This window comes from Mauremys reevesii, linkage group 11 (assembly GCF_016161935.1).
Source record: "Mauremys reevesii isolate NIE-2019 linkage group 11, ASM1616193v1, whole genome shotgun sequence".
NCBI lineage: Eukaryota > Metazoa > Chordata > Testudines > Geoemydidae > Mauremys > Mauremys reevesii.
The window spans coordinates 75,276,242-75,513,079 of NC_052633.1; the positions used below are offsets into that span (position 1 = coordinate 75,276,242).

The 236,838-nt window shown below is 57.4% G+C and overlaps 3 protein-coding genes across 7 annotated transcripts; all 3 read right to left on the minus strand.

Moving 5' to 3' along the window:
• Positions 1 to 8,339: 8,339 nt before the first annotated feature.
• On the minus strand, positions 8,340 to 53,617 carry LOC120374802 (motor neuron and pancreas homeobox protein 1-like). The gene is made up of 5 exons (XM_039495071.1): positions 53,473 to 53,617; positions 39,169 to 39,227; positions 37,156 to 37,768; positions 9,712 to 9,872; positions 8,340 to 8,697 (listed from the first exon to the last, which is right to left on the minus strand). The coding sequence occupies exons 1-5, from the start codon at positions 53,615 to 53,617 to the stop codon at positions 8,401 to 8,403; spliced, it is 1,275 nt and encodes a 424-aa protein (XP_039351005.1). The 3' UTR covers positions 8,340 to 8,400.
• A 9,633-nt stretch (positions 53,618 to 63,250) lies between these two features.
• On the minus strand, positions 63,251 to 79,375 carry IHH (Indian hedgehog signaling molecule). The gene is made up of 3 exons (XM_039493650.1): positions 78,630 to 79,375; positions 69,715 to 69,976; positions 63,251 to 64,635 (listed from the first exon to the last, which is right to left on the minus strand). The coding sequence occupies exons 1-3, from the start codon at positions 78,930 to 78,932 to the stop codon at positions 63,974 to 63,976; spliced, it is 1,227 nt and encodes a 408-aa protein (XP_039349584.1). The 5' UTR covers positions 78,933 to 79,375; the 3' UTR covers positions 63,251 to 63,973.
• An 11,395-nt stretch (positions 79,376 to 90,770) lies between these two features.
• On the minus strand, positions 90,771 to 236,028 carry NHEJ1 (non-homologous end joining factor 1). 5 transcript variants are annotated; one of them, XR_005585965.1, is made up of 9 exons: positions 234,644 to 234,687; positions 234,035 to 234,221; positions 232,323 to 232,532; positions 226,231 to 226,369; positions 212,237 to 212,295; positions 95,660 to 95,777; positions 95,265 to 95,386; positions 93,198 to 93,264; positions 90,771 to 92,005 (listed from the first exon to the last, which is right to left on the minus strand). XR_005585965.1 is itself a non-coding variant. In XM_039493624.1 (8 exons), exons 1-8 carry the CDS (start codon positions 235,707 to 235,709, stop codon positions 91,925 to 91,927), a joined length of 930 nt encoding a protein of 309 aa, XP_039349558.1. In that variant the 5' UTR covers positions 235,710 to 236,028; the 3' UTR covers positions 90,771 to 91,924. The 5 variants fall into 5 exon arrangements, 3 of the variants coding, with proteins under 3 accessions (XP_039349558.1, XP_039349557.1, XP_039349560.1); XR_005585966.1 differs by lacking the exon at positions 212,237 to 212,295; XM_039493624.1 differs by lacking the exons at positions 93,198 to 93,264; positions 234,644 to 234,687 and adding an exon at positions 235,696 to 236,028.
• Between the last annotated feature and the right edge of the window lie 810 nt (positions 236,029 to 236,838).

The window sequence follows — 236,838 nt, forward strand, 5'->3', positions numbered from 1 at the left end:
TCAAGGTGAACATTTTAAACCTGTGACATCGCTACGTGCCTCCCCGCCTTCCACTGCGTCCTGGAGCATGCTCGCTCTTTCTTCTCCGGCTTGTTCCCACGTCCTTGCTCTCCTCTCCGGCCGGCAGACCCCATGTCCTGCTCTCTCCCCTTCTCGCTTGGCCCTACACCCTGGTGTCCGCCGTGCCAAGGCACGGCACTGGGTTGGAGTTACAGGAGGTTGTGTCTTACGTCGGGAAGGGTGTGTATAAGGCCACAGACCCACCCAAACCCCAGGCCACAGCGCCGGGCTGACGGAGCTGGGAATGGTGTGATGCATCATGCCCAGGCTCAGAGTTTTGGAGGCAGGGCCTGCATCTCTCTCTGCATGGTACCCTGAGCTCCCCGACGTCTCTGGTCGCTCCTGTAAGGCTGCAGCTCAGGGGATTACAGGTGCTGCGGGAGGGATGGAGATGAACCGGGGTCTGTGAGGAGGGACAGCCCAAGGGGGAGGCATCCAACTCTTACGGCTTTATTATGGGAGGCAAAATGCCCACAAGAATTCACGGGCAGACCCCCCTGCCACCCCTTCTGGCTCTCCCCAGGCTCCATGCTGCCTGTGCCAGATCACTGCGCAGAGGGGATCAGGGTGCCCCCATCACGGCGCATGTGACAGTGCTACTCCTACTCCCAGGGGCCTGCTCCTTCCTGGCTATGCTGCCAGCGTTCATCGTCTGGCCCCACTTCCCTCGCCCCGTGAGCGTTAATCCTCCTGTATTGCGTTCTCTCCTTCCCTCCCACCCTGCACCTCCCCCACCTCTGTCCCTCCCCCATCCCGCTCTCACTCCATTCATCTCTCGCCATCGTGATGGGGTCCTCCAGGCCCCTCATTCTTTGCCCCTTGCCACGTACGGGCTGGGCTGTGTCCCCTCCCCTGGAGCGAATGTTAACCTTGCTGATGCCACGCGAGCGTGTCACCTTGTGGCTGACTACGGCTGCTGCTGGGGTGTTTTCCCAGCAGCTCCAGGGTCTGGTTTCTGGAGCAGAAGGTCCTGGGCCCTAGGCTGAGTGTTGACCAATCTGTCTGCATAGCTCCTTACTGGGGTGCCCCCACCTCGCTCTCCTGTACAAGCCTGTGCTGTGGGAGTGCTTCACCTTCTCCTGCAGCCCTGGCAGGGCCTGTGGTATTTGAGATGGACACTGCACCATGCTGGGTGTAGGGCAGGGCTGGCCAGTTCCCCGGCTCCCCAGCTGCCCTCAGTTCTAGCCAGGCCTTCACCGAGCCCTCATCACTGAGGTGTCTGTTATTAGGGGCACCTCCCAAAGGGCCCTGCAGCAAACACCTGCCCTACCAGGCGCCCTGGTGATGTGTGAGCTGCACCTTCCTGGCGGTGGGGTACTGGAGCAGCAGCCCCCCAGTGCAACCCTGACCCCTAAGGCCCCAGCTGCTGCTGGGATCACCAGGGCCTTTGGTCTTGCTTTATCGTGTCATCTCTCTCCAGCTGTGCCGCACCCCAGGTGCCCCCGTGCCAGGAGGGCCGAGCCCACTAATACCCCGAGCGGCTTAGGCAGGCTACAAAGGGGCCATGCAGATCTGCAGTACTTCCAGGCAGCCACCGAGTGTCACGCTTGCCCCACACAGAGCGCGGGCTAGTCATTCCCACCGCAGGCAGGCACTGGATTATTGACAGCTCGCAGCTGGGCCTTCCTCTCAACTCCCTGGGTTTAACCAGCCCTGCAAAATTACTGTGCAAATGCACCAGCCCAGGTGCCAAACTCTCCTGGCTGCCCTTTGCCCTGGTGCCGATGGAGAAACCAGTGATCTGGTCCTGGCCTGCCGCCAGAGGGGACTCCCCAGGGCGAGTGGGCCTGACAGCCGTGGGAAGGCTTAGACTGCTTTTTGAACCCCCTCCACTGTCCCCCTTGGGTTCTCCTTTGCTGCTGCTGTTGGGAGAGGCTGGGATTTGCACTGGGACCTGGAGGTCGCAAGGATCAGGCTGAGGCTCATTCAAACCTCATCTCCAGCTCTGTGCAGATGCACTGCTCCACCAAGCACACCCTGCTCCACTGCCCCCGTGCCCCTGTTCCGCATTCCCATCCTGGGGATAAGCCTCCAGCAGAGATGGGTGCTTGGGCACCCCTGGGTCTCAATGCAAACCTTTGCCAGGCTCTGAGCCTCCTGCAGGGTAGCGGGTGCAAGCGAGACAGCTGGAGGCTGCAGTACCCGCAGGGGATGTGTCAGGGCAGTGAGTGGAGCCTGGGCTGGAAGGTTGGTCTGCCTGCTGCAGGACTGATGGGTAGAAAGGGAGCGAGGCAGGAGAGATGGAGCTGGGACAAGATGTAAAAGCAGGACCCACATGCAGTCGGCTCCCGCATTGTGCCCTGACCCCATGACTTCCGGAGCCCAGCCTGCACCCCGCATCTCCTGCCTCTGTCCTTTCCAGTGCTCCTTGCCTTCCTCTTCCCCCTTTTCCCTCCTTCCACTGCAGCTCCTTCCCCCCCCACATCCATTCTCCCCTTCCCCCGTGGACTCACGCATTCACCTCCACACTCACCCTCTCTCCCTGCCCCCGCCCCACGCAGCCCCCACCCCCAGCAGGCCATGCTCCCCCTCCCCCAGCAGCCACTGCTCTCTGCAACAAGGAGCGTGAGCTGCCGCAGGGGGGCTGGAACCCTCTCTGGGGCTCCGAGGCGGGGAGAGGGGGCCTGGCACGTGAGGCTGCCTGCACTAGAGCCGCAAGCACTGGCTGCATGGCCAGGGGCTGCTCAGCGCTGCTCTGCGGGCAGGCTGGCTGGGCTCTCCTGGGGGTCAGGGGTACCCGAGGACGAGCTCTAGTGCTGCCACTCACACCTGGGGCAAGCTACTGCCCCCTGCTGCCCCTGCCTGATGGGGGGGAGGCTGACGCACCTGCCTCTGGGGGGCTGGGAGGCTCCTCACTCTGCATGCCCAGCTTGAGACCCACACACAGAGCTCCAGGGAGAGTGCGGGGGTCCTCTCCGCAGCCCCAGAGCACTCAGAGCGTGTGGGGCTCTGGCCATAGGGCTCAGCGGGACCAGCTTTGTCCATGGGACGAGTCCCTATTGAAAGTCTGTTGTGGGGTCTCTGACACAGGGTGCTCATCCACCTGGTACAGCTAACAGGGCAGGTGACTGGTTTGCTGGATAGATGATTGGCTGGTTGATTGGATAGATGGGTGGTTGGACAGGTGAGTGGATGGTTCTGTTTCTCTACATGCTTATATGGCTCCCATCGCCATAGCAGCTGGGCCAGAGAGGTGTGTGGTTGGATGGGTGGGTCCATGGCTGGCTGGCTGGCAGGCTGAGTGGCTGTTTGGATGGGCAGTTGGGGTTGGCTAGTTGGGAAGACTGGCCGAAGTGGTGGGCTAGCTGGGGAATTGGCTGATTGGCTCGAAGAGTGGTTTGTTGATGATGGTAGGATGGGTTGGTACGTGCTTAAGTGGTGAGCTTGTTAGACAAGCAGCTGGGTGATCAGTAGGCTGATTGGTTGTGGATAGGCGAGTGGTTATTTGGGTGGGTGGGTGAGTGATTTGTTAATTAGCTGGTTAGAGGTGCAGATGAGTGGTTGTTAGGGGGTAGTTGAGAGTTGTTTGGCTAGGTGGGTGAGTGGCTGTTTCTTTTGGGCAGGAGGGTGGCTGTCTGTTGGGAGTGAAGGAACATTGTATCTGAATGATTGTTTGCTTTGCTGGCTAGGTGCACAGATGCCTGGCTCGGTGGTTGATTTGTGGGTAGACTGGTGAATAGGTGGCTGTTTGGTTGAGTGAGTGATAGCATAGGTGGGTGGTTGTTTGATTGGCTGGCTGGATAGGTGGTTGGCTGGGCAGATGGTTGGTTAGTTAGACGGCTGGTGGGTTGTTGTTTAATTTGATGGATGGGAAGGGCTGACTGGATAGGTGGCTAGTTAGTTGGATGGCTGAGTAGGGGGATGGGTGAACAGGTAATTGGTTAGTTGTATGGATGGGTAGGGGCTGGCAGAAAAGGCAATTGGTTAGATGGATGGTTGGGTCAGGGTTGGCTGGATGGGTGGTTGTTAGTTGGATGGTTGAGTAGGGGATGGCTGGACAGGTTGGTTAGTTGGAAGGCTGGGTGGGAGCTGGTTGGCTGGGTGGTTGGTTAGTTGGGTGTCTGGGTAGGGGCTGGCAGGACAGGTGGTCGGTTAGTTGGATGGCTGGGTAGGGCTGGCAGCCGGGTGATTGGTTAGTTGGATGGCTGGGTAGGGCTGGCAGGACGGGTGGTTGGTTAGTTGGATGGCTGGGTAGCAGCTGGCAGCACAGGTGATTGGTTAGTTGGATGGCTGGGTAGGGCTGGCAGGACGGGTGGTTGGTTAGTTGGATGGCTGGGTAGGGCTGGCAGGATGGGTGATTGGTTAGTTGGGTGGCTGGGTAGGGCTGGCAGGACGGGTGATTTGTTAGTTGGGTGGTTGGGTAGGGCTGGCAGATGGGTGGTTGGTTAGTTGGATGGCTGGGTAGGGCTGGCAGACGGGTGGTTGGTTAGTTGGATGGCTGGGTAGGGCTGGCAGATGGGTGGTTGGTTAGTTGGATGGCTGGGTAGGGCTGGCAGACGGGTGATTGGTTAGTTGGATGGCTGGGTAGGGCTGGCAGGCGGGTGATTGGTTAGTTGGATGGCTGGGTAGAGCTGGCAGTATGGGTGGTTGGTTAGTTGAATGACTGGGTAGAGCTGGCAGGCGGGTGATTGGTTAGTTGGATGGCTGGGTAGGGGCTGGCTGAATGGTCGGTTGATTCGCTGGATGGCTAGATAGGGGCTGGCTGGATGAATGGTTGGTTAGTTGGATGGCTGGGTGGGAGTTGGTTGGTTGGGTGGTGGTTAGTTGGATGGCTGGGTAGGGCTGGCAGGACGGGTGGTTGGTTAGTTGGATCGCTGGGTAAGGGCTGGCTGAATGGTTGGTTGATTAGCTGGATGGCTAGATAGGGGCTGGCTGGATGAATGGTTGGTTACTTGGATGGCTGGGTGGGAGCTGGTTGGCTGGGTGGTTGGTTAGTTGGATATCTAGGTAGGTGTTGTCTTGATGGGTGATTGATTAGTTGGATGGTGGGTGGGTGTGAAACTCTGTACCTCAAAGTAGCACTCTGGAAACCCCATATTCACCATGGTGATATGATTATATGTTTTGTTCAAAGTATACGTTGTCATTTTAAAAGTCTTTATCTGTTTAACAATAATAACCTGTTGGATTGTATGTACTATCATTGTATGTGAAGTTATGAAGTTTTGCTATATGTGTTACTGAAATATGTTGTGAGGTTGGGAACATCCACAACCAGCCTTTCAGGTACAACAAAGGAGCAGACATCAATAGCCAGACAGCGTTAATGGCTCTTCAACACCCAGCAAGAAAAGAATCCACTATCCCAGATGCAATGGAGACTGCCTGACCCATAGGGACTGCCTGACCCCACAGCACAGCAAGGATGTTCCAGCAAGCTGGAAGAAAGTATAAAAGAAGGGAAGTGGCATCATTACTTGGCATCTCCCCCCCTCCCACAACACCTGGAAGAACATCTGGAGGACAAAGACTTTGAACTGGGGAAGTTTGGCCCCAGACTGGAAGGGAGTCCCAGCCCGTGTATTGAGGAATTGTGACCCGCTTGTGCCACCCGTCAGAATGAGAAAAGCTGTTCGATTCAACTTGTTGTTAGACTAAAAGTTTAGGCTTTAGAATGCGTGTTTCTGTTTTTATTTCTGAGGTAACTGTCTCTGACCTACTGCTTAGAATCCCTTACGGTCTCTGTCTGGAGTTAATAAACCTGTCTGACATTTGACCTAAAGCCGTGTGTTTGGGTGGAAGTACTTGGGAAATCTCAGCTCAGGTTACAAGGGCTGTTGCACGTCCAGTACCCTTTTGTCGGCGTGACAAACTAGCAAATGGACTTACCCTGGCCAGACTTCCGAGCAGTGCAAGGCCGTACAGTTCTGAGGTGCAAGGCTGTGGAGCTGGGAATTGGCTGGAGCCACCCTATTGATGGCTCATGAGTGGTTGTAACTCAGCTGGGTGTGGATGGTGTAAGTGCAGGGCCTGTCAGAGGTTTGCAACTTGACATTAGCATCACAGTGTGAGCACCAGCCCAGGTGGTGGGACAGAGGGCTTAGGGTTAGTTGGATGGCTGGGTAGCAGCTGGCAGGACGGGTGGTTGGTTAGTTGGATGGCTGGGTAGGGCTGGCAGGCGGGTAATTGGTTAGTTGGGTGGCTGGGTAGGGCTGGCAGGATGGGTGGTTGGTTAGTTGGATGGCTGGGTAGGGCTGGCAGGCGGGTGGTTGGTTAGTTGGATGGCTGGGTAGGGCTGGCAGGCGGGTGATTGGTTAGTTGGATGGCTGGGTAGGGCTGGCAGGATGGGTGGTTGGTTAGTTGGATGGCTGGGTAGGGGCTGGCAGATGGGTGGTCGGTTAGTTGGATGGCTGGGTAGAGCTGGCAGGCAGGTGATTGATTAGTTGGATGGCTGGGTAGGGCTGGCAGGATGGGTGGTTGGTTAGTTGGATGGCTGGGTAGGGCTGGCAGATGGGTGATTGGTTAGTTGGATGGCTGGGTAGGGGCTTGCAGGCAGGTGACTGGTTAGTTGGATGGCTGGGTAGGGCTGGCAGGTGGGTGATTGGTTAGTTGGATGGCTGGGTAGGGCTGGAAGGCGGGTGATTGGTTAGTTGGATGGCTGGGTAGGGCTGGCAGGTGGGTGATTGGTCAGTTGGATGGATGGGTAGGGGCTGGCAGGACGGATGGTTGGTTAGTTGGATGGCTGGGTAGGGCTGGCAGATGGGTGATTGGTTAGTTGGGTGGCTGGGTAGGGCTGGCAGACGGGTGGTTGGTTAGTTGGATGGCTGGGTAGGGCTGGCAGGTAGCGATTGGTTAGCTGGATGGATGGGTAGGGCTGGCAGGCGGGTGATTGGTTAGTTGGGTGGCTGGGTAGGGCTGGCAGGCGGGTGGTTGGTTAGTTGGATGGCTGGGTAGGGCTGGCAGGTAGTGATTGGTTAGCTGGATGGATGGATGGGTAGGGCTGGCAGGCGGGTGATTGGTTAGTTGGATGGCTGGGTAGGGCTGGCAAGCAGGTGATTGGTTAGTTGGATGGCTGGGTAGGGCTGGCAGACGGGTGATTGGTTAGTTGGATAGCTGGGTAGGGCTGGCAGGCGGGTGGTCGGTTTGTTGGATGGCTGGGTAGGGCTGGCAGACGGGTGATTGGTTAGTTGGATGGCTGGGTAGGGCTGGCAGACGGGTGATTGGTTAGTTGGATGGCTGGGTAGGGCTGGGAGGCGGGTGATTGGTTAGTTGGATGGCTGGGTAGGGCTGGCAGGCGGGTGATTGGTTAGTTGGATGGCTGGGTAGGGCTGGCAGCCGGGTGACTGGTTACCTTTCAGCATTTGATACATTTGCTGCAGACCCCTTAGAATTGGCGAAACGAGAGAGGTGTCGTCGTCCTTCCGTGGCTCTGCCCCTGGGGCGGGTGACACCCACCTCGGTGCCAGCACGCAGAGAGTCCACGTTCCCCTCTGCACACAGGCTGGCAGGGTTCCTAGGTCACAGCCAACGCCAAGGAAAGTCGGGTCAGCAGAGTCAGTAAGTACCAAATCCCGCAGCGCATCGATCAAAGCCCCTTCCCCGTGTGCAGGCAACGAGAAACGGACCCTGCAGCAGCTCCGGCAGCCTGCAGGACACTGGCCGTGGAGCTGCACCCGAAAGCATTGGGGAGACCGCGGCCAGCCGCTGCTCTCTAGGGGTCAGAAATGCATTGGGAGGAGTCCCTCTCCCCATGAATTTGCTGGGGGTCTCGCGGAGAACGTGAGTCAGGAAAAGGGCAGTGGGTGTCCCACACCGGGCGGTGGATGAGTGCGGTGACATGGGGCCGGGGATCCCTCCTGGGGGGCATGTTAATGTCCACCCGCCAGGGCCTCCTCGCTCAGCACCCGGCAGAGGCTTTGATCTAGACCTGTCCTGCAGCACTGCCCCCTCCAGGCCTGCCTGGGCACCCTCATCTGTGAGACCCATACCCCCAGCTTGCAGCAGAGCCCTCGTGGGGGGGTTAAGGGAGGGGCCCTACCCCCTATGTATTGGTCTTGGCCCCCTTGTAAGGAAAAGCACCAGCTTGCTGATACACTGTAGCAAACATCTTTATGGGGGAAGAGCGGGGGGGTCTCAGTCCAGCCCACCCTACCCCCAGCCGCCAATACACACCGATAGAATAATTACGAGTTAAATAGAATCCAAACACACATAAATTAAAGGAGACGGGCAGGTGCCACAGAGTCTCCCCAGTGCCACGGCCTGGGTCGGGTCTCTCAGTCTGCTAGCAGCGGAGGTGGCCTCAGCCCCGGCTCTGTCTGGCTCGCCCCGGCCCCCTCGCTCCGGCTCTGGGCTGCTCTCCCTGCTCTGTTTCATGGGGTGATCGCTCGGGGCTGCCTTTCATAACGCTGAGCCAATCTTCCTGTCCGTGGAGCTGAACTGCTCCTCTTCCTCCCCGGAGCACGAGGAGCCCGGGCTGTAGCCGAGCTCTGCGGCGCGGCGGTGCAGGAACTCCACGCTGGCACCGTGCCTGTTGAATTCAGGGCCCTCCTCCTGCCCCTGCAGCTCGCTGGGCAGCAGCTTCTCGGCGGCTTTGCTGACCCCTCTTTGCTTCTCAGCCTCGGCTTGGGCCACCTGCTCTTTGGCTTTCCGGCTGCGTTTCCACTTCATCCTGCGGTTCTGGAACCAGATCTTCACCTGCAGAAGACCAACAGGAGGGTGATTATAGGGCCTCCCCAGCCGCGCACCCGGGGCAGCCTCTCCCAGCGCTGACACGCCACCAGCCCCAGGGCGGGGCACAGCACACGCGTCGTCATGTTATACTGCCATGAGCGCAGAGCCAGGCCCTGCTGGGCCAGGCGCTGATCACACCCCGTGAGAGAGTCCCTACCCCAAGGAGCCGAACAAATTAATAGATCATCCCGGGTCACCCGTCCTGGAGATCACCCCCTCCCGGGTCACCCGCCCTGAGATCACCCCCTCCCAGGTCACCCGCCTTGGAGGTATAAACTGTTTATAACTGCCCTGATCCCAGCCCCTAGTATAAGGGTGGATCAAGGGCATGGCCAGAGTGCTCAATTCTACAGCTGTCCTTTGCCTCCTAGGAACACCGGGTGCTGGGGAGACATTTAGAGCAGCGCTGAGGTTGCTCTAACTTACACTGGGGGCTGGTCAGGTGCCTACACTGCCCTAGAATGCAGAGATCAGAAAGGTTAAAGCCACCCTAACTACCAGCCCCCAATGCCCACTCCAAGCACAGACACGGCGTCATGGAGAATCAGGGTCACTGGTGGGATTCCAGTAGCCCCAGTGCTAGAACATGGGGAGCGTGGCTGCCCTGGAGGTTGGGGTTAGGAGGGGCCCCCAGGGCTGAGTCTTAGGGATATAGCATTGTGTTGGGGACACACACACACACGGACTAGAGGGGCTAGAATCAGCCCAGGGTCCCAGAACGGTGCACACACACACACAGAGGGTGCCAGACCAGTAGCCCTGGAGGACAGCGCGGGGACGGGCCCTGCTGCTGGGTGACCGATTTCTGGATGGAGTCGCTGTGCTAGTAAAAGAGGCAAATCTTCTGGGGTCACCATTGCAGGACGGGAGCCCAAGACCCATCGGCCCTGCCCCTCGCCCATAGGTGCAGAGGGAGGCCAGTGGGCAACTCCCCCCGCCCCCCCTTTTCCCATCCCCCAGCTCCTGCGGGGACCGTACCTGCGTCTCCGTCAGCATCAGCGACGTAGCCACCTCGAAGCGCTTGGGCCTGGACAGATACTTGTTGAGCTTGAACTGGTTCTCGAGCTCCAGCAGCTGCTGGCTGGTGAAGGCCGTGCGTGGCCGGCGGCATTTGCCCATCAGGCCGGACTGCGGAGGGGCTGAAATGCAACGAGCGGGCACAGGTCAGCGGGCGGGGGAGGGGGGCTGGGAGCCGCAGCGAGCCCCTCCCTGAGGGCAGGGCCAGGCATCTGCCCCACCCGGTGCTGAGCACCTGGACCCAGGGTCAAGTCCTGCTTTACTGCACATGGCTTGGGGCGAGGCTCAGTCGGATGCTCGCGCGGCTCTGCCCTGCAGGGGGCGCCCCAAGGGGCGGCCGCTATAGAGTGGAAGATGCTCATCCCCCCGGCAGGGGCGCTAGCTAAGGTCCCTGGCCCCAGGGCAGCAGGGGAGCAAACGGGGCTGCTGGGGAAAAGCCAGGGCGGGGGGAGGAAGTGGGGCTGGGCAGCAGGAATTTGGGAGCCGTGACCCATGAAGACAAGGGGGCATTTCGCTGGTGACCCAGGGTTAGGCGAGGTGGGAGGATGGAGCAGACGGGACACCCCTGCGAAGCTGACGGGTGGGTGCTCGGGGGAGGGGAGGGGCGAGGGAAGCCTGACGCCCCTTTGGGTGGGGGGGGAGGCACTTCCTGAAGATGGAAGAAGTGTCCAGGGCCGAGGGACAGTGCAGGCGGCTGGGAGGGTCTGGGCTGCGGGACGTCACTAGAGGCAGGGAGGAGCATGGGCATTTGGGGACACTGGGCCTGAAATCCCGAAGCTCCTTAGAAGTGGGAGGAGCCACCGGTGCGTGGACCGTGACCCCGCCCCCTTCCCTGCCCCTGCCCAGCCTCCAAAGCCCCGCCCATGCTCCACCCCATCCCACCCCAGGCCCTGCTCCCGCTCAGCCCCTTCCCCTGAGGGGCCCCCTCGCCTGCCGCCCGCACCTCTCTGCCTCTCAGGGGGTGAAGAGGTGCAAGCAGCAGGCGGGGGGGGGAAGGAGGAGGAGTCGAAGAGGAGTCGTGTGGGCGTGGCCACAGGGCAGAGTGGGGGCGTGGCCATGGGGTGTGGGCGGGGCCACAGCCCAGGCACTGTTCGGCGGCAGCGTTCCGAAGGCGGCAGGCCAGCGGCACGCCCCCGAAGGGAGGTGCGGCGCATCCCGTTTGGGGAGGCTTGGCCTCCCCTGGCCTATTGTGCCCGCCGCTCATGAGGAGGAGAATTCGTGGCATGTGGGCACTGAGGGTCGCTTCATCGCAAACACGCCGAGGGGCACAGAGAGGGGAAGTCACGCAAGGCCAGACCATGGTGGGGCCCCTGGCCCAGCTCATTTCCCTGCAAAGTGGCCCCGTCCCAGCTGGGATTCTGCTGCCGAGACTCTCTGCAGCCAACCCAGCGTGGGTGGAGCCAGACCCCACTGGCCAGCCCATGTGCCGTAGGACGTGGTGGTTCGGTCGGGGACGCTCCCCCTTTGGAGGAGCAAAAACTGAGCAGCGCGTGTGTGAACGCCTGGCGCAGTCCCAGGGAAATGAGGCCTCTCCCTGGTAGCCAATGCTGCTCCCCAGGGAGCCCCTGCCTGGCCACATCTCAGCGCCCAAGAGCCAGCAGGGCTCCCCAGAGGACCCCGGCACAGGCTGGCGATGCGGTGCCCCCCGGGCCCGGGGCAGAGCAGGGGGTGCGGAGCACTAAGTGTCGTTGTCAGCGCCTGCTCGTCCAATAATGGGTTTATTGCCCAGCTGATATTAAACTGGCAGCGACGTTATCAGGGCTCCTTTGGCGATTGAAATCGATTCCGTTAGCGAAATGAAAACTCCTTGATTAGCGTGAAGTGTATTTGATTACCCCCAGCTGCCAAAGTCTGTGATAAGGGCAGCAGCCCGCGGAGCGGGGCCCAGGGCCTGCTATCTCGCTAATCACCCCTTATCGCAGGGCCGTGCTGAATCAGGAGAGAGAGGAACAAAAGAGCCTTTGAGAGCCCAGCGCGGCGTGGCAGAGACAGGGCACGCACTGTTTGATTCCCCTTCATCTCCGCTCTGCCCTCGGTATTGGCTCTTTGGGGCTCCACTTTTACGGCCCTTCTTTAGGAGAACAGCTGCTATCGAAACCAGCAGGCCCGTGGCGGGGTGCGAAGTGCTGAGCAGGAGATGGAGGGGTGATGGGGGAGAGACGGCTGGGGGTCAGGCTGGAGCCAGGTCCCTGGGCGTGTCACAGCGCTTGGCAGTCCTGCGCGTTCCTCCCAAGTCTCTGCATGGAGACGGCTCTGGGACAAGCGAGGCAGGGGGCTGGGAATGAGGCAGACGCCCCCAAGTAGAGAGAGCTAGTGAGCATTAGCAGCCTGCAACGCTGGCAGCACGTCCGTGCTGAGAGGCCGCGTGGGGCTGATTCCCAGCCGCACAAGGCAGACGTGGCCTGCGGTCCGTTGCACGGGTGCAATGACAGCACAAGGGGCAGAGTGGCAGCGAACGAGGCCCAAGGTGGGCAGGAGGGTAGGACCTTCAGATCAGCTTTTAGCTTCCCACCCGGAGACGCCGTAATGCCCATTGGAAAAGGGAGGAAATCCACAGTGCCGGAGCATCCAGTGGACTTAACGCCGTGAGATCACAGCGTGCGACCCAACACTGAACGTCTGACACCCAGGAGATCTGCCCCACGTCCCCAGAGCCAGCGACTCCCAGGACAGTTCGCACCATCCTTTATAACCAGGAATTTCCTGTCTCCAGCACTTCTCCGCCAGGTGGCTCAGAGCCAATCACAAACTTTAGCTCAGTTTTAGCGGATGCATCTCACATGTAGCCTGCACCCATGGCACCTTGAACATTGACCTTCTCTGGTCCCATAAGCTAAGCCGGGGTGGGGCTGAGCCAGGATGGGAGTCCCGGGGGGACTGTAGAAAGTGGGGTGAATGATGCTCTTCCCTCTGGCTCAGAGCTGTGATGTTGAGGTTTAATAACAGGTCACTAACAATCCAGAGATGCTCTTTACTGGAGCTGGGGTGTTAACCCCAGAGTCCTGGCCCCACTCCGGCTCTGGTAATCCTATTCTACCTCCCTAGAGCCCCCTGCGTAAGGCATTCTGCTCACTTCCTATCCTACACGTCTCTGCCCTGGCACTGAGCCCTGCTGAGCCGGCTGCCCTCCCCTGGCAGAGGAGCTGATTCATATGGTTTATAAAGCACTTTGGGCCTTTTGGGATGCAGGGTGCTTTACAGATCTGTCCCTGTATCCTGTGCAGACGTCAGTCACTGCCCTCTCCCCTAGGACGGCCTACAGCTCTGAGCCGGCATTCACGACACAAGCTGACGGAAGGTGTCACCGGAAGGAGGTGATTTTATGTTTTAAACCCCACTATAGACAGGACGTCCCTGTTAAAATCGAAACCTGATTCACATTTAGATGCCATTGCTCTTTATGGAGCACGGCATCGCACCGAATAAGGACGTAAAGCTTTGACACCGAGTGTTATTAGTGGCTGGTTCGTGGGAGCGTAGCTAGGAGCTCTCCCTGCACCCAGCCATGAGCCTCGGGCAGGGAGCCGCTTAGAACTGCACCACAGCTAACAACAAACATTTCTCCAAGATCCCTCTGCCCATATAGTCAGTTCAATGAAACTTGTAAGAGTATCTCTAACAGCACCGACTGGTGGCTCCCAGCACTATTACAAGGAATGCACCTTGCCCTCCTTTCCAAAGAATCCCCCTTAATACGCATAAGGAAATGGAGCTCTGTAGCTCTCAGAAACCTGCTAGGAGTCTGCAAAGCCCAGCTGTTACCCGCCCGCCCCACATCTTCCAGTGGCTGGTAGTGACACTGGGGGCCAGGGGCGGCTCCAGGCCCCAGCACGCCAGGCACGTGCTTGGGGCGACAAGCCACGGGGGGGGCGCTCTGCTGGTCCCGTGAGGGTGGCAGGCAGGCTGCCTTCGGCGGCTTGCCTGCGGAGGGTCCGCTGGTCTCGCGGCTTTGGCGGACCTCCCCGCAGGCACGGACCCTCCGCAGGCAAACCGGCGGAGGCAGCCTGCCTGCCGTGCTTGGGGCGGCAAAATCCCTAGAGCCACCTCTGCTGGGGGCAGAAGCTTGGTGAAAACAAGCCGACAACACATGGAATTTGCCCCTTTTGGTTCTACAAGAGGATCAACCTTTGCTGTCTCCAGGCGAGAAAACACCTGAAATAAGCGGAGGGTCTGTTAACCTTTTGGCACCCGCAGTGCCACGCACCCCCCAAAAGCAGAGATCTCCTTGGGCCAGCCGGCTGCAAAGTGCCAGGGTCCGAAGGGTTAAAGCTGTCAGTATATTCAGGGACTGACATCTGCAGGGCATCATCTCAAGGAGTGTATTGAGGAAGCAGATAGTAGCCAGGAAGGGGAGGGGGAGGTTGGGAGGTGTTAAAGGAACTGGAACATGGATGTGACCTGGAGCTCATGGATAGATGGGTCCAAAAAGGGAGGAATTTCATAGGCTTTGGACAGGGACACCCCTCCTCTGCCCGCCCTCACTGGCTCCGGCCACCCTCAAGTGCTTGCTCAAAATTCACAAGCTCGTGAGAAGGATACGGACAAAGCAGCAAAACAGGGAAATTGTCGGCATGGGAACTGAAGTCAAAGGTACCAGGAAGGAACCTCCCTGAGCTAATAGCAGTGGGCAGCCCTTAGACAGCACTTTCCATTGTCACCGCTCTTTACAAACAGGAGTCAATTAACTGGGGATAGGCCACGGAGTTAATGGTGTGTCATGCGGGGATTTAATGGCTGTTGCATTAACTGAACGTTATAAAGTTGCACTGGGTTGAATCACAGGTGCCAGGTGCCAGGTAAGAATCTAGAGATCAGACTGTGTCAGACACCACGGCTAATAGGAAACTCAGCAAAAGCAGGAATAGAACTCAGACCTTCAGGATGCTGGCAGACCAGAGGCCAGCTCGTGCCAAGGTCCCCGGGTCTCACCTGAGCACTGAGATACGTAGCTCGGCCTAGTCTGACTACCCTGTGTTAGTGCTATTAAAATCAGTATTAGAATGATCAGAACGTGTTTAGGGTTTAGACTTAGTCGAATGCTTGTGAGTGGCTTCCAGCATTAATCTCAGTTATAACAGCTGTGTGCCGTGTTGCATGGTAATATTGAGCATTTGTGTTACAAGCCTCTGTGACTGTAAATCACCAGGCAGGAGAGAGACATTAACTAGTGCAAAGTGCTGGTCTCCAGCTGAAGGTGTTATCTCCTGGCCAGCCGGGAAGGTCCAACTCCCTACGGCTATTGTGAGACGAAAAAGAGGACAAAAGACATTGCTTGTTCTCTCACCCCCCACCCCTGTGAAGATGAGTCTTGCAAGTGGATTCCTTCCATCAGCTGAGCTTGCAGCTCTGAGCACAGGGGAGAATGGGAATAAACCCCCCTTACAAGAAGGAACTGTATCTCTGTGCTGCTTGGACTCTCAGGTGCAAGGTTTACTAGGCATAAGTAAGAGATCCCCTGTGTTTAGCACTGGTTAGCCCTAAAGGACATATAATGAAATACATCCTAGAATACTCCAGGTGCTGACTGAGGAGATATCTGAGCCTTTAGCAATTATCTTCTAAGAGTCATGGAAGACGGGAGAGATTCCAGAGGACTGGAAAAGGACAAATCTAGCGCCCATCTATAAAAAGGGGAGTAAGGACACCCTGGGAATTACAGACCAGTCAGCCTAACTTCTGTACCTGGAAAGATATGGAGCAAATAATTAAGCAATCAGTTTGCAAACACCTAGAAGATAGTAAGGTGATAAGTAGCAGTCACCTGATAGCTTTCTTTGACAGGGTAACAAGCCTTGTGGCTAGGGGGAAATGGTAGATGTGGTGTATCTTGAATTTAGTAACGCTTTTGATCCCGTCTCACATGACCTTCTCATAAACAAACTAGGGAAATGCAACCTAGATGGAGCCGCTATATGGTGGGTGCAAAACTGGTTGGAAAATCATTCCCAGAAAGTAGTTATCAGTGGTTCACAATCAGGCTGGAAGAACATATCGAGTGGATATGGACAGGGATCAGTTCTGGGTTCAATTCCGTTCCCTATCTTCATCAATGATTTAGATAATGGCACGGAGAGCACACTTATAGTTTGCAGCCGATACCAAGCTGGGAGGGGTTGCAAGTGCTTTGGAGGACAGGATTAACATTCAAAATGATCTGGACAAAATGGTCTGAAGTAAATAGGATGAAATTCAATAAGGACAAATGCAAAGTGCTCCACTTGGGAAGGAACAGTCAGTTGCACACAAACAAAATGGGCCATGACGACCTAGGAAGGAGAACTGTGGAAAGGATCTGGGGGTCATAGTAGCCCACAAGCTAAATATGAGTCAACAGTGTACAGTGCTACAAAAAAAGTGAACATCCTTCTGAGATGTGTTAGCAAGAGCGTTGTGAGCAAGACACAAGAAGTCATTCTTCTGCGCTACTCCACGCTGATTAGGCCTCAACTGAAGAATTGTGTCCAGTTCTGGGCGCCACATTCAGGAAAGATGTGGACAAAGTGGAGAAAGTCCAGAGAAGAGCAACGATGAAAGGTCTAGAAAACATGAGCTATGAGGGGAGATTGAAACAATCGGGTTTGTTTAGTCTGGAGAAGAGAAGCCTGAGAGGGACCTGAGAACAGTTTCAAGTACATAAAAGGTTGTTACAAGGAGGAGGGAGAAGAATTGTTCTTCTTAACCTCTGAGGATAGGACAAGAAGCAATGGGCTTAAACTGCAGCAAGGGCGGGTTAGGTTGGACATTAGGAAACACGTCCTGTCGGGGTGGTTAAGCTCTGGAATAAATGGCCCAGGGAGGTTGTGGAATCTCCATCACTGGGGATTGTTAAGAGCAGGTTGGACACACACCTGCCAGGGCTGGTCTAGATAATACTTAGTCCTACTCTGAGTGCAGGGACTGGACTAGAGACCTCGCGAGGTCCCTTCCAGTCCTGGGAGTGTATGATATAGAGCTTGCTGATTATAGAAGCTTCTATTACTTTTTGAAGTTTAAGATAGTAACTCATTTGCATGTATCTGTTTACCTGCTTTAACCTCTCTTGTTTCCTTTTTCTAGTTAATAAATCTTGGTAGAGTTTATTACAGGCTTGGCTCCAGGGTGTTTGCTTTGGTGTGAGACCCAAACAGCCACTGGCCTGGGGTAAGTGACTGGCCCCTGGGACTGGACGTAGCCTGAATGTTGCTGGGATTCGTGGTGTGAGGGACGAGCTAGCACAGAGATACGCTCCCCGGGGGACGAGGCAGACCGGGGTACCCAAGAGGACTGTCCCAACGCTCTCCCAAAGAACGGCCAGAGCTGTGCAGGGGACTCCAGCGGCCCGCTCTGGGGAAGGGCCCACGGTCAGTATGGGGGCTCAGCGCTACCGAAGGCCAAACAAGAGCTGGCAAGAAAACTCCATCCTCATCCATGGGCAGGGGAGATCACTAACCAGTGACAACTGCAGCTACTGTCCCACAGCCAGGCCAGGCCAAGGGAGTCCGAGTGCTGCCAGAGCTACCCCCTTGCTCTCCGCTCAGCACCCGCTCCCCAAAACAGGAGGCTGAGCCCAGGGCGATAGCGAGAAAGCCCGTCAGAGCCAAGGGACGGCTCCTGAGAAGAGAGGCCTGGGCCATCACACTCCTGGCTCACACCTTTGCAGGGATCTTCCCCATCCCAAAACAGCAGGGATCAAAGGGCCTAGAGCCCCCCACACACACCAATATCCGCTCCCACCCCCAAATCACCTGCTGTCCCAGGGTCACTGGCCCCTGTAAGCGGGAACGGGCCCAGTTCACCTGGGACTAATTAGCTGCCTCCCAACAGAGCCTGATGGGGGGCGTCTGTAAAGAGCCAGGCAGCAGTTAAGAAGGAGCAGCTGAGAGCGGGTGAGAGCTGCGTGGAGACAGCAGGAGTTGGGAGCTGATGAGAGCCACGGGAGAGAACTGGCCAGAGCTGGGAAACCCTGCTGAGCAGAAGGTCCACACCGAGGCCCCGGGCAAAGGGAGGCACCAGGGTGACGTTGCACTCCGACTCCGTATGTTTTATGGAAATATGCTTATAAGTGTGACTATGAGGTAAGTGGAATATGCTTTATGCAAAGGGTCTCTTGTAAGGTATCATTACAAAGCTTATAACCTACTGACTATGTTCCTCCTATTCGTATGAATGTATCACTCTTGTATCTGAAGCTAGAAATAGGAAGTATAACTCCGAGGTCCTACTGTAATTATGCAAAGTGGGGGCCATTAATGGTGGTTTGGAAGCTTGATGGCTCCCATTGACTAGAACAATTGGTTGTGAATTATCTGTTTACTTGCAAACCCTCCTGGGTGTATGCGGGCCAGCCCTGGAAGAGTGGAGGCTGGGGTCTCACAGGACATGTGACCATGTCACCTGATCCTGGAATCCATCTTAAACCTGGCGCTTTTCCATTCAGAGGGAGGGGTGGGGACCCAAGAGTCCTGCCTTGGGCCAATTCTAGAAAAGAGTTTAGAACAGAACAAAGGGGGGCTGCAGTCATAAGAAAACCCCTAGTTAACACCTGAGCTGGAACTAACAAGGACTGTACCGGGGGGAAGGATTGGGCCCAGACTAGGAAGCAGGGGCGGCTCTAGCTTTTTTGCTGCCCCAAGCACGGCAGGCAGGCGGCCTTCGGCCTCTGGATGGTCTGCCAGTCACGTGGATTTGGCGGCAGTTCTGCGGTTGATCTGTCAGTCCCGTGCCTTCAGCGTACCCGCCGCCGAATTGCTGCCGAAGCTGCGGGACTGGCAGACCTCCCGCAGGCATGCTGCCGAATCCGTGTTACCAGCGGCCCTCCCGCAGGCATGCTGCCGAATCCGTGTTACCAGCGGCCCTCCCGCAGGCGCGCTGCCAAAGGCCGCCTGACTGCTGCCCGCACAGGGACCGGCACGCTGCCCCCCCGGTGGCTTGCCGCCCCAGGCATGAGCTTGCTGCGCTGGTGCCTGGAGCCGCCCCTGCTAGGAAGGAGTCTAGTCTGTGAAAGAAGCTTCTTGGAACATCTCTGAGGGGGAGATTTACCTGTAATCAGTTTCGTAATGTATTAGGCTCAGACTTGCGTGTTTTTGCTTTACTTTGCTTGGTGAGTTACTTTGTTCTGTCTGTTATTATTTGAAACCACTTAATAAAATCACTTGTGTTTATTAATAGGCCCAGAGTAAGTGATTGATACCTGGGGGAGCAAACAGTGATACAGAGGCCGAACAATTAACGAATTTACCTTGTATAAGCGTTATACAGAGTAACCCGGATTTATTTGGGGTTTGGATCCCATTGGGAGCTGGGTGTCTGGGTGCTGGAGATAGTTGACTTGCTGAGCAGTTTTTGGTTAAAGTCTGCAGCTTTGGGGGCATGGCCAGGGCCCCAGCATGCCAAGCGCGTGCTTGGGGCGGCAAGCCGCGGGGGGTGCTCTGCCGGCGCTGGGAGGGCGGCAGGCAGGCTGCCTTCGGCGGCTGCCTGCGGAGGGTCCACTGGTCCTGTGGCTTCGGTGGAGCTGTGGCACCAGCGGACCCTCTGCAGGCACGCCTGCGGGAGGTCCACCGGAGCCGCGGGACCGGCGACCGGCAGAGCGCCCCCTGCGGCATACCGCCGTGTTTGGGTAGCTACAACGAGTCAGGAAAAAGATCTTGGAGTTATCGTGGATAGTTCTCTGAAGATGTCCACGCAGTGTGCAGAGGCGGTCAAAAAAGCAAACAGGATGTTAGGAATCATTAAAAAGGGGATAGAGAATAAGACTGAGAATATATTATTGTCCTTATATAAATCCATGGTACGCCCACATCTCGAATACTGTGTACAGATGTGGTCTCTCAGTCTCCTCAAAAAAGATATTCTAGCACTAGAAAAGGTTCAGAAAAGAGCAACTAAAATGATTAGGGGTTTAGAGAGGGTCCCATATGAGGAAAGATTAAAGAGGCTAGGACTCTTCAGTTTGGAAAAGAGGAGACTAAGGGGGGACATGATAGAGGTATATAAAATCATGAGTGATGTTGAGAAAGTGGATAAGGAAAAGTTATTTACTTATTCCCATAATACAAGAACTAGGGGTCACCAAATGAAATTAATAGGCAGCAGGTTTAAAACAAATAAAAGGAAGTTCTTCTTCACATGGGCACTGATCACTTTGTGGAACTCCTTACCTGAGGAGGTTGTGAAGGCTAGGACTATAACAATGTTTAAAAGGACTGGATAAATTCATGGTGGCTAAGTCCATAAATGGCTATTAGCCAGGATGGGTAAGAATGGTGTCCCTAGCCTCTGTTCGTCAGAGGATGGAGATGGATGGCAGGAGAGAGATCACTTGATCATTGCCTGTTAGGTTCACTCCCTCAGGGGCACCTGGCATTGGCCACTGTCGGTAGACAGATACTGGGCTAGATGGACCTTTGGTCTGACCCGGTACGGCCTTTCTTATGTTCTTATGTTCTTATGTTAAATGTCTAGCGCCGCCCCTGGGCATGGCCCAGACCTGGGTCTGTGTTGCAGCAGGCTGGCGTGTCTGGCTCAACAAGGCAGGTTCTGGACTCCCAAGCTGGTAGGGAAAACGGGCTCAGAGGTCACTTCAGTACAACAGGTGGCCGTCCCAAGGGGGTCTCTGTGACCGAACCCCTCACAAGCAGCTCAGGGCAGGCTGGGCCGGGAGAAAGGCTTGACTCCAGAGGGAGGTTCCCATGAGAAGTTGCTCAGCACCGGCAGGACTTGCCCGTGAAGGGGCCTGAGGAGCGGAGCGCCGTGGGGAGCTCGCTCGCTCGCAGGAGCCTGAGCTGAGGCTGTGGGAGAAGAGTTGCAGCAAGCGCAGAGAACTGCCAGAGGTGCTCGTGGCTGTGGGCTGACCCGACCTCACTGACCCACACACAAGGACCTGCGAGGTCCTTCTGAGACAGAAATTCCTAGAATGGGGCGGTTCTTAGCTAACCCAACCCCACTGGGTGATGCCAGCGACCTCGGAAGGAGAACGCCCCCTTCTGATTTGCCAAGAAACTCCCGAGGAGACGCCGCGCCCAGGAAAAGCCCCAAAGGGGCAGAACCAGCCAGGCCACCATCTTCACAAGGGACAGAAGAACCCAGGCTTCCACCTGCTGCCGTGGCTGCTGTTGACCACTGGTCTCTGGCCGTGCAATACCACCATGCCGGAGAGAGGCCTGTGCTCCCCAGGCTGGCCGCTGGGGGGGAGCTGTCCGGCAACATGCGACATCTAGACTTGACGTCTGCCAGCCAGTAACCCCGGGCCAGCCAGCTAGTCCATTGATACTAATCAGCCAAGCCGATAAAACTGACAGCTGGTCTGTTCGACCCCGTACCAGCTTCCTGAGAGAGAACGAAACTACCAGGGCCACAATCCGCTGCCCCCTGCAGAAATATCGACCTGGTCGTAGATCCCAAAGCCAGAAGGGACCCTTGTCATCACCTAAGGTGAAGCTCCTGCCTTGTTTGCTGTAGCTAACAGAACCGATCCCCCTGGAGCCCAGGGTGGGCCTGGTGGGCTTTTCCCCGTGTCAGGGCCAGGACTCCGAGGAGCTGGGGCAGACAACAGAGCTGACGCTGACCCACGTGACCCACTGAACTGGCTATATCTGCCTGGCCCCACAGACGGCGCTTAATGGCCCCCTTCTACACCCTGTCGTCTTGGGCCTGTTGCCTTGGCTTTTCCTCCTGGGACCCGGGCTCCCCCACCACCTGGTTTCCTTCCTCTCGCTTTCCCTCTGGGGGTCTTAGCCACAGGACCATTCTGGGAGGTTCTCCGAGCCCCACACTTGTCCCTGGCTACCTCTTCCCGCATGGCCACATCCCTGCAATTTAACTGCACCCCTCCCGCACTGCCAAGCCTGGCCCTACCCTGCGTGTCCCACTGGGCCATCGCCACGCCAGGCACCGTCCCAGCGAGCAGGCGTCTCAGCCACGTGCCCAGCTCACCCGTCCCCTGTCCCACTTGACTCCGCCGGGCGGCCTCCCGGACCCACCACTCACAGAGGTTTAAGGCCAGAAGGGGCCATCTGGTTCTAGACCGACCTGTAGATCAGGCCCCGCCAGCCATGCACTGAACCAAACTAAGGCAGCTTCCAGGAAGGCCTCTGGGCTGGCTCTGGAGACACCAAGAGCTGGAGAAGCCACTGCTGCCCTGGGGGAGTTTGTCCCAGTGGCTAATCGCCCGCAGAGCTAACAATTCCTGAGGGAATGTGCCTGGCTTCAGCTTCCAGTCACTGGCGCTTGCTCCGCCTGTCTCCACTGCAATAGCTTACAGAGCCCTGTTAGTGTGTGCTGGGTTCTCCCCGCGGTTCACTCCCCTCGCTAGACAGGTCGAGCTCACTCGGAGGCGTTTTCCCCAGCACTTGAATCATCCCTATGGCTCTGTTCTGTGCCTGTAACACGGGGACCCAGAACTGAATGCCACATTCCTGTCGGGCTCACCAGTGCTGTGTACAGAGGTAAAATTACCTGCCTACATCCACTTTTATCCCCTAGTTAGACACATTAGCCCTGCTTGTCACCACTCGTCTTCGGCTGTTTGTCCACTCTCACCCCCACAGCCTTTCCAGAGTCACTTTTGTCCAGGATCCGGCCCCGGTTCTGTAGATCTGCCCTGCAGCCCTTGAGCCTCGGTGTCTGGCCTCACATTTGGCTTTATTAAAATCCATTTTGTCTGAATGGGCCCAGCTTACCGAGTGGGACCAAGTGGGGGATTTTCTTGTTTTTTCCTTGGTTTTCCAGGGTTGCAGGCGGGTGGGGGGGCTCAGTGTCCCCGGGTGTCACTGGTTTAACGAGGGGAGGGGAGAGGGAGTTTGTGGGGACACAGGACCGGAGAGGGACTCGGGACCCGGCCGATGGCCTGGAGGATGGAGACCCCAGTGACCGGTGACCTGGTGACCTGGAGACCCAGCTCAGGAGTCGCAGCCGGTTCTGGCCAGTGGGGGACAATGGGCTGCGGGGAGAGGACCCCGGTGACCTGACCAGCCGGCTCCAGCCCGAGGGGCCAGAGCGGGGCTGAGAGGAGACCCAGGCCTGCCTGTGTATGACCCTGTTTACCTGGAGAGAAGCCAATGGACAGAGGGGGCCTGGGGCCGGGGATATCAGAGGCCCAGCTGGGAGCAGGGGGGCTTGGGGCTGGAGAGGGTGAACAGGCAGAGCCCCCCTGGCTGCAGGGGGACTGGGATGTGCTGGGCTGAGGGAGGCCAGGCCTGAGGCCCGGAGAGTTTCCTGTGCTGGGTTCAACCCTCAATAAACCCTCCTGTGTTACGCTGCCTGAGAGTTGTGGACTCCCTGTGGGGGCCCACGGCACAGACAGACGTGCTGAGGCTCAGAGAGGGGCGGCTCCAGGAGGTGGAGGGGCCTGACCCCGAGAGAGAGTGGCCCCCGAGAAGGGCTGTCTCAGTGAAAGGGGCACCCCGTGACACCGAGCAATCCACTGCCCTGTCCTCAGCATCATTTACCACTCCGCTGCTCGGTGTGTCATCTGCAGTGATTTGATATTTTCTTCTAGACCACTGGTGCCAATCTGGAATAGCATCAGACCTAGAACTGATCCCTGCAGAACCTCACGAGAAACGCCCCCGTTCAGTGAGGATTCCCCAGTCACAACTACCTTAGAGATCTGTCAGTCACCCCCTTCTTTCGTGATTTGTGATAGTGCTGATTTGTGACGGCACCTTGCAGAAGGCTCTGTCTGTTACATCGACGCAGTCACCTTCATCATCCAAACCTGTCATCGCAAAGGATGAACTAGGGTTTGTTTGACAAGACCAGTGTTCCCCAGTGCCCCGGCCTCCTGGCCTGGCATCCCCAGTGCCCTGACCTGTCCTAGCCCTCCCTCCTCCTGCTCACCATCACACCGGGTACCCGCTGGACGCTGGGAGCTAGCTCTCTGAAATGACAGGGCATTGGGCTGCCTATGGGAGCCGGAAGCTGCCCCCGGGCACTTGTGTCTCTGACCCGCAGAGCTGAAAAGGAGTCACTGTCCCCAGCTCCCGGGGTTTAAACCACAACGGGGCTGAAGTGCCACAGACGGGTGAGCATCACGCCCACTTCCAAGCTGTAAAAGGGACAGGCCAGCGAGCGTTTTAAATCCAAAGCAGGGGGAGCGCTGGGCGCTGGTGCTGCGCTGGCCTGGGCAGGCAGAACTGGGGCGCTGACCAAGCCCAGGGGCCAGGCACGTAGGAGGAGTCAGGGACACGACAGACGCAGGGAGGCCGGGTCACTGTCCCCACTGCACAGCTGGGGACCTGGAGACCAGCAAGGCCGAGGGACTTTCCCAGGGTCACCCAGGAGCGGGTGGCTGATCTGAGTCCAGTGCATGATCCTTGCCCTGGGAACCCCCTGTCTGTTTACCCCATCACCCCACTGGTGGAGCAGGAGGGGCCCAGCCCACCGCTACGAAGCCCGGATTTCTTTCAGCTGCGGGAGGGGGGCTCTGACCCTAGAACGACACCCTCCCCCCCCTCCCCGCAGGAGCGTGACAGCCCTGTGCCTTCCCAGCTGCTCCCTTTGCAGGAGCTCAGCGGGCGGAGCTGGAGGCCCTGCCTCTCTCCTGTCCAAGGTCTCCTTGACTCCAGCCAGGCACAGGTGGGAAAGCCGAGAATGATTCACTCTTGCAAAGAGCTTTCACACGCTCGCCCGTCCAGAGATATATAGCAAGTCTTTCAACGCCCATAAATCTCCAGCTTGGCAGCTCTCTGCATAGGGCCTCAACGGCCTGCATGGCACTTCCCTACTGCTGGCAGGGGGCACAGAAATCAGAGCCTCCCCCGGGAATCTGAACACACAGCGGCTTCCTGCGCCAGCCGCCCCTTCACGCATGGCCCACGGCGCACCCCAGCGGGTCTCCAGCCAGCACCAGCGAAGAAATGCACAAGGCTTGGGGAGAAACGCAGGCCTGGCAGCCTCCGCTGTTTGGCTTCGCTGGGCCCCGGCTGAACTGGATCCCTCCTGTCTCGATGTGCGACAGAGCAAACGTGCTAGCCTGGGTGGGCAAAGGCTTCTAGGGCCAGTCCCTGGGAAGGGTCAGACCCAACGGCTGGAAGCCGCAAGGCAACGGGATCCCTCCTGGCTCTCGAAGCAGAAGAGAGGCCCCCTCCCACAGAGTCCCTGAGCTGTCCCAGGGCCAGACACCAAACCCAGTGCCAAGCTTGGATGGCTCAGGAGGCCAGAGCCTTCCTGCTCCACGCTGCCTGGCTGGACGCAGTCTAGGCTGGCTTTGAGAGGCAGCTGCCAATCCAGGATGTTCTGCCAAACTTCAGGGAACCCCAAAAGAATTCCTCCCCTCGGCCTTGTGCTGAGCCCTAGGACCCGGGCGGCCGTGGAGAGGCAGGAGGGGAAGGAGGAATCGGATTGTTTGTTTTCTCACACAGATGAAATGATTTCTGGGTGAGCCTGGGAGAGTCGCTGCCCCTGTCTGGGCCTCAGTTTCCCGCACCTGTGAAATGGGGATAAAGAGATTGACCCGGCTCCCCTGGGTGGGGGATGGTATATTCATTAGTGAGCGAAGGTCAACCTGCACAGAGGGCTAGAGCAAAGCTTAGGGTGGGTTTCGCCCAGGAAGTGACAACCTGGGGGTACCAGGGTGAATGCTACTGAGAGGAAGGATGATCCAGTGATGAGGGTGCGACTCTGCTCTGCCACTAGTGCCTGGGTGACCGCGGGCAAGTCCCTTAATGTCTGAGCGCCTCAGTTCTCCATCTGTACAATGGGGGAATAGCCCTGTCCTGCCCCACAGGACTACATCCATCAAAGCTTGTGAGGGGCTCAGATACTCCGAGGGGGGGGGCAGATAAAGGCCTTCCCTCGGTAGCAACATTCTCCTGATAAAGTGAATTTTGCTCACACAAACTATTCAGAAGAGGGAGCTCCATGTCACATGTGTGCACAGGTATGTGTCTGTGTGCAAGTGTGTCTGCATGTGTGTGCATGTCTGTGTGTGTGCCTGTGTGTGTGCACGTGTGCAAATGTATGTGTGCATGTGTGTGCATGTGTGTCTGTGTGTGCATGCATGTGCACGTGTCTGTGTGTATGTGCATCTGTGTTTACATGTGTGTGTGCATCTGTGTGTGCGTACATGCATGTGTGTGTGCTCTCTGACTCCCAAACCCATCTGGTGCCCTTGTTATTTAGTCCTGTTATTAATTACGGCGGCAGCCAGGAAAGCCATTCAGGGATGGGGCCCTCTAATGCGGGGAGCTGTACAGAGGAGTCCCCAAGGGGACAGGCCCTGCCCCAGAGAGCTCACGACCTACACCTCGGACAGGGCGCACTGGCTCTTCCAAAAGATTTTCAGGAGCTGTGGGGATTTTGTGGCTGTGGCAGGGCTGGTCCAGCGGGGCCCAGGCTGCATCGCCCGAAACCTCCTTTCAGTTTGCTGGCAGAAGCTGCCCTGCAGCCCAAGGGCAGCAGTAAACGTGGCTCTGGCCTGGGGAGAGGAGGCAAGGGCTGCAGTGACTGGGGAGTACTTGGGGGAGCATCCACCTGAGCTCCCCGCTGCACCCGCTCCCCAAATCACACTGGTGTACGGCTCTCCTGCACCAGATTGGCAGCCATCCTAGGGAGCAAGGAGCCACTGAACATTGGAGCATCCGGGATGCCAGACTGGGTCGGCCCAGGAGTCCATCTAGCCCGGTATCCGGTCTGTGACAGTGTCCAGCGCTAGCTGCGTCAGAGGAAGGTGCAAGGAACCCTCCAGCTAGACTAACCTACCGACAGGGGAAATTTGTTCCTAACCCCGGTCACTAGAGATTGGCTGGAGCCCTGTAGCAGGAGCGTTTATAGCCCCCACATGCTTCTTGTGCCTAATGTACCTGTAGCTTTTTCATATCATTGCCTGTGGGCTTTTTAAAATCCTGCTCAGCTCTTGGCCTCTGTATCATGTGGCAATGAGTTCCACGGGTTAATTGTGCATTTTGTGTATAAAGAGTGAGCCTGATTTGTCTCCTGATTTACACAGGCATCAGCCAGAATAACTGCACTGAAGTTAAAGCTCTGGGATGGACCAGCCAGTCCTGGTGACTTGTTGCAGGGAGAATTATGATCATGTTCCAGGCCTTCCTCTTTCAACCCTTCAGTCTCGGACTCCCCTCACCTCTCTGACCCAGAAAGAGTAGGTATTTTCCCCAACTCTTCTGTGGTGGAGACTGCTAGAAAGGCATCGTTTTAGCTTCTCTCCCGTATGCTAATCCTCTCTGACTGCTCCCTTTGCCCCCTGCTGGACTCACGGCCCCGGACCCTCGCCGGCTCCCAGCTCCTGCTCTCCCCACAGAATGTATTTGTTTTTCTGTCTTTGGCGATTTGCTCTTCAAATTCTCTCATTCCCCTAATCGCCAGCGCGCGTTTTACTGGTCCCCACTCGGGCTCATTTCTGTGGGCTGAGGGCCACGGCTCCAGCAATCTCTTCCCTTTGTGCTTTAGTCACAGAGGTCGTTTCTCCTCCCTGCATCTCGGGTGCACATGGCTTCGGGGGCTCCAGGACGTCCTGCTGCGACAGTAGCCCCCATGGTGAGTGTCAGGAGTTGAACGTGAGGCTCCTGGGTTCATTCTTCCAACCAGCTTCCTCAGATGTTTTTAATCCTCTTTCCTGACCGCCAGTGTCAGAGGGTTAATTTGTGATGCTGTTCTGCCCCCAAGGATGCTGAACGTCCGGTAATGACACTGTGCCCCTGCCACGGAGTGACTCAGCTGAAGGACACACAGCAGCCGGTTCCTGGACCAGACGCCCCCCTAACTCTGCCCGTACTCGGACCAGACTCCCGTTGACTCCGGTACACTTTGCCCCAGTACAACGAAGGGCTTCAGGCTCTGGCCCCAGGGCATTGCTTAGGACCCAGTCCAGACCGATCTCTGTGCTCGTTACTCTAGTCTCAGCTGTCCCATGAAGATACCATTTACGGTGGCAAGAGATTGCCGCTTCTGGCTGCATCCCGCTGGGACACATGCCAGTCGGGAGCTGCAGTTGCCTGTTATTCCTGCTTCAGCAGCTTTTGTGGCCTCCCTGCGGTTTTCTATCACTGTCTTGGTCCAGTGTCCACCACCAGTGGGACCTGCTACAATTATGGGCCCGATCCTGCAATCACTTCAGTTCTCAAATAAGAACATAAGAACGGCCGTACCGGGTCAGACCAAAGGTCCATCCAGCCCAGTATCCTGTCTGTCGACAGTGGCCAATGCCAGGTGCCCCAGAGGGAGTGAACCTAACAGGCAATGATCAAGTGATCTCTCTCCTGCCATCAATCTCCACCCTCTGACGAACAGAGGCTAGGGACACCATTCTTACCCATCCTGGCTAATAGCCATTTATGGACTTAACCACCATGAATTTATCCAGTTCTCTTTTAAACCCAGTTATAGTCCCAGCCTTCACAACCTCCTCAGGCAAGGAGTTCCACAGGTTGACTGTGCGCTGTGTGAAGAACTTCCTTTTAATTGTTTTAAACCTGCTGCCCATTCATTTCATTTGGTGGCCCCTAGTTCTTATATTATGGGAACAAGTAAATAACTTTTCCTTATCCACTTTCTCCACATCACTCATGATTTTAGAGACCTCTATCATATCCCCCCTTAGTCGCCTCTTTTCCAAGCTGAAAAGTCCTAACCTCTTTAATCTTTCCTCATATGGGACCCGTTCCAAACCCCTAATCATTTTAGTTGCCCTTTTCTGAACTTTTTCTAATGCCAGTATATCTTTTTTGAGATGAGGAGACCACATCTGAATGCAGTATTCAAGATGTGGACGTACCATGGATTTATATCAGGGCAATAAGATATTCTCCGTCTTATTCTCTATCCCTTTTTTAATGATTCCTAACATCCTGTTTGCTTTTTTGACTGCTGCTGCACACTGCATGGACGTCTTCAGAGAACTATCCAAGATGACTCCAAGATCTCTTTCCTGATTAGTTGTAGCTAAATTAGCTGCCATCATATTGTATGTATAGTTGGGGTTATTTTTTCCAATGTGCATTCCTTTACTTTTATCCACATTAAATTTCATTTGCCATTTTGTTGCCCAATCACTTAGTTTTGTGAGATCTTTTTGAAGTTCTTCACAGTCTGCTTTGGTCTTAACTATCTTGAGTAGTTTAGTATCATCTGCAAACTTTGCCACCTCACTGTTTACCCCTTTCTCCAGATCATTAATGAATAAGATTAATAGGATTGGTCCTAGGACTGACCCTTGGGGAACACCACTAGTTACCCCTCTCCATTCTGAGAATGTACCATTGATTCCTACCCTTTGTTCCCTGTCTTTTAACCAGTTCTCAGTCCATGAAAGGATCTTCCCTCTTAGCCCATGACAACTTCATTTATGAAGGAGCCTTTGGTGAGGGACCTTGTCAAAGGCTTTCTGGAAATCTAAGTACGCTGTGTCCACTGAATCCCCTTTGTCCACATGCTTGTTGACTTTACTCCCATGTGCAGTTCCACCGGGCCCAGTCCATTCCTGCCGGGGGCTTCTTGCGATGCTTGGAGCTTGGGCCTTGTCTAGGTTCCCAGGCTCAGGCACTCGAGTGTAGGAATAACGCAGCACTGGGCCAGCCCCACTGATGTCAGCTCAGTGACTCGTGGGAGTAAAGCCGCGTCTTTGCGGGGCCGCTGGCATTCATCTGATCTGGGATTTGCCTCCTTGCCTGCATGGCTCTGGGGACAATCAGATGCCCAGGGTCTGGGGTCACTATAGCCCAGGAGGTCTCAAACTGTGGGTCGGGACCCCATTTTAATGGGGTCGCCAAAGCTGGTGTTGGCCCTGGGCCCCAGCAAGTCTGAAGCCCAAGCCCCCCCACCCAGGGCTAAAGTTACATGCCGCCCACCCAGGGCAGAAGCCTGGGGCTTCAGCTTTGACCCCCCTGCCCGGGACAGGCTTCGGTCCCCCTTCCTGGGGCCGTGTAGTAGTGTTTGTTGTCAGAAGGGGGTCGCGCTGCAATGACGTTTGAGAACTGCTGGTCTGGCATTTTGAAGTCTAGTTCTTCCAGGCAACAGGTGCGATATTAATAACAGACCGAAAGCAGACGGGCACCGAGCGGTGACTATGCCCCGTCTTGCTGATGTTCAGATTAGCCCAGTAAATGTGATTAGAAGAGTGAAATTCAGCCCTTTGCCAAAGGCTGCCCCAAGACCGAGACACTCCACAGCCCCGCTTTGGTTCCTGGGGCTCAAGGGGCGTCTCACCCTCAGGTCAGCCTTCGGCAAAGGGCCGAATTCCACCCGGGAGTGAATATATTCATATTTAGCCCCAGGAAGTATGGAAATGCAGCCAGTTAACACCTGACGCTTTGTAAATGCAACACCAAGTACAAACTGTAAATGTATCTGTCTCCCCCCAACCCCACCCCACTTCTGCATGGGGAGGAGAGAGGAAACGTCCCATAGGAAGGTGCCTATCCCCAGAGAACAGCCCCACTGGCTCTCTGGGCCCGATCATTAGGTGTTTAATTTCAGGAGATGGGAGATAATGGGGCTTTTCCTTTTAACTCTCCATTTCTACACCATTACTCATCCGTCCAGGCTTTTAATTAACCAGATTGCCTGGCTGTGTTTTTTTAAATGGGCTCTGAAGTTATTAAATCACTAAACTTACATAATAAATCCATGCTTTTAATAGCCAATTCATCAAAGAATCGGGCTTCATTCTGATGACTTGGGACCTAATCCCGGCAGTCTTTGCACAAGCAGGATTTCCATTGACTTCAGTGGGAGATACAAGGGCAAGGACAGACCTGGGATACAGATACATAAATATATATTCCTCTCAGCTAGAGTGAAAACTCAGGACAGAATAAGGTCCCAGCACCGCAGAGCTATAGTACTGGTGTCAGAGTAGCAGCCGTGTTAGTCTGTATCCGTGAAAAGAACAGGAGTCCTTGTGGCACCTTAGAGACTAACACATTTATTTGAGCGTAAGCTTTCGTGTGTTGGTTAATATGCTTGTAACGTATGTTACCCGTCCCACTCTACCGACTGGCTCACTGGAGGACAACAGCCTACTACTAGGCATGTTAATAGAGTTCCACTGGAGTTATAGACTGGAATGGGGAAAGGCTCAGAAAAGGGCAACAAAAATGATTAGGGGTGTGGAACGGCTTCTGTATGAGGAGAGATTAATAAGACTGGGACTTTTCAGCTTGGAAAAGAGATGACTAAGGGGGATATGAGAGAGGTCTATAAAATCATGAGTGGTGGAGAAAGTAGATAAGGACGTGTTATTTACTTCTTCTCATAACACAAGAACTAGGGGTCACCAAATGAAATTAAGAGGCAGCAGGTTTAAAACAAACAAAAGGAAGTATTTTTTCACACAGCGCACTGTCAACTTGAGGAACTCCTCACCAGAGGATGTTGTGAAGGCCAAGACTAGAACAGGGTTCAAAAAAGAACTAGCTAAGTTCCTGGAGGACAGGTCCATCAATGGCCATTAGCCAGGCTGGGCAGGGATGGTGTCTCCAGCTTCTGTTTGCAAGAAGCTGGGAATGGGCGACGGGATGGATCATTTGCTGATTCCCTGTCTGTTGACTCCCTCTGGGGCACCTGGCACTAGCCACTGTCGGCAGACAGGACACTGGGCTGGATGGACCTTTGGTCTGACCCAGTCTGGTCGCTCTTATGTTCACTGTTAGCTTCAATGGTAGAGGGCTGTTTTCTGGTTCAGAAGGACCTGACTTCAAAGTCTGCTAATGACCCATTGTGGGGAGGAGTCGTTGCAAATACAGAAAGGCAAATTATGGTTCTGTTATTGTCACAGCTAGAGCAGAGCAAACTGGGGAACAAGTGAATATTTGTTTGAATTTCAATTTTTTCCCCTGCAGATATCCACAAAATGGAGAGTCACTAGCAAAAAAACATGTAAATGGTGAAATTTGAGTTTGAACATTCCTCAGAAGTGAAATTCAAACTGTACATTCAACTGGCCCATCCCGAGTCTGCACTGGCCGGGTTAGCTCTGCGAGCCACACGGACCGGGACCAGCACAGCACCGCGGGACCCGTGTAACCAGTTACCAGTAGGAACTATTCCCAAGCCGCTAATGGTCTGCAGAGCCAGGGTCACTGGCTGGGGCCCTTTACAAAGAACTGCCCCTCGTGAATCAGTCCCAGAAACGTACAAGAGGAACGGCTGCGTTCTGACTCGTTCACTGACTCACGTGCTCAGCTGCAGTCAGGCCTCAAGGGTGACCCACCAGCCATGGGGTGAAGTGACTCTGTCTGTGCTCTACACATGGTCAGCCACTGCCCCTTGTTCCTGCTCCAATTGGAGCCAAGGGCAAAAGTCCCCTTGCAGCCCTCAGCCCGTCCCGGGGCAAAACCTCCACACAAGCCAAGGAGCGATTTGCCTGAGGAGCCAGCCCCTCTAACAAACTCTCCAATGTGTGGCACATCCCAGTGCCGGGCCTGGTGCTCTAGGAACCAGGGATGGGCTCCATGGACACAGAGCTAATGATCAGCATTGCCAGCCTGGTCTCTGAGGCCCCCATCGGTCCCTCCAAGCCACCCAAAGTCACCTTGGCAGCCTGTCAATTCAATCGCCTTGTCAGCCTCTGCCAGTCGTCACCAGCTCCCTTCGCCACCTGCAGCAAGCGCACACGGCACGCGCCCCCCTGCAAGGCCCAGATCTCCTGGTGCATTCCCGCTCCCCTCATCCCAGCCTTCCTTCCCGGCCCCCTACGCGGCTCCAGTGGGCAGAGAATCAGCACGGAGCTTCCTGGCCATCACGCCCCTGCCCAGGCTGGTCGCTGTTGAAACTGGCTCGTGTCAATGTAACTTAAATCAACAAGTGACCAAATTAACCTCAACTGATTTCAGGGATTTAAACCACCACGTGCCCCCCTGTTAGGGGGCTGAACAGGCATCCTTAGACTTGGGGACCAGTGCAGCTTTTCCTATGTGCACCCGCCCGCCCGCCTCGCTCTGGGCTGAGCCTGCAGCTGGGCCCAGGGGCAAATTTCCCCCGGAACCAGCGGGTTTGCCTCTCAGAAAGTCTCTAAAACGGGCCGGGAACATTCTTTTTGCTCTCTCCCCCCAGGCCTGGGGCTGAGCCCTCCCCAGGCTCCTGAGCCCTGCTGGGGCAGGACAGGGTCCCAAGGCACCAGCTTCCCCCCGAGAAAACTCCCTCCCGCCCTGCTGAACATTGCTGGGGATAGGCTCACTTGTGGCTGGTGCCACTGGAACAAGTTGGGGGCGGGGGGAGATTCCCCGTCACTGACCATTTTTAAATCAGGACCGGCTGGGGTAAAAGCTCTGCTCTGGGGATGGGGGGGGGCAGTTCTCTGGCCTGCCTTATACGGGAGGTTGGACACGATTCCTTCTGGTCTTGGCCTTGCTGGCCTGTCTGCAGCTTATGGGCTGGTATCGCCACCCCCAGCCCGCCCACGGTCACTGCTCAGTGTGTTTAAAGCACAAACATTCAGGGATCCCCCTCCCCACTTTCACTGTCTACAAACCCCACCCCACCCCTTTCCGCCCAGGGCCGATCTGCGCTTCCAGGAGCTTCCCAGCCGGCCTGGGGTCCAGAGGTTGTTAGCACCGGCTAGAAACCGGTCCGACCCGCTCCCTGTTCGCTGCGCCGCCAGGTTAATGATTAAGGCGCAGAGGCAGGAGGATGGATCCCAGGCGGTTCTCCCCCTGCCCCGGGAGGCCAGGGAAGGTGTCTCCCCCGCCCAGAGCTACCCGCCGCCGGCCCCGGGAACCGCCGAGCCGCAGGCAGGAGCGGGAGGAAACTGAAAGCAGACTCCGGGCTGGGGAAAGCCCCGCGCCGCCCAGGGAAGAGCCGCACGGCGGGTTGCTCCCGCCCCGGGTCCGGACGCGCTGGGTCTGCAGCCGTTTCACCCCCGCTCCCAGGAACCCAGCCCCGGAAGAGAAACACAGGGACGCGCTGCGCTGAGGCCCGGATCGGGCCCCTGGGAACGCCGCTAGTCCCGAGGGGCGCAAAGGGAACGGACCCCCCCCCCCAGGTGGCTCTCAGTGTGAACGGCCCAGATCGCGAGCGCTGGGGGGGGACCCGCTGAGAGCTGCTCCCCCTGCCCCTCACTCCTGAGCCCGGGCGCCACGAACCGACCTGCCCCCATTCCCGGGAAACCCGAGATTTGGCTGCGCCAGGGAGTGGCAGAGAGACCCGCGCACCGAATAACCCCGAGGCGCCCGGCCCGTTCACACGGGGACCCGGAGCAGGGGAAGGAACGGGCAAGCCGCGAGGGGGGTGGGGCAGACCGAGGTCATTAAGAGTTCGCTTCGAGTTTGGGGGGCCAGGGACCGGCTGGGGAGCGAGGCTGGAAAGTGGGTTCCCGGTAGGTGAGGTTTTGGGGGAGCGGAAACCCCCTAATTTCCCGCCGCTGCCTCCTGAAAAGCTTTGCTTTAATTACAAACGGAAGTCAGGCCTTGGGGTCCCGGAGCCTGGCGGGGGCAGGTGCTGAAGCCAATGCGGGGTCCGAGCGAGGCTGCCGGGCCCCTGGGCCAATGGCCCGGTGCGGCGCAGCGCAGGACGCTCTTACTGCGCAGTAATGCAGGGATCGGAATGTCCCGCGCGAGTCTCTTCCCGCTCCCGCCTTGTGTTCGACCAGCAGGACCCCCCCACCCCCGAGCAAAGAGCGGGGGGGTCTTCGCAACCCCACCCCGGCGGTCGTTTCAGTCTTTACGCAGAAACCCGGCGCGTCAGACCGGGGGTAAATACTTTGATTGGGCGGAATTTCGCTCCCCCGGGGGGCACAGAACGGCCGGGCTGGGGGTCCCGGAAAGGGGCATTTCGCCGGGCGCTGCCTGGCCCAGGAGACGGACCGAGGGAGCGACGGAAAACGGGGCATTGCAGAAAAACCCTGTTTCGATTCTGGGTTGCAGAGCTGGCCCCGCTCCCGCCCCGAGGCCCCTCGCCCGGCTGGAATCGGAGCGACCCGGCCCAGGAGCGGTTGTGGCTGGAGGGTTTCCGGGCGGTTCTGCCCAGAAGGTCCCGGCCAGGTTTAGTGGCGGATTCCAGAGCCGCCCTGGGCGGATTTTGACCCTCCGGGGCTCCATTTTCCCGGCTGAGGCGGTGACCGGGAGCCCCGGCCCGGCCCGGCCCCAGCCTGCAGGGCGGGTCCCCGCGGCTGCCGGGGCACCGGGACAATTCCTTAATTGCAAGAAAAGCGCCGTTCCCGGCACGAGAATAGTGTTGGCTGAGGCGCAAACTCGCCGGCGCGATTTCCCCGCGGGACCCTTTCCCCGCCCCGATCCACGGCGCGCGGGTGTCCGTCTGTCTGTCTGCCGGCCTGTGTCTGTGTCTGTCTGTCTGTCCTTCCAGGCCTGTCTGCCGGCCTGTGTCTGTGTCTGTCTGTCTGTGTCTGTCTGTCTGTCCTTCCAGGCCTGTCTGCCTGCCTGTGTCTGTCCGTCTGTGTCTGTCTGTCTGTCCTTCCAGGCCTGTCTCTGCCTGTGTCTGTGGCTGCCTGTGTGCGCCTGCCTGTCCTTCCAGGCCTAGCTTTTGCTGCTTGCTCCTTTCCGCGGGCGATTTTAATGTTTATTTTTTGTAATTTCCGTTTAATTCTATTGGACCCCAAACGCTTTGAAAATGTGCCGGGGGCAGCTCGCAGGACAGAGGCCCCGTGCCCCCCGAACCACCTCGGTCCGTCGGTCTACACTTCATTGCTCGGTCATTCTGCCGGACTAGGAGATCACTGCCGCTAGATAGAGAGAGGGGGTGTGTGGGGGGGCTAGATAGATAGAGGGGTGTCGGGATAGATAGATAGATAGATAGATAGATAGATAGAGGGGTGTCGGGATAGATAGATAGATAGATAGATAGATAGATAGATAGATAGATAGATAGAGGGGTGTCTGGGGATGGCTAGATAGATAGAGGGGTGTCGGGATGGCTAGATAGATAGATAGATAGATAGATAGATAGATAGATAGATAGATAGATAGATAGATAGATAGAGGGGGTGTCTGGGGATGGCTAGATAGATAGATAGAGGGGGTGTCTGGGGATAGATAGATAGATAGATAGAGGGGGTGTCTGGGGATAGATAGATAGAGGGGGTGGGTAGGGATGGATAGATAGATAGATAGATAGAAGGGGTGTCTGGGGATGGATAGATAGAGGGGGTGTCTGGGGATAGATAGATAGATAGATAGATAGATAGATAGATAGATAGATAGATAGATAGATAGAAGGGGTGTCTGGGGATGGATAGATAGAGGGTGTGTCTGGGGATAGATAGATTGAGGTGGTGGGTAGGGATGGATAGATAGATAGAAAGACTAAAATAGTCAGATCTTTACAATCTAATCGATCTATCCTCGCACCCCCACCCCGTCTCTCGCGCGGATCCCCTAGTCCTGCAGAAGGAGGCAGAAGGAGGGGCGGGAGTAGCAGGACCGGCTCCCAAGGCTGCGCTTTGCGGGTTGCGGCCCGGTGGATCCCAGGACAGCAGCGAGGCGAGGTCGGGGGAGGTGGTAGTCTTGGGGCCAGCTCCTGCAGGTGGGGCCCGGCTTTGGAGCCGCCGGGGACCCGCAGAAAAGCGCGGCGAGGCTGACAGCTTGTCCCTGGCCCCACGAGAAGTGGGCCCGATAGCGGAGATGGCCGCACCCGCCCCGTTCTTCCCATCTCCACCCGCAGCCGCCGCGCCGGACCGCAGCCCAGGGAGCTCCGGGATCGCGCCTCTGCCGCGCTCCGGGCTCTGTTGTGATCCCAAAGCCCGTTTACACGGATGTTGCAAAATCCCGACCCCCAGCAGCCGCCTTCGCGTGCCCCGGGGCCGAGGGGTCTGGGCCCGCGCCCGGGGACCTGCCCGTGACTCTGGGTGCGGGGGGGGGGCCTGTCTCCGAGCGGACCCTGCTTCGCCGGCTCCTTTCGAGCCCTGCGCGCTCTGCCGGTTTCCGCGCTCGCTTCTCTAGGCCGAGGCGCAGACCGGGCCTTGCCTCCGGGGATAAGGCTCCGGGACCCCGGTGCGCAAAGCGCACGTGGACCCTAGACACGCTGGTGCCTGGCGTCCCCAGGGTCCCCCAGTTAGAAACACCCCACGGGGAACCGCCGACCCCCCCAGCGCATCCGGCTCCCCAAACTCTCCAAGTTCCCGGTATTCCTAGGCCCTGGCACCGGCTCGGAGCAGCGCTGGGCGCCCGGGACCCCTCGGATATCAGCGGTCAATGGGAGAGACATTTCCCCCGCGCCCTGGGCAGCGCGGCTGGCGGGGGCCGGGTTTTACGCCGGTTTCCCCACGTGGGATTCCCCGCTCCCACCACCTCCTCCGGCCTGTTTCTAGGTGCCTAAAAACCCTCCCTTGAGCCGCCTGCTCCCAGCCTCTGCCCCGCAGCGGGAGCGAGCAGGGGAGCCCGGAGCAGACGCACCGGGGGGGGGGGTTCTTTCCCAAGGGGATCCGGCCTCCGGCCTGGGGAGGAGTCCCCGGGAGTTCGCTCCCTCTAGGGAAGTTGCTGGTGGCTGCGCCCTGGGCCCCGGTCTCGAGCTGCTACTCACCGTGGAAGTCCGAGAGCCGGGGGACCATCATTCCAGCGCGGATCCAGTACTCCAGCGGGAACGATCCAGCCACTGCCGCGGCCTTCAGGTGCTCCGGGCCGGGCTGAGGCAGGTGGGCGAAGCCGGGATAAGGGAAAGCCGGGTGCTGCCCCCCCAGCGCCCCGATCGAGTACAGGGGGGCCGGGTACATGGCCGGCAGGGCGCTCAGTCCGGGAGGGGGCAGATGCAGCAAGCCGGGCTTGGGGATGAATCCCGGGGCAGGCAGGGGGGCCGCGCCCTGGGGCGCACGGGGAGAGGGCGTCTCGGTGCGGGCACAGGAGCCGGGGCTCCCCGCCAAGCTCTCGGGGCTCAGGCCCTGCGGGGAGGCGCTCGGCACGGGCCGGGGGGGGTCCTCAGCCAGGAGGGCGTCGATCCGAAAGTTCTTGGACTTCTCCATGGGGGCTGCACGGCCCGGCCCCCTGCGGACCCGGCGCCCTCGGGAGAGACGCGGGGGGCTCTCGGCCACCCCAAGTCCCGCACCCTCGCTGCTCCCCCGGAGGCAGGAGCTCCCCGCGGCGGCTTCACTCCTCACAGGACCGTCCGCAGCCTCCTCCCGGGGCAGGCCCCGCCTCTTCTGCAGGGGGGCGCCCGGGTCCCTTCACCAGAGCTCCCGGCCCCAGGGCGCCTTCACCCCCCGCCTGAGCGCACCTGCAGCGGCTCCGCCGGGATGGGGGCCCCGGCGCTGGAAAGTTTCGCCGCTCGAGCGGCTGGTGGCTTCTTTGCAGTCACCTCCCTCTCTCCTCCCCCTCCCGCTCCTGCTCCTTCCCCCCCCGCTCCCCCTCCCCGCCTCTGGACTGCGCCCCCCGGGTGCTTCGGGTTCATCGCCCCCCCCCGCCCCGCGGCTGCCCCCAGGCTTTGCGCTCCTCCCTAATGCACGAGCGACTCCCTCCTTGCGGGTCGGATCAGAGCCAGACTCCAGTTTGGAGGAGGTGGGATCCGGGGGGCGAGGCTGGGAGACCACGGGGAGCGGGGGGGGCTCGGGGCTGCCCCCGGCCCCGCAGTGCCAATGGCCAGATCCGCAGGACTGCAGGGCCCCGGCGGGGGGGCGGTGCCTTTGGCTGGTGGAGAGTCGGGAACCAGCAGGACACGGGGAACGTCAAACACAAAACGAATTTCGTGGATTTTCAATCCGAATCGCGATGAAATTTCAACACGAATTTAAACATCCAGGCGGCCAACGGGAACCGGCCAGACCCGAGTAACTGACTCGCCAGTAACTGGAGGGCGCTTAACTAATTGTTACTATTGCTGGGGGGAGGGGGGGCTCCTTAGCTCTGATTTGCGTGGCAAAAAGCGACCCAAAATATGTCGCTAGCTGTAAAAGACCCCGCGCCCCGCGCCCAGCCCCGCCCCGCGCCCAGCCCCCCCAGTCTCCCCCGCCCCGCGCCCGGCCCCCCCAGTCTCCCCCGCCCCCCGCCGCCCCCCCCCCGCAGACGGAGCGATCTAGGCGGCTTGGGGCAGCTCAGCTGCTGTGTCCCCCGAGTCCTGCCCGCTGCGGCCGATGCGTTCTTTGATTTGGCCCTGGTACTACCCGGGCCAGGCAGCCTCCCGCCTCCTGCCCGGCCGGGAGCGGCGGGTCTGGCTCGGCTCCGGGCCCGGGTCCCCACCAGGTGCGTTTCCGAACGAGGGCCGGGCCCGGCGGAAGCCTGGGGCCGCTGGCTCCGGGTCAGGCCCGAACCGTTCGGGCTGGAGAAGGAGCCTGGAGCCAGGTCCAGCCCCGCCCGTCTCGGACTCAGGTCACCAGCGGGGTCTTGGGGGCGCATCTCCGCCCCCCAGCGCTAGGGAGGGGTCTGTGCGCGTCTGGGGGGGGGGTTGATCCACCTCTCGTGGCACCAGCCGCGGCCCATTCCCTGGGCACGGGCCACACGCTGCTTCCAGGCCAGGAGCTGGAGCGAAACCGGTTTGGTGCCGGTGCCTCGGCTGGGCCCTGGGAGCTGCGCGCGGGGAACAACGCGCCCCCGCCCCTAATCCCACCGCGGCCTCGAGCCACTCCTGCTGCGCCGCTTTACACGGCGATTCGCGCCGGGACTGGCCTAATCCGGAGCAGACCCCGTGTGAACGGAAAGCCGGCGGGCGCTGGCTGGAGGAGCAGCGCCTCTGTTTTGGGGAGAGACGAGAGGTCCGTCTCGCTGGCCCTCGGCCCAGGCTGGCTGGCGGGCTCCTCCGAGGGGCAAGGGCCGTGCGCCAGCGCCGAGCACAGCCGGGCCCTTTGCCTTTGGCGTCACGCTCCCAGCTAACGAGGGGGGTGAGACCGAACCCGTCCCGAGTGCCGGCTGCACCGGCCTGGTCCTTTCCTCCCCTCGCCCCGCCTCCTCCCCGGCTCCGGATTCCCGCCTCCACACGTCCCCGGGAGCTGCTGGGGGTAAAGGGGTGTCTGGACTCTAGTGACCCCCCCCCCCGCACTGCCCGGCCCTGGGTGTCTCTTTTCCCACACAAACGGGCCTTTATCTGACCGGAGATTAGTCCCGCTGTTGACTTTCGATTGGGGGCGGCGTTTAACCTTTGATCTGAGCGCGTTTCCCTCGCAGGAGTCTCTCCAGGCTCCAAATTACCCCCTGCAGATAAGGGCGAAATTAATAACGAGCGCGATGTTTGTAGAACTCCTGCCCCGCGTCTTTCCCAAATGGGGGGGGGGGGGGATTCAGGCAGCCACTGGCCCAGTCCGCCTGTAATCAAGGACAGCTCCTGCTCCCAGGCAGCCACCCTCAGCTGCCCAAGGCTTCCACTGGAAAACAGCTCCACAGGAGCCCGTGAGATCCCTGCGGGAGGGGCTGCGGGGCCCATCTCTGCCAATCTGCTTCCCTCACACTCAGACCTGCACTAAGGGACGGGCCGGACCGGGTCAGCCCAAGGGTCCGTCCAGCCCCGTGTCCTGTCTGCCGACAGTGGCCAGTGCCAGGTGCCCCAGAGGGAGTGAACAGAACAGGGAATCATCCAGTGATCCAGCCCCCGACGCCCATTCCCAGCGTCTGGCAGACAGAGGCCAGGGACACCATCCCTGCCCAGCCTGGCTAATGGCCATTGATGGACCTGTCCTCCATGAACTTCTCTAGTTCTTTTTGAACCCTGTTCTAGTCTTGGCCTTCACAACATCCTCTGGCGAGGAGTTCCACAGGTTGACTCTGTGTTGTGTGAAGAAATGCTTCTGTTTGTTTGTTTTAAATGTGCTGCCTAGTAATTTCATTTGGTGACCCCAGCACTTTCTTATTTACTTTCACCACACCAGCCACGATTTTATAGACCTCTGTCATATCCCCCCGTAGTCGTCTCTTTTCCAAGCTGAGAAGTCCCAGTCTTATTAATCTCTCCTCATACAGAAGCCGTTCCACACCCCGAATCAGTTTTGTTGCCCTTTTCCCATTCCAATCTCTCTTTTTTGCGATGGGGCGACCACCTCTGCACGCAGTGTTCAGGGTGTGGACGTTCCATGGATTTATAGAGAGGCAACATGATATTTTCTGTCTTATTATCTCTCCCTTTCTTAATGATTCCCAATATTCTGTTCGCTTTTTTGAGGCCGCTGCACATTGAGTGGATGTTTTCAGAGAACTCTCCACACTGACTCCAAGATCTCTCTCTTGAGTGGTAACAGCTCATTCAGGATGATGTTTTCCCATGTGCATCACTTTGCATTTATCAACATTGAATTTCATCTGCCATTTTGTTGCCCAGTCACCCGGCTCTGTGAGATCCCTTTGTAACTCCTCGCACTCAGCTGTAGACGTCATTATCCTGAGTAGTTTTGTATCATCTGCAAATTTTGCCACTTCACTGTAGAGCCGTGACAGGGCTGGCTCTGGGCAAGCCTTTCCCACACATCTCTGCCGATGCGCAGGGCTGGGCTATCGGGGGCTGCAGGTCGGGAGTGAGGGGCATTGGTAGAGCTGTGGTGTGTGGAGGAGCCCAGGGTGGGAATAGCATAAAACTGGTTACAGGTCTAGTAAACATGAGCTATGAAGGAAGACTGGGAAAATGGAGTCTGTTTAGTCTGGAGAAGGGAAGCCTGAGAGGGACCTGAGAACAGTTTCAAGTACATGAAAGGTTGTTACAAGGAGGAGGGAGAAGAATTGTTCTTCTTAACCGCTGAGGCCAGGTGTGGCGTTACCTGATTACGCTATGACTAGATAGATCATTGCTGCAGCCACTATTGTACACTTGCAACGAATCTTGTATGACATGTGGCACGTGAGATGTCCAGGACAAGGTTCTGGTGGCTGGATAGGATTATGCTGTCTAGGTGCAAGTATCATTTTTGTATTTGAAGTTATGAGTATTGGCTCTGTACCCAGATTTCAAATGTTTGCTCCTGGGATAACGCCCACAAGGTAACGCCCAGCACGTCTTGGAGGGACCATTCAAACTGAGTCGGGGCGGCAGGTTTGTATAATTTTTGGTGGTGCCCAGAACAGGTCCAAGTCTCCCCCCCCACTCCTCCCCCCACCACACACCTGCTTAAGGCTCTGGGAGGGAGTTTGGGGGTGGGAGCTGTGACGGTGAGGTTCTGGCGGGACCCACCTGAGGTGCCAATTCAGGACCAATTGCTCAAACAGGGCAGTCACAGCCCAGGGCTGGGGTTTTTCCACCTCTAAGGCACCAAACCAGCCAGACAAAAAGGACTTTGGTTTCACCCCCCTGGCTAACCACAAGTCACACAAGCAATTTCCTCAGACACTCCAGTCTCCCAGTATCACCACCAGTGCCACTCGTCCTGGGGATAAATGGTTATGAAAACCAACACCCCAGTAAAAGGAAAAGGTTCTCTCGATCCCAAAGGACCAAGCCCCAGACCCAGGTCAATATACACATCAAATCTTACCCACAAATCACGCTGTTGCCAATCCTTTAGAATCTAAAATCTAAAGGTTTATTCATAAAAGGAAAAAGATAGAGCTGAGAGCTAGAATTGGTTACATGGAATCAATTCCATCCAGTGATGGCAAAGTTCTTAGTTCAGGCTTGTAGCAGTGATGGCATAAACTGCAGGTTCAAATCAAGTCTCTGGAGAACATCCCCTGCTGGGATGGGTCATTCAGTCCCTTGTGCAGAGCTTCAGCTTGTAGCTAAGTCCCTCCAGAGGTAAGAAGCAGGACTGAAGACAAGATGGAGATGAGGCTTCAGGCTTATATAGACTTTTCCAGGTATAAGAACCTCTTTGTCCTTACTGTGGAAAATTACAGCAAAATGGAGTCTGGAGTCACATGGGCCAGTCCCTGCACTTTGCTGAGTCACAAGGCGTGTCTGCCTCCTCTCCATGGGTCAATTGTGTAGCTGATGGTCCTTAATGGGCCATCAAACAGGCTAGGCAGAGCTAACACCAGCTTGTCTGGGGTGTCACCCAGCAGCACAGCACAAGTTTAAAATACAGACAGTACAGAGCCAATATTCATAACTTCAACTACAAAATGATACAGACACACAGACAGCATCATCCTAACCAGCCACCCCTAACCTGGTCTTAGACACCTTATATGACCCCTTTACATAAGATTTGGTGCCACTACAGGACCTTGGTTGCAACCCTGTTCTATATGGTCCCAGTTTATATCAATAACATCACAGGAGGGGGGCGGGCTCTGGGGTGGGAGTTTGGGTGCGGGAGGGGGCAGTCTCTGGGGAGACTTTGGGGGCAGGAAGGGGTGGTCTCTGGGAGGAGTTGGGGGCAGGAGGGTGCGGGCTCTGGGGGAGTTTGGGGGCAGGAGGGTGCAGGAGGGGTGCGGGCTCGGGGCGTGAGGGTGCGGGCTCTGGGGGAATTTGGGGACAGGAGGAGGGTGGGCTCTGGGGAATTTGGGGCGGGAGGGTGCGGGCTCTGGGGGAGTTTGGGGGCAGGAGGAGTTTGGGGGCAGGAGGGGGACGGGCTCTGGGGGGAGTTTGGGGGCAGGAGGGGTGTGGGCTCTGGGGGGGAGTTTGGAGGCAGGCGGGGTGCGGGCTCGGGGCAGGAGGGGGGTGGGCTCTGGGGGGGAGTTTGGGGGCAGAAGGGGGACAGGCTCTGGGGGGAGTTTGGGGGTGGGAGGGGTGCAGGCTCTGGGGGGGAGTTTGGGGGCAGGAGGGGTGCGGGCTCGGGGCTCTGGGAGGGAGTTTGGGTGCTGGGCACGGCCGGCCCCAGAGCCAGGTCACCACGCCCAGCGGCACCGCGGCTGCCCACACCATGGCATCAGCCAGTGCAGCAGCCGCTCCACACTGCCTGGCTCCGGCTCCCAGCCTCTGATCTGGCCAGGGGGCAGGGCCTCAGAGTGGGGGGAGGTTTCAGAGGGGTCCCCGTGTTAGTCAATGAGGAGGCCTTGGGGCACCTTAGAGTCTAGCACAGTTATTGGGGCAGAGGCTTTCGTGGGCCAGAGCCACTTCCCCGGGTGCCGGGAGGGAGGGACAGACACACCCATGAAGAGATGGGGGTTGCCGTACCGAGGGGGGGTCAGTGCTAACGGGACAGTTCCGTCAGGGTGGATGTGGCCCTTTGCCAACAGTTGACAAGACGGGGTGAGTATCGCCAGAGCCTGCACTTACCTCAGGAGCAACAGGGGGCAGGGCCATGGAGGGGGCGGGGCCTTGTGGCAAGGGGGGGCACAGGCCCCCCCAATTTTCTGACTAGCGCAGCTCACTCCGCTCCCTGGAAGAGGCTGGTGCGGGCACTAGCGGGCAGCATCCCCTCCAACGCCTGCTGCATGCGGGACTCGCCGACTCCAGCAGCCCCCCCAGCACAGACACGCAGCCGGAGAACCTGTTTCTCCAGGGGAAGCCAGGAGCTCTTCAGTGGGGCCGGCCATGCCAGCCAGAGAAGGTGAATTGCCCCTGGCAGGAGCCATCTCCAGCACACGGTGATGCCAGCAGCCAGGGCGATCGCAGCTGGGCGGGAAAACTGCATCAGGTTTCTGCTGGGAAATGCCGTTTTGATTAAACCCGTTTTTTCCCCAAGAAATCGGTCCTGATTTGACAACCTTTGGCTCAGGAAGAAGACTGGGGAAGCAGCATTCTGCCCTGTCTGGAACAATATCGTCACTTCGGAATCTACTTTGTGTGAGATACAAATTGTTTAAATAACAAAGGGGCCGAAACTGAGACAAAATACCCGCCCGTGCCCTGCAAGGAGCCATCTCGCCTGACCCAACACGGGTCTTTCCCCCGATTTCAGTTCCTGCAGATCGGTCATTTGGGGCTTTTTCATCCTGATTTGGGACAAAAATTGTTTTTCACGGGACGGGACCTCCGTTTTCGGCCAGCTCCAAGGAGATGCCCCCAGCATGCCCTGCCTGCGAGGGGAGACCCACTGGCTGGTGTCAGCAGGGCCGCCCGGGGGGGGAAGTGGGGAAATTTGCCCCAGGCCCCGGGCCCCACAGGGGCCCCCACGAGAGTTTTTTGGGGCCCCTGGAGCGGGGTCCTTCACTTGCTCCGGGGTCCCCGGAAAACTCTCGTGGGGCCCAGGCCCCAGGAGCTTCTTCTGCTCCGGGTCTTCAGCAGCAATTTGGCCACGGGGGGCCCTGAATCCTCTGGGCGGCCCTGGGTGTCGGGGGCAGTTCCATTGACTCCAGGGCTGGCTGTGGGGCCGGCCTGGTTCTCCCTCTTGGCGGTGTCCTGAGGCAGGTCTCTCCCATAACTGCTCAGTGTGGGCCCCGTGTCCTGGAGGGCTGGGGAGTCTCCTGTGTAGGGCAGAGGCCAGAGACTGGGCCCTCAGCCCATCAAACCGCCTGGTGCGTCCTTGCCCTGCGCCTGGTGCAGCCAGCAACAGCCGGCAAAGCGGGCAGGACAGGCTGTGAAACGACGAGCCCCCAGGCCAGGGATCCGATGGATTCGCCCCAGAGGCTCCGTTCGAGCCTGGCCCTGGCGCTCGCTGGGGAGAGGACATGGCTGGAGCCTGCCAGCGGGAGGGAGGAGATCTGCAACGGGCAGGTTAGCAAGCCAGCCGAGGGGAGCAAAGGGCGACCCTGCTAACAAGCATGATGCCCCAGGCCCCCAGCCCAGTCCCTGGGCCCCCCTCCCCAGGGCAGACCCCTCTGTGAATCCTCATCCCCAGCTGGGCAATCCCAGAACGGCCCTTCCGGGGCTCCATCTCCAAACGCCTCTGGGCGCAGCTGGCTCCGCAAGCGGCTGCAGGGAAAGGAGGTTGACGAGAACAAGGGGGCAGGAAGAGAGACGGGCCCCGGGCCTGCGTGGATGAGAATCCCATTGACAAGGCAGCCAGCAGCAGGGGAGGCACCCAGACCTTGATAGATGCCAGGAGGGCTGATGAGTTCAGAGGCTTAGGGGTCATTAATCAGCTCCGAGTTGGACTAAGGTGTCTGGGGTCTGATTAGCTTCATTTCCCAGCTCAGGAAGGAGGGAGCCGGCTTCCCCATCCATCAAGCCGGGAGTGACAGCACCTGGCCGCTAAGTAACACTGGGGATTGCAGTAAGTGAAAGCAATCATGGGCTGGCCCCTTCCCCCGCCAGCCCCCGCCCCAGGGCACAGCCAGGCCAGAGCCATGTGACAGCAGCCGTGTGCAGCCCTGAGCTCCTGGCTTGCGGGTGGCAGCAGCAGGTGTCACGCCGCAGGGTAGCTCTGGGACGGGGGCTGGAGCTGTGCAGCTCCCTGGGCATGCAGGGCTCTTCAGAGGGGCTGCTCACTGGGCCAGGAGCACAGCGCTGGAGGAGGGCAGAGCCGGCTGGGAACAGTGCAGGATGCAGACAGGAGGGGTGCTGAGTTCCAGGCCATGTTGTCACCACTCTGCCAAGTGGCAGCAGCTGTCAGGGCCTTGCAGGTCAGTTTCCCATTGGAGAAGCAATCAGTGACATGGAGTCTGGGTGTTTTCTTAGTGCTGCTTGGTCACGCCCCAGTCCTGGGACAGAGGTGGTCGCAAGGAGCAGGCAGGTAAGTCCCCTCTTTCAGGGATTTCAGCCCGAACGCCACCCCCTGGTTCCCAGGGAGCAACTGCCCCAAGAACTGACAGGAGTTAGAAAGCAAACTCCCTGGCTGCTTGCAAGAGCTCCCTCCCCAGGAATATGCACGACCACAAACTAACCGCCGTGGCCTGAGTGCCGCCTGGGCCCGGAGACGCTGGGTAACCTGCCATGCTCCCTTCATTGTACCGTCCTTAGGGGTCCTTGTCCTCCCGATCACAGGCACTGCTCCCAGCGCAGCTTCCTGGGGTGGGGAACCACAGTTCCAGCCCTGCGATCCAGCCCACGGCGATGTGTCTTTCTCTGGGAGGTTGGTTCCTTGGCACATCTGAGGGGTGGGGAGCAGGGACCAAGGACTAGGCTAGCAGGGGGGTGCGGATCGGGATTGAGGGGCATTGGCAGAGGTATGATCCGGGAGCTTGCCGGTGCCTGGCTCCCAGCGGTCAGTGCCTGGCCCAGTGGCCCTAGGCTGCTCTCCAGCACCCCCTCTGGATGGGGAGTGGCCCTGCGCTGCTGCACGGGGCAGGCAGGGCGGCCGCCCTCCTGGGCGTCTCTACAGAGCTGCCCTGTGCCCCTCCCCCCCGGTTGGTGAGTCACAGGCCCCCACCTTTGCAAAGTCACCCCTGAAATGACTGCGGGGGCCACGGGATGAAATCAGGCCCCGTGGAGTCGCGGGCGGAGCCAGCAGCTTCCCAGCCGTGGGTGTGTGCATAGGGCGGCACCCACGTTTCTGCCCCCCAGGAGGCTGGTCTGGGTCAGCGTGGAGCTGGGGGAGACCCCCCAGCAGCCCTGGCTCCCAGCTCAGTGCTCAGCCCGCTAGGTCACGCTGCCGTTCACTGGGTCAGCTAGACAGATCCCTGGCTCCGCTGCCTTTCCAAAGGCCTTCGGCACCTCCCAGGCCTCCTGGGAGCCAGCCCTGTGGTTTGGGAGTCGGCCTTGGGCTGCTGCCCCTCTCTGCACCGCCTGTCCCAGGTCCCTGCTGCCTCTGGAGTCTGGGAAGCTCCAGACAGCTGGTGGGGAAGGTAAACAAACCTCCAGCCCTGCAATGATTTGTGGCAAAATGAAGAGCTGAGAAGTAACCTGTGATCGGCTGGGAGCCCATTCACGGCCACAGAGCACGTGAGAAATCGACTCTTAGCCAGCTCTGCCCAGCCCCCGCCGGAGCAGGGCCGAGTCCACCCCCCAGGACTGGGGTCCCTGCCTCTTGGTGCCCCATGATACCTGCTGGTCTCGGCCCAGTCCCCCTCCCCTGTGGGCACCAGGCAGCCCCTCCCCTGCAGCCCCCTCCCGGGCCCATCCCTGCGCCACCAGGCCCACGAGTGCCCGGCACTTCCCTCGCCAGGCCAGTGTGTGGCTGAACCCTTGTCCCCACCCCCATCTCTGATTCACCCGCCCCTTGGGCACCTCAGTCCCACCCGCCGTGGGGTTGGGCCATGTCCACACAGCGCCCTGCCCAGTGGGGCCAGAGCCCCCCCCCCCCCCCCGCAGGGCCGGTAGCCGCTCTGCAATACAAATCATAGCAGGCTGCTGAGGCAGGCGCTGTGTGCGTACAGCACCGCACACGCTAGACATAAAACCCCAGGAACTAAGGGGCCAGGGCTGGAGGGGCCCTGGAGCCGGGATCCCCTTGAGGCCCTGGTGCCAGTGGATCCCTGCTGGACAGAGCGGGGGGGGCTGGCCCAGTGGGTCCCTGCTGGACACAGCGGGGGGGCTGGCCAGTGGGTCCCTGCTGGATACAGCGGGGGGGGCTGGCCCAGTGGGTCCCTGCTGGACAGAGCGGGGGGGGGCTGGCCCAGTGGGTAGCGCCCCAGGCTATTCCCAGGGTACTTCCACAGCACAGGGAAACCCCCTCTGAGCACCAGGTCTCAGCGCCCGCGCCGGCTGGGCTGCAGGGCTAAGATTGCAGTGAGGCCGTTCGGGGCCAGGCTGGAGCCCGGGCTCAGAGACCCACCCTCCGTCAGGGTGTCCCAGGGCTCCAGGCCCAGCCCACACATCTATGCTGCAGTCATTAGTCCCACAGCCCGAGCCCCACGGACACCAGGCAGCTGCACCGAGCCAGCCGCACCGCGGGGCGTCTGTTGCAGTGTAGACAAACACAGATGTTTGAGGCCAGTTGGGATCATCCAGTCTGTCCCCCCACCCCCCGAGCCCTCGCACACAAACCTATCCACCGAAATGAGACCCACAGGAGACCGGCCCACGATGTGCCACGGGCAAAGGAGAGGCGGGAGCGAGGGGCACCAGTGCCCGAGGCCCCTGTCATGGCAGGGCAATGCTGACGTGAGATACACCCAGATGAACCTGGCAAGTGACCCACACGCTGCAGAGGAAGGAGACAAACCCCCAAGGTCCCTGCCAGTCTGAGCTGGGGGAAAATTCCCTCCCCACCCCACATATGGCAATCAGCTAGACCCTGGGCGTGTGAGCCAGAGCCAGCCAGCCACACACCGGAGACAGAGAATGCTCGGTGCCACCGCAGAGCCCTGCCCCTCCCCGCCCAACGGCCTGGCTCCCGCCGTGGCCAGCGCGGGTGCATCCAGGGCCCTAGCACAGGCAGAGGTGGCTGCGTTTCAGTTGCTGGGGGAGCAAGCCGGGCGGCTGCATTCCACCCCAGAGGTGGCTGCCGCTCAGGGGTGAGTGCGAAGTACTTGCTGCTGTGGGATCGTGTCTGACAGGACCAGTTCATGGGGCGCAGGGGGAGGGAGCAAACCTCCAGTGTCTCCTCAGCACCGTGGCTTGGAGACGGGTCGTGACATGGCTCCAGTTTTGCAGCCTGGAATAAGCAGCCTAGAATTTGGCTGCGGCCTGCACCAAACACCCCCCCGCCCCCCCCCCCCACACATCTGTCTGTCACCAGCTGCCTCTGATCACCTGCCTCACGGTCCAGGAAAGTTGGTAAAGAATTTTCTGCCTTTGCTCCCCCCCCCCGACCACTTCCCGGTGACCATTCCCCTCCCCACCAGCCGGTCCCGGGAGCCCCCATCACTTCCTGGTGACCATTCCTCCCCACCATCCGGTCCCGAGCCCCCCATCACTTCCCGGTGACCATTCCCCTCTCCCACCAGCCGCTCCTGGGGCCCCACGCCCCACGCCCCGCCCCAGTCCCAGCACAAAGTGCTCACTCGTACCATTTCCAGGAGCTCACTTGTGCCAGGGGGGTGCCCATGGCCTGGCAGCGAGGGTGTGTGGAGCGCCCCCTCCCCCGGTGCCATTTGTCCTGAGTGAGCACGAAAGGTCCCTACCCCAGAGCTGTCCAGAGGGGGCTCCCCACCCCCCACCCAGAGCCCTCAGGGCCCTGCCAGCTGCGTCCGGCCGGCGATGGCAGCTCTGAGCGCTGGCCATGGAGAGGGCACGGGGAGCCTGGCACCAGGCCATCGCAGGGCGTGGGAAGGGCCTGGGCACGCAGGGGGGAATGCAGCCCTCTGAGCCCTGCCCCACGGGCAGTGCTGCCCCCTCGCTCTGGGCCGGGTTTAATGTGCACCCGCTCACAGGGCGTCCCTGAAATCAGCCGCTTCTCCCAGGACCTTGGGCTCTAATTAATGTCAGCTCATTAGCGAGATAACAGCCATTTATTCCCCGGGCTCTCTGGCTGCTGATTAACCCCTGGGGGGTGGCCACAGCAGGGGACCCAGGGCCCGGCTGGCAGGAGGGTGGGGGGCACTGCTGGGGGCAGGGTCTGGCTTGGGGCTACACGAGGGAGTGAGGGGCAGCAGGAGGGGGTGATGCACAGCTGGGGTGCCAGGACTCCTGGGTTCTAGTCCCAGTGGTGCCCTTGGGCAGGAAGGATGGCCCAGTGCCTAGGGCCCGCAAGCTCTGGGGCAATTCCCTGAGTGCCACAGACGCCCCGTGTGAATGGGGCAAGGTGCTTGGCCTCTCTGTGCAAAGGGGATGACAGCCCTGCCCGGCCTCCCCGTCACGCCCTTGCAGCCTGGGAAGGGCTTTGAGACCTGCTGATGAAACGAGTTTCCCCACCTCTGGCCCAGGCTAGGAGCCCCGCCCCAGGCGAGCCGGCAGGGTGCTTTGCGGGGGCTGACGGGGCCAGACAGAGGAGGGTGGGGAGCCCGGAGACGGGGCGCTGGCTGGCTGCCTCCTCATCCATTGGGTCCAGGCTGTGGCCCAGTGTGACAGCAGGGAGGGGCTGCCCAGCCGGCTGGAGGTATGAGACCCCTCAAGCCTACGGGGCCGGGCAAGGGGGCGGGGGGTGGGGGGTGGGGGGCGCGGCTCAGCAGATTGCCTGGGCCACCGGCCACTGGGTGCTAGGAGGACACAGAGCCCTCCAGGGCCAGCTTTTCTCAAAGCTCCCCCCCACCCCCAAGTCACTGGTAGGGCTGCTCCCCTCCCCCCGCCCCGCCCTGCGGGGATATCACCCCCGGGGACTGGAGATCAGCCCTGCTCTCGCTGCTGGGGGCCGGGGTGAAGGGACGTCTCTGGGGGGTGGGGGCCGGGCAGGGCTGCCCCTGTTCTGGCGACGGAGCCTGGCAGGGCCCGAGGCTGCGAGGTGCTGAGCTCCCGGTGGGGCTGGGGCTCAGAGCCTCCAGCTCGGTGCCAATGTTGCTCCACTCGGGTGGTGCCGTGGAAAGCGTCTCTGGGGGGCCGGGCCGCCCTGGCGCTGGCATCAGCCCCTAGGAGTTGGCACCTCTCGCATCGGCCCTGGGGCCAGTGCTGCAGGGCCAGAGTGGGGCCGGTGGCCAGGCACAGTGGTGGGGGCCGCGGGGAGGAGGAGGTGGGGCGAAGCCCCCTGTGGAAGGTGCGAGCCCCTGAACCAACCTTCCCCTGCGCCCTGGGCCCGTCGCTAAGGCAATAAATAAAGCAGGCGTGGAACCGGGCGAAGCCGCTGCGTCTAACGAGCTCGTTATATCAATCACTCCACTCAGCTCCCTCTTAGCGGCGGCTGGGTAATCAGGCTGAGGGCTTCGGCTCGTTAAGCTGACACCTTCGTTCCGAGAGCGAGACAAGGGGCCACCCAGGCGCTGCTTATTTATGGACGTCTTTCCGGGGAATAGATTAACCAAATGAAATCCCTGGGCTGGCGCGGGCGGCTGGGCCAGGGCGGGCGGATTGGCCATCACGGGCAGCTGGGCCGGGGCGGGTGGCTGGGCCGGGGCAGGTGGCTGGGCAGGGGCAGGGGGCTTGGCAATTGTGGGAGGCTGGGCTGGGGGGGGGGGCTGGGATATCGTGGGCGGCTGGGCCGGGGCGGGCGGCTGGGCTATCGTGGGCGGCTGGGCCGGGGCGGGCGGCTGGGCTATCGTGGGCGGCTGGTCCGGGGCAGGCGGCTGGGCTGTCGTGGGCGGCTGGGCCGGGCGGGCTGGGCTATCGTGAGCGGCTGGGCCGGGGCGGGTGGCTGGGCTATCATGGGCGGCTGGGCCGGGTGGGCGGCTGGGCCGGGGCGGGGGGCTGGGCTAGCGGGGGCGGCGGGGCCGGGGCGGGCGGCTGGGCTATCGGGGGCGGCTGGGCCGGGGCGGGCGGCTGGGCTATCGTGGGCGGCTGGGCCGGGGCAGGCAGCTGGGCTATCGTGGGCGGCTGGGCCGGGGCGGGCGGCTGGGCTATCGTGGGCGGCTGGGCCGGGGCGGGCGGCTGGGCTCTCGAGGGCGGCTGGGCCGGGCGGGCGGCTGGGCTATCGCGGGCGGCTGGGCCGGGCGGGTGGCTGGGCTATCGAGGGCGGCTGGGCCGGGAGGGCGGCTGGGCCGGGCGGGCGGCTGGGCTTATTGCGGGCGGTTGGGCCGGGCGGGCGGCTGGGCCGGGCGGTGGCTGAGCTATCGCGGGCGGTTGGGCGGGCGGGCGGGCGGCTGGGCCGGGTGGGAGGCTAGGCTGGGGCGGGCAGCTGGGCCGGGCGGGCGGCTGGGGCGGAGGCTAGGCTGGGGCGGGCGGCTGGGCTATCGCGGCAGCTGGGCCGGGCGGGCGGCTGGGGCGGAGGCTAGGCTGGGGTGGGCGGCTGGGCTATCGTGGGCAGCTGGGCCGGGGTGGGCGGCTGGGGCGGGCGGGCGGCTGGGGCGGGAGGCTAGGCTGGGGTGGGCGGCTGGGCTATCGTGGGCAGCTGGGCCGGGCGGGAGGCTGGGCTGGGGCGGGCGGCTGGGCTATCGCGGGCGGCTGGGCCGGGCGGGCGGCTGGGCTATCGCGGGCGGCTGGGCCGGGCGGTGGCTGGGCTATCATGGGCGGCTGGGCCGGGGCGGGCGGCTGGGCTATCGTGGGCGGCTGGGCTATCGCGGGTGGCTGGCCCGGGGCGGGCGGCTGGGCTATCGCGGGCGGCTGGGCTATCGCGGGCGGCTGGGCCGGGGCGGGCGGCTGGGCTGGGGCGGGCGGCTGGGCTATCGTGGGCGGCTGGGCCGGGCGGCTGGCCCGGGGCGGGCGGCTGGGCTATCGCGGGCGGCTGGGCTGGCCTGGTGCCTGGCAGACCCCCACTCTGCGCCAGCACGGGGCTGTGTGGCACCCCCATGCCTGCTGCCAGGGCCCCAAGGCACAGCCCCCGAGGGAGGGAGCAGCCGGGCAGCAGGAAGCTCAGGGAATGGAGTGGGTCCTGTGACCACATCCTCCCTCCTGCGCCTTCCCACTGCAGACTCCTGCCCCCAGGCCTGATGCCCTGGGCCCCACCCCGGCCAGCCAGTGACTTGCAGCGGGCAGGCCTGGCGAGCCGAGCGGCTGGAGCCTGGCTGGTAGCTGGCTGGGAGGGCGCCCAGGGGACGCAGGCGACAGTCTGGGGGAGTCACTGGCTAGACCTGGTCCCCCCGAGGTGCTGCTAGGTGACCCCATGGACTGCGCCATGGTGAGGGCACAGGGCAAGTCCCCAGAGCCAGCCTAGACCCACAGCCCCACAGGCACCGCCCGGGTCAGCTGGCCTAACCCCTGCCAATGCAGGACTTGTGGGGGCTAACCCATCCCCCACAGACGGCTCCAGCCTCCTCTCGAAAACCTCCAGTGAAGGGGCTTCCACAACCCCCCAAAGCATCTGTGCCACTGTCCGACTGCTCTTACGGGGAGGGAGTTTCTCCTGAGATTGACTCTAACTCTGCTCTGCTGGCGTTTGAACCCATCGCCTCTTGTCCTGCCCCTTGTGGCAAGAGAGACCAACTTTTCTCCATCTTATTATTGCAGCTGTTCAAGTATCTGAAAACTCCTGTGATGTTCCCCGCAATCTCCTCTTTTCCAAACTGAACATACCCAGTCCCTTCAGCCTTTGCTCATACGGCTGCATTCCAGCCCTGGGATCATCTTTGTCACTCGCCTCTGGATCCTTTCCAGTTTCTCTGCATCCTTTCAATACATCAGTGACCAAAACTGGCCCCAGTTCTCCAGCTGAGGCCTAACCAGTGCAGAGGAGTAGGTCTATCCCCTCCCGTGACTTGCAGGCTCTGCCTCTCTTAATCCAACCAAAAATTGCATTGGAGTTTTTTGCAACAGCATCGCATTGCTGACCCATGCTGCGGCTGTGCTCCACCACGACTCCCAGCTCCTTCTCAGCAGCGCTGCTGCCCAGCCAGGTCTCCCCCCGTCTGTATTTGTGCATTTGGCTTTTCTTCCCGACGTGCAGCACCTTCCGTTTGGCTTCGGGGAATTTCATGTTGTCGTCTCTAGCCCAGTTCCCCAATTTATCCAGATCCCTCTGAATTCTAGCTCTGGCCTCCACAGTGTTGGCCCCCCCCAGCTTTGTATCCCGGAGGTTGCAGAAGAGACCGGGGTCTCTGATGCCCTCCAGCTAAACCCAGCCCGAGCCGCTGTCTGCACTCAGGACAGATCCCCTGTGGCTACCGAGGCTAGATGGACAGAGCCGCATTAGCCCCATTAGAATGATAACGAGGAGGCCAGTTCGGGCCCAGGCCTAGGAGCCAGGGCGGGGCTGTCTCCTCCTGGCCATTCTCCAGGGCCTGGCCCAGTCAGCGTGAGGATGCCCGACATGCTGGATTGGGGATCCTCGCAGAGCCCCTCATCACAGGACTCCAGCAGCTGGGGCTTTAGGAAAAACACAAAGTCTCACCAGCCTGGCAATCAAATCTCGAGCATTAGTGGCACCGAGGGCCCAGTCTGATTCACCAGGACAGCCTCCTGCCCCAGTCCTGCAGCCGGTGATGTCCCAAAAAGTCCCTCAGTGCTGGAAGCCGGGCTGGGATCTGGGCTGGGTCAAGCTGTCACCTGTCCTGAGTCCTGAAAGCAGATGCTGTCTGCTGGTCTCAGACAGGTGCCCAGCGACCCCGATTGTGCCAGAAACGCGAATCTTTCCCACAATCTAAACCTTCCGCAGCTGCGCGATTCTCAGAATCCCACCAAGGTGCTGTTAGTGGCCTGCTGCGTCCCACCCCAGAGCTGGCTGCACTTCACAGGATGACAGGTGGACGCTAGCCAAACAGCAAACGTAGTCATTGATCAGCGTTATTATTTTATTTGTTGACAATGTATAAATTCACCCCCCATCTGGCAAAGCACCTCCCCCGGCGTTACGAGGCCCCAGCCCGTCTCTCCGCACTCGCTTCGCCGCAGTCCTTCAAGTGCCTGTTTATCTGAGGCCTGGCCCCACCTCTCCCTGGTGGCCGGGTGACTCCCCGGAGGTTAGTGACGAATTAGAAATAATTTAATTTACCTCTCTTGTCAGGAGCGTTGATGAGCTGAAAGGCCCTTGTCAAGCCGCGAATCCATCTTCCTCCAGCCTTACATCAAATTTCATTCACTAATTAGAAACTCTTGCCCCCGGTGCGTCCGATTTCCCCCCCTCCACCCCCCTTCCCCACCGGCACCATTATGAAAATAAATCGTTCCATTAGCTGCATTGTTGTGGCTTCTGGGTCCCTGACGCCTTGAGTTATTAGAGCAGGAGGGAGGGCGTTTGATTAAGATGAATGATTTATTAAGGAAAAGGGCTCTGATTAGATTTAATCCCCCACCCCCACTCTCCAGTCCGTCGGCCAACCCCCCGCCCCCCAGAGTTGTCTGTGGGAAGGTCACCATGAAATTGCTGAGTGTTCCTCAGCAAACCTCCCGCTGAGCCCGTCGCAAAGCCCTGGCTCCCGGGGCCCATCCTGTTAGCAAGAGAGAGGGGTCGTACTAGTTATCATGTGCCCACTGGTCCTTGTGTGTTCTGCGTCTCGCTAGTGACTGGTCCATATAAGAAGGTAACAGCCTATTACTGCTACCAGCTAGCGGAGCCACTCCATTAGCTGCGGGCGTAGGGTCGTGGGCATCCAGCACTGAAGCTCTGGGGTTTCGTCCCCAGTGAGGCCCCCTTGGGGGGGGTGTTACTGGTTCAGCCTGATGCTGGGCTGGGGAGGAGCAGGCCAGGGGCTGCCCCAGTGACTCGCCAGGAGCCCCAGGGCGTCACCATGAAGACGTCCCGGCGGGCCTAGCTGCGAGCGGCTTGCAGGCTGCATCGTCGGGCCTGGGTGAGCCCTGGCCCCACGGCCGCACTGGGCCACATGCAGGCTCCCGTGAAAGGGCAGGAGAGGGGGCAGAGCACGAAGGGAAGGGCCGGCAGGTGGAGCCTCGCTTGCCCTGCGCCATGGGGCCGGGCCGTGGGTGGGATCCCGGAGGGGCTGTGCCGGGCCAGTGCTGGGACCGCAGGGCTGGCAGACACCACCAGGAGGAGGCTGTGAGTGGGGGACGGATGAAGCAGCCCCAGTCTCAGCTCTCTCCAGCAGCAGGGGATGCCCCAAGAACAGGGTGCTGGGGGGGAGCTCACGTGGCAGGAGCAGGGGCTGTGGGGAGCAGCTCCCTTTGTGAACAGCCTGACGGGCCCGGGGGGCTGCTAGGCGAGTGGGAGCTGCTGGGGAGTCCTTGGGGAGTGGGGCATCATGCCTGCCCCTCCTTCGTCGCAGGGGGGGTGGCTCTCCCTTTGGCTCCCCTGTGATGCGCCAGGAGTCGGGACTAGCGCGGTGGAGCAGAGATGGGCCCGACTCCGGGACAGGCTGGCTCCGGCTCTGCCCCGGCGCCGCCACGCGAGGGAGCTGGCTCCGGTGGGGGGGAGGCGGCGGAGGGAGCTGCGGTGAATGGGAAGGGAACCGGGGTGCTGGGAGGGCTGGTCTCGCAAGCCGTGCACTTCACATTCTGCCCCCTAAATCCTCGGCCTGCATGTTGGACTCGCCTTCCGTTCCTGCTCTAAGCAGCTGTGCAGGGCTGAAAAGAGCTGGTGTGCTCCGCCCCAGAAGTGGCTGCATCCCAGGAGTGGGAGGGAGCGATTCTTGTGTCTAGCACTTTGGGGCAGAGGGCGTCTAGCCGGGGGCCTTGCTGGGGTTCAGGGCTGAGCTCAGAGGGAACAGGATGCGCCCACAGCGGCCTGCCCATGCTGCAGGGAGCACCCTGCACTGCTGAGCCTGCCAGGTCTGTGCCAGCTGCAGCCTCCGACCCAGAGCGAAGCTCCGTCCTGGGCGGGGAACTGGGCGCTTGCCAAGGGGACGCGCTGCCCCGGGCATCCACTTCACGTGGCATCTCTGGGAGCCTGGATAGGCCCCGCCCTGCCCCAAAGCAAACACCGGGGGCATTAGTCACAGCCCAGCGACAAGCACGTAAAGGGGGCAGAGCCAGCCTGGCCCGGGGGGGGGGGGCGGGGGCGTGAGCCAGTCACATGCGGGGGCGGCACAAGGGGCAAAATTCCTGGCGGGGCTGGATTTGGGGCCAGCTACTTTACAGCGTCGGGGCTTGGAAGGTTAACGCTGAACAGTGAGCGTGGCCTGTCAGCCGCGCACGTGTGTGTGTGTGTTTGTTTGTGTGCATGTATGAGTGTGCATGCACGTTTGTGTGGGGGGGCATACGTGTGTGTGTGTACGTGTGTATGTATGTGTGCACGTGTGAGTATGTGTGTGCACACATGTGTGTGCGTGTGTGCATGTGTGTGCGTGTGTGCATGTGTGTGTGTGTGTGCATGTTCATGCATGTTTGTGTGTGCGTGTACACTTGTGTGTGTTTGTGTGTGTGTGTGCACGCAGATGCAGCACTGCCCTCTCCAGGAGGAAATCGGGGCTGCTCAGCTTTACATCAGAGCCCCTATAGTGCTGACGGCTAATGGTGATTCTCCTTTCACTCCAGCCTGAACTGGGGCTGGGAGGAGAGAGGAACGAGTGGGGGGAAAATGGGGCTGAGCCCCCTGGGCACAACAAGCCTCCTGCAAAGGGCTTCAGGGCCGGTCTAACCACCAATATCCCCAGGCTCTGCCCTGGCACAGGCCGGGGAGGGGGCATGATGGGGGGGGGCACGAGCTGCCTCCAGCCTCTGACCAGCCAGGCTCAAGTGATCTCCCCTCTGGCCCCGCACAGGGACGAAGCTGGAGGGGACAGATACAGCCGAACCCCCAGAGCCTGGCCGGGGGTGGGGGGGGTGCAAGTGCTGGCGCCAGCGTATTAGCGTAATGGCCCCCGTGCCGGCTTCCCTCGGCCCATCGATCGCGCCTGTGAGCCCCCATTAGCGCAATTGGAAAGCGTTGCAGGCTGGCCAGGGGCCTGGGCCCGGGGGGAGGGGGTGGGGAAGGAGCGTCGGACTCACGCTCCAGCTGCTCAGCCTGCACTGGGCCTGCCCCCTTCCCTGCCGCCGGAGGGGCCAGCCTGGCATTGCCCTGCAAATCAGGGCAGACCTGGGTGCTGGGCAGAAGCAAAGTAAGTTTGGGGCTTTCACATTGATGCGCATTGCAAACCTCTAGCTCTGGGCTGGGCTGGCAGGGGCTGCGGGTCGGGAGTGAGGGGCACCGGCAGAGCTATGGGGGGGGGGGAGCCCAGGGCTGAGCTAGCAGGGGCTGCGGGTCGGGAGTGAGGGGCACTGGCAGTGATGGGGGGCAGGGCTGGGCTAGCAGGGGCTGTGGGTCAGGAGTGAGGGGCACCGGCAGAGCTGTAGGGGGAGCCCAGGGCTGGGCTGGCAGGGGCTGCAGGTCGGGAGTGAGGGGCACTGGCAGCGCTGGGGGGGCAGGGCTGGGCTAGCAGGGGCTGTGGGTCGGGAGTGAGGGGCACCGGCAGAGCTGGGGGGGCAGGGCCAGGCTAGCAGGGGCTGCGGGTCGGGTGTGAGGGGCACTGGCAGCGCTGGGGGGGCAGGGCCGGGCTAGCAGGGGCTGCGGGTCGGGAGTGAGGGGCACTGGCAGAGCTGTGCGGAGCCCAGGGCCGGGCTAGCAGGGGCTGCGGGTCGGGAGTGGGGGGCACCAGCAGAGCCAGGGGAGCCCAGGGCCAAATCAACAGCTCTCCCAGACTGAGCCCTGGGTACGATTTATGCCCGAAGCCCCGGCTGCCCCAGGCCAGCTGCCCGCTGCACAGCAGAGCCCCCAGATCCACCTGGCCCCCGTTCCCTGCACTCGGCAGCTCTGGCAAGTCGAAGAATGTCCCCCCCCCCACCCCCAGCAGCGCAGTGCACAGCAGGTCCTGCCCGGGCCGCCCCAGAGCCCAGCGCACTTGAAGAAGTAATTAGGCTAATGAACGTGTCAGTGTGTGGCTGGCATCTGGGATCCCCCAGTGCCCTCCCCCCGCGCCCGCCCCAGCAGCACAATAGGGCGTCGGTGGCAGAGGGGCCGGGGGAAGGGGGGCAGCAGGGCGGGGGGGGGGGGGCTGTCGGAGGCTGACAGACTCCTCAGGCATCTGTTAGCTTGTTAACCACAATAAGCAGAGCCCACCCTCAGTGCTGCCTTAACTGCACCTCCCTCCCCCGCCCCCAGCCTCCCACCACTCCCAGACCCCCCACAGAGCACCTGCCCCCCCAGCCACAGTGCATCTCTGCCCCCCATGCCCATGGGTGCCCCCTTGCCCTGACACACATAGCCCCCCCTCCCCCACAGCGCCTCTCGGCCCTAAGACACGTGTGCGGCCCCTGGCTGACCCTGCCCAGGGTCTCCTCCTGTGCCCATCACCCTGGTCTCCAGCTCGTGCATTCAGTAACGTGGCCGAGGGTCTGTCCCGCGTGGCTCCTGCTCTCGCTGCCTGACGAGCCCATCACCGCCTGCTGCAGTTCAGCACTGGCCGTGCCAGCTGCGGGCAGAGCCGCCAGGCTACACGAGGGGCTTGGGTCTGCTGAGGACAGTGCTTCATGCTGGGTGTGGGGGTTCGAGCCCCGGGGCCAGCCCGGCGGCGAGCGGCTCCCCAGCACGACCCATCTCTGCCCAGTGTCAGGCCGGAGGTAGCTGGGTCACCGGCTGCTGCGGCCGGTTCTCGGCTCGGTTCGGGGCAGGAGCCCCTCACCTGGCTCTGGAAGGCTCCATCCGGGCACCCCCATCCCGGCTGGGCCCGGCTCTCTGTTGCTGGACAGACTGGGCACCGCTCGCCCCCCGGCCTGCTCCCATTTCCCCATCGTGCCCTCGCCCTGCCTGTGGCTGTGCTGGCAGCGTCAGGGGGCTCCGTGTTCGGGGGGAGGGGAGTCACTTTGCCCCTGAGTTTCTGGCAGTTTGTACCAAACCGTTTCCCTTCCCCACTGGGCTTAGCCCATCCTGGCTGGGGGCAGCTGAGCGGGAGGGGTCATGGTGCTCCAGCCTGTGGCTGGGGGTCTCAGGGATCCGTGTATGTTCCTTGGCATCCGGTACCCAGCTGGGCTCCCTGGGTTACCGGATCAGGCTGGAGAGTCCGTGGGTCACTGCTGGATCAGGACGGGGTCCCTGAATTCCCAGATCAGGGCGGGTTCCCTGGGTCACTGGATCGGGGTGGGGTTTTGGGGTCACCGGATCGGGGCGGGTTTTTTGGGTCACCAGATCAGGGTGGGGGTTTGGGGTCACCGGATCAAGGTGTGGTTTTGGGGGTCACCGGGGCGGAGGCGGGTTCCCTGGGTCACCAGATCGGGGCAGGGTTTTTGGGTCACCGGATCGGGTGGGTTCCCTGGGTCACACAGAGCAGAGCAAAGCCAGTAAAGGGGAAAATCCTACAAGCCCGTTAAACCCCAGTCATGTGAGTGACAAGGACGCTGCCTGGCACATACGATGCCCACTCGGTGCCTCCAGCCCTGGCCCCCTGGGAGGCCGAGGCGGGGCCTGGGGCCTGAGGGGTGGGACGGGGGCTCAGACAGAGCCACTGAGGTGGGAGGGCAGAGGGGGCGGGGGATCCCCTTGTTAACATCTCCGGGTCGTGGCGCCTTTTCACACAGGGAACAGAGGCCAGCGGGTCCCTTCCCTGAGCTCAGGAGGGGGGAGACGCCCCCCTCCACAGGAGCCAATGGGGAGGGCTGGCAGCTGCCCCAGATGGGAGTGGGGAGGCGCGGGCCCCACCCTCCAGCTGCCCCTTCCCCCCCCCCGCACCATTCACATGGTAACGAGGACAAATTGATGGAGCCCTCTCCATTGTGGCCTGTCTCTGGCAGGCCACGGCCCAGCCACCCCCACCCACTGCCAGCCCCATCCATCACCGCCCAGCCCTGAGTTAGCTGGGCCAGGGCCAGGACAGAGCAGAAGGGCCCCCCCGGGCACTTTCTGGGGTGCCCAGCGCCCCTGCCCACAGGCAGCGCTGCCTGAGTGCCCTGGCACCGACCCCCAGCCAAGCCCCAGTTCCCCCAGCCGCTGCCCCCCCTCACCCCTGCTCTGGCACGGCCCCTTGGGGGATGGATTCTGTGCCCCGTTCGCTCCGTGGGCTCAAACAGGGACCCCGAGGGAACCAGCAGGGGCGGCTCAGTCGGGGGCCAAATGGGGGGCTGAGGGGAAAGGCCCCAGAGTCCATTTGCTGAGCCAGACAGTCCCTGCCCTGGGGCCAGATCAGAACCGGTGCCCCCCAGAGGGGACAGGCCCCTGCCCCATTCCCCACCCCCCGAGCCAGACAGTCCCTGCCCTGGGGCTGGATGGGAGCCGGCGCCCCCCGAGGGGCCAGGCCCGTCTCCTGCTCTGTGCTCGCCGGGCAGTGGGGCTGGCTGTGATTTATGCCACGGGCCCTGGCGCGATGGAGCCCCCCTGCCAGCTGGCCACAGCTGAGCCGGGAGGTGGGGAGGCAGCGGGAGGAGGTGGGCCCTGAACTCCCACAGGGCAGAGCCAAACCCTCCCCTCTTAATTAGCACCAGTCCCCCCTCCCCGGCCAGCCTGGGGCCGGGACAATTGAAACCTCACTCCATAAAGCTCCTCTCCCGGCCTGACCCCGGGGACCCTGGGGACCAATTTGTCCTGCTCTGTAATAAAACCCTAATTCAATTAGACTCCAGCGGCCTCGGAATTAGCCCCCCCCCACCCCGGCCCACGTTGGCCTGGGCGCTGGCTCGCGCTGCGCTGGGCTGGGGCTGAGCGGGGTCCCTGGGCTCCCAGAGCCCAGCCCCAGGGATGGAGTCTGCACTGCGGGGGGTTGCTGGGCCTGAGAGGCGAGTTGGGGGCCTGGGGAGCCGGAGGGCCTGAGAGGGGAGTTGGGGGCTTGGGGAGCCGGAGGGGCCTGAGAGGGGAGTTGGGGCCTGGGGGAACCGGAGGGGCCTGAGAGGGGAGTTGGGGCCAGGGGAGCCGGAGGGGGCCTGAGAGGGGAGTTGGGGGCCCGGGGGAGCCGGAGGGGGTCCGAGAGGCGAGTTGGGGGCCGGGGGAGCTGGAGGGGGCCTGAGAGGGGAGTTGGGGGCTCAGGGGAGCCGGAGGGGGCCTGAGAGGGGAGTTGGGGGCCGGGGAGCCGGAGGGGGCCTGAGAGGGGAGTTGGGGCCAGGGGAGCCGGAGGGGGCCCGAGAGGCGAGTTGGGGGCCGGGGGAGCTGGAGGGGGCCTGAGAGGCGAGTTGGGGACGGGGAGCCGGAGGGGGCCTGAGAGGGGAGTTGGGGGCCAGAGGGAGCTGGAGGGGGCCCGAGAGGCGAGTTGGGGGCCGGGGGAGCCGGAGGGGGCCCGAGAGGGGAGTTGGGGGCCGGGGGAGCCGGAGGGGGCCCCGGGGCCTGAGAAGCAGCCAGGGGATGGGTCCCAGTGAGGTCCGGCTGGGGGATGGGGCAGTTGTGGCCCAGGGCTCTACGGGCAGCCCTGGGGGGGAGCTCCAGGCAGGGCTTCGGGCCAGCCCCTAAGAGCCCAAGGGGCCCCCACTCCTCTCCCGCCCCCAGGTGACTGCTGGGCTGGGGGCCGCGTTGGGGTGACTGGGGGGCGCAGGCTGGACACCGACCGAAGCCCGAACTCGCTCCTGGCTCTGCTGTGGGCGCCTGGCTTGGTAGCACCCGCCTGGCCCCCCCTGGGCCTGTGCTGGAGCCTGGGTCCCCACAGCCCTGTCCCTCCCCCCTGGGGCAGCCCGTGGGGGGGGGCCTGCAGCCAAAGCCCCCCCAGGCCTGGGCCCAGCTGCCCGGCCCCTGGCGGATTTGCTGTGGGGCAGCGCCCCCTGCTGTCCCTGCGGGAGCACTCCCGGGGCGGCTTTATATGGGCCAGGCCAGGAGCCGGCTGGGAGCCCCCGGGGAAGTGTGGGTCCCTCCCCCCGAGCCAGGGCTGCCCACGGTGCCCCGGCCCCTGTGCCTGCAGGGGGGCGTCTGCTCCGCCTGCCACTCGTGGGCATTACAGGCCCCCAGCCTGCCTCCCCGCCAGCCCCCCACCCCGGGAGCATTTCCGAGGGGCGTGTGTGGATGGGGGGCGCTGGGCTCCGCCCCAGAGCTGGCCGCATTCCCCCCTATGGCCTGTGTGGCCGGGGCCGGGGTCGCCGGCGGGGCCGGGGCGGCAGCTTGTGGGCCTTTGCCGGGGGCTTAGCGCGAAACCACAGAGACACGTGGAGCACCCGGGAGTCCATCGCTTTATTGGCCTGGTCCCCCCCTCGTCCCGCCAGTGACGAGCCAAGCGGCTCCGGCCCACGGGCGCCACAACCGCCGGCTGTACAATAACCTTGAAATCAGTTTGGCTTTAACCCCCCCGGCGCCCCCGCCCCAGGGACACCGGCTCCGTTCCAGCGAGCAGAGAAATAAATAACAGCGGCTGCTGCCACGGCTGCGCCCCTAACTAGCGCTGGGGCTGGGGGTCCCTGTGGCTGGTGCTGCCAGCGCGGGGGGGGGGGGCTCCCGTCACGAGGGGACCAGCCATGACTTACCCTGTGGGTGGGGGGGCCTGGCAGCCAGTTCAGAGCCGGGGGGGCACCTGTGAGCGTGAATGGCACAGATGGGGGGACAGGGAGAGGTGGGCGAATTAAGAGTCGGCACCAGTAATATTAGGGGGGCTCTCCACCCCCCCACCCCCCCTGCTCACCTCTGGCTAAGAGGCACCATCCCCTGGGGCTGCATCCCAGGTCGCACCCAGTCACTGCCCAGCCCTGCCCACGATGTCGCCCTCTGCCAACGCACCATGCACACCGTGGGCAGGAACCCCCCCAGGGCACGAGCCCCCCGGTGCCCCCTCCCCTGCTCATAGCCCAGCTCCCCCCCAGCCGCAGGGCTGGCCCGTCCCTGGGGGCACTCTGCTTCCACCTGGCGTATGGGGCTGCCCTGCCGGCCGGGGGTGTCTGCTGGCGGCCTGGCTGGGCACGGAGCCGCTCTGGCACTCAGGGTGCGTCGGGCAGCTCAGATCTCTCCTCTGCCGCCCTCCCGCCCTGCTGCAGGCTGAGGCCAGCGCTGGCAGCGTCAGGGGAGGGATGGGGGCCCCGATACGCCGTGCCCTGCCCCCCCGTGCTAGGCACAGTCCCCACCCCTCACCCCGGCATGGGGGGCTCCCGCCTGGCCCCTCCTTCCCCGGAACTTGGTCATTAGCGAATCACGCACAAAAATAGCAGCATGTAGATCCAGCTGGGGCGCCCCTCCTGCAGCCCCCCGGCCCTGGGCCACTTGGCAGAGCCCAGGCTGGCAGGGAGCTGGGGCAGCCCTGGTGCCAGCAGCAGAGGGGGGCAGACGGGCGTCCAGGCCTCCCAGAGCAGCTGGGGACGCAAGCCGGGTCCCCCAGCCCCAGGCCGGCGGCTCCGCCAGGGTCTGTGTGGTGCCGCCCAGCCACGCTGGCACACGGGATCCGGGCCCACTCTGGCCGGGCCCTGCCCAGGCCCAGCGGCCCCACTTCCTAGGGCAGGCGGCATTCAGAGCGTGGCTGGCTCCTCTTCCCAGGCAGAGCGGCCCAACGGCCACCCCTCCTCTCCCCGGCAGCCCTCAGCTCTCGAACTGGGCCGTCCCCAGCGGGTGGAAGCTCTCGGGGGCCAGCAGCAGCCGGCCCAGGCGGTACAGCAGCCCCGAGTACCAGTGCACGCCCTCCGGCTGGGTCCTGTGCCCGCCCGCCAGGCTGTGGTAGAGCCGGAGCGGCCAGAACGCCAGCTGCGCCAGCCACTGCTCCTGCACCAGGGCGAAGCAGGAGGCCACCACGTCGTCCACCACCAGGGTCCCGTGGCGGGTGAGGGGGGCGTAGGCCCCGAAGTCTGTCTGGGTGGAGACATCCACCACCCTGGCCGGCCGCAGGCTCGTCCCCACCGCTGCCACCAGCACGTAGTGTCCGGGCCGCACATGGCTGGCGAAGGTGGCCTGGAAGCGGGCAGCGGGCGCCGTGGAGTTCTCGGCCACGAAGAGCAGGTGGGCAGGGGTCAGGGCCAGGCGACGTGGCGGCTCCCGGGTCTCGATCACGTGGAAAGTGGTCGGCGCCGACGCCTCCTTGTCCAGGAAGGCCAGGAAGTCGCTGTAGGTGGCCCGGCCCTGCTCGTCCATAGCCAGCACCCGCTGCCCCGGGCGCAGCGCCCACAGAGGGGTCCTCGCCCCACCCTCCAGCGTCGCCAGGGCCCGGGCAGGGAAGCAGCCGCCCGTCTTCGCTGCCGCCGAATGCTCTAGAGGGAACGAGAGAGGACAGGCCGGTTACCCTGCAGATCCCTGGCACCCTTCACCTGGCGGGCAATGCAGCCACCTCTGGGGTGGGGCGTAGGGGCCGTTTATACAGGGACCCCCCCGGTGCTGAGATGTGGCTGCTTCTGGGGTGGGACCTGCCTCAACCCAACAGCCAGAGCAAAAATGCCACACACACCCCCCGTTTACCCCACATTCCCTGTAACACCAGTACCCTGCACCCCCCCATGCACCTCAACGCCCTTCACACCCCACGATAACACCCAATAACCTACCCGCCCCCCCAGCTCACAATCCCATCCTGCCCCCACAACTCTCCATTTGTACCCCATGACGCCCCCCCACTGGGCCCCCACCTGCAGCCCCATCCCCCCCAGCTGTGGGGTCCCAGGCACCCCGAGGAGCACTGAGTGTGGGGTGTCCCTGTGGGGCCTGTCGCCCCTCTGCCCTCACAGCCGGAAAGCTGCTCCTGGCCCCAGCAGGCTGGCTTGGGGTCGGAGCCAGAGCTGGGGGGGGGCGTCTGCAGCTCCTGCGGCTGGAGCCCGGGCAGGTGAGGGTGGCGTCCCCAATGCCAGTCCCCAGGTGAGTGCGCCCCAGCCTGTGCCCACAAGCCTGGCCGGCCCGCGGCCACCAACCCCCTGGGGGGGACATCCCCGGGGGCCGGCCTAGCCCCTGCGCGGCCCCTGCCAAAGTGGGGGGTTGGGGCAGTGACACGCTGGGGCCCCCCAGGGGGCTGGGGCAGGTGGCAGAGCCGAGCGTGGGGCTCTGACCGCAGCAGCTGGGCCAGAGCCGGGTGCCCGGGGAGGGGATGGGCACTGGGGGGTCCAAGGGCCGGGTGCCCGGGAGCGGGGAGGGGCTGGGGGTCCAAGGGCCGGGTGCCCAGGGCAGGGGTGCTGGGGTCCAAGGGCCGGGTGCCCGGGAGCAGGGGGTGCTGGGGGGTCCAAGGGCCGGGTGCCCGGGAGGGGGTCGCTGGGGGTCCAAGGGCCGGGAGCGGGGGCGCTGGGGGTCCAAGGGCCAGGTGCCCGGGAGTGGGGGGGTGCTGGGGGTCCAAGGGCCGGGTGCCCGGGGAGCAGGGGTGCTGGGGGTCCAAGGGCCGGGTGCCCGGGAGCAGGGGGTGCTGGGGGTCCAAGGGCCGGGTGCCCGGGAGCGGGGGGTGCTGGGGGTCCAAGGGCCGGGTGCCCGGGAGCGGGGGTGCTGGGGTCCAAGGCGGGTGCCCGGGAGCGGGGGTGCCGGGTGCCCGGGAGCGGGGGTGCTGGGGTCCAAGGGCCGGGTGCCCGGGAGGGTGCTGGGGGTCCAAGGGCCGGGTGCCCGGGAGCGGGGGTGCTGGGGGTCCAAGGGCCGGGTGGGGGGGGGACGCTCAGGCACACTCATGCAGGAGCTTTGCCTCTCAGCAGACATGGGCTTTGATTTCTTTAAAAATAGACATCTGCCCCCCGTGCAACACACAGCCCCTGCCCAGCCCCCAGCCCCTCCTGTCCGGCAGTCCCGGGCTTCCTCACCCCTGCCCCACCTGCTCCCACCCCTCACTGCCCCCATCTGCTTCTCTCTTCTCTTTCACCCACCCTCCCCGCTCCTCCTGCCCCTGCCCCCAGCACCTCCTAGCCCCTCTCCCGGCTCCTGCCCCTGCCCTGTACCTCCCCCTGCTCCTCCTGCCCCCACAGCCCCAGAACCTCCTGCCCCGCCCTGCACAGCTCCACTCAAACTCCTGCCCCCATGTGACCCTCATCCAGATAGAGCCTCCTGCCCCCCACTCCCAGCCACCTGCAGCCCCCCCCCAGACTCCCCCCTGGCATTCCCCGCCCAGGCCAGCAGAGGGAGATTGGGAGCCGGGGGGGCCTGACCCCGCTCGCCGGGGCCCCAACCCTGCACTGGCGGCTGATCGAGAAAAGCACCAAACTCCAGGGCAAAGCCTTTTATTTCCCACAGTTGCAGATTCAGCCCCCGAAGGCCCCGCCGGGAGCCCCCCCCAATCCTGCCTGCCGGGCCCCTTGGCACTGCCTGGCCTGGCTCAGTGCCAGCGGGGGACCAATGGGGAGAATTTCAATCCAATGGGGGGAGAAAGCCCCAGCAGGGGGATGGATCCGGCCACGGACCGTCCCTGGGGGCAGAGCCCCAAACCTGGGCACATTAACACCGGCCCAGGCACCTCCTGCCAGCTGGGCCCCAAGGGAGCCGCTCTGATCCTGCCCGACAGAGAGACTCCCCCAGCCCATCGGGGGGGGGGCACAGAGGAGCAGGGGTCACTGGGGCGGACATGGAGAGCAGGTGTTCGGGGCAGGGCAGAGGGAGGTGATGGGGGTGTTAAGGCAGGTGGGGGGGATGGAACCGGTGTCGGGGCATCGGGGGTGGGCGTTCGGGCAGGCGGGGGGGTGGAACCGGTGTGGGGGCATTGGGGTGGGCGTTCGGGCAGGCGGGGACGGAACCAGTGTCGGGGCATCAGGGGTGGGCGTTCGGGCAGGCAGGGGACGGAACCAATGTCGGGCATCGGGGTGGGCGTTCGGGGCAGGGCAGAGGAACGTGATGGGGGTGTTAAGGCAGGCGGGGAGACAGAACCAGTATGGGGTGCATCGGGGTGGGCATCGGGGCAGGGCAGAGGAGGTGATGAGGGGTGTTTGGGGCAGGCGGGGATGGAGCCGGTGTGGGGCATCGGGGTGGGTGTTCGGGCAGGGCAGAGGGGAGGTGATGGGGGGTGTTCGGGGCAGGCGGGGGGGTGGAACCGGTGTGGGGGCATCGGGGGGGGCATTCGGGGCGGGCGCGATACACAGAAGAGGCCCCGTGGGCACAGCCCAGCTGCCCCCGACGTGGCGCTGAGGATGGGGAGCCGCCCCCCGCAGCCCGCGCCCGGTCCAGCCACGTGGCAGACACAGGGGGGGTCCCAAAGATCATGGCGGGGGCCTGGAGCCCGGGGGACCCAGCCACATATGGAGCTCCCTGGCCAGCCCCACTCGGTGCCCAGGTGCCAGGTCCTGCCATTGTCCGGGGCCCTGCCCCTCTCTGCCCTCGCTCCAGGGGGGCCCTCGCTCCAGGGGGGGCCCCTCTCTGCCCTCGCTCCAGGGGGGCCCTCGCTCCGGGGGGCCCCTCTCTGCCCTCGCTCCAGGGGGGCCCTCGCTCCGGGGGGGGCCCTCTCTGCCCTCGCTCCAGGGGGCCCAGGGGTGCCCATCCTGCCGGGGCCGGGGCCGCCGGTCAGCGCGGGGGCCCCGGCTGTGTCCGAGCACGTGAGGCTGATGGATCCAGGCTAAGGGGTCAGGCCGGGGGGGGGGGGGGGGGCCTAGCAAACGTCCCTGCCCAGCAGCCAGAGCCTCCAGGCTGGGCGAGCCCCGGGCGCCTCCCGTCCCGCTACTGGGCAAAGCTCAGCGAGAAGAGGCCACGGTCAACGCCCGCTCGCCCGGCCCGGAGCCCCGGGGCCAACCCGCCTGCGCTCTGGGGCACCTCCTGGGGGGCTCGCTGCCCTCTGCTGGGGGGAATCAGAACTGCGCCCCATGCACCACAGACCCGGCACTGCCCGCAGGGCCGCTTCTCCCCGGGCACCGATGGCAGGGCCTGTGCCGGCCGCCCGTGCGGGTCCCACGGCCAGGCAGCGCAGGGGCCACAGCCGCGCCCCAAGGCAACGGCTACAGGCAAAGCAGGTGATGACGCCTCACTCCCAAACCCAGCCCTGCCGGTGCCCCTCACTCCCGACCCGCAGCCCCCCGCTAGCCCAGCCCTGGGCTCCCCCCAGCTCTGCCGGTGCCCCTCACTCCCGACCCACAGCCCCCCGTTAGCCCAGCCCTGGGCTCCCCCCAGCCCTGCCGGTGCCCCTCACTCCCGACCCGCAGCCCCCGCTAGCCCAGCCCTGGGCTCCCCCCCGCCCTGCCGGTGCCCCTCACTCCCGACCCGCAGCCCCTGCTAGCCCAGCCCGGGGGTCCCCGCCCTGCCGGTGCCCCTCACTCCTGACCGCAGCCCCCTGCTAGCCCAGCCCTGGGCTCCCTCCGGCCCTGCCGGTGCCCCTCACTCCCGACCCGCAGCCCCCCGCTAGCCCAGCCCTGGGCTCCCCCCGGCCCTGCCGGTGCCCCTCACTCCCGACTCGCAGCCCCCCGTTAGCCCAGCCATGGGTCCCCACAGCCCGGCCGGGGGCCCGCCCTCCTGGCCCGCACCCCCACCTATCCCAGCCCTGGGCTCCTCCCCGCCCTGCCGGTGCCCCTCACTCCTGACCCGCAGCCCCTGCTAGCCCAGCCCTGGGCTCTCCCCGACCCTGCCAGTGCCCCTCACTCCCGACCCGCAGCCCCCTGCTCGCCCAGCCCTGGGCTCCCCACATACAGCCCTGCTGGTGCCCCTCACTCCCGACCTGCAGCCCCTGCTAGCCCAGCCCAGTTTCCCTCCTGAGCAGACATTGCCAAGCTGGGATGTTTCAAGATGCCATGTCTGAGCTCTATCCCGAGCTGTTTGTTATCACCCCAGAGCAACCAGCCCCTGCCTCCCATCTCCCCACTGCCAGGGAGCTGCTGTCTTCCCTGCACAGTGGGGGGGGAGCAGGAGAGATGGGATGGGGGAGACTCAAATGGGGTGGGCAGGTGAGTTGCCGTGCGGCTTCTGATGTTTGGGCAGAGGAAGCAGGGGTGGGGGCGGGGGCGGGGGTGGGGGCAGAGCCTGGGGTGGAATAAGTGTGTGGGGGAGACGGCGGTGGATGGGTTGGGGGGTTCAGGTGGGGATGGGATGGGGGGGGGGCTTGGAGCCCGGGGCCAGGGTACGCTGGGTAGCACAGCCCGGGGGAGCGGGATGCAGGGCAGGCAGAGTGATGGGGGGAGTTGGGCGGGGGCAGGGCTGTTGGGAAGCTATGGATGGAGTGGGTGAGTGCAGGGTGGGGTGGGTGCTCATGGTGAGGAGGGCCCTGGAGTGGGGGGTGGGCGAGGGAGGGGACCAGGGGGTTCAGAGGAGTTGGGCCTGTGGTGCCAGTGCCAGGGCTGGTGCCAGCCGAGCAGTTGCCCCCGGCTCTGTGCCCTGGGGTACCATGGCCACATGCCCGCGAGCAGCGCCCCGCCCCGCCCGGCCCTACCGGCCCCGCCCCGCCCGGCCCCCGGCCCTACCGGACTTGACGGAGCCGTGGACGTGGGCCTTGGACTCGTAGTAGACCCAGTCGAAGCCGGCCTCCACAGCCAGGCGTGCCAGCAGGCCGTACTTGTTGCGGTCCCGGTCGGAGGTGGTGATGTCCACGGCTCGGCCCTCGTAGTGCAGCGACTCCTCCGAGTGGTGCCCGTCCTCGTCCCAGCCCTCCGTCACCCGCAGCTTCACGCCCGGCCACTGGTTCATCACGGAGATGGCCAGGGAGTTCAGGCGGTCCTTGCAGCGCTGCGGGCAAGGGGCAGCATTAGTGCAAAGCCGGGGGCAGCCCGAAGTGGGGGGCAGGACAGAGCAGGGGGGGCAGGGCAGAGCGGGGGGGCAGGGCAGAATGGGGGGGCAGGACAGATCGGGGGCAGGGCAAAATGGGGGTCAGGACAGAGCGGGGGCAGGGCAGAATGGGGTCAGGACAGAGCGGGGGGGCAGGGCAGAATGGGGGGGCAGGACAGAGCGGGGTGGGGGTATCAGCCTGTTACCCTGAACCCCAGGACATTGCTGGGAGCCAAAGAGGCTGTACATGGGGCAGCAGGGCCCGACCCCTGCCAGAGGGTTCCTCCTCCCTCTGCCCCATACTGCAAAGCCAGCCTCTGCTGCCCCCTGCTGTGTGTGGGGCGATCCCCCATGCCCCGCACAGCGTACCCTGAGCTAGCCCCCCACCTGTAAGTCCAGCCCCTCCCCCATCACAGCCCCCGCTCTGCAGCCAGCAGCGACTGGCCAGGGCTCCCATGGGATGCAGACACGCCACTCCCCAGAGCCAGCAGCCCCTGCCCGCTTGCTCCACTGGGGCAGAGGGACACAGGCCTTGCTAGATGGGATCAGAGCCCGGGTCCGCCTGTCTGTGCCGGTGCCTAACGCAGATGCTGCAGGGGAAGGTGTGGGAGCCCTGCAGGAGCAGATGGAGATAATCTGCCCCCCTCCCACAGATTGGCTGAAGCCCCGAAGCAGGAGGGGCAACAGCCCTGCCAGAATTTATTTAAATGACTCTGGGGAGCCCTGTAGCTGCAGAAATGTCCCCTTTATGGAGCTTGTTAAGTTCTTGGCCCCAGTGACCTCCTGTGGCAGTGAGTTCCACAGGCTAATGAGACGTAAAAAAACTATTTCCTCGTGTACTGATTTTGCCTTCCCCACTTTTTGGTGTCAGCCAAGTGCCCTTGTTTTGTTCCCTGAGACGGGGAGAACAGAGATGCTGAGCTCCCGTCTTGCCCAGCCAGTCCTATCACGGCCCCTCCTCCGCTCCTGCCTGTGGGCACAAGCTCCGTTCTCGTCACCCTCCCGAGAGCCCTGCAGCGGTGCGATGCCCCGGGGGAGACGGGGGAGCAGTGCCGCACGCAGTGACTGGATGCCCTGGGCGCCCCCGGAGCAGGAAGATGGGTGGTGATGAATAGCCCCGGGATGATAACTGGGATGTTCCAAGCTGGCCCCCAGGACTGCGGCTGAGGCTTCTACGCTCAGGTTAGTTGTGAGCTCGGGAAGATCCAAACCCAGCGCAGGGAAAGGTTGGACAGGGCAGCACCCCGGGCTCCAGCTGGTGCCTCAGGCTGGGCATTCAGAGCCTGGCACTGGGTTCTCCCCCTGGGGCTCTCCCAGGCCCCCCCGGCCCTACCCCTCCCATGACACCGCCCTTGGGCTGAGACGGGAGTTTGCTGCAGGGGCGGACGGGGTGAGCGCGGTGATGGGAAGTGGGGAGGGGGCTCCCCAGCCACAGGTCTAGGGTCACTACAAAAACTAACGTCCCCCCCCCCGGTTACTCACCCCTTCTTGTCATCGGTTGGAAATGGGCCACCCTGGTTACATGGGCCTCGTTACCACGGCAGAAGTGATGTTTGCTCCCTTGCTATTCACTGCTGAGAACAGCCCACGGCCACCTGAACTGAACTGTCCCGTTAGCACTGACCCCCCTCGGAACGGCGACCCCCATCTCTTCATGGCTGTGTCTGTCCCTCCCTCCCGGCACCCGGGGAAGTGGCTCTGGCCCACGAAAGCTTCCGCCCCAATAACTGTGCTAGTCTCTAAGGTGCCCCAAGGCCTCCTCACTGACTAACCCGGCCACCGCCCTGAAACCAGGCAAAGTCTCCAATGTGCGGGGGGGGGGCACAGTGCTGGGGGGCCCTTCCTGATGCAGAGGGAGGGGGTGGGGGAAGGGGGCCTTTGCCCCAGAGAGGTTCCTCTCTGCCATCCCCCCTCCCCCAGCTGGGTGCAGTCTCGGTGTCTGGGCCAGCCGGAGATAAGACAGGGAAGGGATTTGACAAACACAATTCATGGGGGGGGGGGGTGAGGCTTTGTCCCCATGAATCACTTACCTGATGCCGCCCAGGCACATGGCACCACGGCGTGAGTGGCACCAGCCTGCCTGGGAGCAGGGCCACCGTGCCCCCCTCAGCCCCCTGGCCATGCAGCCCGGCCACCCCCAGAGACACCGCTCCTGGCCGGGGGGGGGGGGGGAGGCTGGCACTGCGCCCCCGGGCACTGGTCTGAGTCCAGCTCGCAGCAGCCAGCAGGAGGGGGAGGCTGTTCTGCCGCGTGGACCCACAGCAGCCCTGCTCCCCACCCCGCCCCAGCTGCACCGAGATCCTCCCGGGCAGGGGGTGCTCATGTGGGGGGCCCCTAATCCCAGCCCCAGGCCGGGCTGCCTCCCTGGAGCCTAGAGCATCACGCACTGTAACTGGGCTCGCCCCGACCCCTTCCCTAGCCAGTCAACGGCATCTGGCCAGGACGCCCCCCACTATCCCCCCCACATGGAGCCCCAGAGCTCAGCCTGCACATAGCCCCCAGCCCAGCCCATCCTCGGAGCGGCCAGACACACACAGACACAGGACAGGCGAGAGGAAAAGTGGGGAACAATTGTAGCAGGGGCCGGGCCCATAAACGTCTGTGCAATGGGAGTGGGTGGGGCCCAGCAAAGCCCCACATGGCCCTGCCGGGCCTGCACACGCCAGCACACGCAGACACGGCATGTTAGCCTCCTCCCGGCGGTGGATCCCCGCAGCGCATTAAAGCTGCCCCCTGTGCTTACAGATCCCCAGCAAGCTCCAGGCCTGTTCCTCGCCCCCTCTCAGCCCTTCCTCCCGGGGCAGATCTGGCCATCAGGTTATGTCCTGCTTCTCCTGGCTCAATCCCTCCTGACTGCGTAGGACCCTCACGCCGAGGAGCCGAGTCCTGGGCCAGGGCCCCTGTGCTACGTGCTGCATGGGCAGAAAGACGCAGGGTCCTCGCTGGGATTCTCAGCTCCTCACAGTTTAGCATCAGCTGGAATCCCCCAGGCAGCCCCAGCCGTGCCCCCTGCATGACAATTCCCCATCCATGGGGCGCACTGTCCCAGGTGAAGGGGACATGGCGCACAGGGCAGGTGTCAGGGGAAGGGGGCTCAGACCCCGGCCTGTCCCACCCCGGCTACCCAGGCCCGGCTGCGTGGGCACACGCCAGGAGGGGGCGTGCAGGGGGCAGCTGGGAGGGCAAAGTGCTGCTCTGCCAGTGCCAGCTCTGGCCAGCAGGTGTCACTGCAGTGCCAGAGTCCGCACAGCCGAGTGCCTGGGCACGGGGCACAGATCGCAGCCCCCCACCCCACCCCCCATGGGCACGGGATGGTCCCCGGCGGCCTGAGCCGGCCCAGCGGGGGGCCGCATCGAGGACCCGGCCCGGGGACATTGAGCACAAAGTGAGGTCGCTGCAGCTGACAGGAATCGGGGGTCGGACCTGGCCCGGTGACAATCCCCAGGGCACGGTGCAGGGGCTCATGCCACGCTGCTGCCTTGAGCTCAGAAATCAGGGCCTGGCCAGGGCAGCACAGGTCGTGGGGAGGGGCAAAGGTGCCCAAGAGGTGGGAGAGACAGAAATCCCTCCATGCCAGTGGGCACCCCACAGCCTGGCCAGCGTCCACCCCACAGCCTGGCCAGTGTCCACACGGCTCCATGTAGAGTGGGATCTGCCCCGGCCCGGTGCCGAGTCTTCAGTGGGAGCAGAGCTCCCCCCACCGACTCAGGCCATCGCCATGGTGACAGGAGGCAGCCACACACTCGGATCACGATGGGTAGAGAGAGATCCCAGAGACTGGCACACAGAGCTGGGCACAGAGACAGGCTCAGGCCCTGCCCCTGACTGCAGCAGGGCTGCCAGGTGCTTGCATCGCTGCCTGGCATGGTGAGGGCTGGGAAGGGCACAGCAAGAACCCATCCTGGGCTCAGTTTGCCCAGTGCCGTGAGCAGCCACCCGAGGAATCACTGGCAGGGGAGTCAGAACCTCTTTACACAGTGCCCAGCTGGCCTGTGGAACTCCCTGCCACAAGGAGCCGGCGTGGGCAACGGCATGGCTGCGCAGCGCAGGAGTAACTCTGCAGCTAAGGACACGAGCGACAGGGTGGATCCAGTCTCCAGCCAGGGACATTACGGGCAGTGCCCTGAACCATCGGCTGGAGACAGGCTGCTGGCCTAGGCAGGTGCCCGGGGCTCTCAGAGGAGCTGGTGCCCTCCACACAGCAGCTGCTCTCAGGCAGGAGTGGCAGCCAACGCCCTGTCTTGGGTTTGCAGCCTTTGTGGCTTGGGACCTCGGCGAGCCGGAGGGGGAGCCGGAGGGAGATCACAGCTTGGAGACGCCCGGAGAGACCCTGGCCCACAGGACAGGTAAGCAGGCTCACTCACTAGGACGGACCAGCTCCCCCAGGGCGAGGAGCCAGCACTGACCAGTGGTCGTGCCCAGCTGCTCGGGGCTCCCAGCTTAGTTCTGTGCCAAGTTTGGCGGCCCCAGCAGAGGCCGAGGGCTGAACGGGGCCTTGGAGAGGGAGCGCCCCTCCCGTAGGGTGCTCCTGCTGGCAGGGCGCTTGGCACTGGGCACATATGCTGTGCCTGCCTGGCACCTTCAGCTCCCAACAGTCACTCACAAGCAAGCCCAGGTGGGACCGGCTCCCAGGGGGAGCCCCGAGATGGCAGGGCCAGGCTGAGCCCCCCCCCAACACACACACAGGGAGAGCAGCCAGCAGCCCCACCCTGCATGGGGACCAAGGCCCTGGCATGCCCATGTTGGGGGGGGAGGTGTCAGTGGCATTTCCTCAGCAGGGCAGCCTGCCCAGGCACTGCCAGCCCCACGGTGCAGGGGGGTGAGGAGCCACCCGGGAGGGGGCAGCACGCTGGGTCTGCAGGCCGGTGGAGCTGGGCATGAGACTGGCCTGTAGGGCACCATGGGGGGGCACCTGAGACATTCCTCTGCCCAGCAAGGGTGGAGAGGGGCCAGCTCTGTGGGAGGGGAAAGGTGGGGCCTTCTCTCAGCGCCTGCCAGCAGGCCCAGCGCAGAGCAAACAGACGCAGATTCTTGAGGCAGATGAACCGATAAGGGGAGGCGGGGAGCAGCCCTGGCCCCCCCGGCCAGCATCTCCCAGCACCACCCGGACGCCCAGACCCTTGGACTTGGGGAAAACAGGTTCTGAGGTGAGTCAACAGCAGTAAAAGCCAGTGAGGCGAGGGAGAGGGGTTGCATGGGAGTGGGTCCCGTCCCCTCCCCCAGCCGTCCTGGCAGCATGGAACCTGCACCTTGAGCCGCCTGGGGCCCTCCCCCCGGGGGGCACTGGGAAGACTGGGGAAGTTTGCCCTGAGGGTGCTGGGAGTCCTGGTGCCATTGGCTGGCAGCCCCCTGCTCCCCCAGCCAGGTGTCCCTATATCTTGGCCACCAGGCTCCCACCAGGGCCAGGCCAGCGAGGGCCCAGCCCCCGGGGCAGCAGGGCACTTTCGGGTGTAATGTCTGGGCTGTGGGGTGCTGAGAGGCTCCGGTCGGGGCCCCACTGTGCACACGGTGAGAAGAGAGTGTGACACTGGGATTACCTGAGACCGGTTCTGTCCTGCCTGTTGCAGCGAGACAGACATAGGGCTCACAGTTGGGACATGGGGGCGCCGGCTCTGATCTGGCCCCAGGGCAGGGGACTGGCTTGCTTAGGGGGACAGGGATGGGGACCGGGCCATTCCCCTTTAGGGGGCATCGGCTGGCTCCCATCTGGCCCCAGGGTGGGGACCGGCTGGCTCAGGAAGGCAGGGAATAGGACACGGGGCCTTTCCCCTCCAGGGGCCCCAGACTCTAATCTGGCCCCAGGCTGGGGACCGGCTGGCTCAGGGGGTGGAAATGGGGCCCGGGGCCTTTCCCCTCCAGCGGGTGCTGGCTCTGATCCAGCAGCTGGCATTGGTGACCCATATGACAGTCAGTGCTAGCTGTGAAGTGCTTTGGGCTCCCAGCCCACCCCCCAGCTGGCACTAACTGCCCCGGCTGGCAGCCTCAGCAGGGAGGTCCAAGCAGGCCAGGCAGGAGCAGCATGGAGTGCAGGGGCTGTCCCGGGCGGCACTATCCAGGGCTCCAGTCGCCAGTGATGTCACACTGCCCTACAGTCACTTCCTGGAGTTCTCGTGTCCTCACACACACCAAGGCCGGAGTCCACTGACCCTCCGGTTTCCCAGCCTCCTGTGCTCAGCCCAGGGCCCGCTAGTCATTCCCCCGCCAGCCAGGAACCCACGGGCCCAGGGCGGCCAGCGCCTGCCTCCAGCCCTGGGACCCAGAGAAATTCACCTGGGCTGTAAATCAGTGCAGACTGCTGGGACCAGGCTCCTTATCTGCATTCCTGAAAGCCGCAGGCATTCTCCTTGCCCACACCGAAACGCAGGGTAACCTTCGTCCCGGAGCCACCCTCCCCTGGCCCAGGCCGCCTCTGCTGGCTTCCAGGTGGAATTTACGACAGGCCATTGTCCCCTACGTTAGACACGGCCTCGCCCGGCTAGGGTCAGTAACTTCCAAACACTCCACCCCAGAAAGCAACCAACCGCTCCCCCAGCTCCCAGAGGCAGGGGAAACTGAGGCACAGAGAGGGTGAAGGGGCTTGGACAATGCTGCGCAGCGAGCTGCCTGCTCTGAGTGAAGGCTGTGCCTGCTAGGCCGCTCTGCCCAGGGCTCTGGGTACATTAATCCCCTCCCCATGGAGAGGGCTACGTTCTGCTTTGCCACCCTGGGCAATGCCCGTCTGCGATGCTGATGGAGCCCTGCAAGGCCACTGCCCCCACCTCTGCTGCCATCCCAGGCTCTCAGCCCATGGACAGAGGCCAGATGGGGGGTGCGGTGCCTGAGCCCTCCCCTCCTCACCCCATTCTCAGGCCCTGAGCAAAGGGGCCTGCCCGGCCGAGCCAAGCGCCCAGATGTGCCCGGAGCCTTCGTGGGAAGCTGCCAGCTGCCTGCTCTGCTCCCCGTAGGCCCAAGTCACTCATGCCAACAAGGGCTGCTGGAGCCCTACGGAGCCCACGCAGCCACCTCCTCCGCCCGGTCCCCCGCGGGCAGCGCCAGCAGGGACCAGGCTGTGGTCTCACAGCCCAGCCGAGGGGACAGAGGACCCGGCCATTGAGCAATCAAGGGTCAGTCTGTGCTGGGGTCGCTGACAAGGGTCACGCCAGCCGCCCCCCTTTCCTGGTCCCTCCACAGCTCGGCTCTGTGCTGCTCTGGGACAGCACCACAACCCCCCAGCAGCTCTGCTCCCCCTGGCACTGGGTCCCAGGCACCCTCTGCTGCCCCCCCCAGCACTGGGTCCCAGGCACCTCTGCTGCAGCACTGGGTCCCAGGCACCCTCTGCTGCCCCCCCCAGCACTGGGTCCCAGGCACCCTCTGCTGCTCCCCCCAGCACTGGGTCCCAGGCACCCTCTGCTGCCCCCCCCCAGCACTGGGTCCCAGGCACCCTCTGCTGCCCCCCCAGCACTGGGTCCCAGGCACCCTCCACTGCCCCCCCCAGCACTGGGTCCCAGGCACCCCCCCCCACTGCAGCACTGAGTCTCAGACACCCTCTGCTGCCCCCCAGCACTGAGTCCCAGGCACCCTCTGCTGCCCCCCTCCCAGCATTGGGTCCAGGCACACACCCCCTACTGCAGCACTGAGTCTCAGACACCCTCCACTGCCCCACCCCAGCACTGGGTCCCAGGCACCCTCCACTGCCCCCCCAGCACTGGGTCCCAGGCACCCTCCACTGCCCCCCCCCCAGCACTGGGTCCCAGGCACACACCCCCACACTGCAGCGCTGAGTCTCAGACACCCTCTGCTGCCCCCCAGCACTGGGCCCTAGGCACCCTCCTGTGCCACCCCCCCAGCACTGGGGCCCCGGGGCTCTGGAGATTTCAGACACGGAACCCTACCCCCAGTCAGTGCCAAGGAACTGCCCAGCTGGGGGCCTCCCCGGGCGGGCAGGGGGTGCCACTGCCCACCCCCTCCCGCTCCCGACTCCCTCCTGGCGGGCTGGGGCAGCGGCTTGCTCCCAGGAAGCCCCTCGTGACTCAGAGCATCCTGTGGCTGCTGGGGACCGGCTGTGAACTCGCCACCTCCCGCGCCTCGGACTGGTGCTGGCGGGCGCGGGGCCGCAGCCGGAGACCCGGAGCGCACGCTGCCCGGCAGGTGACCGGACGAGCCGCGCCGCGCGCCCTGATCCCCGCAGCTCCTCTCCGCGGCCTGGGGGCCCGCGGCAGCGCTGCCGCCCCGCGCCGCCGGTCACTGCAGGGGAAGGTCCCCGGGTTCGGTGGAAGGGCAGCCGGGCCCGGGAGAACAGAGGAGACCCCCGCCGCGCACCGGGGATCCGGCTGGAGAGGGACCCGGCGGGCGGACAGGTGCCGGCAGCCGAGGGTCACCGCAGCGGGCAGCTATCCGGGGAGGAAGCATCTGCTCGGGCCATTGCTCTACCTCGCACCGCGGGGCACTTCCCGGCCTCCCTCCCTGCCAGCACCTGAGCGCGGGCCCCCGGAGAGCCCCGCGCCCCGCCGGCCGGGGTGGAACGTCCCCCGGGGCCCGGCATGGCTGGCCCCAGCGGAGGGGAGAGCAGGGCTCCCCCGGAGAGGGAGGGCTGCGGGACACGGGGCCCAGGAGCCCGGCATGGCCCGGGCCGTACCTGGGTCATGAGGCGATCGGCTCCCGTGTTCTCCTCGTCCTTGAAGATGATGTCGGGGTTGTAGTTGGGGGTCAGCTCCTTAAAGCGCTCCGAGTTCCGGGCGATCTTGCCCTCGTACCTGCCGCTGGCGCCCAGGGTTTTCTCGGGCACGTTGGGGCTGAACTGCTTGTAAGCCAGCGGGATGAGCTTCCTGGGGGGCCGCCGGCGGCTGCCCACCACCCGGCCCGGCCCGCAGCCCCGCACTGCCGGGGCCAGCAGCAGCGCGCACCCGCTCAGCAGCAGCAGGAGCCGGGCCAGCTTCATGGCAGGGGAGCCCGGTGGCAGCGGGGACGCTGGGCTGCTCCGCCGGGGCGGGGAGGCGGGCGACAGGGGCGTCCTCAGCCCGGGAGCCCCTCAGGCTCGGCCGGGGTGTTCGCCGTGCCCCAGGGGGGTCGCCATCCAGTGCGTAAAGGTGGCCGTGTGCCGGGCAGGTGCTGCCGTGCGCCCCGCTGCTGCTGGCCGGCGCCGAGGGCTGGCCGCCTGCTCTGAGCTCTCCTGCCCGGCCGCCTCCAATAAATAGCGAAGGGCCGTTTGTTTTGGCAGCGGGGCGGCTGCTGCGGGGCCGGGGCCCGGCTGCCCGGAGTCCCCGCGGTTTGCGCTCTGGTGGTCAGGGCGGCGGTGGCTGCAGGGGCTGGAGCTGGAGCCGGAGCCGCTGCTGCCTCCACTCCCAGGGCACGAGTGAGAGGGGAAATTGAAGAGATCCGGGATCGGGAACCGCCAGGACCGCACCCTGCCCATGTCCCAGCCTCCCAGCTCCCTCCCTCCGCCTCCCGCGGAACCTGCCATGGGCCGCCGGCAGCCTCCTCCCCCTGCCAGGAGCGCCGCTGGCCGGAGCCCACCCCACCGGCCGGGGAGGCTCCCCGCTCCACCCGCCCCTGAGGGCGAGCCCCGGTAGGCAGCTGCCCCCACCCCGCCAACGAGAGCGAAGCCACAGGGCTCCCTCCCGCCGGGAGCCAGCCCTGCTCTGGGGGCCCCAGCTCCCAGCCCACCCGGGCGACTTCGACAGGTGTCAACAAAACACACGTGGAGGGGCCCTGAGCCCGTCACAGCGGGTGCCCCCCGCCCAGGAACCCTGCAGCCCGAGCAGGTGCCCCCACTCCTGGGCTCGATTTGCTCACTCGCTCGGGGTCCCTGGGCAGAGCAGGCGAAGATGCCACCTCCAGTCCTGCTCGCCCTGATTCAGGGCGGATACCAGGTGCCCCAGCGGCGGGGGGGATCAAACAGAGCAGGGAGGCAGCTGGTTGAAATTTAACCACAATATTCTCGGTCTCTATTGTTTGGAGGGAGGCCCAATATTTCCACAACAGGATTATGGGATCTGATTAACTCACTGAGACAACAATGCGGGGCTGGGATGGGCTTCCCCTTCCAGCTGCCAATAGGGGAAAGTAAACACAACACCCTGATTTCACTACCCAGGCCAGGGGCCGGCCCCCTGGCTCTGCACTGGGGAGGGCACCCGGCCCCTCTCCCCTCAACCAGCTTCATCTCCCCAGCTGGGCCAGCTCCTTTGGATGGCCTCCGCCCCGTGCCACAGCCCTTCCAGGGGTGGGCTGGCTAGGCGGGGCGGGTCCCAGAGGGCAGAGGAGTGGCCTGCCATGCCCAGAGGGGTGCCACGCTGGCCCTGGGGGCACCATGCTGCAGGGGAGCAGCCGGGGGGCTCATTCTGGGGACCTCAAGCCCACGGGCGCAGCCAGAAGCACCTGCTGAGTTGGGATGCCCAGCTTGAGAGGCCTGGGGCCGGATTTCCAGAGGTGCTGGTACTGCTGGCTCCCAAGGCTGCTCCTTCCCACTCCCTGGTGCCCGTCCCCTCGGGGAAGCAGGACCAGGGCCGCCAGCTGTGCACCAAGAATCAGCAGCCGCTTATTAACCAACACGCCATGGCCTCCATGAGCCCTGCCAGCCAAGCCCCCCATAGTGCCACACGGGAAAGCGCCAGGTGACACCCCCCAACTCCCCAGTTAGCCCCCTGCATCTCCCTGGCAGGGACCCCTCAGGGATGGGCTCCTGGGAGCTTGGCACAGACAGACAGAGGGGAGGGCTCGGGGCTGCTTGGGAGGCATTTTCCAGGCCATTAAGGGGCATGACAGGGGCCTCATCCCACTCCACCCGCCTCTCCGGGGCTTCGCGGCAGGGCAATGCGGGGAGTGCTGGGCTGGGCTGGGCTGGGCTGGGCAGGGACAGGAGACTGGTCTAGATCGGCCCTCGGCTGGTCCGGCCTGCAGCATCGGCCGTGATCTCTCCCCTCCAGCCCAGAGACACCTTCTCCAGCTGGTGGATAACCCACTCCCAGGATGCCCGGGGACGCCCCTCAACCCTGCTCGTGGCGCCACGACGCCCAGGTACACCCCCAACCCCACTCGTGGCGCCACGACGCCCACCAACACCCACCAACCCCACTCACATCGCCACGATGCCCAGGTATGTCCACCAACCCCACTCCCGGCACCACAACGCCCAGGTACGGCCCCCAACCCCGCTCACAGCGCCACGACACCCAGGTATGCCCCCAACCCCGCTCATGGCGCCATGATGCCCAGGATCGTCCACCAACCCCGCTCGCAGCACCACAATGCCCAGGTACGTCCACCAACCCTGCTCGTGGTGCCACGACGCCCAGGTACACCCCCAAACCCACTCATGGCACCACGATGCCCACCAACACCCCCCAACCCTGCTCGCATTGCATAACACCCAGGTACGCCCCCCAACCCCTCTCATGGCGCCATGATGCCCAGGTACGTCCACCAACCCCACTCGCGGAGCCACAACACCCAGGTACGTCCACCAACCCTGCTCGTGGTGCCACGATGCCCACGTACGCCCCTCAACCCCACTCACAGCGCCACAACGCCAAAGTACGTCACCAACCCCACTCGCAGCACCACGACACCCAGGTATGTCCACCAACCTCCTTCACGGCGCCACAACGCTCACATATGCCCCCAACCCCGCTCGCAGCGCCACGACGCCCAAGTACTCCCCCAACACCGCTCATGGCACCACAACACCCAGGTACATCACCAACCCCGCTCGCAGCGCCACGACGCCCGGGTATGCCCCCAACCCCGCTAGCAGCGCCACGACACCCAGGTATGCCCCCAACCCCGCTCACGGTGCCGTACCACGATGCCCACCACCCCCCCAACCCTGCTCATGGCACCACTACACCCAGGTACATCACCAACCCCGCTCGCAGCGCCACGACGCCTGGGTATGTCCACCAACCTCCTTCACGGCGCCACGGCGCCACGAAGCCCAGGTATGTCACCAACCCCGCTCGCAGCGCCACGACGCCCGGGTAGGCCCCCAACCCCGCTCGCAGCGCCATGACGCCCGGGTATGCCCCCAACCCCGCTCGCAGCGCCACGACGCCCGGGTATGCCCCCAACCCCGCTAGCAGCGCCACGACACCCAGGTATGCCCCCAACCCCGCTCACGGTGCCACGACACCCGGGTATGCCCCCAACCCCGCTAGCAGCGCCACGATGCCCAGGTATGCCCCCAACCCCGCTCACGGTGCCACGACACCCGGGTATGCCCCCAACCCCGCTAGCAGCACCACGATGCCCGGGTATGCCCCCCAACCCCGCTCACGGTGCCACGACACCCCCCAACCCTGCTCGTGGCACCACAACACCCACATACGCCCAACCCGTTCACAGCACCACGATGCCCCCCAACCCCACCCGCGGTGCCACAACACCCACATACGCCCCCCAACTCCGCTCACAGCACCACAACACCCGGGTACTCCTCCCAACCCCACTCACAGCACCACAACACCCGGGTACTCCTCCCAACCCCACTTGCGGTACCACGATGCCCACCACCCCCCCAACCCTGCTCATGGCACCACTACACCCAGGTATGCCCCCAACACTGCTCACAGCGCCATGACGCTCACGTAGGCCTCCCAACCCCGCTTGTGGCACCACGACGCCCACGTACGCCCCCCAACCCCGCTCGCGGCACCACGACGCCCACGTACGCCCCCCAACCCCGCTCACACACAATATCTACATACGCCCCACCACCCACAGGCACCACAAAGCCCACTGACACCCCCCTCACAGTGCCATGACACCCACATACGTTCCCCCCGCACCCTGCAGCACCACAACACCCACGTACGTCCCCCTCCACTCATGACTCTGTGTCACTTGGTCACAGATCTGTTTCCATCCCACAACTACCACTGGGGTTGCCCTGGAGGCCTCTGCCTGACCCATGGGCATCCGATGCCACGAAGCATCAGCCTTTAGTCCAGGTGAGTGCTGCAGCTCACCCCCACCCACAGGCTCCCCAAACCGTCTGGATCACTAACAAACAACCAGCAAGTGAGTACAGTCCCCCGCCTTACTGGGCCCCTCAACCCCCCCCAGCCCATCAGTATCTCATGGAGCGCCCCACACCATCAGAGCTGGGAGGGAGGGTTGAGGGGCCCAGCTTGCAGCTAGGCACTGGGCTGGGACTGAGGAGACCACGTGGGGGACCAAGGGCCCTGATCTCGGTCGGGGTCTGGGCAGCGCCTGGCATGACGGGGCCCTGATCTCGGTCATGGTCTGGGCAGCGCCTGGCACGACGGGCCCTGATCTCGGTCATGGTCTGGGCAGCGCCCGGCACGACGGGGCCCTGATCTCGGTCGGGGTCTGGGCAGCGCCCGGCACGACGGGGCCCTGATCTCGGTCGGGGTCTGGGCAGCGCCCGGCACGACGGGGCCCTGATCTCGGTTGGGGTCTGGGCAGCGCCCGGCACGACGGGGCCCTGATCTCGGTCGGGGTCTGGGCAGCATCCAGCACAATGGGACCTTGATCTTGGTTGGGGTCTGTTTGGCAGGGAGGGATGGCTCAGTGGTTTGAGCCTTAGCCTGCTAAACCCAGGGGTGCAAGTTCAATCCTTGAGGGGGCCATTTAGGGATCTGGGGCAAAATTGTCTGGGGGTTGGTCCTGCTTTGAGCAGGGGGTTGGACCAGCTACCTCCTGAGGTCCCTTCCAACCCTGGTATTCCATGATTCAGCACCCAGCCCGATGGGGTCCTGATCTCGGTCGGGACCTGTGCAGTGCCCAGCCCAGTGGGGCCCCCATAAGCCCTACTGTTAATACCCCTAACAGCAAGGCTGGGCAGGGGGCAGGTGCAGAGGAACAAACCTCACCTCACAATCACTAATGCAGCCAGCAGGGATGCCAGGGGACGGCTCAAAGGGCAGGGAACCCCCCAGCATACGGGAAAGGCCCCTATGTGTGTCACCTCCCGCCAGGGCCCTGGCCCTGAGCTCTGGGGCACGGCAGGCCCTGCTCTGCTCTCAGCCCCAGCACTCGGGCGGCCGGAGAGGGAAAGCGAATCCATCACACTTGTTAATAACCCAGGCCTAATGAAGAGCAGCAGCCCCCCTGCCCTGTGCCTCACTGGGCCCTCCCATGGGCCAGCAGGGGGCAGCAGAGGGTAGCCTCGGGAGGGGGCATCATTGAGTGAAAGCCCCATGGGGGGGGCCCCAGAGACCGGGCTGGAGGCCTGGGCCTGGCAAAGGGGCAGGGCAGACGCAAACCCCTTGGGCTGTTCACTGGCTCCAGGCCAGTGCCCTGTGGGGAGGGCAGTGAGCTGGGCACCGGGGACTCTCCCCGCTCCCAACAGCATCGCAGGGTCTCTGCTTTGCCTGCCCACTCTCACGCCCCCAGCCCCCATGTGGGGGAGCGGAAAGAGTGGCTGGGGGAGGGGAGGGCAACCAGACAGCAAATGTGAAAAATCGGGACGGGTGGGGGGTAATAGGAGCCTAGATAAGAAAAAGACCCAACAATTGTGACTGTCCCTATAAAACCAGGACATCTGGTCACTCTGGGGAGGGTGACGTGCTCACCCCCCTGTGCTGGACACATGGGGGCTTATCTCTACTACCTGAACCAACCAAACCATGCCACAGTCCAACATGGGGGGGAGGGGGGCGCAGGAGGCTAGGGGAATCCCTTGTCCATGGGGCTGGAGGCTAGGGATACCCCCTCCTGCTCTGGATTCATCCCTGTGCTCTGTGCGAGAAGGGCAGAAGCACAGAAAGCGCTGCACAAAATGAGCCCCCCCCCACTTCAAAGTGTGGGTGCATAGATGGCACTTGGGGGACAGGCAGACCCTGCTTTGGGGGTTGGACTAGATCCCTCCTGAGGTCCCTTCCAACCCTGAGATTCTGTGATTCTATGTCACCCACAGGGCAGGAGGCAGCAAAGTTCTGGGGGGTGGGGGAATGTCCCCCAAAGAGCCTGGGCCGTTCCCCTAACCACTGGTGGTTATTCCCAGTGCTGATTTGCTGAGTGCCTTTCTGTGCCTCAGTTTCCCCTCTGTACAAGGGGGTGCTGACCCCAGGGAAGGTGCTTTGAGATCATCATGTTATTTATAGCATGACCCTCCCCAGTAGTACTTGGGCACCTGGCACTGAGCAGAGCAGGAAACCCCCCAGGGTTGGACCAGGCCTGCCGGAGCCCCCTGGCCCCAGACCTTGCAGAGCGGGAGCAGGAGTGGGGCACAGAGCAGAGAGGGCCCAGCGACGCGCCGGCTGAGCCAGGGAGGGAGCTGCAGTCTAGGTGGTGCTATTTCCTTAGTTTTGTACCAGGCCAGCTCGGGATTTTCCTCTCCCGGCTGGCCTGGGGTTCCCCCCCTCCCCCAACCCCTTTTCTAAAAATACTTGAAAGCGACTGAAAGGTCCCTTTAATCGAGGCTACAGAGCAGTTGTTAAGGCCACGGGCTGGGGCGCGGGGCCATGCCCTGCATAACGGCTTCATTAAACCCTGCGGAAACTAATATTTGTGGACTCAAATGATGGAGGCTGAGCCTTTAACTGCACTGGGAGCCTGAACCGAGCCGGGTCCTGGGGAGAGATCCCAGCCGCACAGGCTGCCCCATGGCTATGGGCCATGACTCCCTACCCCATGGAAACCTGCCACTGACCCAAGCCAGCAGGGTCCCCGCTGGGGCCAGGCCCCCTGGGGCTGGGATTTCTCCGGGGAGCAGCGCTCACTCTGGATGTCGGGGGGGAAGCCCCTCATCTCCTGCTCCCCTCTTCCCTGCAGGAGATTCCTGCTGAGACACAGCGCTGAATCGTGCTGCAGACTGCAGAGCGCAGCTGAGCTCTGGGCTAGGCTGGGGGCTGCAGGTCCGGAGTGAGGGTCATTGTCAGAGCCAGGGGGGAGCCCAGAGCTGGGAAAGCAGGGGGCTGCGGGTCGGGAGTGAGGGGCACTGGCAGGGCTGGGCTAGCAGGGGGCTGCAGGTCGGGAGTGAGGGGCACCGGCAGGGCTGGGCTAGCAGGGGGCTGCAGGTCGGGAGTGAGGGGCACCGGCAGGGCTGGGCTAGCAGGGGGCTGCGGGTCGGGAGTGAGGGGCACCGGCAGGGCTGGGCTAGCAGGGGCTGCGGGTCGGGAGTGAGGAGCACCGGCAGGGCTGGGCTAGCAGAGGGCTGCGGGTTGGGAGTGAGGGGCACCGGCAGGGCTGGGCTAGCAGGGGGCTGCAGGTCGGGAGTGCGGGGCACCGGCAGGGCTGGGCTAGCAGGGGGCTGCAGGTCGGGAGTGCGGGGCACCGGCAGGGCTGGGCTAGCAGGGGGCTGCAGGTCGGGAGTGCGGGGCACCGGCAGGGCTGGGCTAGCAGGGGGCTGTGGGTTGGGAGTGAGGGGCACCGGCAGGGCTGGGCTAGCAGGGGGCTGGAGGTCGGGAGTGCGGGGCACCGGCAGGGCTGGGCTAGCAGGGGGCTGCGGGTCGGGAGTGCGGGGCACCGGCAGGGCTGGGCTAGCAGGGGGCTGCAGGTCGGGAGTGCGGGGCACTGGCAGCGCTGGGGGCAAAGCTCAAGTCTCTGGTGTGTTTTGGGGGCCTTTTGCTGTTTGAAGCCCACCCCCAGCACGGGCTGCGCAGCCGACACCCCCGAACGCAGAGCGAGCTGCCCCTGGCCGCTGCGAAGGCTCTCGTGGCTGCCAGACAGCAGAGCTGCACATGGGCCTCTCCTCCAGCCCAGCAATTCATTCCGGCCCTGCAGCCCCACCTCTGCCCCTGCAGCTCCAGGGCTCTGCACCCTCCTCCCCGGTCGCCAGGACAAGCGATGGGGGGAGCAGAGCCACCCATTGCTCACAGGAGAGGGACCAGGAGCCGCCCTGAGCTGCTCTTTAGAGCCCCCTCCCCTACTTCAAATTTCCCCTGGCTCCTGGGGAAGGGGCGGGGCAAAGAGCAGCAACTCTGATTGGCTGCCCTTCCCCAGAGGGCGGGGAAGTGGGGAGAGTGGCCAATCAGAGGAGTCTCCCCCCAGGCAGGGCTGAAATACATGCGATCCCAGCCCTGGCCAAACTCCTGCCTGGCACTGGCTGCCCTGTGAACACATCCCAGGGAGTGGCCGGTGGCCAGCTCCCTCCTGCCCCCAGGCCTGGATCCACATCCCACCGTCCCACATGGGAATAAGCAGCCCTGTCATTGGAAATCCTGGCACCACGTGGCAAGGGCCCGGGGAGACGCCTGGCACGGCCACAGCAGCATCCTGCAATGGGAACCGGCCCCCACCCCAGCTATCAATGGGGTCACTCTGCTGTGCTCCAGGGAGGCCTGCAGGGCCCCTGGCGCGGATTTGCACTGAACATCCCACCTTTGCGGCCACAGGAAAACCTTCCGAATAGGAGACAGGCGCGGAGGGACACGTGAACTCTCCCTGTCCCCACTGATCAGGTTTACACTGGAGCCTAATGATGACACTTCAAACATCAGCAGCGTTAACGATGTCACAGCTGAGCTTTCCTGCAGAAGCACTAAGCTAAGAAGCTGGCTGATCCTGGCTGGAGGATGGGAGTTGGGACAGAGGTATTCAGCTACCCTTCTCCCAATTTTTAACTCCCCTCTGCCCCAAAGAGGGAGGAGAAAGGGCTGTACTCTCCCCCCCCCAGGCCAAAAGCCTCTTCCTCATTCAGGAGAAGCCATCGCACAGCGAGTGGCCTGAGTCAGTTGGTGACTGCACAGAATGGGGATGTGGGGGCGCTAGGCTCAGGCTTTTAAAGAAGGCAAAACCACCACTCACCTGCTGCCCCCATCCCACGGCAGCTGAAACAGGCGCTTCCGTGACAAGGAAGCAAGAGTTAGAGGCTATGGGGGAGGGGAAGCCCAGGGCTGGGCTAGCAGGGGCTGTGGGTCAGAAGAGAGGGGCACCGGCAGAGCCATAAAGACTCTGGACTGAGGACACCCTCTGGTCCCAGCAAGCCCTGCTCCTGCTCCACCTTCCAGAACACAGGGGCAGTGGGTGCTGTACGCTGACCCCTGAGTGCTCAGCTTCCCAAGGACCCTGTGGCAGCCCCAGCCCCCAGGGAACGATGTGGGGAAGGGGAGCAGCCAGCCACCCGCCCAGCTCCAGGAGCTGCACTTTCCTGGCCCCCCAGAGAGGAACATGACCTCCCTCCCCACAGGTAACGAGTGCGTGTGCTCAGACCTCCCACAGCAGCCTGAGTGCCCTGAAAGCTGAATGCTTCCCCTGGCCTGGGGAACAGGACCCCGGACCCACACACCTCCAGCTGGCCTAGGCACAGGGTGGGGAGGAGATGACCTGCTGGCTAGGCGAGGAGCAGGACAGGCTGCAGCAGCCAGTCTGTGGGGAGCGCAGAGCCCCTGGGTCCAACAGGTTCTGGCTGAGCAGCTGGGGCCCCGATCCTGCTCTCCAGCCCGGCCCCATGGCAAGGAAGGGCAGGATTCCTGCCTTTGGTGCCTGGCTGGGGCTGTGGCGCTCACCCCCCAGGCAGGGAGGGTGCGCAGAGAGCCCTGCTGGTGCAGGCTCCTAAGGGAAGTTGTCCCCAGAGGCTGTGCCCGGGATGCATGCACCCATGGGTGGCAGGTTAGATCCGTGTGCAGTGCCCGGGCTCCAGGAATAGTCAGGGCTGGGTGCCCTGCTCCAGCAATATTTGGAGCTGGGTCTCTCCCCCGGCCCTGCCTGGATCGGGCCCCGGCCCCCGCGGGCCTCCCCCCTCCCGCCCCGCCGCGTCCCTGCCTGGAGCAGGTCCCAGCCCCCGCCTGCCACCCCTCCCCCGGCGTGTCCCCCCCCCCCCCCCCCCGCCGCGCCGCATCCCTGCCTGACAAAAAGCAGCGTGCGCCTCTCCCCTGCCTGCTCTGTGGCGACGGAGATCGGCTCCCGGTAGAACTGCTGTCTGCTGCCACAGGGTCGTAGCGCCTGCCATTCACTAATGGCAAGGCAGGCTGCCCTTACCCTGCCCTGCCCTTACCCTGCCCTTCTGCCCTCGCCCTGAGGCTCCCCAACGCCCCAAACCCTCATCCCCAGCCAGAGCCCTCATCCCCCTGCACCCTGATCCTCTGCCCCAGCCAGAGCCCTCATCCCCCCGCACCCTGATCCTCTGCCCCAGCCAGAGCCCTCATCCCCCCGCCCCCTGATCCTCTGCCCCAGCCAGAGCCCTCATCCCCCCGCACCCTGATCCTCTTCCCCAGCCAGAGCCCTCATCCCCCCGCACCCTGATCCTCAGCCCCAGCCAGAGCCCTCATCCCCCCGCACCCTGATCCTCTGCCCCAGCCAGAGCCCTCATCCCCCCGCCCCCTGATCCTCAACCCCAGCCAGAGCCCTCATCCCCCGCCCTAATCCTCTGCCCCAGCCAGCGCCCTCATCCCCCCGCCCCCTAATCCTCAGCCCCAGCCAGAGCCCTCATCCCCGCACCCTAATCCTCAGCCCCACAGCCCTCACCCCACCCCTCTGCCCTAGCCCTGAGCCCCCCCACAGCATGAACCCCTCATCCTCAGCCCTCACCCTGCACTCCCTCCTATCCCCAAATTCCCTCCCAGAGCGTGCACCAAACTCCCATCCCCAGCCCAGAGCCTGCACCCAAACTCCGTCCCAAAGCCTGTACCCCTCACCCCCTCCTGCACACCCATGCCCTGCCCCAGTCCGGAGTCTGCACCCAGCACCCAAACTCCCTCCCAGAGCCTGCACCCCCACCCCCAGCCTGCACCCCAATCCCCAGCCCAGGACCTGCACCCCAGACCTCCCCCCGAAACCCCACCCAGAGCCTTAGGTGGGGGGGGGCAGAGTTCGGGGGGGCGGGTTCTGGGCACCACCAAAATTTCTACAAACTTGCCACCCATGCATGCAACTGAGGCTGGGCCCCCCATGGCAGACAGGAAGGGTTGGCCCAGGCGAAGGGGAGGGGAGGGGTAGTGCCTCCTGCCCAGATTCAATGCTGCTGTGCAGCAGCGCCCCCTAGTGCTGGGACACAGTCTCCTCCGTTACTGACCCAGGGCAGTTATTGGGGAATCACTATCAGCCCAGGACAACATGAGGGATGCACCCCAGGGTCCTTCTGCCAGCCCTGCCCCCTTGCTCTGTGCCCCCTTTGCCACGCACCCCCCCACCTACTGTGCAACCCCTCATCACCTCTCCCATTCCACCAGGCTACCCCCTCCCCATGCAGCCCGCACCCTGCCGGATGCTCCCACACCACCACACCCCACCATGCCCCCTAACCCTGCCATGTCCCTGGGGGCGGCCTGCTGCTCCAAGCATTGTCAGCATTGGCAGTGCAAGCAGAAGGCGGGTGCTAGTGTGCTGTGGTGGGGGGCTTCCTGCAGCTTCCCCTTCCCGCCCTGCAATGTCCATGCTTGGAGAGGAAATACTCCCTGCACGTGCTCAGTCCCTTCCCCCGCGACAGCCAGCCCAGCCCAGAGCAGCCCCGCCCCCACCTGGGACTCAGCTCTGCCAGAGACCATCCCCCACGCCCACCCCCTGGGCCCCGGGGAAATCTGCCCTGCCAAGGAACTGGTGGCCCCAGCCTGATCTCCACAGGGCATCCCCAGGGCCCACAGCACGGCTTGAGGGCATTGGGAGGGGGAGCAGGATCCTAGTGCAGGCCCTGGCCTGTGAAGCCAGGAAAGGAGCTGAGGATGGAGAAGGGAGCCGGTGAAACGCTGCCAGAAGGAGACAAGTGACGGGTGGGTGGCCGGCTAGCCAGCAGGGCACTGCTGCGGTGGGGGTGAGGCGGAGCACACACGAGGTAGTGCTGAGGGGAGGCTCTAAGCACCTTGCAGAGGGGGCAGCATGGCATGGAGGCAAGCCGCCCTCAGGCCCTGCATGGGCTAAGCAACCTGCCATTAACCCTTCCCTCAACATCAGTTAACCCTTCGGAAGCTGCTTTGAAGCACCCCTCCTAGGCTGGGCGCCCATCGGGCAGGGCTGGCTCCCCGCTGCTGACTGGCTCAAGGCTTTGATGGGGCTCCGGCCACTCCCAGCAAAGAAGAAATCCAAGATTTCCCTGCCTCAGGACGGGGCTGGTTGGCACCCAGACTCTCTGCCCAGTTCTGCACTCAGCCTGGCTGGCACCACTGGGCATGAAGCCCAAAGCCTGTGATCTCAGGAACTGGCACCCGACAGCCCAGCCCAGCCCATGGCCTCCTCGCCTTCAGTGCAGAACTGCAACCTACCGGGTGCCAGCGGCCCCCTGCGGCGATTACGCTGGAGCAGGGCATGCTGGGAGCTGTAGTCTCCACAGGTCATGCCTCCAGCTGGAAGATGAGGGAGGCTGCAATTGGCTCCATTTCAGGTGTTGCCCTCGGCCTCCTGGTTGGCAGCTTATGTGGCTCCTGGCTGGGCAGAACCTTCCGGGAGGGTAGGGGACCAGCTGCAGGGGCAGAGGCTGTGAAGGGGACAGGCTGGAGAGAAGGGCCAGGGCTTCCGTGTGCCCCCACAAGGGGCTGGGACTGAAACCGCTCCTATGGGGTACCTGGCAAGACCAAATGGGAGGAGCCAGAGCTGGCCCCACCCCCAGCCAGACACAGCATCCTCGGGCAGAGAGGGGCCTTTATTGCAAAAAAGCAAGTATGGAGCCACCCGTCGAAAAAACAGGAACCTGCCCCCCTCATCCACGTTCTCAGCCCTGGGGAGCACAGAGAGGGGCAGTCCCACAGCTGGGGGCAGGGTAAGGGCTGGGCAGGAAAGCCAGGCCAGTGTGGGGAGAGGAGACGCGTGCCACACTGGCTCTGCCAGTGGAGAGGCCTGGCCATGGGAAGCACCAGAGACTTCCCAGCATCTAGTGCCCACAGGTGAAGTGAGAAGGGGCCGAACGAACCTCCTTCAGCAGGATCTGCCATGGGAGGAGAGGGCCCCACGCGCTGTCTGGAGCGGGAGCCCTGATTGGCCCTTCTAGATGCTGCGTCAGGGATTCAAGGTTCTGTGCTGGTGTCCTGGAGCTGCCGCGGTGAGCAATGAATGCCTGGGGCCAGACCCCTCCCCACGGCAAGGGGGACGGACAGCGGTGCGTCAGCCAAACAGCCCCTTTGCCTTCTTCCTCTTGGCCTTGGACACGGGCAGCCGGGCTCTCTGGGCCGGAGAGGAGGGAGTCTGGAACCAAAGGAACCTCTGTCAAAGCAACGGGGACACTCCCGTGGGCCAGGTCTGTGTGTGAGGCTATGTGCGCATCGGTGTGCGTGTCCATAGTGCTGGAACTAGGGGCACTGGGGGGCTGCCGCACCCCCTGGCTTGAAGTGGTTTCCATCATATTCAGCGTTGGCAGTTTGGGTCAATAGCCCCCCACTGTACAAAGTGTTCCAGCAGCCCAGTGCATGTCTGTCTGTGCGTGCGTGTGTGTCTGCGTGCGTGTGTGTGAAGCCACTTCTCTGGGCACCCGTATGTCCACGTGCGTGCAGGAACACTGCACTACAAATCTAGCCCCTGCGTCCCAAAGCACTTCCCAGCCCATAGCTCCTGGCACGTACCCAGCTGGGATGGGCACAGCAGCGCCACCCTGCAGGTCAGGGCAGGTGGTAAAGGCCCTTTGTTTCCAATTACAAGTGCGGGTTTAATGGAAAAACACTGCCCAGCCCAGTCACCACCCCAGAGACAGTGAGGGGCTCCCAGTCCCAGTGCTCCCACCCACCCTGGGCTCCCAGCCCCAGCACTCCCCCCCCCCACTGGCTCGCAGCCCTGTGCAAACGACACACAGGAAAGTTGCGAGTGACAGATGCCTCCTCCCTGGGGCCCGGACGTGCCCTGCTGGGATGCACCCCCCAGCATCATGCCGCCAGCTCTCGCCAGCACAGCACTCTGTCCCTGCTGGAGCTCAGCCAGCCCCAGCAGTTTCCAGCCTTGCCCAAGGGAAAACCTTTCTGAGTGGCTGCCTGCCCTGCTGCTCCGCCTCCTGGGGACCAGGAGCCAATCAGAGGTGCTGTAGGAGGCAGGCAGAGTTCTTGCCCACCCTGCAGGGGCCAGAGGCGTTTTTGGGTAGAGGAGGAGGAAGAGGGAGCAGCCAACCCCATTCTCACAGAAGGGGAGTAGGGAGCAGAGCCCTGCACTGGGACTGGGCTCCTGCAGCACCTGCGGCCATGATGGTGGGAGTGGGTGACGTGCTTTGTTGCAGGCAGGATGGGGCAGGCAAAAAACCAGACTGCGGGAATTTGCGGGAAGTCACTATCTCTCAGCAGTTTACCAAGAGTGGCCTATTCAGGGCATTGCTAATTATTTTGTTTAAACTTCTCTTTCCTACACCTGTTTATCTCCCTGGCTCCGGATCCGGTCAGGTCAGAGAATCACTCACAGGGTTTGTTGTTCTGGGACATCACATACGCGCAGACGGTCGCTGTGGTATCAGCTGCCTGTCAGTGCTGCAAGCAGTTTTTCTGTTCAATGTTTTTCAAAAAGCAGTAATAATCCTGACACAGAAATAACTTGACTGGGATGTTTCAAAGTTCTAAAAACAGCACTTAAGTGGGTTAAAAATTTCCAGTTTTTTTTTAAAACAACTTACTTTTTATAATCATTAAAAAACCTGCACCTTTTAAGGCAAAACTGTGGGGCAATTTGTGTTGACGTTGCGTGTGATAGACACACAGCAGCAGTTTGTCAGAAATAGAATTTCAGCAATGTAAAGCAAGTTTTTCCTTTTTTAAAATAAAGGTTTTAATGCTTACATTTAAGCGAGGGATAGAAAGAGACTTGATGTCTATTATAAAAAGTATTTTTATGTGGTTTAAGCAAGATTTATTTAATTCTTTTAGTGGTAAATATTGTCTGAATTCTGTTTAGAATGTATTAACCCCCCGTGCTGGTTTTTCTGAGTAGCACGGGGGAATCTGTCTCTCTTGTGGGATCTCAGGCTTTCATGGGTGGGAGTGGGATAAAAATGCAAGAAAATGTGGGAGCAGGGCAAGTGGGAGTGGGTATTGCAGAGCGGGAGCAGGATTAAAAAATAGTCCAAGGCAGAGCTCTAGTAGGGAGCCTCCCATGAGCCATGGGTCAGTCTGCTCCCCCCTCCCCTCCTGTGAGCCATGGGTCAGTCTGCTCCCCCCTCCCCTCCTGTGAGCCATGGGTCAGTCTGCTCCCCCCTTGTCAGTGGGTCAGTCTGCTCCCCCCTCCCATCCTGTGAGCCATGGGTCAATCTGCTCCCCTCCCCTGTCAGTGGATCAGTCTGCTCCCCGCTCCCCCCTCCCCTCCCGTGAGCCATGGGTCAGTCTGCTCCCCTCCCCTGTCAGTGGGTCACACTGCTCCCCACTCCCTCTTCCCCTCCCCTGTCAGTGGGTCAGTCTCCTCCCTGCTCCCCCCTCCCCTCCCGTGAGCCATGGGTCAGTCTGCTCCACTCCCCTGTCAGTGGGTCAGTCTCCTCCCCACTCCCCTCCCCTCCCCTCCCCTGTCAGTGGCTCAGTCTGCTCCCCACTCCCCCCGTCAGTGGGTCAGTCTGCTCCCCGGTCTCCCCTCCCCTCCCCTGTCAGTGGGTCAGTCTGCTCCACACTCTGCTCCTGTCAGTGAGTCAGACTGCTCCCCGCTCCCCCCTCCCCTCCCCTGTCAATGGGTCAGTCTCCCTCCCGCTCCCCCCTCCCCTCCCCAGTCAGTGGGTCAGTCTGCTCCCCACTCCTCCGCGTCTCTATAACACCTCTGTGGGCAGTTCCAGCGGGGTCCCACTGCAGCGCGTCCTGGCCGGAGCAAGGGGAAGACGACCCCCGGAGCTGCAGGAGTGGGCTGGCTGGCACAGCACTGGAGCTGGAGGCTCTGCACCAGCCTGCAGCCGGGCCAGGGTCACCTCGCTCTGCGCCCTGGGGAGCTGCACACCGGGGCAGTTCACAGTGCAATCGGGGGAGGGGGGGGGTTAGACTGGACACGTCCCATTAGGAACTTGGCTGAGACCCACCAGGTAACAAACAGCCACTGGATGGGAATTAGCTTTGATCAAATAGGGCCAGAAAGGCTCCAGGTACAAGCCAGTTCCCGCTCGGGGGCCAGATGGGAGTGGCACCCTAGAGGGGACAGGCCCCGTGGCTCATTGCCCACCCCCTGAGCCAGCCAGTCCCCTACCCTTGGGCTGGATGGGAGCCAGCGCCTCCTAGAGTGGAAAGGCCCCGTGTCCCATTCTCCACCCCCCAAGCCAGCCAGAGGGGAAAGGCCCTGCATCCCATACTCAGTCCTGTGAGCCAGCGAGTCCGCACTGCAGGTTGTGTCAGAGATCGAGGAGAGACCAGAGGGCTCCGGAGCAGAACCCAGTCACTGCAGGCGCTTGGTGGAACCTCTGCAGGGCGGAGGCTGCTCCGCATCCCTCCCGGCCCAGCCAGTCCCCAGTCATGTCTCTCACACCAGCCTTCCAGGAGGCTGCTGGGTTGGGAGCTGCACTTACCGCTGCGGCTCCCAGGCTCTGGGGCAAGTCAGAGGGTGGCTCAACCTTTTCCTGCTGAGAGCCCAGCGTGACCAATGAGTCCAGCTGCGGAGACGAGGTGAGCTCTGGGGTCTCGGCATCCCCTGCCCCAAAGAGAGAAGGCAGGAGTCAGATGCATGTGAGGGAGCAGAGAGGGCAACAGCTAGGGGAGAGGGATGTCAGCCCCCACTGACTCTGGGGAGCAAAACAATACCGACACCCCTAGCTACAGGGACCAGACCCTCCCTGCCTGCCAGGCCAGGAGCTCCAGGACCATGGGGATGGGGCGATGCCCAGAGCCCCCCACGCCCCTTGTGGGAAGGGGCCCCCGGTACAAGCTGCACTGGACACATTTCCATCAGCTGAAGGTTGCTCACCTGAGTGGTGCCGCTTCTGCACTGCCCTCGCCTCCTGCCTGGCCACGGCCGTGTAGAGACGCTGCAGGGTGCTTGTGAATGCCTGGCCGTCCCCTGCACCGCACAGCTGGGGCAGACTCTGAACGGGACAAGAGGCAGCGTCAGTCCTTCTCTGTGCCGTGCCAGCACCTGGTGCCCAGCCCGATGATGCTGCTGCTGCTGCCAACTGTGCTCGGGTTAATTAGCAGGGGCAGCAATACCCACCTGGGAACTTCACTGATCCCAGGCACTCGGCTCCATCTCATCTGAAACACCCCCCGCATGTTACTTTGCCACTACCTGCCAGGAGAGCGCCCCCTACTGACCCCACCCGACACCCTGCAGCACCGTGCCCCCTAGTGCCATGCTGGGGCCAGCACTGACTGCCAGGGGAGAGCGCCCCCTACTGACCCCACCCGACACCCTGCAGCACAGTGCCCCCTAGTGCCATGCTGGGGCCAGCACTGACTGCCAGGGGAGAGCGCCCCCTACTGACCCCACCCGACACCCTGCAGCACAGCACTCCTCAGTGACCCCACCCCACTCCCTGCAGCACAGCGCCCCAACGTGCCATGCTGGGACCAGCACTGACTGCCAGGGGAGAGCGCCCCCTACTGACCCCACTCTGTTCCCTGCAGCACACGCCCCCTAGTGCCATGCTGGGGCCAGCACTGACTGCCAGGGGAGAGCGCCCCCTGGTGACCCCACCCTGCTCCCTGCAGCACAGCGCCCCCTAGTGCCATGCTAGGACCAGCACTTCCTCCTGGGAGAGCGCCCCTACTGACCCACCCCACCCCTGCAGCACCCCCCCCCCCCAGTGCCATGCTGGGGCCAGCACTGACTGCCAGGGGAGAGCGCCCTCTACTCACCCACCCCACCCCCTGCAGGACAGCGCCCCCTAGTGCCATGCTAGGGCAGTGGGGTCAGCGGTGACTGCAAGGGGGGAGAGCAAGTCCCGCCCCATAGCTTGGCAGGCTGCCATGCCAGTGCCTTGGGCAATGTAATGGAGGTTTGATATAGAACACAACTCCGGTTCCCCCCGGGGGGGTCTCATCCTTCTTCTGGGAGTGCAGGGGGGTTAACTGGAATATGTCCTCACCATTGGGCAGCTCGCTGCCTGCTTCCCCGGCACATCACCCCATCTGCCCAACACATTCCTGAGCAGGGCGCCACCCCTGCAAGTGCAAAGCCATCTGGGCCAGCCTGCCAGCGGCTACGTGGGCCCCTGGCTTTGCAATCTGCCCCTCAGTGGAGCAGGGTTCACTGCACTGCAGGGGCCCCTGGCTAACTGCAGCTGGGGGCAGCCTCAGCCCACCCAGTGCCTCATACTGTCCCCCTCAATCTAGTGGCCCAGAAATAGGCCCCACGTTCCTGCCCCATTACTGTAGGAACACAGAGACCAGAGATGGCAAATCCGGCTCCTGTCCTGTGTGGCCCCTCTGGCATTCCCTCTCCAGAGCCCAGCACCAGGGGCTGCGCCCACAGCCGACGGGGACTGGGACAGATCACCTGGGCGGGGCCCAGGCCAGCGACAGGCCAGGGCCAATGCCTGGACACTGGGCTCAAGGCATAAGCCGCTAGCTTCAGTCTCCGCCTGCTGGGGCCTGGATCCGTGTCACTACTATTCTTGAGTTGCAGCAGCAGCTTCCAGCATCAGGACCCACACTGCCAGGCCTGAGAGATCCTCCCTGCCCCAAGGACCTTGCAGTCTGAACTGAGCTGGGCGAGGAGGCAGGATTACGGGCCCAGGCCACACTGGGAGTCTCTGGCAGAGCCAGGCGCTGAACCTGGGTTTCCTGGATCCCTGGCCAGCCTGGCCCTGTGGGAGGAGATGTGGAGGTGCCCTGCTTGCCGTGTGCACATGAAAAACATGGAGCTTCCTAAGTTCAGGGGCCCAGCACGCAGCCACCTCAGCCTTGGCCCAAGGCCAGTGGGCACTGCTGAGTGGAAGAACTGTCTGGGCACCCATCTCCACTGGCCTGGCAGCTTGGTGCCAATCTGGGCCCTGCCAGGGCAATGGCACATGGGCCCAGCAGAGCTCCTCCCGCAGGGGCTGAGCAGCTGGCAGGACAAGCCTGCTCCAGCACTTGGCAGAGCCCTGCTCCTCCCCAGCTGTGCACACACACACCTGCTCCAGCCTGTGGGCTGGAGTCCCATTCAGCAGAGGATTCCAGAGGCCGTGCCTGGGGCTCTGCGAGCTGAGAGTCATTCATGAAATGCTGCTGATACGATCTAATGGGAAGGGCTGCGGCTTCCCCTGCAGGAGCGACTGAGGCTCTGAATCAGGCAGCCGCCTGTGCGATAAGGGGCGTGTCTCAGCCAGGCAGGGGCGAGCAGAGACGGGACCCCAACCTCTAGCAGGGCACCCCGTCCCCTCCCCGCTCTGCCTGAGGCAGAGGGAGGAGGCTGGGATTCCTGAGCACTCTGCAGCATGGCGCAAAGCTGTGCCCACCGGCAGCCCCAGGGCAGCACTGGCATGGGGGGCGGGGCGGCAAACAGGGTGAGGCAGCTCAGAGCCCTTCTGCATAACTCCAGAGCCCACTCCAAGCCAGGGCCTCTCAGCACTGCCCAGGCCACCCCCAGTCCTGGGCACCCCCCACAGGCACTGCCCACAGAACAGGGAATGGGCCATGGAGTCCATGGCCAGCGCTGGGGTGCCATCCCATCCCAGGACACATGACCAGCACCTGCCTTGGGAAGGCCAGTGCCCCATCCCCTACACCTCCAAGGGCATCCAAGTAGCTAGCAGCTGGTACCTGCACAGCGAGACGAGCCCCCTGCCCTTTCCGCTTGCTGCGATGTTCCCCAGGGCAGTGCCATGCTGCACCCCAGAGCCAGCAGTCACTGACAGCACCCATCTCTGCTGGGCCCACTTTCTCTCCCAGCCCTTCTCTGGCACCAGCAGTGCCCCCCCCCCCCATTTGTTTGCTAGACAGGGTCTCTTTCCTGGGTAAAGGTGCCCCGGGGACTCAGGAGGGCTCACGTGGCGGGGGGGGCTGTGGGCCACGCACAGGCTGGGCGTTGCCACCAGCTGCCTGGCATCGTGACCAGCTCTGTTCCCCACTGCGGCCGGTACCTCCGAATGGCCACATTTGCCATCCCGCTGCAAAGCAAATGACTTTCCCAGGTTGTTTTTCCTGAATGGTTTTTTCTTTCGCTCGAGTGCGTGCCCGGCCCCAGCTCGGCACTGTGCCAGGCGGAGCAAGCGTCATGCTCGGCCGGGAGGCGAGTGCTGCGGAGTGGCCACAGGAAACTAAACAGCACTTGCCGCATCTCCACCTCCATCCGAAGTGAGTCGCCATCCCGGGGCTCTGGGGACAGGAGTGGCCCTGGCCAAGTACCACAGGGCTCCTGGGGGAGCACTTCAGCCCCTCCCCCAAGGCAGGAGGGACTCCCCCGTTCAATCGCCAGAGCCACGCTGCTCTCACAGGCCCATGTGAGTGTGGATGGGGCCGCTGGCCTCCAGTCCATAGGCCCAGCGGCCGAGTGAGGAGAGGCCCCCGCGCCGTTAGCTAAACACACCCAAGTGGCAACAGGGCCGTGGCCGAGGTCGCAGGGCAGGAATGGCAGCGGCCCAGGCAGCTCCTAGCAGAGCAGGGCAGACCCCAGCACGGCTCCCACTGCACTCAGCAGGCGCAGGGCCCAGCAGCAGCAAGCTCAGCTCTGCGGCCCACAGGGGAGGCTGGGAAAAGTTACCCAAAGGAAGGAAATTCCCAGGCAAGGCTCTCACTGTGCCACCCCCAGCTCATCCTCCTCATGCCCAGCAGGGGGTGCTGTGGGGAGCGGGTCGGGGGCACTGGCTGTGAGGGGAGCCCCCGGCTATTCCAGCCCCACCTCTCCCAGCAGGGGGCGCTGTGGGGAGCGGGGCAGAGCGCTGGCTGTGAGGGGAGCCAGCCCCAGCTCTCCCAGCAGGGGGCGCTGTGGGGAGCAGGGCAGAGCACTGGCTGTGAGGGGAGCCAGCCCCACCTCTCCCAGCAGGGGGCGCTGTGGGGAGCGGGGCAGAGCGCTGGCTGTGAGGGGAGCCAGCCCCACCTCTCCCAGCAGGGGGCGCTGTGGGAGCGGGGCAGAGCACTGGCTGTGAGGGGAGCCAGCCCCACCTCTCCCAGCAGGGGGCGCTGTGGGAGCAGGGCAGAGCACTGGCTGTGAGGGGAGCCAGCCCCACCTCTCCCAGCAGGGGGCGCTGTGGGGAGCGGGGAAGAGCGCTGGCTGTGAGGGGAGCCAGCCCCACCTCTCCCAGCAGGGGGCGCTGTGGGGAGCGGGGAAGAGCGCTGGCTGTGAGGGGAGCCAGCCCCACCTCTCCCAGCAGGGGGCGCTGTGGGAGCAGGGCAGAGCGCTGGCTGTGCCAGGAGCTCCCACCTACATCAGTCCCAGCCCCCCAGCAGGGGGCGCTGTGCCATGGGGCGCTCTCTGCTCCGGATGCTGTGCCCAGACTGCACGGATGGAGAAGCAGCAGGCTCCCTGCCTGCGGGAGAGGGCACATCGCGAGCACTTTACCCCCCAGCCCCAGCACAAAGCAAACCCATAAACCTGCCTGCAGTGAGTGTGTCAAAGGTCTGCGGGCTAATCTCTGCCGGCCCTGCCTGCTCCACACCCAGACAGCAGGGAGAACAAAGTGTAACAGATAAAGGCCAGTTCCTCTGCACTGGAGGGGGGCGTGGATCTGCTCAAGGCCAGAGTCCACAGCCTGCGCCTGGCAAGTCACAGCAAGGGCCTCCTTCCCGGCCTGGGGCGGCTCCCTGGGCTGCTCGAGGGAGGAGCAGCCATTGCTGACAGGCCCCTTGGCTGGTGCTGGATCAGCTCGGCTGGTGGTGGTCTCAGTCCTGCGGCTTGGGGCCGGGACGGCTGGAGCACGGCAGCCCCCTTGCACTAGCAGAGAGGCTGCTCGCTGTGGAGCCAAGGGGAGCTGCTGCCACCAGCGCCCAGGGGCCCCAGGAGGTTCCCAGTCACACTGGCGAGGGGTGTAGGAAACGGCTACTGGCACGGCCAGGGCGGCTCTAGACATTTCACCCCCCAAGCACGGCAGCACACCGCGGGGGGCGCTCTGCCGGTCCTGTGGCTCCGGTGGACCTCCCACAGGCTTGCCTGCGGAGGGTCCGCTGGTCCCACAGCTCCACCGAAGCCGCGAGACCAGCGGACCCTCCGCAGGCAGCCACCGAAGGCAGCCTGCCTGCCGCCCTCCCAGCGACCGGCAGAGCGCCCCCCGTGGCTTGCCACCCCAAGCACGCGCTTGGCCTGCTGGGGCCTGGAGCCGCCCCTGGGCACGGCCACTGGGCAGCACAGAGCCCCTAGGACAGGCAGCCAAGCACTCGCCCCACCACTACCCTCACGGAACTGGAGCCAGGGCGGCTGCAGGCCTCAGGAGGGCTTCACTAGCCTGTGCTAGGCCCTCGGCTAGTGCTCCTCACCCCCAGCTCCAGCCATTGGGCTGGGAGTCAGGGACCACAGGAGCAGTTCCTGGGCCTTTGTGACATGGCCCCCGCGTTCTCCAGCCTCCTGAGCTTTGCTGCATTGCTGCATCACAGCCCAGCACTTCTGGGCTCGCTGCCAGTTCAGCTCTTCTAGCACGAGACCCCCAACCCCTCGCCCTGCACTGGGGGCTCTGGGCCCCAGCTCCAAGCCTCAGTCAGATTTGGAGAAAGGTGCCAGAGAAGGAAGGTGAGGAGGAGAGGGCAGAGACAGGAGTGCACTGCCCCATTGCCCAGGCAGCCTGCAGGGCTTCTTTGGGGGAGGCAGTCCAGGCCCCTCCGGCAGCCCTGAGTGCAGTATGCTGGGAGAGCAAGGGGAGCCCTGGGGCAGGAAGGTACAGGCTACTGCCCCTCCTCCACAGCCAGGCACAGGAGGCAGCTCCTCCCTGCTGCCTTGGCAATGTGGAGATCCATGACCTGGAGCGGCTGCTTTCCTTGTGCTGTGACCCAGCCTGGCGTCTCCCTGCCCGAGGGGTGAGAGCAATGCCTGGCCCCTGAACGTCCCTCGCTGAGCCATCCTCGGCACCTCGCCAGCGCCTCACCAACGTGCACACGACTGCCCTGCAAGGGAGGGGGATTCAAGGACCGGAGGGGAGATGGGTCCAGCCCTTCAGGTGACCTTGCCCCATAGCATAAACACACGGCTCACGGGATGGAACAGCACGTTCAGAACCGCTACAAGGGAGCAGCACAGTGTTCCCCAGTGGAACTCCCTGCAGCAGGAGGCAAGTTCGGGAGTCACACACATCCCATGCAGGGCAGGGGTGATTTGATGGCCATTGGTCACATCTGCATCTCAGCACTAAGATTAGGATACTGCCCAGAACTGCCCCATGCTGTGCCCCTGGGCTATGGACACCACTCGCAGGGCTTCCAAGGGGTTGCTCCTGCACGGTCACCAGTGGCCAGGGGCACCTGGGCAAAGTGGGCACTGTGCTGTGCCCGCCACAGAGGCAGCTCAGATCCGCTCCCCCAGGTTTGCTCCAGAGGGTGCAAGAACACACGAAGCCGGGAAGGTAAATGCACTTCAAAGGAAGACCAATAGCAGCCAATGGAGGCCGGACCCAGCCCAGATCAAAGGCACAAGCTGGAGTCATAATTCAGAGAAAAGCAAACAGCAGCTCCCAGGAAAGTCGGGCACGGCAGCGGAGTGAGCAAAGTGTACCAGATAGCACCGCGCACGGGTCAATGCCCCAGAGAGGCGGGCACAGGCACGTCGCAAAGCACAGGGCACAGCGACCCCTGCTGCCAGCTGCCTGCAACTACCAGTGGAGACTTCTGTCCAAGCTGGGACAGAGCTGCCAATCCCTAGCCCCAAGCAGCAGTGCCCTAGCTCAGCACTATTGTGGGCAGAGCCCTGGGGCTCCTGGGATTTCACCCTGTGCCACAGACATCTGCTCAGACACCACAGATGGTGGGATCACACTGACACTCCTGGCATTGCTGCCCGGTGCAGCTGCACCCTGAGAAGGCAGCAGGGAGAGATTTTAAGCAAAAGCTTGTTGTAGCCCCAGTCCCTGGCCAGATCCTGAGTGTATGTAACTCAGCACAGCTCCACACACAGCAAGAGTGCTAGGCTGTCTCATGCCAGCTGATGATCAGGCCCCCATTCGAGGAACAGCTTGTCTCCCAAGTGCCTAGCAGCACTTCGAATCACAGAGTCTCAGGGTTGGAAGGGACCTCAGGAGGGATCTAGTCCAACCCCCTGCTCAAAGCAGGACCAATCCCCAGCTAAATCATCCCAGCCAGGGCTTTGTCAAGCCTGACCTTAAACACCTCTAAGGAAGGAGATTCCACCACCTCCGTAGGGAACCCATTCCAGTGCCTCACCACCCTCCTAGTGAAATAGTGTTTCCTAATATCCAACCTAAACCTTCCCCACTGCAACTTGAGACCATTACTCCTTGTTCTGTCATCTGCCACCACTGAGAACAGTCTAGATCCATCCTCTCTGGAACCCCCCTTCAGGTAGTTGAAGGCAGCTATCAAATCCCCCCTCACTCTTCCCTTCTGCAGACTAAACAAGCCCAGTTCCCTCAGCCTCTCCTAATAAGTCATGTGCTCCAGACCCCTAATCATTGTTGTTGCCCTCCGCTGGACTATCTCCAATTTGTCCACATCCCTTCTGTAGTGGGGGGACCAAAACTGGCCGCAATACTCCAGATGTGGCCTCACCAGTGCTGAATAGAGGGGAATGATCATGTCCCAAGATCTGCTGGCAACGCTCCTACTCATGCAGCCCAATATGCCATTAGCCTTCTTGGCAACAAGGGCACATCGTCTACTCATATCCAGCTTCTCAGCCACTGTAATCCCCAGGTCCTTTTCTGCAGAACTGCTGCTTAGCCACTCAGTTCCCAGCCTGTAGAGGTGCCTGGGATTCTTCCGTCCTAAGTGCAGGACTCTGCACTTGTCCTTGTTGAACTTCATCAGATTTCTTTTGGCTCTATCCTCTAATTTGTCTAGGTCACTCTGGACCCAATCCCTACCCTCCAGCGAATCTACCTCTCCCCCCAGCTTAGTGTCATCTGTGAACGTGCTGAGGGTGCAATCCCTCCCATTGTCCAGAACAAAACCGGCCCCAGGACTGATCCTTGGGGCACTCCGCTTGATACTGGCTGCCAACTAGACATGGAGCCATTGATCACTAACCATTAAGCCTGACAATCTAGCCAGATTTCTATCCACCTTATAATCCATTCATCCAGCCCATACTTCTTTAACTCGCTGGCAAGATACTGTGGGAGACGTATCAAAAGCTTTGCTAAAGTCAAGATATATCACATCCACCGCTGTCCCCATATCCACAGAGCCAGTTATCTCCTCATAGAAGACAATCAGGTTGGTCAGGCATGATTTGCCCTTGGTGAATCCATGCTGACTGTTCCTGATCACCTTCCTCTCCTCCAAGTGCTTCAAAATGGATTCCTTGAGGAGCTGCTCCATGATTTTGCCAGGGACTGAAGCGAGCGTGTAGTTCCTCAGGTTCTTTTTTTTTCAAGCTGTTGCTGACCTGCGCCCGACTGTCCTTCCGCACTCAGGGCCTGGCTGGCACTGCCCATGGGAGTATGTTGCAAACGGGGGCTTGGCTGGGACAGGAGACGTGCCACAAGGCACAGTACCCCACCCTCTGTGCCACTGGGCAAGGAGCTGACTTGGCTGTAGGCAAGTGGGGCTGCTCCCGGCTGTTCCTTCTGCAACAGGAGACCTGCTGCCCATCCCACTGCTGTAGGCTTCCCCCAGCACTCCCCACCCAGCTGTGCTCTGGGACCGTGATCCCTCCACAGGCGTGCGCCCCAGCCAATGGCTAAGCCAGCTCGGCCGCCTGCCCTTCTCCATCCCCGTGACGCCTGTGCAGCTCCCCTATCAAACGCCCCGGACGCTGCATTGGAGTCTTGCTTGGGTGCCTGCTGGACAGCCGCTGGTTCCTAGGCCTGAGGACCCTGCACTCAGACCCCAGTGGCTCTGGGAGCTGAGGGTCACTTTCCCAAGCTGCAGCTCATCAGCTGCCCAGGCCCCCTGAGTCTTCATATTCCCCCAGGGAGCCGACCACAATCCTTCGTGACTTTCATTAACAGAACCAGTAGGTGACACCTGCAAACGACTCCGGTCACTGACCATCTCTCCCGCGAGTCACTGACACACAAAACTGGCCTGGTCCCAGCCTGGCCCATCCGGCTCTCGCCGGGCAGCCTCCCAGCATCTCCATTCCCATCACAAAGCCTCAGGGGCTCTTTTTCCTTACCACGCTCCTGAGGAAACGTGCTGTGAGCCGAGGGCCGCAGCCAGAGGGTGGGCTTGTCGCAGCCTAGGGGCCATCACAGAGCTGCTTTCTGGGCCTGCACCAGAGCCAAGTCAGCTCCTGGGGCAGTAGAGGGGGGTGCAGGGCTCATTTGGGGAAGGCCCCAGGAGAGGAGCTGGGTGGAGCACACAAACCCTCCTTGTCCAGGAAGCACTGCTGGGGGGGCTACTTCGCCCTCTGGCCGGGTAGCAGGTAAGCAGCTGATCTCAGCCCAGCGTGGGGAGCTGGAGAAGCAGCAGCTCAGGGCGCCCAGCATGTTATGACTACCTGGCCACAAGGCCAAGTGGGCTGCGTGGGTATCAGCTGGAGCGACTCAAGGCTACGGCAGGAGGCTTTGCAGCACACCCTGAGGAGCAGTGCGATTAGTGACAGGCAAAGAATTCCAGGGGGCTCCTGATCCCTGCTACAAGGCAGGCAGTGCCTGAGGGGAAGAGGAGCTGCGTCCCCATCCTGGCCCTGCAGCTCCTCATGCCCTGGGGAACCTCAGCTGGAAGGGGTTGGCTAGGCAGGCTGCACCCGGGTCTGCCAGGCTGACAACACATGGGCTAGAGGCTGAGCTGCTTGGCTGCCCTGCTTGCAGCAGCCAGGTGAGGGGGCACAGAGGGGTGGCAGTGATGGAGAGAAGGGCATGGGCATGGGGCACATTGGCAGAGCAGAGGGGAGAGATCTGAGAGAGGAGACAGTCTGACCTTTTCTTGCTGCTCTGCTCTTGCTGCTTCCCTGCTCCATGCCCTGCCCTGAGACTCTGCTGCCAGCCACACGTGATGGTGCCACAGAACCCAGGCACCAGGGAGTGCCAGGGCTGGCTTTTCCACACTGGGTTGCCAGTTGCTAATGTCGATGGGCAAGACTCCAATATAGCCCCCACCCCGATTAGCGGGTCCCCGCAGAGTCACCGGGCCCTGCTCCAGGCAAGGGAGGATGACGGAATCTGGCCCAGTGCAGAGCTGTGTCTGGGGCCAGACACCTCTTACTGACCATGGCCTGCAAGAACAAACGGTGGCTTTTAGGTTCCCGGCACAACCTAATCCGACAAAGCATACTGCTAAACCTGAAGCACAAACCACTGTTATACAAACCCCTGGATATCCATCTGAGGCCTCCCGCCCAGCCCCTGACAGGCAGTGAGCTCTACAGGTTACTGGCGTGTCAAGCATAACACACCTCTCTCTTTGGCTCCATCATACCTGATGGTATCACGCAGTGACAAGAAGTGTCTCCTGGAGGGTGAAGAGCAGCGCCCAGTCTGCCTTCTCTCCCTCAGACATCAGTCCCTATGCTCCTGTCATGCCCCTTTCCTTCGCTTCCTCTCCAAACCAAACAATCCCACTCTTCAACCGCTCCCCACATGGGATGGATCTCCAGGCCCTAATCACTCGCAGACCCCCTCTCTCCTGGCTGAGACAGGATGCCAGGTTCCCAGAGGAGGGATTGATAGAAGGGCACTCCCATTCCTTCACCAGCCTGACTTCCCCTCCCTTTGCTTGTGGGACCACACTGCACTCTCAGCCGAGATTCTCTCTGAGCTGCCCACAATGGCCTGCAGGCAACAGGCGATCGCCCTGGGCTGGAGCGACAATCAGCCTTCCATCCTTCCACACTGCCCCACAGCATGAAAACAAGGAATGGAAGGGCAACACCTTCACAGCCACCTGGAGGGAGTGCTACCCTGCACGCTTCATTTACAGCCAGCCTGTGGAATTCACTCGCTGCGGCACAGGCTGTGCTGGGTGACCCTTGGCACCACTCACACACCTGCTCCATCACCAACGTTAAAGCCAGAAGGGCTCACTATGGTCATCTAGTGACGTCTGTCACTGACATAGCTTCTCCCAGTCACTCCTGCAGTGGCTGGACCGGAGCCGACCCATCGGGCCAGAGAGACTCCGCACCATGGGGAGCCCCAAAGCCTAGGGGAGCCATTCCCCTCCCAGGTACAAATCTGCACCTTATTTCCTGTCTGCATGTGCCTGGCTCCAGTCCCTGGACCTCGCCTTGCCCTTGGCTGGTAGGGTGGGAGCCCTCTGCTACCACACGCGATCAGTTCCACTTCCATCTCCAGTGCCCCCCATGCAAAGGGGAGCCCTGTGCACAGTCCAGTGAGATAATCCTGGGGCTGAGCAAATCACCACCTCTGGGCATTAGCCCAGCCCCGCAGGCATCAGAGAAGGGTTCCCCGTCCACACCAAGGGCATGCAGGACACTGCCTTGCCCGAGACATCAGCTGTTGGTCCTGCTGGAGGCAGGGTCGCAGGCTGGCTGGACCAATGGTCTGATCCACTAGAGCAAATCCTCAGCTACTGTGTTAGTGCCAAATGCCAGAGTCTAAATCTGTCGCTCTCGCGGATGGGGACTGACCCTTTCATTATCACACCAGAGCTTTCTCAGTGGCTGCAAACATTCCTCTCTGCACACCCCACATTCCTATTTTTTCATATATTTTTAACTGAAAAACAGAGCCATTGGGGCCTGTTGGAAATTACAGGCTGGCTGCTGCGGCTTGTATGTCAGATCTGCCCACATTCCCGTGGCGAGCCTCAGCACATGTTCCACCAAGGGCACGCTTCATAATTCACGCTGCAGCCAGGCACCAAGGGGCGTGGGCCAGGGAAGGGGAGCTCCTGCTTTCCCAGGCTCACTCCCACCGGCGGGCTCCATGGAAGTGGTGTGGTGGAACAGCACCCAGGGAATGGCACTGGGACTACCAAGGCGGGCCCAGCAGCACAGGTTGGCAGTTCTGTACCACTCCACAGTGGGTGCAGGATGACTTGGTGGCCGGGGACATTTTGGAATCAGCCCTTGTGACGAAGTGGGACTGTTCTTAATGTTTCCTCGGAATACTGTGTGGGTGCCTCAGTTTCCCCTACGCAGGTCTTAAGTCTCTAGGGGGTGAGATTGTTGCAGAGCAAAGGGTCAGTGCCCATAAATGGCCGACACTCTGTCTCCTGGCAGCTAATGACCGGGGCCCTTCCTCCCTGCAAGGGGATGCTAAAGGTGGGGGAGAACAAAGGAATCAGGTGACCTCCTGGCCCGGGAAAGGAACAAAGCCCAGAGGAGGAGGGTCTGGAGGGGGTTTCAGTTTGGAGCTGGCTGGGGAGGGGGAGTGAGGGCAGACGTGGGGGTCTGGCTCGCTGCCCCACCCAAATGGACCCGGCTGAGGGGTCCTGTTCTCTGTACCTACAAGCTCTGTTTCAGACCGTGTTCCTGTCGTCTAATAAACCTCTGTGTTACTGGCTGGCTGAGAGTCACGTCTGACTGCGCAGTGGGGGGGCAGGACCCTGTGGCTTCCCCAGGACCCCGCCTGGGCGGACTCGCTGGGGGAAGCGCACGGAGGGGCAGAGGATGCTGAATGCTCCAAGGTCAGACCCAGGAGATGAAGCCGTGTGAGCTTCTTGCCCTGGAGACAGTCTGCTCACAGAGAGGAGACTTCACCAGAGTCCTAACTGGCGTTGTAGGGAGAGTTCCAGAGCATCGCCCGGGGACTCCGTGACACCCCTCAAGGCCCCCCTTGTCACCAGGCCTCCCCTAAGTCATCCCCTTCCACATCAACAGCAACACATCGAGAGGTGTCGAGAACACATGCCACACCCCTGGCTGTCTCAGTCTCCCTCACTCCACCCCGGAGCCCTGGGTGGCCTCGCTGCTGTCTAGGTACCCAGCTCCCACCAGATCAGCACCCCCACCAGTGCCCAGCACCCCTCCCAGTACAGGCCAGACTGAGCAGAGAGAATGCCAGCCGGTGCCTACAAAGGGCCATTCAGCTCCCGTCCTGGATCAAGTGGAGAGAAAGAAGCGCGCGCACTCGCCCGGTGAGTGCAGAGACCAGCGCCCCTGCTTGTCTCCAGCCCTCCCGACACCACTGGCCTCTCAGGGAAGCTGACAGACACGGCTCCCAAGTTCACAAGACTCTTGTCTGGGGAGCCTCCCACATCCCTCCCTGCCAGCAACATCTCCAACCCAAACTCTTCCCTCCCCCGCACCCTCACATCGGCTGGGACACAAGAAGCACAAGAGCCCACCCACCCATCCTGGGCAGGTCACTGCCCCTCCAGACCAGATCAGCCCTCGGACAGCCCCCATCCTGCTGCCAACAGCCAGCCTAGATGACTTGTCTACAAAACACCCATTTGCTGCTTGCTTCCCCTCACCTCTGTCCACCCGTCGGTGTGTCCATCCTCAGGCTGTGAGCTCCGGGGGGAGGGGAAACGCCCGGAGTGCCCAGCACATTGGAAACAGCACCAGAACAAACCAGTAGCAACTACATGACTCAAACTGAATAACTCCTGGACTCTGCCCAATTCCATTCTGCACCAGAGGGCAGGGGTCAGAGGGGCACCCACAGCTTCAGCCCACCAGACCCAGACGAGGCACCAGTGCCCTGCACACTCGGCACAGTTCATAGAATCACAGAATCTCAGGGTTGGAAGGGACCTCAGGAGGGATCTAGTCCAACCCCCTGCTCAAAGCAGGACCAATCCCAACTAAATCATCCCAGCCAGGGCTTTGTCAAGCCTGACCTTAAACACCTCTAAGGATGGAGATTCCACCACCTCCCTAGGTAACCCATTCCAGTGCTTCACCATCCTCCTAGTGAAACAGTGTTTCCTAATATCCAACCTAGACCTCCCCCACTGCAACTTGAGATCATTGCTCCTTGTTCTGTCATCTGCCACCACTGAGAACAGTCTAGATCCATCCTCTTTGGAACCCCCTTCAGGTAGTTGAAAGCAGCTATCAAATCCCCCCTCACTCTTCTCTTCTGCAGACTAAACAATCCCAGTTCCCTCAGCCTCTCCTCATAAGTCATGTGCTCCAGCCCCCTAATCATTTTTGTTGCCCCCTGCTGGACTCTTTCCAATTTAGCCACATCCTCCTTGTAGTGTGGGGCCCAAAACTGGACACAGTATCCAGCTGAGGCCTCACCAGTGCTGAATAGAGGGGAATGATCACGTCCCTGGATCTGCTGGCAATGCCCCTACTTATACAGCCTAAAATGCCGTTAGCATCTTGGCAACAAGGGCACACTGTTGACTCATATCCAGCCTCTTGTCCACTGTAACCCCAAGGTCCTTTTCTGCAGAACTGCTGCCGAGCCACTCGGTCCCTAGTTTGTAGCAGTGCATGGGATTCTTCCATCCTAAGTGCAGAATCCTGCACTTGTCCTTGTTGAACCTCATCAGGTTTCTTTTGGCCCAGTCCTCTAATTTGTCTAGGTCCCTCTGTATCCTATCCCTACCCTCCAGTGTATCTACCACTCCTCCCAGTTTAGTTTCATCTGCAAACTTGCTGAGGGTGCAGCCCACACCATCCTCCAGATCATTAATGAAGATATTGAACAAAATCGGCCCCAGGACCGACCCTTGGGGCACTCTGCTTGAAACCGGCTGCCAACTAGACATGGTGCCGTTGATCACTACCCATTGAGCCCAACGATCTAGCCAGCTTTCTATCCACCTTACCGTCCATTCATCCAGCCCAGACTTCTTTAACTTGCTGGCAATACTGTGGGAGACCGTATCAAAAGCTTTGCTAAAGTCAAGGAATAACACGTCCACTGCTTTCCCCTCATCCACAGACCCAGTTATCTCCTCATAGAAGGCAATCAGCTTAGTCAGGCATGACTTGCCCTTGGTGAATCCATGCTGACTGTTCCTGATCACTTTCCTCTCCTCTAAGTGCTTCAGAATTGATTCCTTGAGGACCTGCTCCCATGATTTTTCCAGGGACTGAGGTGAGGCTGACTGGCCTGTAGTTCCCCGGATCCTCCTCCTTCCCTTTTTTAAAGATGGGCACAACATTAGCCTTTTTCCAGTCATCCGGGACCTCCCCCGATTGCCATGAGTTTTCAAAGATAATGGCCAATGGCTCCGCAATCACATTCGCCAGCTCCTTTAGCACCCTCGGATGCAGCGCATCTGGCCCCATGTACTTGTGCTCGTCCAGTTTTTCTAAATAGTCCTGAACCTCTTTGGCCTTCCTGATTTCACCCCTGCATGCCTGAGCAATACTTTTATACTCCTCCCTGGTCATTTGTCCAATCTTCCACTTCTTGTAAGCTTCTTTTTTGCGTTTAAGATCAGCAAGGATTTCACTGTTAAGCCAAGTTGGTCGCCTGCCATATTTACTATTCTTTCTACATATCGGGATGGCTTGTTCCTGAAACCTCAATAAGGATTCTTTAAAATACAGCCAGCTCTCCTGCACTCCTTTCCCCCTCATGTTATTCTCCCAGGAGATCCTGCCCATCAGTTCCCTGAGGGAGTCAAAGTCTGCTTTTCTGAAGTCCAGGGTCCGTATTCTGCTGCTCTCCTTCCTTCCTTGTGTCAGGATCCTGAACTCGACCATCTCATGGTCACTGCCGCCCAGGTTCCCATCCACTATTGCTTCCCCTACTAATTCTTCCCGGCAGCAGCAGGTCAAGAAGAGCTCTGCCCCTAGTTGGTTCCTCCAGCACTTGCACCAGGGAATTGTCCCCTACACTTTCCAAAAACTGGATTGTCTGTGCACCGCTGTATTGCTCTCCCAGCAGGTATCAGGGTGATTGGAGTCTCTCATGAGAACCAGGGCCTGCGATCTAGTAACTTCTGCTAGTTGCCTGAAGAAAGCCTCGTCCACCTCATCCCCCTGGTCTGGTGTCTATAGCAGACTCCCACCACGACATCCCCCTTGTTGCTCACACTTCTAAACTTAATCCAGAGGATGGCCTGGCGCCAGCAGCATTGGACCTATTGCCTGGTCTGCCCCCTAGTGGGGCCTGTCTAGGGAACAACGGGAAATGCATGTCCCCCTCATGGCACAGCTAGGCCTCACAGATGTCCTCATAGGTCTATCGGCGCCCCGGCCGGCTATCGGCGCCCCGCCCCGGCCCGGCCGGCTATCGGCGCCCCGCCCCGGCCCGGCCCGGCCGGCTATCGGCGCCCCGCCCCGCCCCGGCCGGCTATCGGCGCCCCGCCCCGCCCCGGCCGGCTATCGGCGCCCCAGGGGAAGGAAAAGCAGAGAGAACAATGGGAACAAGATTAACACATGCCCAAGTCACCAATGGCTCCCAAAACACGTTACACAGATCACTGTGGACATGCAGCCACCTCTGGGGTGGAGGATGGCAGCCAGCAGGGGTGGAAGAGAGAAGAAACATTGGCCAAGGGCTGCGATCACTAACATCCCTGTGGAACAAAAACAGAGGGGTGGCTAAGGGCCCGCGCGGCGCAAACTGCGCCGAACTCAACAGAGCCGCCTGGGGAGGAGACCAGCTGTCGCCCTGATGCTCAGCCACTGCACCATCACCTCCGTCAGGGAGCCCAGGACCCCAGCTGAACAACGCTGCCCCTTCCACCGGGACCAAGCTGCTGGCTCAGCTGTGAGAGGCAGGATGGGGAGTGAAGGAGGAAGAGCAGCTTTAGGGGCAAAAGGTGAAAGTGTCACGGCACCTAGGTGCACGGCCCAGCGGGCAGGACAAACAAATGCCATGGCAAGGGCGGCGGGGCGGCCCGGCCCGACCCAGCCCTCCTCCCAGCACTGCTCAGGCACTGGTGTTTTCCTTTCCCCCTTTCCAGAGAGTAAATGTCAGGCGCATAAAGGCCGGCACTGTGAGCGGAAGGCAGGGCCCGTGTCGCTGTGTAAGTGCCGCCTCACACATAATCAAGGCAGTCTTTCCACGCAAGGCACCCGCTTAACAACCAAGGGTCTATGCTGGCAGCAAGACCACAGCAGCCCTGCAATTCAATAACCTTTTCTTCCCACCGCTGCTGTTTTCTCTGCTTCGCTTACAGGCTTTTCTTACAGACACTGAGCGAGGGTGCGGTGGGGGAGGGGGACTCGGGGCCAAACCCTGATGCTTCCAGCCAGTGCAGCACGTCTCATGACGGGGATTGCTGCTGGGCTCTGCCCCTTTCCCATTCGTTAACTGCTGGTCTTGTTATGGTGGGTTACGCAGCAGGGCTGGACGGCTCAGGCTGGTTTGTTATGGTAGGGTTGCTCAGCAGGGCTGGACGGCTCAGGCTGGTTTGTTATGGTGGGTTGCTCAGTAGGGCTGGACGGCTCAGGCTGGTTTGTTATCGTAGGGTTGCTCAGCAGGGCTGGACGGCTCAGGCTGGTTTGTTATGGTGGGTTACGCAGCAGGGCTGGACGGCTCAGGCTGGTTTGTTATCGTAGGGTTGCTCAGCAGGGCTGGACGGCTCAGGCTGGTTTGTTATCGTAGGGTTGCTCAGCAGGGCTGGACGGCTCAGGCTGGTTTGTTATCGTAGGGTTGCTCAGCAGGGCTGGACGGCTCAGGCTGGTTTGTTTTGGTTTGGTTGCTCAGCAGGGCTTGACGGCTCAGGCTGGTTTGTTTTGGGAGGGTTACGCAGCAGGGCTGGACGGCTCAGGCTGGTTTGTTATCGTAGGGTTACGCAGCAGGGCTGGACGGCTCAGGCTGGTTTGTTATCGTAGGGTTGCTCAGCAGGGCTGGACGGCTCAGGCTGGTTTGTTATGGTGGGTTACGCAGCAGGGCTGGATGGCTCAGGCTGGTTTGTTATCGTAGGGTTGCTCAGCAGGGCTGGACGGCTCAGGCTGGTTTGTTATCGTAGGGTTGCTCAGCAGGGCTGGACGGCTCAGGCTGGTTTGATATCGTGGGTTACCAAGCAGGGCATGAAGGCACAGGATGGTTTGTTATCGTAGGGTTGCTCAGCAGGGCTGGACGGCTCAGGCTGGTTTGTTATGGTAGGGTTGCTCAGTAGGGCTGGACGGCTCAGGCTGGTTTGTTATCGTAGGGTTGCTCAGCAGGGCTGGACGGCTCAGGCTGGTTTGTTATGGTAGGGTTGCTCAGCAGGGCTGGACGGCTCAGGCTGGTTTGTTATCGTAGGGTTGCTCAGCAGGGCTGGACGGCTCAGGCTGGTTTGTTATCGTAGGGTTACGCAGCAGGGCTGGACGGCTCAGGCTGGTTTGTTATCGTAGGGTTGCTCAGCAGGGCTGGACGGCTCAGGCTGGTTTGTTATCGTAGGGTTACGCAGCAGGGCTGGACGGCTCAGGCTGGTTTGTTATGGTGGGTTACGCAGCAGGGCTGGACGGCTCAGGCTGGTTTGTTATGGTAGGGTTGCTCAGCAGGGCTGGACGGCTCAGGCTGGTTTGTTATGGTGGGTTACGCAGCAGGGCTGGACGGCTCAGGCTGGTTTGTTATGGTAGGGTTGCTCAGCAGGGCTGGACGGCTCAGACTGGTTTGTTATCGTAGGGTTGCTCAGCAGGGCTGGACGGCTCAGGCTGGTTTGTTATCGTAGGGTTACGCAGCAGGGCTGGACGGCTCAGGCTGGTTTGTTATCGTAGGGTTGCTCAGCAGGGCTGGACGGCTCAGGCGGGTTTGTTATCGTAGGGTTGCTCAGCAGGGCTGGACGGCTCAGGCTGGTTTGTTATCGTAGGGTTGCTCAGCAGGGCTGGACGGCTCAGGCTGGTTTGTTATGGTGGTTTACGCAGCAGGGCTGGACGGCTCAGACTGGTTTGTTATCGTAGGGTTGCTCAGCAGGACTGGACGGCTCAGGCTGGTTTGTTATCGTAGGGTTGCTCAGCAGGGCTGGACGGCTCAGGCTGGTTTGTTATGGTGGGTTACGCAGCAGGGCTGGACGGCTCAGGCTGGTTTCTTATGGTGGGTTACGCAGCAGGACTGGACGGCTCAGGCTGGTTTGTTATGGTGGGTTACGCAGCAGGGCTGGACGGCTCAGGCTGGTTTGTTATCGTAGGGTTACACAGCAGGACTGGACGGCTCAGGCTGGTTTGTTATCGTAGGGTTGCTCAGCAGGGCTGGACAGCTCAGGCTGGTTTGTTATGGTGGGTTAAGCAGCAGGGCTGGGCGGCTCAGGCTGGTTTGTTATCGTGGGTTACGCAGCAGGACTGGACGGCTCAGGCTGGTTTTTATCGGTGGGTTACTCAGCAGGGCTGGACGGCTCAGGCTGGTTTGTTATCGTAGGGTTGCTCAGCAGGGCTGGACGGCTCAGGCTGGTTTGTTATCGTAGGGTTGCTCAGCAGGGCTGGACGGCTCAGGCTGGTTTGTTATCGTAGGGTTGCTCAGCAGGGCTGGACGGCTCAGGCTGGTTTGTTATCGTAGGGTTACGCAGCAGGGCTGGATGGCTCAGGCTGGTCTGTTATCGTAGGGTTACGCAGCAGGGCTGGACGGCTCAGGCTGGTTTGTTATCGTAGGGTTGCTCAGCAGGGCTGGACGGCTCAGGCTGGTTTGTTATGGTGGGTTGCTCAGTAGGGCTGGACGGCTCAGGCTGGTTTGTTATGGTGGGTTACGCAGCAGGGCTGGACGGCTCAGGCTGGTTTGTTATCGTAGGGTTGCTCAGCAGGGCTGGACGGCTCAGGCTGGTTTGTTATCGTAGGGTTGCTCAGCAGGGCTGGACGGCTCAGGCTGGTTTGTTATCGTAGGGTTACGCAGCAGGGCTGGACGGCTCAGGCTGGTTTGTTATCGTAGGGTTGCTCAGCAGGGCTGGACGGCTCAGGCTGGTTTGTTATCGTAGGGTTGCTCAGCAGGGCTGGACGGCTCAGGCTGGTTTGTTATGGTGGGTTACGCAGCAGGACTGGACGGCTCAGGCTGGTTTGTTATCGTAGGGTTACGCAGCAGGACTGGACGGCTCAGGCTGGTTTGTTATCGTAGGGTTGCTCAGCAGGGCTGGACGGCTCAGGCTGGTTTGTTATGGTGGGTTACGCAGCAGGGCTGGACGGCTCAGGCTGGTTTGTTATGGTGGGTTACGCAGCAGGACTGGACGGCTCAGGCTGGTTTGTTATCGTAGGGTTACGCAGCAGGGCTGGACGGCTCAGGCTGGTTTGTTATCGTAGGGTTACGCAGCAGGACTGGACGGCTCAGGCTGGTTTGTTATCGTAGGGTTGCTCAGCAGGGCTGGACGGCTCAGGCTGGTTTGTTATGGTGGGTTACGCAGCAGGGCTGGACGGCTCAGGCTGGTTTGTTATCGTAGGGTTACGCAGCAGGACTGGACGGCTCAGGCTGGTTTGTTATCGTAGGGTTGCTCAGCAGGGCTGGACGGCTCAGGCTGGTTTGTTATCGTAGGGTTGCTCAGCAGGGCTGGACGGCTCAGGCTGGTTTGTTATCGTAGGGTTGCTCAGCAGGGCTGGACGGCTCAGGCTGGTTTGTTATCGTAGGGTTGCTCAGCAGGGCTGGACGGCTCAGGCTGGTTTGTTATCGTAGGGTTACGCAGCAGGGCTGGACGGCTCAGGCTGGTTTGTTATCGTAGGGTTGCTCAGTAGGGCTGGACGGCTCAGGCTGGTTTGTTATCGTAGGGTTACGCAGCAGGACTGGACGGCTCAGGCTGGTTTGTTATGGTGGGTTGCTCAGCAGGGATGGACGGCTCAGGCTGGTTTGTTATGGTGGGTTACGCAGCAGGACTGGACGGCTCAGGCTGGTTTGTTATCGTAGGGTTGCTCAGCAGGGCTGGACGGCTCAGACTGGTTTGTTATCGTAGGGTTGCTCAGCAGGACTGGACGGCTCAGGCTGGTTTGTTATCGTAGGGTTGCTCAGCAGGGCTGGACGGCTCAGGCTGGTTTGTTATCGTAGGGTTGCTCAGCAGGGCTGGACGGCTCAGGCTGGTTTGTTATCGTAGGGTTGCTCAGCAGGGCTGGACGGCTCAGGCTGGTTTGTTATGGTGGGTTACGCAGCAGGGCTGGACGGCTCAGGCTGGTTTGTTATGGTGGGTTACACAGCAGGACTGGACGGCTCAGGCTGGTTTGTTATCGTAGGGTTACGCAGCAGGGCTGGATGGCTCAGACTGGTTTGTTATCGTAGGGTTGCTCAGCAGGGCTGGACGGCTCAGGCTGGTTTGTTATCGTAGGGTTGCTGGTGACCCCTGGGCCACTGGCAGGGGTCTGTAAAAGGCTCTCTCAACGCGGGGTGTGGACCCAACAAATGGTACGCACTGCACATGGATCCGAGGTAGCAGCAACGAAGTGGGTGACATCTTGGCCCCTGGCTTTGCCCTTTACCATGGCAGGGCCAATCAGGGGTCTGAATGCCCAGAGCTCTGGGGACCCCCGACACAGCAGGGCTCAGGCTGGGAGAGCGGGGCGGGCGGGCACAAGGAGAGGTACGTGTGTCTGGGAAGCTGCAGGCGAGTGGCAGTGGAAAGAGCCCATGGCGGGAGCAAGCGCTGTGGACTGGTGGCTGCAAAGCGCTCGGAGTCAGGTGGGGGCCAACAGGGGCCAGACACTGCAGGCACGGACATGGGAGAGGAGCCTCCTGCAGCCCGGCTGGCTGGGAGCCACCCTAGGACTGATAGGAGACAGGCACAGGATGGGGGAACCATGTGCCACTTCAGCTGCTCCTCGGCGCATGCCAAGCTGCATGGATTGACTGATTCATTTCCAAAGCTGTCACTGGCCCCACAGCGATCCCTCTGTTCCCCCTGCCCTGACTGCAGTGAGGGGTGCCCACAGGCGGCCCTGGATCCCGTCCCATTCAGGGCAGCCTCACCCCAACAGGTGACAGCCCCCCCACGCCCATCACCCCAGCCTGGCTTTAACTTGGCCACATGCACTCGCTCCCCAAGGGGCAGGGTGACCCTTCCAAAGCCAGAACTTCAGTCCTCCCCTCGCTCACCCAGGGCAGGTCCCTGTCTGTCCTGGCTCTGCTCAGGGCCTGGGTGGGAACTGCAGAGCAACAGCCCGTGACTGCAGCAGCCAGCGCGGGTGGATGGGAAAGCAGGGACAAGCTCATGCCAACGGGGAGCACGTTGGGTTTGTGCTGCTCCAGCCCAGGGTGCCCAGGTGCTAGCAGCGGCTCCAAGTTCGCAGACAATGCTCATGAAATGGCTCCCCGGTGAAACCGGTTCCTGAGGGCCTGGCGTCTGCCCTGGCAGAGATGAGAACAGCCAGAGACCGCGGGGATGGGCCAGCGAACAGTAGCAGCCAGAACCCCAGCGTGGCCCAGGACACCTTGCACAAGGGATTCGCTGAGCAAAGAAAGGCGCAGAATGAGAGGAGCTTGCGACTGAGCCAGGCGAGATTAGGGGCTTTAGGGGGAATCTGGGCGCACTCAGAAACAGAGCGAGCAGCAAGGGGAGCCGCGAGCGGCAAGGGGAGCCGCGGGCAGCAAGGGGAGCCGCGAGCAGCACTGGCTCCCTGCCTGGATACTCTACCAAACTTGACATGCCCACTCTTGGGAGCCTGGCACGGTCAGGAGGGAGAGCTGCATGGGGGCACCTCCGGCCTGCGCCCCACCCTGACCCAAAACTGCAGCAGGAAGTGGCTTGTGCACAAGCTAGGGATGAGAGAAGCAGTGCTAATCCCACAGCTGACTCAGGTGTCTCTGGCGCCACCGCATGCCAGCGGAGACGGGCAGGGAGGGCTGAGCTTCACACATCCCAACAGCCCTGCAGCCACCAACAGGCAAATCAACGGACACTCTCCCGGTACTCCTCCCCCTTCCCTTCTACAGGACACGGTCCCCGCTCCCAGAGCCCACCTATACCCTCAGGCCACTGGGGGACTAGGACACAGTGCCTCCCTGGCGCTAGGCAGGTACCCCCAGTGCCAGCCCGTACCCAGGCGCCTCCCTGGCGCTAGGCAGGTACCCCCAGTGCCAGCCCGTACCCAGGCGCCTCCCTGGCGCTAGGCGGGTACCCCCAGTGCCAGCCCGTACCTAGGCGCCTCCCTGGTGCTAGGCAGGTACCCCCGGTGCCAGCCCGTACCCAGGCGCCACCCTCCGCACACAGCCCCCCCGGCGCCAGCCCGTACCCAGGCGCCGCCCTCCGCGCACAGCCCCCCCGGCGCCAGCCCGTACCCAGGCGCCTCCCTGGTGCTAGGCGGGTACCCCCAGTGCCAGCCCGTACCCAGGCGCCTCCCTGGTGCTAGGCGGGTACCCCCAGTGCCAGCCCGTACCCAGGCGCCTCCCGGGTGCGAGGCGGGTCCCCCCAGTGCCAGTCCGTATCCAGGCGCCGCCCTCCGCACACAGCCCCCCCCGGCGCCGCCCTCCGTGCACAGCCCCCCCCCGGTGCCAGCCCGTACCCAGGCGCCGCCCTCCACACACAGCCCCCTGGCGCCAGCCCGTACCCAGGCGCCGCCCTCCGCACACAGCCCCCCCGGCGCCAGCCCGTACCCAGGCGCCGCCCTCCGCACACAGCCCCCCCCAGGCGCCGCCCTCCGCGCACAGCCCCCCCCGGCGCCAGCCCGTACCCAGGCGCCGCCCTCTGCATTCCCAGATGCCCCCACTCAGGGCAGGCACCCCAGTAGCCAGGTGTTGCCTCCAGGTGCTGGAGCCCAGCCTGGAAGCCAGGGTTGAGTTTTGGTGCAGTGCACACAGAGCTAGGAGGCCAGGCTGCCCCATGAGCAAGCAACTGCACAGCCCCTCCATTCATGGCCAAAATAAAGCCCTGGGGTGCGTTCCTCATGCTGGAACAGCCCCGCCCTGTCCCGGCCATGGTTATTCAGCACTCCTCCCATGTAGGGCAGCTGAATGACCTTTCAATGGATCCTCCCCCCGCCAAAACCCCCCAGCAGTGGCAGTTCCCAGTGAGTGGCCGCAGGGAAGGCCCTGGCAGCCCAGGCACCCCGCACTCACTCACACAAACCAGCCCTGCTTCCAGGGGCCAGGGAAAACACCAGGGAGCCAGACCACCTCCAGTAGGGGCTCTAACCCTCAGCCCAGCCCCGCCTGCCACCCCACAGGAGTCTGCCTATGGGATCCCTGCCTGTTAGCGGTGCCAGGCCCAGCAGCACTCACAAGAGCTCTGGGCTCCTTGCCAAGGTACTGGAGAAGGGGCTGTGCCAGGAGGAGTCTCCGGTCAGTCAGTCTGTGGCATCCGGCTCCCGTTACCCTAGTACCTGAGTCTCACCATCTCTAATGGATTTCCCCTCACACTTAACAAGAGGCAGCACCAGATCTCTGGACATCTCTGGAATTGCCAGCCGCAGGGTGCAGCCAGTGAAACACTGCAGCAATCTGAGCAGGGCCGGCTCCAGCTTTTTTGCTGCCCCAAGCGGCAAAACGGAAAAAAAAAAGAAAAAAAGAAAAAAGAAGAAAAGCCAATTGGTGGCACTTCGGCGGCAGCTCAAATGTGCCGCTTCATTCTTCTGCGGCAATTCGGCGGTGGGTCCTTTGCTCCCAGGGACTGAGGGACCCGCCGCTGAATTCCCGAACATGCTGCCCCTTTCCATTGGCCACCCCAAGCACCTGCTTTCTTCGCTGGTGCCTGGAGCCAGCCCTGAATCTGAGCTATACGGAGCTGAGTCCTGAGAGGCCGTGACACTATGCACCAAGTCGGCTGGTCAGCTCCCCAGCCTGAGCACTGCAGGGACGGCAGGGCCCAGCCGGGACAGAGCTGGCTTATCGTTAGACTGGGGAATGCGCATGATTTAGGGCTGGCCGGTGGCTGTTGATGGAAGGCCGAGCTGTGCAGGGCAAGAGATTCTCTTTCGCAGGGGATTACACATGGGACAGCTGGGAACACACAGACACAGACTGCCCCTGCCCAGCCCTGACTGGAAACCCCGTGTGGCTGTGTGCACAGCCGCCAGGGGCTCTGAAACCGAAACTGCCAGTGAGAGCTGCACACTTCATTTCCCACGCTTACAGATCCCAGGCTGCAGGGTAGGGCAGAAAGGGGCTGCTCTGATCCCTCGCCCTGCTGCCCTCCCCTCCTCTGCCCATGGTCCCTGCCAGCCCTGCACTACCATCTCCCGCCCATGTCTCTGCACCTGCAAGAGCCCCTTCCCCACAGGGTTGCTCCAACTCCCTTCCCACCAAGCCCCTTCTCGCATCACCACCACCTCTCCCTTGTCCAGGATCCCCAGGCACCTGCAGATTGGTAGCATGGGGCTCCCACTGTCAGTGCCTGGTGAGCCCTGTAGGGACCTTGGGAGTCCTGGCGTGTGCCCACCAGGGACACAAGGTGCCCAGCATTACACACTGAAAGGGTGGATTTGATTAAATCACTAGTCAGGAAGACTCAATTTACTCATGGATTTCTACATAAAGGTGCATTCTTGTTGGTTATTATAACCTTAATACATATTCTTCACAGCTCAGAGATAGATGAGACCCAGCCTGCTGCCATTCTAGGTTTTCCCTTCTAGCGAGAGAATGGTGTGGTGGATCTCAAATCAGTGAAGGCTACACTCAGACCCCAAGTTTCAGAGTAGCAGCCGTGTTAGTCTGTATCCAGGAGTACTTGTGGCACCTTAAAGACTAACAAATTTATTGTAGCATGAGCTGGATGCATAGAATGGAACACACAGACAGGAGATATTTATACATACAGAGAACATGAAAAGGTGGAAGTATGCATACCAACAGGCAGAGTCTAATCAATTGAGATGAGCTATCGTTAGCAGGAGGAAAAAAAACTTTTTGAAGTGATAATTAAGATGGCCCATAGAAGGTGTGAGGAGAACTTAACATAGGGAAATAGAATCAATTGGTGTAATGACCCAACCATTCCCAGTCTTTATTTAGACCACAGTTAATGGTATCTAGTTTGCATATTAATTCAAGTTCAGCAGTCTCTCTTTGGAGTCTGTTTTGAAGTTTTTTGTTGCAAAATTGCCACCTTCAAGTCTGTCACTGAGTGGTTAGGAAGGTTGAAGTGTTCTCCCACTGGTTTTTGAATGTTATGATTCCTGATGTCAGATTTGTGTCCATTTATTCTTCATTGCTGGCACATGATGGCATATATCACGTTGGTAGATGTGCAGTGATGGTGTGTCTGATGTGATTAGGTCCTGTGATGGTGTCACTTGAATGGATATGTGGACAGAGCTGGCATCGGGCTTTGATAGGTTCCTGGGTTAGTGTTTATGTTGTATTGCTGGTGAGTATTTGCTTCAGGTTGGGAGGCTGTCTATAAGCAAGGACTGGCCTGTCTCCCAAGATCTGTGAGAGTGAGGATCATCTTTAAGGATAGGTTGTAAATCTTTGATGATGAGGTTTTAGTTGGGGCTGTAGGTGATGGCTAGTGGTGTTCTGTTATTTTCTTTGCTTCTGGGTACTCTTCTGGCTCTGTCAATCTGTTTTGAGATCTTGTAGGTGTTTATCTCTTGTATCTTAGAGCTTGGCTGTAGACAATGGATCGTGTGGTGTGTCCGGGATGGAAGCTGTATTTATGTGACCATCGTTTATTAGCACAGTAGTGTCTAGGAAATGGACCGCTTGTGTGGATTGGTCTAGGCTGAGGTTGATGGTGGGATGCCATGAGTCCAGATGATGAAGATGTCATCAATGTTGTTCTAAGTCAGCCATAAAGATGTTGGCATACTGAGGTGCCACTGACTTGAAGATATATATTGTCCCCAAATGTGAAATAGTTGTGGGTGAGGACAAAGTCACAAAGTTCAGACCCCAAGACTTCTGGAATGTGCTGCACAAACAGTTTCACTTTTGTTTCTACTGCCTGTCCCTCCCTTCTCACATTTATCTCCAGAGTTCTCCTTGTCCACATCTCTTCCACCCCCAACAATCTTCTAGTCATTGAACCTTTTGAAACTCTGCACTTTTAGAGAGAGGTAAGGGAGTGATTCTGTGAATACAAATTTGCAGAGGGACAATAGGGTTGAGGTCTGTTATTTCTCACCTCTATATATTAGTTTATTTATTTAAAACTTATTAAAAATTCATGGTGGCTAAGTCCATAAATGGCTATTAGCCAGGATGGGTAAGAATGGTGTCCCTATCCTCTGTTCGTCAGAGGATGGAGATGGATGGCAGGAGAGAGATCACTTGATCATTGCCTGTTGGGTTCACTCCCTCAGGGGCACCTGGCATTGGCCACTGTCGGTAGACAGATACTGGGCTAGATGGACCTTTGGTCTGACCCGGTACGGCCGTTCTTATGTTCTTATGTTTTTATAAAACATTTTTGCTGTTAACAAGCTTGTTATCTCTGGAGACACAAATCCACAGTTTGAGAACTGCAAAACTAAGCATCTCCGATGGTATCTTCTAGACTGAGCACTGAGTCCCACTGGGTAGATAGAAAGATTAACCTAAATAATCTATACAGAAGCCCCTGGAACCCCATAAGATTGGGTCCCTAATCCATAAACTATTGGAACTCATTTACAAAACTTTTCTTAAACATGACATGAATATATAGTCTCATACTATAAAATCAGAATTTATAATCCTATTCCATGATGAGAGATCTGAGCAATAATATATCTTAATTGTTTATCAAAAAAATCCAATTTAAATAAAAAACCCCATGGATTTTTATCCACCCTGCACAGGGCACTGTGTGGGCAAGGAGGCTCTGGGACAGAGAAGAAAGACAGCCTGGGCCCTAGCCCGCGGGCCCCGGAGTTACATTGTCCCAAAGGCCATTCTCAGATACACATCGAGAGGGGCTGGGAGACCCTCCTCCCCGGCCAATGCCAGCCCTGGGGCCCACAGCCACACACGACGAGCTGGGGGCTGCCCCGGCACTAACCACCCAAGACAGGGGGTCAGGGGCATTCAGGCTGCGACCCCTGCCAGCCCAGAGCAGCATGCTGTGCCCCCCCTTAGGGCTAGAGACACCCCCTGGGCAGCAGTAGGTGACCAGCTGCGCCCTATGCAAGGCTCTGCAGCATGAGCCAGGCTGCCCCCGGGCCGGTTTCATTCCACTCTCCTACAGCCGGGCTCCTGCCGCCCAGAGGCCATCACGCCGTGCAGTAACACTGCCGTGGGGCCGCCAGGCAGCTTGTGCTGGGGGCCTGGTGTCCCCCAGTGCGGCACACACTGGGGATGGGCCCCAGGGGCAGGCACGTGACAAAACCAAGCAGGCTGGTAGTTCAGTGATGCTCCAAGATGTGCACATGCAGGGACGGTTGCGGATGCTTCCTAAGCAGCTGCCTGTGTTCCTGCTGCAGGGACTCAGGGCCAGCCGGGGCTCCCACAGGGCCCCAGAGACAGGCGCCTGCAGGCAGCCTGCTGCTCCCCATGGGGGTCCAGCACAGCAAAGGATTCAGCAGCTCCCATCACTTTGCTCTCGCCAGGGTGGGAGCCTGGCCCGTTGCTGCCCTTTCGATTCCACAGGGGGAGGGGGACCAGGGGCTCCAAAGTGCCCTTTTAAACCCGAGGGGTTAAACCCAAACCCTGAGCAAGGTGAGACTGGCTGGGGACAGGCAGCCCCTCCTTAACAGCACTAACTGGGCACAGCAGGGCCTGGCATTCCTGGAGCAGCCATTGCGCTCCCTGGGGCCCAGTCTCTCATCAGCACAGAGGGGATCAGGGCACTGAGGAGCTGTGAGGAATCAGTTACGATCTGTACAGGGAATGGAGAAGCGGCACAAAGGCCAAGGGCTGGAGCTCCCCTCTTCCTCTAGGGCTCGCCCTGCTGCTGGGCCAGGGGATAAAGAGAGGACTCAGGCTCCAGGGTTGCCAATCACACACCTTTCCCCAGAGCTAAAAATTCACTTTTAAAACAAAACAAAATAAAAAACCAAAGCAAACCAGAAGGGTGAAAAATTGCTGGACGTTTCTCTCCTCCACAGTGTCTGAGGCCGGGAGGTGGGGGGCAGCCGAGTGCCCCCAGAGTTTATCAAGCAAACACTTTCACACCCTCAGCAACTCTGCACGCTGCAGCTGGAATGCCAAATATATATTTAAGCCCTGCTCATCAAAGGAGTCTGTTCGGAGTCGGTCTGGAACAACGGGCATGTGGGTTTGGCCTCACAGCACAAACCAGAGACGCTGAGAACATTTCATTCACACTCACACAATATTGGCAGCCTTCAAGGTCATGTGTCTGTAAGGTCGCGGGCTGGGCACGAGATGCCTGCCCCTGCGCAGGGAGCGGAGCCCACTCACAGCACTCATTCTTATCACCTAATGTCGCACACGGGGCGGGGATGTTTAGGCTGGATGGGGGCCAGCAGCAATTCTGCATTCCAGCGCACTATAAAGTTAGTCAAAACTAAATGGTCCCAGCCAACAAAGCCAACAGGGCCAGGGTCCGGGGAACCGACCAGGAAGTGACACTTCAGGGGAAACCGCCAGGAGCTGGGCGGGGAGGAGGGCAGGGCAGGGCAGGGCTGCCAGGGAAGGGAGGGGTGCAGTTATAACAGCCAGGGGGCTGCGACAGGGGAGTTACAACATGCCTGGGCCAGTCAGCGTGCCCTGCAGAGGAGCCTCAGCGTGGCAGAGGGGAGCACGAAGGGGCACACACCCTGGGGCGCAGCTAGTGCCACGTTAGACCAGACCAGAGTCCACTGCTCCCCCCACCCAAGGGCTCAGCATGGAAAGGCTGGGCTGGGCTCTCCCCTGCCCTCATCTCCAGGCACACGCAAAGCTGCTAGTGCAGAGATGAAGTGGGCTGCAGAGCCCCAAAGTGCCAGTGACCCATAGCTCTGCCTCCCCAGTGCTACAATCTCCCTGTCCCAGCGCCAGTGCGGCCTGGCGCCCAGCAAAACAACCGGGCTCTAGGCTGGCCAAGAGAAGGAGGCTACGCTGCCCCCACGCAGCAGGAGGCGCTCACAGGAGCACGCGGAAGCAGGCCTGTACTATCAAGGGAGGTTTGCCTTCCACCCCCACACAGCTCACAGCCTCAGGCCCTTTGGGCCCCATCGTGCCCTGGGTCCCCGGGGAGCCACAGTGGCCTTTCCCCTCCTGCACACGGCAAAGGGGTCATGCCCATTCCTCTGATGGTCACCACTGCATGCTGCCCCAGGAGCAGGGCTGAGCTCTGAAGCCTGGACTGACCTGGGACCTGGGAGGCTGCAGCTCAGCTGGGATGTTCTCTCCCCAGTCCCTGGGGGTGGTAGCGGCTGTGTCCATGGGGAACCCTGCCCCTGCAGCTCTCCCAGAGCCCAGGTGGGGCTGACCCCAGCACACGGCGCAGGGGAAACAGCTGGCTCCTGTCTCAGGGGACAATTCCTCTTGGATTGGGTTTTCCTTTTGTTCTTGTTATTCCTCCTATTCGAGGATCAGGCCTCTGATTCCCTGGCCCACAAGGGGTATTAGTGAGTGGGCCTAAATCTTGGGCCTAATCCCAGCTGACAAGCCCCAGAAGGTGGAGATGAAGAGGCAGAGGATGAGAGAGCTGGGAGCCAGCATGCGCCAGAGAGATCGCTGCCCCAAGCAAACACAGCCCCCTGCGGCTGTGAAATGGCACATTACGCGCCTGTCACCCGTGGCAGCACCAGCCTGTCAAGCTGTAGGGAGCTGAATACTCCGCGCCTCCGGTTACGGCCCGGGTAATCCCCACGTTGGAAGGAAGCGCCAGCCTGGCACCGACTCGGGCTGACCCTGGGCAGGGATGCCCTGGCCCCTGGGTTCATCCCCAGGTGAGGGCAGGGAGCGCCAGGACGCACAGGAGACAGGTTGAATTACAGGGCACCTGCCAACAATAAAACACTCTGGCAAAGGACTCTCGACCCCTTCAGCAGGGGGAGGTGGGAGGGGCAGGAGAGCTGTCCCAGGAGCTGCCAGGGCAGTCGGTGGGAGCCCATGCAGGGGTGGTAGATGGTAAGGGACTAAGCAGGTAAGGGACTAAGGAGGATGGGAGAAAAAAGAAGGTAGCTCAGGGGCAAAACCATAGCACAGTCCACTGAGAATGCTGGACTGCTCTGGCCCCACAGGGGTTGGTGACGCACGGGGACACCCTGGTGCTCTCTCCCCACAGGGCACAGTGACAGGCACCCTCGCCCCCAAGTTGTGTGGCTGCTGCGTGGTGAGCCGCCAGTATCTCTGCTGACAGGCCAGTCCTCGCTTACAGACAGCCCCCCAACCTGAAGCAAATACTCACCAGCAACCACACACCACACAACAGAAACCCTAACCCAGGAACCGATCCCTGCAACAAATCCCATTGTTAACTCTGTCCGCATATCTATTCAAGCGACAACATCATAGGACTAACCACATCAGCCACGCCATCGGGGGCTCGTTCACCTGCACATCTACCAATGGGATATATGCAATCATGTGCCAGCAATGCCCCTCTGCCATGTACATTGGCCAAACCGGACAGTCTCTGCACAAAAGAATAAATGGACACAAGTCAGACATCAAGTATTGTAACATTCAAAAACCAGTAGGAGAAAACTTCAACCTCCCTGGACACTCAATAACAGACTTAAAAGTGGCCATTCTTCAACAAAAAAACTACTAACACAGACTTCAGCGTGAAACTGCAGAACTGGAATTATTTTGCAAACTGGACACCATCAAATTAGGTCTGAATAAAGACTGGGCGTGGCTGGGTCATTACAAAAACTAATTTCCCCTCTGCTGATACTCACCCCTTCTTGTCAACTGTTGGGAAAGGGCCACATCCACCCTGACGGAATTGGCCTCGTTAGCACTGACCCCCCCACTCGGTATGGCAACCCCCATCTTTTCATGGGCTGTGTATTTATACCTCCCTACTGTATTTTCCATTCCATGAATCTGATGAAGTGGGTTCTAGCTAGGGTGACCAGATAGCAAGTGTAAAAAATCGGGACGGGGGTTGGGGGTAATAGGAGCCTATATAAGAAAAAGCCCCCAAAATTGGGACTGTCCCTATAAAATCGGGACATCCAGTCACCCTAGTTCTGGCCCACGAAAGCTTCTGCCCAAATAACTGTGTTAGTCTCTAAGGTGCCACAAGGACTCCTTGCTGTTTCTGCTGACCTAGTGTAATCCAAGGGTGGGCAAGGAAGGAGAACGCTGAGGGGCAGGCCAGTGTGAGGGGTGAGGTGTGGAGGGGAGGTGGCCTGGCTTGCCTCATCCATCATCATCCCCGAGTCACAACAGACAGAGGCAGGCAGTCGCCGTGAGGTGGTAAGTGAGACAACCAGCCCCACAGCGGTGGAGGCCCCCTAGGTCCGGATGGGAGGGGAGCACCCACGTCACCCAGTGCCACCTTGGAGCTGTGACTCTGAGCAACGTGGATTCCCACGGCATCCCCGCAGGTAGATTGCCCCTCCCAGGCAAGGACTCCACCTGGCAGTGAGCAGGAGTATCTGGCTCTAGCCTGCAGTATACGAGGGTCTACATTTGGGGGCAGGAGGCACGCAGCCTCGGCCTGCAAACAGCCGAAGGGGACTCTCTGAGCCCCAGGAGAAGGAAGGGCTAACAGCAGACACAGAGCTGACCCCATGTGCTGTCCTTGCTCTTCCTACAGAGCTCTGTCCCCAAGCGGATGAGCTCTTGTCCCCCAACGCCCCTACTCTAATTGCACTACATTGATGACATCTTCAACATCTGGACACATGGAAAAGAAGCCCTTGAGGAATTCCACCAGGATTTCAACAGTTTCCATCCCACCATCAACCTCAGCCTGGACCAGTCCACACAAGAGACCCACTTCCTTGACACTACTGTGCTAATAAGCAATGGTCACATAAACACCACCCTAAACCAGAAACCTACTGACCGCTATACTTACCTACATGCCTCCAGCTTCCATCCAGGACACACCACATGATCCATTGTCTACAGCCAAGCTCTAAGATACAACCGTATTTGCTCCAATCCCTCAGACAGAGATAAACACCTACAAAATCTCTATCAAGCGTTTTTAAAACTACAATACCCACCTGCTGAAGTGAAGAAACAGATTGACAGAGCCAGAATAATACCTAGAAGTCCCCTACTCCAGGACAGACCCAACAAAGAAAGTAACAGAACGCCACTAGCCATCACCTTCAGCCCCTAATTAAAACCTCTCCAGCACATCATCAAGGATCTACAACCTATCCTGAAGGACGATCCCTCACTTTCACAGATCTTGGGAGACAGGCCAGTCCTCGCTTACAGACAGCCCCCCAACCAGCAACCACACACCACACAACAAAAACACTAACCCAGGAACTTATCCTTGCAACAAAGCCCGTTGCCAACTCTGTCCACATATCTATTCAAGGGACATCATCATAGGACCTGATCACATCAGCCACACCATCGGGGGCTCGTTCACCTGCACATCTACCAATGTGATATATGCCATCATGTGCCAGCAATGCCCCTCTGCCATGTACATTGGCCAAACTGGACAGTCCCTACATAAAAAAATAAATGGACACAAATCAGACATCAAGAATTATAAAATTCAAAAACCAGTCGGAGAACACTTCAACCTCCCTGGTCACTCAATTACAGACCTAAAAGTCGCAATACTCCAGCAAAAAAACTTCAAAAACAGACTCCATCAAGAAACTGCAGAATTGGAATTATTTTGCAAACTGGACACCATTAAATTAGGCTTGAATAAAGACTGGGAGTGGATGGGTCATTACACAAAGTAAAAACTATTTCCCCATGCTAATTTTTCCCCTACTTTTACTCACACCTTCTTATCAACTGTTGGAAATGGGCCATCCTGATTATCACTACAAAAAGTTTTTTTTCTCCTTCTGATAATAGCCCACCTTAATTGATTAGTCTCATTAGAGTTAGCATGGCAACACCCATTTTTTCATGTCCTCTGTGTATATGTACCTCCCTACTGTATTTTCCACTGCATGCATCCGATGAAGTGGGTTTTAGCCCACAAAAGCTTATGACCAAATAAATTTGTTAGTCTCTAAGGTGCCACAAGTACTCCTGTTCTTTTTACCCAAAGGATAGTGCTCCCCATAGCATGCCCTCCCTACACAGGGGCACGCCCCCCAACCTACTAGTGCACACCATAAGTACACTCAGGGGCGGCTCTAGCCATTTCGCCGCCCCAAGCACGGCAGCACGCCGCAGGGGGCGCTCTGCCAGTTGCCAGGAGGGCGGCAGGCAGGCTGCCTTCGGCGGCATGCCTGCGGAGGGTCCGCTGGTCCCGCGGCTTCGGTGGACCTCCGGGACTGGTGGACCCTCCGCAGGCACGCCTGCGTGAGGTCCACCGGAGCTGCAGGACCGGCGAGCGGCAGAGCGCCCCCCCGCGGCATGACGCCATGCTTGGGGCAGCAAAACGTCTAGAGCCGCCCCTGCTGCGGATGCTCCACCCAAGCCGCGGGACCAGCGGACCCTCCGCAGGGACACCTGCGAGAGGTCCACCGAAGCCGCCTGCCGCCCTCCCGGTGACCGGCAGAGCACCCCCCTGCTGCATGCCGCCCCAAGCACGCGCTTGGCATGCTGGGGCCTGGAGCCGCCCCTGGGTACACTCCCCCCACACTAGTGCATCCCTATACACATGCTCCCCCTAGAAGTGGATGCCAGAAACATAGGCTGCCCATCCCTGCCCCGCACAGGCCACTCCCTGCCCCAGCAGCCACAAGAACCCTCATTCACAAGCACGACCCTCCAGCTCTCGTCAGCTCATGGACCCAGCCCACGTTCCAGAGGATCCTCACCATAAACCTCACCCCACTCACGGGCCAAGAAAAGCGAGAGCTGGTGGATACTATGAGCACACACTGGCCTCCCCGCTCGCTGCCATTCTCTGATGCTCTGACTCAGGTGAAGCAGGTGAGAAGGAAGCTGGATGAGCATCAGTGCACGTTCAGATGCAGATGCACTGGTATCCCAGCACCTGCACCACAGCCGGGGGGAGGCTAAGAGATCCTCTGCTTTTTCCCCATAGCAGAGGCGAAACGCCAGCCTGCTGGACTTCTCCAAACGACCAACGGCTTTGGCAGATTGGACTGACCCATGCTATAGTTCCCCCACACAATACAAGGAGCTGGTAACAGAGAGGGTCACTTGTCTCTGGAACATCACTCTGGCATAGGCTGAAGTGGAGAGATCACATGGCCCCACGCATAGGCACCAACTCGGTGAGTTCTCTGGGGCTGGAGCACCCATGGCGAATGGGGGCCCCATGAGCCTGGAGAGGACCAGGTTAAAGTCTGAAGCGGGGACAGGCTGCCTGATCTGGGACGTTCCAGATCCTTGAGGAAGTGACCAACTATAGGGTTGGCAAAGAGGGATCAACAGGACGCTCCTGGGTGGAAGGCCAAGATAGCAGCAAGTTGTACCCTTATGGAGGACACTGCCAGGCCTTGCTGTTTCAGGTGCAGAAGGTATTCTAAAATGAGAGGTACAGGTGCCTGGAAACAGTGGTGTATGACGTTGGTCACACCAACAAGTAAATCTCTTCCACTTTGCCAGATATGTGGCTCTAGTGGAGGGCTTCCTGCTGCCGAGGAGGATTTTTTCTGAGCACAGAAGCTCCATGGGGTTCAGCCAGGAAGCTTCCAAGCTGTGATATGACGGGACTGCAGGTCGGAGTGATGAAGGCGACCGTGGTCCTGAGTGATTAGGTTCTGAGTGATTAGGTGACCATGGTCCACCGACAGTTCCAGTAGCGTAGTGTACCACTGTTGTCGAGGCCACGCTGGTGCTACCAGAATTATCTCTGCCCCATCCCTGCAGACCTTGAGTAGGACCTTGTGCACAAGAGGGAACGGGGGAAAGGCATAGAGCAGGCAGCCTCCCCAGAGTAGCAGGAATGCGTCCATGATTGATCCTAGGCTGTGTCTCTGGAAGGACCAAAACACATTGGGCACTTTCTGTTGCTCTGGGTGGCAAACAGGTCGACCTGGGGAAACCCCCACCTTTGGAAGACAAAGTGTATGACATGCAGCCAGATGGACCACTCATGCGTGTGGAAGGACCTGCTGAAGTAGTCCACCAGTGTGTTCTGAACTCCTGGTAGATGGGATGCTTCCAGATGAATGGAGAACTCCCAGAGCCAGAGGGCCTCCTGGCACAGGGGAGAGGACCGGGCTCCACCCTGCTTGTTGATGTGGTGTGGTGGTGGCAGTGGTGTTGTCCGTCAGAACTGCTACGCACTGGCCTTATAGTCGGGCCTGAAAGGTCTGGCAGGCTAGTCGCACAGCCTTCAGCTCCTTGGTGCTGATATCGAGGGCGAGCTCGTCCTCCGAGCACAGGCCCTGCGTCTGGAGGTCTCCCAAATGCACACCCCATCCCAGAGCTGAGGCGTCCATTACTAGGGACAAGGAGGGCTGAGGGCTGCTGAAGGACACTCCTTTGCACACTGTCCAAGGGTCGAGCCACCATTGAAGGGACTTGAGCACCTACCCCGGCACCGTGACCACTGAATTCAGGCTGTCGTGTCCCGGGCGATAGGCCAAAGCGAGCCATGCCTGTAGAGGCCTGAGCCTCAGTCTGGCATGCCGGGTCACAGAAGTGCAAGTGGTCATGCGGCTGAGGAGACTCAGGCACCCCCTTGCTGTAGTGGTCAGGTATTGCCGGAGGCCCTGAATGATGTCCGGGATGGCTCGGAAGCAGGGCTCTGGCAAAAGTGCTCTTGCCTGAACCGAGTCTAACACCGCCCCGATTAATTCTATTCTTTGGGTCGGTTCCACAGTTGACCTCCTCAAGTTGAGGAGGAGACCCAGTCACTCAAATGTGTCTGACTAATCAGATTAGAGGCTCCACCTGCCACCTGCCCCCTGCTGCGGCCCCTGAGCAGCCAGTCATCAAAGTAGGGGTATACTTACACATGCCTCTGATGGAGGAAAGCGGCCACAACCGACGTGCACTTGGTGAACACTCGGGGCTGTTGAGAGGCCGAATGGTAGGACTGTGAATTGATAATGCTTGTGGCTGACCACAAAGCGTAGGAAGTGCCTGTGTGGGGGAGGAATCGCTATATGGATGTACGTGTCTTTCATGTCAAGGGCAGAATACCAGTCTCCCGGATCCAGGGAGGGGATAATGGTGCCCAGGGAGACCATGCAGAACTTCAACTTTACCATGAACTTGTTGAGTCTGTGCAGATCTAGAATGGGTCTGAGACCCCCCTTGGCTTTGGGGATTAGGAAGTATCGAGAGTAGAATCCCTTGCTCCTGAGGAACCTCTTCCACCGCTTCCATGGCGAGGAGCGCCTGCATCTCCTGGATGAGGAGTTGCTCATGAGAAGGGTCCCTGAAGAGGGACGGGGAAGGGGAGGAGGAGCAGAACTGGAGAGAATATCCCACTTCTACCGTACGGAGGTAGTCTGAAGCAGTCTGAAGTTATTTGGGACCAAACATGGTAGAAGTGGGACCGACGATTAGAAAAAGATGGGGAAGGATCCAGAAGTGAGGCAGGTGCGCTGTCCTCAGGCGCACTTTCAAAAGGCCTGCCTTGAACCTGACGACGGTTTAGTCGGGCCCTGGCCCTGCCCGGAAGGGGGATTGGAAGGCTCTCGTCTGCCATTCCTGCCCCTTCTCCTATAAAAGTCCTGCGTAGGAGCACTGCTGCTGAGGTTTGAAATGTTTATGTTGGGTTGCCAGGGTGTGCATAGCCAAGGATTTCATGGTAGCCCTTGATTCCCACAAACAGGCCTGCCCCATCAAAAGGCCGGTCCTGGATGGTCTGTTGAACCTCGGCGGGAGTCCCAAGGCCTGCAGCCATGAGCTACATCTCATGGCGATACCAGAGGAGAAGGTGCGCGCTGCCAAGTCCGCAGCGTCCAGTGAGGCCTGTAAAGAGGTCCGTGCTATCGCCTTGCCCTCCTCCACTATCACTCCAAACTCCTCCCTGGACTCTGTTGGCACCAGCTCCTTAAACTGAAGCATCGAGTTCCAGGAGTTGAAGCTGCACCTACTCAGAATTGCCTGCTGGTTGGCAATCCCAGATTGCAATCCCCCATAGAATATACTTTGCGTCCAAATAAATCCAGGCGCTTGGCATCCTTGGACTTAGGCGCTGGGGCTTGCTGTCCCAGCCTCTCCTTCTTGTTTACTGCAGGCACCACCACCACGCAAGGCTGCGGGTGTGCGAAGAGGTATTTGTACCCCTTAAGTGGGACAAAATAGTTCCTCTCCACACCCTTCATGGTGGGAGGGATGGAGGTCGGGGTCTGCCAAATGGTCATAGCATTGGCCTGTATGATCTTGATGAGGGGTCGAGCCACCCTCGATGGATCTTCCAGGGCAAGGATGTCAACCATTGGGTACTCGGACTCCACCACCTCCTCGGCCTGCAAGGCCACATTTCGCAACACCCATGCGAAGGAGGTCCTGGTGGGCGTGGCTGTCTATGGGGAGAGGTCCCAAAACGGAGGTGCTGAAACCACCTCATCCGGGGAGGAAGACAAGGAGGCTAATGGGGGAACAGAGTCCTCCTGAGCCTCTTGGTCTCCAGGGGCCTCCTGTCCTGCCTCTCTGACAGGGCCAGCCACATCTAGATCAGGCTCAGGAATTGGGTTTGGTTCTAGGGGAGGGTGAGGAAACAGTACCTCCTCGGCACCCCTAGGGTGGGGCGTCTGGCAGAAGCCTCTGGCACCCGCGGTTCAGAGGTCGCCAACTGGGAATCTTTAGATTGGGTGCCCTGGGCCTGGTGGTACGCATAGGCCATGGCCCTGCCCCCACCTCAGGCCTTCCACGGCCTGACCTGTGCCAGCCCCCCTCCGAGTATCTAGATCCCATCTCCAAGTCCGAAGATAGGGACCGAGGCCGCGATGGCCAGGGCAGTGCTGAGTGGAGCTGGACTGGTGAGCAGTGCCGCTCTGGGGAACGGTGCCACGAGGCTGGGGAGCGGTGCCGCGATCGGGGCCTGCTACACAACAGGGATCGACGCAAGGATTGGCATCACGAGCAGAAGCGCTGGCACAACCTGGAGTGGTGCCACGAGTGTGACCAGTGCCACAACTGCAACCGGCACCACGACTCTGAGCAGCACCAGGACTCCATCAGCTGTGCTGAGGGACAGAGCATCACCAGTTTGCCTCGAGACAATGTCACGCATTGTGGTACCAGAGGCTTGGCACGAAGGGTGGGGGACCTCGTGGCCTCAAAGGTGTCCAGGATGGATGGCAATTCCACCTCCTCCATGACCTGGCCTGGGGAGTCCAACAGCACCAGACTCAATCCAAAGACTTCAGCACTGGGTGCTCCACTCTGGGACATGTCCCATTGGCCTGCTCCAAACGGGTGGGTCTCTGAGTCGGAGATCCACTCCTCCCCTGCTTCCAGTGCCGCTTCTGTGCCAGGTCGGTCCTGCCTGTTTCAGAGCTGGGGAGCGGCAGTGCCACGGGTCTCTCCCAGAGCCTTTCTGAGGTGCCGCTTCTACCGCTGCCTCCGGGGCGCTGCGCACTGATGAGCTCAGTGCCGGGTCTTGCTACGCTGATGTAGGTTGCAGTCTGAGTGCTGCCTCCATAAAGAGCTGCTTGAGGTGAAAGTCTCGCTTCTTTTTCATTCTGGGGCAAAACCCTTTACAAATCCTGCACTTGACTGCTTGGCGTGCTTCCCCCAGATACAAACAAGCACTGTGGGGATCGCCCGTTGGCATGGGCTTGTTGCAGGAATTGCAGGGCTTGAACCCCTGGGACTTGGGCATGTAAGCCCCCCAAGGAGAACACGGTTGGGGTGAAGGGTAAAGCCCCCAGCCCAACAGCTAACTAACTACAATAACTAAGAACTACAAAGTACAAACAGTCAAAATGCTAGGGAAACATGGGGAGCTTGCGAAGCAAGATGCCACAGTTCCAACGCCCGTCACTGGCGGTAAGAAGGAACTGAGGTGGTGCCGGGTCGGCAGGGTCATATATTGATCTCCATGAAGACACCACTCCTGGGGGCTCCACAGCCGACCTGACGGGTGCTGCTGCGGGAAAAACTTTCCAACGACTGCATGCGGCGCGCACACACCTAATTGGAATCGATCTGAGCAAGCACTCGAAGAAGAACGGGCAGTTTCACTCCAAGCACTCGAAGAAGAACGGGCAGTTTCACTCCAAGCACTCGAAGAAGAACGGGCAGTTTCACTCCAAGCACTCGAAGAAGAACGGGCAGTTTAACTCCAAGCACTCGAAGAAGAACGGGCAGTTTGACTCCAAGTCAGGACCCTAAAGTTCAGGCATATTTAATTAATGCTACAGGTTGGGCTTCTGGCTCTTTGGCTTTGGGAGCAGTTCAGGGTCACTGGGGCTGCACTACACACCTCCCCTGCAGCCAGGAGGCTAGGAACATCCTCACTTTTCCCAATGAAAGTGGAGATTCTCCCCTAATCCCAGGACTCCGGGAGCCAGTGCTTTCACAAACACCCAAGCACTACAAGACTGGCAGTAAAGTCACCAGAGCTGGCAACACAGCTGACTGGTCAGTCTCAGCAGAGGACAGGACTGAGTAGGCCTTGGAGACAGGATCTTCCCTGCCTGGGGTCCCCTCCAGGGTACGCTCCCCTTGCGCTGCCCATGCTTGTTCCAGGGAATCAGCACCCACAACCCAGCTCCTTCCATCTGCACTGGACTCTCCTTGGACTGACATCGTCACAGATTCATATATTTCACCATTCGGCTCTCCGGAATCACTTCCAGGCCTAGGAGAGACAGGGTTCTCCTGGGGCTGGTGTGGCTGCACTGGGCGGCCTGCTGGGCACGTAGCGCAGGGAGTACCTGTTAGTCAGTTTGCTCCGGGCCATTCTCAGGCACCCATGGCCAGCCCTGGGTGAGCCCAGGGAGGAGTCTCTTGTCCTGGGACAGGCTGGGAACACACATGCTTTGCATGCTGGGTTTTCTCTTTGAAACTCTCCCCCCGCAAAGCAGATGTACAAATGGTTCATGTGGAAGGCGCATGTCGACCACTTGAAAGCTCATGGTATGAAATAGCTGGTAAACCATGGCCACTCCTCTGCCGCTCGGTGGGAGCGCTATTTATGGAGCTGTTGGTGCCACCCGGGGTTAGCTCAATAGCTGTGGCACAACCTTCTGCCAAGCTAGCTCCCCCCTGTACACCCCTCCCCACAACCGGCAGGGCAGGCTGGGAACGGCCCCAATGCCAGCGAAAGCACCGTCACACTCCCAGATGGAGCTGGCCAGACACCCCCGGGAGGGCTTCCCCAATCAGGTCTCAATGGACAAACTAGCTAGAGGTACACGGTGGAGCTCTGCCTGCACACCTGGGGATGTCATGCCCTAGGCAACCCCCGGGACAGCACCACAGACCCCACCTCCCAAGACTCCTCTACAGCTCCCCAATCTGTCAGCTGCTGGACAAGGGGAGAAACAGAGCCCTGTGGGCCAGGAGGGGCTCCTTGATCATCAAAGAGGAAGCATCAGCCTAGTCCCTTGGGAGCTCAGGGCCTGGCACAGGGAACAGTGGGCATGGCGGAGCCAGTGAGCAGCAAGGACAGAGCCCCCTAAAGGGCCCACTGAGCTACATACAAGGTCATGAGGGGAGGCCATCGCTCCCAAAGAAAGGGACGTCAGCACCGGCAGGAGAAATCATGCCCTGAGCCGTGGGAATGCGGGCTGGGCTGCTGGAGGCAGCAGACGCCCCTGCTATTGCTGTACATAGACACCTGCACTGGTCAGAACTGAGAGAGACTAGGGAAGATGGAGTCTCCTGGAGCTTCTCCATGTGTTTCCCTGGCGCCGCCAAGAGCGTCAGTGCACATCCCCATTCCCCTGTACAGCGAGTCTGTCCCGTTGCTGTGTGGGCAGAGAAAAAACACTCGCTAAAATAGGAAAATGTGATTCTACAAAAAACACGTTTGCAGGGGGTGCGACCAGACCAGGAGCAGCACCTAAAAACTACTTAGCTTTGCTTCTCACTAGCCTGGGTTTCAGGCTGGCGGTGCCCTTTAGCTGTGCTCTGCTAGGTCGTGCCAATGCACTAACCGGGATCGATGCTGTTCTCCGGGTCTGTATGTATTTGGATTTAGCGGAAGTGCCCACAGAGTCTCACGCCCTCAGCACTTACTAAGAGTCCACATGGATCAGTCTCCACAAAAGGATCTCTCGTCCCAACACCAAGAAATCCCTCACCAGGGACAGCCTGGCACAATGGGCTCTGCACAGCAATCCGGGCTCCGTCAGACTGGGAGGAGGCTAGTGGGGCCTTTGCCAGAGGTTCTCCTGCCACTTACGCTCCAGTTTAGCCCACATAGCTATTCGTTTGGGTGCCTCAGCTGATCACAGTGATGAGCTACCACGGGCAGAGCTGGCCGCTCCAGCAGCCAGGACACAATCCATGGGGCTTCCTGAAACAAAAGGCACCACCTTCAACTCCCCCAGTCAGGGCAGTCTGGCCCCAGAGCAGCGTGCGCCCTGCGAGTAGCAGAGCAAGCAGCTCCTGGGCAGCGAGGCTGTTCCGCCCACTCCCCAGGGGACAGACAGCGTGATCAGCCTGGCAAGGAAAGGCCAGGACCTTCCTGCTGAGCATGGACATGGGGCAACCAGGACCCAGGGACTGAGCTATCCCCACAGCTGCCTCTCTCCCTCCTCCAGGCAGCCCAGAGCCAAGGCCCCCACTCTAGGCTGCACCTCTCTGTCCTGCAGGAAGGTCTTGGTGGTGAGGTGAGACATTGCTAGCTCTGGCACCCCTCTGAGCCCTGGCCACCCATCTCCAGCCCCTCGGCTCAGATGGCACTCGCGGGCACTGGCTTTATCACACTCTGCACAAGGCACCCCACTAACCCCACAGACTGGACTCATGCCCAGGCCCCAGCAGTACAATCCACGAGCACCAAGGGATGGCCACTGTCCTTCCCCACCCAACCTACTCCACAGACACAGGAAGTTAACCCCCTCTCCCGTCCACGGAGGAGACAGACACATTGATAGCCTCAGTGTAACAGAGGGGGAAGCTGATGCATGGACTGGGGAAGGGACCTGCCCAAGGTCACCCAGTAAGTCAGTGGCAAAGTCAGGAGTAGAACCAGGCTCCAAATTCTGCGCCTGAAGCTCCAGCCCGCCTGCACTGGGGCAGTACCCCCGATCAGTGGAGGGAAGGCCTCCACCAACTCCTCTCTGAGGGCTTCTCACTGCCATGCAGCATGCACAGAGTCCAGCCCCAGAGAGACTACACCTGGAGGCAAGATCAATAGCAGGGGTTTCTCGCCGGCAAACTCCAGAGACTTCTAGCCAGCGGCTGAGAAGGAGCTAAATTTGGGGTCCTGGATTTCCTGGGTGTGTTTGTGTGAGGGCGTGGCTAGGCCTGGGGCAGCTGCTGCCATGGCTCCGGACGCGCTGACAGGCCTTGCACCCTCGCTGCACATGTTCCCTTCCTGCAGGAAGGAAGTCCCCTCTGTACGGGCAGGCTGGCTGGCTGGGGCAAGCGTCTCCCCCGCCCCACTTGGGTCAGCTCGGTCAGTGCCACTCACGCCGGCGCAGCCAACCCTCCTTTGTCGTCAGCGACTGGAACCAGAGCCCTTCTGGGCTGTCTCATCGGCACCCGCAAGTCCTGATTACGGCCCCGTGGCCCAAAGTCTTTCCTCCCACGACCGCAAAGGGAAAAGTTTCCACATTAAAAACCTAAAACTGGCAACAAGGTGCCCATGCAGGAACCTCTTAAACTGGCCATTAAAGTTTATAAGTTAGACGGGCACCAAGCGCGAAGGAAAACAGCCACTCCTTCTGGGGCAGCCTGACCACTGCTTTCCCCTGAAGCCACAGGGCTGATGTCACAAGATGAGTTCACTTCCATCACCCACTGCCTGGCCATCAAGAGGCCTGTGTTTACGCGCACAGCCCCCCAGCACTGTCACTCACAATGCAGCCAGTCTGTTTGCTCTTTGAGGTTGGCAGCCCAGGGCCTGGCGAGGAAAAGGAAAAGAAATACCAGAAACAACAAACCTCAGCGCCCACGGGGCAGCCTGCAAAACATGGAGACAAGGTCGGTCCCACTGGCACCAGGACATCAGGCTACTCTGGCCTTCTCACCATGGGGTGCACCAGGGAACCAAACTTCTCACCACAGGGCGCACGGGGGTGTTGACCTCACCATGGGGTGCACCAGCGTATCAGCCTTCTTGCTGTGGGATGCAGCCGTGTTCCATCCTAGCCACCAATCCAGTCTATTGCCAGGGATCAGTGCCCAGCCCCCTCTGCTCACAGCCCCCTCCCTGCTGAATGCACGGCCCCAGGGACGGGGGAACAGAAAGATACAACATGACCACAACACAACGCACCAATGTGGGCTGGTGGGGGCCAAGACCTGCACGCTGCAGCTGGACAAGGGGTGAGCGGGGCCACCCTGAACCAGGTGAACGTGCTCTCCAGACTCAGCATCGCTCACAGAGAGCCCCACAAGACGGCCTGTTCAACCACAGCCCAGCGGCAGGGCTAGCTGGTCCAAGCACTGACCCCACCTGACCCACAGGCCCCTCTAGTGACGAGCCGGGAGAAGCCACCCTGGCAGTTACCACCCAATGTGTCATGTTTAAGGCCAGAAGGGATCACTAGGTATCCAATCTGACCTGCTGTGAGTGTATCACAGGCCACCAATCCCACCCAGCCCCCACATATGAACCCAACCACAGAAATGAGACCCACAGGAGACCGGCCCACGATGTGCCACGGGCAAAGGAGAGGCGGGAGCGAGGGGCACCAGTGCCCGAGGCCCCTGTCATGGCAGGGCAATGCTGACGTGAGATACACCCAGATGAACCTGGCAAGTGACCCACACGCTGCAGAGGAAGGAGACAAACCCCCAAGGTCCCTGCCAGTCTGAGCTGGGGGAAAATTCCCTCCCCACCCCACATACGGCAATCAGCTAGACCCTGGGCGTGTGAGCCAGAGCCAGCCAGCCACACACCGGAGACAGAGAATGCTCGGTGCCACCACAGAGCCCTGCCCCTCCCCGCCCGATGGCCTGGCTCCCGCCGTGGCCAGGCCTGATGCTTCAGAGGTGGAGGTAAAAAACAGTCCCCCTGGCCCACAGATAGCCAGGCTGCCAGGGGGGAATGCCAGCCAGGGGCAGGTGCCAATGACTCTGTGAGCGGGACTTGGCCATAGGGATCACTGTACTTCTTGGCCCAGAGCATCTTCCTGCAGCCTGCGTTCCCTCTGCCTGACTGCGGGGGCTGCATGGACACTCCAACGGGTTCAAAACTGGGCAAAGGAAACATCACCCCAGCAGGGAATGTGCATCCCTGGCTTCCCATTCACCCCCAACCCCCAATCAGGACCCACCATGCTGGGCACTGCACAAACACTGGGATGACAAGGTCCCATCCCCAGGAGCCTACAGTCTTGATGAATTAGGGCCTAACTCGGGGGCTGCACTGGCTCCCACCCCTGGGACGCTGTGGTTAGCGGAGCACAGAGTGAAACAGCCAAAGGGAAAGTGGCAGATGTTAGAGATTTAGGTAAAATTCTGGAATGAACCATGACGCCGACAGGCTTGGACACAGCACTGCCAAGCGAACTAGCAATGAGCCAAGGAGCTGAGGTGAAAGGGAGTAAGGAGCAGGCACTGCTGTTTACCCATCTCACCAGGGGACACACAATGACACTAACCGGCAGCAACGTCCAAACTGACCAACAGCAATACTTCTTCGCACAATGCACAATTAGCCAGTGGAACTCACCGTCACAAGATATCGGTGCAGCCACAGGATTCAAAAGGGGAACCAACCTTTTGCTGGACAATGAGACCATCCGGTAAATATTAGCTCTGGCAGGGCTTGAAGCCCTCGTACTTCAGCGCGTGGGCCAACCTCTAACTGCTGGGGGTCAGGAGACGTACCCTAGACAATTCTGCCTCCTACAGGGATTCCTGCCCCTTCCTGCAAAACAGCTGGTGCTGGCCTGTCAGAGCCAGGAGACGGCTGTGGGGCTGGGGGCAGCCTGCACTGACATTCCCAGTACTGCTATGTGAGCGCAGGAGTAAGGAGATGCCACGGGCCCGCTGCAGGGGCGGTGCTAGCTACAGCCCGGTCGAGACTCTGAAGACTCTGGAAGAAGAGAAACCAGCATGTGACTAGAATGGGCAGAGGGAGAGCTGCTGCGATCCCCAGTCAGGACAGAGAACCAAGGGAGGGGGCTCTGAAGAGCATGGGTGGGAAACAACAACATGCCTCATGCTTTCAATCCAAACTGGACGGGCCAAAGCACTAGGAACAGAGGAGCTGCCCAGGGTGTGGTGAATGGGGATTTTCCATCACTGCTGTCTATAGCGCTATGAATATGCAAGCTGAGGGAAATGATCCACAACACACACACAGCCCGGCCCCCACCAGCTCGCTGCCTGGGGGGACAGTCCAGGGAATTCCCAATGGCCTTGCCAGGTCCTGGGGTAACAGGGGGTGTATCAGCACTCAGTGGGAGGGAGAGATCTGTCTGTCTTGGGAGAGACACTGCATAAGTCTCTGCTATCAGAGCAGCTCAGGGTGAGTGCACAGGGCAAACTAGATGGGAGCCCCCCATGCAATATGGCAGCAATGTGATGGATGGACACGCTGGAATGGTGCGGTCTGCTCTGAGTACCACAGCACCGGATCCTGCCTACCGGGGAAATTCAGGTGAGAGCCACACAACCCTTCAGGGGCTGAGGGATAGAGTGAAGAGGGAAGATGAGAAGACCTAGATCTGCCTGGCCTGGCCAAGTGACAGCCCGACTGTCTGCGACACCCGAGGAGTGTAATGGCCAGTGAGGGCCCAGGAAAGCTGCTCTCACTGCTCGCTATTGCTCCGAGCCAAGGGGCTGAGGGTGTCTCACCTGCTCACACCCCCAGCAGCCCCTGGCCACTGCCCAGCAGAGGTTTGTGGGTTATGTTGACAGCTTACGTCACTGGCCACAGTCCTTCCTGCACACCCTCTGAACCTGAGCACCACTGCCAGGCTGGGCTGAGCCGGGCAGCCTCCTGTGTGTGCCCGGAGCAGGTAAATGTGCCAGCCCTCTGCACCCCAGCCCGTGAGTCAGCACCCACAAGCACACGCTCACACACAGCGCCACCGCTCTGATCCACGGGAAAAGAGAAACGTAAACACCCAAACACAACAGGGCAGCCTCAGCTAACAACTGCTTGTTAAGTTAAAATTAAACTTTGCACAAATATTGACCTTTGGAGGGGACAGAAACTAGTCCCGATATATTTACCAGCTTTAAAAATGGGACTGACCACAGGTGCCCTATACGCGTAGCCGGATGAGACAAGGCCGCAGTGGCACCTGGACGTGGGGGGGAGGGGAGGCATTCCTAACCCCTCCCCACACAGCTGGACACATTTAAAGAGCAAGAGAAAGAAAAAGAGGTGGCAGAGACCCTGGCTGTTTCGCCTTCCTCTGCAGCATGGGGCACGGGTCACTTGCGAGTTTGAACTAGAGTAAATGCTGGAGTCTCTGTAACTTGAAGTCTTTCAATCATGATCTGCGGACTGCAGCAGTTCAGCCAGAGGATCCAATGGCAGGAGGGGCGGGGACGGGAGAGGCCTGCAATGTGCAGGAGGTCAGACTGGATGATCATGATGGTCCCTTTTGGTCGTAGTGAATTTAAGGCAAAGGGACTGGGGCAGAGGGAGGAGGGGAAGCCAAGCACCACATCTCAAATGGAGCCTGACACAGACCTAGTGACACTGGGTTTCTCTTTTCTCAGGGCACGGCGCAGCAGGGTCTGCTGGTATCAGACTCAAGGGGAAATCCTGTGCCCACGGGAACCCCACCAGAACCAGGGTGTAGCACCATTCACCCAAGAAAGCCCTTCTCCCAAGAGCCCTAGGCCCAAGAAATACAGAGCCGTTAGCAAAAGCTTGTGCAATGCTTATACGACCCCATCGGGCTCTCCCATGGCTGGACAATCACAGGGCCAGCACCTGCCTCAGGATGGGCTGCTCGTTCAGCAAGAGGCCCTGACACCAGCGGCAGGCGACGATTCCTTTCACCAGGCCAATCATTTGGCAATTCTCAGTGCAGAGGATAGAGGAAGATTCCCACACCTGAGCCATTCTTTTTAGGGGACAAATCTGAGGAACTGTCCCAGACTGAGGCATCAGTAAAAGGAGGTTTTAGAACAAATTGATAAATTAAACAGCAATAAGTCACCAGGACCAGATGGTATCACCCAAGAGTTCTGAAGGAACTCAAATATGAAAGTGCAGAACTACTAACTGTGGTGTATAACCTATCACTTAAATCAACCTCTGGTCCAGATGACTGGAGCATAGTTAATGTAACACTGATTTTTAAAAAAGGCTTCAGAAGCGATCCCGGCAATTACAGGCCGGTAACCCTAACTTCAGTACCAGGAGTAAAGAACAGACTCACCAGACACAGAGATGAACATGATACTTTGCGGACGAGTCAACATGGCTTTAGTAAAGGGAAATCATGGCTCACCCATCTATTAGAATTCTTCGGAGAGGTCAACAAACGTGGATATAGTGTACTTGGACTTTCAGAGCACCTTTGATAAGTGCCTCACCAAAGACTCTAAAGCAAAGTAAGCAGTCATGGGCTAAGAGGGAAGGTCCTGTCATGGATCAGTAACTGGTTAAATGACAGGAAACAAAGGGTAGGAGTAAAGGGTCAGTTTCCACAGCGGAAACAGGAAAATAGCGGGATCCCCCAAGGATCTGTACTAGGGTCAATGCTGTTCAACATAATCATAAATGATCTGGAAAAAGGGGTAAACAGGGAGCTGGCAAAGTTTGCAGACAGTACGAAATTACTCAAGATAGTTAAGTCCAATGCTGACTGCAAAGAGTTAGAAAGGGATCTCACACAACTGGATGACTGGGCAACAAGATGGCAGATGAAATCAAATGTTGATAAGTGTAAAATAATGCACATTGGAAAACACAATCCCAACTATACATACAAAATGATGAGATCTAAATTAGCTGTTACCACTCGAGGAAGAGATCTTGGAGTCATTGTGGATAGTTCTCTGAAAACATCTGCTCAACATGCAGCAAAGGTAAAAAAAAAAAAAGCTAACAATGTTAGGAACCATTAGGAAAGGGATAGATAAGAAGACAGAAAATATCATAATGCCACTATATAAACCCAGGGTATACCCACATCTTGAATACTGCATGCATTTCTGGTTGCCCTATCTCAAAAAAAATATATTAGAATTGGAAATGGTACAGAGAAGGGCAACAAAAATAGTTAGCGACATGGAACAGCTCCCATATGAGAGGTTAATAAGACTGGGACTGTTCCTCTTAGAAAAGAGACATCTAAGGAGGAGTATGATAGAGGTCTATAAAATCATGAATAGTTTAGAGAAAGTGAATAGGGAAATGACATAACACAAGAACCAGGAGTCATCCAATTAAATTAGTAGGTGGCAGGTTTAAAACAAACATAAGGATGTACTTCTTCACACAACACACAGTTAATCTATGGAACTCCTTGCCAGGGGACGTTGTGAAGGCCAAAAATATAACTGGGTTAAAAAAGAATTGGATAAGTTCATGGAGGATAGGGCCATCAATGGCGGTTAGCCAAGATGGTCAGGAACACAACCCCATGCTCTAGGTGTCCCTAAACCTCCGACTGCCATAAACTGGGACTGGATGACAGGAAATGGATCACTCAATAACTGCCCTGTTCTGTTCACTCCCTCTGAAACACCTGGCACCGGACACTGTCGGAAGACAGGATACTGGGCTAGCAGGACCATAGGTCTGACCCAGTGTGTCCGTTCTTATGTTATGTTCTCAGACTATGCTCCTGTTCCCTGTCCACACCACAGCCTCCTACAGGGATTCAACCCGGCAACTGCTCCCAGTGGAGACAGAGTCACAACACTGCAACCAGAGAGCAGAGCAGCCATCAGGAATGAATCAGTTCCAGGCTCTGCTCAGAGACATCAGAACACCCTGCCACTGGGCATGTGGTGGGCAGCGCTTCCACTGGCTCACTAGCCCAGAGGACATGCCATGGGGAAACAGACCCACAGCAGAGACAGGCCATGGGGAGGAGCGGAGGAAAGAGAGCTCCCACAGGTGGGGCTGCCATGACACTTGCCTAGAGTGAAGGCCTGTGGTTCCACAGCGGGTTGGACCCAGTTCTGCAGCATGGGCCATGGCTTTGATGCCTCGGGACTGGGGAATTCCGTGGCAGGTTCAAGTAGCGTGGGAAGGAGGGCGTTTTCCTGATTGCCAGAGGAAGGGGGCCAGCACAATCAGGGCAGATGCCTGGGTTACAGATTTGAACAGTAAATTCAGCCCCTAAAGCTTTTCAGCACATGCAGACTCTGGTATGGACAGCACCGCTGGGGAAGGCACTTGGCACCCATGACGGGTGGGAGGCAATGTGAGGGTTTGCCAGCTGGCACATGAATCGCCCCTTTCTCTCTCCTGGGCATGGATGTGGGGAGCAGAGGTGTAGGTGACCTGACCTTTTTACGTCAGGCCTGGACTCCAAGGCCGGATCCTGCAGCTATGGGTGGGTTCTAGAGCTGTGGAATCACTGAAAACCCTGCAGTCCCCAGCTGATTCCATGTATTTCAGAGGGCTTCCTTCCCACTTCCCAGGGCAGCTTTATGCCTGTCTACATAACCGGGGTCGTGTGCTCTGTGGCACAGGGACCAAATTCTGTGGCAAGAATTAAATCCTGCAGCAATATTGATGTGTCCATGAAATCCCCTCCATTGCTCTCCTTCCATCCCAAACACACACGACTTGGGCTCAGAACTGGGATGCTCACCGATGTATGATCCAACAGAGATTCCTTTCATCAACGGTTGTCTGTGATGATGGAGTTTTTTGCTGTGCTCTTCATGGGGCTCAGCTCTATGGGCCTCAGCAGTTTCAGTGTTGCTGGGGTGGCCCAGCTCGAAATCTCCTCCTCCCACCCCAGGGATGCCACTGTAGTCAGCTTCAGTGGTTCTCCTCAGCTCCCTGGTCCCCGGCTACGGCTCTATTCTCTAGGCAGCCTGGCTCCCTGGCTGCAAGCTGGACTCTAGCTCTGGCTACAACCACCACCTTCCTGGTTCTGTGGAACAGCACATACTTCGTCCAATTAACTCCCCCTTATAGGGAAAGGTACAGAGTAAGAGGCAGCTGCAGGCAGGACCTGGCAGGGCAGGGAGACAGAAAACAAAATGCTGGGCACGACCTACAACAAAATAAAGAATTTGTCGAAATGGCATCTTGGAGAAAGGCGCATTCTACAGCCCCGGAATCATGGAGTTAAGAGGGCCCCGAGTAAGGGGACTAGGCAGTACATACCTCTCTGAGCCATCGTTTCAGGCTCCCTGCAGACCCAGGCAGGCATTGGTTACATTTGGGTCACATCTTCAGGGGTCTCTTCATAACCATGAGGGCTAGAAACTTTCAGCCAAGATTGTGAATCACTGTTGTGCAGCACGGAGTGAATTCTGCACCAGATTCCACATGGGCCCTGCATGTAACCCAAACAGCTCACCTCCAAAATCACAAACTCATTCAACTTCTCTAGAGCGCCAACCCCACACCTGACCAGAACCAACCCCACAGCAAGAGAGAGGATAACGCCATCCATAGCCACATACTGCACAGGACACTAGACAAAGGCCTAAGCAGACAGTATACTAGCCACAGTGAAGACCAGATGAAAACCACCAATTAGAATGCTACAGCTCCCTACAGGAAACCTTCACAACATCCATTACCTTAGTAGAATAAAAACCAAAGGATGGGCAGCTGTGCCCAGTATCAATCCAGCCATTGCAGAACAGGAACAGCACTTGGGAGACACCGAGCACAGTGGACTGAGAACAGCCCAGCCCAGCAGAGGAGAGGAGAGAGCAAACCCAAGAGAGTTTCTACTCAACCGTCCCACGGTGAAGCAAAGTGAGCCACAGAGCCCCTCGCCGCCAGCGGCAGAAGAGGATTTCCCACTCCAAGATGAGGAAGAGAAGTGGCACGTATTTCCAGAACAAAGAGCTGCTCAAAATCACCCCCCTGCGCTCAAACCCTACAATGAGTGAGAAGTACCATGTCAGGGCCTGCCCAGGTGACAAGGAGGCACAAGGTCAAACCCCATCCTTGCTGAGAAGCCCTGTGCCTGGCAGATGACAGACCCTGGGTGATGACCTGGCCAAGAGCGTCAGCAGGAACTGACCTGCTATGGGGTGCAATCGCACACAGACAGCACTTCCTGCCAGTGAGATGCTGGGCTGGGTGCTGTCTCCCAGTGGAAGGACCAGGACCCATGGCATCTGACATTTAAAAGCAGACTCGCTCAGGTGTTGGAGGTCACGCTCTTGGGATCAATCCTGTGCTGACCCTCGGAAGGGGAGGGAGGCACTAGAGGGTCTTTTCCATCCCTGTTTCTTTGATTCCATGGCACTTCCTTTACCAATTCACTTTAAATGCAAGAATTAAAGTGTAAAAATGTAATAAGAAATGCCAAAAAGCAGTTTGAAGAACAGCTAGCCAAAAACTCCAAAGGTAATAACAAAATGTTTTTAAGTGCATCAGAAGCAGGAAGCCTGCTAAACAACCAGTGGAGCCCCTGGACGATCGAGATACAAAAGGAGCACTTAAAGATGATAAAGTCATTGCGGAGAAACTAAATTAATTCTTTGCTTCTGTCTTCACGGCTGAGGATGTTAGGGAGATTCCCAAACCTGAGCCGTCCTTTGTCGGTGACAAATCTGAGGAATTGTCACAGATTGAAGTGCCACTAAAGGAGGTTTTGGAATTAATTGATAAACTCAACATTAACAAGTCACTGAGACCAGATGGCATTCACCCAAGAGTTCTGAAAGAACTCAAATGTGAAATTGCGGAACTGTTAACTATGGTTTGTAACCTGTCCTTTAAATCGGCTTTTGTACCCAATGACTGGAAGATAGCTAATGTAATGCCAATATTTAAAAAGTGAGCTAGAGGTGATCCCAGCAATTACACACCGGCAAGTCTAACGTCATTACCGGGAAAATTAGTTGAAACAATAGTGTGACAGTGCTGCCAGTGGGAGCCAGCTGAGGTCACTCAATCAGGGTGAACTGCAAACAAAACGGGGCAGACAAACCCCAAATGCTGGTGGATCTTCCAATACTTAGATTTACCAACCAGCACAGAACAGCTTCTATAGTACCTCACTGGTTACTTAGAAATCCAAACAACGCAGTTCCCTTAAAGTGCCCAGCCTCAGGCCTCCGTCCAGACACACCTGTCAAACATATGATGATGATTCCTGAAAATCTTATCTCATCATCTAAAAGAAAAGGTTCTTCCAATCCCAAAGGATCAGCCACATACCCAGGTCCAATTATAACTTAGACCTTACCCAAAATACACGCTATAATCAATTCTTATTAACTAAACTAAAATTTATTAAAAAGAAAAGAGAGAGAGTGTTGGTTAAAAGATCTATATACATACAGACTTGAATTCAATTCTTGAGGTTCAGACACAGCAGAGATGAGCTTGTAGTTGCCAAAAGTCCTTTTAGAAACAGTCCAGAGGTTACAGTCCAATGTCCATATTCAGGGTGGCTCCAGTCAGTGACTGGGGATCTCAATCCTTATGGCTTAAGGTTTCCCCCTCTTGAAACCCAAAGCAGATCTGAGATGAAGCAGGATCATATCCCAGGGTTCTTATCCATTTCCAGCAGCCTTTAGCCTGAGAAAACAATCGGCTTAATTCTCCTTCTCCCAAACATCCTGGCAATTAGCACAGGGTAATTTATCCATTAACAGCTCAGATACAGGTTACCACAACCTGCAAAGAGACACAGAGACAATAACACTATTTCACTCAAACATCTTCCTAAATGTTAATACTCCTTTTTAGATCTTTGAATGGAAGTGATAGCAATAGACAAGACTTGTTTGCTTACATCACAAGCCCTGAGTAAACATCTCCCCTTTTACCTATAATAATGCAGACTTGCATTTCAAAGCTCTGTTCATTTACAGATCTTCCTAACCAGTTTCTACAATTCACCCATGGGTCAGGTCACTCTGAGTTAATTAACTCTTTCTGGCCCTGTCACCTTTCAATGAAATAGTATATTACACTCATAACGCCACAAAGAGTAAAGAATAAAATTGTCAGACACATAGAAGAACATAACTTGCTGGGCAAAAATCAACATGATTTCTGTAAAGGGAAATCATGTCTTACTAATCTATTAGAAAGAGACAGAGTCCTGTGGCACCTTCTAGACTAACAGACGTATTGGAGCATAAGCTTTCATGGGTGAATAAGGTGACTCAGGAATCTTTGTTGCTTTTTACAGATCCAGACTGACACAGCTACTCCTCTGATACTACTAATCTATTAGAGTGCTTTGAAGGGGTCAACAAGCATGTGGACAAAGGGGATTCAGTGGACACAGCGTACTTAGATTTCCAGAAAACCTTTGACAAGGTCCCTCACCAAAGGCTCCTTCATAAATGAAGTTGTCATGGGATAAGAGGGAAGATCCTTTCATGGACTGAGAACTGGTTAAAAGACAGGGAACAAAGGGTAGGAATTAATGGTACATTTTCAGAATGGAGAGGGGTAACTAGTGGTGTTCCCCAAGGGTTAGTCCTAGGACCGATCCTATTCAACTTATTCATAAATGATCTGGAGAAAGGGGTAAACAGTGAGGTGGCAAAGTCTGCAGACGATACTAAACTGCTCAAGATAGTTAAGACCAAATCAGAGTGTGAAGAACTTCAAAAAGATCTCACAAAACTAAGTGATTGGGCAACAAAATGGCAAATTAAATTTAATGTGGATAAATGTAAAGTAATGCACATTGGAAAAAATAACCCCAACTACACATACAATATGATGGCGGCTAATTTAGCTACAACTAATCAGGAAAGAGATCTTGGAGTCATCGTGGATAGTTCTCTGAAGACGTCCACGCAGTGTGCAGCAGCAGTCAAAAAAGAAAACCGGATGTTAGGAATAATAAAAAAAGGGATAGAGAATAAGACGGAGAATATCTTATGGCCCTTATATAAATCCATGGTACGCCCACATCTTGAATACTGCGTACAGATGTGGTCTCCTCATCTCAAAAAAGATATACTGGCATTAGAAAAAGTTCAGAAAAGGGCAACTAAAATGATTAGGGGTTTGGAACGGGTCCCATATGAGGAAAGATTAAAGAGGCTAGGACTTTTCAGCTTGGAAAAGAGGAGACTAAGGGGGGATATGATAGAGGTCTCTAAAATCATGAGTGATGTGGAGAAAGTGAATAAGGAAAAGTTATTTACTTGTTCCCATAACATAAGAACTAAGGGCTACCAAATGAAATTAATAGGCAGCAGGTTTAAAACAAATAAAAGGAAGTTCTTCTTCACACAGCGCACAGTCAACCTGTGGAACTCCTTGCCTGAGGAGGTTGTGAAGGCTTGGACAATAAGAGGGTTTACAAGAGAACTGGATAAATTCATGGAGGTTAAGTCCATTAATGGCTATTAGCCAGGATGGGTAAGGAATGGGGTCCCTAGCCTCTGTGTGTCAGAGGATGGAGATGGATGGCAGGAGAGAGATCACTTGATCATTGATCACTTGATCTGGGGTTACTTCAGGTTGAAGTTGCAGGAGTTGTCAGAGGCCTGTATCCCGAGAAAGGGAAAACGGGTCGTAGGTAGCAGTTTTAGACCGAGCTGGATGAGCAAGCGTCTCAGAGGGGTGATTAAGAAAAAACAGAAAGCGTACAAGGACTGGAAAATGGGAGGGATCAGCAAAGAAACCTACCTTATTGAGGTCAGAGGGTGTAGGGAAGCAGTGAGAAAGGCAAAGAGCCGGGTGGAGATAGACCTAGCGAAGGGTATTAAAACCAATAGCAAAAGGTTTTTTAGCCATATAAATAGGAAGAAAACCAAGAAGGAAGAAGTGGGACCGCTTAAAACTTTAAACGGAGTGGAGATTAGGGATAATCTTGGCATGGCACAATATCTAAACGAATATTTTGCCTCGGTCTTTAATGAGGCTAACGAAGGGCTAAGGAATCGTGGTAGAGGGACTGATGGGAATGAAGATATGGGGGTAGACATTACGGTATCTGAGGTAGAAGCCAAACTTTAACAGCTTAACGGAAGTAAATCGGGGGGCCCGGATAATCTTCATCCTAGAATATTAAGGGAATTGGGGAGTGAAATTGCAAGCCCGTTAGCGATGATTTTTAATAAATCTCTAAACTCGGGGGTTGTACCGTTCGACTGGAGATTAGCTAATATAGTTCCTATATTCAAGAAGGGGAAAAAAAGTGACCCAGGTAACTACAGGCCTGTTAGTTTAACATCTGTAGTATGCAAAGTCATGGAAAAAATTATAAAGGAGAGAGTGGTTACGGACCTTGAGGCCGATGGCAACTGGGACAAATTACAGCATGGTTTTACGAAAGGTAGATCGTGCCAAACCAACCTGATCTCCTTCTTTGAGAAAGTAACAGATTTTTTAGACAAGGGAAATGCGGTGGATCTAATATATCTTGATTTCAGTAAGGTGTTTGATACGGTACCGCATGAGGAATTACTGATTAAATTGGAAAAGATGGGGATCGAAATGAAAATCCAGAGGTGGATAAGGAGCTGGTTAAAGGGGAGACTGCAGAGGGTCGTATTGAAGGGTGATCTGTCGGGTTGGAGGGGGGTTACCAGTGGAGTTCCTCAAGGTTCGGTTTTGGGTCCGATTTTATTTAATCTATTTATCGCTGACCTCGGAACCAAAAGTAGGAGTGGGCTGATAAAGTTTGCGGATGACACCAAGTTGGGAGGTATTGCCAATTCAGAAAAGGATCGGGATATCCTCCAGGGAGATTTGGATGACCTTGTAAACTGGAGTATTAGTAACAGGATGAAATTCAATAATGAGAAGTGTAAGGTTATGCATTTAGGGATGACTAACAAGAATTTTAGTTATAAGCTGGGGACGCACCAGTTGGAAGTAACGGAGGAGGAGAAGGACCTAGGAGTCCTGGTTGATCGTAGGATGACTATGAGTAGGCAATGTGATGTGGCCGTTAAAAAAGCTAATGCGGTCTTGGGATGCATTAGGCGAGGTATTTCTAGTAGAGATAAGGAGGTGCTAGTCCCGTTATATAAGGCATTGGTGAGACCTCATTTGGAGTATTGTGTACAGTTTTGGTCTCCCATGTTTAAGAAGGATGAATTCAAACTGGAACGAGTACAAAGAAGGGCCACTAGAATGATCCGAGGAATGGAAGGCCTGTCGTATGAAAGGAGACTTGAGGAGCTCGGTTTGTTTTCCTTAACCAAAAGAAGGATAAGAGGAGATATGATTGCACTCTTTAAATATATCAGAGGGATAAATACCAGGGAAGGAGAGGAATTATTTCAGCTCAGTGCTAATGTGGACATGAGGACAAACGGATATAAATTGTCAGTTAGGAAATTTAGGCTTGAAATTAGACGAAGGTTTCTAACCATCAGAGGAGTGCAATTCTGGAATAGCCTACCGAGAGAAACAGTGGGGGCGAAGGACCTCCATGACTTTAAGATTAAGCTGGATAAGTTTATGGAGGGGATGGTATGATAGGATAACGGGTTTAGTCAATAGGTCAATAACGTGCCACACTGGTAATTAGTATAAAGAGTCAATGTTGGGATACTGTTAGCCTTTTCCAGAGGGTCTGGCTGGAGAGTCTTGCCCGCATGCTCGGGGTTCAGCTGATCGCCATATTTGGGGTCGGGAAGGAATTTTCCTCCAGGGTAGATTGGCAGCGGCCCTGGAGGTTTTTCGCCTTCCTCCGAAGCATGGGGCAGGGGTCGCTTGCTGGTGGATTATCTGCTACTTGAAGTCTTTAAGTAATGATTTGGAGCATTCAACAGCAGAGTCAAGGGAGAGAATTAGTTCAGGAGTGGGTGGATCGGCTTATGTGGCCTGCATCTTGCAGGAGGTCAGACTAGATGATCATAATGGTCCCTTCTGATCTTGAATTCTATGATTCTATGATTGCCTGTTAGGTTCACTCCTTCTGGGGCACCTGGCATTGGCCACTGTCGGCAGACAGGATCCTGGGCTGGATGGACCTTTGGTCTGACCCTGTATGGGTGTTCTGATGTTCTTATCTCTGTGCGAACATGAAGGGTTCTCCTAGGGCTACGTGGTCAGGCTCTGTGCAGCCTGGACAATGCTCCCTTGCCCCTACACTCCACGACACGATACGTCCTTCGGTTACAGGAGCACACACTAGATCTCCAATAGCTCAGCACCTCAGATGCGCACAGCAGGCACCCAGTACTAGAGCCTCGTCTCTCGCTCTGTGTTGCTGTGATGGCCCAGTGCTGTTTCTCCTGACTGAAGAACAGCCAAAGCTCGAGAGCTATGACACACCTGGAGCCCAGCCAGCTGCCTGAGGAGCCCTTCAGGCTATGCCATCTAAGGTACGAGCACGGCCCAGCAGAAGAGCCCTCCAGAGCCACCCCAATGATGCAGGGAGAGGGCAGCACGCAGTGACTTGAGAAGTGATTCAAAAGATACCTCTAATCACATGCTACAGTGAGAAAAGTGGGAGCGCCTGGGGACAGAGGCTGAGTCTTCTGCCCAGCCCCGAGTGCACTGCTGGGGCTTCACCCCCAAGAATACCTCCAAAGAGCTGTGCAGCCCTGAGACCACATGTGCACACACCCCCGGAAGGACCTGATAACACGTGCAAACACATGTGTGCATGCAAGCACATCTGTGCACAGCTACTAGCTTGTGCAAAGAGAGTGCAAGAGCCTGAAAGCCTGGCCTGGAGGAGCGAGCACACAATCTGGCTGTGCCTGGCAGCGCCTGCAGGGAAAAGCCAAGCACAGGCGTGAGGGCCTGCATGCAATAGAAAGCATGTGCAAAGAGACACGTGTGTGCCTGTGCCTGACAGCAAGCGAGTGCAAAGAGGAGTGTGTGTGCACAGAACTGAAAGCATGTGCAAAGGAACCAGTGTGTGCACGCCTGCTGTCACGTGTCACTCCAAGCCCTGGGAAGGGAGGTAGACAGCAGCGTGGAAAGCTCCATGCATGCACAGGGTGATCCTGGTCCTAGGAAATGCTGAACAGAGTCTCATTCAGGCCGATGTAGAACACTGCTAAAACACACAAAAATCCTTTGACTAATGGGCGAGCGGGAAAGAGGCTCTATAATTACCAGTAACTGTTTGAGATGGTCGCTGCCCAGAGACGTGTACGGAGCAAAACCACTTGAAACGGGCCCCGGATGAAAGGCGAAGCCTGGGGGTGTTTCAAGCAGTCCCTCATGTAACGATCCCAGTCCTTCCAAAATAATTCTGCCATATTAAAAAAACCCCAAACCTCAGCTTAATCGGCCTGCACCGCTGAGACTAGTGAGCCCTGGGAAGATGGGAAGGGAAGCAGAACCGGCTTCCAATTAGAGCCTCGTTAGAAAGAAAAGCTGGGGAGCTATTCCAGAACAGGGCACTGCAAAGCAGGCCAGGAGCGAGCCAAGCTGAGCTGTCGGCTTCCAACAGCCAGGAAGGACATACAGCAGCACAGGGGGGATAAGCCAGTGCTCCCCCAGGCGCACAGCCCCGCCATGCCAATAGCTCCCGCAGGGTCACTGTTCCAGCTCGACAAGCCATTCTGTGGGGTGGAGAGAAAGCGGGTGAGGAGAGGTAACAGTCAGTCCCATATGGCTAGGAGGGAGGCAGGTCGGGATGATGCTACAGGGCCCAGGGGGTTATGGCTCGAAAGGGACATTTCCAAATGGTGCTGAGGCATCAGGTCATGCTCCCCCTTCTCCTACATAATGGCAAGATTCAACCGGCACAGTCATCGTCTGCCCCGCCCCGCCCCACTGCAGGCCACCTCTGTCTTGCTCCTGATCCATCTGCACTGTTGGGTTCACGAGCCACTGGCTCCCGCAGGGACAGTGGGGGGCAGGCCAAGCTGTTGTAGTAGCCATAGGCAGTTGGAGCCCAGCAACATGTGCAACCTATGTCTGTCCCGCTACCCCTCCCCTCCCTGCCAGGGCTGCTGCGTGCCTTCGACGGACCCATCCCGTGTGTCTGTGCAGCGCCTGGCACCGAGATGAGCGCTCCCGGAGCACAGAGAAATACAACCCCACCGATCAGGGAGTTGGACTGAGTCCTGCGGAGCGCCTACAGCTGGAGAGCAACCAAGCACATTGCAAACACGCCCCCACCCCCAGACAGGCGACACAACCCCACCCCCAACTCCATGTACACGCTCACATGCAGCCCCCATACATCCACTCCCCACAGCCCCACACACGACCCTGGACCCCAGGAGCACAGAGCAGCCCGGATCCCCACACAGACGCCTGGCGCCCATGTGTGTTGAGTGCGTGCATGGCTCCCTGCCCCTATCCACATGCAATATGGTGAGGGGAAGGCCGAGGCCGTGCACATGCACAATTCAGAGCCACAGCCTGGCACCACTGCAATCAGCACACTGGGCCCCAAGGGCTCAGCACAGACCACTCCCCCTCTACTGTCTGTGACAGGGAGAGAGGCTGAACTAGTGGTTACAGCTCAGCACTAGGTGGAAGATCTAGATTCTGCTCCCAGCTCTGCCAGTGACTCACTGGCTGACCCGTTTCCCATTCTGTGCCTCAGTTTTCCCCCGTAGCTGCTGGAGGCTGAAAAGGCCAGTCAGCCCAGTCACAGCCCCACAGTGGCAGAGAAAGGACGACGGCAGTGAGAGTTACCAATAGTCGTCACAAGAGACTTATGTGAGGGGCTCCTTTCTTTTGCATTCTCCTGCCACTGAAGCATTGAGTGAACTGCAGGGCTCAGCGGCAGCACACTCAGGGCCCTGGCTGACCCTGTGCCAATGCAACCTGGCACTAGGCAATGCCAGAGAGGCTAGGCGATGGGCTCAGTCACACCGGGAACTTGCCTCCTCAGCTCCCAGATGGAAGGAGAACCCAAAGCCGAGCGAGCTGCAAACAAACCATCCCCTCTGCTTCTCCAGTGTGGCCCCGTGTCCTGTGACCAACCGCTGAGCAGCACCGGCCAGGATCCTGAGTCAGCCCCTGCACTCTTCCAAGGCTGGAGCCTCCTGGATACCAGGGATACCAGGCACTCACATGGCAAACCTGACCCCTTTGCACCAGGCCAAGAACTGGGCTGCTCCCCTGAGTCCTTTCCCCAGGCACAGTCAGTTTCTCTGTATTCGCAGCACCCTCACCAGGGAACACACTGCACTTTCACTCAGGCTTCACCAAGGGGGCAGGAAGGTAGCTGTGCCCCTGACTTCGCTGTGACTTCCCTGGAAAACCAGGGTAGATTCCCTCCTTCAGCCTCGCCTCTGGGCACTGATAACACAAGCCAGCCAGCCATCTATCTGAGGGCATCCCACAGGGCCCGTCACCATGGTATCCAAGGGCTGAATCTTGCCCCTGGCTGTACAGGCCAGTGCCAGATGCTACAGAGAAGGATTCACAACAGCCAGTGCAGCCCACAGATAGCATGTGCCCTGGGGATGCTCACATGGTACTGTGGGATGGGTACCACAGGCAGTGCCGGGTGCTCTCCTGGGAGAGGTGGCGAAGCTCGTGCAGTTGAGGGCACTGGCACTAGCCTGGGGGGTGTTGAACAGGGGACATTCCTGCCCTGGACACAGAGCAACTAACATGGCATCACCTCTTAACCACTAAAGGGGTGAGCAAGTCAAGTCATATGCTAGGAGCCCCTACAGAGGAGCTCCAGTCCGCTGCCCAGAAAAGGGTGGTGAGGACACAAGGCTGCTCCGAGAGCCCCCACCTGCCTGGCCTCACGCACCGGAGCCAGCACAGCTCCTCCAGCTTGTCCCCTACCTGCCAGGCCATCACCAGGCCGGGAGTGAGCAGCTGAGCTGCTTATGCTCAGCATGACCACCAGGGGGCAACCCAGCTCACAGCAGGCTCTGCCGCAGCATCTGCCTAGCAGCACGTGGGGCTGGTTTTGTTTATAAACGGGATTTTAAATTTCCCCAGTCCCATCCCTCCCCCTCCTACCCACCTGCCTCCACTTCCAGGTACCAAGAGGGGCCAGGCCAAGCAGGGCTGGGGAGCAGGATGGCCCAAGGATCCGCTGGTTTGCCTACAGGCCTGAATGAAGGGTGGATGGCCACAGCCTGCGCAAGGCAGCCTCTCTCCCATCCCACAGCCTGGGGCCCATCCAACACAAAGTTAATTTGTAACCGGGGGTAACCACCAGTGCCGGGGCTGGGATGATTGATCTCCTACCCACCTGGGTCAGATTTATGAGCCACACATCCCAGGGCTGCTATAAAGGCCATGCCTGTGCGTTTCGGCCATCCCAGCTCCTCCGTGTGGACATGCTCCTCCCCCGCCCCATTTACAAGCCTTCTGCCATCATGGAAACCTGACAGCCCACGAAAGAACAGTAAACAGCCCAGCAAATAACACACACTGGAGTCCAATGTGGGACACGCCAGCCCGGGAAGCCACAAATGGCTCCTGCTTTCAGGACCTGTTCAAGAAAACAGAGTGGGATGTAACCTGGGCCACCGCAAGCTTTGACAGGGGTCAGGGAGGCGCCATTAATAGCCAGTCCAGGGAAGCCACTCGTATACTGGGCTTGGCTGAATATGGCGAGGGGCCAAATGCTGGCCCTCCTGCCCCCCCCCCCAGGAACAGCCAGGTTAGGGGTCAGCTGGCCCACACCTCGCCCAGGGGGACTGGTGAGTTCCTGAGGGGCCAGGGACAAGCAAGTAGGGAACCCAGGTGCAGAACATCAGTTGAAGTGGCCCAGCTACTGGTCCGTATCCACCCCCACCCCAGTGCTCGCCAGGACCAAGGACGGGCATTTGGACCCAGGCTGCGCTGGTGGACGCTGACAGCCCCTCCCGCGTGAGACTGGCATGCAGATGGCCTGGACAGGTGAGAGACGCTCACTCTAATCTCCATCCCTCGTGCCGTCACCACAGATCCCCGTGGCTCACTGAGGACTGAAGCAGAAGCAGCAGCGTGGGACAGAAATGAGACTCATTCTCAAGGCGCTCAGGCTGGAAGAGGCAGAACAGCCCCTGCTCCGTGGCGGGCTCAGCAGAGCCTTGACCACCAGCGAGTGAGCTGATAATCCTGACCCAGCCACTCAGACAGCCACTTGCCGTGCTCCAGGCCTGAGCCAGGGTGATGCTGCAGGAGGCCTGGGGGACAGCGCTCTAATTCCTGTGCAAGGTCAGCCAGAGCCCATGTCTCACGTCCTTCGGGGCACGAGAGAGTCTCTCTGCTCAGGCCTTCCCTCAATAGCATCACCGCAGGACGCCTGCCAGCAGCCACTAAGCACAACCTCCGTTCGGCAGAGCCTGAGCTGCATCAGACAGGAGCTGACACGCCTGGCACCCAGATGCCAGGGTGATGGGATGCAAATTAGATGCCTACTGACAGCCCAGCAGAACCAAGCAGCACCCTGGTCAGATGTCCTGGCATGTGAGGGCATTGCGCCCTTGCAAAGAGCATCGCAGCCTGGGCGGGCTCCGAGTTTGTACGTCCCCACGCCATAGATCACACTACGGACAGGCACATGCACTGCTGGGCCATCTCAGCAAGGCCTTGCCCAAGCGTTGGCTGGCTGGCAGCCCTGGACCACTAGCACAGGGAAATGGCAGGGCTGGTGAGGTGACGAATACCAGTCCAGAGGCCACTTCAGCCCGGAGGCAGCGGGGCAGGAAGAGGTGCCAAAAGGGGCAACTGGGAGAAGCTGTCTAACCATGTCCATAGCCCACAGGATCCCAGTCCTGTCACTGTCACCTCATCACCCCACTCTCTGCCCCACAGCGAGCTCCTTGGAGCAGGGCTGGCTCTCAGTGCAGGTGAGCAATGCCCCACAATGGGGCTGTGACCCTGGCCAGGGCCTCAGAGCCCTTCCACAATCAAACAGCCACCCAGGGGCGCAGCACAGCAAGAACTGCAGCGGGACTGGCATGGCCCGACTCCAGCAGTGCCCCTCGGGCAGCAACAACCCCACTCCTCTATGGACAGGGCAGCTCAGCCCATGTGCCGTCCCCAGGTGCTCTGCAGCATTGATAGCGGCAGCGCCTGCCAGGGAGAGAAGAGAGCCTTGTTCTGGGGCCAAGACTAAGCCGATTCAGTGCTGGTCTCCCCTGAGGCTTCTCAGGGGAAACATGGCTCTGGAATGGCTGTGTCTGTGAGCATATGGAAATGCCAATAAAACCTGTATCAAATGCTGTATGGATACAGACATATATGTGGATCTGTGGCGAGAACTATGAAGTTAAGAGTACACAGGGAATTGGGGCAGGACGGCTTCCCCCCGAGCTGTAAACACACACAACAAGAGACCCAAGTGAAGCCACTGAAGCCAGCAGCAGCAGGGAGCTGTGGAGACAGCCAGGCACTGGGAGGGAGCAGGAGGGGTGGGGGGTAGACGCAGCTCCCCCAGCATGTGGCGAGTCAATGGCAGGAGATGGATGGGGCTCGGGGACGATGCACAGCCAGTAAGAGGATGGGAGCCAGCACCATGATAGGGACTGGGCGATGTAGAGAAGGGAGCATCCCCTCTACAGGAGCAGGGAGCCCCTTGCCAGAACTCTGCACTCAGCTCTGGGCCCCTCAATCCCAGGACCCTCCAGGTGCAAAGCAGGATGGAGCAGCCCTTGCTACCCGGCTCGGGCGGGGGAGGGGCTAGGATATCTACAAGCTGGAAGGAGCCCAGAAAAGTGCCATCAAAATGATGGGAGAAGAAGAGTGCTGGGTCTGTGCAGCTGGACAAATGGGTGGCTGTGAAGGGGCTGGGGACTGGCTGCGCACACCTGGGAGCGATGCTGACGGGGCCCAACAGGGGGACATGATCAGCAGCTTGCAGGTGGAATTTAGGCTAAATATTGGGGGAACATCCTGACACAGCTGTGACAAGAACGTGGATCTAAGAGTTGATGTCTGCCCGGCATGGCCATCACCTGAGAGCAGTGACCCCTGCCCAGCCACCCCACTGGACAAAGTTCTGTGTGTTGGGCTGGGGGGCTCCCCCAGAGGTGGCTGCAAAGCTGAGGGGCACAGCCAGGCCCTGGGGGCTGGGAGGGAGGTGTCAATGCAAGATATTCAGGATGCCTGTAGGGGCTGTTTGGCTTGATGCACAGGCGGCCAAGCACATGAACCAGTGTTAACAATGGCACTCAATCGCATCAGCCAGACACCAGCAGGAGGCTCGGCCAGGCCCCACTCACCCCAGGAAATGCCTGGGGAATCACCCTGTAACCTGCCCCACGCCCAGGCTCTGGCCAGCCAAAGGGAAGCAAGTCCCAGAGGCCAGGGCCCTGCCTGCAGCCCTCTCCTCACCAAGCCAGCAGATAGTTAGATCCAGCCAGGACAATTTGGGGTGGGGGCCTGAGAGTGGTGGACTAGATGGCCTTCTAAGACCCACTGGCTGTCTCCCCCCACACCCTCTCCCACATGGAAGTGGATCTGACTCCAAACCTGCACCCATCAGCCCTGCCAGGAGATGGCATGGGGGTCACGGGGATGCAGTTTGCTGCTGCTCCAAGGGAGATTTTTCCCAAGGTGTTTGGTTTTTTTTTAATTGAACAGGTTTTTTTTGTTTAATACTAGCGACAAAAATATCATGGGCCACAATCCCACAGGAGTCAGATGCTCTGGCTAAAATAGTCAAGAGTGAAATAATGACCAACGCTGGCATTTCCCTCATCAGCACTAGGGTTCAGTGTTAACAGCTTGCTGAGATGAGTGGGAGCAGTTCTCAACACTCAAAACTTGCACTTCATGCTGCCTGCAGACTCAGGCAGGCTGCCAGTTGAGCCACCTTAGGAAGGGTTTCTTCAGAACCAGAAAGGTTAGAGGGTTTTTTTAATTTAAAAGTTACATTCTTCAGAACTACTGGGGCTGGTGGCCACGTGCTAGAGCACAGCAGAAATTATATTAAATCTCAGGAAAAACTTCCAAACTGGAAGAGCAGTTGGACGATGGCACAGACACCTCAGGAGGCTGTGGAAGCCCCTTCACTGGAGGATTTCGAGAGGAGGCTGGAGCCGTCTGTCGGGGATGGGTTAGACCCAACAAGTCCTGCATTGGCAAGGGTTAGACGAGATGACTAGACCCTCTGGGTCTATGGGTCTATGATTCTATGTGGTGCTCCTACACCTTACCCGCCCACCACTCAAATGCACAGCTCCACCCCCCACAAAGCAAACTATAAACGCAACAGCTGATGACAGCCTCCTGCCCCCTTCATATCACGGTTGCATTCTGCAGCTCACCGATTTGGTATGAAGGGGCACTCTCCTCCCACACAGCTTGACTGCCAGGCAGCAGCCACCAACGTGTTTACAGAGTTTTAGCAGCATCTGGCACCTACTTCCTGAAGACGACAGTGTATTAATTATTAAAAACGATGTTGATATTTTACTGCAAGGGGCGGAGTCAGAATTAAAATCACATTTGCAGTGTTGCCAACCCCAAATATTCAACAACAATGAGCCTGGCCCCAAAATCATTTCATTTTACAAAATAATCGCCATGGCTTTCAAGCTTTTCTCCTCAACTATTAGAGCTAGCAACTTACTGTCCTTTCAAGTGCAAGTGGAGAGTTTCCCACAAAGTCAGGACTCCAGCCACTGGGGCTTTACCAAAAACACCCGATATCAAAAGACTTGAGGAAAAATGAAAAGTTGCTCGTTTTCGTGAAGAGCTCCCTTGCCCTGTGTGCCTGACAGCGCCCCAGAGAGTGAGCTGGGGAAGAGCTCTACAATCTGATTTTTCTGCCCCCACTGATGCTGTTTGCTTTCAGCGGAGAATGAGAACAGACCAATTCAATTTTGCTTTCTCTTTCGCATGCAGCAGCGCATGGCCCTTGTACTGGGCTCCCAAAACCATGGGGAGGTTTAGAGCCAAACCACCAGCTCCCGCCACTGAAAGAAGAAAAATAAATCCACCCCTGACATATTTCCATCCTCTCTAGGTTTTAGAAAGCGAGGGACGAGCCCCCACGCCCCAAAGCTGGGGCCTAACCTCCATGACTGCATCCATCCACACCCCCCCTTTAGCACAGCAAAGGGAAATACAGAGAGCACCAGGGAAGAATGTGTAACCCACTGGGCTCCTCATGCAACTGACCATGGCCTCGTTCGGATGAGGAAATCCAAGGCCAGAACTCAAACCAACAGCCAGGAACATGCCTCTTCCGTGCCCACACCTGGAAGTGGTGGGTTGTGATCACAGCAGGCCCTAGGGACCTCGCCCCATGTGGGAGCCTTGCACTGAATGAGGAAAGGTGCCATGGCACCGGGTGAAAGCTCTGAGAGCTGAGGTACAGTTGGGAAGCTCCAGGCAGAGGCTGTGAGCACCTAGGCCAGGGCAGCAGCTCCAGAATGCCTGCTGAATGCCTCCAGCAGGTGCTTGGCAGGGTGGCACCAAACCCTTGGTCTCAGCCACCAAAGCCTCGCGGAATAAGCCCCAAGATGCTCAGCACCTGCTCCCTAACAGCCTCCTGAGTCACTACTTGCAGAAAGGCTCTCTCCTTTCCCTGCTAACTCAGAGAGCTCAAAGTCACCTCAGAAAATCCAAAGTGCCTCCACCCCATGCCAACTCTCCTCAGTTGTTTTTCCCCTCAGTTTTGATTCCCATGGGACCTTACCTATCAGCTCTCTGAGCTTACCAAAATCCACCTTCCTGAAATCCATTGTCTCTATTTTGCTGGACTCCCTTCTACCCTTCCTTAGAATTGCAAACTCTAGGATTTCATGATCACTTTCACCCAAGCTGCCTTCTACTTTCAAATTCTCAACGAGTTCCTCCCTATTTGTTAAAATCAGGTCTAGAACAGCTTCCCCCCTAGTAGCTTTTTCAACCCTCAAATAAAAAGTTGTCTGCAATGCAGTCCAAGAACTTATTGGATAGTCTGTGCCCCGCGGGGTTATTTTCCTAACATATATCTGGATAGTTGAAGTCCCCCATCACCACCAAATCTTGGGCTTTGGATGATTTTGTTAGTTGTTCAAAAAAAGCCTCATCCACCTCTTCCACCTGGTTAGGTGGCCTGTAGTAGACTCCTAGCACGACATCACCCTTGTTTTTTTACCCCTTTTAGCCTAACCCAGAGACTCTCAACACTTCCGTCTCCTATGTCCATCTCCACCTCAGTCCAAGTGTGCACATATATAAGGCAACACCTCTTCCCTTTTTCCCGTCTGTCCTTCCTGAGCAATGATGTCCTTGCTAACAATGGCCTCTCAGCTATGATGATCAGGTGGAATTGCTCTCACTGCCCTTGAGGAAGGTGGTCAAAAAGGGAACTGAACTTTTGTAACTGGTGTAATTACGCTTTGTGATTAGAGACTGATAGTTTGCAGTTCTAAATGAGAATGAGACAGAAGAATAACAAGTCCAGTCCTTTCTGACCCTTGTCTCGTGAAGTGGCTCTACTGATGTAGCCTGTTTCAGGGTTCACAGCATCAAACACCAGTGAGTTCGTAGCTGGGTGTGTGAACAGGAGCTCAGAAGCCTTAGCAGGAACCTGCCCTTTTACAGGTTGGGAGTAGAGCAGCAGGGTAGCCATCACGAGCAAAGCCTTGTGTATGGGGAAGACCAGAGGAGGCAGTGTGGAGGGGTCGGTTAGGTTGTGCTGTGTCTCATGAATCGTTTTCCAAAGGGACTGGAGCGAATCAGCCGAGCTCCTGGAACTACCTGAAATCGTTTGCAGAGGACAGAGGAGGTGGCAGAACTGCCTCGTTAGGCGACCAGTAAGAGATGTTGCTTTGCAGTGCAGCTTCCTCATCTGCCCTCTTCTCCCATGCCTCAAAGGAATGCTGGGAGGAGAGGGAGAGGGAGAGGGAGGGGGAAGATCTGGAGAAGTAGAAAGTTATCTTCTCTGATATTCCCTTCGAGGGTCACTAGGTGCTTTAGAGACCTGCTCCATGCGGGTTGCCCAGAGATCTCAGAATGATGACAGAGGCAGCCCATATGGTAAGGAAGGGGGTTCAAACCAGGAAGAGCATGGGGTGTCCCATGCACATTTGTGTCTCAGAGTGTCAACACCGAGGAGTGGGAGACTGCCGGGGTTCCTGTACCGAAGGTTTTCCAGATCCCATGAGCAGGGGGAATTCAGGTTCCTCTGAAACCAAAAGGTTGCCAGAGCACGAACTCTTCCGGTACCGGGGTATGCTAGGTAGGAACCTGGTGAAACTCAGCACCACTGGGTGGCAGTACTAGAAGCGGTCTGGTCTTTGTTAGGACTAGTCAATACATTTGCAACGTTGTCTTGCTCACCACAGAGGAAAGGGTTGGAGCCGAAGGCCCAGCTGTTGGTACCAATCTCTCTGAGGAAGAATCCTTTGAGTGCCTCAGACTGTGGTTACGCTTGGACAGTGCCAGGCATAGAGAAGCCATCGGTACCAGACAAAGATGGATACCGTAGGACTTAGAGGTACCTGAAGTCTTCGTAGACAATCTGGTATCCTTGGTGTCGAAGGAACTTGGGAGCCTCAGCAGTACTCTTTTTAGGACACAAGGCCTATGAAGAGGCAGATCTTTGAGATGATTTAGGACTTTTACTGCTGGTTTCCTTCGGAGGGGACTTATTGTTCTTTTTCTGAAGGTTTCACAGAACCATAGAAATGTTGGGCTGGAAGGGATCTTGAGAAGTCATCCAGTCCAGACCCCTGCACTGTGACAGGGCCAAGTAAACCTGGACCATCCTTGAGAGGTGCTTCTCCAATCTGTTCTTAAAAACCTACAGTGATGGGAATTCCACAACCTCCCTTGAAAGCCTGTTCCAGAGCTGAACTGCCGCAAGAGTTAGAAAATTTCACCTAACTCTCACTAAGCCCATTACTTCAGCAGGTTTCCGCAAGATGGGCTAGTGAGTGAGCAGATTGCAGCAGTCAAGGTCAGTGATGTACTCTGGTTACCAGAGCCCCAGTGTACAAGAGGGCTGGGTCCAACAAAGCCCGCAGGGAGTACTCCAGGAGTCTGATTTCCCTGCTCATCCTTGACCTACTCCCGAAGCCAAGGCAAATCTTACACCTAGAAGGGACTGGGGTGTCCCCTAGGCAGCAAAAAGAGCTAGAGTGGCTGTCACTAATGGGGATAGAGTTCTGGCAAGTTAAACAGGGCTTAAACCCAGGAGATCTCGGCACATCCCATGCAAAAAAACAAACAGCTTTTCTGGAGAGAGGTCCCTTCAGAAAGGAGGGGGATGGGAAAGGGCGAAAAGACCCACAAACTATGTACAAGATACAAAAATACCATAATGTAACTACTAAACTATACCTCAGCTAAACACTGACAATACAGTAAGCTGGAATTAAGAAAGGAAGTGGGTACTGCAAGACTCCCTCCACCACTGGCCAAGGGCAGTGGAGAAGGAACTAAGGGCAGTTTGTTCATCACTTCCCTATCTACCCTCAGTATGGGGTGTGAGTGTGGACTGAATGGACACTGCTACCAAAAGTCTCTGGTCAAAGGTTTGTGAAGTGCGGCACCCCTAGGAACACTGCTCAAGCAGCTCGCGATGCACAAACCCTGTTGGGGGGAAGCTGACACTGCCTCAGAGGCCTTTGAACCTTCTCAGCTTAACACTGCCCTGGGCTAGTTCTAGGTGTCTCCATTTCCTGCGACAAACCCCGAGTCGGGCATACAGAGCGCGAAGGAGCACAACTGCGTAATCTGCACCCCCACCATGGGCAATATGGGGAAATCCCAGAGGGGCCATGGGTGGATGGGGAGGGGACAGGAGCATTTCGGGGGGATGAGGTGGGTAACAGTAGCCACTGCAGTCAGTGCATGTTGACCCTGCCATGGGGCAGGGTCCTGACCTGTTGTAACGTTGACCCTGCCAGGAGGCTGGATCCAGGGCACAGCCAAGTTGCTCACTAGCACCCCCTCGTGTTGCACCTGTGTATGACAGGGGTTGGGGAGGACGAGATAGGGTAGGCAGGGGAATGAGAGCAGCTGGGTGTTTCATAGGGGCAGTGGTGTGCTGTGTGGGGGCTAAATGCTCTTCTATGGGGGGGCGAGAACCTGAGATCTTGGGATGGCCCATGTCCAGCTATTCTAGGAGCTTGAGACATCTCTCAGTGGCTCTGCCCATTTCCTGACTGTCACCAGGGAAAGACAAGGATTGGGATCATCCTCCTGGAAAGTGGGTTCTGCAGAATAACCCCCCGCAAACCAGCACCACTGTGGCAGGGTGATAGGGAAAGCCCTTCCCCCCCCCCACATTCAATCCAATCACACCACATCCCAGCTGTGATGCAGGGACACACTCCACAAACCAGCACCATCATGGTAGGGTGACAGGGAAAGCCCCCGCCACACACACCATTTAATCCGATTGAACTGTGCCCCAACGGTGATGCAGGGACACCCCACCCAAACCAGTACCACCATGGCAGGGCAGGAGGGAAAGCCCCCCATCACCGCTGTTCAATCCAATCACACCACATCCCAGCTGTGACGCAGGGACACGCTCCACCAACCAGCACCATCATGGCAGGGCGACAGGGAAAGCCCCCCATCAACGCCATTTAATCCAATTGCACCGTGTCTAAACTGGGACGCATGGACACTCCCCCAATCATGGCAGGGTGAGAGGGAAAGCCCCCCCCCATTTAATCCGATTGAACTGTGCCCCAAGGGTGATGCAGGGACACCTCACCCAAACCAGTACCCCCATGGCAGGGCAGGAGGGAAAGCCCCCCATCACCGCCGTTCAATCCAATCACACCGTGTCCCGGCTGTGACACAAGGACACCCCCCTCACACACACACACACCGCCGTTCAATCCAATCACACCACGTCCCAGCTGTGACACAAGGACACCCCCCTCTCACACACACACCGCTGTTCAATCCAATCACACCGCGTCCCAGCTGTGACACAAGGACAACCCCCCCACACACACACACACACACCGCTGTTCAATCCAATCGCACTGTGTCCCGGCTGTGACACAAGGACACCCCCCTCACACACACACACCGCCGTTCAATCCAATCACACCACGTCCCAGCTGTGACACAAGGACACCCCCGTCACACACACACACAGACCGCTGTTCAATCCAATCACACCACGTCCCAGCTGTGACACAAGGACACCCCCCCCCACACACACACACACACACCGCCGTTCAATCCAATCACACCACGTCCCAGCTGTGACACAAGGACACCCCCGTCACACACACACACACACACCCACCGCTGTTCAATCCAATCGCACCGTGTCCCGGCTGTGATGCAGGGACACCCCCTCCCACCTGGCTCTGCTCCCCACCATGCTGGAAGAGGACCATTGCACCCACTGGGCACCTGGGCTCAGCCCTAGATAGCCCTCTTTGCCAAGCAGGTGAAAGATAAACATGGGCTGTGAAGTCTGCAGAAGGGTCATGAATATGGATGAGTCTCTGTGGGCTCATGAATATTAATAAGCACTGTGGCTTTCAGGATCATCATCAACAGGGCACCAAGCTCTAATATTAACCTTGGTGGTGCCAGTGCAGTGATAGCCTTCCTTCAACTCCACCCGCCACTACCAGGGTGCCAAGCTCGCCCCAGGCAGGGACAGACAGACTGACACGCTCCCAGACAGCAGGGCTGGAGTCCTGCTCCATCACCCAGCTTCATCTCTCTTTGCTCTCACATGCCCAGGCCCCGTTCCTGCTGGCCCCAGAGGGAAGTGCCCATGGACAGGAGAGCGATCCAGCTGCAGCATGAACCCGGGGCTCTGCCCCCCGCAGCCTGAGAGAGCTGAGACACACCCCGGCTCACCAGGCCAGGCTGGAATAAGAGCCATGTTCACAAGACTGCCGCTGCCACTCCGTTCCCTCTGCCCCTAACCCAGAGGAGCTGCCAAGCCCATTGCTGCAGGCCCAGCCAGCAGACCCGGGGAGCGGTCGCCAGCCCAGGTGGGGAAGGAGCCCAGCGGGTGCCAGCCTGCGGGTGCGTGCGAGGCGTGCCTGCAGCAAGCCGGCCGCCGGAGGGGAAGCTGCGCTAATTGGTTCCGTCCGCTGTGAGCGAGCAGCCGCCGCCAGTTGGCAGGGCCCGCACGGCCCATAACGGCTAATAACGCTTTCATAAGTGCCTTTGATGGAGTTTACCCGAGCGGGAGTGCAGATTCTCCAGAGAGCTGCGGGCAGCTGGAGAGCCCGGCTGGCCGTCCCACCGCCAGGCCCCGGGGGAAAGGCAGTGAGTGCTGCCCCCCTGCGGGAGGGGGAGAGGCTGGGAGAGCAGGCAGGCCCTGCCAACAGAGCAGGAGTGGGGTCCAGCAGCCCCCTCCCCTCCCCGGCTCTCTGGCTGCAGACTGAGTGAGAGCTGCATTAGATGACAAGGTTTTACTAGGTTATTCTTGGAGTTCTTTGGGTTCCTCCCAACCTGTCTGCAGCCGCCGGCCCGTCCCATCCCAGGGGCTCGCGAGGCTGCCCAATTAGAGAGGGACCCGGCGAACACTAAAGCCATTCACGGGGTGGGGGAGCAAACATGGTAGGTGCTCACACTGCCCACAGCAATCAGCCCCAGGGGGCTGGCCAGCCCCACAGCCCTTAGCCCCTCGACTGGGATTAGCAGCTGCACTGAGCTCCCAGGAAAGCCAGGTGATGCTAGAAACTCGGCGGTGGCGGGGGAGGGAGACAGAGCAAGCGCACGTGCGAAGGGGTCAGCAGGGAGTGAGCGTTAACATGGGGAGAGAGACCAAGAGGGCTGCCTATGGGTAGGGCCAGGAGCCTGGCCTGGTTAACAGTCTAGAGGAACAAGGAGGTTCAGTCATGAGCCACGTCTACCAAGTCCTCACAGCAGGAACAGTCATCACTCCCTGGGGATTTGGGTTATGGTTGGAGCTTCCCAGAGCATTCCCAGCCCAGCAGCCAATGGCTGGAGAACAGGACACAGGGTCCAAGCAGAGCGGTCCGGGTGATGGGTCCGCAGCTCAGGAGTTCCCTTTGGCCATGGGGGTATTTGGGGTAAAGTTCCTCTCTCCTCCATGCTCCTGCTGCCCCTCCCCTCAGGCAGGGCAGCTCCCTCAGAAGGTAAATCAATGAGACACAAACCACTGTGACTTGCTTCTCAGAGGGTGGCTCTTGGGGAAAGGGGCAGCAAACACACAGGAGGCCAGAGCCAAAGGCAAAACCAGCTGGGTAGGCTGAAGAAGCAGCTGGCAACAAGATGGGATCCAAGCCCTCCCCTGGGGCAGAGGGACAGCTTCACTCTGTGGAGCAGAGGCTGAACTCCATTCTTGCTCAGGGTCTGTGCACTGGGGCTGCTAACTCTAGGCCACGAGCTCCCCTTGATACACAGCAGGGACGCCCAGGAGAGGGCAGACATCATCCTTAGGTAGCAAGTAGGCCCAAGTCTGCCTGGACTTATGCCCTATGCAAACCCATCCCCTGCCTCGGGTGTGGACCAGGGAACATGCTGTCTACAGATCCTCCAGCACCTGAGAGACGTGCAAACTAGCACCTCACTGCCCAAGCAAGCAGCCACCACCAGGCCGGGAAAGCAGCTGCTTCCTGGTGCCCAGTAACACTGCACAGGACCTGAAGTGAAGAAATGCCACCTCCAGGCTTCGAGGAGAAACTCCCCCATCAGGTGTGACAGCCCATGTTCATTCTGGGGCACTGCACCTCCCTCAGAGGCCCCCGGGACCAGATGGCCTGGATCTGAGCCGGTCCCGCTCAGGGGAGGGGAGGGCTGGGCTAGGTAGGCAGAATGCAGTGACTCAGCTGGGGCGCAGACCTGACACTAAGGGAACCCCAACGCAGCAGCCTCCTCCTAGACTGCGAGAGCCGCCAAGTGAAAGGGACGGTGGCCAGCGAGGTGGAGCTGGGAATGAAAGGCAGGGCTGCATCCTCAGGGACTCCTCCACATCGCGGGCTGCAAGATCTGTTCCTCTCCCGCCGGATGCACCTCTGAGGGGCAGGGCAGCCAGCCAAGGATTCACTGGGGAGGGGCTGGGCACCTGCTTGAGCATGGCTGGGATTTGCAGAGTGGCCCAGACATCAAACACTGCCACGAAAATCACAGCCAGAGTGTTTTCAGATCTCATCACACAATTCTGCACAAGTGGACACACTCCATATTTCTGAGTAACAACCCTCCACCACAGCCACCATGTGTCTGTGGCCCCTCTTGGGGCCAAGCTGGGCCTGACAGCTCTCCCCATAGGGCCCAATGAGGCCAGTGGGGGGTGTGGAGCTCTGTGCCATGCTCTCTCCATGCTCCCAGCATCCTCAGCCAGCAGGGCGCGGGGTCACACCCAGGCACGTGAACCCAGGCCTGCACAGGAGTAACCTTCTAGTCACACAATTACTATATTATGTAGCATTAATAAAAAAAAAAGTCTTGAAGGTTTCCTAGTGCCACATAGTAAAGTATTTATAGAATTCCAGGCGTGAATGGTCTGCTCACAAGCCACGCTCCTCCTCGGCGTCAGGATCGCCAGGAATTATTCTGTGCAGTCATATTGTTGTATTCACCCAGAGATTGAGTTTAATTGCAGACACCCAGGCAAACAGGCTGTCAGTGTTCCAGCTCCAGAAGCCTCACAGGAAAAGGGCAACTGAGCTTTCTTTAACAAACGTATTTTATTTTAAAAAGAACCAAGAATAGAATACCAGGGAGTTGTGGGTCAGGAGTGAGGGGCACCGGCTGAGCCGTGAGTGAGAGGAGCCCTGGGCTGGGTTACCAGGGGGCTGCGGGTAGGGAGTGAGGGACACCGTTACAGCTGATGGGGGGAGCCCAGGGCTGGGCAGGGGCTGCGGGTCGGGATTGAGGGTCACCAGCAGAGCTGGTGGGGGGGGAGCCCAGGGCTGGGATAGCAGGGGCTGCGGCTCGGGATTGAGGGGCACCGGCAGAGCTGGTGGGGGGGAGCCCAGGGCTGGGATAGCAGGGGCTGCGAGTCGGGATTGAGGGGCACCGGCAGAGCTGGTGGGGGGGAGCCCAGGGCTGGGCTAGCAGGGGCTGCGGGTCGGGATTGAGGGGCATTGGCAAAGCTGTGTGTGAGAGGAGCCCAGGGCTGGGCTAGCAGGGGGTTGCGGGTCTGGATTGAGGGGTACTGGCAGAGCTGGGTGGGGGAGCCCAGGGCTGGGTGTGAGGAGCCCAGGGCTGGGCTAGCAGGGGCTGCGGGTCGGGATTGAGGGGCATTGGCAAAGCTGTGTGTGAGAGGAGCCCAGGGCTGGGATAGCAGGGGGTTGCGGGTCGGGATTGAGGGGTACTGGCAGAGCTGGGTGGGGGAGCCCAGGGCTGGGTGTGAGGAGCCCAGGGCTGGGCTAGCAGGGGCTGCGGGTCGGGATTGAGGGGCATTGGCAAAGCTGTGTGTGAGAGGAGCCCAGGGCTGGGATAGCAGGGGGTTGCGGGTCGGGATTGAGGGGCACCGGCAGAGCTGGTGGGGGGGAGCCCAGGGCTGGGCTAGCAGGGGCTGCGGGTCGAGATTGAGGGGTACTGGCAGAGCTGGGTGGGGAGCCCAGGGCTAGGCTAGCAGGGGCTAGGGGTCAGGAGTGAGGGGTACCGGCAGCACTGTGTGTTTGGGGGGGCTCAGGGCTGGGCTAGCAGGGGCTGCAGGTCAGGAGTGAGGGGCACTGGCAGCGCTGTGTGTGAGAGGAGCCCAGGGCTGGGCTAGCAGGGGCTGCGGGTCAGGAGCGAGGGGCACCAGCAGAGCTGGTGGGGGGGAGCCCAGGGCTGGGCTAGTAGGGGTTGCGGGTTGGGAGTGAGGGGCACCGGCAGAGCTGGTGGGGGGGAGCCCAGGGCTGGGGTAGCAGGGGCTGCGGGTCAGGATTGAGGGGCACCGGCAGAGCTGGTGAGGGGAGCCCAGGGCTGGGCTAGCAGGGGCTGCGGGTCGGGACTGAGGGGCACTGGCAGCACTGTGTGTGAGAGGAGCCATGGGCTGTGCTAGCAGGGGCTGCAGGTCGGGATTGAGGAATGATGATGATGCTGTCTGAGGCTCAGGGCAGAACAGAATGATATGCTCAAAAGATTGTGCCCAGTGTTCATATAGGTTTGTTTGTTGCCAAAAATGGGTTCTCCTTCGGTGCTGGGAACGCAGGCGATTGGTGCCCTGACATGCCTGCGGCGGAGTGCTAGCTGCAGCGCCCTGGTCACTCAGATGACTACGTAAGAGTAAAGATTACAAGCCCAACTGGACTCAATTCCCCTGGATTGTTGACATTTGCAGGGGCAAGGTTGGGCTTAATTAGCTCAATAAGATGAGACAAGTATCAGAGGGGTAGCCGTGTTAGTCTGGTTCTGTAGAAGCAGCAAAGAGTCCTGTGGCACCTTATAGACTAACAGACGTTTTGCAGCATGAGCTTTCGTGGGTGAATACCCACTTCTTCGGATGCAAGATGCAAGATGAGACAGAGAATTGACAGGAACGAGAGAGCAGGGCATGTTTGTTCTGCAGTGCTCAGAACCTAAAGAGGAAAGGCACATATGGGGAAAAGACACGGTCTACATGTCCACTGTGAATGGGAACCCCAGCAAACGGGCCACTACAACTACACCCCCAAACACTCCACGGCAACGACAATGTGCTTCGTCTCCCAGCCCCACAGCAATATCACATAGCACAAGACCTCAAGGCTTGGAGAACCCATACCTACCTTCAAACTGCCGATTTCTTCAGCTACCCAGCGAAGCTCCGCAAGGGGCGGGGGGAGATAGGACGAGAGCACTCCTGAGTTATTACAGCCCAGAGTATAAACAGAACAAATAAATATAGAGCTGCTTTATTACAAGGCTGGCCTGCTCTGGTGGTTGGCTGATTACAGGGCAGGCCTCTCCAGTGTTGCACAAGTCCAGACCTCAATAAAGGCCAGATTGGAGCTGCCTTTTGCTTATTTACAACTTCAGCGTGCGCCTTTGCTCTGGCGCGCAGCCCCAGCGCAGTGCTCGCCAGCAACGGCTTGGAGGGGGGAAGGGAGGGGGCAGCAGGAGAAAATAAAATCTTAAACAAATAGTGACTAAGCGATGAGCAGGGGCAGGCAGGATCTTCGGCCTCACAGACAAGCACTAAAAATACAGTTTATTTTCCTAAGGAACCAGCAGCTCCCAAAACCGGAGATTCCAAAAAAAAAAAAAGCCATAAAAAATTATAGATCTCTGGGGGGAGGGGATGGGGAACCCAGGAACACGGAAAGAAAAACACCTCGATGAGTAAGATACACACATGACGTACAGAAATACAGAGAGACAGAAATACGCAAACCCTCCTGTGCACACACACACACCCGCGTGCGTGCACACACACGCATGCAGGCCCTGGTTCAGTGACTCACCGTGGCATCACCTTCAGTGCCCACTTGGTGGAGGGAAGGATCCACTCCATGGAAAGAGATGAAGGACACAGCAATCTCTCTCTCCCCTCTTCCCCTGGACAAGGGGGAATTATGTAATTAACCTCCACACACACACACTCCCCTTTCCAATGCTTGGGCTGAAAGGGCACCTTGTCTCGTGGCCTTTCCATCTGGGCTCCAAAGCCACCACTGAGGCCTCAGGGGTGCGGGCTGCTGTCTGAAGGGCTCCCACAACCACCTCTGTACCAAATCACTGGCAGCACGGCACTAGCCACTCCTGCCACGCAGCGGGTTAAGGAGATCTGGGTGGGAGACAGCCATACAAGGAGCATCTAGGCCTGTAGCTGAGCAGTGGCTGGTGCTGTGGCCTGGGAGCATGCGCGCTGGGCGTGCCCGCAATTGATCAAGGAGAAATGGATACTGAAGCACTCATGTCTCTTATTGCCATTCAATGCTAATGACGCTGATTTATTCTTGTGTCCCCTGCCTTGCAGTGAGGACTGTGGGTGCTCAGGTAAACGGACAGATAGGTTGTCTAGGTCTAGGGTCACTGGAGCTCAGGGCTGGGCTGTGAGAGCTGCCCTCAGCCTCCCTGCACTGCTAACCCCTCACAGGGTTCTTTCAGCTGAATTGGCTTCACCCCCCGGAAAGCCGCAGGGGGCACCCATGGAGACGCAGCGAGTCAAGGTGGGACCAGTGTTTTCCCCAGGAATTGAAATTAGGGGGGTTGTCAAATTTACAGAGGGGGATCAGGGCTGATGAGGGGTGAGACCATAAGGGTGAAGGGGGTTGTATGGCACCATAATAAAAACTGAAAAATGTTTCATGACCATTTTATTAGATTTAACTCATGTTTTAAAATCATCACACAAATTACAGTTGGCTACTCAAGCCTTCTATGAAGCACTGTGTCTACATCCTTCTTGGTTTCTTGTTATAATTTTGCACAACTCTGTTAATGAACTTCTTGAATGCAATGCATTCATCTTTGGTGGCTTCTTGTATGTCCGGTACTTCCATTCCTTCAGTTGATACACTCATTAGTTCATTCACATGATCAGGCAGAAGGCAACTTCTTTCAGAACACAAAATTCTATTCAATGATGAAAAAGACACTCAACTGTAGTTGTTGTGACTGGGAATAGCAAGAGATTAATTCCTACTTCTTTCATCCCAGGAAACTGCACAAAGATCAGGTCAAGCCACTAGTGATGATAAAAAAGAAGTTGAAGTCAAATCTTCGTTGATTCATCGTATGATATTCCACTCTGTGTTCAAATTCTCTATTCTGTCCTGAGCACATGGCAGCCCCATTGCTGGTAGTACCTAACTCCACTCAACTGTCAGTGTTTTATAGGACAGAGATCTGTAAAAGCTACGTAGAGGTTGAGTAGAATCTAGAAGTCGCTGTTGTCGATTTTTAAGAATCAAGTGTGTGTACTTTTTTAGTTGTCTTAACAAACACTTCTTGTCTTCACTTAAGGATTCAATATAAATGCCTTCATTAGTCAACTTCTGGACTGAAGTCTTTGCTTCTTCCAGTACTTTTTCAATGGATAGCTCTCTGATTGATCCAAATGTAGCTTCTTTTGCTGGAAAAAGATCTACTAGTGTTGAAGCAGATGCCTGGATGGCATTGTTTAATGACCCAAGTGGTTTCAACAGTAGACTTGCAAGAGACAGAATGGCAATAGTCTTCTCTGAACATAGAAGTAAAAGTAATCCACCGGCCTCACTCCTTAGATCCCTCCCATATTGGTAGGTAAAATTACTCCAGCCGTTATTACTGGCTTTGGAAAGTAAGACAACAGCAAAGGATCGCTCATAAGAAAGCCAGAGGGTTTTCCCAGGTTGGACTTATTTGAACTTCAGTCCCAGTGTATCTTCTATATTTTCTAAGACATTCAGTCTTTTTGGACTCGCTGAAAAAAGAATATAATGAAGACATTAAATGTATAGCTTTTTAAATGTCTTTTGAAGAGTCTGCAGCTCATACTAGTGCTAGTTGGAGTAGATGGCCTCTGCAGTGCGCATAGGAGAGATTAGGGTTACACTTTTCTCTGAGCAAAGCTTGTATTCCACCACGTCTTCCAGAGAAGTTTGCAGCTCCATCAAATGCACACGCAGCCATCTGTTTGGGGTCCAACTGACAAGCATTTAACTCTTCTAAGATGTGGGTTGTCACAGATGGAGCTGATGTGTCTTCTATAACTTGAACATCTAGAAATGCATCTACTAGCCTACTACTAACATCAAGATAACGTACACAATGACTTAATACTTGACACCCATTTGCATCGGTGCATTCATCAGCCAGGTATGCAATTTTTTTTAATGTGGTGAGACAGTTCTTCAGTTTTTCAACTGTTGAGTCTTTCACTGTTGCACCACATGCTTCTAGCCAGTCAGTTGAGTTTCTTGCAGAAAGATAGTGAGCATTTGCTGGTCTTGTTCGGAACCAGTGTTCAACTTCAGGATGACAAGTGACAATGCACTTAACATTGGCCTCCAGTTTGTAGTGTGTGGTATCTCTTGCTTAAATAGAAAATATGATGCCACAGCCATGTTTGTTCACATGAACTGTCTCCAGCATTCTTAACAGCCTCATTAACACCAACTGGTGCTGTCCTTGGTCACTGGAGACTCAGAGTTCAGAGGTGCTTTCACATGAGTTCACCTCCCAGGTGGGGGCAAGAAGGCATCTTGCTCGTTCCTCCAGCTGCTCACTGTTCACTCTGGCCACGGCTGTTCATTGTGCCAACGTTCACTCCATCACTCTGTCGCCAATTGCCCTGCGCAGTCACCTTCTGCTGCCACCTACCATTGTGACCTCTGCGAGTTGGTCTCTTGAGGTTCCACCCAGCTCTCAGTGATTTTAGCTGAGCTCTCAGTGGGGGAACCTTGCTGCTAGTGCAGACTGGGCTGTCTCTTCCACAGAAATGCTGTCCCACAGCAGGTCTAAGCACTTAGACCTGATTCTCAGTGATTTCAGCTGTAGTGGTCACTTAACAAAACAAAAGACTATCTATGGAGCCTAATCAGCTCTGTCTTTAAACAGTGGAGATGGGCAGGTCAAATAGTACTTGTGACTCAGGCAGATCATGAAGCAAAACACCTGCCCCCTCCCTCTCTCGATGCCCTCAATCAGCACAGGCTAAGTACAGTTCTACTGCCCTTTACTCATACAATAAGAACAACAACATTTCATTACCCCTCCCACACCCTTCAAGTGATTTGTAACCCAAACCCTGCCAAAATCTATCACTTGGTCAACACAGCTCTGTTTGCTGGATTCCTAGGTAGATTAGGTGTGAATGTAAATATAATCTGGTCCTGAAGCCTTTCCCCTCAGCCCCTAGCTCATCACTAGCTGTCAGGGAGAGCTCATTTAGACTTTGCTTACAAATCATCATTTGAAATTATTAGGTTGACCAACATCACCGAAATGAATGCACTGACATTGTCATAAAAAACAACAGCTGTATAAGGAAGCTAGTCTATGTTCATATTTTTCAAATCTATTAGACTTTTTCAGATACACATATTTTATCATACACTTTATATGCTTTTAAAGTGTGTATTAATGTTTCAATTTCAATTCAAATTTCCAAACAATCACTAAATTAGCAACACTGCATGTAACTAGTTCACAAAACTGGGGGGCGGGGGGGTGTTTGGGAAAATTCAGGGGGAGTGTACACCCCCAATGGGGGGGTGTAGGGAAATCCCTGGGTGGGGGCTGCTTGGCTGTGTCTCTCCCAAGTCTCTCTCAAGCATCACAGGAACATAGAACTTCTAAGTCAGTGCCACCAGCCTGACCTGCATGGAGAGGCCATGCAGCCTTGGGGAAGAGGGGAATGCCTGAGCCCCCTCCCTGTATCAGTGCAGGGATCCTGACGGGGGATATGCGCCCAAGGAACTCCTCCCCATGTTTGCACACAGCCTGCCAGAGCAAGGGGGGCAAGGAACTTCCACACCACTCACAGGGGTCCCAAAGCAGGGCTGTGCCCAACACACAACAGGGCAAGCTAGGGGCAAACTTTAAATGACTCTTTTGAAATAAAAGGTGCCTGCCAGCAATGTATAGGTGCCTCACCTCACTTTACCAGGGGCTTGTGTGCCAGGGCTCCACGCTACCTGCCCCCTCCCAAAAAGGTAGCAGGCAGATGCCTCTGAGCAATAGCTGCCCTCACACTGGCTGGCTGCAGCACCACACACTCCCCAAACCTGCACCCTTTTCCATTAATAATGTTCACGGCTGACAGAAGGAACTGATGGCACAGGCTGCAGGGAGGGCTGAGCAAGTGTCTCCCCTACAGCGCTGCACTTCACCTGCACCATCCAACACTGGACGCCCCCCATCCCCTGCACAGCTCTGCAATGTTCCTCAATCCTGACTCGCAGCCCCCCCACTATTCCTGCCCTTGGCTTCCCATCCCTGCACAGCGCTGCCAGTGCCCCCTACTATTCCTGCCCTGCATGTTTTCAGAGCAGAGACTGCAACATCTGCTAACCTGAGTGCCTATTTTGCAATACACACAGATGCGTACTAGGACCCTGAGACCCTCCCCAGGTCACCTCTCCTACGAACTGAGCAAATAAATGAACTTCTATCGTCAGAAGAGAAAGGCTACCACACTGAGCCCCATCCTCTCCTCTCTGCATTCAGGGGATGGGAAGGAGGGTGCTCCAGCGATGTGGGAGACCCAGGTTCAGCTCCTGGCTCCAACACAGCCTCCTGTTTGAGCCTGGGTAAGACACACACGGGGCGTGAGAGGAGAGATACGGTCACGGCTGTGAGGCAGCCACAGAAGTACCTCAGACAGTATGCCCCAATCTGCTGCATGGCGCTGCTGCCCCTCCTTACACAGTGACTCTCACCCTGCCTGGGGATCCTAGGGTCTCAATAAGCTGTTTCCACTCAAGAAAGAGACTGGAGTCATCATGGATAGTTCTGTAAAAACATCTGCTCAGTGTGCAGCAGGACTCAAAAAAGTTAACAGCATATTCAGAACCATCAGGAAAGAGTTATATAAGACGACAAAAAATATCCTAATGCCACGATATAAATCCATAGTACAACCACATCTTGAATATTGCCTGCAGTTCTGGTTGCCCCATCTCAAAAAAGTAGTATTAGAATTGGAACAGGTACAGAGAAGGGCAACACACGTGATTAAGGGTATGGAACAGCTTCCATATGAGGAGAGATTAAAAAGACTGGGACTGTTCATCTTAGAAAAGAGACGATTAAGGGGGGATATGATAGAGGCCTATAAAACCAGGAATGGTGTGGAGAGAGTGAATTGAGAAGTGTTATTTACCCTTCACATAACACAAGAACCAAGGGTCACCCAATGAAATTAACAGGCAGCAGGTTTAAAACAAACATAAGGAAGTACTTTCACACAACGCCCAGTCAGCCTATGGAACTCCTTGCCAGAGGATGTTGTAAAGGCCAAAACTATAACTGGGTTCAAAAAAGAACTAGATAAGTTCCTGGAGGACAGGTCCATCAATGGCTATTAGCCAAGATAGTCATGAGATGTAATCCCATGCTTTGAGTGTCCCTAAACTTCCAACTGCCAGAAGCTGGGACTGGAGGACAGGGGGTGGATTACTCAATAATTGCCCTGTTCTGTTCATTCCCTCTGAAGCATCTGGCACCAGCCATTGTCAGAAGACAGGGCAGTGAGCTAGATGGATCATTAGTCTGACCTAGTACGGCTGTTTTTATGTCCCTCACCACACACACAGACTCCAATGCCTCCTGCTCTTTTTAAGCTTCTTGGGGCAGGGCTCATGTCTTGTCTGCACTGGGAGGTGCCCAGCACAGTTGTAGAGACTGCTAGATCACACACTAGTGGCTGAGCCCACTTGGTGCGATAAAGCCTCCAGGCAGCCCCCCACCCCTACTGGCCCCACTGGGGAAGAGGGGGAATGGGCGCTGGCCCAACTGCACCATATGCCACGTAGTCAGGTTCCTCCACTGGAGGATGCCCAGGCTTTGATGCACCAGCTGATTTTCCTAGGCCACCTTTCTAACCACAACTGCATGGCACATCCAGGCCAAGAAATGCCCTTTAATTCTGTGCTGGGCTAAGGCCGGGAGTGCTGATCGCTCCCATGGAGTCTGCCCAGTGCAGGGGATTTTATCTGTTTAGAGGTGACTATCCTACAGCAGCTCCAATAGCTGGATACATGGCAAGCTCCCTGAATGGCTGTTGGTGAGGTCAGAGTCCACCTGATTGGCTAGCCAACCTGTTGTGCCAATGGCCAGCTATCTAGTGAGCACAACAGGTCTCAAGAGTCTGTCTACACAGGAGATTTTCTCACTTGCACCACTCTAGTTAAACCGCTATCCTTTCCCCAGCACAGCTCCCTGGAGGGGACATTCTTATCCCACAATAAGAGTGCCTTTTCTTGGATTAGCTTAAACTGCTTCCAGAGGGAGTGTCACCTCCCCCAAGGTACTCCAGGATAACGATAGTAGTTTAAATTCCACACCTCCTACGGTATCACTTCCTGTGTAGACAAGCCACAAATGCTATTTTGGACCAGCAAAGAGGCCCTCCAGACAGTGCGTTTCAGAGCTGCCACTGCCTTCCTAGGAGGAGCAGGGAGTCACTCATGGACCATACAGCAATGCAGCCACATACAGACAGTGCCGCCAGCTGGGTCTCAACACAAAGGAAACGGATGAGGCTAGTGAATAGAATTTGGTACAGAACGGTCAGTAAATGAATCCAGTGCACAGAACATTACCTGTCCCCATTCCAGCATCCCCTATCTGATGGCAGAGAGCAAGACACAGAGATGGCTGCTCTGGTTAGAACACAGGTGGTTTCAAAGGCCTTGTAATTTCATTTTTTCACACACATTTTACTTGGTACTGCACAACATTCTGATTGAAAAAACCAGAACTATACAAAATTAACATAGCGCACATTAAACAGATTAAAAACTGGCTAACTGATAGGTCTCAAAAAGTAATTGTATGTGTGGAATAGTCACTGAGCGGGTATTTTTCCAGAGGGGTCACAAAGGGATCAGCTCTTGGCCCTACATCATTTAACACCCTTTATCCATGACCTGGAAGAAAACACAAAATCATTTCTGAAAAAGTTTGCAAATGACACAAAAATTGGGGAAGTGATAAATAATGAAGTAACAGGTCACTGATTCAGAGCAATCTGGATTGGTTAGTAAGCTGAGTGCAAGCAAACAATGTGTGTTTCAATAGGGCTAAACGTAAAGGTGTACATCTAGGAACACAGAATGCAGGCCATGCTTGCAGGATGGGGGACTCTATCCTGGGAAGCAGGGTTTGAAAATGATTTGGGTCTCTTGGTGGATAATCAGCTGAATGTGACTATGTGGCCAAAAGGGCTAATGTGATCCTGGGATGCATCAACAGGGGAATCTCGAGGAGGAGCAGAGAGGTTACTTTACTTCTGTATTTGGCACTGGTGCGACCGCTGCTGGAATCATGTGTCCAGTTCTGGTGCCCGCAGTTCAAGAAGGTTGTTGATAAATTGGAGAGGGGGCAGAGAAGAGCCACGAGAATGATTAGAGGATTTGAAAACCTGCCTTATAGCAATAGGCAAAAGTACCTCAATCTGTTTATCTTAACAAAAAGATTATGGGGTGACTTGATCACAGTCTGTAAGTACCTTCCAGGGGAACAAATATTTGATAATGGACTCTTCAATCTAACGGAGGAAGGTCTAACACGATCCAATGGCTGGAAGATGTAGCTAGACAAATTCAGAAATAAGGTGTAAATTTTAAACAGTGAGAGTGATTAACCATTGGAACAACTTATCAAGGGCCACGGTGGATTCTCCATCACTGACAATTTTTAAACCAAGATTGGATGTTTTTCTAAAAGTTTTGCTCTAGGAATGATGGTGGGGCAGTTCCCTGGTCTGTGCTATACAGGAGGTCAGACTATATGCTCACAGTGGTCCCTTCTGGTACTGGAATCGATGAATCTATTACATTTACCCCAGATTCTAACCATTGCTTTCCATCGGCCACTTGGACAGGGTGGTACACTGTATGATGGGACCTGTAGTTCCCAGAGGCCATGCATCTGCTTTACAGATGAGGGCAGTGGCTATGTGCTCTCTTTTGTACCTCAGACCTTGGGGTAGGGTTGCCAATTTGCCAATTTTGATTGGACGTATTCCTGGAGGTTCCATTACACAATATAATCTTTAATTAAAGATTAATCTTTAATTCCTGGTGAGTCCAGGACAATCCTAGAGGGTTGGCAACCCTAGCTTGGGGTCAGGAAGGTCGGGTTCCTTGCTGCACCTCACTGGAGCCCAGTGCAGCACCACCACTGTAATCTCACCTCAAAAGGGATCACAGATCCTCCCATGCCTTCCCCGCAACACGCACTCCCCCTCCGCACACCGAGCGGAAAGTGAATCTCTGCAGAGGGTAACAATGCGGAAGCTGTTCACATCCCCTAGTGCAGAGCCTGGCGGGTGAGGAGAAGGGCAGCACTTGGGTCGCTGGGTTATCGGACGATAACAAGGCAGCACAGCCCGAGCACGCGACTTCCAGCAATGCAAGGCTGCTTCCTTTGTTTTGGGAAAACAAGAGCCGAACAAGACCTTTTCTGGCACATTCCTGCCGAGCCTGAAACTGTCCCCCAATTGCACCAGCTCCAGCAGAAGTCATCCCCTCTGACCTTCCCCACAAGACGGGGCAGCACAAAGCAACAGGGGAGGGGCACCAGGACCAGCCTTCACCCTTGTTTGCTTTTCCCATTTCCACCACTTCCCCACCTGCAAGAGGCTCTTCAGATGCACAGGTTCTGGGGCTCCAGCCGGGCACTCTGCAGAACAAGATGAACTAGCCACCAGCTGCACATTATTTAAGAGGGCCCAGCTCCTCCAGCCAGACATCCCCTATGGCCTGACAGTGCCTCCCCAACAGCCCCATCGGCCCATATGGGAAGGCGCCTGGCCTGGTTAATACACAGTGTTAAAGTATAAAACTCTCCTCCCATCTCAAAGCATCTACGGGGCAAGATGGGGGGAAAGGGGCATCCTGCACACAGAGGGAAATGGGGGACTCAGGGCTCCCCACGACCAGCCCCCTGATAGAGTTAAATGTCAATATAAAAGAGTGAGGGGGGTCAGGGAAGCAACTGTGAGAAATCCCTCTGGGACTTGGGCCAGCACTCCTCCCCGAGACTCTCTGGGGACAATCCCCACCTAGGCCTGGCTTCATTTTGCCCTCAGCACCCTGCAGAAACAGTGCACGGTGAGCTGAGCCCTGGCCCAACGCCCTCCAGCTACAGCTTGGGAAGGAAAGGAAACCCCAGTAGCCTGGGTGTTATCTAGGAAACATCCCACAGCAAGGGAGCTCTAGGGGCATCAACAGAGCAGCACCCTCTGCCCTGTCCTGCCCAGCAAGCATGATTCAGAGCTGTGGGCTCCAGTGCTAACTTGGCCACATTGTGCAGGGGAGTGTTCGGGGGCAGGCTCCAGCTCCCGGGGAGGCATCTCTGGCAATCAGCAGGCCTGGGAAAGGGCAAGCCCCAGGAAGTCTCGCTGCCACGCACAGGGTTTCCCTGATCACACCAGCTTTGGGCTGGAGGTGGATTAGCTGGACAAGGCCTGGAGGGTTGCACCGGGGCCAGAATCATCTTTAGGATCCCCCCATCCCCTTAATCAAGGAAGTGAAGTGAGTCATTGGCTGGCTGGGCTCAGTCTGCCCCAGCCCATCCCCACACTGGTACCTCAGGCTCCTCAGAGACCCTACTAAGGCAGTGGCTTTGATGCGGGGGGAAGGGCCTTCCCCAGGCAGCTCATGTGCTGGAGGAGGAGGCGGCGGAGGAAACATAATAAGAAAAAATAAAATTTATAAGCAAGGCAGTAATTACAGCATGGCTACAAGAGGCTGTTTCCTCAGGGCCATCATTATGTGGCTAAATTTAACGCCTGCACGGCTGCTCTGCGGGGGGAGCACTGCATCCCAGGGCACTGAGCATCCACACAGACGCCGGCTCCTGCTACCTTCCCTCCATGCCGGCCACGGCAGAACAGCTGAACGGCAGCCAAGAAAGCCATAAAGCAGGTCAGAAGTTTTTTTAATCATCTATTTACCAAGATGCTGTTTTTACTGCCGAGGTTTCTCTCGTTTTATCTCTGGCTTTTTTCCCCTCGCTCTTGAACAGACTGGGCTGTATTTTCTGCTTTGGGTTCCTCGCTCATTCGTTCACTCTAAATACTATTTTCAGAACTCTAATTTTATATGGTATGTCCCTTTTTTTTTTTTTTTGGTAAATATTTGCCATGACTAAGCCAGAACACATCCAGTTTAAAAGTCTCTCATCCCACAAAACATCAGCCCTTTAATGACATGAATCTCATTAGCTCTCCCCATGAAAAGAGGTATAGAAAGGCAGCATCGCTCAGCCCCTCTGAACTCTTACATCTATACAGACATATATTTAGCCGTGTGTACTGTACAGTCACAGAAAGGGACAGGCTGGGCACACGCATGCCGACAGAATAACGGCCATTTCATTCAGCCAAAGGGGTTGAGAGCAGGGGCCCCTGGGACAGATTCTGCGGTGAGTGGGTTCTGGGATATCCGTCTGTCTGGGATGGGGTTTGGAAGGACTCCGGCCCCAGCGGAGGCTGAGCTGGTCCCAGTGAGACCAGGCACAGAGGATCCTCAGATTCGGCAGTTGGATCATTAGAGATTCCCTTCCAGCTAGGAGGGTCAGAGCAGCCCCCCTCACGCTGCCCCCCAAAGGCTAGCAGCAAGGGAGCACCTGAAAGGCCATTTATCTTGGGCCATGGGAGAGCAGGATGATCAGCATTAAACCAGAGCACAATCCTTTATTCAGGTACTTCTAACCCCTATGCCCAGTCACCTACTTGCCAAGAGCCCCTAAATATTTGGGGTTTTCCAGCCATTAAATTAACCAGCCTCGCCTTAAAGTATAATACACTCTGTGTATTTCTCTAGCACTTGTACCCCAAAGGACCCCAAAGTGCTTAACTAATTGCAAAGGAATTGCTTCACCAACCACTGCAGTGCAGCCACCTCTGGGGCAGAATATGGTAGCTGTTTAACAATGAATAGCAATTGAGGATAGGAAGTGAAGGAAACTAGCATATCCAATGGAAATGGCAGGGGAGGTTTAGTCTATGTAAACCTAAACTGCTATTTGATCACACCACCGAGGTTAATGCCCCGGCTACTACAAAAATTGCCAGTGAGCATCTGATGTCCAGAAAAGGGCCAAACCTCAGCTGTAAATTTCATCCAAGAGTCAGCCCCTACAGCAGCACAGCACCCCCTAGCACCACATTGGGGCACAGAAGTTCCCCCGATGGAGTCACCCACACTGCTCCCTGCAGTCCTTTGGAGGCCTTCCATTCCAGTACTGCCCTAGGCCCAGCCCTGCTTACCTGGAGAGCTGTGCCAGGATCCAAGAAGAAGGTAGCATGGCTACAGTTTAATCCCAAAGGAGCTGACAGAGAGGAGGAGGGCTCCCACCACCAGCCAGAACACCAAGTGCTGGGTCCAAGGTCCCCTCTGTAGAGGCTAATGGGAGCGTTCTTCTCATCGAAAGTGGAGGGGCAGGTCCACACTGAACATTCAAAGTGCTGGCCCCCTCTGGGTGGGAGGCCTGTATCTCCAGTATGTCAGAACCCTGCTCCTCTTCATCCTGGCTCCCCTACTGGCTGGGAGCCACCTGCTCAGCTCCACTCCTGAGCTCAGCAGGGCCAACAAAATCCAAACTGGCTTTAGCCCACACTAGCCTGAGTCTCTTGGCATGAGGAGATGCTGAAACATCCAGAGAGCCACAATGGAGAGGGCAGGGAGTGTGGCCCCTGCCCATGGCCCTGATGCACAGAGGGTCTGTCCAGCTCAGCGACTGGGGGGGGGGGGAGGGGGAACGACACAACCTCAAACCAGCAAACACTTATAGCGCTTTCGGCATGCCAGGACACTTCTCCCAGGTCTCTGCCCCAAAAGTGAATGGTGCCTTTGGGAGGGAGCTTGGCCCCCTGAGTGTGGAGGCGCAACCACCTCTCAATCTCTGAAACAGCGCAGCATGGAGGATGCAGGAGGAACCCCGGGCTCCTGCAGTTCTGCCCTGATCCACAGCCATTACTAATGGCACCAAGGGACCACAGGTGCTCAGGCAGCATAAGCAACATAAGAAAGTCCAGCCAGAGCTGAGAGCTAGATCCCGCTTTAGCCTGTCATCTCTCTAGGCCTGTACAGTTACCCTCCAGACAGGCTGTCCCCTACTGCCTCATAACAGGACCCTCAGAGATGCCCAGACTCGAGTCCTGATTGGAAACTGCAAGCCTTGAGCCCCCACAGTGCAGCCAACAAGTCATCCCGTAACATCTCCACCACCACCTGCTCCTCAAGCACACCTCTCCTCAGCCAGAACTGGCCCTGCCAGCAGTGTCTGGAGCAAAGCCTCAGACCCTGGCCCTGCTCAGCTGAGGAGCCCCAGCAGCTCACCTGTACCATGATCACTGTATGGTACACACATGCACACACAGACAGGCATACATACACTGTGTATATCATATAGCTAGAGAAAAAAGGCAAAATGTTGCTTATCAGAGGATCTGAACCCAGGTGCCTGGCAGTGGGGGACACAGCTGTTTCATTAGTGCCCCAGAAGCACATGTACATTACCCCTTTCTTATGAAAAAACTATCACTTTGCCCATTTAAAATAATACTACAATGGGAATAAAAAATTTTCAAGCAAAACTGAAGTGAGGTTCCCCAGCTCCCAGCAATGCAACTCGGCTGGACTTCGCGAGAGGCAGAAGCACCAAGAGCGGAATGGCTGTTGAGAATGAACTCCCCTCTCTGCCCAAGAGGGGTCAGGAGTGAGGTGCACTGTGGGGAAGCTAGCACTGCCATTGCACAGCTCTGTGGCTATACAGGTGAGTTCACCACCAGGGTCTTCCAACCAGCACCTTTGCCTAGCACTAAAGAAACCAAAAGAATTACCAAATTAACCAAAAGAAAAACAATGAAAATCATCTCTGCTTGGTAGAGAGGTTCCGTTCAGCAGCTGCAGCCTTCCTTTGGGTGAGGGTCACACACACATTGTCTGAGCATTCACCCATGATCCAGACACAGCAGGAAGAGAGACACTAAAGAAAGACAAGTCCAAAAAGTAGGACTGTCTCATTAGGGCAGAAGACTGTAAGAGGAGACATAACAGAGGGCTATAGAATAACAAATGCCATCAAGGCAGCCAGTCAGGCAACTAGTTATCCCATCCCATAACAGAAAAACAAGGAGACTTTCTATGAAATTAAAGAGACAATACATGTCCAATGAAAAGAAAATAATGTTTATATGCGGCACTTAATTAACCTGTGGAATTCACTGCCACATGATACTGAAGCAAACTAAGCTAAGAGTCACAAACAGGTTAAACATTGGTGTGAAATTCACCACAGTGCAGAGGGGTTGGCTTATGTTCAGACAGCCCTGCCCTCTGAGCCCAGGGTGATACGGGCTGTAGAAAGAGATCAGACAGACTGTGCAGGCCCTCTGCACAAAGGTGGGAACAGAACAGGATCTCCAGTGACACCAGGTAAAATAACTTGACACAGGCCTCGATCAGAGAGAAGTTAGGGATGGAGGAGACATAATGGGTCTCTGCTAGTCCACGTCCCCACAGCCACTAGTGTTCTATGCAGCCTAGTTTTCAGTGTCTGCAGCAATGTGGATCCCCGCCCCCTCCTTGGGGAGGCAAATTCACACCTAAGCCATAGCACTGACAGAGAGTTTTTTCTGAGATTCAGTTTCAACTTTCCCTTCCTAAACATCACCCCTTTCCCCAGCCTCAGGGCTTGGCTACACTTGAGAGTTGCAGCACTGGGAGTTACAGCGCTGGTCGTACAGCTGTGTAGGGAAAGTGCTGGTGTGTGGCCACACTCACAGCTACCAGTGCTGCAGTGTGGCCACATTTGCAGCATTTGCAGCGCTGTTGGGAGTGATGCATTATGGGCAGCTATCCCAGCGTTCAAGTGGCAGCAACGTGCTTTTCAAAAGAGGGGTGTGGGGTGTAGTGTGACAGGGAGCGGGGGAGAGAGAGAGAGAGAGAGTGGATTTTTGGAGCCGACACTGTGTATCAGCTCCCTGCCTTGCAAAATTAGAAAATTTTCCCAACCCCTTACGCTTAACTGCAAACAGCCTGCAAACCAGATAAGCAGCTGCTCCAATGGACTCCCTTTCTCCACCCCGCCCCCGCTGTTTCTATCCTCAAGCAAACACTCACTCATCCCCCTGCCTGCCTCATTCACAGGGTTTATCTCATTTGATTGTTCACTGAGTTACAGATTGATCACAGCAAACAGGAGCTGTGTTGTTTTTTAGATAAGCAGCTCCCGGAGCCCGGGGTTCACAACAAAACAAAGAGAGGCTGCATAACAAAACAAAGAGAGTAATTAGTTAAAAGCATTCTGGGATATCTCCTAATACCCTGGTGGCCAATAACAGCGCTGGTGTGTGGCCACACCCGACGAGCGGCGCTGCATCACCAGCGCTGCACTCGTTACACCCCAAACAGCCAGGGAGTTGCAGCGCTGGATGTGCCTTGCAGGTGTGGACAGTTACGAAGTTGCAGCGCTGGAAAGCCTCCACCAGCACTGCAACTCTCAAGTGTAGCCAAGCCCTCAGTTACACCCCTGTAAATAACTGCTCCCTCTCCTTGGGGTTCAAACCATTCAAACAACTATCAACTTCTGTCCCCCTTAGTCTCCCTGAGCCAACATAGACAGAATTAGCTCTTTTATTCTTTTCTCCTAGTTCAGTTTCTGATCATTTCTGTGGCTCTTCTCAGAACCCCCTTTCAATCTCTCAATGTCAGTCTGATAATGTGCAGTCCAATTCTGGCCCACCGGCGTAAATGGATACTGGCTTCAACGGGGCCAAGATTTCACCCATGTTTTATAAAACCAAACACAATGTTCAGGGGGAGGAGGAAGTCTCCTCAGAGCCTACAGAAAAGGACTTTCCCCTCCCTATTCTAGGATGTGACTTCTGTGCATATGCAGCCCCAGAATTGCACAGGCATGTTCTATTGCCACAGAGTATCACTCCTGGTCCACTTGTATCCACACTCTCTTCCAAGCCTATGTCAGAATCTGACCCATGTGGGCACTGGCTTTCAGATTATTTTCCCCAGGCAGATTAGCTGCACTGTTTCAGCGAGAACTGCATAGTATTTTTCACCCATGTTTCCAGTTCCCCAGGTTACTCTGTTATTCCTCGGACCTCACTGGCAATACAACACTCCTGCCATCGTAGTTTCATTAGAGAATTTCATTACCAAACTCTTTATTCCCTCCTTGAGATCCTTATTGAGCAAGCTGAATGCAAAACACAATGCAAACATAGCCCTAAATTTGCAGAGTTAAAAAAAAGTCCAGAAATATAAGGGGAAGATTGCTTCCTCACGATGTTCATTTGAGCATGACTCTGTATTTTAGATAGGCTTGGAAGGATTCAATTTTTATCAGTAAATGTCAATTCCACCAGACCCACACAAACCCATGAAAACATATTTCCATTGAGAATAATTGAAATTTACAGATAGGCAAAGTCAGAAAATGCTTCTTGAGAAGTTATTAGAGTTTGATTTAAGGATAGTTACTTTGTATATTTTGATATGTGACATGGACAATTTGTGTTTTAATGGTTAGAAAGCTTTAACTTTTTAGAATCTCCGTGTCTACTGTCATTAAATAATTACTGTCTGACCTTCACACTGAGAATCAGGGCCTAAATTCTCATAGAATATTTCCCGGAGCCCCCACAGCCCTCCCCAACATACTATAAAAACTGCAGGGGGATTGAAAATATTTTGTGGAACTTTGCTCCAGACAGCTCCAGCTGAATTTAAGCCCTGCCCATAATTTCCCGCAACTGTGAACATTTAAATTGATAAAAAATAAACATAAATATTATCTGTTCAATTGTTAAAAAAAAAAAAATTGAATTCTGCCTAGCCTAATTTTAGCGAATACAGCTGGCTAGAGTGTAGTGCAGACAGGTCAGTGGTGCTGTGGGACCCTGCACTTCTGCCTTTCCTCAACAGTCTGACCTTCTTGGCACATTAACAGAGTTTTGGGGATTTAACTTCCCTCTTGTTTTTTTAAACTTCCACTAAACTGCTATAAAGATTTAATGTGGCCTAATGGCTTAAACTGCTGAGCAATTCCAGTGATAAGCAGTACTTCCAACCCCATGCCAAATCATGAGTCAGGCGCAAAAACTCACGCAATTTGTTATAAATCTGGGGTCTTTTTCTTTGCCTTCTGGTTTTTGAGTCTTTAGGTTCCATTCAAGTCCTGTTTTTAAACTTCCCTCCACAACCAGCAGGGCTACAAATTTTCATTTAAAAAAAAAAATGAAAGCTGAGTTTCTCCCATAATCACATGACTCCAGAAGCTGGGGCTTTAAGGAAAACATCAAATACCACAAGAACTGACACCACTGGCTAACTGAGCCCAAGCATGAGCACATGTGGAGGGAAATCTCCATGTCCGCCCCCCGCTTCAAACAAGCCTTCCCCTGCACATGCACAACCGCCAACATTACTAACTCCATTACCAACCCACTGTGGTTTTCTCCCAAACTCAGCCAGGAGAACACTCCTCAGTGAGGGCTGCTAAGAGGCCAAGTTTCCAAGTTCAGCTGTCCTACATACATCAATCTGAAATTCTGAACTAACTTGTAGTGTTATATTTATGAGATTTTCAGCCTTCTCAGTCACAAGATGGGAAATGGCCACTGGGTCCCATCCAGTCCATGCCCCTTAGGCAAGGCAGGCTTATTCTCCACCACCCCATCCAACCCAGGGTAAGTGCCCCAAGGCCTTCCACCACCTCCCTCACAACCTGTCAGGAGAGCTGGGTGACTGGCCCCGGCTTACGCAGGAGCAGGCACAGGCTGGAACAGTGGCAGGAGCAGTCTGTTAGAATTACTAGGTATCCAGGAGCATTCCCAACAGGGTAGAGACACTGAACAGTCTGAAGTGACTGCTTTCATTAGGAGCTTATATACCTGCCTTGGGGTCACCAATTAGACCCTTGCTTATGGGTTGGACTCGCAGGTAATTACCTCAAATCACTCATCAGGTGCAGAGTCAGCACTCAGACCACTGGGGCTCAGGGATGACTCAGCAGTTCAGGACACTCACCACACAGCATTAGGAATCTTTACCCGATATTCAATCTCATTTTTCCCTATCCTGTTTTCATCTGACCTCTCCTTGTTACACTCCTTGAACAACCAACTGCTATAATCTGGGCACCCGCGGATCAATTCAGCAGAAACTCCCCACCTTCCAGGAAGTCCTGAACAATCCCGTGAATCATGGGTAACAGAAACCTTACTCAGAGGCATGCAGAGCAGGAAACTGACTAAAGGGACTAAGGGCCGGCCAGCACTGGGCGGAGAATTGGTGGGTACCACCGGAGCTGCTAGTGCTTTATTATGGGGAAGGGTGGAGTGGTGGATCAATGGGAGCAGAGTATTGTGCAACACACAGCCACAGCAGAGTCCATCTGCCAGGGAGCAGCCTTGGGAGACAAATGGATGTTCTCTGCCCCCTGAGAGAAGGAAACGGGAGACTATCAACCAGATGTATTTATGTATTTTAATAATTCCCTGGTTTCCAATGAAAAGCCACGTGGCCCTTTGATAATGAAGTATTGGACTCACTGAATCCCCCATATGTATTTGTATGAATGCATGTAAGCAGTAAAATGTATAAATAGCTTATATACACGTCTCTCTATAAGTTATCTATGTATTTGCGTGTGTGTGTGTGTGTGTGTGTGTGTGTGTGTATATGTGTGTACACACACACACATATACAGATTTATTTGTGTTTTTAGAGTGGTTCAGGATACATTCCAAGACTAAATTCCAGCCAGCATTGGAGCCAAGAACATCACTCAGCCAGGCATAATCTGCCCTCTCTGCCTAAGCATACACTAAATACAGAAAGGGAGAGGTATAAATAGACAGAGAAATACATGAATGTCCCTGTTTCCTTACACAGATAAATACATACACAGCGTGGAGCAGGCAACCACAGGAAAGCTAAGAGAACTGCTCAGGGGCCACTAGACCGGATTCGATTCAGAGGCTCAGATTATATCTAATACTGCACCCCACTAGGGCACAAAACATCGATGGTGGTGTCACTTCCTGCACAGATGTGCCCAGCTGCTCTGGACAATGCTCTCCACCTCTCGGCACTGCCTGGCACACCAGTCAGCTCAGACAGTGTGGGATTTGGGAAGCGGCTCCACTAGCATAGAGAAAAGAAGCTGTGGACTGAAAGAGGAGTGGAATACAACTGGTGGGGGATGGGCAGGAAGGCAGGAGAGGAGCTAGCAAAGGAAAGGGCCTTGCTCACCAGCAGGGACACTTCAGGGAATACCCTGATTATTATTTTATAGAACCAAAAAGGGTGCCGGGCACTGCACAGAAGATCTGGTCCCTGCCCCAAAGAGCTTGCAGTCTCAATTTGAGACACGACGCAGCAAGTGAAACAGTGGGGACAGGATGAGTGGGACAAGGAGGGTGACAGCGAGGCAGACAGCTCAGCCACGTGCACAGGGCTGATACTCTCTCCAGCCTGTCTGCTTTGTAAGGCATACTAGTACAACTCACTGACTCAGCAAGCCAGGCGAGGCAGTTACAGACCAAGAATTTCAGAGCTGATGTGATGGGAAAGGGCGAGCCAGTGGAGAGACTCAGAGTGGGATGACATGACATGGTCATTTACACTATGCAAGGCTGCTGCAAGCACTTGGTAAAATACACAGTGCCAGAATCAGGGGGTTATGCGGCACCACTGCTCAGGCCTTGGTGACTGGAAGGTAGGTCCCTACTATTTCTGAGACCCTTTGGGTTCCATGTCTTTAGTTGGGGCACCTCGTCTGCCACGCTTCCCCCAGCCAACATAGAGGGATTGGTTTTGTTAGCAATGTTTACACCAGAATCCTGGCAAAGCCCAAAGTGGAAAATTGCATTCTGCTCACTTTGCATTGCCCCTGCAATTTCAGCTGGATAGGAGAGTCCCCTTCTCCCCTAAAGAGCCAAGAAGCACGGCTGTGTGGCTGTTTAACAGCTGCTGCACTCCGTCCCAGCATTGGCTGCATGTCAGTGGCAGGGGAAGTGATTCCAAAGCTTAGGCATGTGAGACAGCATTAAGCCTGAACAGTCTCTGACAGAGGGCATCTTGTGTGGCTGCAGACTCAGGCAGACAGGCCAGCAGGAAACAGCAATGCTGTGACGGCTCCACAACAAGAAACTGAAACTGCAAATGTTATTGAGGCTCTCTCTACACTGCAGACATCACAGCCGTACCGCTGTAGCTGTGTCACTGTAAGGTCTCCCATGTAGCCACTCTATGCCAATGGGAGAGAGCTCTCCCGCAGGCATCATTAAACTACCCCCAACAAGCAGCTGTAGATATGTCGGCGGGAGAGATCTCCTGCTGACACAGCGTTGTCCACACGGTGCTTTTGTCGGTGTAACTTATGTCGGTCAGGCATGTGTTTTTTTCACACCCCTGACCAACAAAAGTTTTACCAACAAAAGCCTAAGTGAAAAGTTCATTTCTAGCAAGCAGAGCAATAAAGAGAGGAGTCCATGGAGCCGAAGAGATGCTTGGGAGACAACAAGGACTAACCCCAGTGTTTTCACCCATTCCTGGAGCACCTGTCACCGTGACAGTCCCAAACATTAAAAGCAAAACCCAAAAGCAACATGCTTCACCCACCTTCTCATTCCTTAACACTAAAATCTCCCCGCTCCCCCAAGCGCTGCCCAGACTCCCCTCCAGATTGCAGTTTAAATAACCTTCTCCAAACCTGCTTAGTTTCTGTACCAGCAGCCAGGTCATCTCTGCTTTGAGCAGGGGGTTGGACTAGATGACCCCTGGAAGTCTCTTCCAACCCTTATCATCTGTGATTCTATGGTTAAAGCAGAGCCTTTCCTATTTGTACAGAATGATCCTTCTGCAAGGCATTCCCCAGGACCCAGGAAATTCCATCCCTCCGCTCTTTACACCATCTGCTCCAGCACACAGAGACCCTGGGCTTCCCCTGCCTAGCAGCCCCATGCACAGAACCAGAAGCAATTCAAAGAAACTCCCACAGGGCCCTGGACCCGCACCTTCCTCCTCATAACAATATTCTTATGTGGCAATTTACTAAGTGGTCAGTATCACTGCCCTGTTCTACAGAGCACAGAGAGGGGAAGGGACTTGCCCAAGGCACCCAGGCATGGAACAGGAATAGACCACAGCTCTTCTGAGTCCCTGTCCAGGGCTCTCTCCACTAGGACACACTGCCTCTCCTGGCATCCAGGATCTCTCTCCTACCAATACATACCACAGCCACAGCTCTTCTACACACACACACACAAAGCATCTGAGGAGCTGTTTTCACCCTGCCCTTCCCACCCATCCAGGATAGTAGGCCGGGCCGGGCCTGCTCCACTACAGTCTCCTTTGGCAAAGTTATGAAATAAAGTGCAGCCGATGGATCACATGGTTCCGCTAGTAAAACCCCGCAAGGGCGCTGCCACTGGGCTCAGTTCACTCTTTCACACATCGTTATCCAACCAGTCCCCACAGGGAAGAGGGACGGCCCGAGCCTTAAACCAGACTAGGCAGAGGGCTAGGGGTGTACAATAGGCTTAACCTTGCATCCACCTTGGGGGCAAGCTGGATGGGCCAGGATGAATTTCTCAGCTCTAGTGCTCTGAACTAGTGCCCCAGTCCACCCCGGGGCAGTGAGAGGACTCAGTGGGGCAGTAAGGCCTGGCTGCTTTGCCCTGTACTGTGCCCTTCCCATTACTGCTCCCGGCTGTTCGAGCTGCAAGTCTGTCAGCCACATACCCAGCAACACTGGGCCTAGCTAGCACCTCATCACAGCACCACCCCAAGGACCCAGCAGTGCCCTCCTGGGCTCCAGACAAGCTGCAGAAGACTGAGGGAGGCACAGCCAGAGTTTGGGGGGAATGAAGGAGATCTGGGAGGAATCTCCCCTCCCAAAGTCTTCCAGGCCCACAGCATTCTGGAGGGGGACAGGGGCTCTGAGCAGGGCTTTCCCCTGTCAGTGCTCCCGTTTGAGTTCAGACCTGGCACTGACTCAAACCACTGCTTGCTGACATGAGATCAATCACTCCATGAGCTGCTCCTCTGCAGCTATGCATGCCTCGTGCCCGTGCACATGCCTGGCCCTCCCCTCACCAGCCTGGCCCCCTTTTCCCAGCCTGCACTTGCCCTCACTCTTCCTGTTCTTTCTTTATTACGCTTCATACAACAAAGCATCCTGATGACCAGCCCAGGGGTGGTGTGGGGAACAGTTACAGAGGAGGGGCCCTGCACATGCTGGAACAGGCTCTGGATTTCAGACCATATAAGAACCCGAGTCCACAGCTACCTGTGCTCATTTTTCCCAGGAGTCAGGGTGCCAGCCCTGGTGTTCTGGCCAGGGGCGGCTCCAGGCCCCAGCATGCCAAGCGCGTGCTTGGGGCGGCAAGCCGCGGGGGCGCTCTGCCAGCGCCGCGAGGGTGGCAGGCAGGCGGCCTTCGGCGGCTTGCCTGCGGAGGGTCCGCTGGTCCCGCGTCTTCGGAGGACCCTCCGCAGGCAAACCGCCAGAGGCCGCCTGCCTGCCGTACTTGGGGCAGCAAAAACCCTAGAGCCACCCCTGGTTCTGGCCACACTCCATTCTGCCTCCTTATGCCACCACCCCTTCAGTTTCAACAAGATACAAAACTCTCCTTCACCTCCTTGCCAAACAGGCTGCACAGCACAGTCAAGTGGCTGTTCATCAGCTGCCATGTCCGTCGTGTCCCAGAGGGGGCTTTTCTCAGCGCTAGGAGAAGCAATATCTATACTGTGTATGGTCTAATCCTTCAGTCTTTACTCAAAGCTCCCACTGAAGTCAACAGAACCTGAGTCAGGGTGGCAGGGTCAAGCCCACAGTGCATAAGCTGGTCTGGGAGGGAAGGTGTCGAAGCAGAGTTGGTGTGGGTGAGGGCAAAGCAGGGCTCATGACATGTGTGCTGGGGAGTCTGGATGGCTCACCTTACCACATGCCCCAGAACACGTGCTGTGCAACCTATGTGATGAGAGATTCCAATACTGTGGAGCAGTCGCTGCCACAGTCACCGGGGGTTAAGCCTCAGGCCCCCCACCCCACCCAGGAGGGAACATGCTAGTGTATCATCCCTCCAGCCAGCCCACTCACCACGGTGACTCAAGTGTCCCAAGCACAGCCTTTGGGGCAGGGAGGGGGAGGGGACACAGGGCTTGCCGGAATCACAACCATTAGGCCCGCAGCCAGCCTGGTCCCAGCCCTGTTCCTGGGGGCTTGTTCCCTGCCCATGGTCTGGGCTCTATTTCGGGCAGCCTACTGCCCTGGGGCTGCTGTGCCGAGTCTGGTTTTAGCAGCATGCAGCTCCGCTGACTCACTGCTTGTGTAAACGGCCTGTGGTTCCCCTGCATCGGCTGGGAATGCAAGTGCCGGCCAAGTTCCTGCCTCACCTGATTATGCCTAAATAAATAAATAAATAAAGCCGCTCCGCCATCTGCCACATGCCTTAATGGCAAACAGACGGGGAGAGGCCAGAGCTCAGGCTCCACAGCACAGGGGCCGGGATCACTCCCCAAACCCACTCTGGTGCTAGCTATGCAGCACAGTTAAAGGGGGCTGAGACTGCTCCTCACCCCGCACCCCACTACATGTGCCCTTCCAGAGACCCCCCCATTAAAGCCTGCATGGTCCCCTGTGTGCTCTTGCACAGAACGTGCACCTACGCAAGGACTCGCACACACAGTCACACACTGACATGCATCCTTGAGCAGGCCTCCATGCGCTCTCAAGCAGACTTGCCCTTTGCACAGCCCCACATGTGATCTCACACACGTGCCTTTATGCTCATCCTTGCACTGGCAAGGTGCACACTTACACCTCCCCACGTGCCCTTGTATTTGCCCACTTGCACACACGCACACACACTCTCCCTGGCAGACACACACCTATGCCAACATGGTCTCACCCTGGCACACCCCCACCCACATACACCTGCATACTACAAATAGGCAGGCACGTGCTCTCTTACCCAAGCTGTGCCCCCGCCAAAGCCCACACATGGGGTAAGAGGCTGAGAAGCAGGAACAAGAAGCTTTAAACAAGGCTGGCTCATTTCTGCAGCGTAGCCAACTCCTTCCGTAACTCCAGCTTCATGACTCAACCGCTCTGCTGGCCACAGGCAGGCACGACAGTGAGAGACCAGCACACCAGAGTGGACAGGGACAGATTTGGTGTAGCTTGGATAACCAGTGAGAGGCCTGGCCAGTATGAGACACTCGCACTAAGGTGAACAGGCAGGACTGCTTCATTTCCCAAGTAGCCAACTGCTAATCTGCTAGAGAAAGAGCCCCACACAGGCCTGCTCCTCTCTCCACAGCCTGGGGGCCTGGCACCCCTTGGAACCAGATGCTCCCTGGATTGCTGCCAACAAAGCTCTGGTGATAGAGCCCCTTTCCTGGTCCCCACCCTGGCCTGGCAAAATCCAAAGGGCTCTGGTTCATCCAGGTCAAGGCCAGGCCACCTGGTGCTCATCTGCCAGGTCACTACTGCTCATGTCCTTCCAGGTTCATGACTGATTTCTGAGGTTGCATACAACAAGCCAAGGTGAGGGAGCAACGCCACTGGCTGGCTGGGGTTCCAGCCCCATGGGTTTATGGGATGGAACCACCCAGATCAGAATTCAGCGTCCTCCCCAGGAAGCTCAGTGTGGAGCCCACAATGTCGCTCCTGGGAAGACACAAGGAAATGAAACAGATGCGAGAGGGAAGAGCCCAGGGATGACAGCAGTGGCAGCAGTTCCCTCCCTGGCCCACTTCCTAAGACCTCACGCTGGGAGTCTTATTGAGAGGTGGAGGCCATGCAGAGGAGAGGAGGGAGAATGGGGATTTAAAACCATTAATAGCCCCTCTCGCCCAAAGACTCGTGCCGCATGAGAGAGGAGATGGTACGTCGCAGCGCCACACCGCACCTGTGCACGGCGCCCATCAAGCAGCCCCGCAGTGCCCAGTGCCATGCCCTGCAGGAGGCCCTGCTCTTGGCCAGCCACAGCTGCAAAGCCACAACCACCTTGTGCTAATTAAAACCATTCCCCTTAGGAAGTAGGCAGACGGTTGCTTCCTCCCCTGCTGCCCGGAGCTGGCTCGTGTTTAAGGGCCGCTGTCCCCACCCTATGTAACACGCGGCCCACCACCGGCTTCGGCTCTTAAACAAACACAGGTCACTTCTCTCCACGAGCTTATTTTTAGTGCTTATACAAAGGGAGAGGCAGAGGGCGGGGGGAGTCAGGCAGAGTGCAGGCAGGGGCTGGGCTGGGCCAGGCCAGCCAGTATGCCTCACTCCTGACCTGTGAATGACGCAAGGCTCTTCCCTTCCCCTGCCCCCTCCGGCACTTCCAGCCCCTGCCACACAGGGCAGCCGGGGGCCAGAGGGGCTCCCCCGGACAGACATTTCTCCAGCCCTAGACCCCAGCCCACACATCAGACTCTCATTTGAGCAACACGGTAGCTTGTTGGGAGATCCAGGCAATACTGATCTAATGCACAGGCCTCTCCCCTCTCGAGCGCTAAGACCCTCATCTCTTCTCCTCCCAGGACACAGGCTCCACCTGTCTCACAGGTTCCCTCCCCATGAGACCCGTCTCCCCATGCTGCCTGGAGGGGGCCTGCCCTGCCACAGTGAGGGAAACGCCGCCTCCTTGGCACCTCTCCCAGCCTAATGCCTCCGGGGTGGGAAAGGACGGCACTGCACTGTGACCCCCGGTCTCCCTGACGTCAGCAGGTAGTGCTCTCAGCCACCCCACGAGCTCCATGCCTGCGCTCCCCGCTCACCCTGTCTGCCTCAGCCAGCAATGCGCTGGAAGCCGGCTGTTTGTTTATCTTCCTATTCAGCATTGCTTATTTTGATGGCACATCCTCCGAGCTCAGCCCAGGTCGACCTGTGAACCTTCCGCATCCTGTTTGCCGAAGCCCTGCTCTGCAAGCCAAGTGCGCCAGGCGGCCAGAGGCCCAACACAGCAGCCACCGGGTGCACCGGCCACAGCAGATAAAAATATTCACGGCGAAACATCCTGGGGCACGGGGGTCTATATTTGAACTGATTGTATCTGCGTGTTTTCCGAGCAGGCTTGATTGCTGCTCTATTGGCGCAGAGCAGCCAAAACAAGCTTGGCTCCACAGGCCCGGCTTCCCTCAAGGCTTCAGGGGGTTACTGGAGAGAGGAACCTGTTGCTCTTGTGTGACGGGGGCTGAGCACTGCACAGTGTAGTACTAAATTCCACACCCAGGAGCAATGTTCCCCTGCTGCCTAGGACTCCTCCAGGGCAGCGAGGTGGGGAGCAGGAAGCAGGCCCCATCGCTGCTCAGAACTGGCATGTTCTCTGCTGACCAGCTGGCATTAAGCAGGCAGCGATTTGGGAGGGAAAAACCCAAACCAAATTAAAAAGCATCAGGCGCAGGCCAAAAAAAACCCTAAACTAGCTCACCAACCACAAAGACAGAGGATGGTCCTGTGGTTAAGGCACTGGGCTGGAACCCAGGAGATCTGAGCTCTATTCCTGGCTCTGTCAGACTCCCTGTGAGACCTTGGGAAAGTCACCTTGCCCCCGTGCCTCAGTTTCCCATCTGTAAAATGGGGTGTTGTTTGTGACATGTTCAGATTCCATAGTGATGAGAACACATAAAAGCCTAAAAATGCAACCATCACTTGGCCCATGTCCAAAGGACACCGATTCACCCATCCTGGCATCAGTTTGTGCCGGCCTGGGCCTGCCACCTCCACAGTCACAGGAGCTTGACCCTCACACATTGGCCCATTACACAGCCCCCATGTGATGCTTCGCAAATCCCATGCTCAGGAACAGGAGGCCTCGTGCCAACAACCCGCAATGAGTGAACAAGGGCCAGTCTGTGCTGTGGGTGAGAGCAGGAGTGTGGGGAAGTTCAACAGGCACCTCCTGATTCAGGAGCGCACTCGTTGGCAAGTGCTGGGAAGCACACCAGAGCTCTGTTGCCATTGCCAGCATAGGGAGCACCATGCTGACCCGCCAGGGAGTCAGCCACGCAGTAACCCAGAGCAGCACGCTCTCCTTCACCACACAGCACTGCAGGGAACAGCACACACCCTAAATCTAGACAACCACCTAGTGTCATTTGCAGATCTCAGCACCAGGCATCTCCCCAACAGGGGCAACGCACCCGCCTAGCCCTCATGGTCGTAAAGGTGAGCTTCCACAAGCAGAGCGAGTGTACCCTTGTTAATCTGTACTGCAGTAGCACCTGATGGCTTCAGACCAAGTGTGCTGGACACTGTCAGACACATCCCAGAGAGACAGTCCCCACCCCAAGGAGCTCACAATCCATGCAGGGACGTGTGCATGTGTCTGCAGATGGCCTGGAGCAATAATTCTGCCTCCTTCACTTATCTCAGTGAGGTATCCAGTGATGGCACTTTCAATCTCAGCATTAACTATTTACTTGCTGAACATCTGAGCAGAGAGAATGGGGGAAGGAAATGAGGCCTCCTGCCAGGATGCAAATGGAGGAGAGCCATACCAGCAAGGAAGGGAGAAGAAGAAAGTAAGGTGGCAAACACAGAGAAGCAATGGGTAGAAGCAGCAGGCTAGTAACAGAGAATCTATTCCCCCTGGTTTCAGAGTGGTAGCCGTGTTAGTCTGTATCAGCAAAAACAACAAGGAGTCCTTGTGGCACCTTAGATGGCACCTTATCTCTAAGGTGCCACAAGGACTCCTCGTTGTTATTCCCCCTGGAGCAATGCAAAACATGACAATAAAGCACTGAACAAAGAACAGCAATAGCTGAATTAATCGCCCCTTGCCATGGGATTGCACTCCAGTGCCTGAGCAGGCTTGGTTTGTATGGAAAGGGGTGTTTCTAGTTCTCATGCTTGCAAAGATACCTGGGAAATGTGAAGAGAGTCTCCAGCAAGGTCAGACAATGATCTAACAATCTCTTCTGGCCTTACAATCTATGAATCAACACCTACCTAGGTCTGCAGACAGCAAGAACAGGGCCACCCAGAGGGGGGGCAAGTGGGACAATTTGCCTCAGGCTCCGGGCCCTGCAGGGGCCCCACGATCCCTGGCCCAGCAGCGGTCCAGGTCTTTGGCAGCATTTTGGCAGTGGGGGGCCCTTCAGTGGCTTCAGGTCTTCAGCGGCTTCAGGTCTTCAGCAGTGGGGGGCCCTTCAGTCACTCTGGGTCTTCAGTGGCAGGAGGCCCTTCAGTGCTCCCGGAGCATAGAGCGACTGAAGGGCCCCCCCGCCGCCGAAAAGGCCACCGAAGTCCCAGACCCCCGCCAGGTGAGTACAAGCTCCACAGCTCCCCCGCTTTGCCCCAGGCCCCCTGAATCCTCTGGGCGGCCCTGAGCAAGAAGCCTTTGCTCCAAAAGGTGCAACCTGCTCCATTCCTCTAAATGGCATGCTAACCCTGAACCCTAACAACAATATAAAGCACAACACTGTTCACTATCCCACTGCTCTTCATGTTAGCGGATAGATTCAGCTGACATGCTGACCCCACAATCCCCAACTGCCTCTCCTCAGGTGCCAAAGCCTCAACTGCCCCCTTCCCAGCTGCCAGCCCCCTTGGCTTCAACCTTACCCAAATCCACGACACCATTGTGCATTGCCAACATAAAAATCCATGGTGCTTTGAAACAGAGAAAGGGGATGTCACGGAGTATGGGGAAGCCTCAGGCCCTGCACCCCTCTTCGTGGGACTCACAGTAAAACAGGTGGTTTATTAGACAACAGGAACGCAGTCTACAGCAGAGCTTGTAGGCACAACCAGAACCCCTCAATCGGGTCCTTCTGGGGATTCAGGGTGCTTGGATCCCAGCTTGGGATTCCCTGAATTCCACCACTCTGCCCAAAACCGAAAGTGACCAAACCCTCTCCAGCAGGCTCTCTTCCTTTGTCCAGCTTCCCGCTGCCTGGCTCAGGTTACAGGCTCAGGTCCTGTCCATCACCTAAAGTCACCCCCTGCTCTCCCATCCCCCACACAGACAGTTCCTACTGCATCACAGGGGAGACAGTGTAAAATAAAGTGAATGTAATAAATAACCCGGGGAGGAGAGTGGGAGCTGCACTGTTGTTTGTGCTCCTAGTTCGTTCATTAACAAAGCTCATTTTTAGTATAAATGAAGCTGTCCCAACATTTTAGTGAGCAGGCTGGGAAGCCAGGAACCTTGCCGCAGAATTTAGGTCCAGCTTCACACAGAGCTCAAGGCACCACTAGGCTCCTAGCTGCATCTTAAGGTGCCTAAATACCTTTGACAGTCTGGGCCCTTTGGCTCCAGTGAAGCTGGACAGTGCTGAAAGATGCTCATTATTTACACTTTCCCATCACCACTGGCTTGTTGTGCTGACAAAAGCTGTTGGGTCTGTCTTGGTTTGGGCTCTGCCTTTTTTCCCCTAGTTGCTTACTGTTCTGCCTGCTCCCAGCAGCTGCTCATGAATGAATTCTTGCCAAACACCATGAGAGAAGTTTCCTAAATTTATAAATAAGCCCAGGACTTTGATGGAAAACTCCCCACGATTAGTCAGAACACCCTGGGCAGCTAAGTGAGCACATACCCAGTGAGAAGACATATTTCAACAGCGACCATCAAAGCCGGTCTCAGGTGTACCTATCCCTGCTTCACAACCTCCATTCAATTAATGGGATAGGTCTTTCTCTCACTGGGGACTGCCATTCTTCCCAGCAAGGACCCAATCCAGAAAGTACAGCTGAGAGAGCTGGCTTCGCAGTTAAAAAGCCATGGCAACCAGTCTTACGAAGCTGTGGGAAGAGAAGTCTCCGATTTCCAGTGATTTCCACTGGGGATGCCAAGTCAACCCTACCCTGCATCACCACAGTCAAGATGATAGCTCCTCTCCAAATGGCAAATATTCATTGTTGTGATTAAACTGATGACAATTTAAAGTTGTGTTTCATGCATTCGCAGAGCTTCAGGCCAAAAGAAACCAACAGATCATCTGCTCTGATCTCCTTATATCACAGGCCCTTGTTTTTCACCCAGTTACTCCTGTATTGAGCCCAATAACTTATGAGTAAAGTATATCTTCCAAAAAGGCATCCAGCCTGGATATGAGGCCATCAAGAGATGGAGAATCCACTACTTCCTTGGGAGTTTGATCCCAACTTTTCCATTAATTTGCCCAGGCATGATGTCAGGCTGACTAGCATATAGATACCAGAGTCATCCCACTTGCCCTTTCTGAATACTGGCACAACATTAGCACTCTACTAGTCTTCTGGAAGTTCCCTGATATGCCAAGATTTATTAAAAATTCACATCAGCAGGTGTCACGGAGTATGGGGGAGTCCGGCCTTGCACCCCTCTTCCTGGGACTCTCAGTGACTCTCAGCCAGCCAGTAAAACAGAAGGTTTATTGGACAACAGGAATGCAGGCTACAGCAGAGCTTGGAGGCACAACCACGACCCCTCAATCAAGTCCTTCCGGGGGTTCAGGAAGCATAGTTCCCAGTTTGGGATTCCCTGATTCCAACCACCCAGCCCAAAACCGAAACTGAACTAACCTAACTCCCTCCAGCCGGCCCCTTCATTTGTCCAGCTTCCCGGGCAAAGGTGCTGACACCCCTCCCCCCTGCCCGAGCACCTGTCCCTCACCTAAAGTCATCACGGGTTCTTCCATCCCCCACACAGACAGTCCCTACTCCATCACATCTCTCCCCTTCAAGACTGAACTGAGCGGGGTCACTCTGCCCAGTGACCCGGGGAAGTTCGGGGCCCCCTCTCCGGGACAGCACGTCCGCTATCAGGTTGGCACTTCCCTTCACATGGACCACGTCCATGTCATAATCCTGCAGGAGCAGGCTCCACCTCAGGAGCTTGGCGTTGGCTCCTTTCATCTGGTGCAGCCAGGTCAGGGGACAGTGGTCGGTGTACACGGTGAAGTGGCGCCCAAAGAGATATGGCTCTAGTTTCTTAAGGGCCCACACCATGGCCAGGCATTCCTTCTCGATGGCTGCGTAGTTCTGCTCCCGGGGTAGCAACTTCTTGCTCAGGTACACAATGGGGTGTCTCTCCCCCTTTTCATCCTCCTGCATTAACACCGCCCCCAGCCCCGTGTCTGAGGCGTCGGTGAACACCAGAAAGGGCTTGTCAAAATCTGGGTTTGCCAGAACTGGGCCACTAACCAGAGCCTCCTTCAGCACCCGGAGAGCCTGCTGGCACTGCTCGGTCCCGACCACCTTGTCTGGCTTCCCCTTCTTGCACAGCTCAGTGATGGGGGCGGCTATGGCGCTAAAGTGGGGCACGAACCTTCGATAATACCCCGCCATCCCAATAAAGGCCTGGACCTGCTTTTTGGTCTGGGGAGCGGGCCAGTCTCTGATCACCTCCACCTTGGCTGGTTCCGGCTTTAGGCAGCCGCTCCCCACCCGATGGCCCAGGTAAGATACTTCAGCCATCCCCACCTTGCACTTCTCAGCCTTTATGGTTAACCTAGCCTCCCGGAGTCAGTCCAGCACTTGTTTAACCTGGGACACATGGTCCTCCCAGGTTTGGCTAAAGACGCAGATGTCGTCAATATACGCCACGGCAAAACTCTCCATCCCCCTCAGTAGCTGATCCACCAGGCGCTGGAAGGTGGCCAGCGCTCCCTTGAGGCCGAACGGCAGGGTCAGAAACTCGTAGAGCCCCAGAGGGGTGATAAAGGCCGATTTCAGCCGGGCATCTGCGTCCAGCGGCACTTGCCAGTAGCCCTTTGTAAGATCCATGGTGGTGAGGTACCGAGCGCCTCCCAGCTTGTCCAGGAGCTCGTCAGGCCTTGGCATGGGGTAGGCATCAGATACGGTGATGGCATTGAGCTTTCGATAGTCCACACAGAACCGGATCGACCCATCCCTTTTGGGGACCAGCACCACTGGCGAGGCCCAAGGGCTGGAAGATGGCTGGATCACCCCCAAAGCCATCATGTCCCTGACCTCTCTTTCTAGGTCCTGGGCAGGTTTCCCGGTGACCCGAAAAGGGGAGCATCTTATAGGGGGATGTGACCCGGTCTCCACCCGGTGGACAGTCAAATTAGTGCGTCCAGGCTGGTTGGAAAACAGCTGTTGGTATAGATGCAGCACCCCTCTGATCTCAGCGTGCTGGGCCAGGGTCAGCTGATCAGAGAGGGGAATTGCCTCCAGTGGGGAACCAGCTTTTGTCCCAGGGAATAGATCCACTAAAGGGTCATCTCCCTGCTCCTCCCAATGTCCACACACGGCCAACACCACATTCCCCCTGTCATAGTATGGCTTCATCATATTTACATGGTACACCCGGCCGTGATGTGCCCGGTTCGACAGCTCCACCACATAGTTTACCTCATTTAGTTGCTTGATAACCTTGCAAGGCCCTTCTCAGGCAGCCTGGAGTTTATTTTTCCTCACGGGGATGAGAACCATCACTTGATCCCCAGTGGCGAAGGCGCGGGCCCACGCTGTGCAGTCATACCAGACCTTCTGCTTCCTCTGGGCTCGGGCTAGATTCTCCCTGGCCAGGCCCATGAGCTCGGCAAGTCTTTCCCGGAAGGTCAGGACATACTCCACCACCGACTCTCCATCGGGAGTGGCCTTCCCCTCCCATTCGTCTCTCAGCAGGTCTAGGGGCCCCCTTACCCGCCTTCCATACAACAGTTCGAAAGGCGAAAACCCAGTAGATTCCTGCGGTACCTCCCTGTAAGCGAACAGCAGGTGAGGTAAGTACTTGTCCCAGTCCTGCGGGTGCTGGTTCATAAATGTTTTTAGCATTATCTTTAGCGTCCCGTTGAACCTTTCCACCAGCCCGCTGAACTGGGGGTGATACACTGAAGCCCAGTTGTGCTGGACCCCACATTTCTGCCACAAGGACCGGAGCAGGGCTGACATGAAGTTGGACCCCTGGTCCGTTAAGACTTCCTTGGGGAACCCCACCCGGCTGAAAATGGTCAGCAGCGCATCTGCCACGATGTCTGCTTCAATAGAGGACAAGGCCACCGCCTCGGGGTAGCGAGTGGCGAAATCTACCACCACCAGAATGTATTTCTTCCCCGACCGGGTCGTCTTGCTGAGAGGTCCCACCATGTCCATGGCCACCTTCTGGAAAGGTTCTTCCATGATGGGTAAAGGCCTCAAAGCCGCTTTCCCCTTGTCCCGGGCCTTCCTCACCCTCTGGCAGGGGTCACAGGATCGGCAGTACCGTCGGACAGGATAAAGACCCCAGGCCAGTAAAAGTTCTGTAGCAGCCTCTGCCTGGTGCGCCGGATTCCCTGGTGCTCTGCGAGGGGGATGTCATGGGCCAGGTACAGTAGCTTGTGGCGAAACTTCTGGGGAACCACCAGCTGCCTCCTGATCCCCCATGACTCCACTTCCCCAGGGGGAGCCCATTCTCGGTACAGGAACCCCTTCTCCCACAGGAACCTCTCCTTGCAACCTCTCCTCATGGTCTGTACCGCACTGAGGTCAGCCCAGTCCCTGGGCTTCCGCAAGGAGGGATCTTTCTGCAACTCGGCCTGGAACTCAGCAGCTGAGACAGGGAAGGGGACCTGCTCTCTCTCACCAGCTGGGACTGAGGCCGCAGCCTCTCTGAGCCGTGTCCCTGGACGTTCCCTCCCCACCAGGTTAGGGTCCTGCGCCTCGGGCAAAGTACCTTCCCTGTTGTCAGGGCGCAGTGCCCCTCGCCGACTCTGACTACGGGTCACGACCAGGGCACCCCGGGCGTTACTTGGCCAGTCCTCAAGGCCCCCCCCATTAACACCTCCGTGGGCAAATGTGGGTGTACCCCCACGTCCTTGGGGCCCTCCTTGGCCCCCCACTTCAAGTGTACCCTCGCCACGGGCACCTTGAATGGGGTCCCGCCCACGCCCATCAGGGTCAGGTAGGTGTCGGGCACCATCCGATCTGAGGCCACCACCTCGGGCTGGGCCAGCGTCACCTCTGTGCCCGTGTCCCAGTACCCAGTGACCTTCCTCCCATCTACCTCCAGGGGAACAAGGCACTCTCTCTGGAGGGGCAGCCCCGCACCCACCCTGTAAACCAAAAACCTGGAGTCTGGAGCATCCAGCCCCCCAGAGGAGCTAACCTGGGGACCTCTTCCCTCCCTCACAGGTGGTACGCTGCCAGCCCCCCTTTCCTGGGAATGTTGCCCCTCATCCGACTGGGTCTTTACCCAGTCAACCCTCTGCGGGTTGGGTCTGCTCAGTCTGTCCCTGACCTTAGGGCATTGGGCCCGTATGTGGCCTCGTTGGCCACAATGATAGCAGCCCATGTCTCGTGGGTCCCCTTGAGTGGGTCGGATGGACCTGACGCTGGATGTTCCCCTTTGGTGGGGGTTCTCCATAGGCCCCCGCTGGGAGGTCCCATGGTGACTTTCTCTCTGCGTTGAGGCAGGCCTGCTCCTTCGAGACTCCTCCCTGCTATCCCCTGCCCGACTGTCCACAAATTGGTCGGCCAGCTGGCCTGCGCGCTGCGGGTTCTCCGGCTTCTGGTCCATCAACCACAGCCTCAGGTCGGGTGGGCACTGCGCATACAGGTGCTCCAGTATGAATAGGTCAAGCAGGTCCTCTTTACTTTGGGCCCCAGCTGTCCACTTGCAGGCATATCCCTTCGCCCGGTTGACCAGTTGTAGGTATGTGACCTCACGGGTTTTACACTGACTCCAGAACCTTTTCTGGTACATCTCAGGAGTCAGCCCAAACTTGTGGAGCAGGGCCTTTTTGAACAGTTTGTAGTCCCCTGCCTCTGCCCCTTTCATTCGGCTGTACACCGCCACGGCTGTGGAGTCCAGTAAGGGGGTGAGAAACTGGATCCTGTCTGCAGGGTCAACCCTGTGCAGCTCGCAGGCATTCTCAAAGGCTGTCAGGAAGGTATCTATGTCCTCCCCCTCCTTACGCCGGGCCAGGAAGTACTTATCAAAGCTCTTTGTAGGCTTGGGTCCCCCCTCACTCACCGCAGCCAAGGCCCCACTGCTTCTCAGCCGGGCCAGTTCCAGTCATGCTTACGCTGGTTCTCCTTCTCCTCCAGCTCATGCTGGCGCTGGTTCTCCTCATGTTTACGCTGGTTCTCCCGCTCCTTCAGTTCTTGCCTCCTTAACTCGAGCTCTTCCCATCTCAGCTCCCTGTCATGTTCCATCCGCATCCATTCCAGGGACAGGGAGCTCCGCCGGGTCGATCACCTGCTGGCCGCCGGCGTCAGGGTGCCCTCGGTATTCACTGGGCTCCCCCCAACCCCTCCCCTAGGTATAGGTGGGCAGGGTCTCGGGGTGTCCTTGGCAGCAGTCTGGCCCCTCCCAGCCATGTCAGGCCCCAGGGCCCACGCTGCGTCCGCTGGGCGGCTTCCCTCAGGGACCGAGCTCGGTTCACCCAAGCGATCCTTCTTCTCCAGCTGGGCAATTAGCTGTTCTTTGGTGGACCTCCCAATGCGCAGCCTCCTCTGCTTGCACAGCTCCACCAGGTCTTTCTTAAGGCGTTTAGCAAACATCTTCCTGCTGGCCACTCGCCGGCCTGTGCTCTCAGCTTCCCACCGGTTCCAGGGAGACCCCTTGTGCACCAGCCCTTTTTCAGGTCACCCCCTCTCTGCCAGGGTCGAGCTGCAGACTCCTCCGCCCCGGGACTGCTCCTGCAATCCCCCCGGGGGACCCTGTTACTGCAAAGTCCTTTGCTCTGGTCACACACTCCCAGGGGTTAATCGCCTCCTGAAACCGTCGCTCTCTGTCTCTTCAGCCCACCTGGTCCCCGTCAATCCCCCTTCGTTTTGCTGTTCCCCTCACTTACTGCAGGAAGCGCTGTCCACGGGGTGCAGGCGATCCCGCTGCTGCCACCAGTTGTCACGGAGTATGGGGGAGTCCGGCCTTGCACCCCTCTTCCTGGGACTCTCAGTGACTCTCAGCCAGCCAGTAACACAGAAGGTTTATTGGACAACAGGAATGCAGGTTACAGCAGAGCTTGGAGGCACAACCACGACCCCTCAATCAAGTCCTTCTGGGGGTTCAGGAAGCATAGTTCCCAGTTTGGGATTCCCTGAATTCCAACCACCCAGCCCAAAACCGAAACTGAACTAAACCTAACTCCCTCCAGCCGGCCCCTTCCTTTGTCCAGCTTCCCGGGCAAAGGTGCTGACACCCCTCCCCCCTGCCTAGCTCAGGTTACAGGCTGAGCACCTGTCCCTCACCTAAAGTCATTGTGGGTTCTTCCATCCCCCACACAGACAGTCCCTACTCCATCACAGCAGGCCAGAGATATCCTCAGCCAGTTCTTTTATGACTCTTGGATACAAGTTATCTGGGCCTGCTGATTTTAAAATGTTTACCCCAGTAGATATTTAACAAATATCAGAGGGGTATCCATGTTAGTCTGGATCTGTAAAAGCAGCAAAGAGTCCTGTGGCACCTTATAGACTAAATATGTCTGTTAGTCTATAAGGTGCCACAGGACTCTTTGCTCTTTAACATCCTCCTCACTTACGAATGAACTGAAAAGTATTTCATCATCCTCAGCTAATCACCTCACGTGATATGAGCACATCACCCTGCTTCTTTCCAAATAAAGAACAGAAATATTTACAGATCACTTTTGCTTTCGCTGCATCATTAACAATTTTACCATCTCCACCTAGCAATAGGCCTATACCAATGGTCCCCAACGTGGCCCACCGGGGCATGTGTGTGTGCCCGCCTAGTGCCCAGCAGAGGAGAGAACCCACGGCCCCACACCTGCTGGGGACAGAGAACTCCGGGGCTGCAGGCTTCATTCTATGTTAAAGTAAGAATAATAAATATATTTGGACCAGCAGTTCAAATTTTACTTTTTTAAAATAAATAAGATGAAAACTGTTTATGATATTTATTTTGTAAAATACCCTTAATTTTTCTTACAGGTAGATAAAAAGAGCAAATTCACATGGTAAGGTGAAAGAGTAATTGCCGAATTATTTAATTAATACCTTTTACATGTAAAATTACCCTTTTTATCTTATGGATTCATATATTATGTAATATATTAAATATGATGATTTTCATATTATTTAATGTACAAACACAAAATAAGCTTTGAAAAATTGTTGGCGCCCGCCACACTTTTCTGAAAACATGAATGTGCTACTGGCCACAAAAAGGTTGAGGACCACTGGCCTATAGCATTGCTGAGATTTCTTTTGTTTCTAATATACTTAAACTCTTTCTTATTGTCCTTAGCCCTGCCAGCCAGCGATTCTTCCCTGATGTCTTTAGCTTACCTTATCAATTTTCTACACTTCATAACTTCCAATGTATATTGATTGACAGCTACTTCCTTTTTTTTTCTCCCCCATTTGTTATATATTGCTTTTTATTTTGAATTGCTGCCTTCTCTTCACTGCTGAGCCAAAGTTGTCCTCTTTCTTGATTGTTCTATCATGGCTTTTTGACCAGCTAATAAATACTTTTTAAAGAACACCCAATTTTCATTCCCATTCTTCTGTCTAAATTTTTCCTCTCAGTCAATTTTTCTCAGCCTTAGGAATTAGCTCTTTTTAAGCAGCAAGAATATATATTTTTGGTTGGTACTGTCCTTTGTTTGCTCACATTGAATGTAAACAAATCATGATCACTGGTCCCTAGGCAATCACCAACTTCCAGTCCAGTAATTAATTCATCTTTATCTGTTATAATGAGATCCAATATAGAGTTTCCCCATACTAGATACAACTCCTTTTATGTTAGGAAATTATCACCTATATTTTTTAGAAACTCCAGTGACGTTTTCTATTGGCTACATGAGACTTCCAGCAGATGTCTCCCAGATTGAAGATCCCCATGATAACACAATTGTCCACACACACACATTACAGACAGGTGCTTAAGTAGTAACTCATCCTGTTCTCTGATTTGGTGGTACGTAACAGACCCCCACTGGTACCCACTCCTGGGCTCTGCTAGTTAGCACAAAAAGACTGGAATGTATTTCATCATCCTTATATGACATGAGTCCATCATCCTGCTTCTTTCCAAATACAGAATAGAAACATTTATTGAGAACTTCTGCCTTCTCTGGATCATTATTAACATAGGAACATAGGACACTGGATTGGAAGGAACCTCCTGGGTCAACAAGTCCAATCTGCTACTATCACAGAACAACCCCATCATATCATCTCATTCATAAATGTATCAAGGTCCATTTTAAAACCAGAAAGGTGTCTTGCCCACACTCCTCCTACTGGGGGGTCAGAAACTGTCTTCTAATCCCCAGCCTACATTCATGCCTGCCCAGTTTATCCCCATTTGTTCTTGAACAATTAACAATTTTAGTGTTCTAGTGATTGCTCTGGTTCATAAGTCAGTGCAATGAGCAGAATCTCTGGCGCTTTCCTTTAAAATCCCAAATTCTTCACAGTGTGTGTGTTGGATTTTGGAGCAGATGGGAGGGGGGGAGGCACATGTACTAAACCAAGTGTCAGGCTGTAATGAATATGGGACAGCAAGGTCTATGTATTTTAGCACTCTTCCCATTTCCCTTCTCCCTCTCCAGCCAGAAGCCTCAGCAGCCACTTGCCCAAACAACTAGCCAGTAAAAAACTTTTGAGAAAAAGCCAAACAACTGCAGGGATGCCAGACAGAGCATGCGTCACCTAGCTGTCAGCAGCAAATGAAGCTGGACTTTGGACAGCAGCCTCCTTGCCCCTTGCTCTACATCTCACCTCAGGAAGCAGCTGGTTTAACTAGACGAGGAGTAAAGGCAGTTTTGACTGGGGGCTGCTGGCTGGTGGGAGGCGCTGGGGAGCTGATGCCAGGGGGAGGAGGGGCGGCGCGGCTGACATATTACTGTGGCTCTTTGGCAATGTACACTGGTAAATTCTGACTCCTTCTCGGGCTCAGGTTGGCCGCCCCTGCTCCGGGCTAACAGCACACGCAGGGAGCACAGGCAGCATGACGGAGGAACAGGACTGACAGCACACGCACATCCAGCTGTGCCTCTGACTCGTGTGCTGGCTTCTCAGATGTCTCTGCCAATGAAACAGAGACCCAGTCCAAGGACCCAGAGCTGGATCCCAGCGGCAATACTGAGAGAGGGATGCACTGTCCCAGCCAGTGGCATTGAGCAATCACTCCACTTCCCTGTATGTGTCACTCCTCAGAATGCAGGCAACAGGAGCACTTAACAAGCATTAACCTTCAGCAGGGAGAGAGCTGCCCCCCAACCTGCTCCTTCTAGAGAGCCCCACAGACCCAGGCAGCCACCATCCATTCCTGCTCTGCCTCTGCCACAGCCCGGGGAATGATCACGTCCCTGGATCTGCTGGTAATGTCCCGACTTATACAGCCCACAATACCATTAGCCTTCTTGGCAACAAGAGGGCGACAGCCCAGGGCACTGGGCCACACTAAGCCGAGCGGGCGATGGCCCGGGGCGCTGGGCCACGCTAAGATGAGCAGGCCAAGGTGTGTTGACATAAACACACCCAGGTCCTCTTTGCACTAACACACAGTAGCATCTTTCCCTACCTCATCCACAAACTTCTGCAGAAATGACTTCTCCTGGAAGGGCTCGGTCCTCAGGCGTCCTGCAAGAGAGATGGGAGTGTGAGCAGGGCAGGCAGCACCAGCCTGGCCAAACTCCCCAGCTCGCTACCCGCACTCTCTGTGACAGGGAGATGAAAGGAGAGGGTGCCTGGTTTTTTATTGTTTATTGAATTACCTGGGGGAGCTACTAGGCCATGTAACACCTACACAGGACACTGGCAGAGCCCGTCAGGAGAGAGGGAACCCCAGTACTCATCAGCCCTGGCACCAGGGCCCAATAGGAAAGCATTACAGCCAAGGAGAGCTTGGCGGCTGACAAGCATTGCCCAGACATTTCTCCAGGCCTGTGACATTGACATGAACTGTGACCATATAGATCATTGTTGCAACCACTGTTATATATTTGCAGCAAACATTGTACAAAGGTTGTCAAGTGAGGTGTCTATGACAAGGTTATGATTTGCTGGTTATGATTATGCTCTCTGGGTGCATGTATCATTTTTGTATTTAAAGTTATAAGAATTGGCTCTAGACTGTCTATTTCAAACTTGTGCTGTGCTTCTGGGTGACACCCCAGACAATTTGGCTGAGCACTGCCTGGGCTGCTTGATGGCCCATTAAGGACCATCAGCAACGACTGACCCACTGAGAGAAGCAGATACACCTTGTAACTCAGCAAGGCAGGGTCATGCCTATGGACAGGACTGTAAGGGGGTTTTCATGCCATGTGCTGGGCAGCTTGTGTTTGGAACAAAGGAAGCACAGGCTGCATGGCAAGAGACTATAAAAGGAAGCTGCATCTCCTCCATCTTGTCTTCAATCCTGCTTCTTGCCTCTGGAGGAACTTTGCTACAAACTGAAGCTCTGAACAAAGGACTGAATGACCCATCCAAGCTCTGGATGTACTCCAGAGACTTGATTTGAACCTGCAGTTTATTCCATCACCATTACAAGTCTGAACCAAGAACTTTGCCATTACTGTATGTAATTGATTCCATTTAACCAATTCTAGCTCTCATCTATATTTCTTTTTATGAATAAACCTTTAGATTTTAGATTCTAAAGAATTGGCAACAGCGTGATTTGTGGGTAAGATCTGACTTGCATATTGGTCTGGGGCTTGGTTCTTTGGGATCGAGAGAACCATTTTTCTTTTACTGGGGTGTTGGTTTTCATAACCATTCATCCCCAGGACGAGTGGTGCTGGTGGTGATACTGGGTAACTGGAGTGTCTGAGGGAATTGCTTGTGTGACTTATGGTTGGCCTGTGGGGTGAGACCGAAGTTCTCTGTTTGGCTGGTTTGGTGCCTCAGTAGTGAAGGACCCCAGCCTGGGGCTGTGACTGCCCTGCTCTAAGCAATTTGTCCTGAACTGATACTCTCAGTTGTGTCCCGCCAAAGGCAGCATCGTTACAGGGCCAAGCCATGACGGCACAGCAGGAGCCCCTCCAGGTCACTCAGGGTGGTGGGCAAACCATCTCGGGAAACCCACTAGTAACCATGACAACATGAAGAAGACAGTCCCTGAGGCCTGAATGAGGGCAGATTTGCACCTCAGCAGCAGTCAGTAGGGAACAGCACAAGAAAGCCCCTGCCTAATGACAGTTGCCATTTCAGCGAAGCAGCCCCATCCTCGCTGGGACTACAGCTGTCTGCCCTGAGACAGCACGGGATTTCAAAGGCCCCTTGGGCAAACTCAGCTTCAGCACTGTCTGCAAGTTTGGAAACATGCTCCAGCCTTTACGGTTTCCTGCAGTTCAGTAAACACGGCTCCCAGCCCAGGGCAGACGGGTCCAAGGACCTACAGCCAGCTCCCCAGGATGGCTGGGTGAGGAATACCCTGCAGTGTGAAGCTCCTTGTTCCCAGTGACTCTGTGTTGCAGCAAGGGGGCTCGGGAATGACTGTTGCCATTACATTCCTGGGGAGAGGCACCCCCATCCCCCACACAATTGTCCCCAAATGGATGGGGAGATGTTCTGGCTGCCTAGAGCAGCACTTCCACAGTGGGCCCCATCTCAGCACACGAGCCAAGGAGCGAGGCCTCAGCACCTCACAGAAATGCTGAAGGCTTTGGCTAGCACAGACCATGAGGGTGAGGCTACCTGCACCTGGAACCCCCAGCAGCCTGTAGGCAGCATTCTCCCCAAATCCCCATCATTGCCTGCACCTCAGGCTAAGCTTGTTGCTCCCCAGCCCACTGGAAGCCATTGTGCTGCCCTAGAACCACCACCACCAGCAGCAGCGACACATACATTTTGGTGTGTCCCAGAAAAATGGAGACTGCCATTCCAAGCTTCCTCTGCAGCCCAGCTGAGGGTCGGGGAGGGTCTCCTTCTGCTCCGACTCCTTCACACACAGAACTCACCCAGAGACTACTGCCTCAGAGCGAGGCCCACTATCTTCCCCAGCACCTTGCAGTGGCATCCCACCATGCAGCTCTGAAGCCAGAAGTCAGAGGTAAAACTGTTACTTACCTTTCTGTAACTGTTGTTCTTCAAGATGTGTTGCTCATATCGATTCCAGTTACGTGTGTGCGCACGCCGCATGTCGGAAACTTTTTCCCTAGCAGCTACCCGTCGGGCCGGCTTTGGAGCCCCCTGGAGTGGTGCCAAAATGGCGATCTATACAAGACCCTGCCGGCCCGACCCCCTTTCAGTTCCTTCTTGCCGGCTACTCTGACAGAGGAGGGGGAATGGAATAGATATGAGCTACACATCTCGAAGAACAACAGTTACAGAAAGGTAAGTAACCGTTTTTTCTTCTTTGAGTGATTGCCCATATCAATTCCAGTTAGGTGACTCTCCAGCCTTGCCTCGGAGGTGGGGTCGGAGTCAAGGAACCGCAGATTGAAGGATCGCTCTGCCAAAGGCTGCATCGTCCCAAGAGTGCTGGATGATGGCATAGTGGGACGTGAAGGTATGAACCGAAGCCCACATGGCAGCCCTGCAGATCTCCTGGAGAGGAATGTGTGCCAGGAAGGCAGCTGATGACGCCTGAGCTCCCGTGGAGTGAGCCGTAACAGCAGGCGGAGGGACGTTTGCCAGGATTATAGCAAACACGAATAGCACCGGTAATCCACGAAGATATTCATTGAGAGGAGACTGGGGTGCCTTTCATCTGAGTTGTTTTACGAAAGGGCTTTGTCTGGTCTATATAGAAGGCAAGTGCCCTTCTAACGTTGAGAGCATGGAGGCGTGGTTCACGTAGGTCAGCATGCGGTTTTGGGTAGAAAACCAGTAGGAAGCGGCACTCTGGCTTACATGGAAGCGGGACACCACTTTTGGTAGGAAGGCTGGAAGAGGTCTTAGTTGGACTTTTATCTTTATGGAAGATGATATAGGGTGGCTCACACATGAGAGCCCATAGTTTGGACACTCAACGTGCGGAAGTGATGGCCATGAGGAAGGCGACCTTCCAGGAGAGATAGAGAAGAGAGCAGGTGGCCAGCAGCTCGAAAGGAGGGCCCATAAGGCAGGAGAGGACCAAGTTAACGTCCCATGCAGGCATGGGTGGCATCGTTGGAGGGTGGATTTTCTCCAAGCCTTTAAGGAAATGCCCCACGACCAGGTGTGCAAACACCAAGCGTCCCGCCTTGCCTGGGTGAAATGCAGAAATGGCCACTAGGTGGACCTTAAGGGATCCAAAGGCTAGGTGCTGGCCCTTTAAGGACATCAGGTAGTCAAAGATGCACAGAATGGAAGCCTGGAGTGGGAGCACCTGCCGCTAAGCGCACCAGCTGGAAAACCTCTTCCACTTAGCCTCGTAGGTAATCTTAGTTGACAGCTTGCGACTTTCCAGAAGCACCTGCCTTATCGAATCCGAACAGGTGCGTTCAGACTGGTTCAGCCACGGATCCTCCAGGCTGTGAGGTGGAGCGACTGAAGGTCCAGGTGTGGGAGACGACCGTGGTTCTGAGGGTACCAACACTGACGCGGTCAGGCAGGGGCTACCAGTATAATATCTGCCTTGTCCCGGCGGACCTTGAGGAGCACCTTGTGAACCAGCGGGAATAGTGGAAAGGCATAAAGCAACTGGCCCGACCACTTGATCTGGAAAGCGTCTGCTATGGAGCCCGGGCTGTGACCCCGGAAGGAACAAAAAGCTGGGCACTTTCTGTTGGTCCGCGAAGTGAACAACTCAACTCGGGGAGACCCTCAGGTGCGGAAAATGGAATGTATGATATCTGGGCGTATCGACCATTCGTGAGTAAGAAAACACCTGCTCAAGCTGTCCACCAGAATGTTCTGGACACTCGGCAGGTACGAAGCTTGAAGGTTGATGGAGTGGGCTAAGCGGAAGTCCCACAGAAGGAGGGTTTCTTGGCAAAGCGGCAATGACCTGGCTTCCCCTTGCTTGTTCAGGTAGAACATGGCCATGGTGTTGTCCATTAGGACTGCTACACAATGGCCCCGCAAATGAGGGAGAAAGGCTTGACACGCAAGGCGTATCGCCCTGAGCTCTTTGATGCTGATGTGCAGTGACAGCTCGCTTTCATGCCATAAGTCCTGCGTTGTGAGGCTCCCAAGGTGGGCTCCCCATCCCAGGACAGATGCGTCTGTGCCCAGGGTTAGGGTGGGTTGGGGGGGATGGAACGGGACCCCGGCACCCACGATCTGGGGGTCCAGCCACCACTGCAAGGAGTTGAGTGTGCACTTTGGGACCATGAGGATCATTTCTAGGCTATTGTGTCCTGGTCAATAGGCAGACGCCAACCACATCTGAAGCGGCCTGAGTCTTAGCCTGGTGTGTTGCACCACATATGTACAGGACACCATGTGACCCAGCAGTCTGAGGCACTGCCTTGCTTTGGTGGTGGGAAACTTGCTGAGACGTTGATATGAACTGGGACCATATAGAACACGGTCTGCAACCAAGGTCCTGTAGTGGCACCAAATCTTATGTAAAGGGGGTCATATAAGGTGTCTAAGACCAGGTTATGGGTTGCTGGTTATGATTATGCTGTCTGTGTGCATGTGTCATTTTGTAGTTGAAGTTATAAGTATTGGCTCTGTACTGTCTGTATTTTGTATTTGTGCTGTGCTTCTGGGTGACACCGCAGACAAGTTGGTGTTAGCTCTGCCTAGCCTGCTTGATGGCCCATTAAGGACCATCAGCTACACAATTGACCCATGGAGAGAAGGCAGACACGCCTTGTGACTCAGCAAAGTGCAGGGACTTGCCCATGTGACGCCAGACTCCATTTTGCTGTAATTTTCCACAGTAAGGACAAAGAGGTTCTTATACCTGGAAAAGCCTATATAAGGCTGAAGCCTCATCTCCATCTTGTCTTCAGTCCTGCTTCTTACCTCTGGAGGAACTTTGCTACAAGCTGAAGCTCTACACAAGGGACTGATGACCCATCCCAGCGGGGGATGTACTCCAGAGACTTGATTTGAACCTGCAGTTTATTCCATCACTGCTACAAGCCTGAACTAAGAACTTTGCCATTACTGTATGCAACTGATTCCATGTAACCAATTCTAGCTCTCATCTCTACCTTTTTCCCTTTATGAATAAACCTTTAGATTTTAGATTCTAAAGGATTGGCAACAGCGTGATTTGTGGGTAAGATCTAATGTGTATATTGACCTGGGTCTGGGGCTTGAATCTTTGGGATCGAGAGAACCTTTTTCTTTTATTGGGGTGTTGGTTTTCATAACCATTCATCCCCAGGACGAGTGGCACTGGTGGTGATACTGGGAGACTGGAGTGTCTAAGGAAATTGCTTGAGTGACTTGTGGTTAGCCAGGGGGGTGAAACCGAAGTCCTTTTTGTCTGGCTGGTTTGGTTTGCCTTAGAGGTGGAAAAACCCCAGCCTTGGGCTGTGACTGCCCTGTTTGAGCAATTGGTCCTGAATTGGCACTCTCAGTTGGGTCCTGCCAGAACCGCCTCGTCACACTTGCACAGGCTAGTAATTAAGCCTGCTATAGCCAGGCACCGTGCTTCCGGAAGGAAAGCCCTTGCTTGATTTGCGTCCAGGACTGCACCTATAAACTCTATTGTTTGAATAGGGGCAAGGATGGACTTGGTGAGGTTTACCATGATACCTAAGCAAGTGAATGTGTCCATGAGCAGGTGTACCTGAGACTGGATGTGATGGTGAGACCGGCCCCATATAAGCCAGTTGTCTAGGTACATGAAGACGTGTACGTGGTGTCAGCGAAGAAAAGCAGCCACGACCGCCATGCACTTGGTAAAGATGCGAGGGGCTGTGCACCCGCCACGAAGCGGAGGAAACGTCTGTGAGGCAGAGTAATCAAAATGTGAAAGTACACATCTTTCATATCGAAAGTGACATACCAGTCTCCCGGATCCAGTGAAGGGATGATAGTGGCTAAGACAGTGGTCCCCAACCTTTAGGATCGTGGCGGCAGTCGAGCATCTGCCAAAATGCCGCCGAATTTCTGCGGCATTTCGGCAGCAGCGCCTCTCGATGACGTCGCTTGTCGGCGGCAAGCAGCGTCATCGAGAGACATCGCCGCCAAAATGCCACCGAAATTCAGCAGTGATGCCTCTCGATGACGCGGTTGTCAGCAGCAAGCGGCATCATCGAGAGGCATCGCCACTGAAATGCCGCAGAAATTCAGCAGCATTTCGGCGGATGCTTGACCGCCTGCCAGGATGCGGGCGCATTTAGATGCCCCTGCGGGCACCATGGCGCCTGCGGGCACCGTGTTGGGGACCTCTGGGCTAAGGAGACCATACAGAACTTCAGGTTAACAAGTACTTGTTGAGCTCCCTGAGGTCCAGAATAGGTCTTAGGCCTCCCTTTGCCTTGGGGACAAGGAAATAGCGGGAGTAGAAACCCTTGCCCCGAGCTCCTGAGGAACTTCCTCCACTGCCCCTAGAGCAAGGAGGGCTTGAACCTCCTGGATGAGGAGTTGCTCGTGAGAAGGGTCCCTGAAGAGGGACAGGGAAGGAGGGTGGGAGGGCAGGATGGAGTGGAAGTGGATAGAATATCCTGTCTGCACCATGTGGAGGACCCAACGGTCTGAGGTAATAAGTGACCAGGCATGGTAGAAATGGGATAGACGATTTAGAAAGGGATAACTGTCCGGGGTAAGCGCACCTTCAAAATGGGCACTTAGGGCCCAGGGGTGACTTAGACTGCCCTTGACCTTGCCCGGGGGGGGCAGGGGGGTTGCGCAAGACGGTCTACGTCGAGAGTATTGACCTCTGCAATGAGAAGAGTCCTGCCTCGCTCTAGGAGGGAAAAGGACGTTGCTGGATGGTCTGCGGCCTAAAGGGCTTTCTTTGGTTAGCCGGGGTATGCATACCTAAGGACTTAATGGTGTTTCTCGTGTCCTTTAAGGCAGGAATCAGTTTGATCCACAAACAAGCCCTGGCCATCGAAAGGGAGGTCCTGGATGGTATGCTGAACCTCGGGCAGGAGGCTGGAGGACTGGAGCCAGGCATTCTGCCACATAGTGATTCCCGACGCCAGAGGGCATGCAGTCGCATCCGCAGCATCGAGGGATCCCTGGAGGAAGGTCCTAGCAACCAATTTACCCTCCTCAGCAACGGCCCCCAGTTCTGTACGAGCCTCTGCTGGGAGAAGGTCTTGGAATTTGAGGACCGCAGACCAAGAGTTAAAATTGTACCTACTGGGGATCGCCAGCCTGTTAGCGATCCACAGTGAGAGACCCCCCAAGTAGAATAAACTTTTCTCCCAAAAAGGTCCAGCCGTTTAGAGTCCTTTGATTTGGGAGCAGGCCCTTGTTGGCCCTGTCTCTCCTTGGCATTTACTGCGTCCACCACAAGTGAACATGGGGCAGGGTGGGTAAAAAGGTATTATAACTCCTGGTGGGAACAAAGTACTTTCTTTCTACCCCCTTAGCTGTGGGGGGAATGGAGGCCGGGGTTTACCAGAGAGTCTTGGCATTGTTTTGAATGGTTTTATTCATGGGAAGGGCCTGACAGGGGGTCCTCCCACAGTAGTGGTGCCCAACCTTTTTGTGGCCAGTAGCACATTCATGTTTTCAGAAGAGTGTGGCAGGCGCCAACAATTTTTCAAGGTTTATTTTGTATTTGTACATTAAATATGAAAAATATATTTAATATACATAATATGTGAATCCATAAGATAAAAAGGGTAATTTTACATGTAAAAGGTATTAATTAAATTATTAGGCAATTACTCTTTCACCTTACCATGTGAATTTGCTTTTTTTTAATCTACCTGTAAGAAAAATTAAGGAGTTTTTACAAAATAAATATCATAAACAGTTTTCATCTTATTTATTTTAAAAAAGTAAAACATTGTTGAACTTCTGGTCCAAATATATTTATTATTCTTATTTTAACATAGAATGAAGCCTGCAGCCCCGAAGTTCTCTGTCCCCAGCAGGCGCAGGGCCGCGGTTTCTCTTCGGATTAAGCCACGGCCCCGCACCTGCCGGGGACAGAGAACACCGGCGCCCGCAGCCTGCAGGCCTGGAGATCTCTGTCCCCGGCAGGCACGGGGCTGCGGCTTCTCTCCCCTGCTGGGCACTAGGCGGGCGCACATAAATGCCCCGGCGGGCACCATGGCGCCTGTGGGCACTGTGTTGGGGACCACTGTCCCACAGCTTGCTTCTTGGCAGCAACCGGGGAATGGGAGCAGTGCCGAGGCGGGCGTTTTTGGGGCCCAGGAGATCGCCGGTCCCGAGATGAACACGGGATCTTCTGCGGTGCCGAAGACAGTACCGCTGGCGGAGCGCTCCACACTGAGGCGCTCGGGCCCGTGTCTTGAGAGGGCCACAGGGCCGACTCCATGAGGAGTTGCCTAAGACTAATCTCCCTCTCTTTACGCGTCCGAGGTTTGAACGCTTTACAAATACTGCATTTAGACCGCTTGATGGCCCTCCCCCAGACACCTGAGACAGGAATCGTGGGGGTCACCCGTAAGCATGGGCCTGTAGCAATACTTGCAAGGCTTGAAGCCCCGAGAGGGCATGCCCCAGGGCCCCGCCGGGCAGTTGTTGAGGAGACTGCCCTCAACAGCTAAACTACACTTAATACTATAGAAAAAACAATTAACACTTAACACTAACTACTATCAATCAACCAACAATCAAGATAAGAGAAGCTAGGGATAAGTGAAGCACTTGATAAGACAAGAGACCACTGTTCTAACACCTGTCACAGGCCAGGCGGTAAGAAGGAACTGAAGGGGGGTCGGGCCAGCAGGGGCTTATATAGATCACCATTGCAGCGCCACTCCAGGGGGCTCCCCAGCTGGCCCAACGGCTAGCTGCTAGGGAAAAAGTTTCTGACATCCATGCACGCGGCGCACGCACACACCTAACTGGAATTGATATGAGCAATCACTCAAAGAAGAACAAAAAGATCTCACAAAACTAAGTGACTGGGCAACAAAATGGCAAATTAAATTTAACGTGGATAAATGTAAAGTAATGCACTTTGGAAAAAATAACCCCAGCTATACATACAACATGATGGGGGCTAATTTAGCTACAACTAATCAGGAAAGAGATCTTGGAGTCATTGTGGATAGTTCTCTGAAGACGTCCACGCAGTGTGCAGCAGCAGTCAAAAAAGCAAACCGGATGTTAAGAATAATTTAAAAAGGAATAGAGAATAAGACAGAGAATATCTTATTGCCCTTATATAAATCCATGGTACGCCCACATCTTGAATACTGTGTACATATGTGGTCTCCTCATCTCAAAAAAGATATACTGGCATTAGAAAAAGTTCAGAAAAGGGCAACTAAAATGATTAGGGGTTTGGAATGGGTCCCATATGAGGAGAGATTAAAGGAACCCCTTTGAGGTGTTGGGTGGGCACAAAGTGACTGGAGAATGACACCTCCCAGCCCCCTTGCTGGCTCCTGCATCAGGAATATACCTGCTGATTCTACACCCACAAATAAGCTTCTTTGGACTCACGTGAGCCCTGAATATCCAGCACAGTAACACCAGAGGGAGCCAGAGTCCGGTCTGGTTCATGTGCTAACCTAGTTCTAAGCATACGCCGTGCGCTGCCCTTACTTACACCCATCCCCCCAAGGGAGGCAGCAGGTGTCGCTGCGCAAGGGAATCGCCCTGCACAATCCCTATTCCTGAGGGTGATGCGCAAGCCTTAGAATCACAGAATCTCAGGGTTGGAAGGGACCTCAGGAGGGATCTAGTCCAACCCCCTGCTCAAAGCAGGACCAACCCCAACTAAATCATCCCAGCCAGGGCTTTGTCAAGCCTGACCTTAAACACCTCTAAGGATGGAGATTCCACCACCTCCCTAGGGAACCCATTCCAGTGCTTCACCACCCTCCTAGTGAAATAGTGTTTCCTAATATCCAACCTAAACCTCCCCCACTGCAACTTGAGACCATTACTCCTTGTTCTGTCACCTGGTACCACTGAGAACAGTCTAGATCCCTCCTCTTTGGAACCCCCTTTCAGTTAGTCAAAAGCAGCTATCAAATCCCCCCTCATTCTTCTCTTCTGCAGACTAAATAAGCCCAGTTCCCTCAGCCTCTCCTCATAAGTCATGTGCTCCAGACCCCTCATCATTTTTGTTGCCCTCCGCTGGACTCTTTCCAATTTTTCCACATCTTTCTTGTAGTGTGGGGCCCAAAACTGGACATAGTACTCCAGATGAGGCCTCACCAATGCCGAATAGAGGGGAATGATCACGTCCCTCGATCTGCTGGTAATGTCCCTACTTATACAGCTCACAATGCCATTAGCCTTCTTGGCAACAAGGGCACACTGCTGACTCCTATCCAGCTTCTCGTCCACTGTAACCCCTAGGTCCTTTTCTGCAGAACTGCTGCCTAGTCATTCGGTCCCTAGTCTGTAGCAGTGCATGGGATTCTTCCATCCTAAGTGCAGGACTCTGCACTTGTCCTTGTTGAACCTCATCAGATTTCTCTTGGCCCAACCCTCTAATTTGTCTAGGTCCCTCTGTATCCTATCCCTACCCTCCAGCGTATCTACCACTCCTCACAGTTTGCTAAGGGTGCAGTACACGCCATCCTCCAGCTCATTAATGAAGATATTGAAAACCGGCCCCAGGACTGACCCTTGGGGCACTCCACTTGATACCGGCTGCCAACTAGACATGAAGCCATTGATCACTACCCGTTGAGCCCGATGATCTAGCCAGCTTTCTATCCACCTTATAATCCATTCATCCAGCCCATACTTCTTTAACTTGCTGGCAAGATACTGTGGGAGACCATATCAAAAGCTTTGCTAAAGCCAAGGAATAACACGTCCACTGCTTTCCCCTCATCCAGTTATCTCAACATAGAAGGCAATTAGGTTAGTCAGGCATGACTTGCCCTTGGTGAATCCATGCTGACTGTTCTTGATCACTTTCCTCTCCTCTAAGTCCTTCAAAATTTATTCCTTGAGGGCCTGCTCCATGATTTTTCCAGGGACTGAGGTGAGGCTGACTGGCCCATAGTTCCCCAGATCCTCCTCCTTCCCTTTTTAAAAGATGGGCACTACATTAGCCTTTTTCCAGTCATCCTTAAAGGTCCCAGGTCACCCCTCACCTTCCAGCAGGCATTTGTGGCACCAGTTAGTAGGAAAACTCTCCCCACTGGTAAGGAGAGCAAGTCTGAGCTGGAATCACTGAGATTACAGGGCCTGGAGTACCTGACATCACTTTCCAGCACTGCACTTACCCAGGGGGCTGTATAAATAACCAACGAAATAATGTTTTCGCGAGGCAGGCTGGCAGGCATGCAGAGAGCAGTGTGTCAGACAAGCAGCACTAGACCAGTACCTAGTGGATCCTGGGAAGCTGGTCCACATAGAAGCCCTCTGATGTGCAGAGGCTTGAGACCATTACTCCTTGTTCTGTCACCTGGTACCACTGAGACCAGTCTAGATCCCTCCTCTTTGGAACCCCCTTTCAGTTAGTCGAAAGCAGCTATCAAATCCCCCCTCATTCTTCTCTTCTGCAGACTAAATAAGCCCAGTTCCCTCAGCCTCTCCTCATAAGTCATGTGCTCCAGACCCCTCATCATTTTTGTTGCCCTCCGCTGGACTCTTTCCAATTTTTCCACATCTTTCTTGTAGTGTGGGGCCCAAAACTGGACATAGTACTCCAGATGAGGCCTCACCAATGCCGAATAGAGGGGAATGATCACGTCCTCGATCTGCTGGTAATGTCCCTACTTATACAGCTCACAATGCCATTAGCCTTCTTGGCAACAAGGGCACACTGCTGACTCCTATCCAGCTTCTCGTCCACTGTAACCCCTAGGTCCTTTTCTGCAGAACTGCTGCCTAGTCATTCGGTCCCTAGTCTGTAGCAGTGCATGGGATTCTTCCATCCTAAGTGCAGGACTCTGCACTTGTCCTTGTTGAACCTCATCAGATTTCTCTTGGCCCAACCCTCTAATTTGTCTAGGTCCCTCTGTATCCTATCCCTACCCTCCAGCGTATCTACCACTCCTCACAGTTTGCTAAGGGTGCAGTACACGCCATCCTCCAGCTCATTAATGAAGATATTGAAAACCGGCCCCAGGACTGACCCTTGGGGCACTCCACTTGATACCGGCTGCCAACTAGACATGAAGCCATTGATCACTACCCGTTGAGCCCGATGATCTAGCCAGCTTTCTATCCACCTTATAATCCATTCATCCAGCCCATACTTCTTTAACTTGCTGGCAAGATACTGTGGGAGACCATATCAAAAGCTTTGCTAAAGTCAAGGAATAACACGTCCACTGCTTTCCCCTCATCCAGTTATCTCAACATAGAAGGCAATTAGGTTAGTCAGGCATGACTTGCCCTTGGTGAATCCATGCTGACTGTTCTTGATCACTTTCCTCTCCTCTAAGTCCTTCAAAATTTATTCCTTGAGGGCCTGCTCCATGATTTTTCCAGGGACTGAGGTGAGGCTGACTGGCCCATAGTTCCCCAGATCCTCCTCCTTCCCTTTTTAAAAGATGGGCACTACATTAGCCTTTTTCCAGTCATCCTTAAAGGTCACAGGTCACCCCTCACCTTCCAGCAGGCATTTGTGGCACCAGTTAGTAGGAAAACTCTCCCCACTGGTAAGGAGAGCAAGTCTGAGCTGGAATCACTGAGATTACAGGGCCTGGAGTACCTGACATCACTTTCCAGCACTGCACTTACCCAGGGGGCTATATAAATAACCAACGAAATAATGTTTTCAGGCCCGCGAGGCATGCAGAGAGCAGTGTGTCAGACAAGCAGCACTAGACCAGTACCTAGTGGATCCTGGGAAGCTGGTCCACATAGAAGCCCTCTGATGTGCAAGGGAAGCTCTTTGAGGAAATCAGGCCATGCTGGTGAAAAGCAGAGCATCCCCCTCCCCCACCCCCGTTAACACTGCCCTCCAGCCCGAGGCGTGCAGAGCCTCTGCCAGCTGTGAACCGAATCCACATGCCAGTGGCATCGCCAGCTGAGGGTGGGACCCAGAACCCCTTCTAATCACCGAGGGACTCCACCCACGAGCGACAGCTCTGACAGTCCTTATATCACCTCGCTGTGGACACTGTGCTCTGCCAGCTGGGGATTAAACCTAGGCCCCTCGTTCACATCTCAGAGGCTCTACACTGGAAACAGACCCACGCGCACAGCCATGCTTCCAGGGGAAGAGCCGGGAGCCCCTGGTTCCTCTCCAAGTGCTCTGCAAGCTACTGCATGTGGGAAAAAAGCCTGACTCTGCTCCAGTTCCTTCACTAGCTGGCCTTGGATCCAGGCTCCTGGTAAACAGCCAGGTACTCTAAGTAAAGCAAAGAGCCCCTTGGCAACTTCCCAAGTCCTCCGGCTACTGGTCAATGTCCATTCCTCCTCCACCTCTCCCCTGGGGACTACTCCCAAGGCTTCTGGCTACTGTCTGACTGCTGTAGCAGCTGAACATGAAACACAAGCCTCATTGGGTAATAGCCAGACTGAGCACTTTGTGCCAACCCTGTGCAGGGAAGGAAACTCACTCCCTGCTCTCTCCAGCCCTGGTTTCCCCATGAGTGGAACAGCCCTCCGTACCTCTGCTGAGAGCAGCCCCGCTCTCCCTGTAGTCTTCAATCTCAACATCCTTCTGCACCAGGAGAGATGCCAGCTCTTGTAGCTGGTACTGCAATGCCAGGCTCATCCTGATGAGGGGCCGCACAAGATGACGGGAAATCTAGGTGGGAAAGACAAAACAGGGAAGGCCAAGAAGGGCACTTAAACTGTCTCTAGAACAAAAGCGGTTGAAGCAGGTCAGTCAACAGCAGCAACGTATTGGCAACAGCTATAGCCAGCGTTTACTCAAGACTTCTCAGCACTCACCAATCACAGGAATGCCTGTCAGCCATTCCAGCATCTACCAGCAAGAGGCACTCTATAGAACAAATCAGGTGCACTGGTTGTGCAGGGAGGTCTCTGCCATCCCTGCCTCTCCCAGGAGGGGGCATTGTAGGGAATGGTATAGAAATGTTGGCTGTGAGAGGAACTGTAGAGAAGGGGGCAGGAGCTCTGACTGTGGGATAACTTCCATCTACCCCAGTCTCAGCCTCTCCCAGCAAGAGATGTTGTACAAAACAGCACAGGCAGTGAGGAACAAGATGGACATATGGTGGAGAAGGTTCAATATAGGAGACACACTCCAACTCCACAGACAGCTATGGGAGTGTCAGGAGATAACAGCGAACTCCTTCAGTCTGATCAGCCCAATGAGAACTTCTGTAAGCAGCACAAACAGGCCCCTCTGAGCCTCATGCCCCCCAAGCCTCTGTGGGCCGTGACATGAATTCTGACACTGGAAACAGACATGGCTGTGACTAAAAAGTAAAAGGAACTGTGCTGTCAAATTGCAGCTTGAGGAAATTGAGAGACTTTCACAGGAAGATGAGATCAAAGGCATGAGGAATCTCTACTCCCAAATCCTATTCAGGCCCTTGCTGCTGCCCCCCATGCACTCATCTACACCCAGCCCAGGCCACCTCATCCTTGCCCAAGGCCTCTCAGTGCAGAGGGACCTGCCCTATTCCTCAGTGTGCATTGGATGAACCCTGCTCCGCCTCGCACCAAGGGCACTTTCTCCAGGGGACACGCTCTCTCTGCAGCTTCCTGGCCCTCATGTCAGAGGGGTTCAAGTCAGGCCAGGCCGAGCTCTGCTCCCAATGGACCATCTCACCCAGCAACTCCAGTGAGACGGACACAGAAAACAGCCCCCTCACTGTCATCTGTGGGATAGCCTGGGCAAGACCCATGCAGCAGGGCCCAATGCGCCCTCAGAGCCTGTCTGATAAAACCCTACTCATTTTGTGCTGCATTCTTATCAGCGAACCCAAGCCCCTGACATGGGGGTATGGTGAATACGGCATCACTCACAGGACACCACAACCCCAAGAGGCCCTGCGTCCATGGCACACTCACTGCAGAGAGCTGGGGGGTTGAGTTCTGCAGCTCCCTCCTCTTTCAGCCAAAGGTTCAAGACATTGACACTACAGGTCCCAAAATGCAATGCAGCCTCCATTCGGGTCAAGATGCTGGGAGCTGTGGTCCCCATGGGCCATCCCTCCACTTGCAGAGCTAAGGGAGGGAGCAATCTGCTCCATTCTAGGCCAGTTTGGCACAGGCCTCAGATTCTTGGTGAGCAGCTGAGCAAAGCCTGGGCCCCGTTCCTGCATTACTAACAGTAGCACTTAGCATTATGCAGTGCTTCCCATTGCCTAAGTGCTTTACAAACATTAATCAAAATATGAACTAACAGGACAGCAGCAGCTGCTGGTTCACAGCTCGCTCTATCACTCCGATAACGCTGTGGGATTCATACCCTCTTTGAAGGGCAAGAGAATGTCTTTCCAGAGCCATGTGTCTTGGCCCAGGTGAGCAGCATGGGTCTGCCCCACATCCTGTGTTCTTAATGGAACCAGAGCTAACATGGCTCCTTTTCGTTACTTCTCCACCTGTGCACCAGCAGAGGCGGACACGGCTCTGGGAAGGTCTTGCTGCTGGACAGCCAGCAGAGGGCACCGACAGACGGGGCGGGTTTTGGTATGCCTCATTTGTTCTTTGTAAAAGGATTTCAGGGCTGGTGAAAGGAGCTGCACTGGCAGGCTGGAGACTGACTCCTCCATGTACCCCAGGAAAGGCAGAGCCTGGGTAAGCCCCACCCCTGCACACAGACAACAACTTACAACTCTGCTAGGGAGGATGAGCCTGTGGGGTGAGCTCTGTCCAGCCCCATCACCCTTTCAGTCCCTGGCATTGCCAGTGAGTCAACAGGTGCCCACCACACGGATGGATTCTGAGGACATCTGTCCCACTAGCAACGGGACTGAGGCCCCAGCTCTGCTCTTTTTAAAGAGAAAGGGGAGAATTTTAAGTGCAGATATTTCAAACCCACAACATCAGAACTTTCAGACAGGTCCAATATTGGTCTGATCAAAGGGCCAATGCCCTTTAAAGGGGCCCCGCCAGGGAGCCTCATCCTGTCCTCTTGCTAGCTGCAATGTCCCACCCTTCCACAGTCATGGTGAATGGATGGGAAGTTTGTTTTGTAAATGGTATTACAGCAAATCTTGCAGTAGAGCAGAACACGCACATGCACTGTCCCAGCAAGCAGCACTCACAGAATGCCTAGGAGGCCCCTTCCCAGCTACAGCTGCCTCAGCTTCTCTAGGGCAAGTCACAAATCCATCACTTGCTTCTGAGCTGCCTCTGTTGACTAGCAACAATTATTAGTTAGGTGCACAGCACCCTCTGGTGCACACTGGACACCACTACAATTTAATCAAGCTACAAAGAACACACAGCCTTAAAGACAAGTGTATGTAAGAGCAGAGAATGCCCCAAATTTCCCCTATGCATATCACTGTGGACGAATACACTCCTCACCTGCAGAGCCACTGAGAATGCTGGACGTGAAGCCCTCACAGGCCAATTTGTTCTATAAAAGAACAAGGGAACGTCCAATCAGGGGTGTGTGCAAGAGGACAAGCAGGGGCAAGCCACCCATCAGTGGGGGGCACAAATCTCTTCCGGAGCCAGGGCAGTACTGGGGTCAGGGCAGCTCCTCCAGCCCTGGGGCCACAGGGGAGATCCAGCTCCTCTGGCTGCCAGGAGAGAGTGAGCTTCTCCAGCTGCTGGAAGGGGGGTGGGGGAGAGAGAGCCAGCTTCTCTCGCCATGGGGGCACAGAAAGTGCCCCTCCAAAAGCAACCAAATTTTTATTCCTTTACACACCCCTACATCCAATTAAACTGAAAAGCAGTGAATTCAAAACTGATCAAAGGAAATGCTTTTTCATAAGACACTCAATTAGCCTGTGGCACTCATCGCCACAAGAAATCATCAAAGCAGCATCAGCTATTTATATAGATAATGGGAACATCCACAGTTACAACAATAAGGATGTTTTTTAAACCAAATGTTTTTGGCAGGGCTATAAACCTTCATTCTTCAGGGCACGTGCCAGTCTCTGACCTAGGGACAGACATTCCATCACTGCCCACTGCAGAGTTCCCTGCACCTCCTTCTGTGCAGCTAGGACTGGCTTCTCTCAGAGGTAGGAAACTGGGCTGGAGGAGCCCTGCTCTGGGCCGGCCTGGCCATTTGTGTTCCTAACTAACCCAGCACCTGGTGTGCTTGGTTCCTGATTTTCTTTTTGGTCCCAGTTTTGAATCTCAGACTGAAGCCTCCTAGCTGTTTGCATGGTGCCACCTACTAAAAGTAATTACCCCAAACAGACAGCCTCTTCCAATCTGCAGGTACACAGAGCATTGTACAAAGGTCAAGTGACATAAAAGCACAGACCGGAATCATATCCCCCACCAAAGAATCAGCTGCCTCCAATAAGACAACATCAAGCAGTGCTGCAAAACAGTTTGGCAGGAAGTGGGCAAGCCTTGTTTCCCAGCTGGAACTGCAGGAGGAGATTTGGGAAGAGAACAAAGCCACTTGGAAGCTTTGTAAGAGCTGGACTGTTAGCTGCAAAGCCAAAGCACCTTTCATTACCAGGTGGCCAGAGCTTCAGTTTTATGTTTCAACCAAAACACAGACCTCTAGCAGCAGAGCATTGCTTAGCACCACACAAAGGCATTGGGGTCAGCACTGGATCCAAGAACAGAGCACCCCCACTCCCACTCCTTGCAGCATAGCATGCCACCTAGTACCACACTGGGGCCCTACTCCTTACTGAGCCAGCCACCCCATTCCTTGTTTCACCTACACATTCCTTAGACTAGGACTTGCATCCCAGACCTGGCCCCCATTAACTTACATTGGAGAGGGTTCAAAGAAGAGCCACCAGAATGATTACAGGATTTGAAAACCTGCCTCATAACGACAGACTCAAGGAGCTCAATCTATTTAGCTTAACAAAGAGAAGGTTAAAAGGTGATTTGATCACAGTCTGTAAGTACCTACATGGGGAACGAACATTTAATAACGGGCTCTTCAGTCTAGCAGACAAAGGTAAAATACAATCCTATGGCTCAAAGTTGAAGCTAGACAAATTCAGATTGGAAATAAGGTGTACATTTTTAATGGAGGAGAGTGATCAACCACTGGGACAACTTACCTGGGGACATGGTAGATTCTCCATCCCTGACTATTTTTAAATCAAGACTGGCTGCTTCTCTAGAAGATCTGCTCTAGGAATGATTGGGGGGGGCATTCTCCAACCTGTGCTGGACAGTAAGTCAGACTACATGATCACAATGGTCACTTCTAGCCTTGGAAACTACAAAACTCTGCTTAGCTTGAGAGTTCCAATGGAGGTTTGACTGCAGGACAAGATCGACACCTAAGGAACCAAGCATATGCCTCTCCCTGCTCCTCCCTCCTTGCTTGTATCTCATCATGCAACCCCACTACTCCACCCCACCAGCGATGCCAGGCTTCATCACCAGCTTCGCCCACAAGTCCCACTGCACTTTCTTCCATGGTGACCCACACACAGGGAACTGAGCTAGTCCATAAAGCAGCCACCCTGGACATCTTCAGATCCCTTCCCTCTTCCAGGCAGGTGGCTTGGTGGGCCCCCCCCAATACCCACTTGGCTCATGTTAATGACTATCCTTGTCCCAGCTCCCCTTGTTTGCTACGTCCACTTGTTGTATCTCACTTAGATGGCAAGCTCTTTAGAGCAGCGACCATCTCTGACCCTGTGTTTGTACAGAGCCCTATACAGCAGGGCCCTGCTCCTGAAGGAGGCCTCCAGATGCTATTGTCACACAAATAATTAATGCAAGGAATGAATACAAGGCAGCACTATAGCCTATGCTAGATACTCAACAATGGTCCCTTCTGGCCTTAGTATCTATGAGTGGCTCTAGGGAACAGTGCTACACAGTCCCAGCAGCTCTTCAGCTCTTTCCCCATCCCTGGAGGGACTAAGCAGGGTACTTGGCTTTTACAGACACCAACTCAGGAATCCCCCCAACACCCCTGGGAGGCGGGGGAGGGGAGAATACCCTTTCCCACAGGAGGTGAAACTGTGACACTGAGAAAAGCAGTGACTCGGCCAAGGATACATAATGAGCCAGTGGCAGAGCCAGTAGCAGAACTTGGGCCCTTCTAACGCCCAGCATGGTGCTCATTCCCCCCAGTTGCACTGTTTTATTATTAGGCTTATTGAGATTGCTGTGGTGCAGGGTCAGGGTCCTGCTGTGATGGGTGCAGCACACACACAGGCAGAGATAGGAGGGCTGGACAAATTCCTGGAGGTTTCATCACATGACATTATCTTTAATTAAAGACTAAACTTTAATTCATGGCTTGTATTCCATTGGATTGTAGTCTACCTTTGTCTGCTAGGCTGAAGAGCCCATTATTAAATATTTGTTCCGCGTGGAGGGTTGGCAACCCCAAAAGATAGTCCTTGGCTGGTGGAGTTGACAGTCTGACCTGAGCAGGAAGCAGTAAGTGGCTGTGTCACACAGCAGGGGAGGGGAGCAAGGGTCAGACCAGGTGATGCAAGCAGTTAGTGTACACCTTGGTAACTCCAAAGCCTCCACAAGATTTTTTTTTAATCAATTAACTCAGCTCCCGCCACCCACTGCAGCCCCTCGCCATCAGTGACTGGCTAATTTTGCTGAGCGCCTCAGCAGGAGGGGCAGGCACGTGGCACATTGCAGAGCCCTTTCCTCACCATCTCCACAGCAGCCGCAGGGCAGTGGAAATCCCAGTAGAAGGGTAGCCCGGAGAGCTCACTTTTCACATGGATGGTGAGTTTGCTGGGGGTCTGTTGGCAGGAGAAGGAGTTGGCGTCACTCTCCCTTCCTTCCAGCAAAGGGCACATCAGGTTGCTCAAGCGATTCAGGAAAGACGACACATGGGCTGTCAGCCGCTTGTTCAGCTCCTGGGAAAGCCCAAATGGGAAGGTGCAGTTAGTGGGAGCAGCAAGGCACCCTGGAGACCCCAATGCTAGGCTCACTCAGATCGTGTAGAAACCCCAGCAAATAGGGTCCATCCCAGTTCATTCTGTCCCAGGGCTCCCCGCTCTAACAGTCCATCCTTGGGACTGTCACTGCAGGCAGCTTAGCCACCTTTCCTTAGCCAATATAGAACAAAGCCTCCAATGGAACAAGAGAGACTGAGACAACAGACACCCATCTGGTCTATGCTCGACAAAGAACTTTCCTCACCAGTTCTCCCCATGCCCATCACGCCTGGGATCTGGGCATTCCCTCCTGGCTCACCAGATCCCCAGCTCTGGGCAGGTGGAGTTCGAAAGGGCAGGATGTAGAGGGCATAATGAAATTTTATCCCCATGTGGTTCCTGGGATGCCTTCTCCCACTGCCCTCCCATTACCACCCCAGGGCTCTCCTGTGCTAGGACACCTCTCAGCTGCTCCAGGCTGGCTGAGAAACGGTTACGGCCTAGCCCACCTGCCAAGCCAGACAAATGGAAAGCGGCCATTGTAGTATATGGCAGTAGCCAAGACGACTCTGCCCATCACCATCCACCCCCCAGCAGACGCCAAACTCTATAAAATACTCAAACATTAAGCCCAGTGATCGGGGTAACAGTTCCCCCAAGGGGCTCCAAACAGGCCCTGCTCCCATCTGCCCCTTGGCCCGGACACAGAGGGGACCTACAAGAGAGGCAGATGGTCGCTTGTGCTACCTGGCCTGTCTCTGAAATTACAGAAGATGTAAGTGACATCATTAAAACGAGCACGTAACTGAGGCTGCGGAAACTGCCAGGGTAGCATCCCTGGAGGAGCAGTCCTGAAGAGGAAGCTGCTGGTAGCCTCTGACCTGGCCACTAAAGCTAACAACAGTCTTTCCCTTGATGGCCATACCCAATTCTATGGCATCACAATCACCAGAAAGATGGGGGAAGGAGGACAGGCTGCCAGAGTGAGACACTGCTAGTGCACTGGCCTTGCACCCCTGGAAACAAGCTTCCATCCCAGCCTACAAGGGAAGTGTGTCTGATGGCCTCACCCCAAGCAATCTCTCTCAGAATCACAGACCACCAGTTTGGTACAGTGTCTGAGGAGGAGAGATCCAGAACTGGAACAGCCAGAGGTGCTGATTCAGAACTGAGGGGCACTGATAAAGCTGTGGGGAAGGAAACCAGGACTGAAATAGAAGGGAGGCTGCAGATCAGGATTGAGGGGCATCAGCAGAGATTGGGTGCAGGAGCCCAGGACTAGCATAGCAGGAAATGTTGTAGGTCAGAATGGAGAGGAATCAGCAGACCTGTGTAGGGCTTCCCACCTCAAGGCTTTCTACCCTAGTCCTATCGAAGCTGTCATCCCCCCTCTGTGTGTCCTATAAACTCATGCTGGAATGTGAGCAGGCTTATGCATAAAAGGGGATTTGTGGATTTTGCAAACCTCATTCCAGACTCACCTTGGATCTTTTCCCAATGACATCTGTGTCTGCACGCTCGTACCACACACTGCTGAGGTCAGAGATCAGCAAGACGTAACCGGTTTCTCTGAAACAAGCCTTGGCAATAAAAGTGGATTCACCAAAGCAAACTGAAGCCCAAGGCTGTGTCAGGAGGCTGCTATCTAGATCCTCAGAGCCCTCCATCCTGCAAGAGAGCAAACAGGCTTAGACAGCAGCACTCCCAGCAAAGGCAGAGCACAACTTCCACCAGATCCCACTCCCTGGAGAGAACATGCTCCAGGAAAGCGTACGTGCGCCTCTGAGAGGCCTTTGCATCCTCACTGGCTCACACTAGCCCTGAGGCCTGCAGCTGATGATACCAAACCAACTCTGAACACAAGCATCATTTCATACTGACGCCTGGCCTCAGCTCCTTCCATGAGCAGCTCATAATATGGGTAACAGGCCCCGTGGGCTGGAGAAATATACCATTACAGGGGTGAATGAATGGCCTGCTCAGAGGAGACAATTCTTTGGCCATTTTGCATTGCAGTTGCTATTCCATTTTAAAATAAATAATGCACTGTTGGTTCTCAGAGAAACAAGATGGGCAGTGCTAATGATGACCTTCGAAACCTCTGTACTTGGCCCAGCATTTTCTTCCCAGCTTCTCCTCCTGCAAGATCCCATAGGCACATCACAATCCAGTGTTTGTGAACGCCCAATCACAGAAGCTACCCTGGCAGCACAAACAGTGAGTTACAATCTCACTACAAGGACAAACTGGGAGGAGGAGATGGGCCACTAGCAAACTATTATTTGAATCACAGTAGGGATCAGGCCACGACACACAAGATGCTGGACAAACAAATCTGGATCAAAATATCACATATAAGGTGAAGGGTTTGTGTTTCTTAGTAACCAGTCCCAGAAGAGTACGACTACAACTCCCAGCATACAATTCTCTTCTTTAGTCCAACCGTGGAGCATTGCATGCTGGGACCTACAATCCCCACAGCCTGCTTTTGAGTATTAAAGATGACTGGCAAAGGAAAAAGTATGGGCTTGTGCCCTTTTCTGTGTCTTTATGAAGGACAAGGATGGCTCGGAGAAAGGATGGGTCCCACTCCCCTCTCTCTTAAAAAAACAACAACATAGTTCTGAGGATTGTTTTTCACTAGAAATCCAAGTCCCGTCTGCTTTTTTCCTAGGAGATGCTCTCGGCATTGATAGAGGTGTCAATATTCTGTCTCTGACAGTGGCCAGGACCAGACACTTTAGAGGGAATGAACAGACCAGGGCAATTATTGAATGATCCCCAGGTTCTGGCAGTAGGCGGTTTAGGGACTACCAGAGCATTGAAACCAGTTATACTTTTGGCCTTCACAACATCCCCTGGCAGTGAGTTAAACAAGCTGACTGTGTGTTGTGTGAAGAAGTCCTTCCTCATATTTGTTTTAAACCTGCTGCCTATTAACTTCATTGGGTGACCCCTGGTTCTTGTGTTATGTGAAGGGGTAAATAACACTTCCCAATTCACTCTCTCCACACCAGCCATCACCTTATAGACCTCTACCATATCCCCCCAACACGGTCAGGGACCCAACCCCATGCTGCAGGGATCCCTAAACCTCCAATTGCCAGGGACTGGATGACAGGATGGATCAGTCAACAATTACCCTGTATTGCTCATCCCCTCTGAAGCATTTGGCGCTGGCCACTATCAGAGACAGGGTACTGGGCTGGAGGGACCATTGGTCAGACCCAGTGCGGATGTTCTTCTGTTCTTAGCCATCTCTCTCCTAAAATGAACAGTCCCAGACTTTTAAATCTCTCTTCATATGGAAGCTGCGCCATCCCCTAATCGCTTTTACTGGCTTCTTTGCACCTTTTCCAATTCGAATGTATCTTTTTGAGATGGGGCAGGATTCAAGGAGTGGCCGTATCATGGATTTCTAATGTTCTTAGTCATCTCTGTCCTAAAACAAGCAGTCTTTTTAATCTCTTCTGAGGTGACCAGAACTACATGCAGTATTCAATGAGTGGGTGTCACATAAGTGACTGCTATTCAAACTGCTTTAAATTTTTCTTCCCCTTTAATCCTGTTTAAATGTGCCTGAGAAACACTTCAGAGGAAAAACGCCCCGTCCATGAATGCACATGGGGGTGGGGAGAGGGACAGCAGGGGGGCTCCACAGGCCAAGGGAGTTCAGTGCCCCCCACCACCTCTTCCCTTCACCTCACTCCCACACCTCACCCTCCAAAACCTCTTCCCTTGACCTCACCCCCAACCTCTCACCCAGCCCCCAAAACCCCTCCCCACCCGACCCCCACACCTCACCCTCCAAAACCTCTTCCCCCACCTCACCCCTGCAAACCTCTTCCCTTCACCTCACCCCCAACCTCTCACCCAGCCCCCCAAAACCTCCCCACCCCACCCCACCCCACACCTCACCCTCCAAAACCTCTTCCCTTCACCTCACCCCCAACCTCTCACCCGGCCCCCAGCCTCCTCACCCCAACAAAACCTCTTCCCAGCCCTCCCCACAGCCGCCGAAACCCCACCTCGCCTCAGCCCCGAAGCCCCCAAGCCTCCTGCCCGCACCCTAGACCCCTCCCCTCGCTCCCCAAAACCTCTTCCCCTCACCCCCAATCCCCGCCCCCGCCGTACCGTGCGCGCCGCCCGGCTCCCGCGTGAGGCGCCGCCCGCCCGGAGCAGGAGGCTCCTCCCCGCGCGCGCGCGCGCTGCTGGAGGGCGGGGCCAGGCAGCCGCGCCGCGCGGGAGGGCCGTGCCAAGCGCGCGCACTGGCTGCCCTCGCGCC

Coding starts and splice junctions, on each gene's coding strand:
- LOC120374802 (XM_039495071.1), bottom strand. CDS start 53,617: ATGAAATTCCCCGAAGCCAAACGGAAGGTGCTGCACGTCGGGAAGAAA. Junction 39,228..53,472: donor GGAGCACAGCCGCAGCATGG/GTCAGCAATGCG, acceptor GCTCCGGATTAG/GCCAGTCCCGGCGCGAATCG. Junction 9,873..37,155: donor CCGGCTCTCGGACTTCCACG/GTGAGTAGCAGC, acceptor GTTGCATTTCAG/CCCCTCCGCAGTCCGGCCTG.
- IHH (XM_039493650.1), bottom strand. CDS start 78,932: ATGAAGCTGGCCCGGCTCCTGCTGCTGCTGAGCGGGTGCGCGCTGCTG. Junction 69,977..78,629: donor CCGATCGCCTCATGACCCAG/GTACGGCCCGGG, acceptor CCTTGCCCGCAG/CGCTGCAAGGACCGCCTGAA. Junction 64,636..69,714: donor CCACGGCTCCGTCAAGTCCG/GTAGGGCCGGGG, acceptor CGTTCCCTCTAG/AGCATTCGGCGGCAGCGAAG.
- NHEJ1 (XM_039493623.1), bottom strand. CDS start 234,672: ATGCTGGGCCAAGTACAGAGGTTTCGAAG. Junction 234,222..234,643: donor CAAGTACAGAGGTTTCGAAG/GTCATCATTAGC, acceptor GCTCTCTTGCAG/GATGGAGGGCTCTGAGGATC. Junction 232,533..234,034: donor TCATTGGGAAAAGATCCAAG/GTGAGTCTGGAA, acceptor GGGCTTTCCCAG/GAGCTGAACAAGCGGCTGAC.